Below are 219,765 nucleotides of genomic sequence, written 5' to 3' on the forward strand. Positions count from 1 at the left end.
ATGTCCTCCCCACAGGCCTCCCTCGCACCCCATGCCCTACTTAGGGCCGCCTGGGGGAGCTGACATAAACACCAGGCCAGCTATGGAAAGGGGCTCCCATGATGAGATCTCATCCCCACTATTACAATAGCTCGAATTAAAAGGACTGACAGTACCGAGTGTTGGCGAGGGTACCGAGAACTGGAATTCTCACGCACTGGTGGGAGTGTACTTTGCACAGCCACGTGGGAAACTGTTTGGCAGATTCTTAAAACGTTAAACATCCATCTACACCATGGCCTAGCATTTCCACTCCTGCCAATGCACCCAAGAGAAATGAATGCTTAAGTCCACAATGACTAGTGCAATAATACTCATATCAACCTTGTGCACAGTAGCCCCGATCTGGAAACAGTACAATTGTCCATCAACAGTAGAATGAATAAATTGTGGTATATTCGTACATTACTATACAGCAATTAAAAAAGTTATTGCTACACATGAAAATACAGATGAATCTTCCAGACATAACATTGAGCAAAAGACGTCAGCCACAGAGGAACACATGCTGTATGATGCCACTTACGTGAATTCAAAACTCACTATGGTGATAGTTGTGGGTACCTCTGGGCTGGTGGGGGCATTGACCGGCAGGGGGCAAAAAGGAACTTTCTGGTGTGAAAATGTTCTATATCTTGATCTGGGTGGTCACATGGGTATGTACACATGTAAAAATTGACCATGCTGGCTAGACACTTAGGATTTGTGCATTTTACTGTGTGCGAATCATGTCTCAATAGGGAAAAAAAAAAAAAAAAACCTGGGCCGGGTGTGGTGGCTCACGCCTGTAATCCTAGCACTCTGGGAGGCCGAGGTGGGCAGATTGTTTGAGCTCAGGAGTTCGAGACCAGCCTGAGCAAGAGTGAGACCCCATCTCTACTAATAATAGAAAGAAATTATATGGACAGCTAAAAATATATATAGAAAAAATTAGCCGGGCATGGTGGTGCATGCCTGTAGTCCCAACTACTCGGGAGGCTGAGGCAGGAGGATCCCTTGAGCTCAGGAGTTTGAGGTTGCTGTGAGCTAGGCTGACGCCACGGCACTCACTCTAGCCTGGGCAACAAAGTGAGACTCTGTCTCAAAAAGAAAAAAGAAAAAAACCTGCTTTACAAAAGAATAAGGGTTCCAGCAGGTGCCCAGGCGAGCGCCACCTGGGGAACACCCCAGTTACTTAAGTCATGCAGGGAATTTGGCCAAAACCACACGATTTGGCTGCAAAGTCTGGTCAACCCCCTTGGGCACACTGAGTATCAGGCAAACCTGCCGCGTTCAGACCCCCACTGCTGCCTCCAGCTGGCCATGTGAACCTTGCTGAGTCTCCTCTCTCTGGGCTTTATCTCCCATCTGTTAAATGGGAATGATAATGTCATGTCAACCCCAGATAGCTGTGTAGTTAAATTACCAACTGTTTCAGTTGTCGATTGCTGTGTAACCAACTACGTACCACAAATATAATGGCCTAGGATGTCGGTATTTTATAATCAGTCACAGTATTGTGGGTTGACCTGGCTCAACTGGGCAGTTCTCTTGGTGTCTTGTTTGCGGTTGCTGTCAGATGGCAGTCGGGGCTGGGGTTATCTAAGGCTCCACTGGGCAGGACGTCCAACATGGCTTTTCACTCATGTCTGGTGCTTCAGATGGGATGGAATGGGATGCTTGCAAAACCAGGGGCCAGTTTGATGCCGCTCTCTCCATGTGGCCACTGTATGTGGCTAGCTTGGGCTTCCTCCCAGCATGGCAGACTCAGGATAGTCTGTAGTCTGACTTCCTCCATGTGGTTGACTTCCCTTAGAAAGGGAGCTCAAGAGACCCAGGTGGAATCTACAAACTTCTTATGAGTTAGGCCTGGAAATGCTGAGCATCACTTCCATCACGTTAGTCAATAACAAGTCACGGAGCCAGCCCGGATTCAGTGGGAGGGGACAGCAGCAGGGCGTGAGTGTCAGAGATGTGGCTCATTGGGAGCCATCTTTCTTCTCTGTTCCTTTCTTCTCCACCCGCTCTCCGGATCCTCCTGTGTCTCCTTTGTGGAATTCTCTTTCTTTCTATTTCTCTAATGTTGTGCTTCCCCAGGATCTGTCCTCAGCCCTCCTGTCTTCTGTGTGCTCTCTTGCGATGACCTTGATCTCTCGACTTTGCCTTTTGTTATGATCTGTGCTAACCACTCACATCTGTCTCTAGCCCAGACTTTACTCAGGAACTCCAGACCCGGACAGCCTCAGTCTCAAGGCCACCATCAAGGTCTTGTCTTCCCTCCCACCTGTTCCTCTTCAGTGTGTGCTTGCCCCGTGAGTCAGCCTCTGGAGTAGGCCCTGGGGACACAACATGGTGCCAAGCATCCTGGCTTCAGGATGTCTCAGTCTGGGAGGAAGGTGAAATTGGAATCGGGCAGTTAATTATAAGAAGCCACAATCGACACAGAGAATGTAGCCAACCCAACCTGGGAGATCAGGGAAGGCTTCTTGGAAGAGCAGGCTGGAATTAAGCAGGCATTAGCCAGGCTGGGAGGGTGGAGAGAGTATCAGTCGAATGAGCATCAAAGGCTCAGCAGCGGCTGGGCGTGGTGGCTCACACCTGTAATCCTAGCACTCTGGGCGGCTGAGGCGGCAGGATCGCTTGAGCTCAGGAGTTGGAGATCAGCTTGAGTAAGAGCGAGACCCTGCCTCTACAAAAAATGGAAAAATTAGCCAGGCATCATGGCATGCGCCTGTAGTCACAGCTGCTTGGGAGGCTGAGGAAAGAGGATCGCTTGAGCCCAGGAGAGTTTGAGGTTGCTGTGAGCTATGATGACACCATCACACTCTACCCAGGGCAACAGAGTCAGACTGTCTCAAAAAGAAAAGAAAAAAAAAAAAAAAAGGCTCAGCAGAGCCCAAAGTCTCTGATAGGGCAGGAGCTTGGAGTGCACAGAGGGGTTGGCAGGCTGTAACTGGAATCTGATTTTGCAAGGACAGTGGGGGCCACGTGTCCAGGCTCTAGCTTCCTGCTTAATCCAGTGGGGAGCCACTGTGGCGTTTTAGGTGGGCAGCGCCCTGGCTCCCTGGGTGGAGACGGGGCCTGGGCATCATCAGCATACGGGGAGGGGATGCAGAGCAGAGGGAGGAGGGCAGGGACAGAACCCCAAGGAGGAACAGCAGCCCATAGAGCACCTGAGGGAATGGGGAAAGCTGGGCCAGGCAGGTCCGCAGCAGCCAGCGGAGGAGATGCCTCCTCACGATGACAGGGAAGAACCCAGGCGAGCGCCAGGCAGCCCTACATCTATGTGTACCCTGCGCCTAGCTCTGCAACCTTGGGCAGATTGCATAACCTCTCTGTGCCCCAGTTTCCTCATCTGTAAAGGGAGGGTAGTAGCACCTACCTCACAGAAGTGTTGTGAAGATTAAACATGAGCGAATGGGCCAGACAGTGATCACAGCTGCACTCTGGGAGTCCGAGGCAGGAGGATCGTTAGGGCCAGGAGTTCAAGGGCAGCCTGGGCAACATAGACCTCATCGCTAAAAAAAAGAAAAAGAAAAACTGAGCTAGTGCATGTTAAGTGCGGAGAAGAGTGCTGGGACCTAGCTAAGTGCAATGCAAATGTTAGCTATCGTTATTGTTGTGATGTTGCCGTTGTTACGGGGTGTTGTGAGGATTAAATGAAGTGGTGTGTGTAAAATTCATGGCACAGGGCCTGGAATACAGTAAGTATTTCAACAAACAGGAGCTATTATTTTGTTATTAGTCAGAAGTCAGCTGATGCCCCTGCCCCCTGCCATCCCTAGGAGATCTGGTTCAACCTGGTCCCGATCCCATGGCCTATGAGAACCCAGACCCCTTCCTTCCCTTCTGGCACTTTCCCACATGTCACTTTTCAGGGCCTCCTGGGACTTCCTTTCTCCTGGGGTAGGACATGCTTCCAGGCACAAAACCAGGCCCTTCGGCAGTTCCACAATAAATCCCCTTGCAGAATGTCCTTGTCAGGGCTCCCACCACCTTGCCACTGCACCATCTTGACCCCTGGCAGGTGGGGGCACCTGGCCACTGGTGCTGCCTGGCTCCTCCCACCGCCCCCAGCCCTGGCCACTGACCCCTTCTGTCTCTTAGATGCAGCCGCTTATCCTGGTGCCCGTGGCTGCGACCTGCTTCAGCCCCTTCCCTGGTTTCCAGACTCTGGTTTTCCCTCTTGTCCCATCCATACACCCCCAGCAGGGGCTCTTTAAAATAGGGAGCTACCCTGACCCTGTGTTGCCCTTAGGACCAAGGCCTGGCACAGGAGCCCCTCCGCCTGCCCCAGCCTCCTATCCCTGTCCTTTCGGGGCCCTGGGCTCCAGGCTTCCACTGCGTGAAGCTCCCTGCAGGTCCAAAGGGTCCCAGCCGCATCTGTCCTCGAGGCTCTCCTCCCATGTGTACTTCCCGCTCCCCACTCCCTCCCCCAGTAGACCCCCTAAGACTCAGGACTCAGACAAGTCATCATCTGCCACCTCCAGGAAGCCCTCCAAGATCCCCCAGATGAGGCTACATGCCTACTCTGGCTCCCAAAACACTTGGAACCTGACATGTTCTTTCCATTCGGCTCCTTAAGACTATGAGCCCCCTGAGACCAGGGACCACCTCTGATTCACTTCTTTGTTCCCAGTACCCAGCACAGAGCACACACAGCCTCAGCTAGATGAGTGTTTGTTGATTGACTAACTGGAAGTGAATGACCACTGAGCCAGGCACCCTAGAGGCAGGGCACAGCCACAGCGTCAGCCCCACACCAAATGGCAAGGGGCTGGGTCTCCCCATAAACCCACTGAAGGGCTGGAGGCTAATGGCAGTTTCCGGTACATGAAAGGGCCAGATTGTAACTCTGAGTCACCCCTGTCACCCCAGCGTCCCGTCTGCACTTTATGAGGGCCCTGCAGGCGCTGAGGCCCCGGGAGGGAGGAGCTGACTTTGATGGAGCTTCTGTGAGCGCGAACTTTGTAGACGGCATCCCTTCTGATGCTCACAGCGACCCTTTGAAGTACCTATTGCTCTCCCCATTTTACAGAGGAGGAAACTGAGGCTCAGAGAGGGCACATGACTCACCCAAGGTCAAAAATTTAGTGACTCCCGTCTTAGCAGCTCTGGCTCCAGAGCCCAAGTCTCCTCTTACTCAGGCTGCCCCCGACAGCAATAATGTCTGCCTTTGCCGGGTGCCTGCCGTGGGCCAGACCCGGAGCACACATTTGACCTCATTATCTCCTCTGGTCCCCAAACAGCCAGTGAGGGAGACACATGATTAGCCCTGGTTTACAGGTGAGGGGCCAGGACTCAGAGCAGCACAGTGAGTCGCCTGTCACAGGGCTGGGTCCAGGCCTGTCGGGCTCAAAGCCCAGGTGGCCTCCTGAGCTGACCAAGGTCTTCTCACTGGAGACTGCGCCGAGACCAGGCACCGCGGGTCCCCCTGAGTCGGGGGAGGTCTGCGTGCACCTTTGTGGGGCTGACTTGGGTGAGTCACCTGCACACTCCTGCCTCGGTTTCCCTAGTGAAGCAGGGCAAGAGCTTCCTCCAAAAGGGCACAGGAAGGCTGGAGGGCCCTGGAGACAGCAGGAGGGGGTTTCAGGGGTGCCTGCGTTGTTGGCGGCCCTCGTCCCTTCACCGTCCCAAGTCTCCAGCCTCGCCATGTGTGTCGTGGGGGGTGCCGAGCACACGTTCTTCCCAGAGCGCCTGAGCTCTCACACCTGTTCTCCCTGCCTGGAACCCCGCCGCACTCCCTGGCTTCCCAGGGCAGCCCCTGCCCTGCTCCGGCCACTCTGGCCCCAGTCCGGCCCCTCTGTAAGCTCCCCTGCAGGTCCTCAAGGCTGGACCAGGGGAGGGGGAAGAGCCTGCGTCTTGAAGTTGGCCCCCTGGGCTGAGTCCTGGCGTGGCCACCACTGGCCCTGTGACCTCAACTGAGGCATCTCCAGAGCCACATCCCAGCTGCCCCCACGTGGCTGTGTCCTTCCTCAGGAACGGGGCAGCTGGCTGCTCTGGCCAAGTGTGTCTGAAAGGTGACTCACGGTGGACTCGCCCCGCCAGCAGTGTGGCATGGCCCCATCAGTGAGGGGACGGGAGTGCTGCTGGCAGACCTTCATGCGGGGCCTGGCGGGCCCTGGCCCTCTGGACGCAGCAGATTCTCACCATCTCCGTAGGAAGACAGGTTCATAGGTGCTGCCGGCTCCGCACCCAGGGTACCCCCCAGCCAGGCCCCAAACTCAGGCATTCTCTCATCGCCTCACTCATTCACTCATTGGTCCATTCGTTCACCAAAAGTCTGTATGCAAGACATTCATTCCAGCACTGGAAGAAGGGATTGGCTAGAAAAGTTTGCCACCACGTGTGCCAGGCAGTCAGGAAAGCAGCGAGGCCGCTGTCCGTGTGCCGGTGCAGAGGGGCGTCCGAGATGCACTTGGAGAATAAACGAGTAAAGCCGGGTGCGGGTGTGGGGGGTGAGCGTACTTGTGTAAAAGAAGGAAAATACTTCACGTACAGACTCGCATGTGTTTATACATGCCGAAAACTTCTCTGGAAGGATTCGCACACAGAAACGCACACGCCTGTGCACACACCCACACGTGTGCATGCACACCCGGAGTGAGGGACCCAGTTGTGAAGGGGCCCCGGACAGGCCAGACCCTCGGCACAGCGCTTGCCTCCTCGGGGAGGGGGCCGGGAGACGGGACAGGCATGGTGGGACATCAATGTTAGGTGCTTTCATACGTTTTGAGTCATTTCCCATGTGCATGTGATATCGATTCCAAAATAAATAAAAGTTCTGAAAAATAATAAAACAGCCCTGAATGGAGCAGGGTGTGGGAGTGGCAGGGCCGGAGCCAAGCTCAGGGTCACGGCGGGGCTCTGCCACGTACCCGCTCCAGTTACCCTCCCTGAGAACTCACTTCCTCACCTGAGCTGAGATTAACACGTGGGACTGAGGGCAGGAGCGTGGCCAGGCCCCTGAGTAGCAGCTGTTACCGTTCCTGCTAATGTGCTGGTCGGGCCTGTTTCAGGCACCCGGGTGACAGGGACATGAAGGGACACGCCCCATCCCCGCCCTCACCCAAGGGCAAGGGGAGAGGCAACACCACCAGGGAGAGCTGATGACGCGACTGACCCGGCCAGAGGAACCAGGGAAGGCTGCACGGCAGAGGTGACGCCTGCGCTGAGCCTCCAAAGATAAACAGGCATGACGAGGAGACCAAAGGGAGAGGACTGCTCCAGCCCGGGGAGCTGAGCTGGCCAAGACTCGTGTAAAAACCCACCCTGGACACACCCAAATCCACACCATACAAACAGACGTGTAGACACTGTTGGTCACGAACACCTGTGCACACGCCTGCCCCGTCCTGTACACGCCCTCTGCTCACCTAGTGAGCCCACGAGCAAGCCCGCATGTGCCTCCACGGGCACGCAGGTGGACAGCCTGCTGGCCACCTGTGTGACTCCAGGCAAGCCACTCAACCTCTCTGGGCCTCAGTTCCGTCACTTCTAACAAGGGGATAACAACAGTCCCAAATTCATGGGGACGTGGCAAGGATTACATGAGACAGCACCTGTAGGGTACTGCGAACAATGCTCACCAGATGTTCACTGTTAATTTCTAATATGTATATTAATAATATAGCTAATGCATAGTAATGTCATTACACTATGTTCATATTTCATAGTATATGCTGCTTTAATAAATGCAGGCTTAATGTGCATATGTTATGTATCATATATACACAGATACACAAAGCCTATGTGCACCCACTCACACATCTGTGCACATTTAGGTGCATGTGTGTACATTTATGTGTGCACAAAACATGCATACACACGCATACTCACTGCAACACCCACATATATACATGTATGTACTCAGGCACATGTATGCACCGACACACACATGCGCCCCATCTACATGGCCACCCACCTCGGCACTCTCCTCCCAAACTGAATGTCCACACAGGGCAGTGAGGAGGTGGCCTGAAATGGTGCCCTAATCTGAGCTGGGCCAGGCCCCCGTGCCCCACAGTGTCCGCAGAGCAGAGCCAGACTGGTAGGGGACCAGGCACCGCATCCTGGGGCCTCTGGGTCGGAGGCCGGCTGCTCTGGATGGAGAAGGCTTCGGGATCATGCGCGTGTGTTCTCAGCCTGGGAGCGACTCGAAGGCCAGCCACATCAGTGTCCCTGCCCAGTGTAGCAGCTGGTGTTGAGTAGGAGGCCCAGCTCCCAGACAGAGTTGACTGTGAACAAACGGATGCTTATTGTATGACGTCAAAAAGAGACTGACTCTGAGATTATCCGTTTCATCTTTGTCTCCCCTCAGGGCTATGAGTTTCATGAAGACAGGGCTCATGTCTGACTTATCTTTTCTTGTTTTAATTTTTAGAGGCCAGGTATCACTCTGTTGCCCACTCTGGGGTGCACGCAATGGGGTGGCACGATCATAGCACGCACTGCAGCCTCGAACTCCTGGGCTCAAGCGATCCTTCCGCCCCAGTCTCATGAGCAGCGGGGACTACAGGTGTGCGCCACCACGCCCGGCTAATGATTTGTCTTTCCAGGACCCGGCCCAGGTTCAGTCGTCACTGAGAGAATTAATTAGGATTTGTTTGGCTGTGACAGTAACAGTAGCTTAAACAAGAAAGATGTTTATTTATATTACCCAGAAAGGTGTGAAGGGGAAGAGCCGAGGCTGAGCCAGTGTCTGGGATCCAGACTCCTTATAGCTTTAGATCGAGGACCTGAATTTCATCATGCACAGCCTCCATTCACAAATATACCTCATGGTCCAAAGTGGCTGTTCTAGTTCCAGTTATCACGTCTGCATCCCAGACACCAGGAAGGAGATATGGAATGAAAAAGAAGGGGCAAAGGGCCTATGCCAGGAAGCTATAGTACAACGCTTCCATTTATATCGTTTTGGCCAGAACGTGGTCGCATGGCCACTCCTAGTTGCAAAAGAGGCTGGGAAAGGCAATCTCCACTTGGGTGGTCGTGTGCCCAAGCCAAACACCAGAGGCCGTATCACTGTGCTCTGAGGAGTACACAGATATTGGCTCCATCATTATAAATATTTGCTGAACTCAGCTGCCTAAGATTTAGAGCCCGTCTCAGGGGTTCTATGTTGGGCTGAGGACACATACGCTGTACTGAGGAAAGAAGGACTCCAGCCACACCCCGCACTGTACAGCCCGTCCAGAGAGGTGCTGGCAGTAACTGCTTCTAGCCGGAGCCCAGAGCAGTGAGGCAGCACTGCCTAATGGTCAAGGACGTGCCCTTCAGCGTCCAACACGTTCGGATTCTGGTTCCAACACCCTTCACCGGTGTGACCTCGGGCACATCACTTAACTTCCCTAAGCCTCAGCTTCCTCGTCTATGAAATCCCCGCCTTAGAGGAAGATCATGAAGGTGCCACAATGCCATGAACTCCAGGCACTTAGCACAGTGCTAGGCACAGGTGGAGACTTCAGAAAACTGCCCTGCTAGGAAGAGAGGGACACAGCCACCCGGTCCAGCCACACTCGAGGGAATCTGCCGGGCTCGGGTTCAGCCATGAAGGGACCTGGGTTCTCCAAATACAGCAGGAACCAACCGGTTTGTCACCTCTCTTATGCCCACTTTTAGTGTAAAAAGATTGCTATTTATCGTACAAGTGAGAGCTGTGCTCATCATTGAAAACGAGGAAAAGCAGATGAGCTAAAAGAAAAAAGAATCATCAATAAATCCACATAAATCTCAGGCAACAGTGACGACATTAACATGGTCATGGGCCTCTGCCGCCTCGTTGTGGATAAACACACTTTCTGTCCAGGTGTCTGAAATACCAACGATGACAACAACCGACACTTAACCTGCACTTACTCTGTGTCAGCTGGATGACACATGTCGGTTATTACATACAGATCACACACACATTTGTGCACATACACGTGCATTCAGTGCTCCTGAAACTCCATCAGGCAAGCACCATTATTATCCCCAACCACTGTATTGCCCAGGGGAGGAAACTGAGGCACAGAAGGGCCAACTTGCCGAGAGCCTCGTACCTCTGACTGGTATCTGGGATTTGAACCCAGATGGCCTCTAGGCCTTGGGTCACCACTGTGCTAGACTCTGTGGACTTCTAAGGGACTTCAGTTTACAGGAGAGACTACATGGGCCCACAGAGGGTGGGAGCAAACTCCCTCGGGTCACCCACAGCAGGTTGGGTGCTTCCCCCTTCACCCCACGGTGCCTCCTAAGGTGTGTTTAACACCTTCAGTGCCCATGGGGGAAGGGCCCTAAACGTTTCCAAAGAATCCCACTCTTCCCGGTCTCGTGGAGGACAGCTGCGCACAGCTGTCCACCCAGCCAACCCCAAAGCGCGTTGGAACACCTGCAGGGAACGATGCCAGCTGTGTTTGGGCTCCAGCCGGGCCTGGCCCTCCCAGAGAGCAGTCAGGCCTGTGCGTGGGCACCCAGCCTCCACTCCAGGGCCCTGTGGCCCCGGTACCAGTCCGGGCACCAGTGAGTGAGAGAGTGCAGTACAGTATTTGCCCATCTGCCTGGCCACTTTCCAGCTACGAGAGACTGTGGGCTCTAATAGTTTATATTTTAGAATTGTAACATAAGTGACAACAGATTTCTCAGATTCTGTAATTCTGTTATTCTGAATTCTTTGATTCTGTCAGTCATTGCCCTTCCTTCCCGAAAGCTGGGGCCCGGGAAAGCCATAGCTCCTCCCCCAGGGCTGGGACTCGGGCTGTCGGGAGGAGATCAGAGCCTCAGGGGCAGCTGGCTTAGGTCGCTCAGAGGGAAAGGACCACGACCTGTGTACCTCACCATCTTTCTCTGGAGCTCTGGTTTTGCTCTGTGTTGCGTGTCATTCTAGGTGCCTTAGTCCCCCGCCAGGGACCCCTCCTTATCTCCTCCTCCAGGCGGCTCTTGCTCACACTAGGGGCCCAAGGTCAAGCTCAGATGACTGTTTGGATAGCAGAGCACATGTGCTAAAGTCAGGAAAACAGCTAGTGCTGACGTTGGGTGTTACTGGTTTTTGTAAAAAACAAAAAACAAACAGCCCCCCACCATGTGTCCCAGGCTTCCCTGGGCACTCAACAGGAGAGCCTCCCCTGAGGGACAGGGGCGGGGCCTCGGGTTTGGGGTGGGGCACTCCAGGAGCTCTCCTGGGAGACCCTCACCTCCTGGGGCTTCTGTGACCTCCCTGGCTGTGGTGGCCCATCCACACACCTGCCCGTGGCTGGAAAAGACACAAACCGAGCATGTTGGGGAGAGTGGACAGGCATCCCAGAGAGGGAACAGGCCCAGAGCAGGGCAAGGAGTCAGGCAAGATCACAGGCCCAGCTGGGACCGGGACCCTGTCTCCTGTCACAATCCGGGTGTGAGTGCCAGGCCCTGGCGCGGGGGTCTGGGTTTGGCCTTATCCTGCCTGACGTGGGATGAGGGGTTGAGTGGAAGGGACTGGCTAAAGCAGTGGTCCCCAGCCTCTTTGGCACCAGGGACTGGTTTTGTGGAGAACAATTTTTCCACAGACAGGGAAGGGGCAGGCCAGGGGTGCAGCAGAGCTCTGCAGCCCGATCCCTAACAGGCCACAGACTGGTACCGCTCCTCGGCCCAGGGGCTGCGGACTGCAGCTTTAGTGTACGTCTCTCAAGCAAAAGGACATTCACCTACGTGACTATAATCCAGTGAGCACACTCGGGAAATGGTACCTAGACACACTGTCACCTGCTATACAATCCATATTCAAATTTCCTCAGTGGTTCCGACAGTGTCCTTATTTTTTTTTTTAGACAGAGTCTCACTCTCTTGCCTGGGCTAGAGTGCCGTGGCGTCAGCCTGGCTCACAGCAACCTCAAACTCTTGGGCTCAAGCGATCCTCCTGTCTCAGCCTCCCGAGTAGATGGGACTACAGGCATGTGCCACCATGCCCGGCGAATTTTTTTTCTATATATTTTTAGTTGTCCAGGTAATTTCTTTCTATTTTTTAGTAGAAACGGGGTCTCGCTCTTGCTCAGGCTGGTCTCGAACTCCTGACCTCGAGCGATCCACCCACCTCAGCCTCCCAGAGTGTTAGGATTACAGGCGTGAGCCACCTCGCCCAGCTCAATAGTGTCCTTGTAGAGCTTTTTTCTTTTTTAAATCAAAGATACAATCAAAGATCACATATTGCATTTGATTGGCAGGTCTGTTTTGTCTCCTTTTACCTGGAATCAATCCCCTGCCTTTTGTAGTTTTTCATGACTTTCACATGTTTTGGAGGGTCCAGGCCAATCATCTCGCAAACTGTCCCTATGTTTGCGTTTGTCCAGTTGTTTTCTCATGGTTAGATCCAGGCTGATTTGAATTTCAGCATCGTGATTCCTAGTGGCAAACTGTTACCCGAGCACGTTGATCTGAGGTGGCTCCCATGGGCAGGGTGCGGGGGTACTTGTCTCGTTGTCACTATTATCCTTTCTAAAAAATCTTAGTTAATATGAATGGTGAAAAATATGACATTGCTGTTTTTTAAAGCTGCGCACCTTTGCTTAGAAATGAGATCAAACTCGCAATTGGTATTTAGTTATCTGTAGATGATCTTTTTAGGAACTTTCTCCTATTGGGGAATTACCATTTTTCCTTTAAGGATTTGTTACAGCGTTCTATATGCTAAGAATATTTTACATTCATCATATTTACTCTGAAGGTGTTTCCAAATTATATTTTGCCTTTTCATCATATGTATGTTTCCAACATTATGAAATTTCTTTCATTAAGACTAAAGTATTGGCCGGGCGCGGTGGCTCACGCCTGTAATCCTAGCACTCTGGGAGGCCGAGGTGGGCGGATCGTTTGAGCTCAGGAGTTCGAGACCAGCCTGAGCAAGAGCGAGACCCCACCTCTACTAAAAATAGAAAGAAATTATATGGACAGCTAAAAATATATATAGAAAAAATTAGCCGGGCATGGTGGCTCATGCCTGTAGTCCCAGCTACTCGGGAGGCTGAGACAGGAGGATCGCTTGAGCTCAGGAGTTTGAGGTTGCTGTGAGCTAGGCTGACGCCACGGCACTCACTCTAGCCTGGGCAACAGAGTGAGACTCTGTCTCAAAAAAAAAAAAAAAGACTAAAGTAATATGTGCTTATTGTTTATTAAATTAAAACAATAAATAAGTATGCAAAGTAAAAGCCCACCATGATCCAGCTCCACTTCTCAGAGAAAATCATCACTAATAATGTGGAATGTACACGCGTGCACACACACACACACACACACACGTTCATGGCCCACTTGACCAGCTTGGAGAATGAGCCCAGTCACAGTGTCATTTGGTTGTTTTTTAACCAATCTCTCCTGCACCCTCATGCATCTATTGGTAAGAAGCCCAGCATCTCCCTCTTGAGGTCTCTTCCAGAATAGTCTAAGAATCCCAGGGGCTCACTTGGTCCAAAGGAAGCCAGTGCTACTTTCCAAGGCCTGGTGCTGCGACACGTGGGCCCCAAGGTTCCAGCCACCTCAGTCCATTCCGCAAGCTCAGCTCTTGCCCCTGAAGTGGGAATGGTGCCAAACTGGGTGGGTCCAGCAGGGCTCCCAGCCCAAACCACGCATGGCATCTGCGTCCCTCACCAGTGCCTGGCCGCTGGCACTGAGCTTGGGTCACCTGTCCACAATCCCCTTCCCATGTTGTGGGTTATCTCCTTTGAGGCACAGGTGTCCTGTCTGCCAGCTGACCTTGGTCAGGACTGTCCTGATGGGTCAGAGGGCAGCTAATCCCACCCACTGAGCCTCTCGAGGGAGGGACTGGGGCCCAATCTCATTCCTCCTGGGGCTGCCCAGGCTGGCCACAAATTTGCCCACCTCCTCCCCAGGTTAAGAGAGAGGCAGTTTTGAGAGTTGGTTAAGAGCACGGAGTTAGACTGCTTTAGGTAAATTCCTTCCCCATCTGTCAAAGTAAGTGATAGTAATAACAAAAAATTAAATGCATTAATACCCACTGATAGATGACTTAGCACAGTGCTGGGCACATAGTACACACAGTAACACATAGTGCTCAATAAATGTGAACTATCTTTTTACTTTACTTTATTTTAGTTTTTAGAGATAGTGTCTCACTATGTTGCCCAGGCTGGTCTCGAACTCCTGGGCTCAAGCTGTCCTCCCGCCTGAGCCTCCCAAGTAGCTGGGACTATAGACACACGCCACCACACTGGGCTCCCAGGCACATCTTTCTTAACTTCCTTTCTCAATTAATATACCATAGACATTTTCCGTGTGTGCACACGCCGCCTCCTCTCCTGTGTGAGAGCCGAGCGGCCTTCCAAAGGATGGTGTCCATGCAGGAGATTAAACTATCCCTGTAGGGTCAAAACCCTCAGCCCTTGCCTTGGCGATGTCTTCTGTTGCCTTAAAACTTGGAAATCAGTTAGGATTCAGTTCAGTTAGGTCAGTTAAAGTTTAACTGTCAGCCGCATTTCATTTCTTTGTCTGGAAGCGAGTGTTTGCCTTTCTGTTCATTTGACTCTCAGCCCACACAGGATTGCGATTGTTTTCCTAACTTGGGAGACGCGGGTGAGAGGTCAGCCCCCACGGGCCGAAGCTGCAAAGGATGAAGAGGGCCCAGAGAGCCACTGGTTAGGGCAGGAAAGGAGGAGGTGAGCCAAAGGAAGGGTCCTGGTGTCAGAGCAGGGTGGCCGTCACCATGTCTGAGTGACCCATCTTGGCTTCTGCCCCAGAAACCCAGGAGTCCGTCTGGTTGCTCCCTCACCCGCTGCAGCCAACCCGTCCTGCGGGCTTGTCCTCCATGTTTCTCCCGTCGGCCTCTTCGGTACCACCTGGCACCACTCTGGCTCTGTCCTTGACCACCAGGGCGGCCTCTGCCGGACTTGCCTTCTGCTCTTCCCTGGCCTGTTGTCCGTGTGGCAGCCGGAGCAGGGCACTTTGGAAAGCAGTTGGCACCCCTGGTAAAGCTGAAGTGGGTATTCTTACAGCTCCTTCTCTTTGCACCGCACGTTTGCAGTCGAAAAGTCACACAGCAACATTGTCTGGAAAGCAAGAAACTGGCCACGACCCAAGTACCCACCAATAGCAGTGGATTCGTTTCCTGTTGCTGCTACTGCAACCGAGTACCCCAAAGTCGGTGGCTGCAAACAGCCGGCACTGATTACCTTACAGACCCGGGGGGCAGAGTCCACAGTGGGTCTCACTGGACTAAGGGCAACAAGTCTGCCGTTTGCGTTCCTTCTGGAGGCTCCAGGGGAGAATCTGTTTTTTCCCTTTTCCAGCTTCCAGAAGCTGCCCACATTCCGTGGCTCACCGGGTCCTTCCATCTTAAAAGTCAGCGGTGGTCAGGCGGTTCTTTCTCTTGACGCCACCTCCCCGGTTCTGACTCTTCTGCGCCCTCTGCCCCATTTAAGGATCTTGTATTCTCCCATCTCAAGGTCGGCTGGCGAGCAGCCTTGCTTCCACCTGCAGCCCTCGCCCCCTGCCACCTCGCAGCACATTTGAGCAGGTTCCAGGGATTAGGACGTGGACGTCTTTGGGGGCCCTTCTACCACAGCGAGAATGGAGAATGGAGACGAACTGTGTTCTCCTCCTAGAGCGAAACACACCACGTTCTGGGACACATTGACCTCGAAGCTGTCCACGCTGAAGCCTTGGGGTCGCTCCCTTGCCCAAGCCCCTTGCAGCCCCTGAGAGGAACACTAGCAATATGGGTCAGAGTTAACACAAATATTAGATTTCTGGATTTTGTGTCACTTGTGATATTTTTCAACTTTTAAAAAAATTTATAATTTGTTGTGAGTATATCTCATTATATCTCATTCTAATAGACATTCATTGTTTACCTAATGTATTAAAATTTCGTGTTTTTTTAAAGGACCCCCAAATTGTATAAATGTTCTACAAAACCAATGTGTGCTCTGGCCATAGCAGCAAAAATGAATGAACCACAATTACTTGCGCCAATGTGGATGACTATCAAAAATATAGTATTGAAGTCAGGGGTGGTGCCACACGCCTGTAGTCCCAGCTACTCGGGAGGCTGAAACAGGAGGCTCGCTCGAGCCCAGCAGTTCGAGGTTGCAGTGAGCTATGATTGTGCCACTGCACTCCAGCCTGGGTGACAGAATGAGACCCTCTATCCAAATATATATATATGCCCATATATATATATATATATTTTTTTTTTTTTGAGTGAAAGCAGCATGCCACACACACTCAAAACTACCCACAGTATGGCTGCATTTGTATGTGGTCCAAAAACAGGCAAAACTAAACAATAAACAACATATTGTGTGGGGATAAGTACATATATGGTAACACTGTAAAGGAAAGCAAAGGGACTATTACCCCACTGCAGGGTAGCCGAGGAGGTGCAAGCAGGGAGGAGGGGGAAGGGGCTCCCCAGGACTGGGGTGTTTCTTACGTTAACCTGAGTGACAGGGACACAGGCGTTTATTTCCATATCAGCTTCAGCATTGTACATATGTTGTATACTCTCTTCTATGAATGATGTATGTCATACATAACATTTTATTTTAAAATAATTGAATTAATTATTTTATGAAGCTTAAAATCCCCCATTGGCTTCTCACTGCACTTAGAAAAAAATCCCAACCCCTTATGGTGTGGCTTAAAGCCCCGTGTGCTGTGATGGCTCCCCTTCCATGTCCCCTCTCCAGCCACATAGCCTGGCACCTGATCTACACGAGCCACCTGCCACCCCCTCTCGTAGCTCCTTGTTCTCTTCCTCCTCAGCGTTTGTCACAATCACATATTACAATGGTAGCAGTGCCCATCTCCCCCACTGGAGTCCAAGGCTCATGAGGCAAAGGGAGCAAGGCCCAAAGGAGGAGTTGGTGGGGGAGGAGGGAGAAGGGGACCGGCGATGAATGGCCCCTCACTCAGGAGGGGGGGCTGCCATAACCGGGTGCTGGGCCCCTTGCTCTCAACTCAGTTCTGTGATTCCTCCTTGTCTGAGGGCCTGCCAGACACAGGGGCTGCCCTTTACCCTTGCCTGGGTAAACTTGCACCCTGCGAGTTTCAGGTTTTTTTTAGGCAGAGTCTCGCTTTGTTGCCTGGGCTAGAGTGAGTACCGTGGTGTCAGCCTAGCTCACAGCAACCTCAAACTCCTGAGCTCAAGCGATCCTCCTGTCTCAGCCTCCCGAGTAGCTGGGACTACAGGCATGCACCACCATGCCCGGCTAATTTTTTCTATATATATTTTTTTAGTTGGCCAGATAATTTCTTTCTATTTTTAATAGAGACAGGGTCTCACTCTTGCTCAGGCTGGTCTCGAACTCCTGAGCTCGAGCAATCCACCTGCCTCGGCCTCCCAGAGTGCTAGGATTACAGGCGTGAGCCACCGCGCCCGGCCGAGTTTCAGTTTTTCAAGATGAAAATTGGTCCTGCCGTGATGGCTCACACCTGTAATCCTAGCTCTCTGGGAGCCTGAGGCGGGAGGATCACCTGAGACTTGAGGCCAGGAGTTTTTGTTTTGTTTTTGAGTCAGAGTCTTGCTCTACCACCTGGACTGGAGTGCCGTGGCATCAGCCTAGCTCACAGCAACCTCAAACTCCTGGGCTTAAGCAATCCTCTTGCCTCAGCCTCCCAAGTAGCTGGGACTACAGGCATGTGCCACCACGCCCAGCTAATTTTTTTCTATGTATATTTTTAGCTGTCCAAATCATTTCTTTCTATTTTTAATTTTTTTTGAGGGGGAGGAGACAGAGTCTTGCTCTGTTGCCCAGGCTAGAGTGCTGTGGCATCACCCTAGCTCACAGCAACCTCAAACTCCTGGGTTCAAGCGATCCTTCTGCCTCAGCCTCCTGAGTAGCTGGGACTACAGGCATGCGCCACCATGCCCGGCTAATTTTTTCTATATACATATTTTTAGCTGTCCAGATCATTTCTTTCTATTTTTAGTAGAGACGGGGGTCTTGCTCTTGCTCAGGCTGGTCTCGAACTCCTGACCTTGAGCAATCCTCCTGCCTCGGCCTCCCAGAGTGCTAGGATTACAGGCGTGAGCCACCGCGCCTGGCCTTGTATCAATTTTTTAAATGATTAAGATGATAGATTTTATGTGATGTGTGTTTTACCACAATTTAAAAAATAAAAATGAAAGAATCTTGGAAAGCAGTGAGCATCATCTTCAACAAAGACAGATCTCCCACCAGGAAGAAAAATCTGCAGAGTTTCCCCCTGTGGTAAAACGTGTGACCTGTTTGCCAGAAAGGGACACAGAGAGTCATTTGTTTATTCAGCAAAATTAAGTAAGGGGTCCCTCATCTAAGGACAGTGGTGATCATTTATTAACTCCAAGCATTTCCAGGAGAAGGAAAGACAGTCACAGAGGATGTTAAAGGGCCACTGTCCCCTGAGCCACCAGTCTGAACAGCCATCTAACCCATATCCATTGCTGGTTTCCTTCTGCTTTTGTCCGTTACAAAGCAGCAGCAAGCAAAGCGGTTACTGGACTTGGTTGCCAGACATACCTTAGCGTGAAACCCAGCTCTGTCCCTTACAAGGTGTGTGGCTTTGGGCAAGTTACTTCACCTCTCTGCTTCAGTTTCCCCACCTGTAAATTGGGAATAGTAAGTGTCCAGCCCTCATGATTGCTGGGAAGATTTCACGAGTCTTAAATTAGGCCTGTGCTTGGCATGAGCTGGCCATCCCAGGAGGAGCACTCAGCCAAGCTCGCACTGTGTCAGCTACCATCCTCTGGGCATCTTTGATGCGAAAGCCCCTGTGCTTGGCGTGGGGACCAGCAGAGGGCATGAGGCAGGATTCCCCACCCCTAGGGAACCCGGACTCCACAGGTTTTCTTTACACTTGGTTTCTCGGTTTCCCAACCCCAGCACCGTGGACATTTTGGGCCACATAACCGTTGGGGGTGCTGTCTGGTGCCCTGTAGGACGTTAAGCAGCATCTCAGGCCTCTATCCACTAGATGCCAGTAGCATCTCCCAGTTGTGACAATCAAAAATGTTTCCAGGCATTGTCAAATGTCCCCTGGGGGTGCAACTTTGTCCCTAGTTGAGACCACTGAACTACACTGCAAGGCAAAGAGCTCTCTCGGAAGCACTAGGCCAGAGGCCGGGAAGTCCACAGGGCCTCAGGGAAGAGGTGGACCAGGGGCTGGACTAGCTTGGCTAGGATTTCCAGACGGGCGGGGTAATCGCAGTGCTCTGGCTCTCTGCGCACCTCCTCTCAGTTTCTTTCTTTCTTTCTTTTTTTCTTTTCCTTCCTTTCTCCCTTTCTTCCCCTCCCCTCCCCTCCTCTTCCCTCTTTTCTTTTCTTAGCTCCTGCCTGATCCTGAAATGCAGGGATCCTGGGGGCTCACGGTCCCTTCCCATTCTCTCCATACTTCCCTGGGACTCTCTCCAAGGAGGGATGACTCTTCGTTAAGGATCTTTCCAATTCTCTGTTTCCTCAGCTGCCTCCTGGACGGACATCTCCCCCTAGAGCCCTCTCTGGGCTCTGCAAACCCAATGTGGCCAGAGTTGCCCCCTCTCCTTCCCCTGCATCACATCCTGACACCCCTGTGGACACCTGGAAGTCCAAGTCCTTGAGCTTTCTCTCCCTCATCCTTCTCTTCAAGACTTTTCCATTTGACCTCTTTGGTGTCTCTGAAACCCATTCCGTCCTCTCCCACCCCACAGCTGGCTGCACCTCTGCACTAGGCTCACCCTCTCAAGGCCACCTGTCCCACCGCAGCAGAGATCCTTCTGAAATGCCAAGCCCAGCGTGTCGCAAGCATTCCTGCCTCTGCACAAACCACCAGTGGCCCCTGGCCCACCTGCCAGGCCTGGCTCCCTCCCCATCAGGCCTCCTGCATGACCCTGGCCTCAGCCCCTTCAGCTACCTCACTCCTGCCAGCGAGGTCACCACCCATCTTCCCACAGCCACGCCTTTGCCCAGGCTGTTCCGTCGGGCTGGACCACCACGCCCACCATTCCCTGTGGAATTCTACTTGGCCTTTGGCCTTCAAAGCCCAGCTCCTGGCCCCCTTCTGGGAAACCTTCCCTCATCCGGCCAGCCCCTTGCCAAGGTTCTTGCTGCCTCTTGTCCCTAAAGGAAAGATGGTGAAAAGCTGGAGGCTGGCCCAGAGCTGGCCCTGCTGCCCCCAACATGGAGACTTTGTACCGAGTCCCATTCTTAGTGCTCGAATGTCTCAACCGGAAGCTGAAGAAGCCGCCCTGGGTGAGCACGCCCTTGGCCGTGCCGGTGTATGCTCTAGTGGTGGTGTCTTACTTCCTCATCACACGAGGAATAATTTAGGATGTTATTGTTGAACCTCCGAGTGTTGCCTCTATGACGATGAACACGGGCATCAGAGGCCTGTAGCTTTCTTGGCCTGCAGAGTAAATGGACAATATATTATGGAGGGACTCGCATCAGCTTCCTGTTTACAACGGGAGATTTAGGTTCATAATCCTGGACCCATCCAATGCACCAAATATTCCCAAAACTCAATAGATTTCTTCTTCTATTCATTGGATTCGTCTGTGTGCTACTGAGTTTTTTCATGGCTAGAGTATCCACGAGAATGAAACTGCCCGGCTATCTGATGAGTTAGAGTGCCTTTTGAGAAGAAATCAAAGGATACTGGATTTGCTCCCGCTAATGAAGTTTTAAAGGCTGTACCAATCCTCTAATATGAAACGTGGAAAAGAATGAAGAGCAGCAGTAAAAGAAGCACCTGGTGAAGTGTATTAAAGCTTGGACTAGAATTTCTTCTCGGTATCAAACACAAGTTTATCACAGTATTTTTCTTGCCGACCTATACTGACGTACCAAAGATGTTAAGTGGCGTTTTCTTAATTTTTCATTTCTTAAAATATACTCCATGTCTATAATACTAAATAAAATGATTATTTTTACAACCCCCTTAACATTTTTTGGAGATGACATTTCCCATTTTGAGAAATGAATGTGAAATCAGGAAGCAAGAGGCCATGAGCCTAGAACTTGGACAGCTGGTCAGCCTCACCTACGGTGCTTAGCCTCGGAACATAGTGTGATGGTACATTATTTCACAGCTGTGTGCAAGACTGTTGCCTGAACAATAAGACGTATGAAAGCAGCAGAAATAAATAGTTTTTTTTTTGTTTTTTTTTTTTTTTTTTTTTTTTTTGAGACAGAGTCTCACTCTGTTGCCCAGGCTAGAGTGAGTGCCGTGGCGTCAGCCTAGCTCACAGCAACCTCAAACTCCTGAGCTCAAGCGATCCTCCTGCCTCAGCCTCCCGAGTAGCTGGGACTACAGGCATGCGCCACCATGCCCGGCTAATTTTTTCTATATATATTTTTAGCTGTCCATATAATTTCTTTCTATTTTTAGTAGAGGTGGGGTCTCGCTCTTGCTCAGGCTGGTCTCGAACTCCTGAGCTCAAACGATCCGCCCACCTCGGCCTCCCAGAGTGCTAGGATTACAGGCGTGAGCCACCGCGCCCGGCCCTAAATAGTTTTTATAATAAAAAAAAAAAGAGAAAGAAAAGCTGGAGGCTGAACCCACGGCTCCAAGAGGCCCGTTTGCAAGTCCGGGAGAGCTGCGAAGGCTCTGGGAGGTCCTCTGGTCAAACACCTTCATCTTCCCGATGAGGACAACCACTACTCCACAAGGATGGACCATGGTCCTTGCTGCCCTGGCCAGTGGCATTGGACAGAGTTGGCCTCTTCCTCCTCAATGGTTCTTCCTTCTTGATCTCCTTTGCTGGTGCCTCCACCTCACTCTCACCGTGTCACGCTGGTGTTCCCAGGCCCTGTCCTCCATCCTCTTTTGTTGGCTTCACTCCCTTTGATCATCATCTCCACTGCAGCCAGCTGGGCCACGCACCTCACCTCATCCAGTGTCTCTCACCTGAATGATGCAATGGCTTCAAACCCTGCTCCCCCACCCCCTTTGCAGCCTCTTCTCCATACTGCAGCCAGAGTTGACTGTGGTTGACTGTTGACTGTGGGTCAGATCACATTCCCTCCTCTGCTTAAAACTCTCCAATGGCTCTCATCTCACTCAGAATAAAAGCCCAAAGTCCCTACAATGGGCCACAAAACCCTACATGAGGTGCACATCTCCTTCCATTGTCCTTCTTGATTCAGCTACTCTGCACACTCCTGCCACAGGGCCTTCGCACAGGCTATTCCCTCTGCTTGGAAGATTTTTCCTCTAAGACTCCCCCCCTTACTTCCTTCAAAGCTTTGCTTAAATGTCACCTTCTTGAGGCTTCTCTGCCCACCCTATTTAAAATTGCAAAACACCTCCACTCAGCACTGCCTCCAACCCCCTCCACCTCCACCCCAGCCCCGCTACAAGTGTTTCTTTGCAATGACCACCTTCCAACATACTGTAGCATTTACTTCTTTATGTAGTCTATTGTGTAGCTGTCTTCTTCACTAGAATGCCAGCTCCACAAGGGCAGGGAGTGCTTGTGTCGTTGATGGCCACATCCCAGTGCCTATATCAGTGTCTGGCACATAAAGAATATGTTAGAGTTCCAAAGCCCAGAATGAGCAGATGTCTTGCCAAAGTCTCATAAGACCACCATGATGCAATGGACAGGACATTGGCTAGGGAGCCTGTCAGTCCTGGGCGAGTCATTAAGTGTCCAGGGAGTCTCCTGTCTGTAACATGGACATGTCATGTGTCAAGGGTTCAGTAATGCTTATTCACACACACACACACACACACACACACGGACATGACTCTGGCATTCTAATGCGATTTCTACTTTTCCACGCAAGATTGTGTTTCACCCTCACACTAACCCCAGAGGTAGAAGCCCCTTTTTGACAGGTTAGAAACTGAGGCCTACAATCCATCGACAGCGGGGAGGCCTGAGCTGTCCGAAGCCCTCCCCACGCCCGGGGCGCCCCAGGGTCGCGGGCTGGGGGCGCTGCGCGGGGCTCGGGGCCGGGGACTACATTTCCCAGGAGCAGTTGCCCGCGGCTCGCGGCGCCCGGGTTTTTAAGGGCCTCGCGTTAAACGGGGCGGGATGGGGGGGAGTTCTGCCGTCTGCCCGCTGGAAAACCGCTCTGCGCTCGGCGGGGGCCGGGTAGGGCCAAGCCAGAGTCAAAAAGCGGCCCAGGCCCTGCAGTGTCCGCGGGGCGAGCCGAGGCCGAGCCGAGGCCAAGCCAGTCTGGAGGGATCCTGCCCCCCGCGGCCCCGGACTCAGCGCCCAAGCCCCGGGGTACCCCTCCCTTCCCACCCAATTCCCTGAACAGAAGAAGGGGCGGTGAATCTCGCCGGCAGGAAGAAGAAGGGGTGCCCGCGGGCTGGAAGACCCCGCAACCCAAGGCGACCCCACCCCCGATTCGGGCTTCAGTTCCGGGAAGGAATTTACAGGTCGCGGGGATGCGCAGGAATAAGGAATGTGAGAGCTACAAATGAATGCCCGGGGTCGCTGGGAGCTGAGCCTCACAGTGCTCCCCCATCCATCCTTCCAAATCCCGCGGCCTCCATGATAAAATGGGGGTGATGGAGGCAGTGATCACAGGCAGGAGGCGCAAAGGATCAAGAAACCGGTGGAGAGCACTTTGCAAACTGTAATGCGCTGTTCAAATACAATTATTCATCATTGGTCACTGGATTCATCCAGTCCTTATTCTAAGACACAGCCACAGACGAGGGTGACGGGTGGGGGTGGGGAGAGTGACACGTTTACATGTCTCTCTCTGGGAGCGCAGGGTGGAACAACATCTTGGATATGGGGGGTGGCTATTTGGGGACATATTTCCCCAAACAGATCTTATTGGGAACCCGGAGAATTGTCTTTGAAAATAAACCAAACAAACCCAACAGAATGTTGTGTTTTCAAGTCAGGAAATTTCGGGGTACTTGACATCATCAAAATAAGAACCTTGACCTTCTGAACTAACTTGGCCTTCCCTTCCCCGCCTGTGCACGGAGATAAGCCCAGGGAGAAGGCATCTGACACCAAGTCTTGAGCTTCCCTTTGCCCTTCCTCCCCCAGTCATTTGGATTAATCCATCCCTTGGTGTGTGTGTGGGGGGGGGCATTAATTTGCACTGGCGTCTGAGACTCCCAGGTCCAGTAGGAGCCCCACCCCCACCTCTCCACCCCCACCCCCGCTAGGATCCTGTCCCCCCAGCTAAACCCTTGAACCTCTTCCCCTCCCCCGTCCCCAGCAGGCCACCTTGTCTGTAAACAGCTCTCAGACCATACCGGAGATGCGTTCATCATTTTGACCCACAAACCCCCACTCCCACGGTATTGTTTAAGAGTGACGGGCCCCTTTGCTTAGGGAATAAAAGGGGGGTTGTTGTGGGAGGGGGCACAGGGAGCAAGCATCCCAGAATTTCAGCCCAGGGCCGCTACCAAGCGGGACCTTGGCCGCAGACAATGGGTCCAAGGGTCTCTGGGGTCCCTTTCGCTGGCCTCTGGGCCTCGAAAGTCCCTCAGAGCCCCAGGACTCCCTACAGTCAGTGGCGCCCCGTGTCCGCCTCATCTATACCTGCTGAGCCGCACTGGAAAAGATGTATACATTTTAACAAAGACCTTGCATCTTCCCAGCAAAATGGCCGTGGTCCCCGCCACGGCTCCCTGAATAACTACGCATTCTGAGGATTAGTCACAACCTAAGGCACATGACCCCCCTCCTCTCCCTCTGCCTCAGCGCCCCGTTTTCCCAAGTCCCCCAAGCACTCAGGGACTCTCATCCTAGGGGCCCCCAGGACGGTCCCTGGTTAGAGGCTTTGGGGCAGCCCTCCATTGTGAAGTGCACCCCCCCACATACACACACACTGCCTTCAAGGAGCCTTGGGAGGGGGACTAGACCCCCAGAGTGGGCCTCAGGGGTGGGGGGCAGTGAGCTCAGCCTCTGACACCTCAAAACTCCCAGGCTGAGGGAGACATATATATGTATTTCCAGTTAGGATATATGGGAAATATGGGGGTCTTTGACGAGAGGACGCCACCCGGGAGGCCCCTCCTCATCTCTCAGGGGGGCCGGGCAACACTGGGGGTTTGGTCTCAGGAGGGAACCTCGATGCAGAGGTCCAGGGGGCCATGCTGGGGGAGAGAGGACAGAGGAGGGGGAAGGGACAAAGTTTGAAAGTGCCCTTCCAACTCTTCCAGGGAATGTTTTCATGGGGGCCTCATGGACAGAGAGGGGTAGGGGTGTGGGGGGGCTGGTGGCAGGGTGACCCCCGAGAGGTGACTGGACCCCGGGGGAGCGACCCCTCCCCCCTGTCCCGGCTGGGCCGGGCTGGGAGTCGCCCAGCTCCAGGCAGTGTGTGTTAGTTGGGGTCACTTTCCGGCTGCTCCACTGGGCTGGGGGGCCCCGCAGCGGGCCGGGAGCGGGGTAACCGGTAGCCCCAGGAGAGAGCTTTGCTACGGGGGGTTTCCCTCACCAGGGCTCCCCAGCCCCGCAGAGCCAGACCCCCGCAAAGGGGAAATGTGCCAACACACCAGCGGTCCTCGGCGCCGTTTGGGGCGCGTGGCGGGCGCGGGGAGCGGCTGCCGGGTCGGCGGGCCGCCCAGCAAGGAAGCCCAGGGAGCCAGGCAGCGGCCTCGGACGGCGGCAGGGAGCAAGAAGGCCGGGATCGAGAGGAAAGGTCAGATTTGCTAGGCGGAAGAAACACAGATGGCGGCGGCGCGGCGCCATTCCGGGCCGGGAGCAGGCAGCCAGCAGCCCTGTCCTCACCGCGGTCCGCCCGCCGCCGCTAAATACCCGGATGCGCCGCCCGAGCGCCAGACGCGGAGCTGGGAAAAAGGAGGCAGAGGAGGCGGAGGCAGAAGCAGAAGCGGAGGCAGAGCCAGAGCCAGGCGCTGAGACTGGGCGACATACCGGCGGGGTGGGACCACGCAGAGCCGGTCTAGCGAGCCCTCCGGCCACCCAAGCCGGGGAGGGGAAGCAGCAACTCCTCCTCGCCCGCATCCCGGGGAGCCGGACTCGGACTGGCTCTGTAGTCAGGGGCCCGAGAGCAGGTCCCCAGGCAGGCTTCGCTCAGCCTCCGACGAGGGCTGGCCATTTGGAAAGCGTTTTCAACAGCCAGACCAGGCAGGCCACCATGACCGAGAACTCCACGTCTACTCCTGCGGCCAAGCCTAAGAGGGCCAAGGCCTCCAAGAAGTCCACAGACCACCCCAAATATTCAGACATGATCGTGGCTGCCATCCAGGCGGAGAAGAACCGCGCTGGCTCCTCACGCCAGTCCATCCAGAAGTATATCAAGAGCCACTACAAGGTGGGTGAGAACGCCGACTCGCAGATCAAGTTGTCCATAAAGCGTCTGGTCACCACTGGTGTCCTCAAGCAGACCAAAGGAGTAGGTGCCTCGGGGTCCTTCCGGCTGGCCAAGAGCGACGAGCCCAAGAAGTCAGTGGCCTTCAAGAAGACCAAGAAGGAAGTCAAGAAGGTGGCCACTCCAAAGAAGGCAGCCAAGCCCAAGAAGGCTGCAGCCTCCAAAGCCCCAAGCAAGAAACCCAAAGCCACCCCAGTCAAGAAGGCCAAGAAGAAGCCGGCTGCCACGCCCAGGAAAACCAAAAAACCCAAGACTGTCAAAGCCAAGCCAGTCAAGGTATCCAAGCCTAAGAAGGCCAAATCGGTGAAGCCCAAAGCGAAGTCCAGTGCCAAGAGGGCCGGCAAGAAGTGACAATGAAGCCTTTTTTTGTGGACACTCCTTCCTATTTTCTGTAAATACTTTTGTCCTTTTTCTCTCTTGATTCTCATCTGCACCCCTTTGCCCACTTTTGTTCTGACTTTTTAAGAGACAGAATTTGGATTTCTCAGAAATTACAGAATAATCTGGTTTTCCTTAACCAGTTGTGCAAGGACAGCAACAAGTTTCACCTCTGTAATGATGAGAATGTATTTACATTTTGTTTTGTTATTAAGCTACTTACGGGTTAGGGATTTTGGTGGGTTTGTGTGTTTTGTTAGATGGTTTGTTTTTTATGAAGATGGGGAGGAGAGAAGCAGCAAAGCAGTTTGTTCTGGTGAGATGAGAGTGAGCCCAGGAATTGTGAGGTTAGTAGGAGTATCTTTAAGGCCAGCAAGCTTCCAGTTGGGCACCCCTTGTGAGTTTCAGAGCCTTTGGGGGAGAGGAGAGAGGTGGCAGCAGCAAGTGGGCAAAAGAGGGAGGTGGAAAAAAAACCGTCCCGGGGCTGACTTCCATCTCCTGGTGGTGAGCAGAGGGGGGTCCAAAACCCAGTTTCCTTCTCACTTCGGTTAGTCTGCCCTTGTGCCCTCTCTGTTGTCTTGGGGAAAGAGCTGGGGGAAAGGGAGGCAAAGTGACAGCTGGCTTCTCCCAGTCAGCTTAGGAACTACCTATTGGGGCGCTCTTTGTGGCTTCGGCAAAGTCTCCTAATAACCGGGAGTGGAAACTTTGGGGGAAGGGTGGGGAGTGTCAGCCAAGTGCCTCAGTGTGCCCTGTTGAAACTTGGGTTTTTCCACACAGTTGGTGGATTGTGTCCCAGGAAGACTTTTTATTTTCCTTTAGTTTTTTGCTCCTCCTGTACAAGCGGTGGTTTTGCTTGGTCTGGAGAGGCTCCAGTCCCACCAACAGCCACTTAACCTGCTGACCCGTTTTTACTTAGGAGTCTTTTATAAGTAGTTGTAGCTGGGGAGGGGGAGGGGAGTGGGTGGGGAGTGGACAGTAAGACATACTGCAGTCAATTTTGAATTTGCTAAGTAGCTTTACAGAGCTAGGTCTGTGTGCATGTGTATATTACACACACACATATATACACACATCTAGGACTAGTACTTATGTTTCACACCCGGGAGCTGGGAGAAAAAACCTGTACAGTTGTCTTTCTCTTAATTTTAATTATATACGAAAATCGCGCACTTGCGCGTCTCCCCCCGTTTTTTTTTTAAACAAGTGTTATTTGTGCCGGGAAAAATTTGCTGTCTTTGTAATTTAAAAAAAATAAAATAAAATTGGAAAAGGAAAAAACCTGACTGGTTTATTTTTTCCTTACTTTTAAGACTGGAGCAGAATGCGGAGCGGTCGCGTGGGCGGGCACCGGGGACCCTGGGGCTTTTCCACCTGAGAATGGGGGGAGGGTTCCAAGAGCAGGACGGAAACCGGGAAACCTTCGGGCTGGAAGGAGCAGAACGTTCCTCAGCCTGCTTCTACACTCCTGCCTTCGGGGTTCAGAAAGCACCCCATTTCCCCCTGAGAGGTGGGTGTGTGGGAATGGGGTGGAGAGTCCGGTGGGCTGGGCCCTGACGCGACTTCCTCCGCCACCGGGACCTCGCCAGTCTCAACTTACAAGTCAATCCACTTCGTCCTTGGCGGATCCCGCCGGACCCGCCCACCCGTCCTGGCCCGCCTCTCGCTCCGATTGGCTGCCGGGGCCCGGCCCCCGGCCACGTGACCAGGCGGTGCGCAAGGCACTGCAGCGGGCAGGCGCGCTGGGCGAGGAGGGCGCGATGTGGGCTGGTGGCGTCTGGCGTGCTGCGCTCTCCGGAGCCCCCCGCGGCCGCCGCGCGCAGTCAGCGCTGGCCCAGCTGCGAGACATCCTGGAGGCGGAACTGGAAGGGATTCGCGGGGCGGGCACCTGGAAGAGTGAGCGGGTCATCACATCCCGTCAGGGGCCGCTCATCCACGTGGACGGGGTCTCCAGAGGTAAATCCCCCTTCCGGGAGTCGTTGGACCTGGCCGGGTGTTCCAGGGCCCTGCCCGGGCTTGCGCTTGAATGCAGCTCCTGGAGACGGGGGTGGGTGGCTGGGTGGCACCTGCACACATAGCTACTGGTCCCCTTGCCACCTCTCTGGCAGGCTTTATGGCTTCCCAGTGTTAAGTCTAACTAATTAAACCCGTTTCGAGGGAGGGAGGTGATGTGTCCTTGAGCACCTTTTTGGTTCAGAGGCAGGGCTGGACCAAGACCCAGCCCCAGGAGAACGTGAGAAAAAGAGAGAGACACCCAGCTGGCTCCTACTGTGCCGCTTCAAGGGAGGGTGGTAGGAAAGCAACAAAAGAAACCCCGCGTTTCTTAAGCAGCTGCTTTGTGAAGGCCTCTCCTAATTGCTGCAGGTGGACTCCTGCTAACCTCTAAACGCAGGAATGACTAATTCCATTTTACAGACAAAGAAGTTGAAACCCAGAGATGTGAAGTGGCTTGCCCCAAATCCCCCAGCTAGCTGCAGGCAGAGCTGGGATATTAAAGCTGCAACATAGCCTAACTCGCCAGAGAGGCCAACTTCCTGACCAAAGTCACAATGAGCAAGGGGTCCCAGGGCTGCCATAGAAATCACATGATGAATTGGCCCTGCCAGGTCTCCCTCCTTTCATTCTAACCAGCGGTCACTGTCCCTCTTACTTATGTTGAGCTGCAGCGGAGTGCTGGTATCAACAGGCCCCCAAACCTGCCTTCTGTCCAGGAAATAAGCTGGAATCTTTGGTGCTGTTGTACTCATTTGTAAAGTGGAGGTTCCAGGAAATCCCAGGGGAAGCTTGGAACAGGCCAAAAGATGGGAAATTAGGACACTTAAGGCCTCATCCTGTTTTTGCCTTTGTCAAGAAGTGTGAACCTTCCCCTCCTTAGTCAGCTGTGTTCACTTTGGACTTTAAAATTCAGAGCCTAGGGTCTCAGAGGCACCCCTACTTTGGGAATACAATTCTGTACCAGACGGCACAGTATTATAAACTATGTAGTTCAAATACTGCAGCGGGCATCTGACCCAGCTCTCTTTTACCCAGATGAGGGGCCATGGTGGTCTTCAGGAACAGGAGAAGCCTGCGAGGAAAGGCTGGGTTCCCCTTTGGGTAGAATGTGATTCAAAGCCAGAGTGTAAACTTTCCATTCTGCAAGGTGCAGTGCTGACACTCCCTCTCGTGTAGCTGTTGGATTCATTGCCTCCCGGAGACTCCCAGCTCCCCATCCTGGCCTTTGTCCCAGTATGGATCATACTGTGTGGTTGTTGCCTCCTTAAGGGTGAATCTAGGTTCATTTCCTCAGGGCCTGGCACTATCATCTTTCCAGGCCTGCCCCTGCCCTGCCTGAGCTGCTGTGTCCATCTCTCTCCCACCTCAGGAATCCTTAACTTCTGTGCCAACAACTACCTGGGCCTGAGCAGCCACCCTGAGGTGATCCAGGCAGGTCTGCAGGCTCTGGAGGAGTTTGGAGCCGGCCTTAGCTCTGTCCGCTTCATCTGCGGGACCCAGGTATACATCGGTGTTGCAGGGTGCGGGAACTGACCCCAGCTGCTTGCTTCTGACAGTCAGCAGGGCTGGTTTAGCCAGCTCAGCTCATCCCGAGGCTCTGGGCCCACTGGTAGCTCAGAGCTGTCCAACAGAAAGTCTGAGGAAAGGCCTCTGTTTTGCTGAGAAGCCTGGGGGCAAGAAACTACCTTTTTGAGGATCCGTTTCCCCACCTGCAGAACAGAGTTCCTCACACCCGTCCCTCTAGAGGGAAAGAAAAGTAGAGGGCAAGGATTGAATGGAGAGTCCTGCAGCTGTTCTGCCCGACTTGGTTTCCAGTGCTGTCTCAATTATTGAGTCCGTTGCCGCGGGCCAGAGTCCTAACCTCTGTCTCCATTCCTTCACTGGTAAAATGAGGATAATAGTACTTAACAGGATCACTACAAATTAAAGAGTTAATACATGTATGAAATGCTTAGAACACTACCTGATACATAGTAGCACTCAATAAATACTGACCATTATTTTGCAAATGTTATGAAATAAACTTTTATAAACATGAAACTTACGTAGTGCTTACTATGTGCCAGGTACTCTTTTTAATTACATTGTTAAGTATTAACTCAATCCTTATACAAATTCTAAGTGATAGGTGCTATTCTTATCCCTGTTGTTGAGATGAGGCCACTGAGGCCCAGAGAGGTTAAGGGACTTGCCCAGAGGCACATAGCTTGTCATGGTGGGATTTGAACACAGTAGCTTTGCTCAATAGTCCCTGCTCCTGACTACTTGTGATTTTTATTACCTGTCCTTTCAGAAAGGTGCAGGTGAGATGAATGTCAGAGGCAGAACTGCTGACTCCCATCTAGGCACTTTCCAACAAAACCATCACCTAGACCAAACAACTTTCAATCCAAGAATTAGAAGCCCAGATGAACCCAGAGTTACTTATGTAATCCTTTTCTTCACCCATAGGCAACCAAAAAAGGCACTCAGTTTGATATTAGGAAGATACATCTTCCTTCCCCATCAGTACCCATAATTCCACCATTAGATGCCCATTACAAAATCAAGATCCGCCTGGGAAGGGAGACGGAGCAAGTCCCTACCTCCTCAGTGGGCGCCACCTGCTAGACTCCAGTTGGCTCTGGGGTAACCTGTCTGGTACAGAAAGATGGGAGAGGCTGAGGCTGCAGGCCTTCTGGGTTGGGTCTGTTTGTGGCCCTCTAAGCCTCTGTCCTCTAGGACTTGTCCACTGTGGCCCCACAGGCATTAACACCTGTCTCACTCACTTCTTCAGAGCATCCACAAGAATCTAGAAGCAAAGTTAGCCTGCTTCCACCAGCGGGAGGATGCCATCCTCTATGCCAGCTGTTTCGATGCCAACGCCGGCCTCTTTGAGGTATAGGGGGGCTGTGGGCGGGAGTTGGAGGGGCTGGCTAGGCTGCGGAAGGTTCGAGGGTGGGCAGTCAGGAGAACCTGGCAGGATGCCGCTGCCGTGCCTAGAGGCTCCAGAGCCCATTTCTTGTGGAGGTCAAGGTTGGGTGCTCCAGGAGGAATCCTGGGGCTTGAAGAAGTGCAGCTTCCAGAGCATTTTGTGGGCAAAAAGGCTGGGGATGGCAGGGGCCTGGCACTCACCAAACATGTTCTTACCTGCTCTAGTGAGGTAAGAGCAGGGCCCTGGTCCAGCTCAGTATTGGGGAACTGGGGACCTAAATCAAAGCAGAGGAATGCCCTGGCTGGCACTGAAATTTTGACTTAGGGGGAGTCACAGGGGAGGGTGAACCCCAAAGTGGTTGGGTGATGGCTCCACCCTAACTGCCCCCTCCAGGCCCTGCTGACCCCTGAGGACGCAGTCCTGTCAGACGAGCTGAACCATGCCTCCATCATCGACGGCATCCGTCTTTGCAAGGCCCACAAGTACCGCTATCGCCACCTGGACATGGCTGACCTAGAAGCCAAGCTTCAGGAGGCCCAGGTGGGCCAAGGCCCAAGGGTCCCAGGCCAAGCCCTGGGCTTACCGTCAGCTTCCTGGCGGTGAAGAAAAGAAGCTTGGAGAGGTTTCCTCCGTACTCACAGATCAACAGCCTAAAAGTTTGAAACAGCCAAGATTTGAACCCAGATCCCTCAGACCCAAAGCTGTATTCCATTGCACCATGCTGCCTTGAGTTTTAGCCAGCACCTGCTGTGTGTCAGGCCCCTGCTAGGCATAAACTGGGGTGGGCCTGGGGATAGGACCTTACCCAGGAGAGCGAGACCTGAGACCACCCTCACTGCCCAGGGCTGAGTGTGGGGATGGTGAGGCGGAGAAAGGCACCAGTGAGAGAGAGGGTGCCCCTATGTGCCCTCCTCTGTGCTGGTCATTGGGGAGGGTGAGCTCTCAGACCCCCAAGTAGCACAAGGGACAGGTAGTTTGACCCAACTCGTGACACTACCCACCAACTGCTCACGTCTACCCTGTAGAAGCATCGGCTGCGCCTGGTGGCTACCGATGGAGCATTTTCCATGGATGGTGACGTCGCACCCCTGCAAGAGATCTGCCACCTCGCCTCTCAATATGGTGCCCTGGTCTTTGTGGACGAATGCCATGCCACTGGCTTCTTGGGGCCCACGGGACGGTGGGAGCACATGGCACCTAAAGCCTGGGGTTGGGCTTCTGAGGGTGGATGGGAAATGGAGAGGCCAGCCCCCACCCTGACCTATGACCCCTGGGCTCTCAGGGAGTCAGTGGCAGCAGTGACAGCTTCCCTTGCAGGGGCACGGATGAGCTACTGGGCGTGATGGACCAGGTCACCATCATCAACTCTACCCTGGGGAAAGCACTGGGCGGAGCAGCAGGTGCCTGCTGGGTCGTGTCCTCTTACCTACATGAAGGGCCCTGGAGGGGTCGTGGGGAGGTGGGGAGGGCAGGCGTGGGGCTGCAAAGAGGGCGGCATGGACTGTACTCAGGAGGGCCTCGGGCAAGGCACTGGCTCCTGAACCATAACCGACCCCTGACTGACCCCTCCTCCCACCACCACCTTTCCCCTTGTTCTCAGGGGGCTACACGACGGGGCCCGGACCCCTGGTGTCCCTGCTACGACAGCGCTCCCGACCCTACCTCTTCTCCAACAGTCTGCCACCTGCTGTTGTTGGCTGTGCCTCCAAGGCTCTGGACCTGCTCATGGAGAGCAATGCCATCGTCCAGTCTATGGTTGCCAAGACCCAGCGGTGCGGGTCCCAGCTGGGGTGGGGCAGGCTGGGGTGGGGGACACGGTGAGAACTGCCTTGTGTGCCTGCGCAGGCCCATAGATGGCTCCATGCCCACAGGGTCTGCCTCTACTTGCCCACCTCCCTCTTCTCTCTGTCTCTGCCTCCTCCTCCGTGCACTCGTGTCTCCCTCTTGTCAATCCTGTCTTCCTGCCTCCTTTTCTCTTCTGCCTGGCTCCCATCTGCCTCTTGGGGTCTGTAACTCTCTGTTGGTCCCTTTTGCAGACTTGAGCACAGATCTTGGGCCTTGGGCCCATCAGGAGCTGGTGTGAATGCTCTATGGCCCCCTAGTGACCTGTGACACTCGGCTTGTGCCCACAGGTTCCGCAGTAAGATGGAGGCTGCTGGCTTCACCATCTCAGGAGCCAGTCACCCCATCTGCCCTGTGATGCTGGGGGATGCCCGGCTGGCCTCTTGCATGGCGGATGACATGCTAAAGAGAGGTAAGGGCACTGGGATGAGAGAACCGGGGGTGGGTCCTAATGAGAAAAGAGAGGGAGTCCCCTTGACTGTGAATATTCCCCCTTTCTCCCACCCTGTACCTCTCTTAAACCTGCTGTCCAAGCTCGAAAACCCCAGGCCGTGACTCGGGTCCAAGTCTGAGAACTTGGGCAGCTCCCTTGCCCTCTGTGCACCTCAGAAAAGTAGGAGCTGTGTGTCATGTCCCCAAAGCCTGTCTGGCTCTGGCATGCCCTTGCTCTCTACCCTCCAGGCATCTTTGTCATCGGGTTTAGCTACCCAGTGGTCCCCAAGGGCAAGGCCCGGATCCGGGTACAGATCTCATCAGTACACAGCGAAGAAGACATCGACCGCTGCGTGGAAGCCTTTGTGGAAGTGGGGCGGCTGCATGGGGCACTGCCCTGAGCTCTGGCTAGGGACAAGCAGCGCCGAGGGCCATCTACCATCACAGAGACAAAGGAGGTCTTTGATCGGCCCAGACTAGAAGCTCTGAGCCCTGAACCAGAGTCCTAGGGCCAGGCGGGGACGAGGACTGTGCTCATGGCTCTGAGTATGTGGAACAAGCGTGAAAACTGGCCGTCATGCTTTGGTCTGTTTTATTCTCTCCAAGTAGGCCCGGCCCTGTTGAAGAATCAGGCAGACGCTCAAGCTCTCGGGGCAGGCTCCTGAGGACTCTATCTCTCAGAGCTGACCTCCTCCCCAAAATTAAAGGGGACCCAGGCATCTGGGAGTTGGCAGGGGCCACCGTCTGGCTCAGCTGGAGTCCATGTTGCTGTGGCGAGTAGCTAAGAACCAGCCTGCCACCCACCTGCTACTCTGCTACCCAGATCCTTGCCCTTGGGGACCACTGGGTAGCTAAACCCGATGACAAAGATGCCTGGAGGGTAGAGAGCAAGTTCACCCAGGTCTAGCCTTGGTGAACGCCACCGCCTCTGCTCCCCATAGCTGCCCAGATGGAGACAGCTAGCTGGAGCTGGGTGCCCAAACCCATGTTTGGGAGGAGAGGCGGAGGATTCAGGCCCCAAAGAAAAGAATGTGGATCACCACTGGGAAAGACACTGTCAGTCGAACCCTGTGTTCTCGCCCGCTTTGTCCCTGCCTGACTTGGGAAGCCCCAAGCCTGTGTTGCTTGAGTCCCCACACCCCACCCACTCTCCCACGTTGAGATCTGGGGCCCTTCCATCTTGCTCTTTCCAAGGCTGTGGCCTCGTGGTGAGCCGCCAGGGGGCGCGGCGAGCTCAGGTCCCGGCCGCTGCCGCCGCCGGCTCGCCCCGCCCCCGCCTCATCCTCCCACCCCCTTCCCGGGGCCTTGGACAGCGGTTGTCTGGGCGGGATAATTTGCTGCTGCCAAGGCCCCATTCTCCCTTTTCTCTCACTATGGCTAGCCGCTCCCCTGGTCCCACAGGCACTGCGCGTGGGGGGGACGGATCTCTCCATCGCCTTCCCTGCTCAGCGCTCTGGGCACCCGGTGTGGATGGGGGTGGAGAGTGGGTTCTGAGTCATCGCAGTTCCAACTGGGCGTGGTGTGGCCTTGGGAAGCCCGCAGTTTGCTTGGGGCAGAGAGGGTGAAAAACCTATCAATAACGACCGGAAACCAGACCTAAGTCTCCGTCCTGCTCCTCCGGTCGCCCCTTTGCCCAGACATCTTGGGAGGGACGGTCTGGGCGGCTCCTACCCGGTTCTGCGGGACCTCAAAGCTGGGATTGTAGGAATCCTAGCCTGCGACCCGGAGGAGCTTGGGCCTGGGTCTCAGAGCTTCTGAGGGTGGGGAGTGGAACGCAGCCAGGCGGAGGGCAGCGGTGGCCACATCAGCGGTAGGAACATTTGCAGGCCTCCGCCGGGTAGGACACCTGGCAGCAGCCCGGGACTCAACCAGCAGTGCGGCCTTTGGCTTCATGTGTGGCCTGCACAATCAGCAGGTTATGCCGGGCGGCCAAAAGAAGCCGCGCGTCGAAGTGTCTCAGACGGTGTGGCGTACCCAGCAGGGCCACGCCGACATGAAGTGGTACGAGGCGAGGCCCCATCAACCTGCGGTGCAGAACGCGCCCTGCATCCTGTGGCAGCCCCCAGGCGCCGCCGCTGGCGTTGCGTTCGCCGGCGGGCAGAGCGGGCAGCGGCAGCCCCGTGACCTCCAGGGCCAGCGGGCCAGGGTGGCGCTGCACGCCGTCGGCCAGCTCGCGGTTCAGAGCACACAGCCAGCCGGGGTCGCAGGAGGTGCCCAGCACGCGCAGCAGCCGCTCTTGGCGCACGTGTTTCAGTGTGGGCGCGCCCTCATAGTCACCCGACGCCTGCGACCAGCCATAGGGCCGTGCTTGGTCCAAGGGCCGGCGCCGGTTAGCCGCAAGTCCGTGTCCTGCGGAGCCAGGGGCTCTGGGACTCGCTCCCAGGCGCACCACGCACGTTCTCTTGAGTCAGGCACCGTGTTCAAGGCTGCGGTCGCCTGGAGCAGCAGTAGGAGCGAGGGGAGGGGGTGGCACAATTAGGCTCGCGCCATGACGGCGCGCTCGTCCAGCCTGCCCCACAGCCGCGCTCTCTCTGATCGCCTCCGGCTTCCCTCCTTCCTTCTCTTCCACCTCTGCTCTCCTATCAGCTCAGCCTTGCCGCTGCTGGGAGCTCTTTGCCCTAGTACTGACCAACCCTGGGCGAGGAGGGGCCTTGCAGGCAGGGTGCTCCCAAGCGGCGGAAGGACAAAGTGTCATGGATCTCTCACGGGCTTTCCAGCTCGTTCCACGGTTCAGGCACGCACATTCGACCAGGCTTCTGGGAGTCTAACGGTGCATTACTTTCAGGCAAGGTGGTTGTGGATATCTGTCAATAGTTCTCAGATCCCACCACATCGAGTCTAGAATCCTACAATTCTGCTGCTCAGCAGTCATCGAATTCTACAATTCTAATTCCTCAATTCAACTCTGTTGGTTGCGAATTTAGGTTTGGAGAGTCCAGATCAGATTCCTAATAGTTTCAATTCCATGAGTCTCTGCTTTTAAAAATTCGAGGATTCTCTGCATCTGGGTGGGTGACAATCCCAGGGATCTTCAAGGAGCTTATTCTGAAGAGTCTCCTGGCCAGCCCGGTGGCTCATGCCTGTAATCCTAGCAATGTGGGAGGCCGAAGCGGGAGGATCGCTGGAGGTCAGGAGTTTGAGACCAGCCTGGGCAAGAGCGAGACCCCATCTCTACTAAAAAATAGAAAGAAATTATCTGAACAACTAAAAATATATATAGATAAATTAGCCGGGCATGGTGGCGAATGCCTGTAGTCCCAGCTACTTGGGAGGCTGAGGCAGGAGGATCATTTGAGCCCAGGAGTTTGAGGTTGCTGTGAGCTAGGCTGATGCCACGGCACTCTAGCCAGGGCAAAAAGAGAGAGACTCTGTCTCAGATAAATAAATAAGTAAATAACGAGTCTCTTGCCCAGCTCCTCAGACCTTGAATGCAAGTCCTGGCTTCATTGTGCCCCGCCCTATTTTCTCTTCCCTTTCACAGGCTCCCCCTTTGGATGCTCCCCCCCCACCCCCAGCTTTTAAAAAGACAGACATTCAGTCCCTGCCACCTCTTCTCTCCCTTCCTTAGCTCATTGCCAACTGCCTTTTGCCCTCACTACACTTGTTCAGTTTTCTAACAGTCTCCATGTTGCTAAATCCAGTGCACCTCGCTCCCCAGGTGCTAGCCTCCTTAACCCTCTGGAAGCATCTGGCAATGTGGGTTCTGCCTGAACCTGGTGACTGAATCACACAGCCATTCACCAGGACTTATTAGCCTCTTTGGCTCTTGGCTGGACAAGAGGCTCCTAGCAGGTCACTCATCAAATCTCTCTCCCTCTATCCATCCTTTTCATCCCATAATAAACTTGTGCAGGTCACCTCCCTGCTCTAGAACCTTCACTAGCTCCCTGCTGCCCTCAGGCTGAAGCTAGACTCTTTGGGCAGGTACATAAACCATCTGGTCACCAGCTGGACTAAGCCCCTGGAAAGAGCTTAGGGAAGGAAATGGGTATCTGGGGACTTGCAAGGCCTGAGGGGAGCGGTTCTACCTGAAGTCTGTAGAAAGGGGACTCATGTCCTGGTTTCCCAGCCTAAGAAACCCCACTCAAGACTAGGAATCCTTTTTAAACTTGGACTGGAGCCCTGCTCAGAGTCTCGAGGGAAAGGATAGGGGGTGGAGTCACCAGACAGGGCCACAGGAGGTGGGAGTGCCCAGAGTGGGCTGGGCCCTGGCCACGGAGGGGTTAACTACAAAGCGAATCTCAGCGAGTGAGATCAATGGGTTACTCACTGCAGAAAGGGAGAAAGAGGCAGCAGCAACGCAGAGAGGCAGAGAAGAGACAGGCAGAAGAGCATGCCACCCGGGGAAATCAGGAACTGAGGAAGAGGTGGTCAGTGGCTACTCCAGAGGGAATGCCCAACTCTGGCTCAGCAGAGGGGGCCAGAGGAGAGGAAGTGCCTTAAAGGCGAAGAGGGAGAAGTAGGAAGCAGACCTGTACCTGCACGGAGGCGCAGAGGGGCAGCAGCTGAGCCGGGAGGCAGCCCCAGCCTGGCTGTTCCATCCAGGATCAAGTGGAGTCCAGTGCCCAGGGTTGAGGTGGGTGTTGCCCATCCTGAGCTTTGGGGACCTGCTGCATGCCGGGTGCTGGGGTGGGGGCAGATATTGTTTTTCTTCCCTTCTGTCTCCACCCCCCCAATTTGTCCCATCACCCCAGCAATCCCAGGCATGTCAGGGGATCCACAGGTAGTAGGCGATGTGGGCTGTGGGGTGGGCCAGGGGTAAGAATGGCCACGGTGTGCACAAATACACACACACACACACACACACACACACGCAGGCTCAGAGTCACCACCTGTTACAGCCTTTCAGATGAGTGCTCTAGGCTAGAAGTCAGGATACCGGGGTGGCAATGGCCTCACATCTGCCATTCAAAGTATGATTATTGCCCCACCCCCACCCATGTACCCTCTCTGGGCCTCAGTTTCCCCATGTGCAAACGGTTCAGTGACCTATATGGTCTTCCCAGCTTTGCCATTGTGGTCATCTCACTAGACTGGACTTTCCAATGACTTATGGATGCCACCCATGTTTTGCTGAAGCTACAGCTTGTAGCTAGAGAAAGTCCTGAACCCATGTCCAAGTGCTGAGCTAGGTGATGAGCTTCAGATTCCCATTGCGAAGTAAGGAAAATATACCAGCTCCTGGGGTTGGAGCTGACCCTCCCCCATCTGCCATGTGTTCACCCTACTCTGCCTGTGTCTTCATCTGCCTCATGTGTTGAAGGTAAAGGTGTCCACTGTCTAAGCAGCCCTCCATGCCCTGGACAAGAGGGGTGTTCCCTAGGAAACTGAGGAATGCCCCCCAACACCAGCGTGACTGTGCCAGGGGCTTGCTCACACAGTGGGTCTGAGTGATGACTTTTGGTTCTGCTTTTCCCTCCCCCACCTCCCATGAGCTTCCTGCCCAGGACACCTGGCCAGACTCAGGCTGGGGGAGCTAGACCTCTGGGTCAAGTGACCAGAGCTGGGGGGCCCTGCCTGAGGACTCCAGCTTCTCTTCCCCAGGTGCCTGTCTGATGGGGAGATGGCTGATGCCCAGAACATTTCGCTGGACAACCCAGGGAGTGTGGGGGCCGTGGCAGTGCCTGTGGTCTTTGCCCTGATCTTCCTGCTGGGCACAGTGGGCAATGGGCTGGTGCTGGCGGTGCTGCTGCAGCCCGGCCCCAGTGCCTGGCAGGAGCCAGGCAGCACCACGGATCTGTTCATCCTCAACCTGGCCGTGGCCGACCTCTGCTTCATCCTGTGCTGCGTGCCCTTCCAGGCTGCCATCTACACCCTGGACGCCTGGCTCTTTGGGGCCCTCGTCTGTAAGGCTGTGCACCTGCTCATCTACCTCACCATGTATGCCAGCAGCTTCACGTTGGCTGCTGTCTCGGTGGACAGGTGCGCTGTGTCTAGGGCCTGGCCGGGGAGGGAAGACCTGAACAGATTGTCGTTGGCCTTAGGAAGGAGAGAATGGGGGACCAAAAAGGGAGGTGGGAGGGAGGGAAGGAAGGAAAGCTCTCTGGGCCCCTGCAAGCAGCCCCTGGGCACCTGCACTGAGTTTCCAGAGGACATCTCTGTTTCTCAGGTGTCAGCACAAGGCTTGGCACATAGCAGGTGCTCTGTAAGTGTGAAATGAATGGCTACAGAAACTCACAAATGCATTCATCAGTTATATAATTGCCCACACCTGGCCCAGGTTATGCCCACACCTGCTTCCATGGTATGAAATTTGGGGTCAGTTCCAAGCTCACTCCCTAGCTGATGACCTTGGGCAAGTCACTTCTCCCTGGGCTTCATTTGACTGGTATGTAAAATAATTCCATAAATAACACCTAACAGCGATTCAGCCCTAGCTGGGTGCCAGGCACTGATCTAGGCCCTTTGCTGAAGTGTTCACATGCTTAATCCGCACAACCACCCCCATTGTCCAGAGGAGGGAACCAAGGCCCCCTGGGGCCACAGGGACACTAGTCCCAACTCTGGGCGCGGACGGGGGTCCCTGCGAGAGGGCTCCCGTCCGCCGCGCTGACTCGGCGCCCGCCCGCAGGTACCTGGCCGTGCGGCACCCGCTGCGCTCACGGGCCCTGCGCACGCCGCGTAATGCCCGCGCCGCCGTGGGCTTCGTGTGGCTGCTGGCGGCGCTGTTCTCGGCGCCCTACCTCAGCTACTACGGCACGGTGCGCTACGGCGCGCTCGAGCTCTGCGTGCCCGCCTGGGAGGACGCGCGCCGCCGCGCGCTCGACGTGGCCACCTTCGCCGCCGGCTACCTGCTGCCCGTGGCCGTGGTGAGCCTGGCCTACGGGCGCACGCTGCGCTTCCTGTGGGCCGCCGTGGGCCCCGCGGGCGCGGCGGCGGCCGAGGCGCGACGACGGGCCACGGGGCGCGCGGGGCGCGCCATGCTGGCGGTGGCCGCGCTCTACGCCCTCTGTTGGGGCCCGCACCACGCGCTCATCCTCTGCTTCTGGTACGGCCGCTTCGCCTTCAGCCCGGCCACCTACGCCTGCCGCCTGGCCTCGCACTGCCTTGCCTACGCCAACTCCTGCCTCAACCCGCTCGTCTACGCGCTCGCCTCGCGCCACTTCCGCGCGCGCTTTCGCCGCCTGTGGCCCTGCGGCCGCCGCCACCGCACCCGCTGCCCCCCGGGCGCCCGCCGCGCCCTCAGGCGCGTCCGCCCCGCGTCCTCGGGCCCAGGCGGCTGCATCCCCGGGGATGCCCGGCCTCGCGGGAGGCTGCCGGCCCGGGGCGGCTGGGGCGGGGAGCCCAGGGAGGGGCCCGCCCACGGCGGAGAGGCTGGATGAGCCCTGCCTGCCCGAGAACCGGAATAAACCTTGCCCGCCTGGACTCTGCCGGTGTCCGTCTGTCTGTCCCCTTCCCCAAAGGTAGGACGCCAGTGGGCTAGGGGATGGGGCCAAGGCCAGGAGCCCTCAGAAGAGCGCTCAGAATGGAGCGACTTGTCCAAGCTCCACCGCGGAGCGGTGGCTGAGCTGCACTCCAGCCCAGCGGACACCCCGGGCGGTGAAAATGGTGCCGCACAGGCCCCCAGCAGGGCAGCCCCCAGACTCTGTCCATAGCCAGTCTGGCAGCAGGGTAGTCCCTCTGGCTGGGTCAGCACCTTCTAGGCCCCGCTTTCTCCACCACCCGTTGCCAAACCCCTTCTTGGTTCTGAGCCCTGTGGTAGGTAATTTAACACTAGCAACTAATATAGCAAATATCTATTAAGCACATTTACTAAGTGTATGTTTCACAGGTGCTATATTCTTTAATCTAATTATCAAAACAGCTTCATAAGGTAGGTATGATTAGCCCCGTGTTACAAATGAAGAAATCAAGGTTAAGTGATTTGCTCGGGGTCACATGGCTAGCTAGTGTTTGGCAGAGGTTGGATTCAAACCCATGGCTAACTTTTTCTTTTCTTTTTTTCTTTTTTTTCTTTCCTAACCCATTGTATTTTAGAAGCTAAGTTTTTCTACTCAGTGTTCTTCCTTTTCTACCTCTGGGGCATCGTCTCTCCGTTTCCATGGTTTCCACAGTTTTTCTTGGTTCTTCCTGATTCAGTCTTTTGGTTTTTTTTTTTTTTTTTTTTTTTGGTGAGACAGTCTCACTCTGTTTCCCGGGCTAGAGTGCCGTGGCGTCAGCCTAGCTCACAGCAACCTCAAACTCCTGGGCTCAAGCAATCCTTCTGCCTCAGCCTCCCGAGTAGCTGGGACTACAGGCATGCGCCACCATGCCCAGCTAATTTTTTCTATATATTTTTAGTTGCCGGTTACTTTCTTTCTATTTTTTTTTTCTTTTTTTCTTTTTCTTTTTTTGAGACAGAGTCATCTTGCTCTGTTGCCCGGGCTAGAGTGCCGTGGTGTCAAGCTGACAGCAACCTCAAACTCCTGGGCTTAAGCGATCCTCCTGCCTCAGCCTCCCAAGTAGCTGGAACTACAGGCATGCGCCACCATGCCCGGCTAATTTTTTTGTATATATAATTTTAGTTGTCCAGATCATTTCTTTCTATTTTTAGTAGAGCCGGGGTCTCGCTCTTGCTCAGGCTGGTCTCGAACTCCTGACCTCCAGCAATCCTCCCGCTTCGGCCTCCCAGAGTGCTAGGATTACAGGCGTGAGCCACCACGCCCGGCTTTCTTTCTATTTTTTAGTAGAGACGAGGTCTTGCTGTTGCTCAGGCTGGTCTTGAACTCCTGACCTCGAGCGATCCTCCCACCTTGGCCTCCCAGAGTGCTAGGATTACAGGCGTGAGCCACTGCGCCCGGCCTTTCCTGATTCTCTTTACCAAAACTGCAGCTCCCCACACATGACTGGATGCCCTGGAAACCGCAGAGAGTTCCAGTCCCTTCCTTAAGGGACTTCTGTTCCAGCACTCAGGCCAGCAGGTCCTGACGGGCTTCCCCTGGCTATAAAGTCCTGGGCCCATTCCCTGGTCCGAACACCTTGCATTATTCCTTCAGCCTGTTCGGTGTCCCGGCCCAGGACAGTCACTGAGACACACTTGGCGTCCAGCTGGCCTCCCAATGGCCCCCTCCCCCCATGCCTGCGCACAGCTGGGGAAGTCTGTGGCTGTAAAAACCCACTAACTAGCCAATAAATCAGTCTGAGTGGTTTCAGAGCTGCACTCTTTCCTCCCTCCCTCCCCACACGCCAATAATGTTTATTAGTTTCTGGGCTGAGGCCTGAGACACCGTGGCCTCCACATCTCCTTGGCATACCCCCTGGCTGCCGAGGCACCCTGGGAAGCCCCTTCCCTGACAGGAGGCTGCTGCTGAGTCCCCATCAGTGTCTGTCACCTGCCACAGACCCAGAGGTAAGAATGGCAGCAGAAGGCTGAGACCCAGCTCTGGGAGCAAGGCCAGAACTTAGCCTCCCAACACCTGGCCGGTGCACTTTCTCCCGAGTCTGCAGAGGTTCTTGTGGCTGAATCAGGCCATAGCAGAGGGCGCTTCCTGAAGGGCAAGGAGTATGATGCTGCCTTCTTCACAGTGCCCAGTGTGGCCGTCGCTCACACCTCTGTGTCTCACACCAACCTGGCAGGCAAGGGGTACTACCTCCATTTCCAGAAGAGACAGCTGGGACTCCAGGGGTGAGGTAACTTGGCCACAGTCAGACAGCAAAGGAGTGTCGGACCAAGTTCACTGCACGACACATGGTGAGTGTCGGAAAAGTAGAAGTGGGAAACAAGGTCTTCCAGGGTTGCCTTAGGCTGTGGTCAGTTCAGCCACCCCACGGGGCTGCTGCACCTCTACTGTCACCTCTGTGGGCACGGACAGGTGACCCTGATTCAGAATAGCCTCCACCTGGGTTGGGCAGGAGACAAGACCACCCAGCCAGGGAGTGGCAGAACAGAGTTTGAACCTGCCTGAAAGCCCAGGCCCAGGAGAAGGGGTTGATCAGTGGAACCCTCCACAGTGACCTGGCTTTCTGGGATTCTGCTAAACTGGCAGAGGGGCTGTTGTCCAGCCCAGGCCCCTGGCTGGAGCACTGAGGCCTAGACAAAGAGGCCCAGAGGCTCTAATGGAGGACAGCCCAGCCTGGCACACAGTAGGCATGCACCAGATACTTGATACACGAGGACACAGGGGCCAGGGAGGGAAAGATGTGACCCTTTCTTTCCTTCTTTCCTGAATGTCTGCCCTAAGTGAGGCTTGAGGAGAAGACAGAGACGCATGAGTTCAACCTGGTCCCTGCCTCCCAGGAGCTCCCAGTCTGGTGGGACAGCCAGACACCAAAAGAAGGAAGGACGACTCCACGTAATGGGGCCATTACAGAAGAACACACACAGTTCTGAAAGGGCACAGAGCTGGCAGCTCCTGCCTTCCTGAGCAATCCCAGCAGGAATCCCAGCCAGAGGTGACATTTAGCATGCATTTTCCTAGAGAAAGGTGGGAAAGGGCAAGCCAGGTGGACAAACAGCCTGTGCAAGGCAGGGCTTGGGGCCAGGGAGGCCTGCAGGGCCTCCTAGGCCAGCTGAAGAGCAGAAGCTTCGTCCCTCAGGCAGACGGTGATGCCATTGCAGGTGTGCAGGAGAGGAGGGGCCCCATCAGATGTGCAGCTCAGAAAGACCCAGGGTTGCTGGCAGAGGCCGTGCTGGAGCTGCCAGGCTGGAAGTGAGGAGGCCGAGAAAGAGGCTGCTCTGCGGGCTCTATTAAGGGAAGCCAGTGAGGCTTGGACTGGGGCTGGGTAATTATTTTTGCCATGGACTTGGCAGGAAGATTGATGCCCTGCTGCTGGGTGTGTGCTTGCTTCCTGAGACTCCTGGGTTTGCTTCAGGGGGCTAATGAAATACTTGGAAGAGCAGATGGTCGTAATATTAATAATTGGTGATCTGTAAGCCGAGGAGAGAGATTCAGAAGAAACCAACCCTGCTGGCACATTGTTCTTGGACTTCTAGCCCCCATAATTAGGAGCAGAACACGAAGGAGCAGGATTTTGGCAGAGATCAACCCCTGGGAGGCCTGGAGTCCAGCGAGGAGGGTGGGTGGAGGGCTTACTTCTCCCTCCCCACATCTCTGCCAGGCAGTGGGCTCCAGAGCTGCTGGAGAGCTCTTCCGCCCTCACAAGCCCAAAGGCTGCCACCGCCAGTGAACTGGGAGCTTCGTGAGGACGGAGCACCAGGCAGCCGGGTCACTTCCCGTCACTGCAGACCCAACCCATGTTGCTTCTCCACCCACCGTGCACCCTTGTCCTCCCCAGGGGGCCTCAGCCCTCGGTTTTCGTCTCACTTGTTCCCACATAAACATTTCCCAACTCCGGCCCAGACTGCCGGAGCCCCAGGGGGACGATGGGTCCGAGGGGATCTGTGTGACCCCAGAGTCTGGACATTCTGGGTGGGCTGCCTTCTGGAGAGAGGGACAGAGACGGCCAGAGTGCTAGCTGTCTTCCACTCGGACGCTTTTCCTCCCGTTCCCATGCCCACCATGGCTGCTGAGACGATTGAGCCAGGGCTCGCAGGAACTGCTCCTCCTCTCTGTTGCCTCATCCACCACACGGGGCCTTCCACAGAGAGTGGGGCTCACGCCTTTCCAGACTCGTACTCCCTTCCCTGCCCCGCCTGCGGCTGCCAAGAGAGACAACAGAGCCACCACGCAGAGGCTTCCACAGAGAATGGGATTTTTCCTCTAGGGGGTCCTGCAGTGGACTGAGGGGTGCTCAGACTCTGAGCTCCCTGCCTGCTGGCCCTGGTGCCGCTTGCCCAGCGACTCCATCAGTGTGGGGCACACCCCAAGGCAGAGGGACATTGGACTTGCTTGGGCACCCTGTGGGCAACTCGGGACCAGTGCACTTCTCTCTGGAGTGGTCAGGGATTGAATCTTTGGGACCTGGTGACAGGCCCATAGGCCAGATCCTCTACCCTCAGGTCTCAATCACATTGCTTGGGGGCAAGGAGAAGATATTTGTGATTGGGTGACACCACTACAGCCTCTCCCTAGTGGCTTTCCCTAGAAGCTGGGAGCAGACCTTTGACCCCTGCTGAAACAGATACCTTGCCAGCTTTTGTGGAGCCTGAGGGCAGTCTCACCCAACCCAGCCCCATCCAGCCACACTCCCCTACCTACCTCTGCTGTGACAGAGAATAACGACTCACCACCGGAAGTTCCAGGGCCCCACCCACCACCTGGGGCAATCAAGCACTTCTCTGAAGGGACTAGAGCTGGTCACAGGATCCCAAAACAATATTGCAGCTTGTGTCCCCCACAAGCACCACCCACTGTCTCAGAGATTAAACTGGGTGAGCCATTATCTAACCAAAAGAAAATCCAAAAATAAGAAGCAAAAGCTGCTCCAGATGAGGAGGATTCCGTGAAAGATCTCCAGATCTTTCAGAATGAAAGGACCCCCCCAAAAGAAAATAATAACTCTGTACCAATGGAAACCAACCAAAAAGAGAATATTGAAATGACTGATAAAGAATTTCAAATATGGATTGTAAGGGAGCTCAATGAAATACAAAAATAGAAACCCAACACTAAGAAACCACAAAAACAATGCAGGAAATGAATGAAAAATTCACTGAAGAAATCAAATTATTTAAAAAAAATCCAGCAGAGCTTCTGGAAATGAAAAAATCATTCAAGAAAATACATCAGCCTGAGCAAGAGCGAGACCCCATCTCTACTAAAAATAGAAAGAAATTATATGGACAGCTAAAAATATATATAGAAAAAATTAGCCGGGCATGGTGGTGCATGCCTGTAGTCCCAGCTACTCGGGAGGCTGAGACAGGAGGATCGCTCGAGCTCAGGAGTTTGAGGTTGCTGTGAGCTAGGCTGATGCCACGGCACTCACTCTAGCCTGGGCAACAGAGTGAGACTCTGTCTCAAAAAAAAAAAAAAAAAAAGAAAATACAAAACACAGTGGAAAGCCTCAACAATAGGCCAGGTCAGGCAGAAGAAAGAATCTCAGAGCTAGAAGATAACACCTTTGAATTAAACAAGTCAGTCAAAGAGAAAGAACAGAGAAATAAGAGGTATGAACAAAGCCTACAAGAAATATGGGATTATGTAAAGAGGCAAAACATAAGAATTATAGGCATCCCTGAGGGGGAAGAAGAAAATACACAAGGGCTGAAAAACCTATTTGAGGGAATACTTGAGGAAATTTCCCCAGGTCTTGCTAGAAATCTGGACATCCAGGCACTAGAAGTTCAACAAACTCCTGGGAGATTCGTCGCTAAGAGGCAATAACCATGACATATAATCAACAGACTGGCCAAAGTTAACACGGAAGAGGAACTCGTACGAACATCAAGGTAAAGCATCAGGTAACTTACAAAGGAAAACCTGTCAGACTAACTGCAGACTTCTCAACTGAGACCTTACAAGCCAGAAGGGACTGGGGCCTCATTGTCAGTCTTCTCAAACAGCCTGGAATTTTGTATCCTGCAAAAGCAAGTTTCTTATATGAGGGACAAATAAAGACTTTCTCAAACAAGCAAACACTAAGGGAATTTGTCAAGACCAGACCTGCCCTCAGATCTGCATTATACACTGATCAGCACAATGGACACTGACCAGGGTAAAACCATCCAAAAGCTAAAGTTCAGGGTCCAGATACCACAATGGCTAGAGGTAAAACAAAGCAATAACGTTCTACGCAACAGGATGAACAGAAATCCATCCCACTTATCAATTCTTTCAATAAATGTGAATGGCTTGAACTCCCCACTGAAGACACATAGGCTGGCTGTATGGATAAAAAAACACAAGCCGAGTATCTGCTGTCTCTAGGAAACGCAGCTAACCCACAAGGACTCATTCAGACTCAAGGTGAAGGGATGGAAAACAATATTCCATGCAAATGGAAACCAAAAGAAAGCTGGTGTAGCCATTGTCATATCAGATAACACAGACTTCAAATCAACAAAAGTAAAGAAAGACAAAGACGGTTATTATATAATAGTGAAGGGGACAATTGAATAAGAAAAGATAAGAATTCTAAACATCTATGCACCTAACACAGGTGCACCCAGGTTAATAAAGCAAATCCTACTTGATCTAAACAAACTGATAAACAGCAGCATGGTAACAGCCGGGGACTTCAACACCACACTGACAGAATGGGACAGATCCTCCAAACAGAAGACACAATGGACGTAAACAGGACTCTAGAACAAATGGGCCTAACAGACATTTACAGAACATGCTACCCCAAAACTACTGAATATAATGATTTGGTTAGGAGAGAGCTGTGTGTCCCATAGAGCCTGAGGCAGGCAACAGAGGCTGGAGTAGAGGCTGAATGAGCCCTGGCCACTGCCCCCCAGGACCCAGGACAATCCACCTGATCTGAGCCCCCTGCCAAGTCTAGGGCTGAGCCTGGGGCAGCCGTGGTGGTGGGGACGGAGAAAAGAGCTCCTCCTAGTTGGAGGGATGTTTGGATTCTACAGCCCTCTCGCCTTCCTGTGGGTGCAAACCTCTTAGGAAGGGGCCTGCAGCATTCAGGTCTGAATGCCTATTGGGTACAGGCTTCTCCCTCGGGCAAGAGAGACAGAATGGGGGGAACTGCAGAGCCCAGAGGCAGCCCCTTCCTGGAGGAGCTGGCACCCAAGCCAAGTCCTGAAGTAGAGGTTCATCAGGGCAGATGGGGAAGGGATAGATGAGGGAACACGTGCAGGCCACCTGGCGTCAGGCACAGCATGATGCCCTGCGGGACTAGGGCTGGGACTGGGACTGGGACGGGCCCATGGGAGCCCCAGCAGGGAGGGAGGTGAGAGAAGTCGGGGGAGTCATGAAGGAGTCTGTAAATCCCGCCTGAAACTGAGACTGCATGAATACTTTGCCCCAAGGGCAGTGGGGAGCCACTGAGAGGTTTTGAACAGTAGAGTGTTTTGATAAGATTTACTCTTTCGGGAGGTCTTTCTGGCTGCCAAGGCAGGCTTTTGTGGGAGGAAGAGTAGAGCGAGACTGGGGGCAGGGAGACGAGTCAGGAGGCTGCTGTGAGAATCCAGAGGTGAAGCTCTCCAAGACATCAGCAGTGGGCGGGAGACGTGGGCAGAGAGGTTGACCACCTAGGTAGGAGGTGCAATTGTCAGGACTCGGTGATTGTTGGAGGGTAAGGAGAGAGGTGTCCCAAATGACACCCTGGACTTCTTTCTTTGGCATTGGAGGTGGCAGTGGGGATGACTGAGGGAAATAGGTTGGGGGGGACATGCCGAGAGTGAGGGGCCTGTGGGACATGGTGGGGTGTCCAGGGAGTAATGGTGTGCTGAGTATGTGCCACATTTCAGGCCTGTGATTGGCCCTGAACTCATGTCTCCTCTGCTTTAGGGCGTGAAGATGGAGAAACAGGCTCAGAGAGATTGAGTAACTCGCCCAAGATCACAGAGCTAACCCGAAACAGCTGGGGTTTTAACTCAGGTTTGTGTGATTTTGGTTCCATGCTCTTTAAGGGAAGCAGTGGGAGAAGAGGCAGTTAAGGAGTCGGTTGAGGGGGTGGGAGGAACTTGAGCGTGCAAAGGTGACCCCCCATGCCCACCCTGGGCAGTGACTGTGGCAGGGCTGCAACTCAGCCAGCCCTTCCTCCTGCCTGAGGCTGGCAGGAGCAGCGTCATCTATCAACTCTGAGGTATGTATCTGGGGAAATAAATACCAATTTACCACCCTACGGTTTCCTATTAATGAACATCAGTTCCTCAGCCCTGACGCAGAATTTATTTTCCAGTCACTGGCTTGAGCCAAGATGGCATGAGGCCAGAGGGAGAGGCTGAGCAGGGGTGAAATTGCTTCTGGTTTAAGAGGATCAGACTCTGATTTATTGAGGCCTCTGTGTGATGCTGAGTTCAGAGGCTCTGGCTCTGCGCAGAGGGTGAGGCTGAAGCAGGAAGAAGGGTGGTGAGGGGCAAGGGTGTGAGGACCAGGTTGGAGTACCTGAGGGTGCGCTGAGGCTCCGGAGCTTCCCTGGTCCTGGACCGCTGAGGTGCTGGGGGTGCGCTGGCCTGGGCATCCGGGGGGCCTGCTAGGGCAACTCAGAGAGGCGGTGTCGTACAGGGCTTAAGGCGTACACTTTGGAGCCACGCTGCCGGCTTTGAATCCTAGCTCTTGCACTTCGTAGCTGTGACCTCTCTGTGCCTCAGGGACCTGCAGAACTGAGCTCTTCCCCAGCCAGGTCCCATTAGAGGCACTGTGGACACCCCCAGAGGCAAACAGCCCCGGTTGCTCGCCATCTGCTGCCAGCTTTGTGTGATGGCCCAGGGGCTCGCCCAGGCAGATCCTCGTCTCCATCGATGCCCTCACAAGCCAGCTGAAGAGGCGCAACTCCCCTGCCTCTGTCCGTCTGGGCATGCTTGACCGCCGGGTGCTTCTATGGACACGGGCCATCTTCCAGAGCCAGAGAGAGCCGCCAGGCCTGTGTGGGTCAGAGCAGCTGCTGCCCTCTGTGAGCTCAGGGATAAGAGAACACTCTGGGCCCGGAGCCCCGGTCTGGGGCGTTGGGCAAGGCTGCTCGCTTCTCTGAGCCTGTTTCCTCCTCTGGCCGGTGAGCAGAGCAGACCTCCCCACGGCACTGGGGCCTCAGTGCTGAGCTGCAGAGCCAGCACCGGGGGCTTGGGCTGTGACCTCCCTTTGGCCCCATGGCTGGGGGAACCGGGGCTTTGCTGGGTTCACTGCACGTGTCAGTCTAGTTTCCTGACCCTGGCTTGGGCTCCGCATCTGAAGCAGTCTGGGGAGCAGGTGGTCCTGGTGGGGGTAGGGGCTTTCTCCAGACTGAGGTCATACCCAGAGCCAGAGCTCTTGGTACCTGCTTTGGGCTAAGGATGCATTTGGCTCCCAGGGTAGAGGTGAGCATCTGCCTTACCTGGTTGCTGCCTGCCAAGGCAAATCTTCAGATCTCAGGACCTCCTCACCTGTGCAACCTCCCTCTCTGGCCAGCCTCACACCCTCCTGGGCCCACGGCCAGCTCCTGCCTGTCCTCCAGCCCCAGTTCATACTGCTCCCTGCACCCACCCACCAAGATCCTCAAGGACCACTCCACACCCTGTTCAGCAGCGGCCTCTCACCTTGTCCTCCCCTTTTCCCCTGGCGACCCAGTGCATGCCTTGTCCACTGAGCACACAGCATCAGGTGCTCCGTGAGGAAAGGGCCAGATCTTCCCAGCTCCTGAGCCTGAGAATACCTACTGGCCACAGAGACAGAGGCATTTACTCAGTAAGGTCCATTGGTTTCTACCAACTGTGTCCCAGGAATACTGGGGACATTGTGCTTTGGAAACCTGGCAGAGAGAATGCTAGACCTGGGCTGGGCCCACTTAACAGCTGTCTGACCTCAAGCAAGTTACTTTCTCTCTCTCAGCCTCAATTTCCTGCATCTGTAAAATAGGAGGAGCAATAAATGACGTGACTATTTAATTCTTTACCACAAACACTAACTCAAAGGGCTTGCATAAAGTCCCTTCTGGCACTTAGTAGGAGCTCAACAAATGCTATTGCCCTCTGTTTTAGGGAACCATTGTGAGAAGGCTCTAATTTCAGGCATGGTAGAAACAGAATGAGCTTTGGGGGTGGACCCAGCTTCCAGCCCCAGCTTCCTGGTTGGATGACCCTGGCAAATCTATGTCTCCTTAGCTATAAAAGGCATCTTGCAGGATGGTTGTGACAACTTGCAAATATTTCTGAGCACGCACCACTGTTTGCCAGGTGGGCAAGGGCAGGGAGCTTGTCCTTTTGGTCGCTGCTGTACTTCCACCTAGAACATGGCCTGGCGCATAGCAAGTGCTCAGTAAATATTTCTAACATGAAGGAAATGTGAGGTATAAAGCAAAGGATTTTAAGCCAGAAGAACAAGTGTGAGTTTTTTCTTCCTCCCACCTCCTACCCCATCCCTCCCTGCCCCTCCTCTCCTTCCCACCTCTACTATGTCAGTAACTCCCAGAGCAGCCAGCAGCAGAACTCACCCCTGTGAGGGCAACCTCTGCTGAGCGCTCTTTCCTGCCCCACCCCGGCCAGTCCAGCCAGCTCAGGGCCCACTGGGTGTTTTCTGACTCACTCCAGTGTCTGGGGCCGACTTTATCTGGCTGGCTCTTCGGACAGATTTGGGATTACAGGAAATATCCTGGCTGGAAATGGGGCAAGGCAGATTGGCTGGCCGCCTGGCTGTCTGGCAAGTGTTTGATGACTGATCTATAAGCCACTTTCATTTGTCAAGCCCTTCAATCACTGTCTAAATATGGCCAGGGAGGAGTCAACAATACCCCGCTTCACGTGCCCCAGCGGCCAGTTCTCATGGCTCCAGGGCTCCAAGGATGGAGTGTGCTGCAGGAGACGCACTCCACAGCCAAGGACTGTGAAGAGTTAGCTAGTCGGTCCCTGTGTCAGGTTGTCCTGGAAACACTCCCAGTCATCTCCGAGCAATTTCAGTCCCAGCCCACCCCACCCCCTCAGCTCTGCAAAGACAAAGCAGCCTGCCTAGGGGATAGTGGGGCCCAGGAGCGCCCAGGCAGTCCCCAGGATGCCCTTGGCAGGCCCTTTCCTACCTGCTCCCACAGCTCTGGAGCAAGAATTCCCAACCATTTTTGAGCTTAGACCCTTTTCCCAGAAACGCACATGCATTCTCCATATAAAACCTTGCATCGTTTCAGGGGGCCCACTGATTGAACCCTCTGGATCTAAGGCTGAGAAACCCTGCCACAACTCTCTCCTGGTGGTCAGCCTGGGGGTGAAGTAGGGGGACCCAGGATAGCAGGTCCCAGGAGAAAGGGCATCCCTGAGTTGGAGGCCTACTTCCTCCTGCCCCTGCCCCTCCTCCCTGCCCTGTCCCAGCCCCAGGGAGAAAAGTCACCCCATGAACAGCAACTCCGTCCCTCCTCACCTCCCTCGGGTGCAGTCCCTCACCTCACTCGGGCAGCGCCTAAGTTCCATGGGAGTCCTTTCCTGCTCCTCTCTTCAGTCTTTTTTTTTGAGACAGGGTCTCGCTCTGTCACCTGGGCTAGAGGCTAGAGTATAGTGGTATCATGATAGCTCACTGCAACCTTAGACTCCTGGGTTCCAGTGATCTTCCTGCCTTGGCCTCCCCAGTAGCTGGAACTACAGGTGTGTGCCACCATGCCTGGCTAATTTTTCTATTTTTTGTAGAGATGCGGTCTCTCTCTTACTCAGGCTGATCTTTTTTTTTTTTTTTTTTTTTTGAGACAGAGTCTCACTCTGTTGCCCAGGCTAGAGTGCTGTGGCGTCAGCCTAGCTTACAGCAACCTCAAACTGCTGGGCTCAAGCGATCCTCCTGCCTCAGCCTCCCGAGTAGCTGGGACTACAGGCATGTGCCACCATGCCCGGCTAATTTTTCTGTATATATTTTTAGCTGTCCATATAATTTCTTTCTATTTTTAGTAGAGACGGGGTCTTGCTCTTGCTTAGGCTGGTCTCGAACTCCTGAGCTCAAATGATCCTCCGGCTTCAGCCTCCTAGAGTGCTAATATTACAGGCGTGAGCCACCACGCCTGGCCTCAGGCTGGTCTTGAACTCCTGGCCTCAGAAGCAATCCTCCCACCTTGGCCTCTCAAATGCTAGGATTAAAGGCATGGGCCACCATACCCAGCCTTCTCTTTAGTCTTGAGGCTACCACAACACTTTCCCTTCCCCAGCCCCGCCGACCTGGTGGGGCGCTGGGCTTCCCCGTCACAGGGTACCGGCAGGTCCTCTATGTCAGACCCACACAGAGACCCTTTTGTCCCCCACGGTCTGAGGAGTGGCCGGATTCCATGAGTCCAATGCAGATCTGAACCATACTAAGATGGAATGTGGGGACAAGCTCTCCTCCTCTGAAAAGCAGCCAGGGATTCCAATTTGGTGAGAGGGAAAGTGGGACAGAGCCAGACTGGACATGGACCGATCACCTAGAAAAAACCTGTAGTCAGAGCCCTGGTGGAGGAGCAGGCCCAGCAGTGCCTTCCCCTGGGTTTCCCTTCGTGGCAGGCCCCTACCATGAGGGGGCGCTTCCTTTTGCGTGTCCGTGGCCCACGACAGAGATGTCTGCTCCTGCCGGCTGGGGTGGGGCACTATGGATAGGCCGGAAAACCTTCCTTTCGGTGAGTTTTGAGCCTTCACTACCACATTAGTTTCCCATTTTTGCTGCAACAAATACCGCAAACTTAGTGGCTTAAAACAACACAAATTTATTCCCTTGCAGTTTTGGAGGCCTGAATTCTAAAATCGGTCTCATTGAGCTAAAGTGAAGGTGTCAGCAGAGCTGGTTCCTTCTGGAAGTTCTGAGGGGAAATCCACTTCCTTGCTTCTGGAGGCGGCCTGCATTCCTTGGCTTGTGACCCCTCCTGGGCTGACTCCAGCTGCTTGCTTCCATCACTGTCTCTCCCACTCCTCTCTCAGCTCCTGCTTCGCTCTTATGAGAATCCCTGGGATACATCAGGCCCACCTGGGTAATCCGGGATCCTCTCCCTGGCCACAGATCCTTAATGTAATCGCATCTGCAAAACCCCTTTTGCCATGTAAGGTAATGTCCATAGGTTCCTGGGATTGGACATGGACATCTGGGGGCACTAACAGCCTACTACACTAGGCTGCACACCTATTACACCCTCCTGGGGTTTCAGTGATTGGGAGGAAAAGGGTTGGTGTTTTTGCTTTGGGGAACTTCCTAGCCTTGTATTTTTAAGGTCTAGGCTTTACCAACCCTTTCCTTATAACCAGAGAAACCCGTTGCAGTGTCTCCTTGAAAGTCTAAATCTAAGTGCTGGTGAGAGGTACAGGGCCAGCCATGAGGCCCCCATGGCAGTCCCCTTGGCCAGAGGTTGCCTGCCTAAGCCCACACCTGCTGACTGCGACAAGCCCATGACTAGGAAGGAATACAGAGAAGGGCCTGGGTCCCAGGGAGGGTGCCACGGAGGCCATGAGGCAGTGAGGCCTGCTAGGACAGTGCAGGTCAGCCGGGGCTGAAGTGTGGCTGCAGAAGCTGGCCTGGTGCTGCAGGAACCGGAGGAAGAAGCTGGGGGCTATGGTCCCAGCCCAGAGATGATGGAGATCATGGTTGGCAGTGGCTTTGCGGTTGTGGGGAGAACATCTTTGTCCCACAGCATCTGGGAATGAGGGCAAGGTCCTCACCAGACAAGTATAGCTCCAAAGTCCCAAACATTGGGCTTTTTCTTTGTAATGAGAGCAGTGGGGGCAGGGGGGCGGTGGCAGAGCAGGAAGGCAGGGAGCCTCTCTTGCTACCTCTTCTCCATGCTCTGCATCTGCAAACTGAGGGAGGTGAAGCTGGCCAGGAGGTCAGTCACTTCATCCACCTGTAGGATGAAACCGAGGCTCTGTTACGGGGTGCCAGGGCCCCCAGATCTCCTCCCCACTACTACAGGCATAGAACACAGGCATTGTCTCTTCTCCCAGGGCAGGTGGTGGCTTCTCTCTGACTATGGAACAGCTGACCAAGGGTTAATTCTTGACACCAGGTGGTCTTGGGCTGCCCCAGAGGGCAGGGCCATCAGCACACATTAGCCACTGACAGCTTTAAAGGAAGTGGACAGAGGTATTGAGAGTCACAATGGACTGCAACACACAGTCCCAACCTCCTTCTAATACAAATGTCTGGCTGCATTGGAGCAGAGATGGATTGGCCCTGAGGCTCCTTCCAGGCTCTGGGTCTGATCTGTGACTGTGGCTCACCTGCTCTTTGGTGCTTGTCATCTGGAGGCGGGTGCAGAGGTCATCCAGCCGTTCCTTCTGTTCGTGCCGCCCTAGGCGCTCCAGGTACTCCCTCAGCATATGGATGATCTGGAACAACAGATCAGCTGAGCTGTGTGGGTTCCAGCTAGGAGGCACAGAGAGGCCTGATCTGCTGCCAAGAGGCACACTGGGCCAGGCATGGTGGCGTACGCCTGTAATCCAAGCACTTTGGGAGGCCAAAGTGGGAGGATCACTTGAGGTCCAGGGTCCAAGACCAGCCTGGACAACATAGTGAGACTCTGTCTCTACAAAAAATTTTTAAAAATTAGCTGGACATGGTGGTGTGCATCTGTAGTCCCAGCTACTCAGGAGGCTGAGGTGGGAGGATCACTTGAGCCCAGGAGTTTGAGGCTACAGCTATGATCACGATACTGCACTCCAGCTTTGGTGACAGAGTGAGATATGGTCTCTTTATAAAAAAGGAGGGTGGGGCATAGTGGAGCAGGTACCAAATGGGGTGGTGTGAAACAACCCAAGAGTCCGGGGGCTAGAGGCAGGTGTGTCTGTGGTCAGGGCTACTCTGTCCAGTGCTTGCTTAGTGCCATGGGCTCAGCCTAGGAGGGCTACTCACCTGCTTCACCTCTAGCTGCACAGCCTCCAGGCACTGGGAGTGGCCCTCCTGCAGGATATTCAGCTTAGACTTGGCCAGGTGCAGGGGTGTGCGGCCAGCTCGGTCCAGGGCATCTACACGGGCCCCTGTGGGTACAGGCAGAGGTGAGCATGCTGGGGATGAGGGTGAGAGAGAGGAAGGAGACGGGGAAGGAACCACATACCTCCTCGTAGCAGTGTGGTGATGACAGGAACATGGTTGGTGCAGGCCGCTGAGGAAGAAGAACAGAGACTTAAGAATCCAGGGCCATCAGGCCTGGCTCTGTGTGGCCACTGGAGAGAGCAGGGCTGTGTGTCCGAGTGTGCCTATGCCAAGTTATGCCTCCTGAAAAGGTACCACCAAGGCAGCACCTGACAGGAGTCAGCAATCAAGCCCAATGCCCTCCCTGTACAGCTGGGTAAACTGAGGCCTAGAGATGGGACCTGCCTCACTATAAGCCACGGTGTGAGTCAGTGGCAGAATTGGAACCTGTCAAAGGTCTCATATGACACCTCTCGTAGCAGCGGTGCTGCTGAGCCAGTCTAGGTTGCTAAACAGCTCTGCCAAGGGCACAGCCAGCTGCTGAGTGACTGTAAAGTCCATGGGACACAGGTGGGCAGGGAGTGCAGCTCTGGGGGCTCAAGATCTCTTCAGACACTGGGAGATACTGCTGGGAGCCTACAGGACCCCCGGCTCTCCATCGAAGGAGCCTGCCTAGGCTGCAGAAAAGTTGCCTTGGTGACTTTTGAGGCACTTACCCAGGTGCAGTGGTGTATTTCCCAGCCCATCTCGCTGGTTGGGATCAGCCCCATGGTCCAGAAGCAGCTGCACTGGAAATAGGAAAACCAGAGAAGAACTGTCAGAGGCTTCCATAGACTCGACTGTGCACCCATAACCAAGCTAGAGAAGCCCGCTCAAAGCGTAGAACACAAAATGCAAACATGGTCCCCTATGTTGTTCCATTCACTTAATTAATTCACTCACTCACTCGCGTTTATGTGCCGGACTCTGAGGGCCAGGAGCTGAGGAATCCAGGAGGCCATCTTGGCCTATGCAGGTGTTGTGGGACTGGGATTTTAAAGGTTAAGGAAAGTCTTTCCAACAGCAGTAGCTGCTAGTGAAGGCTTTCAAGGCATTTTCTGCTCTTCCCACAGCCAGGTGCTATAGCAGGAATTAGGCCAATAGATGACGCTGAGCTCCGTGACAGAGACTGTTTCCCTCCTTGACAGTCTCTAGGCCACCTCAGAGGTGGGCTGTGGTATCACCAGGGTTTGCCAACTACCCAGATAGATGCACAGCCAGGTAACCTGGGTCCAGCACATCATACAGGGAGGCCAGACTGAGTGTCACGCCATATACAAAAACTAATTTGAGAGAGATCATGGACCTAAATGGGAAAACTAAAACAGTTAGGCTTCTAGAAGAAAATGAAACTAGGATATGCAAAGATTTAGTAAGTCACAAAAATATAACCATAAAAAGATCGATAAATTGGATTTATTAAAATTAAGAACTTGTGTTCATCAGCTGGGCATGGTGGCTGATGCCTGTAATCCTAGCACTCTGGGAGGTGGAGTGGGAGGATCCTTGAGACCAGGAATTCAAGATCAGCTTGAGCAACATAGTGAGACCCTGTCTCTGCAAAAAATGGAAAAATTAGCTGGGTGTGGTGGCACACACCTATAGTCCTAGCTACTCAGGAGGCTGAGGTAGGAGGATCACTTGAGCCCAGATGTTTGAGGTTGCAGTGAGCTATGATAATGCCACTGCACTCCAGCCTGAGCTACACAGCAAGACCGTGTCTCAAAAAGAAAACACCAAATGGCCAAGAAATACATGAAGAGGTGCTCAACATCATTGGCCATAGGAGAAATGCAAATTAAACCACAAGGAGATTGCTAAAATTAAAAAGAAACAATGCCAAGCACTGGAAAGGATGTGGCAAAATATAGAACTCTCTTGCATTGCTGGCAGGAGTAGGACTGTATGTTAGTATATCCATTTTGGGAAACAGTTTGATAGTACCTATTAAAGCTAAATATATGCATACCCTAGTGACCCAACAATCCACTCCTAGGTTTACACTCCACATAGGTGAGTGCTTATAGTCACTAAATCACACGTATGAGAATATTCACAGCAGTTTTATTCATAATAGCTAAAACCTGGAAACAACATGAATGTCCATCAACAATAGAATGGATAAATTGGGGTATATCACAATGAAATACTAACCGGCAGAAGAAAGAACAAACTACAATCTTCCCTCCTCCACCCATCTGTGGTTTCTGCATCCACAGATTTAGTCAACCCTAGACTCAGAACCCGAAGACATGGAGGGCCGACTTTAAGGGACCTGAGTATCCACGGAGTTAGATATTCAAGTGGGGCCCTGGAACCAATCCCCCCGGGATACCAAGGGATGACTGCAGGATACACACAACAATCATGGATGAATCTCACGGATATAATTTTCAGTGAAAGAGTATGCACAAATTTATGCTTCCATTTATGTGAAGAAATAGGCAAAACTAGTCCATGGTGAACAAGGTCCAGATGGAAGGACTGGGAAGGGATGAGGGTTCTGGGGTGCTGAAAATGTTCTATATCTTGATCTGGTAGCCGTTATACCGGTGTATACACATACATAGTTCACCATAGTTCACTATTTGGAAGCTATACCACAATTAAAAAAAAAAAAAGACTCCTAGGAAAGAGCAGCCCGGCAGATGTGGCCAGCACTGAGTAAATGTTCCCTGAATGTCTCCAGGGCCTGGGCCCTCTCTCTCCTTCAGTGGTCTCCTAATTGGAGACCTCCCTTCACCCTTAGAGTCAATCATATTCTTTCCCCAGGCGTATCCCTGCCCTGGGCTGGCAGTGCTAGCGCCACAGGCTAAGGGAGAGAGAAAAGCAAGGCACTGTGGTGCCACGTCTTCCTTATATCAAGTACAACTGGGCATCCCCAGGCTATGCAGACAGCAGCTGTGGAGAGATGCTACTTGCCTGGCTCTGCTCCCTCCTCCCCCTTAGAACTCACCAATCTGGTCATTGCCATTGCAAGAGGCAAAATGTAGAGCTGTGCGGCCCTTGTCGTCAGCTGCACAGGGATCCGCGCCATCTTCCAGCAGCTGCTGCACTGACACCACCAAGACAGAGGGAGGGAGGACGAGAAAGCAGCAATGTTAGCTAATTTACACTCTCTGAGGGCTGGACAGGGATGTACAGGGGTCCCTCCAGACAAGATATCAATGATGCATGGGAAAGCAACCCTTCATGGATACTGATCCCATGGGGACTGCCACAAGAAGGGACTTGTTCTCCTGAGTGTACAAACAAGGGCAATGGATTTTGGGAGCTCAAACATGTCTAGGAATAGAATGTTGTAGGAGGCTCTTGGCCCTTAGGGTCAGGATTTATAGAGTCACAGAAATCCCCAGCACAAACTGTGGCCCCATCCCTCTACCTCATCTTGGCTATACGTCCATTCCAGCTGGACATAGCTGCCCAAGCTATTGGCCAATGCTAACTTTGCTCCCAGAAGCAGCCTTTTAGAGTGGACAGGGCACAGGTACTGGAGCCACACAGACTTAGTCCCAGGCTAAGCTAAGTAAAAAAGAAAGGAGGCCAGTGCTGTGCCCTACCCCCATGGGTAGACTCACATTTACAACCTGACCCCTTGTGCCCAAGTTGCTAGGGAGGGCCTCAGAGTCACAGATCCTGGCTCAATGGACAACCTACATCCAACTCAACCACAGAGAGCAAACCTGTACCCCAAGACACAGGTGCTACAATAGCTTTGCAAGACCCTGAGACTACAACCCTGGCCCAGTAGCCAGTCCTAGCACTTGCACCTGGAACCCAGCACCACTGTAGCTGCTTGTAGGCTATGTCAGCCCTAACACCAAGTGGAATCCCCTTGGCTAAGTCTCTCCATTGTGGGGAAAATGAGAATAGGAGAACCCCAAAAGCCCTTGACACCAAGGACGTTAACAACCTATGCTGCCACAAACTTCTATAGCCTATGCCACTGAGGTGCTCACAGTTATTGCTGATGTTAAATGCAACTGAAGAAGCTGCATAAAGATTATTCCACTGCACCTATCCAGAAACAGAGTCACCACACCCTTGCTAACTGGCACACTAAAACCCAACTGCAGGTGAAAGTCTTTTCCTATGAAAGGCACTCTAGAAAGTTTGGAAGAGGAAATCATCCCACTAGATGCATAGACATCATTGCAGGGACACAAGTAACATGAAAAAGCAAAGAAATATGACACCCACACAGGAATATCATAACTCTCTAGTAACAGACCCTATTGAAAAGGAAATCAACAAACTGCCAGAAAAGGAATGCAAAATAATGATCTTAAGGAAACTCAGAAAGACACAGGAAAATATAGATAGAAAATTCAACAAAATCAGGAAAATAATTCATGAAATGAACAAGAAATTCAACAAAGAGATATAAATCATAAAAAAGCAGCAAATAAACCCTGCAGTTGAAGGATTTGATGAATAACATAACAAATATAACAGAGAGCTTCAACAGCAGACTTCATCAGGCAAAAGAATGAATGTCTGAACTTGAAGATAGGTCACTTGAAATTACAGTCAGAGAAAAAAAAAAAAAAAAGAATAAAAAAGTACACTGCCAACAGCATGGGTCAGTGGAAAGAGCTGGGTTGGGAGTATGAAGGCCTGGATTTGGGCCCCAGTTCATCAGCAAATGGAAATAATCTCTGCCCTGCTAATTTCCAGAGCTGCTGTGATGAAAATAATGGATATGAAATTCCTGCTTTGAAAAGCAGGGAGGCACTATATAAAATGTGAGGCATTTTGTACTAATGTACATGGTCCAGCTGAAATATAGAAAATTGCTGCCAAATGCCATTTTAGAGCAAACAACGTTTTGTCTCTTCTCCCCAGAAAAACCTATCAAGGACTTGAGTCCTTCCAGATGAAGTCCAGATAGCTTCCCCTCCAGGAATCCTTCCCATCTCCTCCAGCTGAGTCAGCCCTTCCCTCTTTCACACCTCCTTAGTGCCCTGTTTAGCCTGCTACTCTAATATTAACATCCTCTGCTATTTTAGAGTAGTAATTGTCACTGTACACTGAACACCAGCCAGGCATCAGGTACCTGAATGCTAAGCCTCTCAATGACTCAGCAAGGTATTACATCCATTTTACAGACCAGGAGACTCAGACCCAGAGAGATTATAAAGGACCTAAGCTACATTTACCCAGATAACAGGAAGCAAAGCTGGGATATAAACCCAGTTTTCTCTGACTCCAGAACTTACACCTTTCCAACTAAACCCGTAACTTCAGTTTTTTTCGGTTTTTTGTTTTGGAAATGGTATCACTTTATGTTCTTCCTCTCTAACTATATCGTAGGGTTTTTATTTTGTTTATCTTTATAACATTGGTATCAAGCACAGTGTCCTGAAAGTAATACTGTACTTAATGAATGTTCCTGACTGGTTGAATAAACAAGGTGGCAAGAAAAAGTTGATGAGAATGAAGGAAAAATAAGAGCTTCAGGTCATCTCAGTGTTCATGAAGACATTCGCCAAAAGGGAGACAATATCAAAGAGATAAAATAAAGCTAAAATAGCCAGTTCTATTTTTATATTAATAATTTATGCAGTTATAGTCTTTTTACAAGACCAGTGCTCTAACCCCTGAGCTATGGAGCCAACTTAGTTATAGTCTTTTTAGAAAGCACTTTAGCAACCTCTATCAGGAGCCATCAAAATATACATACCCTTTGATGTAATAATCCCATACCTGGGAGTAATCTTAAAAATGAAAGACTAATGTGCAAATATATGACTAATTAACTCTTGCTTTGTCACTCTGAAGAAATAGTATGCATCTATTAAAAACTGCGGTGCTGTGGCACGCACCTGTAGTCCCAGCTACTGGGGAGGCTGAGGCAGGAAAATCACTTGAGTCCAAGAGTTAAAGGCTCTAATGCACTATAATTACACTTGTGAATAGCCACTGCACTCCAACTTGGACAACATAGTGAGATCTTCTCTTTAAAAAAATAAATTAGGCCAGGCGCAGTGGCTCACACCTATAATCCTAGCATTCTGGGAGGCTGAGGCGGGAGGATCACTTGAGGTCAGGAGTTCGAGACCAGCCTGAGCAAGAGCGAGACCCCGTCTCTACTAAAACTAGAAAGAAATGATCTGGACAGCTAAAAATATATAGAAAAAATTAGCTGGGCATGGTGGCACATGCCTGTAGTCCCAGCTATTCAGGAGGCTGAGGCAGAAGGATTGCTTGAGCCCAGGAGTTTGAGGTTGCTGTGAGTTAGGCTGACGCCACGGCACTCTAGCCTGGACAACAGAGCGAGCCTCTGTCTCAAAAACAATAAATAAATAAAAGAAATTAAAATAAAAAAATTAAATTGTGGTTATAATTGGAGAACGGAATTATAAAGTGATTTTTGCTTTCAACCTTGTGAGCTTTTAAAGAATCATACAGCCACGTATTATATTTATTCTATAAATAGTAAAATGATGCTTCCATTTTTAAAAAACAACTGGTTACAAAGACTATGGAAAATGTTATGATACACAAAAAAATTATGCAGGCTACAAAATGTGTATACAGCAGTTTGCAAGTCCATAAAGAAAATTCCTATGCATAAAAGGACTAGAAGGATATTCACCAAAATATTAACAGATATAGTTCCTTTGCTGATATTATAGATGTTTTTCTTGTATATTTACCTAATTTCCAAAATTAGCGTGAGCCCCTGTGCCCAGCCAGACTTTAAATGGCAAAAAGGACTTTGCGGATTTGAGCAAGGTTAAGGACCTTGAAGCCAGGCGCAGTGGCTGATGCCTGTAATCCTAGCACTCTGGGAGGCCGAAGCAGGAGGACTGCTTGAGCTCAGGAGTTTGAGGCCAGCCTAAGCAAGAGCAAGACCCTGTCTCTATAAAAAAATAGAGAAATTAGCCAAGCATGGTGGTGTGTGTTTGTAGTCCCAGCTACTCAGGAGGCTGAGGCAGGAGGATTGCTTGAGCCCAGGAGTTTGAGGTTGCTGTGAGCTACAATGACACCACTGTACTTCTAGCCAGGGTGACAGAGCGAGACTCTGTCTCAAAAATAAAAAATAAAAACAGAAGGACCTTGAGATGTGGAGATCATCATGGATTATCCAGGCCCATTCTAATTACATGAGTCCTTAAAATCAAAGAATCTTTTCCTGCTGTCAGAAGCAGAGAGATGGCAAGCCGAGAAGGACTCAGCCCATTGTTGCTGGCTTTGAAGACAAAGGAAGAAGCCATGAGCCAAGGAATACGGGAAGCCTCTGGAAGCTGGAAAAGGCAAGGAAAACAGATTCTCCCCTAAAGCCTCCAGAAAGAAATGCAGCCCTGACAACACCCACATTTTAGCCTGGTGAGTGAGACCACTGACCTATACAACTGTACAATAATAAATTTATGTTGTTTAGGCCACTAAGGTTGGGGTAATTTGTTAAAACAGCCAAAGAAAACTAATACACCACCTTTCCCTGATTCACAGGAAGAATTAAGTCAGGGAATAAAATTTAATGTTTTATCCTATATATTTTCCTTGTACCTTTGATGTTGCTACTGCCCTGTGAGCTAGTGAATGTTGGAAAGCAATAACAAAAAAACAGATAGAATAGTGTCCTGCTAGGAGCCCCACCCATGCCTTTCAGATGCTCTGTCAACTACTCAAGTTTCAAAGCCACTTGACCTAACTACCACAAAGTCTCACTGAGCAGCTGAGGGTGGTGGCCCTGTGCAGATCATCACCTGGCAGTTAAAGTGAGTGTTTGCTTCTATTAATCAAAAGTTCCAAAATGAGCACCATCTCTTTTGGGGGGCTGTGTGGGAATATAAAAGCATACACGCTCCCCACCATCAATGAGTCCACAGGGTGCTAAATGCTATAACATCAGGAAGTTCAGGTTGACAGGGGACCATGGGGAGAGTGAATGTCTAAGCCAGACTCTTCTTGTGCAAAATGACTGCACAGTCAGACAATAAATACAGTGCACCTGCTCTAAAGGAGTGAGCTGGCAGACTGTCTTTTCACGTATTGGTTACCTGGCTTATTCCTTCCCCAACCAGCCTATGGGTCCCTGGAGCTGGACCCACTGTGCACACTCACCTGTTTCCACATCGTTGGCATTGGCTGAGTCCCTCAGCCTCTTCAGAGCTGTGGAGAGAATAAGAGATACCAGTTTAAAAAAAATAGTCATGATGAAACAGTAAGTGGATGGCTTCCTAGTTAACCCACCCTTCAGCCACAATAGCACCTAAGGGAAAAGAAAGGTGCCAGGATATGAGAGACACTACCCTGAGAACAAAGATAAACTTGAAATGAGGCATAACTAGTGCAAAGTCCACATTCTCTAGCAAATCCTTCCAGGCTTTTGGAGCCAGATCTTGTCTCTGCCACTTGGAGTAGCCAGGTGACCTTGAGCAAGCCAGTTAACTGCCTTGGGCCTCAGGTCTATCATCTGCAAAGCAAGGTTGAGTTGTCATGCCGGCCCTAAGTTGTTACAAAGACAAATGAGATGATTTTCATGGAGGCTGTTTGTGAGCTGGTTAATCTTATATTCTCCTTCAAAACAGGTCATTCCCAAATGACTACCTAAATTTGGTAATTTTTTTTTTTTTTGAGACAGGGTCTAGCTCGGTCACTCCTACTAGAATGCAGCGGCATGATCACAGCTCACTGCAACCTTGAATTCCTGGGCTCAAGCAATCCTCCTGCCTCAGCCTCCCGAGCAGCTGGGACTACAGGTGTGCAGCACCATGCCCAGCTGATTTTTCTATTTTTTGTAGAGTCAGGGTCTCGCTCTTGCTCAGGCTGGTCTCAAACTCCTGGCCTCACGCAAACCTCCTGCCTCGGCCTCTCAAAATGGTAGGATTAGAGGTGTGAGCCACTGCACCTGGCCAAATTAGGTAATTTCTAAACAAACTTTTCTCCCCTCCAATGACACAACCTCTGTACTGGATGCTAATAGAAAGTAATGTCTTTGTCATCAGAGAAATGGTCAAAAATTTTAACTCAGATATATAACAATTCCTTACATTCAAACAGCACTTTATGGTCTATACGACACTTCCAAATTCTCATTTAGTATTTCCAGCACCACTAAGATATGGGTAGAGTCATAGACAGGCCTAGAAGGGACCCTAAAAGTCCCCATTTCCAATCTTTCAGAGCCTCAGTTTCCATGTCATCCATAAAATGCCAAAAACAATATGGCAGAGTACCAGAGCAGGAGTTTGAATCTGGCTGACCCGGGGTTCTAATACCAGCACAGCCACTTCCCATGTGACATGGAGTAAGTCAATTTCTCTGAGTCTCAGTTTCCCTGTCAGTAAAATGGGAACAATTTCTGTATTTCAAAGAGTTCTTATGAGGATTACAAGTGATCATGTATCATCCAACATGTTCATTACCTTAGTTAACTCATTCGTGTAAGGCAGGTATTGTACTCATTTTACAGACGAGAAAACTAAGGCTAATTAGGGCCTATAGTTTTCCTAAGGCCTAAATGTGGTAGAGGAGTCCAATCCAAGTTTGTGCATTTAAACATGTTTACTGCAACTTGGCTACAGACTCTTCCTTCTCTCTAATAATGAAAGTGTCCTCCAGTACTCCATTTATTATCTTTTAATAAACAGCCGGAGTGATGGAAAGTTTCTATTCAGTTGTTACCAAGTGAGAAAAGTCTAGGGTGACAGGCTCTGAGCAGGAAGACTTTAAAAAATGTTATGGTTCTTTGCAACTATAATTATTATCATTGAAAGGAGACCTTCTGGGCTCCTTAGCTCAGACGTCGGAGGACTCCAGACTGAGGGCTGGCAGGAGGTCAGGCCGATTCTCAGAGGCCCTGTCACTCGCCCAGGTGGCGCGGCCACTAGCGGCGGCCAGGGCCAGCCCCGCCTCCCTCGGCCTCCGCCGCGCTGCTCCCGCTCCTCACCGTGCACCTCCTTGCCCGTGGGCCCGAGCCGGCGATGGGGCCTGGCGGCGCGCCTCAGCCGGCCCGCGGGGATCTTACAGCGCAGCTCATCGCGCGGCTCCGCGTCCTGCTGCCACAGGACGTGGAGGTAGCGCAGCGGGGACTGGGCCCCGCCGGACGCCCGGCCCGGGAGGCCCGCGCCGCCGCCCAGCGCAGACCCGAAGTCGGCGAAAGAGAAGAGGCCCTCGGCGCCCGTCAGCGGCTCTGGCGCCACCGCGCACTCGCCATCGGAGCTCGAGCGGCCAGAGCGAGGTTCGTCGTCCGCGTCCCCGGCGGCGGCTGCCATGGCAACGGCTCCGCGCGGGCCGGGCAGCCAGAGCCTCGTTCCCGACCGACCAACGGGCCCACTTCCCTCGGCTCTAAGTCTTGCTGTCAGCCAGGGAGCTGGCGGGCCGGGCCTGCAACCACGGCAACCGAGCCGGGGCGGGTTCGGGCGGCTGGAGCGTGCCGGACCAATGACGACCCTCCCAGCCTAAACCCCCACAGCCAATGGGGGAGGGAGCGCATGGTACAAGCAAGAGAATTGGACAGGGCGTCCAGCAGCGAGACTGGCGGACGAAAGAACCAATCACAAATTTGAAGTGCCCACGTCCCTCGCCGTACGGCGCTACCGGAGCCAATAAAACAGCTGAATTTACGACACTCATATATTTTTTTCTTTCCTCCTTCCCGCCCCCGCATCCTGAAAGATAACGGGCAGATGCTTTAGCCAATCATGGTAAGATGATCCGCAGCCACACACAAAGGAAAGTGAAGTCACACTATACGTAAAGATAGATATAAATGTTTTAAATCAATGAACGCAAAAAATGAACTTTCCACAAACGTATAATGTATGTAGGAAAATATGTTAAAGTTTGAAGCTATCACTATAAACTGTGCAATAACAGCTTCCAGTGCAATAGATTCACATCAGAGCAGCAGTTCAATGTGACAGCCGGTCACTGAGCTAGGTGACTATGCCAGGCGGGTGCACTATTTTGTAAGAATTCTCACAACCCCGTACTCCACGAACACTTCTATAAAGTAAACAAGAAGGACCATCCCTATATTATATTAATAGATGAGAAATGGAAAGCAGAGAGATATTAGACCTGTTCATGATTGCCCACCTCTCATGGGACCAGTTCTTGTGTCCAGGCAAAACTTCTTCCCATATATAAATCCTCTAACTCAACCCAGTTAAAATGTAATCTTTCTGACAGTTGGAAAAGCACTTCCAGATTTTGCAGTGCTGGAAGAACAGCACTGTCAGGTTATCATTGTACGGTATGGTGAAAAATGCTATGTTTATTTGAACTGTCCTCTGCCCCATGGTGGCTAAGGACATATGCCAACTCCACTTGTAGCTAGAAGGAAACAGAGGAAATAAAGAAACATTGAACATGGACCATTTATCAAGCGCTTAATATACATTACATCATCTATTTCTCCCTCACAAGAGCCTTAACAAGTAGATATTATTATACCCTCTTTGCAGATCAGGAAATTGAGGCTCTGAGATGTTATGTGAATTGTACAAGAGTACAGAGCTAGAGAGTTGAAGAACTGGGATTTGAACCCAGATCTATCCAAGGCCAAAAGTCTCCAGCATACTACTTTCTTAAGTGAAAAGACTGCCAGAAACTGGCTCCAGAGAGTCTAATTGAAATCTGGGTATTTACACCTGATCTGACTCCTGCTGTATGCACCCTAAAATAACTTTATTATTCATTCCTCTTCTTTTTGTGGTAACACGCTCCAAAATAGTCTATATCCCTCTAGTTTCTCTCTGTAGAATCCAAGGTGTATATGCTGCCTAAAACACAATTCTCTTCACATCAAGACTCTTGATAATTTTGGCCCAATTATCTTTTTTAACTATTTTCTTCCTACTATCAGTGGATCTGGTCTTCAAGACATCTGTTCTAGCAAGATGTTTGGATCAGAAACCTTTGAATTTGAACAACATCCCTAGACATCTAGAGGTGTTTATTAATTTTACTTCTAATTTTTAAATCAGCATTGTTGAGTATAATCACATAGCCCAACCTTCTCTGTGTGGCAAGAACCACTTGTTATATTGCATTAGGAAGAATCAGATGTGGGTTGAGTGTGGAGCCAGTTAACTTCAGACTGGGCTTTAGACTGGAACTTGGATCTATGAAGTTGTGTTCCACCGTAATTCCTGGCTCAGCAAACGGCATCAGTACATTGTAGGTATTTGACTGACGATTGATTCATTGAAGGAAAGACAGCACAGCAGTTAAGACCATCAGCTTTGGAGCCATAAATACATGGAGCCATGGCTTTGAGCAAATGACTTTACCTTTCTGAGCCTCAGTTTCCTCGTGAGTAAAAATGGAGGTAATAGTAGTAACTATATCACAATACAGTTATTATAAAGATTAAATGATATAATACAAGTAAAACACCTAGTACAGAGCTTGGCATAGAGTTATTGCTCAAAAAATGGTGACTATTGCTTTATTATTAATAAATAATGGTATGATGCAGACTGGAGCCCATACAAATTCTATACCACAGTGGGCACATCACAGTGGCTTAAACTTGACCTAAGGGTACTGTGAGCATTCACACACAAGTCATCTATACTTGGTAAATCTATAAATAAACATGAAGCACTTGCTGGGAGAAAGCAAATACCAGCAAAGTGGAGAAAGCCTCTGCCTGGGAATCCAGGGACTTGGATTTTAGTCCTGTTTGGTCTCAACTCACTTAGTGATTTGGGGGCAAGTGCCTGCCTCCCTTCTCTGGGCTTCACTCTTCCCATTAGAAGGTGTTGTTCTAGGTCAGATATTGAGAACAGCTCAGGCCAGGTTCAGAAAGTTCTTTCTGGGCCGGGCGCGGTGGCTCACGCCTATAATCCTAGCACTCTGGGAGGCCCAGGTGGGTGGATCGTTTGAGCTCAGGAGTTGGAGACCAGCCTGAGCAAGAGCGAGACCCCCGTCTCTACTAAAAATAGAAAGAGGCCAGGCGTGGTGGCTCACGCCTGTAATCCTAGCACTCTGGGAGGCCGAGGTGGGCGGATCGTTTGAGCTCACGAGTTCGAGACCAGCCTGAGCAAGAGCGAGACCCCATCTCTACTAAAAATAGAAAGAAATTATATGGACAGCTAAATATATATAGAAAAAATTAGCTGGGCATGGTGGTGCATGTCTGTAGTCCCAGCTACTTGGGAGGCTGAGACAGGAGGATCGCTTGAGCTCAGGAGTTTGAGGTTGCTGTGAGCTAGGCTGACGCCACGGCACTCACTCTAGCCTGGGCAACAGAGTGAGACTCTGTCTCAAAAAAAAAAAAAAAAAGAAAAAGAAAAAAGAAAGAAATTATATAGACAACCAAAAATATATACAGAAAAAATTAGCCGGGTATGGTGGCACATGCCTGTAGTCCCAGCTAGTCCAGGAGGCTGAGGCAGGAGGATTGCTTGAGCCCAGGAGTTTGAGGTTGCTGTGAGCGAGGCTGACGCCACGGCACTCTAGCCCGGGCAACAAATTGAGACTCTGTCTCAAAAAAAAAAACAAGTTGTCTTTCCTTTCCTTCTCTCTTTTCCTCATCTTGTGGGCTTCATAGTATTTTAGAGAAATTTGAACTGGCCACTGACATTTAAAAATTGACAGCTTTCACATAAAAGTTTTGATTTCCAGAGTCTCTTCAAAATGGGAAGATGAGGCAATACAGGACAAGCTTTCCCACAACAGTTGGCTGGAGCTGCTAGCAACTTTCCCCTTTAGATGAGGCATGATGTTCTGCTGTTCTGTAATCACTTTCCTGAGTGAGAGATTTCCTGCCTCAAACCCCCAGGAAAAGATCGAGAGAAATAGGGCAGCATTTCAGCTGCTAAATCCTGTCTTCCAGGGCCTTTGGTCTGCCTGATTTCTTTGCCTTGAAGAACTGCTTTTCCACTGGACCCAAGGACCAAGCCAGGGAGGGGGAAGTCCTCTATTGAGTGATTGGAGAGATAAGGAGGGATCAACCAAGGAAAGTGAGAAAGAGTAGCCAGTGAGGAAGGTCCTTTCAGAGCCTTTACTATTGTATAATAATTTTGCATTGTGATTCTCTAAATTAGAGTGTACTTTCTGAAAGAGGTAGAAAGTCCTACATAAATAAATAAAATATATTAGGTGGTTATAAACAGGGGATCCAGGTTTGAGATGCACTTAAGATAACATAAAGATTTATTCTTTATGTTATCTTAAGATAACATAAAGAATAATTACAAAAACAAAACTAGGTATTAAAAAGAAAATTTATTTAGAAGGAGAAAACACAACACTGTGAGAAATCATGCAATTACAAATTTCAATTTGTAATTTAAAAAAAGCTTACAACACAAACATCACAAAGTCTAGAAAAGAAACATACTTGCTAATTTTATTCTTTTCTTTTTTTTAAAGATCCAATTAGTGAGACAAGATACTTATTAATTTTCTGAAACACCTCCATAATATGTATTTCTTCTATTTTTGGCTGACTACACTTTGTCTCTTTATATGGCAACAATTTTGCATCATAATTTTCCAAAATGAGAATGGAAAGATCATTGTCTTTCCTCTAGCATGTTAGATCAGATTTTTTATTTATTTATTTTTTTGTTTTTGTTTTGAGACAGAGTCTCACTCTGTTGCCCGGGCTAGAGTGCCTTGGCATCACCCTAGCTCACAGCAACCTCAAACTCCTGGGTTCAAGCAATCCTCCTGCCTCAGCCTCCTGGCTAGCTGGGACTACAGGCATGTGCAACCATGCCCAGCTAATTTTATATATATATATATATATATTTTTTTTTTAGTTGTTCAGCTAATTTCCTTCTATTTTTTTAGTAGAGACGGGGTCTCGCTCTTGCTCAGGCTGGTCTGGAACTCCTGAGCTCAAACAATCCACCCGCCTCGGCCTCCCAGATTGCTAGGATTACAGGCGTGAGCCACTGTGCCCGGCCTAGATTTTTTATTGATAATTTAGAAAAATTTCTTCTGAATTCAAAATTCCTTTTTAGTAATGTCATGAACATTTTGAAAACTGTCAAATTTGGGGCAACCTGTATCAAATTCCTGTCGTATGTGAACTGTAAGATTTCAGGTAATTTCAAGTTTTCTAGTATTCCTATTAACCTTAAATACTCTTCTCATTGCAGACACCCACTCACCACAGTGGGTCACAGGTGTATCCCACATACAGAAGGCCAGCAATAACTTAATATACGCGGAAGAGTATCACATAATTATATTCTACTAAACTCAAGTGTTCCCGAGGTGGATTTTCTCTACCTGGATCCCAAATGCCACTAGACACAAGGTGCAGCAGACGGACGGGAAATCGGAGTGGAGAGAGCTATCTTAAGCGACTGCAATAAAAATATTATTTTGCAAATTAAAAATTTTTTTTTCTGATAGTGCCTTGATCTGGAATATTTTGCAAATTTTACAAAAACATATGACCATGTGAGAACATTGCTGAGGACCCGTCCTCAGCCAAAGAAGCGTCCCGGAAAATGGAAGTGCCCTAAAGCTTGAGCTCCATTAGTTCCGTATTAGCATCACTTCTGGTGACAATGCAAGGGAGGAACACAAAGCAAGAATGCGGCATAAGGAGCTGGCGCCGGGCGCAGCAATTCTAAATAGGATGATGCTTAGAGTCGACGGTATCAGAGCTAACTCCTGAAGATGATGGAGCGAGCCAAGCGGATACCTGCGGGGAGCGGGAGAGTGCATTCCAGACTCTAGACCCAAGTAACTGAGTGTAAAAGCCCTGAAGCGGAGTGTGACCTGATGGAAAAAGCCAGGAGGGCTGTGCGATGAGGGGACACAGAGGCTGGAACTCAAAGAGTGAAAGGTGCTCCTGGTCACACAGCAAACCAGTGGCAGGGTAGGGCCTGGAACGCAGATTTCCACTAGATCTTGTGTATGGACATTTGGCTGAACCTTGGCCTTTGACTCAAAAGAGACCCATGACCCATAAACCGGTTTCTATTGGCTTGTTTTATAACGCCATCAGTACCTTGAGGGCTTCCCCGGGACTCGAACCCCGACCACCGCCCGAGTCTGAACACGCCCCTCACAAGCCAGACCTCTCAAGAGCCGCCCAGGTCCCAGGCCTCGCGCCACAGCTGGCCTCATCTTTGCCTGCTCCAACCATAGTGTCCCAAATGGAGGGGCGCCTCTTCTCAATGCCCTCTCACTGCATGGGACCAAGTCTCAACTTTTACAACCAGTAAGTTTAGTCTTTTGAGGTCGGAATGTTTGAAGAACGTTCTCGCCGCAGGCAAGCCACTTACACCTAAATCCAAGTCAGGCCCCCTACGTCAGAATTTTCCTTCTCGCGAGAAGCCGGCCTGAGGCAGCAGTCATCCTTCAAGTGGCATTCTTTCTCTTTCCTCTAACTTTGCTCAGCCTTTATGTCCAACTACGTTATGTCCTTATCTCTGAATTTACACCAGTACTGTAGAGTGACATTCCTTGAATAGCCTCTATTTGAAGAAAAAATAAAAGTTCAGGTTATTTGTAGTCCTCATCCTTCCTAATATGGCTACCACAGATTGCCGGCAGCTCCGGAAGGACTTCCGGTTTCCCGGCAGGCCCGAGAGCGGCTGAACTTCCGGTCTCCTGACGCAAAGGTGGACGGTTCTTTTCTCTCTTTCCGGCAGCATTCGCGAGTGCTGTAGACATGTCTTATGCTGCTGATGATTACGAGTCTGAGGTAACGTGACCCCAAGCGCGTGGTGGGCTCCGCGAAGGGGGAGGGCTCTCTGGATGTTGGGCCCCGCGGCGAGGCAGTGTCCGGGTCTCTCCGGGAGCCTCCGCGGGCCACGGCTAGCTCCGGCCAGCCTCCCGCGCGGCCCTCTTGCTGCTACCGCAGCTCCGCCTCGGCAGCCCTGGCTCTGCCCGCCCACTTCCCGTGTGTGGTCCGCCTGTCCTGCCTTTTCCCAAGACCGCGGACGGAGGCTGGTTAGACTGTTCTGTGTTTCTGTAACGGAGCTCTTTCGATCTGCGCTCCGTTCGGTCAAATCTCACTGATTTCCACAGCCTCTTGGGCTTTGCTCTCCTGTGTTCCACCCGATTTGGTGTATTGTCAATGTCTGTCTGCCGTTTTCTCGCAGGCATGTCAGTTCCTCAAAGGCAGGGACAATGTCTTATCCGTCTTTGTATCCTTACATCTGTGCTTGATATATATAGGCCCTAGGACGAGCCTTTCGAATTCACGAGTTGGTGACTATTTTCGCTGTGTCTCTTTCCTCACAGGCGGCTTATGATCCATATGCCTACCCGGGCGACTATGATATGCACACAGGTGAGACCATGGGTTTGGCTAGCTGAGTCCTCCTAGGGATTGGCACCTTTTTGAATGTCTCACAACCAGCTCTGACAGGCGTCTGTTAAAAACTGCTTTTTGATGGTCCAGGTTTGGAGTCAGTTATTAGCTCTTAGAGGGAGGGATCGTATCTAGAGCCTCATAAATGAGGCTTTTATTGTGGTCCACCTCATTGTCTCAGAAGAGGAGGATTACTGATCTGGCTTTTTAAACTATTAGCTGAAGAAGAAAGTCTTGATGTGAAAATTTTAAGTGATTCAAACCAAGCCCAAATGAAATCTTTTGGGGAGGCTTTTGAGGTTTCCTGAAATGTTATAGTGATTTGGCTTGATTTAATGTTATGCATTTTGAGTATTTTACATGAGATATTTCTTTATTACTTAAAACAGTTCTGTGTAGTATGTACATTAATGTTGTCTCCTGAAGATGAGAAAACTTAGAGAGGTTTCATAATTGGCTGCAAGCCATATAGTTAGGAGGTGGCACTTATTCATTAAAAAAATGTTAAGTGGCTATTACCACTTAGCCCTTCCCACAGTCTCACCTCTCTTCCTTAACACACATACCTGTTCTAGGCCCTGAGGGTACAGCTGGGCACAAGACAGATAAGGTTCTTGACCTCATAGACTTTAGATTCCAGGGGCCAAAACAGATAGTAAGTGAAAAAATGACTTTAAGTAGTGGTAATTGTTCTGAAGAAACAAGGGAGATGGGATAGGGAGGTTTATATCTCTGAATTTTTGAAAGGAAACTATACTGGTTTTTATAGACCGAGGTTTAGTTTGTGGGGCGATCTTGCCCTTTTGTTCCATCATACATGTGTGTTTGAAAGCACTCTATAAAGTAGTTATTGTATCCAATCTCCAGGAGATCCAAAGCAGGACCTTGCTTATGAACGTCAGTATGAACAGCAGACCTATCAGGTGATCCCCGAAGTGATCAAAAACTTCATCCAGTATTTTCACAAAACTGTCTCGGATTTGATTGACCAGAAAGTGTATGAGTTACAGGCCAGTCGTGTCTCCAGCGATGTCATTGACCAGAAGGTGTATGAGATCCAGGACATCTATGAGAACAGGTATGGGCCACTGGCTAAAATGACCTCTTTCTGGATAGGACTGGCCTAGTGATGCAGCTCCTACAAACAGGGTGATGTTTAATCATTTTTTTAATAAAGTATTCCCTGGGGGTCTTTGTGATTTCTTGGTACTAGGGACATGTAGTTTTCTTTTTTCTTTCTCTTTTTCTTTGTTTTCTTGAGACAGGGTCTCTGTCACCCCAGGCTGGAGTGCAGTAACATCATCATAGCTCACTGCAGCCTCAAACTCCTAGGCTCTAGCGATCCTCCTGCCTCTGCCTCCCCAGCAGCTGGGACTTCAGGCATGCGTAGCCACACCCAGATCATTTTTCTATTTTTTGTAGAGACGGTCTTGCTCTTGCTCAGGCTGGTCTTGAACTCCTAAACTCCTGGCCTCAAGCAATCCTCCTGCCTTGACCTCCCAAAGTGCTAGGATTACAGGCATGAGCCACTGCGCCCAGCCAGGGACATATAATTTTGTTGGATTTTGTATCTCCAGAAACTTGTACAAGGCCTAAATTAATAATATCACTATTAATAATTATAATAATAATTGGCATTTATTGTCAGAATAGATCAGGCAGTGTTCATAGTGCTTTTCCTGTATTTACTCATTTATTTTTCACAGTAACCTAGTGAAGCAGATACTATTGTTTTTCTCATTTTATAGATGAGGAAACAGCACAGCAATAAATCACATAGCTAGTTAAATGGAGGTGCTGAGTTTTGAACTTGTATAGTCTGACACCAGAGCCTAATTTCTAAACTGCTGTGCAGCTTCTCAGTGCATACCAGGGTGAGCCAAGATCTAGAGGTTTTGAAGGGACTGCCCTTACGTGATGGGCAGTAGAGATAAGACAGGTCACCCCAGACTGGGATAATCAGAAAAGGCTTCATGAAGGAAATATATAACGTAAGCAAGTCTTGGAAGGATAGGAGAGAGAAAGCAAATAGCGAGAGGCCTATTGGATCAATGAATAGGAGTTAATCTCTGACCTTTGTTTCCTGCATCCCCCCCCTTTCTTGTTAGACATGTATGGACTACTGCTGTTCAATAGAAATACAGTGTTAGCCCCATGTTTAAAAAGTGAAAAGAAGTAAAAATTTATCTGAAATGATTATTTCCACATATAATCAGTATTTTAAAACTAATGAGATATTTTACCTTTTTTTTGGTTTGTACTATCTTCTAAATCCAGTGTGTATCAGAAATAATTGATTTGTATTTACTTATTTAAAGGCAAACACAAAAATGAGGTTTATTGAGGACAGAAAGATAGCATTATAGAGCAAGAGCCAGATATAGGTTTACAGAGCGTGATACGCCACAGATGACAACCAGACCCCTTGTTGCCACAAAGGGAGAGCAAAAGGAGGGTGCAGAAAGCGCATTGATTTGTATTTAGATTTTATAAAGTTCATGATTGGGAAAGTAGATCTACATAATCTAATCATTCCAAATAGACCTAGAAGTTTTCCAATAACTGAGTCAAGTATTAGTTTTTTTTTTTTTTTTTGAGACAGAGTCTCACTTTGTTGCCCAGGCTAGAGTGAGTGCCATGGCGTCAGCTTAGCTCACAGCAACCTCAGACTCCTGGGCTTAAGCGATCCTACTGCCTCAGCCTCCCGAGTAGCTGGGACTACAGGCATGCGCCACTATGCCCGGCTAATTTTTCTACATATAGTTTTTAGTTGTCCATATAATTTCTTTCTATTTTTAGTAGAGACGGGGTCTCGCTCTTTGCTCAGGCTGGTCTCGAACTCCTGACCTTGAGCGATCCACCCGCCTCGGCCTCCCAGAGTGCTAGGATTACAGGCGTGAGCCACCGTGCCCGGCCTAGTTTTTAAATTAAAAAAAAAACTAACTGAAATTTAAAATTCAGTTCTTCAATCATAGTAGTCACATGTAGCTAGTGGCTACTGTATTGGGCAGTGCAGGCAGATGTGATAGTTGAAACCAAGCATGTGGTCGCTCTTACCCTAGGAGATGTAGTGAGAAGAATGGCTGGTGCCTGAGGAATTATGTTTCTTTAGCGTTGGGAGGACAGGCAAAGAAAGAGGACCAGTAAGAGACAGAGCAGAAAGAAAAACGGGTATTAGTTTGGTGCAACAGTAATTGCGGTTTCAGACTGAAATTTAAATAATTATAACTAGGCTCAAACATATATTTTATTTTATTTTATCTTATTTTATTAAGATAGAGTGTCACACTCAGTGTCCCTGGTTAGAGTACAGTGATGTGGTAGCTCATTGCAAGCTCCAACTCCTGGGCTGTGAGTGATCCTTTTGCCTCAGCCTCCCAGGTAGCTGGGACTACAGGTGCGCGACACGACACATGGCTGGGTTTTGTTGTTTTGTGTATTTTTTTTGTTTGTTTTTTGTTTTTTTGTTTTTCATTCGATAAAGATGGGGTCTCACTGCTTAGGCTGGTGTTGAACCCCTGAGCTCCAGCTATCCTCCTTCCTTGGTGTCCCAGAAAGCTAGGATTACAGGTGTGAGCCACCACGCCCAGCCAAACATATCTTTATTAATCAAAATAGGAACCATTACAATCAACACATTTTTGCCAAAGAGAAATAAATTTTTTTATTTCTGTAGCTTAAGTATCCGTGCTTCAGTATTCGACAAACTCTTGGAAATCATTTTCTGCATCCTGCTGGTTGTGGAAACGTTTTCCCTGCAAAAAGTTGTTGAGATGCTTGAAGAATTGGTAATTGTTGGGTGAGAGGTCAGGTGAATATGCCGATGAGGCAAAACTTCGTAGCCCAATTTGTTCAGTCAGCTTTTGAAGCGTTGGGTGTGTGACTTGAGGTCGGGTGTTGTCATGGAGAAGAATTGGGCCCTTTCTGTTGACTAGTGCCAGCTGCAGGCGTTGCAGTTTTTGGTGCATCTCATGGATTTGCTGAGAATACTTATTAGATATAATGGTTTCACTGCAATTCAGAAAGCCGTAGTGGATCAGACCGGCAGCAGACCAACAAACAGCGACCATGACCTTTTTTTGGTACAAGTTTGACTTTGGGAAGTGCCTTGGAGCTTCTTGTTCAACCACTGAGCTGGTTGTCACTGGTTGTCATATAAAATCCACTTTTTGTCACATGTCACAATCCAATCAAGAAATGGTTCCTTACTGAGTACAATAAGAGAAGACAACACTTCAGAATGACAATTTTTTTGATTTTCTGTCAGCTCATGAGGCACCCACTTAGCAAGCTTTTTCACCTTTCCAGTTTGCTTCAAATTCCAAATAACCATAGTAGGATGGTCAGCATTGAGTTCTTCGGCGACTTCTTGTGTAGTTGTAAGAGGATCAGGTTCAGTGATTGCTCTCAATTGGTCGTTGTCAACTTCTGATGGCTGGCCACTGTGCTCCTCATCTTAAAGGCTCTCGTCTCCTTTGCAAACTTCTTGAGCTACTACTGCACTGTGCGTTAGCAGTTCCTGGGCCAAATGCATTGTTGATGTTGCCAGTTGTCTCTGCTACTTTACGACCCATTTTGAACTCTAAACAGAAAATTGCTCAAATTTGCTTTTTATCTAACTCATTTCCATAGTCTAAAGTAAATATCAAACAGCAAGTAGTAAGTCATTCGTAAAAAAACAGAAAGCAAGAAATGTGCATTAAAATGATGTATAACATAACCACATTTATTTAAGAATGTATTTCAGTATCAAACAGCAAATTTCAACAATGCTAAAACTGCAATTACTTTTTTTTTTTTTTTTTTTTTTTACTATTTATTTATTTTTGAGACAGAGTATTGCTCTGTCAACTGGGCTAGAGTGCCCAGGCGTCAGCCTAGTTCACGGCAACCTCAAACTCCTGGGCTCTAGCGATTCTCCTGCCTCAGCCCCCTGAGTAGCTGGGACTACAGGCGCATGCCATGACACCCAGCCAATTTTTCTATTTTTAGTAGAGATGGGATCTCACTCTTGCTCGGGCTGATCTCGAACTCTTGAGCTCAAGCGATCTTTCCGCCTTGGCCTCCCAGAGTGCTAGGATTACAGGTGTGAGCCACCTTGCCCGGCCTCTACAATTACTTTTGCACCAACCTAATGGTAAATTAGCAGGGAGAAGTATCATAGGAACCAAAAAGTCTTCAGAAGAGACTTTGAAGAAAGAGATGGTCAACAGATGTTTAGTGCTTTAGAGTGTCCTTTCTAACCTTAACAAGGTCAATTTCAGTGGACTGTTGGAGGCAGCAGTCAGATAGCAGTGGGGTGTGAAAGGCAGATGGTAAGTATAGAGGATTTACTGGTCACTGATACGCTTTCTGTTTCATTCTGTGTTTTGAAGAGGGGCTTGAGCACATATGTTTATATGCTGGACTGGAAGGGCCAGAGAAGTTGGGAGAGGTAGGGCTTGGGCAGCATGTGGAAAAGTAGCTGCTAAGGGGATCAGGAGAGGAAAATGAAAGAGCAGCCTTCTTGGAGGTTTGAGAAGCAGATTGGATGCTGTAGGTCTGTTGTGGCCGCAGACTGCAGCAGACTGGTTTGCTTCTGTGTTTGGAGAGGAGCACAGTGTGCCAGGCAGTGGGAACACTATGTGCTAAGGGATTGGGTACTGGTGTCTAAAAGGTAGTGCTCATGGGGAACACCAAGCAGTTAAATATGCTGTAATTCATGATAAAGAGGCAGGAGATAATCCTGAAAAGCTTGGTGGGTGCCTAAATGATATAAAAAGAGTGTTTTATTATGTTAAGAAAGATTGTCTGAAGTGCATAGTTGAAGAAAGTTGTGGACTTGGAGGGTTCTGGCCTTGGCTCTGTTTCTGTGACATCTACCCTCTCTGAGCCTGGGTCTTCAACTATAAAATGTAAAGGTTGGTACTCTCCAGTGCTTTTGGAGTTAGAATTTTTCTGCTTGATTTTTCAGCTGGACTAAGCTGACTGAAAGATTCTTCAAGAATACACCTTGGCCTGAGGCTGAAGCCATTGCTCCACAGGTTGGCAACGGTAGGTGTGGGCTTTTTGTATCCTGTGTGCTGGATGGGATCCCACTGGGTCATTAGAAAGCTCAGGAGCATCTGTGGCTACTTTGCTCACCCTTTTGTTTCCCCAGGGCTTGGTACATAGTGAGTCCTTAGTAAAATAACTTGTTGAATGAAGGCTGAATAATTTGAGGGGACAGAGATCCTTCATTTGATGAAGGCTGAAATTGAGATCTTTTGTTCCTGTTTCCGTTTCCTTCTGTAATTTATTTGATGATGGTTACAGTCATTCTGGAATGGTCTCTCTAGCTTCCCACCCTTCACTTCTTAGGTGATGTCCTCTATATGGGTGAGGGAGGCAGATCCAACTTCATTGTTTTGAATGTGGATAACCAGCTTCCCAGCACTAGTATTTGAAAAAAACCATTCTTCCCCCCATTGGATTATCTTGAAAACAGTTGATTCATAAATGTGAGGGTTTATTTCTGGATGTTCAGTTCCATTCCATCGATCAGTATGTGTATCCCATGCTTGTATCACACCATCTTGATTACTATAGCTTTGTACTAAATTTGGAAATTGGGAAGTATAAGTCCTCCAACTTAGCTCTTTTTCAAGATTGTTTTGGCTATTCTGGGTCCCTTGGATTTCTTTATGAATTTTAGGATCAGCTTGTCAGTTTCTGCAAAGTAGCCAGCTGGGATTTTGACAGGAATTGCATTGAATCTGAAGCTCGATTTGTGGAGTATTTCCATCTTAACAATGTTAAGTCCTCCAATCCATGGACAAGGGATAGCTTTCCATTTATTTAAGTCTTCAATTTCTTTTTATTTTTCCCTGATCACTAGACAACCAAAGTAGGTCTTTAATTTCTTTCAGCAATGTTTTGTAGTTTTCATTGTATAAATCTTAACAAAATGTTACACCTGACGTTTTTTGAGCACTTACTTTTATTATCATTGTCTGATAAAAGGTTTAAACCTTAGTCTGAAATAAATATTTTCTATGTTGTTGAGATGTTAATATTTTGCGTGTAGGGAATGTAATATTATGTATATTAAGAACAATAGGAGTCTCATTTTTTAAATATACATATATTTATTTAGAAACAGGTAAAAATTCACAGGATTTATAATAAAAAAGGAGATTTGGTATAAAAATCCCCCTCCATCTTTTGTCCCAAGTTTTCAGTTTCTATCTCTGGAAACAACTAGTGTTACCATTTTCTTGTTTATCCTTTCTGTGATATTCTGTGCATGTATAAGCAAATGGGGATAATTCTTTTGTTCTTTTTTATATAAACTAAGCTTCCTTTTCTTTCTCTTGTTTTTTTTCCTACTTATAATTTTGGAGAGTGTTCTGCATCTCCAGGAGTCCTCAAGACCACCCCCAGGTTTGATTATTTGCTAGGAGGACTCACAGGACTCAGCATATAGTTGTACCCACATTTATGAGGGTTTATAGCAAAAGGATACAAAGCAAAATCAGCAAGGGGGAAAGGCGCATGGGCCAAAGTACAGAGGAACCAGGTACAAATCTCTCCCAGTGGAGTCACATGGGACATACGTGAAATGTCTATCAGGGAAGCTCATTACGGACTCAGTGCCTTGGGACTGTACTGGGGCCTAGTCATGTAGGTGCCTTCTCCCTAACACATACCAAAATTCTAGCCTCCCAGAAGGAAAGCAAGTATTCAACATAAAACCTTACTGGTTTTTTTATTTCTATTTTTTTTTTTTTTTTAATTGAGACAGAGTTTCACTCTGTTGCCCAGGCTAGAGTGCCATGGCGTCAGCATAGCTCACAGCAACCTGAAACTCCTGGGCTCAAGCGATCCTCCTGCCTCAGCCTCCCGAGTAGCTGGGACTACAGGCATGTGCCACCATGCCCAGCTAATTTTTTCTATATATATTTTTTTAGCTGTCCATATAATTTCTTTCTATTTTTAGTAGAGATGGGGTCTCGCTCTTGCTCAGGCTGGTCTTGAACTCCTGAGCTCAAACGATCCGCCCGCCTCGGCCTCCCAGAGTGCTAGGATTACAGGCGTGAGCCACCGTGCCCGGCCTATTTGAATTTTAATAGTGGCATATTGCCCTCTGGAACTATTGCTGTTTATTTATGTGCTGGTTTATTTAAGTAATTGGATGGCAGAAGTCTCTAAGTGGTGGAAGGAAATAGGTCTGAGGTTAAGATGAGGTTGACAGAGTAGAATGAGAAATGGATTTTCTCATTGCATGTATTCTTGGGCATATGCCTAAGAGTTTAGATGTTTATTCTCTAAAATCACCTTTATTCCTCCCTGCCAAAGGGCTAAAACTGCCCGAAGACCTCAGTTGTTCCGTGGATACTGAAGCACCCCTTTGCCATCTCTTTCAGATGCTGTCTTCCTGATTTTATACAAAGAATTATACTACAGGCACATATATGCCAAAGTCAGTGTGAGTATTTAAATGTTGCCAGTGGTTTTTTAAACTCATGGCATTTTTGTCCCTTGATCCAAGAGTGATCGGCATGTTTTTGAACTGTCTTTTAAGGAATGGCGGAGAGAAAAATTTAATCCAGAAAGCTGTTCCAAGCTCAAACTACGTAGCCTGTCTGTCCTTTTTGATTCTCCGGCCCCACAGTTCTCCCTGATGGGGCACTCACACCGTGAGCTGGGTGACAGGCTGCAGTACTAGAGGGTGTTTCCAGCACCTGTTGCTTTTTCTGCTTGGGATTCCCCTTTTCCCCTAGTGCTTCGTCCATGAGCCTCCTTTTGTCTGAAATGCACATGGCACTGTCAACTGTTTCACAGGCACAGTGCTAGGCACTTGGCACACATCTTCACGTCTCTGATCCTCATAGCAGTCCTACAAAGTTGGCAACTGAGGTGCAAAGAGGTTACTTGTTCTCAAGTTTATGCAACTAGTAAGTGGCAAAACTCCTTGAACCTAGGCCCATATTATTGTGACACCAGTGTTCTACGTGCTGTCTCAACTTTGAGCGCTTCCTGGATTCTTTTTTTCCCTGGTTTCTAAATTTTGGAGTGCCCCAAGTCTCTTAAAATACCATTTGTACTGTTTATACCGATGACTTAAAAAATCTATCTTTAGCCCAGTCTCTTCACTGAAGTCCAGACTTATATATCCAACTGACGGTTCAGCATCTCCACTTGCCTGTCTGATAGTCATCTCAAGCTTAACCTGTCCAAAACTTAACTCTTATTTTCCCTGTAAACCCATTCCTCCCATGTTAATCATCTCACTAAATGGTACACCTAGTTAACTGGACTGAAAATCTTTGTATCATTTTTTACTTTTCTCTGACTTGACATCCAACCTTGCAGCAAATCCTGTTCAGCCTAATCTTCAACATGACTAGTTTTAAATCCCTGGGGGTAGGTTTTTCATTGAATGTGCTTAATGTATTAAGCACCATACGTAATCTTATTTGATTGTGACTAGTCACAGCCTTCTTTTTCCTTTTTTCTTTTTTTTTGGAGACAGAGTCTCACTCTGTTGCTCAGGCTAGAGTGCCATGGCATCAGCCTAGCTCACAGCAACCTCAAACTCCTGGGCTCAAGCAATCCTTCTGTCTCAGCCTCCCGAGACTGTCTCAGTCTCAGTTGAGACTACAGGTGCACACCACCACACTTGGCTAATTTTTTCTATTTTTAGTAGAGATGGGGTTTCACTGTTGCTCAGGCTGATCTCAAACTCCTGACCTCAAGTGAACCTCCTGCCTCAGCCTCCCAGAGTGAGCCATTGCGCCTGGTCTCTCTCTCTTTTTTTTCTTTTTTTTTTTAAGACACAGGGTCTCAGTATGTTGACTAGACTGGACTCGAACTCCTGGGCTCAAGCAATCCTCCCTCCTCAGCCTCCCAAGTAGCTGGGACTACAGACATGCACCACTGTGCCTGGCTTAGTCCTGGTCTTGTTCACATTTTACAGAGAGATTAAATACCTTGTCAGAATCCCATGGTTAGTAAATTGTGGGGCTAAGATGCTAAGGCTGTGTTTTTCCCACTCCATCACAAATACATTGTTCATTTTATTGTTCCTTGCCTCAGAAACAGTCAGTGATTCTCAGTTGCCAGCAAGATAAAGACCAGATCAGGGGTCAGCAGCCTCTTCTGTGAAGGGCCAGGTAGTAAGTATTTTAGGCTTTGAGGGACATGATGGTCTCTGTCACACCTGTGTAGCTCTGCCTTTGTAGCAGTCACAATAAGTAATGAGTGGGCATGGCTGTGCTCTAGTAAAACTTATTTACAAAACAGGAGATGGAGTAGATTTGCTGACCCCTTGGCCTACATTCTTGTTTGGCACTGGAAGATGGATTGCTACATTCCTGGCCCAGTGTAGTCCGGTGTAGCCTGGTGCAGCATTGTCTCCTCTAACTCCGTAGCCTTCGAGTGCCATGATTTTATCTCTTTGCCTTTGTTAGTGTGGCTTTTCCTGAAATACTTGCCCTTGTCTCTGCTTTGCTAGATCTGCATGCCTGCTTTCTGCGTTTTAAGGTCTGTTACTATAAAACCTGATTGTGTTGCAGTGTTCAGTGCTCTTTTGAGCTGCTGTAGGATTTGCCTTCCCTCTCACTGAGCGCTCTTCACATGCTAAGGAGAGGACAGACATCAATTCTTGTTTGTTTGTTCTCAGCCATCATGGTAGACCCTGAGTAAAACACTTAAATATCTGTGTTCTGATGTCTCTCTGGTCTCTTTACAGGGAGGACCTTCCTTGGAGCAGAGGTTTGAATCCTATTACAACTACTGCAATCTCTTCAACTACATTCTTAGTGAGTCTGAGATTTGGCCAAGGGGATGTGGTTATAATGAGGGCCAGCATTGGCTTCCAGCTCTTTTTTGTAGGATTTTTTTTTTTTTTTTTTTTAGAGATAGGGTCTCACTCTGTTGCTCGGGCTATTGGAGTGCAGTGGTGCAATCATAACTCCTGGACTCAAGTGATCCTTCCACCTCAGCCTCCCAAGTAGCTGGGACTATAGGTGTACACCACTGTGCCCGGCTAATTTTTTTTTTTTTTTTGGAGACAGAGTCTCGCTCTGTCACCCTGGCTAGAGTGGCCTCATCATAGCTGGTCTTTAACTCCTGGACTCAAGCAGTCCTTCTGTCTCAACCTTCCGAGTAGTTGGGATTACAGGCGGGAATCATCTCACCCAGCTTTAGCAGGATTTTAATATGCAAGTGGAAGAAGGGAGGTCTTGTGATTCATAGTCCTTTAAAGAGAAATTACAAAGAACATTCTGCACCTTTACTGAATGGGCAAAGACGTTGGTTTGAATCTGACTTTTTTGTGATCTGCACAGATGCTGATGGTCCTGCTCCCCTTGAACTACCCAATCAGTGGCTCTGGGATATCATCGATGAATTCATCTACCAGGTATCTGGTCAGCTTCAGTCTAGTTTAATATAACTGGTCTGAGCAAGGAGCAGCTGCTACCATTGTTTGTGTTGTTCAAAAGATGCATAGTGTAAAAACTATGCATCTTAGTGTAAAGTATCCTTTGACAGTGGACTCCCGCGTCGCATGGTTTTGTGAAGACACAATGAAGGCTAAGCGTGCTCCACATAGGAACTTGGAAGTGGGATGAGTTGAGTGCCTGACTTTCACCAAATTCTTACTTCACCTTGAAAGGTGGTCTGGCAGGAACAACACAGGCTTCATAGGTTTTGGAGCCAGGTGGAGGTGGATTCTAGTTTGGGGGCTACCACCTAGTAGCGTTATAACAGTGACATGTTATTTAAGTTCTCTGAGCCTCACTTTCATGTACAAAATGGAAACATTCTATATCTTGATTATGCAGGCGGTTATTTGAGTATATGCTTGGTCAGAATACACTAGAACATTTTTACAAAAAAGGAAGTATCACCTATCTCAGGGTGTTATTGTTGAGGTTGCACCAAGAAATGTGCCAGATGAAAATAACATACAACATACAGCAGCTGTGTAGCTGGGGGTAAGAATTGAGGTTTTGCTGTTCACTGGCCCTGAAAGTTGGGCGTGTACTTAACCCCACTGTGCATTGGTTTTTTCATCTCTAAAGAGGAGTTGTTGAAGACCGGGTGTAGTGGCTCACTCCTAGCACTCTCGGAGGCCAAGGCAGGACGATTGCTTGCGGTCAGGAGTTTGAGACCAGCCTGAGCAAGAGCAAGACCCCACCTCTACTAAAAATAGAAAAAATGAGCTGGAAGTCGTGGCAGGAGGCTAAGGCAGGACTACTGCTTGAGCCCAGGAATTGGTCATACCACAGCACTCTGGTTGGGGTGACAGAGTGAGACTCTGTCTCAAAAAAAAAAAAAAGTTGGGAAGATTGCTCGGGTACTGCATGTGAAGTGCTTAGCATGGTACCTGTCACAGAATAGTTAATAAATGTTGCCTATTCATCATGATGATCATCAGTGTCATTATTCTTTTCCATCTTTTCTTTAGCCCAGTCCTTTTATTCTTTGGAAATACAGAATAAAAACATCAAATGTAGGATTTGGGAAAATATAACCTTTTTCCCCCATGTTTTGTGGGTATAGCTCTCACTAGGTATTGCAGGGTAAATTGCTGTCTTAATAAAAACATTGTTTGAGCTCCATGGACCAGAGAGACTGTGAATACAAAGTGCTGACAAGTTATGATGGGCAAGCTGAGAAAACCGTCATGGGGCTCTTTGAGAAAGTGCCTTCCTGCTTAAGATTAAGCTTCAGTGCCTTTTACAGTGAAGGCCACAATCTGCACTGGCCTTATTTGCCCTCTCTGGCTTCTTGGCCTGCATTGGCCTCATTGGGCGTACTTTCAGGTGGTTGGCAGTCGTGCTGACTCAGGGGAAGTGAATGAGGATCATCTGTGCTGAGTTTCTTCATCCCTCTGAAGATAATCATAATTCCCTCTTCTTAGCCCTGTTTTCTCATTAAGAAGCTTAAGGTGCTTTCTATTTCTAACAAGGACTGTCCAGTGAGGATCATTGAGTGCCTGGTGTGATTCTTCCTGGCCAGATAGATGCCACGTGGGGTTAGTGGCTCCTCCTCACCACTCCTCATTTATTTTTGTTGATACAAGTACTATATGAATGTGTTGTTACTGCTAAGGGTTTTTTTTTTTTTCAAACTGCAAATAAAGTACCTGTCTTCCTTGCCTTTGCAGAGGCATCAATTATTGTCCGTAAGGAAATGCACTATGTTGATATTTCTGTCAAGTACACGTAATGAGAGATTATTTATTTTTTTTTTTTTGTGACAGAGTCTCCCTCTGTCACCCAGGCTAGAGTGCCATGGCATCAGCCTAGCTCACAACAGCCTCAAATTCCTGGGCTCAAGCAATCCTCCTGCCTCAGCCTCCTGAGTAGCTGGGACTACAGGTGTGCACCACCACACTCAGCTAATTTGTTTTTTGTATTTTTAGTCACTTGGCTAATTTTTTTTCTTTTTCTTTTCTTTTCTTTTCTTTTCTTTTTTTTTTTTTTTTTGAGACAGAGTCTCGCTCTGTTGCCCGGCTAGAGTGCCGTGGCGTCAGCCTAGTTCACAGCAACCTCAAACTCCTGGGCTTAAGCGATCCTGCTGCCTCAGCCTCCCGAGTGGCTGGGACTACAGACATGCACCACCATGCCCGGCTAATTTTTTCTCTATATATTTTTAGTTGTCCATATAATTTCTTTCTATTTTTAGTAGAGACGGGGTCTCATTCTTGTTCAGGCTGATCTCAAACTCCTAAGCTCAAGTGATCCTCACATCTTGGCTTCCTAATAGTGCTAGGATTATAGGTGTGAGCCACCACGCTGGCCTTTTTTAATTTTTTTTTAGAGGCAGGGTCTCGTTCTGTTGCCCAGTTGGTGTGCAATCATAGCTCACTGTTGCCTTGAACTCCTGGGCTCAAGCAATCCTCTCCCCTCAGCCTCCTGAGTAGCAAGGGCTGCAGGCATGTACCACCACGCCTGGCTAATTTCTCAATTTTTTGTAGAGATGGGGTTTCACTATGTTGCTCAATCTGGTCTTGAACTGGCCGCAAGGAATCCTCCCGCCTGGGCCTCCCAAAGTGCTAAGATTACATATGTGAGCCATTGCGCCTGGCCTGAGAGAGAGATCATAAAAAGGCATCATGCTCTGTGTGCCATTTGCTGTGACTGGTAACATTTAAACTATGTCTTCATAGAACTAACTGGCTTGTTCTTTTACTGTAGTGTATATGATAGGACATACCACTCCTCTCATGATGGTTTGGATTGTCAGTTGCCACTATTATAAAAAGGGAATTGGCCGGACATGGTGGCTCACACCTGTAATCCTAGCACTCTGGGAGGCCGAGGCGGCAGGATAGCTTGAGTTCAGGAGTTCGAGACCAGCCTGAGCAATAGTGAGACCCTCCTCTCTACTAAAAATACAAAGAAATTATCTGGACAACTAAAAATACATAATAGAAAAAAATTAGCCAGGCATGGTGGCGCATGCCTGTAGTCCCAGCTACTCAGGAGGCTGAGGCAGAAGGATTGCTTGAGCCCAGGAGTTTGAGGTTGCTGTGAGCTAGCCACAGCACTCTAGCCCAGGAAACAGAGCGAGACTCTCTCAAAAAAAAAAAAAGGGGTGAATTAATGAATATCCTTGCATGTGTTATACATAGGTATATTTCTAGAGATCACGACCTAAAAGTAGGATTGTTGGTTGAAAGATCTTTGCTTTTTATTTCAAATCAGCTTTATGGAGGTATAGTTTACATACAATACAATGTACCGATATACTATGTAGTTGATGAGATTTGACCACTGTATATGTATCATCACAATTAAGATAAAGAACATTTTAATCACATTTTGTTTTTCTTTCTTTTGAGAGGATGTCTTACATTGTTGCCTGGGCTACACTGCAGCCTCAAAACTCCTATGCTCTAGCAGTCCTCTGCCTCAGCCTCTCCAGTAGCTGGGACTACAGGCATGTACCACCATGCATAGCTAATTTTTCTATTTTTTGTGGAGATGGGATCTCACTGTGTTATTCAGGCTGCTCTTCAACTCCCAGCTTCAAATGATCCTCCTGCCATCCTCCTGCTATGACCTCCCAAAGTGCTAGGGTTATAGGCAAGAGGTGCCCACCTCACTTTGAAATTTCATAAATAGTAACATATTATCTTTTCAGTGGGCTGTATCAAATTGTTCTACTGCCAGCAGCATTGGAGAGCAACTGTTTTCTATACTGGATGTTACCAGTCTGTTTAATTTTTGTCAGTTTGATGGGAAAGAAATGGTAATCTCAGATTACATTTTTCTGATAACTAAAGAGATTGAACATTTTCTTGCTGATTTATGAGAATTCCTTATATATTCTGGATATTATTGTTTATTATAAAATCAGAAACTTTTTGTCCTACATTCTTATATGAAGATAATATTTTAGAACTGAAGAACAATCTTACATCATGACCTAGATTCTAGGTCTCTGGTTTCCACACCTGGTGCATACCAGAATTAGCCAGGGAGTTTTTTAAAATGGGGCCAGATGCAGTAGCTCATGCCTGTAATCCTAGCACTTTGGGAGGCCGAGACAGAAGGATCACTTGAGGCCAGGAGTTTGAGACCAGCTTGGGCAACAGAGTAAGACCTCATCTCTACAAAAAAAAATAGAAAAATTAGCTAGGTGTGGTGATATGCACCTGTAGTCCCAGCAACTTGGGAGGCTGAGGCAGGAGGATTGCTTGAGCCCAGGAGTTTGAGATTGCTGTGAGCTATGATGACACCATTACACCCTAGCCCGGGCAACAGAGCAAGACCCTGTCTCAAAAAAAAAAAGTCTGATTGAATGGGTAGTCTGCTGTACTGTTAGCTGCATGACTGATGGAGGCAGCCAAGCACTGGTTCTAGGTAGAACCACTGACCTAAACAAATTTCTATGGCATGCTGTTTGTGTGTGCCTTACACTTGGCCAGACTCTAGTTGAGAGTGATAGAGAGGTGACACAGACTGGGCATTGGTGTTCAGCTCTGATAGGAAAGGCACACATATGCAGATACCTACACCACATCATTACTCATAATCCTGGCCTTGGCATGGTGAAGGAATATCTGAATAGATCAGTTACAGGAGCACCTCTGGTGCTTTGTTTGCCAGGTCAACTGCATTGTGACTCCCAGAGATTGCAAGTGACTTTAGGTTGTGCTGTACTGCAAATTGAATGGTTTTTCCATTCTAATCCTAGAGATTTTTACTTAATTGTAGAATAAGTAACATTCAGTAATGAATAAAATTTACAATGTAATCAAAGATGGGTTTGAAAAACAGTGTACAAAATGATTTAGAATGGGAAATGGTTGTCTTACCTTTCCCTTTCCCTTTCCCTGTCCGGAGCCCTGGTGGTGCCTCATTTGCAGCAGTATATGAACTGTCACTGGGGGTTTATAATGCTGCTAAATCTTTCCCTTCTTCCTCAACAGTTTCAGTCATTTAGTCAGTACCGCTGTAAGACTGCCAAAAAGTCTGAGGAGGAGATTGACTTCCTTCGTTCCAATCCCAAAATCTGGAATGTTCATAGTGTCCTCAACGTCCTTCATTCCTTGGTAGACAAATCCAACATCAATCGGCAGTTGGAGGTATACACAAGTGGAGGTGAGTGCAATAGGCTGGTTGCCATGACCTGTGAGTTTCCAGCTGCTTGCCGTCTGTTCCAAACGAGTAGATACTGCCAGTAGAGCAGATGAGTCACCCTTAGGCAGTGGGCTGTTGGCTCTTCTTTGGTGCTTCAGTATCAACAGTAGCTGAATGCTGATGGTGGGGGCTACTGGGCTTGGCAGTCTGTTGAGGGACAGACTAAATCAAAGCATATTGAAATTTACATTTGTAAACACTTCCACTGTGTCTCCAGGAACTTTGTTTAGATTATTGCTTCTCAAACTTTTTGGTGTCAAAACGTTTCTTAAAATATTGAGAACCACAAAGTTTATCTATATTAAAAAAAATTTTTTTTTTCCAATAAAAGTGGCATTTTTGCAGGTGTCTTCAGTGTCAGGCTTTATCATTTTTGCTTCTACATTCAATGTGTTACAATATACTGTTTAGATTGAAGTATATAAGGAAAATCTGGCCTCACAGAGACAGTTAGTTGATATAGGGAGAAGTATTTTAGTAGCCTTTTCAGGCAATACGGATTTTCTTTGATACTATACTGTACATGTAGCAGTATGTACAAGTCGAACATCCCTAATCCAAAAATCCGAAGTGCTCCAAAATCCCCAAATTTTAGAGTGCATATATAATGGCACAGTGGAAAATTTTATATGTGATCTTAAAGTATTGTAATAAAATTACATTCAGGCTATATGTATAAGGTGTATATGAAACAATGAATTTTGTGGTTAGACTCGGTTCTCATCCCCAGGATATCTTGTTTTATATATGCAAATATTACAAAATCCAAAATACTCTGAAATATGAAGCATTTCTGATCACAGGCATTTTAGAATGATACTCAAACTGATTCTTTGAAACAAATGGTAGTTTCATACAGGTTAGGTGCAGTGAGGGATCTGAAACTATATTGTGACCCTGGTTATATTAAAGTTATTGGTCTATCCTGCAAATTGGGTCTTTTACATCCATGTGTGATTTGATAAGCTATTGGTTCACTGAGTTATGAGGATGTTCCAAATGTTGACACATTTTATTACAAAGGTTTTTTTGTTTGGTGTTGTTTTTGAGATAGGGTCTCACTGTATTGCCCAGGTAGGGTGCAGTGGTGACATCATAGCTCACTGCAGCCTCAAACTCCTAAGCTCAAGCCATCCTCCTGCCTGCCTCCCAAAGTGCTAGGATTACAGGCATGAGCCACTGAGCCTAACACAGTTTTGTTTGTTTGTTTGTTTTTGTTTTTTTGAGACAGAGTCTCACTCTGTTGCCCGGGCTAGAGTGAGTGCCGTGGCATCAGCCTAGCTCACAGCAACCTCAAACTCCTGGGCTCAAGCAATCCTGCTTCAGCCTCCCGAGTAGCTGGGACTACAGGCATGCGCCACCATGCCCGGCTAATTTTTTCTCTATATATATTTTAGTTGGCCAGATAATTTCTTTCTATTTTTAGTAGAGACGGGGTCTCGCTCTTGCTCAGGCTGGTCTCAAACTCCTGACCTCGAGCGATCCACCCGCCTCGGCCTCCCAGAGTGCTGGGATTACAGGCGTGAGCCACCTCGCTCGGCCCATAGTTTTTTTTTAAATCACGTTTGTTACCTTTGCCACTGACCAACCTCATCAGGCAGATCTTTTATTTGGAAGCTGTAGAGCTTGTAGTAGCAGGTACAAGTTTTATATAAAGTTTTTTCATTTTTGCTTAAAAGCTCAAATTTTTGGCTGGGGGTGGTGGCTCACGCCTGTAATCCTAGCACTCTGGGAGGCCGAGGCAGGAGCATTGCTCAAGGTCAGGTGCTCGAGACCAGCCTGAGCAAGAGCCAGACCCCGTCTCTACTAAAAATAGAAAGCAATTAGCTGGACAGCTAAAAATATATATAGAAAAAATTAGCCGGGCATGGTGGCGCATGCCTGTAGTCCCAGCTACTCGGGAGGCTGAGGCAGGAGGATCATTTGATCCCAGGAGTTTGAGGTTGCTGTGAGCTAGGCTGATGCCACGGCATTCTAGCCCGGGCAACAGAGTGAGACTCTGTCTCAAAAAAAAAAAAAAAGAAAAACCTCAAATTTTTTATTGGCAGGAATCCCTGTCAGTTGTTTTCATTGAAGTGTGATAGGTTTACTTCATTCATTTTTGAAAAAATATCTGCTGAATAACCAGTTTGTGTCAGTTCTTTCAAATAAAAATGGTGCTTCATGAAAAAAAGGGACTCGTTCTTTTAAGTGCATGGCAAAAAACAGTACAATGACTACTGTACAGTTTGGTGTCACTGCCTGTTTTATGCTAAGTTGACAGTAGTTTTACTCAGCATTGTTTTTGCGTCATCAGTGCAAATGTTGGCTCAGTGAGAAAGGCAAATAGCATCTTAGTGTTATTAGGAAAATACTTTTCACCTCATGGACTTCTGAAAGGAGGGGCCTGTTACTGATGAGAGGGGTCCTCTCATATTCTCAGGTGTGTTGTGGCCAGAAAAAATTTAAAAATAAACTGTCTCCCTGTAAGCAATTGTTGGTGAATTTAAGATTAACATAAGGTTAGTCATGCTGTTTATTGGTATTCCTTTGAAGACAGAGTTATTTCCTTTTGAAGGAAGCTTTAAGGCTACCAGCAGGTGAGTTTATTGAGTAACATTCAGAGGTTGGGCTTGCCTTTTACCTGCCTCCTGCTGAAGGGTTCACAGTGTCTGTCTCTCTTAGGTGACCCTGAAAGTGTGGCTGGGGAGTATGGACGGCACTCCCTCTACAAGATGCTTGGTTACTTCAGCCTGGTGGGGCTTCTGCGCCTGCACTCCTTGTTGGGGGATTACTACCAGGCCATCAAGGTGCTGGAGAATATCGAACTGAACAAGAAGGTAATTGCCTGTTACCTCTGGCTCATCTTCCCAAAGCCAGAATGTCTGTCCACTTCTAGAGAAACTCTCTGATTTCTTAGGACAAATTTCCAAGAGAGGTAAAAGGACATTGCTACAGGCCAGTTGAAAATTGAGACTAAAACTAGACAAACACCTGCAGTGAAATTCTGGGCCTAGACGATTTTGGGGTTAATTATACTCCTTGATTCTGTTTTTTGAAGAGGATGATAATGGCAGCTTTTTCTATTCAAGTTTCACTGGTCTTAAAGAAAGAAAGATTTAGTTCTAAGATGATATATCTATCAATACATGGTTAGTTGTGATTTTCCTAGCCACAGGAAAACAGATACTGTGTTTGTGATGTTTGGTTCGTGTGTGTGCATGCGTGCACATGTGTGTTTTTGTCTTACCTGTCCTTTCTTTAGAGGGCTTCTTTGAAAAAAGCAAGGAAAAATAACAAAACAGGTATACAGAGTGTTAGAGCTGAAAAAGATTTTAGGGGTCATCTGGTCCAGTCCCTTCCTGTTAACAGCTAAGAAAATGGAGGCCTCAAAACATAATCAGTGAACAGTACAATCTGCTCTTAGATCCTCTGACACCAGAGCCAGAGCTTTCTCTGGGTAGTTCAGGGCCTCTGCAGGAGAAGTTCTCCATGTTTCCATCTCAACTGGCACCAGGCCTCACTAAGTTTCAGGTCCCATCTGGGATGAACTGGGACTCATGGATGTTTGTTCCACCTCCTTCCTCAGAGCATGTATTCCCGTGTGCCAGAGTGCCAGGTTACCACATACTATTACGTTGGTTTTGCGTATTTGATGATGCGTCGCTACCAGGATGCCATCCGGGTCTTTGCCAACATCCTCCTTTACATCCAGAGGACCAAGAGCATGTTCCAGAGGACCACGTATAAGTATGAGATGGTAAGGGGTCTCTGTGTGCAGCCTGGGGCCTTTTTAATCAGCTGACTCCTTGGCTTGTATACCAAGTTTTCAGTAAACCCCATCCAAAATTTTGCTGTGTTAAGCTGGCAAGGTGGCAAAAACATATAGTCCCAGCTACTTGGGAGGCTGAGGCAGGAGGATCACTTCAGGACAAGAGTTCAAAGCTATAATGCCCAGGATCATACCTATGAATAGCCACTGCACTCTAGCCTAAGCAACAGAGTGAGATCCCATCTCTTAAAAAAGAAGAAAGGAGAAAAAAGTTGCTAGTTTGTATGGTTTTTTCCAATATAATTTTTTTAATGGTTAGCCTACTCTGAGAGTTTCTGTTATGTCTGTTACCTGAGATCATTAACATCTGGTGATAAGGACTATGGATGGGTTCAAGATATGCATAGAATTAATTAGGAGGAGGTTTCTAGGAAGAGAGAACAGCATGAGCAAAGGGGTTGAGTATTACATCGACACAATAAACCATTTTGGCTGGGAGGGCTGGAGAGTAGTGTGAATTAGGGTATTAGACTTTGGAATAACCTTCGTTACCCAGGTAAAGTACAGTCTTGTGTTGCTTAACAACAGGGATCCGTTCTGAGAAGTGCATCGTTAGGTGATATTGTTGTATGAATGTCATGGAGTATGCTTACATAAACCTAGATGGTATAGCCTTCGACGTACCAGGCTATATGGTGTAGCCTATTGCTCCTAAGCTACAAACCTGTACAGCATGCTATTGTACTGAATATTGTTAGCACTTGTAACACAATGGTATTTGTATATATAAAAATAGAAAAGATAAAGTAAAAATATGGTATTATAATCCTATGGGACCACCATTGTATATACAGCCTGTCCTTGACCTAAACATTGTTGTGAAGCACATGACTGTATTTAGTCTGTATTCTGTAGGCATCGGGGTACCGTCAAAGGTTTTAGGTAACTTGATCTTAACTGATGTAAAAGGATTGACCTGGTGGTATGTGTGGAGTACCCTGGAGAGACTTAAGACAGAATTGCCAGTAAGGAATCCAGGAGATGACCAGGGAGGACCTGGAGCTATGACAGATGACAGAAGTTCAGTAGAGCTAGAGGGAGGATGGGAAGAGAAAGTTTGGTGACTGGTACAGGACAACAGGTTAAGTTGGAAGATCTGTGCAGAGTACATCTGGGAGGATAGTGGGGCCACATAAGTAGTGGGGACCTCAGAAAGTCCATCTCACTTGACCCACAACACTCTCCACCCCTTCCCCAGATTAACAAACAGAATGAGCAGATGCACGCGCTGCTGGCCATCGCCCTCACTATGTACCCCATGCGTATTGATGAGAGCATTCACCTCCAGCTACGGGAGAAGTATGGGGACAAGATGCTGCGCATGCAGAAAGGTGACCCACAGGTCTATGAGGAACTTTTCAGCTACTCCTGCCCCAAGTTCCTGTCACCTGTAGTGCCCAACTATGACAACGTGCACCCAAACTACCACAAAGAGCCCTTCCTGCAGCAGCTGAAGGTGTTTTCTGATGAAGTGCAGCAGCAGGCCCAGCTCTCAACCATCCGCAGCTTCCTTAAGCTCTACACCACCATGCCTGTGGCCAAGCTGGCTGGCTTCCTAGACCTCACAGAGCAGGAGTTCCGGATCCAGCTTCTTGTCTTCAAACACAAGATGAAGAACTTGGTGTGGACCAGTGGTATCTCTGCCCTAGATGGTGAATTTCAGTCCGCCTCCGAGGTCGATTTCTACATTGATAAGGTATGGCTATACCCTGGGCTAGGATCTATGGGGCACTCTGTTCATCTGTTTAATAATATTTATTACGGGTTCACTATCTTCTTGGTCACTGTCTGTATACATGGGATACACCAGTGAACAAAATCAACAAAGATTCCTGCCCTTGTGGTGCCACCATTCTCTTGTTTAAAAAAGAAAAATAGGGGAGTTCGGGAGTGGTTGCTCACATTGTACTCCTAGTGCTTTGGGAGACCAAGGTGGGAGAATCACTTGAGGCCAGGAGTTCGAGACGAGCTTGAGCAACATAGCAAGATCCCATCTCCACAAAAAAATAGAAAAATTAGCCAATGTGCTGGTGCACACCTATAGTCCCAGCTGCTTAGGAGGCCGAGGCAGGAGGATTACTTGAGGCCAGGCATTTGAGGTTGCAGTGAGCTATGATGATACCACTGTACTCTAGCCCAGGCAACAAAATGAGACCTTGTCTCAAAAAAAAAAAAAAAAAAGTAATAAACAATATACATTGTAATTCAACAAACTATGGTAGTAGGTTAGAAGTTGCCAAGCACTACAGAGTAAAGGTAGAAGCAGTGAAAGGCACTGTTTGCAGCATTAAATAAGGTACTCAGGCTTTGCTGAGAAAGTAAAATTTAAGCTAAGACTTGAAGAAAGTGAGGGAGTTAGCCAGCCACGTCTGGGTAAAGTGAAGAGCATTCCAGGCATAGGGAGCAGTTAGAACAAAGGCCCCAGGGCGAGGAGTGAGCCCAGTAAGTTTGAGGACAGCTGCAGTATGCCTGAGTGGCCTGAGAGAGTAGGCTGTGGTAGATGAGGTTAGAGAAAACAGGGGGACGGGTGCCTGTAGACTGTTGGAAGTACTTTAGCAAGCGGGAAGCCATTATCCTGACTTCTGACACCATGGTTAGTGTTACCTGTTTGTGAACTTCATACAGTGGAATTGTACTGTGTGAGCTCTTTATGTGTCTGGCTTCTCTTTTGCTCAATGTCTTAATTGAGAGAATCACCATCCAGTGTCATTGTATGTAGTAGTAGTTCGTTCATGCTTATTGCTTTGTGATAGTTTAACATCTGTAATTATTGTACTGCAGTTTGTCCATTCTCCTATTGATGGACATTTAGGTGGTTTTGACTATTACAGAAAATACACACAGGAGCCAGGTGTGATAAGCCACATTTGTAATACCAGCACTTTGGGAGGCCGAGGCGGGAGGATCTCTTGAGTTCAAGAACAGCCTGGGCAACATATCAAGACCCTTGCCACTATAAAAAAAATTCCCCATAATAAGCTGAAATAAAAAAAAAAAAATTACCCAGGCATGGTGGTCCATGGTCCTAGCTGCTCAGGAGATTGAGGCAAGAAGATTGCACAAGCCCAGGATTTCGAAGCTGCAATAAGGCTCCAGTGATCTGCGATCATGCCACTGCACTCCAGTCTGAGTGACAGAGTGAGACCGTGTCTCTAAAAAAGGAAAAGAAAGAAAATACAGCATTTTTATAGAGTGGCTATCCATGGTCCATCTAAGTTTTTTTTTACTAATGCACTTATATATGTCTGTGTATGCATCAAGTTCTTTCTGGAAGGATACACAAGCAATAGAGCAGTGGTTTCCTCAGAGGAGAGGAAGGGCAGGTTGACAAACGGTGTTTTCACAGTTGTGATTTTAAGTTCAAGCTGGACATTAGAAGCTTTTAAAAGAACTAAGTTTTATTTTCTTACATGAGTTTTTTAAGGCCTAAGATAGTCTAGGCTCCTGGAATTACTCTTTCTGTGAGATACCACCTCCCCTTTTTGCTTGTCTTCCCCACGTACATACACTGACAAGTGAAGAAAACATTCTGCTCAGACATGTTTGGAAACCTGATACGGACTCAGGAGAGTCTATTAAATCAGTGAACTAGTATCTGTTGTGTCTTTTGGAATATTCTTAGCCAGTATCTCTTAGGTATTGTTTCTGTTCCCCTCTCTTCCTTCTGGAACTCTTATTTAATGTTTGTTAGACCTTATTCTGTCCTGCCTGTCTCTTAAACCCTTCTTCCATATATTCTATCTTTTTATCTCCCGTATTCGGATGATTTTTTTTTTTTTTTTTTGAGATAGAGTCTTGCTCTATTACCTGGGATAGAGTGCCATGGGGTCAGCCTAGCTCACGGCAACCTCCAACTCCTGGTCTCAAGCAATCCTCCTGCCTGAGCCTCCTGAGTAGCTGGGACATGCGCCACCAAGCCCGGCTAATTTTTCTATTTTTAGTAGAGATGGGGTCTTCCTCTTGCTCAGGCTGGGATTTCTTTTGATTGATCATCCTATACCTTATTAATCTCTTTTCCTCTGTCTATTTCTCGCTTCTCTGTTTTTTTAACTTGAGGTATGGTCCTTTGTTATATGCTTGGTTATTTTTTACTACATAGGGTTCATTGTCCTTGGAAAATTATTTTTCAGCATTCCTTCAGGCCTAGGATGAATGAATGTTCATTCCTCTAGAGGTGATATGCTTTTGTCTCTTCAAGGCGCTTTGGGATATTATTGGTCGGAGATCACCATAAACTGAGCTTATAGCTTTGAGGTCCCCTGGACCACCCAGGGGACAAGCCCAGGCTGCAGACTGTTAAAAGAGTCATCTTGTGTTTGTTTGTAAGGTCTCTGGGATGGGTCGCTTTTATAGGTCTCCCTCTACTTGGCAGGATTTGCTTGGAGTGGAGAGTGGGATGGCAGTTCACTTCTGGTTCACCTCTGGCTTGAGGATGAAGTCCTTTGGGATCCCAGCATTAAAACGAGGATCTTCTGTTAGACTGCCCTGGCCTTGGTTTGTCCCTCAACCCAGGTTTTCTAGAATCAGCAAATGTCCTTGCGGCAGAGGAGGCTTTTGTGCTTTGCTTAGAATGGTTTCTGTTTTCCTTTAAACAGTTCTTCTACTTTTATTCTCTTGTTAGCTTTTTGATGCTATAAGGAAAATTTTAAAAATATCATGCATTTTTAGTTTTAAAGTATACAGTTCAGTGATTATTAGTATGTTCAAAATGTTTTTCAACCATCACCCCTATCTAATTCTAGAATATTTCTATCCCCCAAAAAGGAAACACCCTACCCAATAGCAGTCACTTCCAATTTCCTCATCCCCTGGCAAACCACTTTCTCTCTCTATGCATTTGACATTTCATGTAAACAGAATCATATAATATGTGGTCTTTTGTGTTTGGCTTCTTTCACTGAGCATGTTTTCAAGTTTCATCCACATTGCGGCATATATCAGTACTTTTATTCTTTGTATGGCTGAATAATATTTGTTTATCCATTCATTAGTTTTTGGCCATTTTGGGTTTTTTTTTCCACTTTTTGGCTATTATGAATAATGGTGCTATGAATATTCATGTATAAGTTTTTCTATGAACGTTTGTTTGTTTGTTTGTTTTTGAGAGAGTCTTATTCTGTCGCCCTGGCTAGAGTACAGTGGCATCATCCTAGCTCACAGCAACCTCAAACTCCTGGGCTCAAGTGATCTTCCTAACCCCAGCCTCCGGAGTAGCTTGGGCTACAGATGTGCACCACCATGCCAGGCTAATTTTTCTATTTTTAGTAGAGACAGGGTCTCGCTGTTGATCATGCTGGTCGCAAACTCCTGAGCTCAAGTGATCCTCCCACCTCTGCCTCCCAGAGTGCTAGAATTATGGGCATGAGCTACTGCGCCCAGCCAAGTTTCTGTGTGAATGTATGTTTTTAATTCTGAGATATAGATCTAGTTGAGGAATTGCCAGATCAGTTTGGCTGGTTTGTTTTTGAAAGTTCCTCTGGCTTTTTCTTCATTTAGAGTTTATGGCTTTTGGAAGCCTTGGTGTTTGGCAGAACTTAGCTATCCCTGACACGAACAGACTTGCCAAAAGTAAAAACATGTCAACAGTGGAAGTTTTTCGATGTTGTTTTAAATCATTCTTTTAAAAATCAAACAAAACTATCCTACCTATGCAGGATCATGTCAGCTACCTTCAGTCCTTTGGAGTTCTCAGTGCCTGACATGCACATTCTTTGGCAATATCAGTGAAGTGCCTCTCTTGTCTTTTAGTGACCCAGCCTAACTAATCTCAACTATCTGAATGGTTTCAAAAAACATTTCTCCCAAGATTTGGCAATTTGGTTATTACAAGTGAAATTTTGCTATGAGATTATATTAAGGTTAGGTTAATAATATGTTTCTGATTTAAAGTCCCTATATCAAAATTTTTTAATTGCATGTTTTTATTATTGGTCCTCTGTTGTATTACTAGTTCAGTTTTGTCTTTGGCAAAATGCTTCCTGGTTTTTTTGTTTGTTTGTTTGTTTTACTTTTCATTTCTAAACTTGAAGAAAATCCTATCAAAGAGATTTAGAAAGTTCTTGAGGTTGGGCGCAGTGGTTCACACCTATATAACCCTAGCACTTTGGGAGACGGAGTCAGAAAGATCACTTGAGGCCAGAAGTTGGAGATCAGCCTGAGTAAGAGTGAGACCCTGTCTCTACAAAAAAATAGAAATATTAGCTGGGTGTCGTGTTGCATGCCTGTGGCTCAGGAGTTTGAGATTGCAGTGAGCTGTGATGATGGCACTGCATTCTAGCCTGGGCGACAGAGCAAGACCCTGTCTCAAAAAAGGAAAAAAGAAAATTCTTGGGCTTTAAGCTAGAGTATGTAGAGATTTTGTAAGTAAAGTGATGTTCAATATATTTTGACCTAAAAACAAAATAAAACTGGACTGATTTGCCAATCTTACCAACAGTGTGTGAGAATAAAAACCATTTTTATTGCTAAAAGATTCATGTTCATTGAAAAAGAACAAATAAACGAGTTGATAAGAAAATAAAAACAGCCATTTAGAAAGAGCGAGCTGCTGTTAACTGATTATACTTTTCCAGTGGACCTTGTCAACCCTCCTTTGCTTTGAAAAGCAGTGTAGGGAATTATCTCACACTCAGTATCCTTATTATTTACAAGTCCATAAGTGGGTCATGGATTAGATGACCCTGCCCCTTCCTTCCACCTTTCTGCTCTTCTCTGACTGTGCTTCTCCCCACAGGACATGATCCACATCGCGGACACCAAGGTTGCCAGGCGCTATGGGGATTTCTTTATCCGCCAGATCCACAAATTTGAAGAGGTGAGAGTTCTGAGAGAGTTTGTTGGCTGGGGGTAGATTAGGAACTGAGTGGGGAGTTTTAACATTTTTATTTCTGATTTCTATTTTTAAGAAAGCCTGAAAGTGACCCTTTAAGTTTCAGACTTAAAGCTAGACTGGATGGCTACTTGGGGTTTGGGGAGTGGGGTTGGGCCTGTAGGAATCGCTGTGTCAGCCTTCTCTGCAGCATCTTTTTCCAAGATCTCTGTCTTCGTGTGGCCAGCTCCTCTCCCTCCCTGGTATTTCCTAATATGGGTGGATTCACTGCCTGCTCTTACCCGTCCCTCCCCATTTGGCACTGTTCTCCATCCAGCTCAGACAGGTCTGACCAGTTCTAGCAGGCTGGAGGACAGGAAGCTCTGTTCTGACAGACTTGGTGCATCCCTCATCTTTCCCTGGGAGGGGTCTTGTGGGTCAGGCCAAACACTGGAACGGTGTGGGTCTCTCTTTGTGGCCACCACTGAAACCGCTGTGTCCTGGTGCTGTGGGTCCTCCAGCAGAGGTCAGTCTCCTGCAGGATCATAACACAGCCCCAGTGTTCTTTTTACTTTCTGGCTGTGCAGGTCACAACTGTCAGGGTGGTGGGCTGGGGCTGTCTTCTTACAAGGATCCTGTTCCTTGTGATAGGAGAAAGCCAAATCTGATTCTTCCCCTAACTGGACTAGTAACCTTGGCAAGTCGAGCTGCTCTGCATCCCTTTCCTGTCTATAAAATGGGTAGAGCAATGCAGGGTATGGGTTTGTTGAGTGTGAAAAGCAGATGGAATAACAATCTGCATGAACTGCAGGGGGCCGCGTGAATGTCAGGGCTTTATACGCACATAGTGGACACTCCTGCCCACATCAGGGACTCCCCTCCCTGGCTGCAGAGTGGCAGCTGGGAGTCGGACCTAGTGATCACACACACTGTATGAAAAGGATTGGGGGAAACCCCACATCAATCTTTGTTTTTCTTTCTTTTCCAGCTTAATCGAACCCTGAAGAAGATGGGACAGAGACCCTGAGGACATTCACTCTCACATTCGTCAGGAAGCTGTTTTGATATTATAGGTGGGAAGTGTTTTTGCCACCGTGAAATCTTTACCTAGATTAGCCACTGGCCTGTCAACTGAGTTGAAATTTATTCAAATTAAGGACTGAAATATTTTAAGTAAATCTCAGTAAAGAATCTTTGGAGCCAGATTTGTCATCTCATTATTGTAGGGGTTAATCTGTGGGTTGTGGCAGCATTTCCCATGTGTCACGTTTTCGTGATGTGTCAGTTATTGGTGTTTAAATTTAATTCTTTAATCCCTTGTGTTCTTAAGTCACTATACAATTTATAGGACATTGTCACATTTCCTATCTTATTTGCACCTCACAAGAATCCTGTGAGCTTTAAATAACCTGCCATAATTTGAATGACATGTTAGTGGCAGTGCTGGGTCCTGGGAAGAAACTACTTAGCACCTCCGACTGCCAGGAACTGTCCAGAAAGGTATCCAGGTCCACTGCTCACAGCTTGGCTTTGCTAGTTCCCCACCTCGGTGATGAGGAAATGGAGCCTGGGGTAATTAAGTGACTCAATTCAAGTCACATAGCTATTAAAAAAAAGCCCAAGACCTGTAGTCCCAACTACTTGGGAGGCTGAGGCAGGAGGATTGATTGAGACCAGAAGTTTGAGGGGTCTTGTATGTTTCTCAGGCTGGTCTTGAAATCTTTGCCTCAGGTGATCTACCTGCCTCAAAGTGCTGGGATTACAGGTGTGAGCCACCACCTCTGGCTTCCAGTTGACTTGGATAATTACTTTACTATTGAATGCTATAGTGGGTTCAATGGTGTTTTCCAAGATATGTCCACATCCTAATCCCTGGAGTTTTCAGTGTGACCTTATTTGGAAAAAGGACTTTAGGGTTATAAGTTAAAGATCTCAAGATGAGATAATCTTAGATTATCCTGGTGGGCCCTAAATCCAGGGACAACTGTCCTTATGAGAGAGGCACTGTGTAAAAAGGTTAGCCAGGGCCAAGCACGGTGGCTCACGCCTGTAATCCTAGCACTCTGGGAGGTCGAGGCGGGCGGATCATTTGAGCTCAGGAGTTCGAGACCAGCTTGAGCAAGAGCGAGACTCTGTCTCTACTAAAAATAGAAATTATATGGACAACTAAAAAAAAATATATATATATATGTAAAGTTAGCCAGGCATGGTGGCACGTGCCTGTAGTCCCAGCTACTCGGGAGGCTGAGGCAGGAGGATCGCTTGAGCTCAGGAGTTGTTTGAGGTTGCTGTGAGCTAGGCTGACGCCATGGCACTCTAGTCTGGGCAACAGAGTGAGACTCTGTCTCAAAAAAAAAAAAAGTTAGCCAGGCATAGTGGTGCACGCTTATAATCGTAGCTACTCACAGGGCCGGGGAATTGGAGGTTGTAGCAAGCCGTGAGCATGCCACTGCACTCCAGCGAGACCCTGTCAACACAGAGACACTGAGGAGAGACGGGGAGAAGGAGAAGGCCATGTGAAGACAGGCAGATGTTGGAGTTACACAGCCATGAGCTAAAGAATGTGCAGAGCTGCCAGAAGCTGGAAGAGGCAAGGAACGATTCTTCCCTATAGCTGACGCCTTGATTTTGGTTTCTGGAACTAAGAAAGTATGTGTTGTTTTAAGCTACCAAGTTTGTGGTAGTTTGTTACAGCAGCCCCAGGAATCTAATACTGTGCGTCCTGTGTGTCAGGCACGTTGTAGGATTTTATGCACAGAAGACTGGATCCTTTTTCTACAAGCAAACTAGCCAGGCACTGCTAGGCAAAGGGGAAATCAAAGTGGGAAAAAACCAAATCCCTGTCCTCATAGGTCTCAAATTCTAGCGGATGGAGACAGGTGATAAGCCCTATTTAGCGTGTTGGATGGAATTGTGTTATGGAGGAAAATCAAGGGCAGGAGTTACTATTAATATTTTGAATAGAATAGAGAGCACACTGATTGGGCCGAGCGCGTGGCTCACGCCTGTAATCCCAGCACTTTGAGGCAGGTGAGTCACTTGAGGAAAGGAGTTCAAGATCATCTCACTTGATGGGAAATGGGAGGATCTCTTGAGCTCAGGAGTTCGAGACCAGGCCGAGCAAGAGTAAGACCCCATCTCTACTAAAAATAGTAAAAATTAGCCGGCAGTGGTGGTGCATGCCTGTAGTCCCAGCTATTTGAGAGGCTAAGGCAAGAGGATGGCTTAAGCCCAGGAGTTTGAGGTTGCTGTGAGCTAGGTTGATCTCACTGCACTCTAACCCGGGTGACAGAGTGAGACTGTCTGAAAAAAAAAAAAGCCTGTCATTTGATGGGAGACCTGAAGCGGGCAAGGAGGCAGATGTTGTAGGTACCTAGGGCAAGAGCTCTCCAGGCAGAGGAAACTGCAAGTGCAAAGGCCTTGAGGCCAGAACCTGTCTTGTGTGTGGAGGAAATGTAGTAGGAAGGCCATTTGGAGAAAGGGGGAGGGAGGAGGAGTGGTCAGATACTGAGGGAGGCTCCAGGTCATACGTAGGGCCTTGTAGATGACTGTAAGGACTGTGACTTTTGAGTGAGGTAGAAAGCCATTCTTCACCAGAGGTTACAAAACTTAGTCTAAGTTCCCAGACCTCAAGGGTAAAGCCAGGATTTGAACCCAGATCAGCCCTGAATTAGGCTAAAGCCTATACTATCTCTGGGATACCATGCTAGAACTCAGCCCCACCTCCCAAAGGAATTAAAAACAAAAGCAGCCTCTCTGTTAATATGTAATAAATCCAAACATTGGTAGAGATCTTGGTCGTTTTCCAACCCCTCATCTGTTACTTTGTTGAAGCCTAATGAGTGGCCGAGTCGGGATCTGCCAAGTGTTTTGATGACCTGGCCAGTGCCAGCCAGGGCTCCTTGCACCCACTGCCTGACTACCACCTGGTTCCCTGGCAATAGGGAAGGTGCTGTGTGTTGATTCCTCCTGAAGAATGTCTCGTGCCGTACCCCACCGGCTGACTTTGGCAATGGTGGCTCATGGGAATTCAGAACTGCCTGAGCAATCTCTGGAGTTAATTTGTTTTGAATTCAACACCAGAGTTTCATGGTTCATGTCATAGTTCTCCATCATTAAAATTATGCCAGGTCAAAATGTGTCGTGTCTAACACGGCCTCTTGGCACTCTTCTTGCTTTGCCAGGAGACAAGCCACCCCAGGAGCCCAGGGTCACACAGACCCAGTGTGTGAGTGCCTAGCTCAGGGCTGTCTGCCAGCGGCCTGGTCCAGGCTGGGCAGCAGTGCTGGGCAGCCAGCAGCCCGTGAGGGGGCAGGCGTAGCTGGACTCTGCCTGGCACCGCTGGAGGAATGTGGGGCATTCAGCAGCTGTGGCCATTTTTGCAGGATTTTTATTCCATCTTGCCCAGAGGAAGCAGGTTCATGATACTCCCATGCATAACAAGAGCAAGGGTTTTGTTGCCAGGGAATGGGGAGCTCTGGGTGGTACCAGTTACCAGAAGTTTCTGTATCAGCAAAAGAAGGCAGCATAGCAGTGTGAGGGCTTGGGCTCCCTCAGACCTGGGTTTGAGTCCTGACTGCCACATACTGACTGTGTGATTGTGGGCCAAGTTCCTTAACTCTCGTGCTCTTTTCTCATGTATAAAATGAGGATAGCACCTGCCTCAGGATTGTTCTGGGGATTAAATTGTATAAAGTTCTTAGCACAGCACCTGGCCATAGTGTGTGACTAGGAAATGAAGGCCATTATTATTAGGTGGCCGTGACCTTGGCGATCAAAGCCATACCTTATAGAGGCAGAAAGGTCATGTGTGGAACAGCTTGGCTACCTTGTGGTAGAGCTGGGACTCGGCCTCCAGACTCCACCCAGGGGCTTTCTCTACTGCTCCTTCCTCCATGGACCAAAGCGAGGGCCTGTGTAGAGACGTGTAGAGGCCGGTTCGTAGAAGCTGAGTCATTCAGCTAGAGCAGCCCAGCCACGGAGGAGCCTGGGCCTCACGCACAGCAGGCGTGGGGAGAAGCGGGAGAATTCCAGAGAGACTGGGGAGGCTACAGAGGACAGGACTTGGCAGTTCAGCAGACGTAGGGGCTGCAAGGGAGGGAGATGCCCAGTTCTGTGGCCTTGGCAGCGGGTGATGGTGAAGCCACTCTCTGAGAATGGGGGTGGTGGCTGGAGCAGGTTTGGAACCACAGGCAAGTGCAGGTAGGTAGGGAACTGGGTTCCAACAAGAGTTTGAGGAGCCTGTGGGACATCCAGTTGGAGGGGGCCAGGGCATGACAATTTAGATGGAGGCAGTGAATAGCTGGGGTTGGATCCTCAGACCCCCAGGTTCCTTTGCACACAATCGCCTACCTCCACCTTTCATACACTGGACTGCGAACCCAAGATGGGGCTTTTCCTCTTAGGACAGCCTTGACCCTGCGTGACTCCTGGCTGTCTCCTCAGCTGCAAAATGAGGCAGTGGGACCAGCTGTTGTCGGAGGGCTGCAGCCCTGCCATTCTAGAATTCTGGGTAAACCCTAGGATCTAAATGGGCCAGGAGCCCCGGGAACACCTACCTGAGAAAAGACGGGTGGCACTTGGGAGCAATGACTTTTGTAGTAAAGAGATTTTGTTGACTGAATGATGAGTGCAGGAGGAAGTAAGTGAATGAGGATTGAATGATTCAATATCAGTGCATGAACAAGTGGTGTCTGGATTGTAGCAGCCTAGATGAATAACTGGTGGATGGACACTCTCCAGCGCAACCGTAAGCCAGCAAAACCTGTGGCTGTGCCCCGCTGGCTCTTCCCGATGGCAGCCTCCCGTCCCTGGCCTGCCCTGCAGACTGGAGATGGGCTGGTGCATGCTGTGGCCGGGGCAAGGAGCTGGCCTCCAGTGTGGGGGAAGGGCATCAAGCAGAGGCGAGAGGGAGGCAGGGGACAGGCCAGTGTGAAGGTCCTAAGCCTGACCAGAAATTTCCTGAGATTTTCCAGAAGGAGAGGGGTATGGGAAGCAGCAACTTGTCTTAGTTCCTGTGGTTTCACATTCCTCTCAAGCCTGCAGCTGAAACACCAGGCTTTTCCTGATTTCTGGCCCCACCCTGGCTTTATCCAGCCACTTGATCAAGATCAAGGTACCTCCCTCTCCCCCTACCCTGACATTTTCCCCTGGGGCCAGCAGATCCTGGGAGGGTGGACTTCTCCACACTCTGGTCATAGTTGGGAAGGGGAGGACACCTAAGTTCACATCCTGACGCTGCCCCTGAAAACTGGGAGATTTCAGACATGGAGCTTAACTTCTCTGAGCCTCTGCTTCCTCATCAGTCAAGTGGAGGGAATCATTCTCCCCCACCTGGGCCTTTCTAAGTATCAGCGTATAAAACTATGGAGTGTGATATGGGTGTTTGGTATTACTCATATCTGTCCCAAATGTGTTGGTATTGTGTCACCTGGGGAAGAGATAAGCCTAATCTAACCTCTGTTCTGTTTGGAGGAAAAAGCAATTCACTCCCAGAGCTTTGACAGAAAAGTCTCATTTCCTGCTCTGATAGGAAGAGCCGCCTTGCTCACAGCACCATGTAGAGGCAAGTAGCTGGGAGACAAACAGGCTTTTTCCGGTGTCTGACAGCCCCTCCCTTGTCACTCAGTCCTCAGCGGAGAGGTGACCTTCCTGTGTCAGGAAGGCTCAGAAACTGTTTCCTACTGTGGCTGACTTTACGACTTGCAGAGCAGGCCAAGTTGACACTGAGAGGTTGTAAGACTCCCAGAGACCCCCAAACCTACAGCCAAAGTATAAACAGTGGGCCTGCTATGCAGACCCAATTCTGTCAGGTCCTGTAGTCTCTCCCTCCCTCTCTTCCTGGCAAATTGCTGGCCCTGGGCTCCTCCTGTGGAGCAACAGGAGCCCAACCATCAATGGCCAGCACCCAAACATCAACCCTGCCAACCTGCTGTCAAAATCCCAGTACCAATAATATTTGTTGCATTTGAAGGGGAGATGGGACGTTCTGGGACAGCCAAGGCTGGAGGCCCTGGGGACTTTCTGCCCAGAGTTGGCCTTTGGCATCGTGGGTCAGGGCCTCAGTGCGGCGAGGGCTTCTGGGAGAGCTGTTGCTCACCCAGCTCACAGGAAGATAAAAACGAATGTATGGTGAAAACCAGGCACACGGTGGGGAACTGGACGCTGCCTGCCTCCATATAGCAGAAGGAAGTTCTTTGTGAAGTCGGGGCTAGGCTGAGCCTTTTAACAGCTGTGTGGCTTCGAGCTTGCTGTTGAACCTCTCAGAGCCTTGTCTTCATCAGTAAACAGAGACGATGTGATAGTCCCCAGCTCATGGAGTTGTGAGGAATCAACGAGGTAATGCACCTTAATGTGAACAACACACACACGATGTCTAGAATGTGGTTAGTGCTCAGTAAAGTTTAAATAACTGATTAAGGATCTCATAGTCCAATGGAGAGAGATACATATACACAGATACATGCCACCTCTACCATGCAGCCTTCAGGGATGTCCCCCAGTCCCTGGCAGGAGGTGAGAGGCTCCTTCTGGAAGCCCTGTAGCACTTGACCCATCTCGCCATCACATCCCTTGTCTTTCTGGGATTGCTTACATATCTGTCATCCGCACTAGTCTGCCAGTCCCTCCAGGGCAGGCCTGTGGAAATCCCCTCCAGGTCTCATCTAATTCTGAGGGTGGGATTCTGTGAGAAGACCTGGATTGTGGCTTCTGTCTGGGCCTATCAGGGAAGACTTCAGGGAGGCGGTGATGTCTGAGCTAGGTCTTAAAGCCTGTGTACAATTTGGAGCAGCAGCAGTAGGCATTTGAGGGGCAGGTGAGGACTGAACTTTGATCTTTTCCTTTTGCTCAAATTCCTTCCTAAGGAGGCCAGATGAGTCAGGCTCACAAATGGTAAAATCCCACTAAGCAGGTTTTTGTTAACCAAATACAGTGTGGTTTACTTCCCAACCTGATTCCTGTATAGCATTAATATCACCTAAAAGGTAGAAAGCCCCCATCTTAACTCAAGCATCCCGGCAGATCCTTATCTTAACTTGAGAGATTCTCCTGTCTGGACCTCCCAGAGTGCTTATACCTTTATCTTAAATTAAGCATTTCCTTTCTGGTCTTTTAGATAAAGCCTAACTCTCTCAGCCAATTGTCAGCCAAAGAATCTTCAAACCCACCTATAACCTGTAAGCCTCCCCCGCCCTCCCAGGTGCCCCGCCTTTTCGGGCCAAACCAATGTGTGATTCCCAACGTATTGATTTATGACTTTACCTGTAACCCCTGTCTCCCTGAAATGTATAAAACCAAACTGTAACCCAGCCACAGCGAGTCCACTTGCTCAAGGCCTCTTGGGTGTGGCTCTGGGTCATGGTCCTCAAATTTGGCTCAGAATAAACTTCTTTCAAATATTTCAGAGTTTGGATTTTTTCCGTCCACACAGGTAAAAGTGGGGAGACTGTCTGGCAGTCTGAGACCTCAGTGAGCAGCCAGTGACACAGGAGTATGGGTCAAGAGGATGGGGCTTGGTCCCAGCTCCCCTTGTGCGTGCCTCTACAACCCCGAGCAAACACCTCCCCTCCCTGGGTCCAGCTCTCCTCTCAGTACACTGACGGGGCTTTGCTAGGAAAGGGGCTTTGCCACCTCGCATAATTCACTGGCTTCTTTGACCTTCCGCTCCTGGGACAGTCCCAGATGACAAGTCCAAGTACTTCCCAGCTCAGAGAGCACCCTCCCAATGACAGGCAGCACAGTCCTCTCTGCTTTGGAGTGTGTTCAGTTTTGGGGGTAAGGAGGTGAGCCCACTTGCCCAGCCCCGGGAGCATTTTCCAGAATGTGTATATGTCAGGGTAGGATGGTCTGTGGAGAAAGGCTTCGAATAGCTGCCTATCCTCATGCATAGCTGGGATTCCAGGGGACCCAAGCCTCACCCAGGCCGGCAGGGGTGGGGGCTCAGGGTGCTGCCCTGGCACGCTCAGGGCATTCCTCTGGCCCAGCAAGGATGGAGGAGACCGGTGAAGCAGCTGCTGCTCCAGCCACCAGCGCCTCCCACGCGCCTTCCACTGCCCCCAGGCCCAGCTCCTGAGGTCTCACAATGCTTCTATTGTCCACAGCTCTGCCAGGCTGCCCCCCAGGGAGCCGCTCAGAGCCAAGGGCCTGGGCAGGGCTCTGATTCCTGGGGCACAGCCTGGGTGGAAAAGCAGAGTGGTCAGACCCGCGAATACACCGTGAGACTTGGAAAGTCCTAGCCAAAGAATCCTAGAATCTGACAGAGGCGCTTAGGAAAACAAAATTCTAGAATCAAGGCGCTCTGAACCACAGATGCTCAGGCTCCAGACTGCCCAGTTCACACAGTCCCACTCCCTCGTGTCATTTTATCTTTTTCATTATAAAAAGTTATTCTTGCTCCACCCTGATTTACCCAGATTTCTCATCTTTCCAGTGACCTGCCCATGGCCCTGGTGTTATGTGGGCAAATTTTTTCTTGCCCACTTGGGGCTGGTTTTGTTTTAAAATTAGAGCCTGAGTTCTTTCTAGTGACATTAATTTAACCACAAACAGCATTGTGTTCATATGAGAAAGTTAAAATGATTTTTTTTAGAATGTTCAAATCTATTTATTTAAATTGACATAAAATTGTATGTATTTATCATGTACAATGAGATGTTTTGAAGTATATATACATTGTGGAATGGTTAAATCTAGCTAATTAACATATGCATTATCTCACATAGTTATTATTTTTATGGTGAGAACACTTAAAATGTACTCAGAGATTTTCAAGAATACAATACATTAAAATTAACTATAGTCACCTTGTTGTACAATAGATCTCTTGAACTTATTCCTGCTAACTGAAATTTTGTAACCTTTGACCAAAATCTCCCTGACCACCCTGACCAACCAACGACACCAGCCTCTGGTAACCACATTCTACTTTCTATGAGATCAATTTTTTTAGATACTACATATGAGTGAGAAAAATGATTTTTTTTTTAAGACAGGGTCTCTCTCTCTCTCTTGCCCAGGCTACAGTGCAGTGATGTCATCGTAGGTCACTGCAATCTCAAACTCCTGGGCTCAAGCAATCCTTCTGCCTCAGGCTCCCGAGGAGCTGGGACTATATGCATGTGCCACCACACCTGGCCATTTTTTTTTTTTTTTTTTTTTTTTAAGAGACGTGGTCTTGCTGTGCTGCCCAGGCTCATCTCAAACGCCTGGGCTCAAGCCATCCTCCCACCTTGGCCTCCCAAAGTGCTGGGGTTACAGGTGTGAACCACCACCCCCAGCCAAAAAATGATTTTTTAAAGTGAGTGGTGAATACTAAAACCACAGCAGTCCTCTTTTCTGGCTGGAACCATGGAGGGTGTCGACTAGAGAGAAGAAAAAGAAGGTTCCTGTTGTGCCAGAAACCCTTAGGAAAAAGTGAAAGAATTTCATAGAGCTGAAGATCAAACGCCTGAGAAAGAAGTTTGCCCAGAAGATGCTTCGAAAGGCAAGGAGGAAGCTTACCTATGAAAAAGCTAAGCATTATCACAAGGAATACTGGCAGATGTACAGAACTGAGATTCGAATGGCTAGGATGGCAAGAAAAGCTGGCAAGTTTTATGTAGCTGCAGAACCCAAGTTGACGTTTATAATCAGGGTCAGAGACGTCATCGGTGTGAACCCAAAGGTCTGAAAGGTGTTGCAGCTTCTTTGCCTTCACCAGATCTTCAATGGAACCTTGTTAAGCTCAACAAGGTTTCAACTAACATGCTGAGGACTGTAAAACTATACTGGGGAGGACCCAAACCTGAAGTCAGTAAATGAACTAATCAACAAGCATGGTTATGGCAAGATCAGTAGGAAGCGAACTGTGTTGACAGATAACGCTTTGATTGCTCTATCTCTGGGTAAATACAGCACCATCTGCGTGGAGGATCTGATTCATGAGATCTATACTGTTGGGAAATGCTTCAAAGAAGCAAATGCCTTCCTGTGGCCCTTCCAGTTATCATCTCCACGGGGCGGAATGAAGAAAAAGACAGCCCACTGTGTAGAAGGCGGAGATGCTGGCCTCGGGGAAGACCAGATCACAGGCTTAGTAGAAGAATGAACTAAGGTCTCTACCATGATTATTTTTGTAATCTGGTCAGTTAATAAATAGTGACTGCTTTCAAATTGAAAAAAAAAAAAAAAAAAACACAGCAGGAGTTTAAAAGTAAATTAGTGACAAATAGTATATGATTCCGGCTGGGCGCAATGGCTCATGCCTGTAATCCTAGCACTCTGGGAGGCCAAGGCGGGTGGATTGTTTGAGCTCAGGAGTTCGAGACCAGCCTGGGCAAGAGCAAGACCCTGTCTCTACTAAAAATAGAAAGAAATTAGTTGGACAGCTAAAACTACATATAGAAAAAATTAGCTGGGCATGGTGGCACATGCCTGTAGTCCCAGCTACTGGGGAGGCTGAGGCAGGAGGATCGCTTGAGCCCAGGAGTTTGAGGTTGCTGTGAGCTGGGCTTATGCCACAGCACTCTAGCCCGGGCAACAGAGTGAGACTCTGTCTCAAAAAAAAAAAATAAAAAAATAAAAAAAAATATAGTGTATGGTTCCACTTATATCAGGTCCCTAGAGCAGTCAAATTTATAGAGACAGAAATTAGAATCGGGTTTGCCAGGGGCTGGGGTGGGTGGGATATGGGGAGTTTAATGGGTATAGAATTTCAGTTGGGGGAGATGGAAAGGTTCCAGAGATGGATGGTGGGGATTGTCACACAACAATGTAAATTCACTCTGCCGCCGAACTGTACACCTAAAAATGGCTAAAATTGCAAATTTTATGTTATGCATATTTCACTACAATAAAAAAATGCTTACTTTAAAAAGAAAAACGTTAGGGCCTACTGTGGTGATGCACACCTATAATCCCAGCTTCTTGGGAGGCTGAGGTGAGAGGATCACTCGAGCCCAGGAATTTGAGGCTGCAGTGAGCTAGCTCTGACTGTGTCCTTGCACTGCAGCCTGGGCGACAGAGCGAGATCTCGTCTCTTAAAAATAAATAAATAAATAAATAAATAAAGTTATACTAGCTAATTATGCTAAGTGAAAAAACCAGACACAAAGACTACATATTGTATATATGATTCCATTTATACGAAAAGTTGAAAATAGGCAAATCCATAGAGACAGAAAATAGACTAGTGGTTGTCAGGGGCTGGAGGTGGGGGTGCAGGTAGGGAGAGATTGAAATTGGGAGTGATTGCTAATGGGCACATAGTTTTTGGGTGATGAAAATGTTCTAAAATTAAATAGCAGTAATGGTTGCACAACTCTGAATATATGAGAAGCCATGAAATTGCACACTTTACAAGCATGAATTTTATGGTGTGTGAATTATTTCTCAATTAAGCTGTTATTTTAAGAAGTTATACCTGCTAGATATTACAAATTTGAACCATAAAAATATGTAAAAAGCGAGTCTGCCATAGCCCCAAAGTTAACCACTGACAGCATTTGGATATGTGTGCTTTCTTCCTGATGCTGAGAATCCTGTGTATATATACATAAGTGTTTAGATACATAAGTACACATGATACATATATATATTTGTGTGTGTTTTGCAAAAATGGGGTCCTATTATACCTACTATTCTGTAGCTTGCTTTTTTCCCTTCTTTTGAGGATGTATTTTTATGACATTCTCTCTAACAGCTGTGTGGCTTTCTATTGCCCAGCTGAGCTGAAACTTGATCATCCAGGCCCTTACCAATGAAGATTCAGGTTGTTTCCAGTGCTTTGCTGTTAGCAAACAATATACGTCTTTGTACATACATCTTGGGGCCCCTGGAATACTATTTCTGGGGGACAGAATCCTAGAAACAGGCTTGTTGCATCACAGAGTGGGCAAATCCTCACCTTCTACAGATGTTGACATTGAAGCCTGGACAAGTGACATCTTTGTCCAGGGTCCTCCAGCAAGTCAGTGGGAAAGAGGGTAGGTAGTGGGTGAAATGGGGTCAGCCAGGCGTGTCCTCTCACCCCCAGGAACACACACACACATCTGCCTCTGGCTCTGAGATACAAATAGCCCATGGGCCTCTGAACAGGTGCAGAATCCAGTGGCCAGACCCAACAGCCAGAGCTTCCTGGGCAGCAATGATATTCTTTCCCCTCCTCCAAAGCCTCTCCATGGATATTCCTCTTCCTTTTATCTTTCCGAAATTCACCTTGACATCTGTATGTGAAAATAAATGTACATCATAGGTCCTGGTCATTCATTCCCTCATTCATACATTAATTCTCACCAGTGCTCATTAAATGCTAACTTCTTCCACCCCTAATGGGTTCTTTTTTTCATCTTGCTTTGGTACCTCCCTCCTTCAAAGCCCTCCTGCAAAGCATGTTGGCCTGAAGAACGGTAAGCGGGAAAGCACACACCCTGCCCCAAACTGGTCACGGGCCTCCTCCGTGTTCCTGGCGCCGGTGTTCCCTGGGCTGCCTTTTTCCTTGCCCATTGTTATGCCAGATGCTGCCCACTCCTGGAACACCTGTAGTTATTACCTTGGAAGAAATCTGAAAGGATTCAAACTCTACCTGTAATGACATCTCCCACTGGCTTGCATTCAACTTGCTTTCCTGGGAGCAAGGTGTCATTCAGCTCAAACGTCACCACCTCAAAGAGGTCTTTCCTGGCCACCCTGTCTGTCCCTGTCATTCCCTATCTCCGCACTTATCACCATCTGGACTTCCCCTTGTTGATTTGTTTACTTGTTCATTGCCTGTCTTCCCCACCAGAATGTTAGTTGCATGGGGGCAGGAACCTTGTCTTGTTCACCCCCACAGGTGCTCAGTAAATATTTGTTGAATCCATGCTTGACTCTAAATGCAAGTACAAGGCCTGGAAGGATGTTTCAAACTGACAACTGTGGCTACTTCTTAGGAAGGGACTGGGATTGGGGCAGACAGTCAAGCTGGGGCTTGAGCTTTATTTTATTTTTAAATTTTTGACAAGAGTATATTCACTTCTTAATTGATGGTTGAAAAATAAAACAGAAAAGCACTGAATTAAGGGCCTAAGACCTTCTGTCCTAATCCTGAAATTATGGCATGATTTTGGGCAGGTGGCCTGATTTGCCTGTCTGTGGCTTCTGACCTCACCTATAAACACAGACCCACCTTCCACCCGAACCCTGGATTTACAGTCTGCACAGCATTTTCACGTTCATTATCTCACCTGATCACCCACAACCCTAGGACGCAGGCAAGGCAAAGATTATTACTCCCATTTTATAGGGTAGGACACTGGGGTTCACAGGGTGAGTTGCCTGGTCTGCAGTCACACAGCTGTAGTCATGCAGGTCCTGACTTCATAGCACGGTGAGCTGACTCAGATAATGAGTTTATAGAGCCCACAAATGGCTAATGGGGTCTGAGGGCTGGGCTGTGCAAGCTATTATTATGGCAACGGGATCAAGGTTAGATCTGGACCTGTCTTCAGGGACCTAGGCTGATAAGGACAGGGATATGACCCCTCCTGGATTTTAATGAGAGTTCTCGGTGGTCTTTGAAGGCCAAGATGGATGCCGATATCAGGACCCTGAGTGCAAGTCCTTAGTTTAATGAAAGCACCTGGAATTCTGCTTTCCTGGAGTTGCTTTCCCACAGCAAACAGGCAGGAGGGGGCAGTGCAGGGCTGGAGTCCGGCCACGGCAGCCCCTTCCTAGGCCCTGAGAGAGTCCACATTCTGGGCCTAGAGGGTGGCCTTCCAGTTTCGGATATACCTGGGGTGTGAGGCCGGGCCAGGTTGGCAAGCTGGGTCCCCAGGTCCTGGCTCATAATTGTATTCTGGACTGGGACTCGGTGAACTCTGAGAGGGTAAAATGCCCCAAGTCAGTCTCTCTCCTTGATAATTTACCCAAAAAGGCCCAGGTGACAAGCTGGGTACAGAACGTTTCAATCCATTTCATCACATGTTTACCAGGTATCAAGAGTCAGAATTTGAGTGATGACTAAAGGATAAGGCACTTTATATCTAATCCTCTCAGCCACCTTTATTTTCCCATTTTTAAAATGTAGGAACTGAGGCCCAGGAGGCACAAGCTCACGTGGCTGAGTGGGGGAAGTCAGGACTCAAGCCTGCCCTGCAAAATCCCTGTTTTTTCCACTCCCCTGAGTGCCGAGGGGTGATGAAGATGACTAAGACCCTGTTTCTTCCTTTGGGAGGGAGCGACAGACCCATTCCAGCTAGCTACTGCATTGGTCAGAGTGACATCACCACCTCTGTAGCAGATGGAAGCTGATTCATCTGCAGGGAGAGTGGGGAGAGGCATCTGCCAAAGGGTGGGCTGGTGGGGGTCTTGAAGGGAAGAGCAGATGGAGAGTGAGGCTGGGGAGGTTCCAAGGCCAGATGTGGACGGCTTGTATGCCCTGTGGCCCCGGGGCCTGCTTCCTTTAGGTCTTTCCCATAGGAGCCCAACCAACCACCACTCTGATCAGGGCTGAAGGGGACCTGGGTCCCAGTGGGGAGAAGCAAGGGGACTCTGCAAGACTGCCGGTTGTGGGGCTCGATACATCACTGAGTGGGCACCTGGACTGACGGGGGTGGGGGAGCCTGGGTCTCCCTGGCCGGCGCTGGGATGGGGGATGTGGAAGCGAGAACTTCCAGGAGCTCAGGGGTGTTTTAGGGCTGTGCGACTGGGTGAGGGAAGCTGGGGGCCATCTGGGAGTGCTTCGGGGTCTGCAGGGGGACTGCCTTCCCAACGTTTCAGCCCAGGGGTGGGTCGGGGAATCTGCAGTCCTTAGGAGTGGGAAGGAGACAGGATGGGAGCAAGAGGGAGGTGTCCCGCCTCTGAAGGGGCTAGGGGCCCAGGTGGGCCGCAGCTGGGAAGAAGTCACTGCGGGGAGGGGCTAGGTTGCGGTGACGGGGACTCCAGGGGCTGGTCCAGAGTTCTTCGAGGGCCTCACCCTGGAGAAGGGCTACCATGGGGTGTCCGGCCGTTTTGGGGGGAAAAGGGGGAGAGGTCCGCGTCTGGGGGCGGAGCCACCGCTGGGTGGGGCCCCAGGCCGCCCCCTCCCCGCGGGCGGGCCTCGGGCGGGGACGGAGGCGGCGGGCTGCCCGCGCCCGCGGCCGGCCCACAATGAGGGCTGCGGGCCGCGGTGAGTAAGCGGCGGCCGGCCGGGCCGGGCCACGCGGGGCGGCGGCTGCTCGGGCAGGTCGGGGCAGGGCCGGGCGGGGGCGGCAGGCAGCCCAGCCGCGACCCTGCGCCGAGCCTGGGCGAGGACACCGAGGCCGCGGCCCCGCCTCCGCCCCGCCCCGCGCCCCGCCGGTCGGCGCCCGGAGCTCGGAGCAGCGCCGGGGCCGCGCCGCAGCCGCAGCCGCAGCCGGAAATCAGGCCCGCGCGGTGGCCGCCGTCCCGGCCCGAGCCGGGACCCGAGCCGGAGCCGGAGTCGGCCGAGCCCGCGCGGGTCATGGCGGGGCCCCGGGGCACGCTGCTGGCCTGGTGCCGCCGCCAGTGCGAGGGCTACCGCGGCGTGGAGATCCGTGACCTGAGCAGCTCCTTCCGGGACGGCCTGGCCTTCTGCGCCATCCTGCACCGGCACCGGCCCGACCTGCTGTGAGTTCGGGGCCCAGGGCGGGCGGGCGTGCGGGGCGGGCCGGTGCTGGGGGCCGCCGCCCCCCTCAGTGACGCGGAGCCGGGCGGTGACAGGCGCCGCCCCCCGGGGACCGAGACGTCGACCCCACCGACGGCCCTGGACGCCTGGCGAGTGACTCCCCTGACTCCGGGCACCCCTCCCCCACTCAGCCGCTCCGACCCCGCCCACTGGGCCACCGAATCAACCCCGACGCTGGTTCCCTCCGCTAGGGGCCCTGGCCCCGCCCACAGGGCCCTGCTTTCGGCCATGGGACACTGGGCCCCCAAGGCCTTGACTTTCTCTTTGAGCGAGCACTGAGTCCTCCCTGAGGAGGGAGGAGGCATGGAGGGCTGTTCACTCTGGGCCCTTGCTCTGTGAGTACAGGTGAACACTCACTTCTCTGAGTCCCCAGTGGGATCTTGTCTCCAGGGTGCTAGTTCCCGGCACAGAGGAGACCCTAGATTAACAATTGTTGGGTGAATGGATGTACACTACCTTCCCCCCATGCGTCCCCGATTAGGACACAGACCTGCCTCCTCAGGTATGTGCTCCATGGCCCTGCTGTCCTCAGTGAGGCCGGCAGGTGGATCAAGGAAGAGAACTTAGGACAGTGGCATTAGGAAGAGTCATGGGATCCAATTGACAGCCACCAACCAGCTGCTCCTGGCTGTGAAATGGCCCCTTCCAGCCCAGAGCTGCGCAGTGAGGTTCTTGTGTGAAAATGTATTCAGGCCCCCAGAGGAGGTGACTTGGAGCTTCTGTCTCAGCTCCCTTGGGCCGTGGAACCTCTTCCTTTCATCCACTCATTCATAAAACACCTGGTGAAAGTTGATCTGGTGCTACCATTCTTTGTGCTCCAGGTCTCGTCTGCAAATCGGGGATGAGTCATGGTCCTTGCCTTTCTTGCCTATAGCCTCCCTGCCAGGGCTCCCCAAGCCTGGCAGGGTCTGGAGTCTTTCTGTGTCTTCCACCTCCGATCTGTGCTCCCCAGGGGCAGCACCTAGAAGGACTGCCTCAGGATTTGGGGTGCAGTGTATCTGGTTTACCATGCAGCATGGTGCCTGTGGGTGGGGCACTGGGTCCTGTGTTGGGCCTGGAGGAGAGGGTTTTGGAGGTGTGGATACAGAAGGGAATAAGATGAGTTGGGGGTGGAGGTGGCTGTTGCCTGCTGTGGGGCACATACCCCCTGGATTAGTGAAGGCTTGGGGGTTCAGGAGCAGGGGCTTGGAGGATGGAGGGGAAGGGTACTAGGATTGGACCTGTGCATTGGAGTGGAGGGTTTAAGAGGTCTTCTGTTTTGACTGCGGGCCAGGTGGTCGGGCAGGAGGCAGGGAACAGCCTAGAGCTGCGGTCCCCAACCCCCAGGCCGAGGACTGGTACCGATCCATGGCCCGTTAGGAACTGGGCTGTACAGAAGGAGATGAGCGGTGAAGTTTCATCTGTATTGACAGCTATTCCCAATCGCTCGCATCACTGCCTGAGCTCCGCCTACCCGGCCCCCCACCCCCATGGAAAAATGGTCATCCATGAAACCAGTCCGTGGTGCCAAAAAGGTTGGGGACCGCTGGCCTAGAGTAAGAAGGTACTTGGGTATCACACTGAGCCATTTGGTGAACCTGAGCCTGTTGTGTTCAGCCCGGTTTGTGTTCAGCTTCTTTACGTGGTAGGTTTGTGACCTCGGGTGACTCATTGGATCTCTCCAGGCATCAGTTGCCTCATCCGCAAGGTGGGATTGATAACATGACCTCACAGAATTATTGTGAGGATTACGTGAGATAATAAGCATTCAATTAACATTGGTTATAAGTAGTGTTATTAGGCAGTAGGTGATGATCACAATGTTTTATGTTTCATTTATTCAATAAGTGTTTGTAGAGTTACTACTCTGTGCAGACACTGTACCTGGTAATGGGGATTCCAGCCAATAAAACAGACAAAACCCTGGACACTCCCCCATATCTACAGGGGAAACAGATGTGCAAACGTGATGACAATTCCATGTGCTCTATCAGAGAGCCTGGGTTGGGAGGACCTCTCAGGGAGAGTGTAATCTTCAAGGAGGTGGCAGAAGCCAGGTGAGGGGCCGAGGGGAGGGCATTCTGGCTGCCCCACCTGAGCAAAGGTGCACAGCGTGAGGTGTGTACAGAGCTGGAGGCCGTGCTGCTGGAGTGGGAGCACAAGGCAGCGAGAGTCGGGAGGTGCGGCTGGGCCAGATTGCTGAGGGCTCTCTTGCTGGCTAAGGAGAGTGGACTCAGGCCTCAGGGAGCAAAGGACGGATGTGGCTGGAGAAAGCGTGGAGGGGAGCGTAGCTCCCCATCTGAGAAGGGATCTAGAGTCAATTCGTGCATTCATTTGCAAGGGAGGCCAGTGCTCGGGCTGCGGGCCCATTGCACAGGAGAGAAGCCGAGGCCCAGGTCCCACAGAAGGTGTAGGGAAGGCCACGGCAGTGGGTAGGGAGGATCTCTGCGAGGGTGGGGCCGGGATGGGGGTGAGGGCAAGAATCATCTTAGAAGGTGATTCAGGCTTCTGGAGCTGTGGGCCCCGCCGGGGTGAACCCAGTGTTGGCCTAGGCCTCTGCTGGGGGAGGTCCGTACCCCCATCCAGGCATGTTTAAGCTCCTTTGAGGGTAGGGACCATGTGGATTTCATTTTTGTGTCTTTCATCGCTTTTAGAGCCAAATAGAACTCTCTGGGCTTCTAAAAAGTCTCAGAAAATATCTACATTACCAAAACACAGATGTTGGTTAGGGATAGAGATGGGGGTGGGAGAAGTTGGAGGAAAACCTGTAGGATCCTGGGTTTTTTACAGTTTTCACACAGTTTTCAGCATTCATTCATTCAACAAACATTTATTGAGTGTCTGTGAAATTCTGGAACCTGCGAAGGGTGTTGGGGGCAGAGGTGAGTCAGAATGTGACCCCAGTCTTCTAGGAACGCTGCTGGGGAGACTGAAATAATCAGCTGAGACAAGTTGCTTTTGTCTCATTTGTTCTGGGAACAAGCCTTTGTTGGGGGCGGGGCTGGTGTCACAGACTGGGAGACTGAGGTTTAGAGAGGTTAAATAGCTAGCTTAAGGTCACACTTTTAGGCAGTGGCAAAATACAGGGAGTTAGTGAGCCAGCCGAGGGAAGAAGGAAGTGGCCTGGCCACAAGTGGCAGAAGTAGGGCTGCTGGAGCTCAGACATAGTCACCTCCCCTCTCCCCAGTCTGCCCAACCCTGGGGCACCAGGCTCTTCCAGGGCTCCCAAGCTACCCTTTCCTGCCCAGGGTTCACGGTGCCTGGCCTCTGCCTGGAAAATCATTCGGGGCAGGAGGAAGCGGGTACTGGCCCGGCTCCCTCCTGTCTGCGAGGCCTGCCCTTTACCAAGCCCTGACTCTACTGGTCCTCGCACCAGCCAGCAGGGTGTACTAGTGCTTTCCCTCATTTGCAGATGGGAAAATGAAGGTGAAGGACTGCTGACCTGCCCAAGGTCATGTGGCCCAGCCTGGAAGAGCAGGGCCCAGGATCCGGGCCTCGAGGATCTGCCTGCTCTGGCCAGTCTGGGCCCACCCGTCTCCGCAGTCAGCGAGGCTGCAGTTTTCAGCCCTAGAAGGGCAGGGCTGCACCGGGTGCCCCGGGAGGCTGCTGGGCAGGAAGCCTGAGCTGCCTCCTATGGTTTCAGCCCCTCTAGCGGGGAGGAGGGGGATAAATAAAGCCAGCAGGCCAGTCAGCTGTCCCATGCCCCCTAGGCAGCCTGCTGCCTCTCACCTGTCCCAGCTTAGAAACTGGAAAAACCTCTCTTTGCCCCCCGCCCCCCCCACAAGGGAAGCTGTCCCCAGGAGTGGCCCAACGGGGTCGACCTGCCAGTCAGTGCCAGCAGCTTAGAGTATGCACTGTTTCCACTCTGGTTCAAACTTGTTCTATTCTTGGCCCCTTTTAGAGAAACATTCATCTTCAGGCTGGGCTGGATTGGGATTCAGCAAGCTAGTATGGCTTCTCTAAGCCTGTGACATGCAGTGGAAGGGCTGGAAATGTGGATTCCAAGGGCTGGGTGGCTTCCCTTCTCCAGCCCGCAGCATCCTCATCTGTAAAATGACATAAATACCTGCTAGAATTATTCTGAAAATGCAGTAAATGAGACAGAGGAGCTCAGCACCGGGCCTGCGTGAGGCCAGCAGTCGGTGGATGCCCCTGTTCTTGCAAGCACTAGCGCTGGTCTTAGTAGTCATTGCCAGGGACTCAGGAGACGGGGTCCTGGGGAGAGAGAGCAGGGATCTTGAACTTGAAAGCCTGTGCTTGAGCCCCACCCTTGCAGTGATTTCCCTGCTCAGATGCCTCCAGGGGCAGTGAGCTAATGCTCTGCCCCCACCTGGCAGCCCTGGCTCTAGGAACAAGTGCTTGCTGCCTCAGTTTCCTCCTCAGCAGCACACGGACGCCCTCCCCCGTCGCTCTGAGGCTGACTCCGGGAGGAGGTCACCTCCGCCCAGCTCCTAGCTGCCCCCACACCGCTGCTGCCCCCACACCGCTGCTGCCCCCGCCGCCTCTCTTGACCAACCCTCCTCTCTTTGCCTCTTGCAGAGACTTCGATTCACTCTCCAAGGACAATGTTTTCGAGAATAACCGTCTGGTGAGTCCCCAGATAGGTGGGAGCCCAAGAGGCTGTGCGTGTGAGAGTGTGTTTGTGAGTGTGAGTGTGGGAGAATGTTTGAGAGTGTATGAGTGTGAGGGCAAGTGCAAGAGTGTGTGAGAACAAGAGTGTGTGTGAGAGAGAGCGTAGATGACTGAGAATGTGAGTGCGTATGTGTGTGACTATACATGTGTGAGCATGTGTGTAAGTATGTGACCGTGTGTACGTGTGTGGGTGTGAGTCTTTGCCAGGCAGGGCAGGGGCTTGCGGGCTGCCTTCCCTTGCACGTGGGCCGCAGGCCCCAGAGAAGGCCCGGCTGCTGCTCTCCCCACCCACGCCCGCTTCCCAGCAGCCCCTGTGCCTGGACCCTCAGGCCCCACCTTCTCCAGGCCATCGTGTGGGGCTGGGGTGGGACTAGAGCTGAGGGGGCCGTAGTCACCCCATCGCCCCAGGGGAGGGGGCCTAGGCTGAGGGTGCCCCTCACGCCGCCTCCTCCTCGGCCTCTTTTTCCTGCCGTGGCTGCTCCTGCCCCACCCCAGGCCTTTGAAGTGGCCGAGAAGGAGCTGGGGATCCCTGCTCTCTTGGACCCCAGTGACATGGTCTCCATGAGCGTCCCCGACTGCCTCAGCATCATGACCTACGTGTCCCAGTATTACAACCACTTCGCTAGTCCTGGCCAAGGTGAGAGGGGACCCAGCCAATCAGGGAGGCCAGCCGGGGAGTGGCCTGGGGATATTTGTTACTCGTTTTCTGAGCTGCCCGCAGGCAGCTGGGGAGGCAGCCCGTCTTTCATTCACTCATTCAAATATTTCCTGAGCAAAATAGCACTGTGCTAGTCCCTGGGGGCACAGGTGTGACCGTGATCGCTGCTCATAGGCCTGTGGGGGAGACAGACAACAAACACAACCAAAAAATGAGCACGATACTGTCAGAGGGGACAGACAGGCTGAGTCCACACGTGGCGTGTGAGTTCATCTCTCCAGCACCCCTTCCCTTCCTGTTTGCAGACACTTCCCGGGGATTTTCCTCCGGCAGGGAAGTGACCCTCTCCTGTGGGGCTGTTGTGCAGTGTCTTCCACAGAAGTCACCTTTAAGGCCTGAGAATGGAGGGCTGGGAACTGGGGAACTGGGGTTAGGGGGCTACCCCTCTGCTCTGCGTCGGGTCACGGGGCATCCCCATGCAGGGGCCTCTCCTGGGGGCAGTGGGGCCACCCCTTTGACCAGGCCCAGAGAGGGGAAGCAAGGAGCTCGAGATCACACAGCAGAAAAACTGAGCAGCTAGGATGAGAATCCTGGTGTCCTGAATCCTACATTGGGTCACTACCGTCCATAGGTCCTGACAGTCCCACTCCTGCCTCTACTCTCCCTCCAGACACTCCTAGCCCATTTCCTTTTTATTTATTTATTTATTTATTTTTGAGACAGAGTCTCTATTGCCTGGGCTAGAGTGCCGTGGCATCATCATAGCCCACAGCAACCTCAAATTCCTGGGCTCAAGTGATCCTCCTGCCTCAGCCTCCCGAGTAGCTGGGACTACAGGCGCGTGCCACCACGCCTGGCTAATTTTTTCTATTTTTAGTAGAGATGGGGTCTTGCTCTTGCTCAGGCTGGTCTTGATCTCCTGAACTCAAGTGATCCTCCCTCCTCAGCCTCCCAGAGTGTTAGGATTACAGGCGTGAGCCACCGTGCCTGGCCCAGCTCATTTCTTTAAAAAAAAAGTATGAGGTTGGGTTTCTTTTTTTACTAAAAGTAAAACATGTTTACTATAGAAAATTTAGAACATAGCAAAAGCATAAAAATGAAAATAATCTGTTATTCCCCTTCCCCCTGATATGACACTAGGGATTAATACTATCATTGAAGAGATAACATTATGTGTATTTTAATAGAAATCAAAATGAAAGTATTTCTAGACCCTGGAGTGTTTGGTGAAAACCAGTCTAGGGTGGGAGTTAAGAGCATGAACTTAAAATTTTTGCCCTGCCATTGACTCTGGGTGTCCATGGGCCAGTTACTTAATCTCTCTGCCTCAGTTTCCCTTTTGTAGTGGGGAAAAGATCAATGCCCCATCTGCCAAGGGTTAATGTGAGGAGTAAACAAGGAAATGCGTAAGACCGTGTCTGGCCTGCATTTGGGATTCAGCCTTAGTGTCCACATTCTTACTCTGTGGACAAGAGAGAGTTTAGCACTTACTCAGGATCACAATTCAGCCTTAGCTCCAGGAGGCTTCCCTGTGGCCAAACCTAACTCTCTCTACTAAGCTCTGCTCTGGGACCTGCAGGGTGGGTGGGTGGGGTGGCTGTTGGTGGTGCCTGGCACCTGGTGGGCCCAGCCCCCATGCTGTGCTTGGGTGGGAGCAACCCGCCTTGCCTCAGGGATTCTCGTAGATCAAGGTACACTTTGTGCTTTTCGTACAGCTTGGCCTCTAAATGCACACCATGTTTATCCCATCTGCTGCTCAAGCAAAGGAAACAGCGATGTGTTCCAACTCTGGAGGCAAATCTGGCCGTTGGGCCGCCCCAGCCGGCCCCGTACTGTACTTTCTGGGAGGTGGAGGCGTTTCAGGGTGATTGAGACCAGGCTTGACTTTTACTGGACTGGGTGACTTCGGAGCCTGTGCCAGCTCCATGCTGAGTGTTCAATTTGTGCCATGCTCAGTGGATTCCAGTGACCCTGGGCACATCAGACTGGCCCCTGCCCTGGGGGAGCCGAAGCCTGGTCGGGGAGCCAGGGTACGAGTGAAGGAAGCACACGAGGGGCACCTGCCCACAGGTGGTGGGGCCTGGCGCGACAGGGTGAAGTCCGGCTTCTCAGCGTGGCCTCTAAGGGACTCTCCTCACTTCCCCGGGGCCACTCCCTGCACTGACCGTAGTGTTGTTGAATTTCTTGTCTTCTTTAAATTCATCTTATCCTTTCACTGCTAAGCCTTTCTCGTTGCTGATCTTCCTGCCCCATACACCTTATTCTGTGCCACCCCTGCCTACCTGCTGGCAGATTCTTTCCTGCGCATCTTCTAATCTCCACATTCTGCCTCCTCCAAGCAGCCTGCCTTGATAGTCCAGGTGCCCTCGTGGCCCCTGTCTCATGGTGAACATAATCAGAATGTCTTGATTCTGATTAGAGAATCAAGATAGTCGGAAAACCATCCCTTTCTTCCCCTTCCGACTATCTTGGTCTAGTTGACAGCTCTGTCGCCCTAGCACCTGGCACTCATTCACTTAACAAGCATCTATTGAGTCCCTGCTGTGTGCCAGGCACTGTGCTAGCTGCTGGGGAAACAGCTGAGCATGAGAAAGACTCACAGAGCTTGCATTCTAATGGATGGGGGAGGAAGAGAGAACAAGTCAATAAGTGATACAATTTCAGATGAGTCCAGTGATGGAAACAAAATAAGGTAATGGGATAAAAAGCAATGGGGGGAAGGAGTGGCTACTTTAGATGGGTAATCCGGGAGGGCTTCTCTGAGGAGGTGACATGTGAGCTGAGCCTTAGAGAGGAGGAAGATGAGGAGGAGCTATGAAGATGCAGGAGGAATGTTCTAGGCCAGGGAGCAGCAGGAGGTCTGTGCTGCTGGGGAGTCATGGGGGAGGAGATGAGGACAGAGGGGGCTGGTGGGGAGTGGAAGATCACTCAGGCACTTGATTAGGCTGCTGGGCTTCCAAAATTTTGAACATGACTCACAGTAAGAAATAAATTTCCCATCAAATCCAAGTTCATGCACACATGGGTAACTGAAACAAATTTCAGGAAATGATTCTTCCCTTTAAAACATGTGATGCATGCAGATATTTTTATTTATTTGTTTATTTATTTATTTATTTTTTGAGACAGGGTCTTGCTCTATTACCCAGGCTGGAGTGCAGAGGCATCATTACAGCTCACTGCAACCTCATACTCCTGAGCTCAAGCCATCCTTCTGCCTCAGCCTCCCTGGTAGCTGGGACTACAGGTGCACACCACCATGTCCAGCCAATTTTTTAAAAAATATTTTGTAGAGACAGGGTCTCACTGTGTTGCCCAGGCTGGTATTGAACTCCTGGCCTCCTGCTAAGAGTGATCCTCCTGCTTTGGCCTCCCAAAGTGCCAGGATTATAGATGTGAGCCACTGCACCTGGCTTCTATTGTATTCATTCTTAAATGTGCTGGTTGCTATCCACTAAATTGGTTTCAGGATCCATTAATGGACTGTGACCTGAAGTTTGGTCAATGCTATTTTAGATCACAGTAAGGAAATTGAATTTTATTTTTAAAATCTTTAAACAGTAAAATTGACTTTTTGGGAGGTGTAGAGTTATCTGACTTTTTTGGGTTTTATATTGATCACTGGGTACAGAGTAGGTGCTCAGTAAATATTTGCAAAGTAGTAATGAAGGAGTTGACTGTTAGAGGAGCCCGGGGTGGGTGGGTTTCTGCTGGTGAGGGGAGTGCAGGCGGGGTTCTGGCCACACCTGCCCACTTGGGGAGAGGACCCCAGGGTGCCAGCCCACTTTCCCGAGCCTTCAGGCCAGCACCATGTGGCTCCTTTCTTTTCCTGTCCTCCAAGCCCCTTACCCTGGTGGGAGGGAAGCTGCCGGTCCTGCCACATGTGGGTGCTCTGTTAGTTCTGTGACCGTCCTGTCGTACGATTGTTGAGATTGGCCCTGCACAGTGGGAATCACTGTCCCCATTGTATGGAGCCTCAGAGGTTAAGTGGCTTGCCCTCAGCACGTAGTTTGAAGGTGAAGTTGTCCTCTGGCCCGTGTGAAGCGGGAGCCTACTTTTGTCCCACTGCGTTAGGTGGCCTGCCCAAAGGTGATGGCCGCAGGGCTCCAATGTTCAGCCAGGTTGGGGCCTCCTGGGACTCCAGGATCTCCACCTGCCACAGGGCCCCTTTTCTGTCTCTCGGCAGCCGGTGTCTCACCACCCAGAAAGGACCTGGCAGCCTGCTCCCCACCATCTGTAGCGCCCACTCCAGCGGAGCCAGGAGACGGTGCTCAGGTAGGCAGATGCTTGGGGTAGTAGGAAGGGTGTGGTGGAGGGGGTGAGTTGGGGGGATAACTGTCATTGCAGGGACTGTCACATGAGGAAGTCAGTCCTGCTAGTGTTCGCAGGGCATTCTTTGTCCCTGCCCACCAGCTTTGGGAACAGTGTCTCCCTGGCCAGGGCAGGGGCACCCATGAGGAGGCCAGCCTCGTTCTATGGGCAGGAGCCCCACTCCTTTATCCAGGGCTCGGGGTAGGGTCAGGAGAGGCCAGGGCCGGCGAGGGGAGAGAGGGCGGGCCACAGCGCTGACTCTGCCACCGTGGACTGTCAGGAGTTACGCACAAAGTAAAGCAAATGTTCCCCTTGATTCCTGTTGAGACAGAGCTTTAAACTGCCCAGCGTGATTTTGTTTAATTCTCTCAACAACCTGGGGAGGTCGGTATTGTGGGTCCTGATATGCAGAAGAGGAAACCGAGGCTCAGTGAGGTTCAGTCTCGTTTATCCAGGGCCACGCAGTGAGGAAGTGGGGGCCACACTGCCTGTCACCTGTTCCAAGGGCTTAGAGGAAGTGACACCAGCCCTTCACATCTGGACAGCACTTTACCATGTGCAAAGGGCTTTTCCCATCTGCTCCCATCTGCTCCTTGCTGGAGGGGCTCCAGAGAGGCAGGCCAGGGCGGGGGCCTGGGGAGGCAGTGTGGGGCTGAGACCGGGAGGGGCTCTCCGGTTCCATTTTGCAGGTGGGAACCCAAGGCCCAGAGACTCCAGCAGCTTGCTCAAGGTCACGGTGCTTGGAAGTAGAGAAACTGGCCTGTAGATCTGTTGTGGCTCTAGGAGAGGGGACAGAGAAGGCCGATGGGGTGGGGCTGAGGGGACAGTAACTCATCAGGGAGGCCCACCCAAAGGGAGGAGGAGGGGGCAAGAGTAGCCCAGGAGAAGGGACTGGGCCGGGGGGGAACCTTCAGAAACTGGAAGTCAGGATTTTCGTGTTTCCGTGCGGGTTCAGTGACCTTGAGCAAGGCTTTTCCCCCTTTCTGGGCTTTGGTTTCCTCATCTGGGAGGTGATGACAGTCTCCTGTCCTCTGTCCCTGCTTGGGGCTCTGATAAGGCACATTGCTGCCGTGAAGCTCTGTGCACACTTGAGGGCTGTGGCCAGTACAGGGCGGGAGAGGGGAGTGTTCTTGAACAGGGGGGCTGGTGACCATGTCCCCGCCCCCAGCCTGCCCATCCCTTTCCCTGCAGGGCGAGGAGCTCTCGGGCAGCCTGTCGGAGCAGGGCACCCGCCAGACCCCCAGCAGCACGTGCGCGGCCTGCCGGCAGCATGTGCACCTGGTGCAGCGGTACCTGGTCGAGGGCAGGCTGTACCACCGGCACTGCTTCCGGTGAGTGGCTGCGTAGGTGGGGGTGCAGAGGGGCTCAGCCCATCACCCCCAGTACAAGGAGGGAGCTACCTTGGATGTGGCACCCACGGTGTGCCAGGCACCCTGCCAGGTTCTTTGTGCCAGAACATCTTGCCTGTCCCCATTTTACTGCTGAGCAAACTAAGGCTTAGTGAGAGGAAGAGACCTGCTCCGTCTCACAGTTGAGACAGAATTGTGTGACTAACACAGGGTTAGAGCTCAGAGGTTCTCTTTCCAGCACATGAGCTCTTCGAGGATAACCATGGGATGATGATTAAGGAGCAGGAGCCATGCATAATTCAAAAGCCACTGAAAAAAGAAAACAATTTTTTTTTTTTTTTAGCTCTTAAAATTTTTTTAGAGACAAGAGTTTCACTATGTTGCCCAGGCCAGACTTGAACTCCTGGGCCCAAGTGATCCTCCCACCTCAGCCTCCTGAGTAGCTGGGACTCCAGGCACGTGCCACCACACTCTGTTTGAATTTTTAAAAAATTACAGTAACAACTTGCTTTAAGTGTGTGGCTCCCAGGGGAAGCCGGGTTTTAAGAAAGTGGTATAAAAGGCACAGAAAATACCAAAACTTAGAGAGTTTATGAAAATATTTTATGTTACAAAAAAGGAACCATGCTTCCTGTTCACCAGGTCTAAAAAAAAAAAGAAACCAGCAAAACTGTGACCAGTCAAGGAAAGCCAACGACCAAGTCGCACCGTGTATTTGCTCTGGTGTGTCTGTGGGGAGGGGGTGGCTGCTGGAACTGGAACCCCGGGACCCTCATGGCAGAATCGAGGTGTCATGGGGAAAAGAATCTTGAGGAGGAGAAATAGGTTACACCGATATAGTCACATCTGGTCACCAGGACAGTGCTCTAGAAACGTTATACAGTGGCTCCCAGTAAAAAATGCGTTTGACACTGTGACAAGGTAGACTTACCTGAGACGAAACGGGTGTAAATAGATGCACAACTGGAATAAGTTTCACCAAACAATATTTGTCTTTACTTGTATGATACACTGTGATATATTTTATTCTATTTCATTGAAAAAAACTCCAAAAACCTGGTTGGTTGAAAACCACTAATTTGATTTCCTGAGCCGCTAACGGTGGCGGCCGCCCACTGATGGTACCTCTTGGGGGGAACCTTTGCTTCTTCCTCTTGCAGCATAAACTGAAGGCGTGTTTCATAATTTCTGTCGCTGACTTCATGTGATTTTCTTGTTCCACTGTGTTTCTGACAGTTGCCATTTTCTTTATCCTCTGGGAAGTCCAGGGTATCGAGCCAGGATCGGGGTGGCAGTTGGGAGGAGGGGAGGGAGAGAACAGGCGGCCGGTGGAGGGGTAGTCAGTGTCGGGCAGGGCTGCCTGGCTAAGTCAACGTTTGTCCTGTCCCCTCGCAGGTGTCGGCAGTGCTCCAGCACCCTAGTTCCTGGGGCTTACAGGAGTGGGCCTGAGGAGGGCACCTTTGTGTGTGCGGAACACTGTGCCAGGCTGGGCCCAGGGGCGCGGTTGGGAGCCAGACCAGGGCCCCCACAACAGCCAAAGCAGCAGCACCGGCAGCAACTCGCAGAAGAAACCAAGGATGTCCTGGGAGGCAGCCCCAGCCCCAGTGTGGCTGCAGGGGCAGAGGCAGATGGACCCAAAGCCAGCCCCAAGGCCCGGCCCCAGATCCCCACCAAGCCCCGGGTTCCTGGAAAGCCCCCGGAGCTGGCCAGCCCCCCGGCCAGCCGCCCCACACCTGCCCCCAGGAAGGCCTCCGAGAGCACAGCCCCGACGCCCCCCACGCCGCGGCCCCGCTCCAGTCTGCAGCAGGAGAACGCGGTGGAGCAGCCGGCCGGCAGCGGCCTAGTGAACGGTGAGCCGGGCCCGCTGGGGGCCGGGTGCTGGGTGAGCGTGTCTGTGCGTCTGGCGTGTTCGAGGGCTGCTCTCTCCCTCTGTGCACTGTGATGTGCACTGGTGCAGCGCAAACAAAGCAGACGCGGTCCTGCCTCTGAGCTGCCTGGCCTGGGTGTGCTTTTGTGTGTGTCTTGCTGGCTTCCATTCAGGGTGTGTAGTGAGTGTACATCCGCATGTGCCTGTGTGTCCCCAGTGTCTCCGGGACTCTGTGCACATGGGTGACCTTCCTGTGCGTCCTGCCACGTCCACAGGCACTCTCCAGGTGACCTCCACGCCCAGCCTGCATGCCTGGCAGGGGAGGGCTTAGGCGCTGGGGGAGGGCAGAGGGGTCAGGTGGAGCCTAGAGCTCATCTGAGCTGCAGTGGAGACCCCTGGCCCACTCTGTGCGACCATTCTCTCCCCAACCCCTCATCGCAGGACGTTCCCAAATGACCTCCCTGGATTTCCATGAGCTCGTGGAAACAAGGCTCCTTGTAGCCTGAGGTGTGCTGGGCAGCACTTATCATCCTGTTGGGGAGGGCAGCGGAGGCCTGGGCATTGGAGAGAGACTCCCAGGGTCGCCCTGGGACTTGCACCAGAACATTCTGTTTGTTCGGTTCTGTTTAGCACTCCTGGAGGCTGGCTGTGAGCCCAGTCCTGAGCTGGCCATGGGGACACAGATACTGTTCAGACCTATTTGTGACTTCAAGGTGCCTCAGTGTGGAGAGAGAGACGGGCACAGACACAGGTTTCATTGGTGGAGATGTCCTGTTAAGATGCGGAGGAAGTGGGGCCTGTTGTGGGATTCATGGAGGACACTAGGGAATCAGGGGGCACTTCCAGGAGGAGGTGACACCTGGGCTGAGATGAGACAATGTTTCCTGTCCACGCTGGGGAAGTGTCTGAGGGGACTTGGGTTCCCTCTACTCAGCTGAAACAGCGGTAGTGTCTCCTGTGTCCTGGCCTTGACCCCTGACTGTTCTCAGTCCCCTTTGGTGCTTATCTAATCTCCCTGAGGGCGGGCTGGGGAGGCACGAGGGTGCAGGTGGGGTTGCCGTGGCCTGCCAGCGGGAAGGAAGGGCAGTCCTTGGCGAGGCAGGCACGGTGGCTGCCCAGCTGCCCCTCTCTGCTGCCCATGAAGGCCTGGCTCACTCTCCGTTCCCATCTAGGAAGACTGCACGAACCACCTGTCCCCAAGCCGAGAGGGACACCCAAGCTGTCTGAGGGGTACGTCGGTCCCTGAGAGGCTTTCCAGCTTTGGGGGTTCTGGTGGTGGAAATGAGGGTACTCTGGGGCTGGGTGGGGAGCGAGGCTTCCTGTGCGTGGGCAGGGCCGGGCTCAGGAGGGTGGCTCGTGTCTGGGTGGGGAAGGAGCACTGCCCATGTCCTCTTCCCCCGTGGCTTCCCCGAGGACTCCTGCCGCCACCACCTGATCTGCTCCCCAGGTGTCTGCTCCTGTGGGCAGCAGTGCCTGGTGGCGACAGCCAGCTCTGGAATCCCTTCCCCTCTCGGGGCTCCGTTTCCTCTGTAATATGGGAGAGCTGGGCCTCACTAGGGCCTCGCTCTTAGAGTTGCTGTGAGGCTTAGCAGCAGAGCACAGAAAGGCCTGGAAAAGCTCAGCTGTAGTTCTGGCTCTCAGGTCCTCCACCCCAGGACCCTGCTGCGCAGGGGAGGACATCTGTCCCCAGCTATTCCTTGGGAGCTGTGCTTCCCTGTGTGGTTGGTCTGTGAGGAGCAGAGCCGGCGTGGCTGTGCTAGTCGCCAGCGTTTATGGAGTCCCTGGTGCTCGGCAAGCGCCCAGGTGCCCTGCCCAGCGCTGGCCCCGGTAGCTCACGGGATCCTTACGCCAACCTTGTGAGGCAGGGGTGGTTATTGTCCCCATTTAGTGGACAGGAAGACTGACACATGGGGAGGTCAGGTGACTTTCTCAGGTCACGCAGGTAGTAAACGGCAGAGCCTCTTTTTGGTCCTTTCCCGGGTGGGGTTATCGCTGTGTGTCCTGAAGGCCTACCCTCTCTGGTCCTCACGCTGCCCAGCTGGGATGTGACTGTAACAGTCTGCTTCACACTAGCCCCCTGGGGCTGCGGGGGGAGAAAGGAAGGGGCCGTTTCTCATCCACCCCCTTTGAAACGGACTCAAAACTGCCCGCAGAGGGAAGGGAGCTGGCCTGTGGCCTCTGTTAATGTTTTCTGCTGCTTCCTGCCTCTGTCCAGGACGCCAGCTCCCAGGAAGGACCCTCCGTGGATCACGCTGGTACAGGCAGAGCCAAAGAAGAAGCCAGCCCCTCTCCCCCCCAGCAGCAGCCCTGCGCCGCCAAGCGGGGACAGCAGGCAGGTGGAGAATGGAGGCATGGCAGAGGTGGCCCAGCCGAGCCCAGCGGCCAGCCTGGAGTCCAAGCCCTATAACCCCTTTGAGGACGAGGAGGAGGAGGAGGAAGAAGGGTCCCCGGCTGCACCCAGCCTGGCCACCAGCCCTGCCCCGGCCCACCCGGAGTCCACACCCAAGTCCCTGCACCCCTGGTATGGCATCACCCCCACCAGCAGCCCCAAGACAAAGAAGCGCCCTGCCCCCCGCGCACCCAGCGCATCTCCACTCGGTGAGTGCCTGTCCTCGAGCCCTGTGACAGGCGGAACTCTGGGGGGCGCCTCGGTCAGCCCAGGACTAGAGCAGGGTGTGGTGCGGCCGGTCTCTCCAGGCCAGGCCTGGGTGTCCTCTCATGTAATCCTAGAGCCAACCTGTGAGTGTCGTCACTTTGCAGGTGAGGAGACTGAGGCACAGAGAGGCTAAGTCATTTGCCTGAGGCCTCACAGTGCCTAAGCAGTGGAGGCAGGATTCGAACCCGCACAGCCTGACTGGACTCTGTCCTTTTCACTGTCCTGTTGTGCTAATCAGATGTGTTATCCAGTGAAGTGCTTAGCACAGTGCAGCGCGGGGCTCGCGGGAAGCGCGCGCTAGAGGCCAGCTCTGATCCTGCCCGACCCAGTCACTGTTGCTGCAGTTGCCGAGTGACGTGGGCTCTCACCTGGCTGTGTGTGACTCGGGTACAGTGACTTTGAGCTGTTCCCTCCCTGAGCTTCTTTAGTCTGTGCATCTGTGAAGTGGCGGCGGGCCAGCTCTGGCGCTGTGCCCTTGTGCTCAGGACTTCCTCGCCCAGCCTCGCTGTGGTGCTTGGCCTTCACCTGCTCCCAGTCTTCCTGTGCCCTGGGCTTGCTCACCTTCCACCACGGCTGGGGTCTGGCCGCCTCCAGCAGCGTAGTGGGACCCCTCAGACAGTGGGGCCAAAAGCCTACTGGAGGTGACCAGACGGTCCGAGTGGAACCCTGGGACGCCCTAGCTGAGCTTGGCCTGTTTGAGTGGAGGTGGCGGGCAGTTTTGGGGTACATTCGGGGGTCATGAGCCCTGGAGTCAGCCACTGCTGGGTTCAACCCCAGCCCCTGCTGGGGCAAGTGCCTTCTCCTCTCTGAGCCTGTTGCCTCATCTGGAAAATGCAGATGACCTGCTTGGAAGCATCACATCCGTCATCTGCGGGGAGATAAATTGGTGCCCGGCAGTGCCTGGCGCAGAGCCGCTGCCGTGAGGGCTGCCTGCTCCTTCCACCTCTGCCCTGCAGGTCAGAAGCAGAGGAGAGGCCACCTCGCTTCCCTTGGCCTTCCCATGTGCCAGAGTCCCACCATCCCTGCCCTGGTGGCTTTGCGTTGGAGTGTGCTCAGGCATAGGGGTACCATGGGGTATGTGGGGAAGTGGAGGCAGCAGCCCTGCTGGCTGAAGGAGTGAGGACCACAGATGTGCCACTAGGTGTCAGGCAGAACACAGGAGTGTGGGACGAGCTCGGGTGATTGGCTGCACCTTGTGACTTTGGTCCTGCCTTGTGTTTGCCGTTCCCTGGCCTTTGCCCCATCTGGTCGTGGAGGCCGTGGGTTTTTTCTTTTTTTTTTTTTTTTTTGCCACCCGCCCCTCCCCCGAGGCCGTGGGTTTTCAGGGCTACTGTGGCTCTACCGAAAGTGGAGCATGTTAGGTGAGGCTGGAAGCCCTGGTTGTGCCCCCTCGTGAGGTGCCCACTTGCTCGTTTGTACAGCTCTCCACGCCTCCCGCCTCTCACAGTCGGAGCCACCCTCGGCCACGCCGTCGCCAGCCCTAAGCGTGGAGAGCCTGTCATCGGAGAGCTCCAGCCAGACTGCTGGTGGGGAGCTTCTGGAGCCGCCAGCTGTGCCCAAGAGCTCCTCAGAGCCTGCTGTCCACGCCCCTGGCACCCCTGGCAACTCTGCCAGCCTCTCTGCCAACTCCTCCCTGTCCTCTTCTGGGGAGCTGGTGCAGCCCAGTGTGGCACAGACGCCTCGAGCCAGCCCTGGCCTCGCCCCCAAGACCGGGTGCAGCCCAGCTCCGCCGCCGGCCAAGCCCTGCAGTGGTGCTATCGCAACCCCTCTCTTGTCGGCTGGAGACAAGTGCCCTGCGCCTTCCCCTGGAACCTCGTCCCCACAGCTGCAGCTCAAGGTGAGTGCCCCTCCCACCCTCCCTCAAAGCTGTGTCGTCTCTGGTGGCTGTGCGACTGGTCTCGGGACAGAGGTGTCCAGGGCCTTCCATCTCTGCTGGTCCCTGATTTCTTGAGTGGCCTTGGCTATGCCCATCTGCCCATTCCCGTCTGTTCGCTGGGGCACAAATCCAGCTGTCTATCCGTATTTCCCCCACCTGCCGGAGCTCCCACCCGTCTGCCCACCTGCCCACGCACTTGGCCCTCTGTGTCCTTTGCATCCAGGCCTGTTTACCTGCCTGTCCCCTGCACCAGCCACCACTCATCCCACATCCCCTGTCCACCTTCCATTCGCTCAGGCTCTGTCGCTGCCAGACCCTGGGCACAGTTGCATTAAGCCCCTGTCCTTGCCCTCCAGCAGCTCACAGTCTGCTCAGCGAGACAGGGGTGACAATTGTGCTAGAAGGCGATCTGGGGTAGAGTGCAGAGGGGAGGGGATGACTCCCTTGTCTAGAGACCTCGGCCTGCCCGTCATAGACCGGGGCAGCCGGCGTTTACTGAGCACCTCCTGTGTGCATGTGTGTGGGCCGCCTGGGCTCCAGAGGCCATGCAGACGTGGTGGCCCCCGTCCCCGAGGTGCTCACAGCCAGGTCAGGGAGAGGTGCTGAAGTGACTGTGCCACTGCGTGCAGAGTTTGTAGTGGGCAGGGGCTCAGCCCCCAACAGGCCGAAGGGCCCAGGACACACACCTTTCCTGGGTGCTTCGGTTGAGTGCTGTGGGTGGGGGGTGTTTGCAGAGGAGACCAGACACAGCCCTGTCCTCAGGCTCCCCTAGCGGGGTCCCCTCCTAGGCTCTTGCTGGTGCTGCCTTTTGCAGGGGAGAGGTGGGCATGCGGAGGGTCTGGCTGGGTGCCCGTCCCAGGCAGCTCCTGCTCAGATTCTTTGTGAACCGTTGGCTCACTTGTTTCTCAGCTCCATGCACAGAACCTGGGGGTCTCCGGGGGTCAAGACATTCCTTTGGGGACCCGGTGCAAGAGGCGCCTCACTCGCAGCCACAGCCCTTTGGACGGCCCCACGCTCTGCAGCCCTCTGAGTGGCCGAGGCTTGTCCAGCGCCAGGTGGAGGGTGGCAGGACAGGTCACATGGGGCGGCTATAGTTGTGGCCTGACCATTGTTGGTCCACCCCTTGTGCCTTTCAGACGTCATTTAACCTTCCCTGGCCTGGCCAACGGCCTCCCGGGTGCTAATGCTAGCTATGCGCCACCTCTGCTGGGCTCCCATTGGCAGTGAAGGCCTGGGCAGCACCAAGTTTCCGGACTGTTCTGAGGACCCCCTGAGTTCCTTGGAGGTGGCGGGGGGTGGGGGTGGGGGGCGAGGGTTGGATCAACCTTGGATTCATCCCCCCACCAGCAGCCATTTCAGACACTGTCTCCTGCCCTGGGGCCGTGCGAGAGAGGGGTCTGAGGGAGTTCTGTGGCTCAGAAAAGGCTGAAAACCCTTGCGGGGCAGAGAGGCTTTGTGCGTTTTGGCTCTGCTGGGGCCCTCGGGTGTGTTTGTGGAGGGAGGGGGCAGAACGCCAAGTGTGCCTCCTTCTGGGGGACCCCCATGCACCCTCACCCCAGGATTAGGCAGTAGGGGCAGGAGATGGGTCCTAGGTGGCCCCCCTGGCCCGCGGGGCGGTGCTGCCCTGTGGGAACCAACGCCTGCCTCCCTGCCACCCCCCGACTTGGGCCGCAGCACTGCCCATGCTGCAGAAATCCCAGAGCAGCTGCCACCTTGAGAGACGCTTCCTGAGCTGGCGCAGCCACCCAGTCGTGGGGAGAAAGCTGCGTTGGCACTCGGAGCACTGTGGACCTCAGGTGGGGCCTCTGTAAGGGACCCACAATGACGCCTGCTTCTGATGAGCCGGGGAGAGTGGCTGGGAGACACTGATGTGGCCCATGTGGTGGGGCCACCCGGCTGTGCTGGCCTCAGAGAGGACAGGGGTCTCCCCACAGGGATGGAAGGACGCACAGTCTGGGCTCTGGGCGCATGGGGGTGGGCTGGGCAGCAGAGGGTGGGGGCTTTCTCAGGCAGGAAGGAGCTACCCTCCTGCTTCACCTGCTGGCCAGAGGGGTTCCTGCCTTTTCACTCCTGGCTGGGTGACCCTGGTGAGCAGCTTCACCTCTCTGAGCCTCAGAGTTCCCACTGGGGAGAAGGTGGCTGTGTGGCCTGAACCAGCCACGGTAGCCCTGTCCTTCCCTGAGCTCCACGTTGTGACCACTGCCCCTCAATGCTGGATGGCTGCCCGGGCCTGACACACACAGTCTCACCTTAGCTTGGGCCCTCAGGAAGTGGGTGGCCTTGAGCAAATTACTGCACCTCTCTGAACTTGAGTTGAGTCAGCTGTGAAGTGGGCATTGCAGCACCCGCTTTGCAGGGCGGCTGTGAGAATTAAACAAGAATGTGTAAAAAGCAGCCCGCGCAGCAGCTGACACGTGGGAGGTGTTCTGGAAAGCTCTGTTGAATGACTGAGTGCAGCAGAGACTGCATTCGGGGAGACTCTCTTTTTGCCTGGGGTCCTGGACTGCTGGGGTCTCGACTGCCCCCTTCCCAGACTCATCCTCTGTCCTGTCTCCCTGCCTTTAGTCTTCCTGCAAGGAGAATCCTTTTAACCGGAAGCCATCACCCGCAGCCTCCCCAACCACAAAGAAGGCCACCAAAGGATCCAAGCCAGTGCGGCCACCTGCCCCAGGACACGGATTTCCTCTCATCAAACGCAAGGTAGCAGCTGGGGGCCCCAGAGAGCTGGCTGGCCGGGGCCCAGCACCCTCCCCTCGGCAGCTGCAGGTTTCCCGTGGGACTCTGGAAGAGGCTGGGTGTCTGGGCAGCTGCCCCCAGATGTTCAGGAGGGCTCTTGGGTGGCCCGGATGGAAGGTCTGACTTGCAGGCCAGGGGATTTAGAACAGATTAGCCCTTTGCAACCTAGAGTAGTATGTGGTGCGTTTAATCTGTTACTAACAATAGTTCAAGTATCAAAGCACTTACAAGATATGCTGCTACTTAAACTGATTAGAGTGTTCTCAAGTTTATCTCTGTAATAGGGTTACTCTCACTGACATTGTGATATCCTTTCTGGAGTGGCAGAGAAAGGGAGGCGTTTCCAGGAAGGGTGGGAAGTTGTACCTCCCTCTGCTGTGTCTGTCCACGCTGGGACCAGTGGCATGCCGTGGCTGTCCCCACACTGACCCCTTCCCCACACTGGGACCCTGCCTTCATACCACACTGGCATGGGGGGCAGGGCCGGGGCCCCTGCATCCTGCAGTGGCCAGTGCTGGCCAGAATAAGGGACAGAGCTCCTGGCAGCCGCCTGAGCCAGAGGGGGATGAGCAGGGGGAGGGGTCAGCTGTCCTTTGGATGACCAGGGTGCTGTTGGCAGGTCCAGGCTGACCAGTACATCCCCGAGGAGGACATCCACGGAGAGATGGACACCATTGAGCGCCAGCTGGATGCCCTGGAGCACCGTGGGGTCCTGCTGGAGGAGAAGCTGCGTGGTGGCGCGAATGGTGCGGGAGCTGGCGGTTGGGGCTGGGGTGGGAGCCTCTATTGGTGGGGAGCCGAGCCCGGAGTGGCTGCCAGCCCCAGCCTCAGCGACTGTCTGGCTTCCAGAGGGCCGTGAGGACGACATGCTGGTGGACTGGTTCAAGCTCATCCATGAGAAGCACCTGCTGGTGCGGCGAGAGTCCGAGCTCATCTATGTGTGAGTCCCCCTCGGCCCTGGCTCCCTCCCGGAATGTGTAGGCTTAGAACCGAGAGCCTTCGCCCTCCCCCATCACTACGGCTCAGGGCAGAATTGTCAGTAGTCGCCTCGTTCCCACCCCCAGCTTCAAGCAGCAGAGCCTGGAGCAGCGCCAGGCTGACGTCGAGTACGAGCTCCGGTGCCTGCTCAACAAGCCAGGTGAGCACGGCCACCCGCACTCCCTGGCACCTGCCCGGGGGCGAGGGGGCAGGGGACATGGTGCAATGGGCCTGCTTCTTCCCCTGCCGGTGGGGAGTGGATGATCAGAGCCTTGGTGGGGGGTGCACAGGCAGACTGGTGACAGGGCCAGGAGGGGAAGGCGGGAGGGACTGTCACAGGTGGTAAGCAGGCCAGAGCCACAGCAGGAGAGGGAACTGTATGGACAGCATGGGGGTATGGACATCGTGGTGTCAGGCATGAAGGGCTCTTGGTGAACGCCAGGCCCAGGACTGGCCCGGCCTGATTGGGACGTAGGGTCAGGCAGTCCTGTGTTATACCACCTACTTGCTGTGTGACCTCAGGCAGGTTTCTTAGCCTCACTGAGCCTCAGTGGCTTCAAGCGCTAGACAGGATGGAAGGTACCCACCTCACAGGCGATTCTTGGGGCCAGGAGATGGCGGGTATGAAAACTCTCTGTACCCTCTGAGATGCTGATGGTTTTTGTGAGGCTGAGTTGGGGTTTGGTGAGGGAGGCCCCTTCTGTGTCCTGTGGCCGTGACATGCAGTGACCCACAGCTGCAGATGGAGACCACGGACTGTGGAGAGTCCAGAGCTGGGAGCCAGGGCTTTTGACCACTTTCCTATGGCCCAGGCATGGTGCCCACCCTGGGCCATTGTTCCCACTTCCCAGATGAGGAAAGGGAAGGCCAGGGAGGTTGAGGGACTCGCCCACTGGTGATGGATGGGCCTCTATCCGTGTCTCTGCCAGGGCCTGTCCCTGCACACGTGGCCCCTCCTGCCTGCTGGGACGGTGGTCCTGCCTCTCCACTGACTGGGCAACTTGGGAGGCTGGAGTGTCCCTGGGGAAGCCGCAGAATGTTCCTGGCTTCTGCTGCCATCTGTGAGTCACTCCAGGCCTCCAGGAGGCTGGGCGTGGCCACCACTTAGAGGGCGCCACAGCGACACCCTGTGGCCAGAGTGGGCACAGCTCCTCTGCGCGGACCTGGGCTTGCTGTGGCTTCTCCGGCCCTATTTGGTGGCTGCACACCCTGGGCTTGTCAGCCTGTCCTGGATGTTGCCTTTGGAGGGTGAGGCTGGTTTATGACGTCCCGAGTCCAGTATTACCAGAAGGACCGCCACTTGGGGCTGTCAGACTACCCAGGTTCAAATACTGCCTCCACCTTTGTTGTGTGACGCTGGTCAGGAACTTCACTTCCCTGAGCCTCAGTTTCCCCACATGTAGACTGGGGACATAACTTACTCAGGTCCCAGATTTGAGAAGTGGCAGAGTGGGATTTAAACTTGGATGGTGACTCTGAGGTTTTACCCTGTCCCCAAAACTGGGTTGGGTCACCTGCTTCTGAATATTGGCAGGGTGAGGCAGTAGGGGAATGTGACAGTGGCTGAGGGGACCTCAGGATATTTATTTCCAGGTGGGGTGGCCTGGGGCAGCAGCTGTTGTGGAGGGAAGGCCACGCGTGGGTACCCATCCCTGGGGCCTGCGGGGGGGTGGGGGAGGAGGGAATACTGAGGCCCAGATGGGCCCCTGAGGGTGGTCCTGTGGGATGGCTGGGGTCTTAAGGGGAGAGGAGGTCCGAGGGGTAGCAGGTATGCATGGCATCCCTGTCCCCAGCGTCCCCTCTAGTCTGCTCTCCTCTGTGGCCTTGGACGAATGTCTCAGTATGCCACTTGGGTCACGTTGCTTCTCCTGCGTGAGGACCCCTGGGGTTCCCTGTTGTCTCCCTGCCTGTGCCTCACTCCGGCCCACTCAAATCCTGCCTCCTGGGAGAAGCCACCCAGTGAACATTCGTTGAGTAGATGAGTGAACACGAGCAGGACACTCTGGCGTGCGCTGGGCAAGGGGCCCTTGCAGGGCTTTGGGTGGCAGCTCGGTATCCTTGGTCTCTTCTACCCCAACCTTCGTTTCCCCAGGAACTTGCGGAAATGGCCCCTCCTTCCTGTGCTCCTGGTGTCCAGTGTGGGGTTGGCCCTCAGTGGCCCCTGGCAGCCTGGGGGGGAGGGTTTTCCCACCGCTCACGCCCCCAGCTTTTGTCCCTGGGCAGAAAAGGACTGGACAGAGGAGGACCGGGGCCGGGAGAAGGTGCTGATGCAGGAGCTTGTGACCCTCATCGAGCAGCGTAACGCCATCATCAACTGCCTGGACGAGGACCGGCAGAGGTGACATGACAGAGGGAGGGACTCCCGGCTAGGGGGCCCCTGGGGGAGGGCCCAGAGCCTGCCATGCCTGGGGCCCCATGGGTGGGGCAGCTCCCTGGCAGAGCCTGAGTCAGCGTCAAACGCCAGGGCCCAGCCGGCCCTGCCCTCCTGCCGGTGATCCCCACGCGCCTTTGCTCAGCTGAGTGTAGACTTCGAGGCTGGGAGGGACTGAGATCATCTTCCTTCTTCCTGTGGGATGCTCAGCTTCCCTTTCTCTCTTCAGGGAAGAAGAGGAAGACAAGATGTTGGAAGCCATGATCAGGAAGAAAGGTGAGGCCCCTCCTGGGGATAAGGCTGGTGCCTGGGAGTTCGGGCCCACCTGAAACTTGAACTGCAGCCTGGGGGAGGGAGGGGCAGGGGAGGTAGGAGCAGGCGCCGCAGGGGTGGCTGTGCACACACTCCCAGCCTCTGTTTTGCTGGGGAGGCCGTGTGTGGCGAGGGAGGCCAGCGTACAGCCAGGAAGGCTGTGGCCTGGCTTGGAGGAAGGCCACGGCTGCCCGGATCCCACAGGCAGGACTGTGGCGTGGGGGGGGGCATTTTCCCAGGGTGGGTTTGCCTTAAGCTGTGCGTTCCTCCTTGAGAGCTGTGGCTGGTTTGGGTGGGGTCCCTGGGGATCAGATGGTGCCTGACGGTTAAAAGAGCACTGGACTTGAGTCAGGGGATCTGGGTTTTGATCTTGGTTCCACCAGTGACTCACTTTGTGGCCTTGTGGTTGAGTCTTGATTCAGGCCTGAGTCAGACTGTGGGGTTCTAGTCCTGCCTCTGGTACTTATTAGCTGGGTGACTTGAGCCAGCCGCTCCACCACTGTGGTCTCACACTGTGTCTGCAGAATGGGGGTGACACTGGCCCCCTCCCAGGCATGTACTGAGGATTACCGAGGTAACCTGTACAGCACTTAGCCCAGGGCCTGGCCCTCCAGAGAGCTCAGTTGATATTAGTCCATTTCAAAGGCCCACATTTCCCTTATCTATGAAATTATGGGATTGGGCAGAGGATTTCTGAGGTTTCTTTTAGCTCTGACAGTCAGCATTTGTGTTGTAACCCACAGAGCTATGAGCACCAGCCTCGGTGAATTGGGCCTTTTATAGACAAATGTGTGCGAGGCTCGAGTTGCCAGGTTGCTCTCGCGTGTGTTTATCTCCTGGTCCTTGCCAAAACCCTTGGAGAGGGTAGGGTCCCATCTTCTAGATGAAGAAAAGGAGGCTGGGAAAGGTGCAGTGACTTGTCCAGGGTTCCACACGGGAGGTGTGGGGCTGGGCCCAGGCCCCTGCTGGCCACACGCCCAGGCCTGCATCACTGCCCTGGGCCTCCCCACTTAGTTAAGTGTTCCCCTTTCTCTGCGGCAGAGTTCCAGAAGGAGGCTGAACCCGAGGGCAAGAAGAAGGGGAAGTTCAAGACCATGAAGGTGCTGAAACTGCTAGGAAACAAGCGTGATACCAAGAGCAAGTCCCCCGGGGACAAGAGCTAACAGCGAGGGAAGCCAGCCAGGAACTGCCACCACTCCTGGACCAGCCCCTGGGTTGTGCTCTGCCAGGAGAGGGTCACCTGTCTCCCTCAGAACAGTCCAGGGGAAAGGCGACTTAAGGGAAGGCAGCCTCCAGGTGACGGCCTCTCCCTCCTCAGGGTCCTCCAGCTAGACTGGGCCAAAGAATCCTCTTCCCTCCTCTCTGAGCCCCAGGCAGCTGTGACTCACCCCTCCCTGTCTGATTCTAATGACTCCCGATGCTGTGACTGACCCGAGGGGCAAACGGGGTCCCAGTGTCCAGGGAGGAGCAGCAGCCAAGCACGTCAGCCCCCTCATCCTGCCCAGCCCCTGCCGTGATGGGGCAGCTGCTTGGTCCCTCTTCCCTCTGTGCCACATCCAGATGGGATTCTTGGCTGTCAGAGTTCTGCCCGTGGTGACTTCTGGCCTGGGTCTCCCGCCTCCAGGGGTCTGCTCCTCTTGGCAGGCCAGCAAGCAGAGCTCAGCGACACTGGCTTCCTCCTCCCCTAGCCCTGGCTCCAAGTCTCTGTCTTCCTGTCCAGTGCGGGCGCCCCTGAATCCCAGGGTCTCCTCACTCAGCAGCTCATTTGTGAAGTGTCTCGTTAAGTTTGGGTTCACTCCTGAGTGGTCTGTGCTGTCAGACGCCATGGCCGCCATGGCCCTCAAGGGCAGATCCCTGCCCTCCCTCTCTTCCTCAGAGTTCTAGGGGCGCTTCCCTCATCTCCCCTCATTGCATGGGGAACCACACCTCCCAGGGCTGTGACGGCCGTGCTGGGGCAGGTGGGGCCTGTGGGACTCCCCCGGTGCTGAGTCCCCCAGGAAGGGCCTCTGGTTCCTGATCATCAGCCTAGGGACGGTGCTATCCTGGTTCTTTAACTTGTAGTCTGACCCCTAATGTAGGCTTCCTCCCCCACGCGAGGGTCGGGGTGGGGGCCCGTGCCCGTTTGTGGTCACCGCTAGTCTGTCTCCTCTCCCCAGCGCATTTCCACCTGAGGACTGACAGCCACTCGCCCCACTGGGATGGCTGTAGGAGAGGAGGAGAGATGGGGACAACCCCCTTTTCCCCAGGGAACGCACCCAGCAGCCATTTGTCAAAGCACTGTTGCTATAAGCTATCTCTGGGACGCCACTAGGCCTCCTTCCCTCGACACACCTCTGGGAAAAGATCACACTGTATTAACTTGCGAGGATTTTCCTCACCAACAATAAACGGAGACCACCTCAGCTGCCAGTGCCCTGCAGCTTCAGGCCACGGCCATGTCTGCCTTCCTCTGCCACGCCTCGTGGCTGGGCATCTCTGGGTGCCCAGAGGGCCCAGGCCCATGTCGGGGCTGTCCTCCCAGAGGGACCTTGACCCTCGCTGCCTGCCACTGGGCAGCATCCTCTTCCTCTGCAGGGAGCCTGTGTGGCCCCTGGCGGCCTCCTTCCAAACATGCCTGTTGACCTGGAGCTGGGGCCACCAACGCCAAGGCCTTTCTGGGGCCAGGCAGGTAACGTGAACCGGGCCAGGTGTAACCTGAGGGGTGGCTGCGACGGGCTGTTTTGGTGTTAGCAGACAAGGGTGGTTGGGGCGGGGGTGAACTGGAGTGTCTGCCACAGTTCAAGGGGACATTCTCCCTCACTCAAGTCAGTGGTAGCCTCTGGAAATGAATGTGGGCCCAGTGTTGCCAGATGTTTTCCATTTTACATAAGAAGCTGGAAATCCCACTTTTGTGTGTAATTTGTAAATGTTGACAAATAATTTGAATTTAACTATAGGCAGATACCATGTTGTCAAGGTTGTGCAGAATTTGTCCTGGGCTTGTCCATTTTGCTGCCATTTGGTGGGGTCATTGAGGTGGAGGACAGCTGTTCCCATCAGATCGTACCCTCTGCCCTCAGGTTCCCGAGGGTGTGTGGGCACGGGCTTCCCATGCGACATTCCTGAGCCAGCCTTGATCTGGGCCTCTCCACTTACAGGGCCATGTTTATTCTGCAAACCAAAACTTGGGTCATGTGACCTGATAGGATTCTGTGACTCTCTCCAGGTGCAGGAGACAGGGTTGGTTCCAAAATATTTTGGTGATGTATGGAGATAGGAAAATGGCAGAACACTGGATGGAGAAGGCTCATGGGTGCCAGAAGCCAGAGGGAAGGGGACCAGTGAACTATGCACCGGGCCAGGGGTGGGGGCTGCTCACATTGTCAGGTGACTCTTCAAGGGCCTCACAGATGGGCAAACAGGCGCTGAGGCTGTGGGTTCTGCCCAAGGTGTCACGGCACATGCTGGGCTTGTAACTCCAAAGCCAGGGCTCTTTCTGTCTGGACCCTTTGTGCTTCCTCCCACCCTTTGTGTTTCTTTCCGTGGGTCATGGGTTCAGTGGACATACATAAAGCTAACCGTAATCCTGAGTCGGCTCCTTGCTAGTTAAATGCCCTTGGTTGGAGTATCTTGGTGAGCCTTAGTTTTCACGGAGGAATAATGAACCATCCCAGTTTATTGAGATAATTGAGAGTGAAATTCAGTGCCCAGCCATGGGGCACTCCAGAGCCGTGGTTCCCACTTCCATTTGAAATGTGCAAAGAGGTAGCTTGAAGCCATCTGTGCTTGACAAATTCTAACTCCTTGGACAAGTAAGCCTTATCCCTCTGAAAACAAAATAGTATGTGTAATGACCCATGTTAAATGTGGTTTATTGGCAGTTAATCATTGTGGTTGAACATTTGCCAAACGTGGTAAAAAGTCAAGTAGATCTAGAGACAGGTAGGGAGAAAGGAATTGAAATCATTCCTAAGTTCAGAAAACTAAATGGGCAGGACACACAGGCTGGAGGTGGCGGGAAGAGGGCCTGGTGGATGCCTTTAGACACACGTCTGAGGTGGGGGATTGGGCTTTGCTGTCACTGTGGATGGGATGGGACTCTTTCCCCTAGAAAAGACTCGAAGTCTGTGTCCGTGACTGTGGGTCTCGGAGGCTCCAACAGCTGACCTCTGTGGGCAGGGCTAGGCTGCGTGTATGCGCCAGGGAACCGCAGGCCAGGGCAGTGCTGTGTGACCATTTGACATGGCTGGCCTGATCTGGGGATGACCCTGCTTGGCAAAGGGGTGGACTCAAGGTTGGGCTACCCTGCCCCTGTCCCTGCAGGCAGATTAAGAGGTGGCAAGAGCCTTCCTAAGTTCCTCACTCCGCTTGTGGTCAATGTCTTTCATCTCCCGTAGTTTCTGCAAAGGGCACCAGGGAAACCGGTATTAGGGGCAGAAACCTGAGCTGTCACGGATGTGAGCTGGAGCTTGACTCCTGAACCCCACAGGCATGGCTGGCCCTTGACTTCTACTCAAACTCATGGTGGGCCCCTCCCTTCCCCACGTCCCTGGTGGCTTTTCTACCTGGGAGATTTCTGCAAGGATGATGCCTCGGTACTGCTTGCCCTGTCCCAGGGCCTCCATGTCAGCCAGGAAGTCTCTCCTGTCCTGGATTTCCTTCACCACTGGACAGTGGAGAAGGCCGTCAGCACATGGGGCGGCGGGGGCCGCCGGGCTCTGTGAGGGGTGCGGGGCAGCAGATGCCCCTCTCGGGGAGAGGAAGCGCTCTATTGTCAAAATGGTGTTTCTCACTTCTTGGCCCTCAGGGATCCCCGCCCCCCATCCAATTCTGGGCCGCTTCACACATTGTCCTCACCCCGCTGCATGACTGGCCCCTGGGTGGCTTACACTCTTCAAACCGGTCCCGCTCAGGGGCTGGGTCCTCCTGTCGCACAGGAGGGGCCTTTCTTTTCCGCTCCTCTGGGTCCTTCCCAGTGGCAAGGATGCTTTGGAGTCTTCGTTTCTCCTTCTCCAGATCTCCTGCAGGGCAGGGAAATGGCCTATGTAGGTTGTGAAGGGTGCCCCCTCGTGGTCTGTGTCCCCGGTCGCGCAAGCCTGCTGCAAGTTTCCAGCCATGCGAACAGGGTTCCTGCAGCCCCAGCCTCTTCCACCCTGGTTACACCTGAGCGTGGTATGTGAAGATAGGCGGGAAGAGGTTGAAAGAACCCGGAAAAGGGCTTTGTCGTAACCCACACACTGCTTTGGTGCACAGCAGGGCTGAGAACGCTCAGGAACCTCCTAGGGCCTCGGTGATGCCTGGCGTGGCAACCCGTGCGTAGAGCATGTGGGGAGATGTTAGGAGCATCTAGGCCAAAAGTTACGTCCGATGGCAAGGGAGAAGAGGGGACAAATGGCTCCACGAAGTGGGCTAGAGAGCAGAGGAGCTCAATTCCAGGGGCCACGTGAGGGCAAGAGAACAGTGGCCTTGAGGCCTGAGAGCCAAACGATCACCAGGGACTGGTAGAATCCAGTTAGTCATGAACGTTCTGCAGAATGAAAAAGGAGGACCGCCTAATTGGTTTCCCTGCACCCGGAACACCCCCAAGCTAACATGTGCCACGGCTGAAGAACATGAGCTCTTCATGAGTATGAAAAGCATTAGAATATGGTTAGCTACCTGCACACCTGCCCTGGGGGCTGCTAGTCCCTGTCCCCACCCAGGGAGATGGGTGAGAGGCCCCAGCCGAGGCCGTCCCACTCACGGGTGGCTTGAGGCCTGAACTGCTCCCGGCTGTAGGCTCCGTTGGCTCGGCACACGCTGGCTGGCCGCAGGTGGGAGTGGGCCGCCAGGATGGGAGGCAGGTAGATGGGCGAGGCTGGCTGCTTGGAAGGGGAGGCCCTCTGGCTGGATGTCGGGCTGCACTGTAGAGGCAAAGTGTCTCCTCCTGGGGGGAAGAGTCGGGATGGGAGGACCTCGCTGGCTTTTTTTTTTTTTTTTTTAAATAAAAGTGATACCTGCCTGTTATAACAAGTAAAATAGTACTGAAGATTTTCCCTTCTCCCCTCCGATCCCACCCCCTACAATGAGCAGTGGTAACAATTTGGTGGGCACTTTTCTTACTTTTTGATGGTTATACAAACATGTTCAAAGATAAATGTGCATATTTTATATATGCATATAAGATTCTTTTTTCAAACACTGGATCATACTGTAATGTATTCAATAACAGACTCTCCAGTTAACAATTTATCATGGACATCTTTCCAGATCAATCCATTTATATTTAACTTATTTTTTATAGCTATATACTAGTCCTTAGAATGGATACATTATTTATTCAGCTAGCCTCCTAGTTTTAGAAATTCAGGTTGTTTCCAGGCTTTTCGGTTTGTTTTTTTACTACTACAAACAATGCTGCAATAAACATTCTTGTACATCAGATCTCTGTACTGGTGCTCTTATTTCTGTAGATGGGTTCCTAAAACTGTCTGCTTGGTCCACGGGCAGGGAGGGACAGTTTGGATTGTAACAGATGCCTGTGCCTCCTGCTGTCCCCTTGCCTTGGCCATGCCTGAGGCTCCTCCCCAGGCTAGCCAAGTATGTGACCTATCTGGTCAGTTGTCTCCTTCTCCCAACTGCCCTAAAGCCCAGCTTAGAGCAGGCCCATCCCCTGTTTCGATCTGGCCCTGTCTACCTTTTCGACCTGTCCACTCCTACCTGCATCAGCAAATGTGTACTGGGCATCTACCCCGAGCCAGGCCTTGGACACTGGGGGAAAGTGGGAAGCGCGACAAAAGTCCTGCCCCCCTGGAGGGGGAGGGGTACAGAGGATGATGAAATAAGTGTCACATACTGTGTAGTACATGAGATGGCTGGAGCACGGGTGTGTCACAGTGGGGCTCACAATTTTAATAGGGTTGGTAGGCCTCATGAAGGGGATAACATTTGAGAAAAGACCCCAGAGTGGTGGGGAGGCCAGCTCTGCAGGTATTTTGACGGAGAGCATTCCAGACAGAGGGAACAGCTAGAGCAAAGGTGCTCAGGTGGGAGCGTGCCTGGAGTGTCTAAGTGACAGCAAGAGACTGGATAAGCAGGGCGAGTAGAGGTCAGAAGTCACGGGAGCCCCTAGAAAGTCTAGTTTTTACTTTGTATGAGGTAGGAAGCAGTTGGAGGGTTTTGAGCAAAGGAGGTGCCCTTTGGCTGCTGTTGAAAATCCAGCATACTGGCCAGGCGAGGTGGCTCACAGTAATCCTAGCACTCGGGAGGCCAAGGCGGGAGGATCACTTGAGGTCAGGAGTTCTAGACCAGCCTGAGCAAGAGCGAGACCCCACCTCTTCTAAAAATAGAAAAAATTAGCCGGGTGTGGTGGTATGTTCCTGTAGTCCCAGCTACTCGGGAGGCTGAGGCAGGAGGATCGCTTGAGCTCAGGAGTTTGAGGTTGCTGTGAGCTAGGCTGATGCCATGGCACTCTAGCCCCGGCAACAGATTGAGACTCTGTCTCGAAAAAAAAAAAAAAAACTAAGACAAAAGTGGTGCTGTGTGTAATTGACCGTATAAACAATGAGAGTAGCGCTAGTGTAAAGATGCTGTGCCAATGAACTGATTATGCCATGTGGATTTGTTTCATTGTGGAAGAAACTAGTCCCTGAATTATTAATTTAATTATTTATAAATTATCCTTATGGGGAGCCTTGGGAGCCTGTTGGTAAGTATGGAACGCTGTAAGTTGGGAAGTCCATGACCTGGGGAACTACCTGTGATATGTTTCTTCCTAAACCTACATATCTATGATAAAGTTTAACTTATAAATTAGGCACAGTAAGGGATTAACAACAACAATTAATAATAAAATAGAACAATTATAACAACATATTGTAATAAAATTTACATGAATGTGCACTCTCGCTCTCTCAAAAATATCTTATTGTACTATACTCACCTATTTTCAGACCTAGGTTGTCCAGGGGTAACTGAAAACACAAAAACTGCAGATAAGGGCATGGGGGCAGGACTACTGTACTTTCAGTTTTTTGTTTTCCTTAAAAATAAATAACGGAACGTGTGGTGAGAGGTGGGCTGTGAGCAGTGGAAAGGCTTTGCCTATTGCAATTCAGCCAATCACCTTGTTTCTGCTAGCTAAGCTGTAAGTGGATACAACTATGAATAAGAAACATGCATTTCCTTGGGAGGACACATATGGTCTGTAACAGGGAGGGACGGATTGCAGAGATGACAGTGTTGAGACTCTCTTGGCTGGGCAGGAGGTCTCAAGTGGGCCATGATCCCTTGGGAAGATTGGCTACAGCCAGACTGCAGGAGGTTTATTGTGCCAGTTCCCATAGCCAGGTAAGAGAAGCAAAGGTCCCAGGAGCAAGGAGCAGAAATGTGATTCCCTTTTTTTTTTTTTCTTTTGAATCAGGGTCTTGCTCTGTTGCCTGGGCTAGAGTACAGTGGCATCATGATAGCTCACTGCAACCTCAAACTCCTGGGATCAGGCGATCCTCCTGCGTCAGCCTTCTGAGTAGCTGGGACTACAGGCATGCACCACCAGCTCAGCTAATTTTTCTTTTTTTTGTAGAGACAGCAAGTCTTGCTCAGTCTGGTCTTGAACCCCTGGCCTCAAGCTATCCTCCTACCTTGGGTTCCCAAAGTGCTGAGAGCTACTGTGGTTCCCAAGGTGTGAGCTACTGTGCCTGGCCTGTCTTTGTTTTTTAAATGAAGTCTTCTCTCCCTTAACCTGGAGGAGCATTAAAAATATGGCCCCAAATCCTTCTGCCAAGGGAGCCTCTGTGGACTGCCTCTTACTTTTCATGGTGTCCATGATGTGGCGCTGCTGGAAGTTAGTCAGTTTGGATTCCTTCATCATCACTGCAAGATAAAGCATTCTATGAGGTCTCCTGGGCTGCAGGCAGATGCCTTCATCTCATCCTACTGAAATTTAAAATCACATCCTATCCCCATTCTGCACTGAGAATGCCCTCTTTACCTTTCCTCCTTCATTTTTTCTATAGTACTCATCACTACCTCAGTTTTATATATTTTATTTATTTGTTTGTTGCCCTTCTATTACATTAGCTCTATGAGAGCAAGAATTTTTTGGTTTTTTTTCAGTGCTGTATCCCTAGCACCTAAAAACAATGGCTAAAGCACACAGTAGGCTTTAAATTTTTTTTTTGTTGTTGAGCAAATGAATGAATTCACACATGTTCATTCATGTGTGAGGGGCTAGAGCTACAGCTGTGAGCTGAAACAGGCACAATCCCTGCGCGATGGAATTCACAACCTGGAGGGATAGATGGGACACTAAACTTTGTTTGATTATAGGTGTGCTAAGCCCAACGAAGGAAAATGTATTTGGTAGTGTGAGGACACACAACAGTTGGTCTGACTCTGGTGGTGGTGGGAGGGAGGAGATGAGGCTTCCTTGGGAAAGTTGAAATTGTAATTTAAAGGATAAATAGTAATTAACTACTCTAAATTTCTTCATTCTTTGACTTTTGGCTCCTTGCAAGCTGTAGCACCTTGAGCCTTTCTGAAACCCCAGGCTCCTTATCTGTAAAAGGAAATAGCAGTTGCTAAGCCACAGGTCATGAATGGGAGAACTGAGTTAAAGGACTCTGCTCTTTGCACTGACCTCGGAGCAGCTCGCAGGTCTCCGGGGTGTAAGTGGTTGGCTTGGGGCAGCCCCAGAACCCCGTTCCTTTGGTCACTGTCTCCACCCTCTCCTGTGAAGCCATGGGAGGCCCCTGAGGAGGGAAAGAGGCAACGACATACCCCCTGTCTCCCAGTCCCAATCTCTGCTCCCCTACTCCCAACCCCCCGAATCTGGGAGTGGGGATCAGGCCGCAGAGCATCGTGACCCCGCCAGTTAATATAGCGACAGTGCCCAATTCTCCCACCGTGACACACAGGCAGATACGCCTGTAGCAAGGAAGTCCCCTCGAGAGGAAGGGAGCATTCAGATAGCCGTGGTCACAGTAGGACCCATTGGGGATGTGCCAAAATTGAAACCTCACTCTAAAGAGCCCGTCTGGGTGCCCCACTTCCCACAGAGAGCGGCCTGTGGGCTCCCGGAGACGGTGACCACTGCCCTACCGAAGCACGCGCGCCAGACCTGCAGAAATCCTGCGCGACCTGGACTGCCAGCGGTCTGGCTACCATAGTAACGCGCGCCCGCTGATCCACGCATGCGCGCCTTCGCCACTCTCCGCCTACCTCCCGGAAGTGCCTTCCTCTGCGTCACTGCGCCGGCGCGGGATACGCGTGGTGCTGCGCGAGGCGGAGTCGCGCTGTGCGCGGGTCTCCACACGGGTCAAGGGGTTACGGCGGCCTTGCTGCGGCGAGGGTGGCATGTCAGACAACGAGGACAAGTGAGTGCGGGAGCGGAGTGGTCTTTGCGGGAGGCTCGGAAGGGGCGGGTGAGGCGGGGCCTGGATCGAAGGAGGCCGAGGAGCCTGGCCCCGGGGGGCAGTGTCTGAGGGGACTGGGGTCCGGAGGCGGCCGGCGGAGCTGGAGAAGGGAATGTCGGGGAACCAGGAACGTAGTCCGGGCCAGAGGCTGGGCACAGACAAGCCCAGGCTCCAGGGTCCGGAGAGGCTCCATGAAAAGGGTGTCTTTCAGGAAACTTTCCGCTAAGCGGGTCCCTGTCTTGTAAGGGGAATACTGAGGTGAAGTAGGTATAGCCCCTGCTCTCCAGGCACTCAGTTTCTAGAGGAGGGGACAGTCCCACAAGCAAGCGGGTAATGCGGGCCATGGGGGCTTCTGTAGTAGGAAAAGTATGCAGTGTGTAAGTTATCCAGGTGAGCGTCTGTGCAGTTTCACCGGGCGGTAAAAGTCTGGAAGGGTTGCAGTCATCTTGGTGAGAGAAGGCAGTGGCTTGAACTAGGGTGATGACAGTAGAGGTGGTAAAAAGTGGTTTTGAATTCTGGAAATAGATTAAAAATACAGCCAAAAAGATTTCCTGGTGGATTGGATGTGTACCGTCAGAGGAGAGATCTATTCTTAAGATAAAAACATAGGAGCCTTGTAGTCCCAGTAACTGGAGAGGCTGAGGTGGGATGATTGCTTGCAGCCAGCCTGGAGCAACATAAGGAAACCCTATCTGTAAAAAAAAAAAAAAAAAAGTGGGGGTTGTCAGCAGAAGTATATTAGTCAAAACTAAGACACAGGTCGAGTCACCAGAGGAGTGAGTGTCAGTAGAGAAGAGATGACCAGTGACACAGTGTGAGACCATTCCAACATCGAGTGCTTAGGGGGAAAGAGGAGAAGCCGGCAAAAACTAAGAAGGAGCAGCCAGCGAAGCGGGAGAACACCACCAAGAGAGTGAGATGTTCTTGCAGTCACTTGAGAGTGAATGGAGCAGGAGGGAGTGGCCTAGTGTGCCCACTGATCAAGGCAAATGAGAACAAGAGTTGTCGATTGGATTTAGCAATGTGGAGATCATTAAAGACCTTGATGGAGCTGGGGGGATAAAAGTCTTATTGGAGTGAGCTTATGGCAGAATGGGAAGAGACGAATTGGAGACAGTGAGGATGGACAGCTCTTTCATAAATTTTGCTCCAAAGGGAAGCATGGGCTGGGCACGGGGCCGGGCACGGTGGCTCACGCCTGTAATCCTAGCACTCTGGGAGGCTGAGGCAGGAGGATCACTTGAGGCCTGGAGTTCTAAATCAGCGTGGGCAAAATATTGAGACCCTGTGTCTACAAAAAATAAAAATTAGCAGGGTGTGGTGGCACGTACTTGTAGTCCCAGCTACTCAGGAGGGTGAGGCAGGATTACTGGAGCCCAGGAGTTTGAGGTGAGCTGTCCATGATGCCTCTGCACTCCAGCCTGGGCAACAGAGTGAAACCCTGTCTCTAACAAACAAAACCAAAGGGGAGCATGGAATTGGGGCTGTGGGGAGGAAGGAAAAGAGAAGGTTTTAAGGTTTTTTTTTTTTTTTTCTTTTAAAGAGGGGACATAACGTGTTTAAATGCTGATGGGAGTGATCTAGTAGAGAGGGAAACAGTGATGATGAATGAGTCCTAGCAAAATTTGGGACCAAATGGGGAAAGATTGAAGGAGTAAAATGGAACAAAAGTTTGATTCACTTGTTAGGTAGGTATTTGCTGAACGCTTTTTACATATCGGGTGAGACACAGATCTCTGCCCTCTTTGATTTTAGTAAGTGATACTCTAACTCACTGATTTCTTCTTGTACAGTTTTGATGGTGACGACTTTGATGATGTGGAGGAGGATGAAGGGTTAGATGACTTGGAGAATGCTGAGGAGGTAAGTATTCCGTCTCAAGTCCCACTTCTGCAGCCCAGGCTGCTAAATAGCTCCGCAGGTGATAATTATCTGAATGTATCTGCCTGCTGTTCGTGGACAGAGCCCCTGCCATGAGCATCCCCAGTGAGAGTGAGCGGTGTTCCAGCCCTGGGTAGTGGAGTAGCCCTGCACAAGGTGGGTCTGAAAGCTTTTGTCCGCTTAGTCCACAGCTTGCGGCTTCTGGGGCAGTTAATTCACAGACAGGTGAAACATCTTTACCAGCTTGTCTCCTTCATTCAGCAAACGTGTGTTGAATGTTTATTATGTGCCAGGTGCTCTGCAGAGTGGGGCCACTTAGGGAGCAAAGGGGAGAGTGGCCTGGGATCAAGCTAGAGAGGTAAGCAGGGCCCCGATCAGGCAGGATTTTGTAGCCTAAAGGGAAGCCACTGAGAAGTTTTGAGCCAGGGAGTGACATGATCCAATTTACATTTTAGAAAGTGCATTCTGGCCTCAAGAGTGAGGAGTGAATTGGAGAGGGGCCAGAGTGAAAGAGACCAATTAGGGAACACTCTGCCCTCCAGGGGAGAGACCCATGGCTTGAAAGTAGGTGCTGGCAGTGTAGGTGATGAGAAGGCAGGTGAAAGAGGTATTTTGGCGAATTGGATATGGGGCCGTGAAAGTGGGAGATGACAAGGATGACGCTCAGGTTTATGGCTTGAGTAACTAGGTGGGTGGGTTGCTAGCTTCAGGAATAAAGAAGGACTTTCTGTCCTGTGTGACTGATGGAGGGAGAAATACTGTGTCTTCTTGTTAACTCTGTTGTATGCCACATCCCTTCAGAGCACCCTCTGTTCTGTTTATTCTTGTCTCCCCCTCTAGACTGTGAATTCTTTGAGAGCAGAAACTCCCCTAACTTTCTGTCTCAGCACCTATTGCAATGTCTGGCACAAAACAAATGCTTAACAAGTAATTGTTAAATATGTGAATATATAACTATTCTTGCCTTCACTCTAACGTTTCCAGCCACTTGGCTCTTTGGTTCAGTCACCCTAATCTGAAATATGGAGTGCTTGTTCCTAACTTTCTGCTTCGGGTGATTCATTGTGCTCAGGACTTCTTTTCTAGGGCCAACATTGTGGGACTGCCCCATTGCCAGGCCTTCTGCCTCTCTCTCTTTTGGATAAGGCAGCTGGCTCTGGGATTCTGATCACGGTTCCTCTTTATTACTGTGTCCGAGACTTTGGCCAAGTTTAGCTGACTCCAAGCCTCTGAAATGGGGGCTATAATCCCTGCCGCATAAGATTACTGAGAGGATTCAGTGAGGTTAGTAAGCAGTCGCATGGTCCCTGGCATGCTTTGAGCATTAATGGTAGTGGTAGCGGACCTGGATTGTGTGTATCCCTTAGATTCTGGATCATCATCCTTTCCTCAACTCAGAAAAATGCCCTCTGAGATTTTCCCTCTTATTTTGTCTTGGCGTCTAGGAAGGCCAGGAGAACGTGGAGATACTCCCCTCTGGGGAGCGACCGCAGGCCAACCAGAAGCGAATCACCACGCCATATATGACCAAGTATGAGCGAGCCCGCGTGCTGGGCACCCGAGCTCTCCAGATCGCGTGAGTGTGTGTCCCTTCACTATCTTGTCCATCAGTCAAGCCACATCGAGCCCCTGAGCCACTGATCCTGCCTAGTCTGGCACCTGAAAACAGACACCCCCTGACACCTCCTGCTCTCACATTCTAAACAGAGGTAGTGCTGTCCTGGTGTGCCAGGCATTGTTCTAGACCACTGCCCTTAGGGAGCTTGTGATCTAGTAGAAATGGGACAGAAACATCTGAGAAGTCAAATAACAGTGCAGGAGAAAAATCACAATACAAAACCAGAACTAGATGATTGCCTGTCAGGCTAGTGAAGCACAAAATGTGTGAATTCAGAGCCCTAGACCATTGTGTGCAAGTTAGGAAGGGGTTAAGGTAGTTCTTGATGTGAGGTAGACTGTGGTGAGGGCCCTCCAGCTGGAGGGCACGTCAGAGATGGGACAGCACAGCAGTGGCAGTGGTCTGGGGATTTAAACATTGCAGCCTTTGCTTTCTCTCCCGAGTTTGGAAGAATAAGAAGATGCAGGAGATTGACATTAGACGATGGAGATCCAAATGTCCAATAACTGCAGATTCACCTAGTTAGCCAAAGGCAGTGCCAGCCTTCAGATGCCTGCTGAGGTTGTAGGCATCATGGAGAATAGACCAGAAAGCACCCTCTCTGCCTGCAGGTGACTTTGAGAAAGCAGGGACTCTTACAGAGGCTGGGCCACAGATACCTGCTCTTTTTTCCCCTAGGCTCACCTGTCAGGTAAGTTGCTCTTCCTTCCTCTGGAGGAGTAAATGAGGAGACAGAGAAAGGACAGGAGTGTTAGTGTTACTCTAATGGAAAGTCCTCCATGGGGAAGCATGAGGCTGAGGACAGGAGCCCCTACCCCAAACTTCCTACAGGCTGTATTGGGAAATGGTGGGTATCTGGAGAAGGGAGTGGTTCAAGTAGGGAATAGTGGGAATGAGGCTGGGAATAAAAGCTGGGGCCAGATTTGTGAACTCTACTTGCTGGAGGGGCAGCGATGCTGTCTGTATATTCTCCCTCATGTTCAAACAGCATCAGACTTTTATCTCCTCCAGCCCTGTGGGGTGGAGATGACCACCGTATCTCCTTCGATAAAGGGTTTTATGGGTGGGCAACACTGTTCTTGCCCACTCCTTAGTAGCAGACCTCTCATCAGGATGGTTGCACCACTTGCTCTTCTGGATGGAATTAGGGCCATGCCCAGTATGATATTTTTTGCTACCACTGGGGTCAGGATCCTCCAGGCCTGCACCATCAATTATGGTAGCCACTAGCTGCATGTGGCCATTTAAATTAAGTAAGCTTAAATAAAGTTAGAAATTCAGTTTCTGTCTCACTAGCCACATTTCAAGTGCTCAGTAAGCACATATGGCTAGTGGTTACTGCAAGGAATAGCACTGATACAGGACAGTGCCATCATTGCAGAGCTTTCTATGGGACATGCACATCTAGGCTAAAAATGGCGGAGGAGGAAGAATAATTCATAAATTATTTTTCAAACAAATAGACTGCGTATATGCAAGTTAAACAGTCTTTCAGCACTAAGACACTGTGCTAGTACCTACTGAGCGTGTGAAGATGATCAAATAGTCCCCAGTCCTCCAGGTGTTTTCTGGCGGGGAGATGGACCTGTGCACAGATACCCAGAGGCCGAGGCAGACACGAGTGGTGCTTTGCGAAAGATATAAAAAAGGAGAGAGGACAGCGATTGCAGGGGTGACTGGGAAAGCCACGTGAAGGATTAGAACTCTAGTGGTGACAGATAAAGAGAGGTAGTTTTGTGAGTAACCAGGTACAGGAAACAGCACAAGGAAACGTCCAGGTGGAGGCAGACAGGTGTGATTGTGGTGGGGGATCTGAAGTAGCTTGGGGCACAAGGCTGGAAAACATGACGCTAGTGCCTTGAGTGATAAGTTCAGAAGGTGGAGTTCATTTGGTGGGCAGTGTGGAGCACTTAAAGGGTTTGAGTTTGATGGCCAGACCACTCATAAGTCCAAATGTCCTGTTTTTCTTGGGGTGCAAGGCTTGGTCCAACATAGTCCAGTCTGTAGCGCTCCTTGTGATGAAGGGATATGATGCCATTCTGTGGTTCCCTGTTGGCTGTCAGCCAGACTGTGTCTTATACCTAGCACTAGGCTGTGACCCTGCACTTGGTAGGTGCCGAACAACCAATTCTTAGATAGGTTTTGGGTGAAGTTTTTGTCTGGTTAATTGGCACCACCTGGTGGCTGATGTTGTTTGTCACATCCACTTCCTGACTGGATGGTTGACGTGCTTATTTGACAAGACAGATTATGTAAGGGCACATTCTTTCAGTTTGTGTATCACGTGCACATAGTAGGTGCTGGATGAATGAGTGCCCTTGAATTATTTATATTTTGAACAAAAGAAGACCTATGTGGATCAGGAAAAGAGTTTTGCCACATTTTTAAAAGATTTATATTTGGGGGATGTTTAAATACTTTTTGGGAAGGGATATAGGAAAAGTTAAACACTTGGTCTTTGCCGTTGGGAAATTTTCAGGCTTTTGGGAATAACAGAAATCAGAATATTTAGTAATAAAATTTGCAAGCAGGTAGCTCTCAGACTAGCTGATTATCAGAATCATCTGGGCAGCTTTGCAAATTCAGATTCTCAGGCCCTTTCACTAGAGATTCTATTCAGAGGGTCAGGAGAAGGACCCAGGAACCTATATTTTTAGTATGCTTTCCCAGTAATTCTGGATCCGTTAGTGTGAACTTGAGCTGGAATAATTAAGGGTGGCTTCCTAGAGGAGGGGGCCCTAGAATTGGCATCCCTTTGTTTGTAGGGCCTTTGCTGTGGGCCAAATGTTGTGCTGGGGGTGGGCCTCTGTGTGAATCACTTGTCATCCTGGGCCACCAGGAGCTCATGGTCCAATGTGGAAACCTTTCAAACAAGTAGTTACAGTCCAGTTAGACTGGTGCCTAAGAAAAGCATATGCAAAATGAGTTGGGGTACTGAAGATTCAGCACATGATTTCCAAGGTGGAGACATTTGAGCCTCTCCCCGGTTTGTAGGGAGAGGAAGAACTTGTACGAGCACACAGAAAGGAATCAACATGGTATGTCCAGGGAACCATAACTAGTTTGGTATGGCTGGAATGTGGGGTAAATATAGGGAAGTAGCATGAGACAGTGCTAAAAAGGTGAACAGGGAGCAGACTGGGTTCTGGCCTGGTAGCCATGAGGAGTCCTGAAGTGTTGTAAGCAGATGAGCGCCCTGACCGCAGGCCCCTGTGTGGAGGCTGGGGAAGGGGCCGGGCTGGAAATGCAGGACCTCTGGGGGAGATGTTGCTGCAACAGAGAAGGACAATGAGGTGAGCCAGGCACTGTGGCGGGGCTCGTGGGTTGGATTGGAGCTGTCAGGATGGTGTGCCTTCGCACATGCTGCCCTTTCCGCCTGGACACTCTGCTGTGGCCGCTGGGCTCAGGAGGCTGCGATAGGCCCCGGGGGAGGTCTCTGGCAGTGCCCCTGCACACTGCTCCCCATCACACCTGCATGCCTAGAAGGTGACCTTTCTAGGTGAGGACCAGGATGCTGCCCCACTCTCACTACCTGCTTGGCTCTTGTCCCTGACTCGGCAGTCTCCCCAACACTTGTCCCTCTTCCTGCAGGATGTGTGCCCCTGTGATGGTGGAGCTGGAGGGGGAAACAGACCCTTTGCTCATTGCCATGAAGGAGCTCAAGTAAGTCACCCAGATCATGGTTCACTCCTCCAGAGCCCGGGGAAGCATCTCTGGGGCTCTCTGTTGCACAGCCCACTCCCACTTCTTTGGCTGGGGAAGTTGGTGCTTGTGGCTGTAGGAACAGCCACCAGGAGGGAGGAGGGGGAGGGAAGAGCAGGCAGGCAAAGGAGGAGGACACTGATGAGACGTGGACTTCTCCTGGCTGTTCCTGCTGCTGGGGGCCTTACCAATGTCTTGCCACTCTTCCCCCTCCTTCCTGCAGCCATGGGATGGCAGAGCCCATCTAGACCCACTGTCCCACACTTGGGATGCGGAAACGTTTTTTCTTGTAATTGCTTTCCCACAAAGTACACTCATCAATCCCAAGAGGCTGCTCCTGGGACTTTGCTTTCCTTGCATCTGTACACAATCTGTTCTGCCGCAGAGCCAGGGTCACCAGCCCTTATGTTCTGTGACTTCTCCCTGCCACAGGGCCCGGAAGATCCCCATCATCATTCGCCGCTACCTGCCTGATGGGAGCTATGAAGACTGGGGGGTAGATGAGCTCATCATCACTGACTGAGCTGGGGTCATCCTGACCTCACCCCTGCTCACTTTCATCCTCACTTTATATGACAGCTGTAAATAATAAACTATTCAACCTTCCAACCCCTCCACCTCCAGCTGTCTGCGACACCACCACCTGCGTCTTCCCTGTTACTGCCCTATGCCTGGAGCGTGCACCTATCCAGTGGCCCTGTGGCCATCAGCGCTTTAAGAAGCACCAGGCGCCCTTAGCCCCTGTGGATCCCATGCATCCCTCCTCATCTCCCTGCTCACCAGAGCAAAGGCTGCGGCAGGGGAGACACCTCAGCTGCCTTCCCAGCAGACAGACGAGTCTTTGTGCCCAGGGAGCTGGTTGCCACGGAAACCCCCAATTTCCTTTCCAGTGGGGACTGGCTGCAGGGGCTTCTCCCTTCTCAGGAGTATCACAGAGCAGGTCTCATCAAGCCACCCATTGTTTCCTAAGGACCTGCTTCGAGCCTCTTATCGTGGGCTCGGATCCCCTTTCAGGAGCAGTGCCCCAGCAGGAAGCGTGGGGGTGCAGTGATCTCTCACCCTCCCCAGGCAGAGCCCTGCTGGGCAAGTCAGCAGCTGGAGCAAGGACCAGGCACCTGCCCACCCCTGCCTCTGCTGCTCTGTCCCCACTCCTCCCCAGGCCCCTGCCCACACACTGACCTCTGTGGCCCACCTCTCTGGTCTGCCAAACCCATACCCTTCTTCCCAGTCCCTGTAAGATGTCCTTTCCCTTCTGTGTGGGCCTGGGATCCTCTGAGGCCTTGACTGGGATGGGTGCTGGGATGACGGTGCTCCCGTGTCCAAGGTGTTGAGTTAGAGCTGGAGCTCCCCCTTCCTCTGCCTTAGTTTCTAATGGGTCCTCTTCCCTTCTCCACCCTGCTTACCCACCCTGAGGTAGGACCAGTCACATTGGCTCCTCCCTCCTCAGGGGGAGAGGGAGAGGGTGCATACTGACACCAACAGAGATAGAAGGGAAAACTGTCTCCGTGAATATTCCAGCTTTGACCTCCATTCCACTCTAGCTCCGCTTCCAGGAGGAGGAGGAGCCAGGCTTGCCTGCCCTCTGCAAGAGGCAGGGCCCCGGGGACGGGAGCGCCAGGATGGGAATGATGAGCATCCGTGAGAGTGGGAGGGGCGTCTGCTGCTCTGGAGAAGGGTTAATTCAGGGAGCAGTGGACTTCGCACCCCCTTCCACCCTCCTCCAAGCCTGTGGAATCCTTTAATCAAGTTGGGTGCTGAAATTTCAGCTCTGAAATGCCGCCTTTGTGTTGGCATCCAGGCAGCCGCCCCAGAGTGCGGGGGTCACTTTCTTGGCCCCATTTTTCTAAATGGTCTCTTTGTTCCCTGCTGGGCTGCTCAGTATCAGATGTGATTAAAGGGAGATGGGGTTTGGGCGGGGGAGGAGGGGAGTGGGGGGTTAACCCTTAGGGGATATGGTGTAAGGGAAATAGGACAAAAAGGGTGCTTTTCCTCCCATCTCCCCATTCCCATCCTGCTCCTCTTCGGAGAGTCCCTTGCTACTCATCTGGCCAGCCAGGTCTGGGTTTTGACTACTCTTGAATGAAAAATCACCTGTCACCACTATTGGTTCTATATTTTCTTAGGGTTTGGGCAGAGTCTCCAGAAACACTTGGCTCTTTCTCTCTTTACAAGCGGAGCTACTGGCCCGAGCACATCCAGAACCTAAGGGATGCACACAATCCAGGTCTTCTGACTTCTCGGGGGTCGTTTCTCCTCCTCCCACGTCAATCTCACGGATGCAGGGTCTTGGAGGTGGTGGTTTCATCTTTTGGATGTAGCCCCTCCTCCTGGCCCTGCCAGCTCTGTGTCCCTCATCCCACTGCGAGCAGGAGTGGTGAACAGACCAGAAATGGACAATGTCCTGCCTTTCAACGAAAGGGAAAGGGTGGGTTGTCAAAATTATGGACATGTAAGGTTAGTACTGACTGATCCTTAACAAAATTCTAGAATAGGTTATTACATATTTGAAAGCACTTAGAGGGGATCCAGGAACTAGCATAGAGTTTCTGAGAATATTGCCAAATAAATCAGTTTCGTTTTTTTTTTTTTTTTTTTGATGGTTACTAGTCCCATAGGCTGAGGGAATGCCAGAGAGGAGTGAATCTTTTTTTTTAATTTAAGACAGAGTCTCACTCTGTTGCCCAGGCTAGAGTGCTATGGCGTCAGCCTAGCTCACAGCAACCTCAAACTCCTGGGCTCAAGGGATCCTCCTGCCTCAGTCTCCCGAGTAGCTGGGACTACAGGCATGTGCCACCACGCCCGGCTAATTTTTTCTATATATTTTTAGTTGTCCGGCTAATTTCTTTCTGTTTTTAGTAGAGATGGGGTCTCGCTCTTGCTCAGGCTGGTCTCAAACTCCTGACCTTGAGCGATCCTCCCGCCTCAGCCTCCAGGATTAGTGCACGGCCGAGGAGTGACTCTTGATTTTGGCAAGGCATTGGGCAGACTGCTGGAGAAGTGAGCACTCCATGGTGATGAAATTAGTTTAGAATCGAGCCAGTCTCCCTAAGAGTGGAGATGATAGAGCTGATGATGGAGAGAGCTATTTAGTGGTGTACACAGGGTTGTGTCCTCTATTTGGACATTTGTTAGTAACTCGAATGAGGATATTCAAGTTTGCAGATACATAAAGCTCCAAAGGACAGCTTAGTTCTAAAAGATTTAATATAGGTGGGGAAATGGATCAAATCCAACAAGGTGAAATCTGTTAAAGATCATTGCAATTCCTGCTTTTATCTACAACAAAGCAAAACATCAGAAACAACATATACAATATGGATGATATGATTTTGCAACAGATATTGTCTAAAAGAGCAGGGGTTTCAGTTACCACCAGGCTTCGTGGAAGCCAGCAGTTTTGGGGAGGTTGCCTGAAGAGCTTGCATGATGCAGCTTCCAGATGGAGTTTGACCACCCTGGGTGGACTGGGCTAGTTCTTGGCATCCCCCTCTCTCCCAGGTCCTGATTAGGCGGTAAGGGGCTGGAGACCCCAGATGGAAGGAAGGGAGCTGGCAATGCCTGCTCTGAAGCAGTGGAAGCTGCATCACTCCAGATTTGAAGCGGAAGTAGGGCCTGCAAACCACGGGCAGGTGGATGGTTAAGAGAGGAAGCTTTGGAGTCAGAGCTGGGTTCAGATTCGGGTGCCAGCGCTTCTTAGCATCAACCTCTCAAAGCTGCAGTTTCCTCATCTGGAAAGTGGGGATAATGATCGGACCCACTCCTTGGCTTGAATGACATAAAACCCTTGGCAAAGCTCTTGACCAGGGAGCACTCATTAAATGGTACCTCTCACTGTTATGAGCTGGGTATAAAGAAGAACTTCCAAGCATCAGAGCTGTTCATCAGTGGAGCGAGATGGTGACGAGATTTCCCCTGTCCCTGGAGTTATGTGCTTGTGAGATGGAGTGGTTCCTGGCCCCTGAGTGCAGGTTGGAATTCTGCTGAGAACGGAGCTCTTAGTGAGTAAGCACTTAAGGATTAAATTGCATGTCTGACATCCTTGGTTTAGGCGTGGACACAGGCAGCTGCTAGGAAGGCTCTGCTGACTTCTGGCATGGGCCCATGTGTGTGTGCGGGGGCAGGTGGCAAGTGGAGGGGTTCGGCAAGAGGGCCCAGCCAACATCCTAAAGGACAGGCCCCTGGCTGCAAAGAAGGTGCCAGACTTGACCCACCTCCCTTTCAAACACCTGTCCCTTGAATTCTTTGCAAACGCCCCTCTGCTGGGTGAGCTCTGAGTTCCAGCTGAGCCAGGTAAGAGTGAGTGGCCCCCTGTGGTGTGGGGCAAGGCCCCCATCTGAGGCTTTGGTCCCTGAACTCAGACTGACCCCACTGGGGGTCAGTTAGATGCCAGCTGTCCTAACCCACTCCATTGTTCCCATTTTCTTAGCGGGGAGAGAGAGACCTTTGGATTATCTTTCCTTTGCATTCTACTCATAGCTACTCCAGAAAGCGGTTGAGAAAGCCCATATACAGGGACAAGAGACCAAGAGACAGGCCGGGTCAGGCCCCAAGCAGGTAACCGGAACCTTTATTATGTGGAGTGCTTAATGCAGAGTTAATAGGGGCTGGAGTGGCTGGGAGAGGGGATAGGGGAGAGGGGACTACTGAGATAAATAAGAGGGGACAGTAATGAGTTACATGTGGATTGTGGGGTTGCAGAACAGGAGAGTGGGGCAGATACAGCTACGTACTTTATTCAGATACCACTGGGAGGCAAAGGGCAAAAGGCAAGGGCAGAATGTACGTGTCAGGATTTTAGTGTCTTCAGCCTGCGGCCAGCAGCCTGGGTGCTGGCCCTGTGTCTCCTCCTGGAGCCGAGGGTTTGGGCCTGAGCAGCTGTAACTCTGGGAAGCCCAACGGCTGACAGAACAGGGGCCACGGGGGCTAGTGAGGAGAGAGGGGTTGGCCAGGAGCCCAGGGAGGAAGGCTCCGTGAATTGTCTCTGAATCCTTTCTTGGAGCCCCTGCCTCACCTCCTGGGATGTGCCTCAAGGTCGGGGAGGTTGCAGTGGAGGAGAACTGGGGGCTCTCTTGATTAGACAAAGAATGAGGTTATTGGCACGGAATTGGATCGGGGGGCCACTGTGCCAACTCCTTCCTGCATTCAGGAGGGGAGGGGGCATTGAAGTGATGAGAACTAAGGAGTCTCCCCACAGCCCACGCTCCCCACGAGTCTGTTCAAAGCTGTCCTCAGCCCTCCAGTGGCAGATATAGCCAGCTCTAGGCACTGGTACAGGTCTCTGGGTGGCCTGGCTCTTAGGCACCGTGGCATAGGTGGCATGGGCATGTGCGATCCCTACTCTCCAGGAGAGAGGGAACAAGCATGCATAGGAGCAGCAAGGCCTCCGATGCCCATTCAACCCCGGGTGCTTCTCCCCTCCCCAGGGAGGGTGAGCGGGTCCTTCTCAGGTCCTGGGATAGAGGGTCATTCCTGGGGGGGAAGGTACAGCCCCTCATCTTTCAGTCTGTGGGCAATAGTCAACCTCCTCCTCTGCCCAGCCTGTTCGCTCAGGGCTTTGCTGCTGGAGCCTGGATGGGGCGGGTGGGTCATCAGGGTAGTGAGCCAGACAAAGCCTTCCCTCAGCTGTCAGCCTCTGCAACCTCCTCCCCTGCCACCACCAGGCCTGAGATGGGCGAGGAACAGGGCACAGGCTGGGGGAAGGGACTCGGGACCCAGGAGGGGCCAGGCAGGGCGTGGTGGTGACAGGGCCCCCTTTAAGGCCGGGACAGCGTCGTATACACTGGCTGCTCCCAGTGTGTGGGGCTGTGGGACTGGGGCCCTGAGGGGCTGGGGTCAGAGATGGCCGTGTAGAGAGGCCGCTGTGAGGGCCCCATGTAGGAGAAGGCCGAGTAGAGGCCAGAGGCCTGGCCTGAGTGGCCATAATAGGGTCCCGAGGGCTGATGGTCAGAGTAGTCAAACTGAGGGCGGGAGATGGAGGGGAAGGCCGAGCCGTAGTGGGGCAGACTGAGGGAGGTGTAGGCGATCTGCGAGGTGGACGGCTGGTCAGTGTAGTGTGGGGGCCCCTGGGGCCCCGCGGTCTCTGTCTTCACCTGGGCTTTGGCATCCACACCAGGTGGTGAGACTGTGGGTAGAGCCACACCTGGTGGCTTAGAGATCCAGGCAGAGTGTCCACTGGCCACGGCCAGGGCGCTGCCCAGCCCATAGCCAGCTGCTGAGTAGCTACCCACGTGGCCCGGGTGCCCGTTGGGTGGCAGGTACTGGTCCAACTCAGCCACATCAAAGGTCTCCATGTTGGACATTACCTCGTGGCTGATCTCACCGATGTCCACGTTGCCGAAGTCGATGTGAGGCTTCCCGCCCTCCCCCATGGAGCGCCCATCCCGCTTCGGGTCTGCCTTGCCCGACTGCAGCTCTGTCTTTGGGGTGGTTGGAGGTGTGGGTGGGCCATGGCTCTGGCCTGGGTAGAAGAGAGACAGAGAGAGACAGCATGAGGGGGAAACAAGGTCAGAGGCAGGTGGGTACACGTGGACTCTGACAGTTCACTTTCAGGCAGCAGGAAGGTGAGGTGCCTCCAGGAAGCTGAGGTCTGATCACTGCGCTGACCTTGTGAGTTTCACGTGTTCTGGCAGCATGAGTCGGCATCTGTTTATATACTGGTCTTGGATTGGTTTCTAGCTGCTTATAAAATGCTCAAATCTTAGGGATGGGTCCGGCCTCCACCTTCTGTTCCCCACCTCCTGGAGAGGCCTGCTTCATTTTGAAAGACCTTTCCTGTTGGCAAGTTCTACCTCGAATCAGCTTCCCTGCGCTCCATCCTCCCTGCTGCTGTGGCTGCCCAGCTGCTGACCCCGGGCGGTCTGGCCCCCAGCCTCTGTGCTCTGCCCACCCTCTTCCCCGAGCCTCTGCTGCCGGCTGCTCTCCCTGGCTGAGCCTTGCTCGCCCTCCTCTCTTGACTGTCAGTTTCACTTTTGCTGGCTTGCCTGTGCCTGTGCCCTGCCTGGCCCCAAACAGTGCTATGTGCCCTCCTCCCAAGCCTGCCCTGCTGTGCAGCCCACTGACGGGCCCTCGGCTTGGCGTGGGCATTGTTGTCCTGCTGTTCCTGAGCTGGTTCCCTCCTTGTTCACGAGGGCACTTAGGAAACTGATTCTTGTTCCTTTGTCTGTTCATGTCTCATTCACATATTCGTTCAACAAACACATAGGGGGCACTGCTAAGTGCCAGGCACTGTGCCAGGTGCTGGGGATACAAACATAAATAAAACAAGTCCCTGACCCAAAAGATCAGAGTCTCAGGGGAGATCCAGAGCCCCACACATGCCTAGAGTCAGAAGTGATGGAAGACGGGATATGCAAGGACTTGGGAGACCAGAGGAAGCCACCTGCTGCCCTGAGGGTTTGGGGACAGTCTCATCGAGGAAGCATGACTGGAAAAGTCTATGCCCACAGTTTATTCTGAGGTGGTTCTGCACGTGGTCCAGGGTCTTCTGGGGTGTGTGCGTGCGCATATGTGTGTGTGTCCCTGAGTCTCTGAAGGCGAAGAGTACATGTGTGGGAGGGATGGCTAACAGGCATCCCGTCGGAGAGAGCGCATGTCGTGGCCTTAGCAGACCAGGAGCTCCTCAAGGGCAGGCCTGTGCTGCGTCCCTCAGACCAGAAGGCAGCGCCGAACCCGGCACTGGCCAAGGCCTCCAGACTTTGAGAGAGCTGCCTGGGTTTCTGAATCCTGGTTCTGTCACTGGGCAAATCCCCAGTCTTCTCTTAACTGGTTTCCTTACCAGTCAAGCAGAGATAATACCAAACAGCTCAGACACTGCCTCCTTCTGGAAGCCTTCCTTGCCAAGTCTGGTGGGTAGCTGGATGTTTCTGAGGACCTGACTAGATGGACGGGTGGATTAGTCCTCCCTGGAGGCCGGGCCACCTCTGACTCTGACATGGGCTTCTTGTGCACTTGTTTCTTCCTGCACTTAACTTCACTTGTTTTCATCCCTGCTCCGCCCTCTAGACTGTGGAGCCCTGCGGCCAGGGGCCACGGGCTTCTCTGGTTGGTACCCTGGTGTCTACTCCAGTGCCTGGCACAAAGTAGGGCTCAGAATGTGTCTTCTGAAGGCCAAGCTCTGCTCACTGAGCAGTCCCGTGTGCCAACATGTGTACAGCACTTTCTATATGTTAGGAATACACGCCAGGCAACTGTGGTGCCAAGCAGAGGCCCTGGAGCCAAACTACTCGGGCCCAGATGTCAGCTGTGTGGCGGGTGACTCTCAGTCTCCTGGTCAGTAAAATGAGAGTCACCCACCACACAGCTGAGATCTGGGCCCGAGTGGTTTGGCTCCCTCATCCCACTGTTCATGACGATTGAATGAGTTAATGTACATAAGCAATTATCACAGTGCCTGGCATATACGAGGTGCTCAATTAATGTTAGCTGCTATTGTCATTGATGAGAATTAAACAAGGCATCTTGTGTCTGGCTCATCCATGGCATGGCTCAACGTCACATGCCATGTCTACCCTGTCAGAGTGGGAGGAGGGACAAGGCGATGACTCCTCTCTTCCGTTTGACCTTCCATTTCTCAAAACTATCCTGTCCCCGCCTTTCCTTGTATCTGCCCCAGCCCTTCTCACCCCGTGGCCTCTGCAGCCTCAGCTGCCTGCTTTGCCCAGCAGTGGTGCCCCCTTGGGTCGGCCCTGGCCAGCACCATCTTGCCCAACCACCTCTCTGGGCCACTGCGCCCCCCTCCAGGTAACTGCACAGCCTGGCAAACCTCCCCCTGCCAGGGCAGTTGGGAGCACCAGGGTCTCAGGCCACCCAGCCTTCTCTCTCCACGGCCCAGGCTCTCCCGCCCCCAGTTCTGTCCTCAGCACTCACCTGAGGGGTGCTCAGGGTTCCCGTCTGACATTGGGGAGCCCTCTCCCGGGTGCCGGTGGTCCAGGTGGGCACTCTTGTAGTGGGCCTGGATGGCGGCGGCCCCGCCTTGTTCGGCCTCCCCGCCAGGACACTCGGCCTCCCCCTGGGCTGCCTTCCCGTTCTTCCTCCGCCTGGGCTGGTACTTGTAGTCCGGGTGGTCCTTCTTGTGCTGCATCCGGAGCCGCTCGGCCTCCTCAATGAAGGGGCGCTTGTCACTTTCGTTCAGCAGCCTGGGTGGAGCAGGAGGGAGGACAGCAGAGGGGCCAGTGTGAGTGCCAGAGTGCCCCAGGCTGGCTTCCCTCTGAGTGTTGGTCCTGGAAGACAGGAGGGCAGGGCCTGGGGCGGGGCTGTGCCCTGTGGTTTACGGACTGAGAGATGTGAGGCCCCAGTGAGGGCTGTGATCTCTCAGCCCCTGGAGGGTGAGAGAGGGGTCACCTGCTGCTCCTGGCCGCCCCTGAGGAGGAGTTAGAGGTAGGGATAGAGTTTTACAAGGGGCAGACGCCAATTCAAGGAAAGGAAAAACTTTCTTATTATCACAGCTGTCTGCAAGTGGAATTGGCTGCCTCGTTTAGGGGGTGAGCTCCCTGGGAGTGGAGGTGTGCAAACAGAGAAGCAGCATGGCTGGGAGAGGCGCCCAGTCTCTGCTACTTACTAGCTGTGTGTATGACCTTGAGGAAGTTACTTCTCTGAGCCTGAATTTCATCACCAATAAAACGAGGATGATAATATCTGCTTCACTGGGATGTGGGATTGGCCAAAATAATGACGGTGAAGTGCTTTGCACCAGGGCCCCGGGGAAGGGGAGGTGAGCACTTTGAGAAATAGGTGCTATTCCAATGCTGCCTGGGCGGGGCGTTGGGCAGGAGGACTTACAGGTGGGCCCCTCAACTCTGGAATACTGATTTTGTGAATTCCAGGGTGGTGCGTCTGAGGGGCGGGGTGTGAGTCCCCTTCTTTCTGTGGGAGGCAGAGGGCAGAGGAAGCTAGAGTCTCTTCCCAGGCCCTGGGACAGTCCCCGAGACCAGCCCACAGAGGGAGGAAGCTCTGAAGCTGGTTCCCCTGCCCACCGACTCCAGCCTCAGGCTAGGGTTCGAGAGTGGAGGGGTGTTCGGGGCTTGGCTGCCCCAGGTGAGGAGGGCAGGATGCGGGACCTTGCAGAGGGGGCTGAGGGGAAGTCCCCAGACTCACAGAGTCCAAGACTGAGGGATGTCTTGGTGGGAGCAGCCCCGACCCTCTGTCCAGAGGGCCTCCCTCTCTCTCCAGCTGCCCCACCCTCACACCCCAGTGGGTGCCCTCTTCCCCCCAGACAGCAAAAGGCCAGTCCTCCCTCCCCAGGCTGGGAGGGGGTGGTCATACCAGGCACCTCCTAGGGCGGCAGCATTCCGCTGCAGCTTAGCCTCCCGTCTGCTCCCCCGCCCGCCCCGCCCCAGCCCAGCTTTCTCCGAGGGTCCCTCCAACCGAGGCTCCATCGGGCTCAGCATACACATTCAGGACGGAGGCCCCTGGGCAGGACTCCGGGAACTGGGATGCAGACGCCCTCTCTGACAGCTGGGATGGGGAGGGGTGGAGCAGGCCCCAAGGGTGTGGGGGAGAACCGCACGGGGGAGCAACTCAGGCAGCTGGGGCCTCAGAGCAGAGGCTACAGGATATCTGGGGACACTGAGCTCACTCTTGCACCCCATCCTTCCCTGTGCCCCTGCCCAGCTCAGCCAGCAATCAGCAAGGAAACGGCAGGGGCCAGAGAGAGGGAAGGTCCAACACTGGATCCCACTGTCACCCCCCAAGCTAGTTCCCGGCAGTAGTCTAACCCTGACAGAAACCTAATCCTGCCACATGGCCGCCCGACCCCAGCCCTAAGCTCAGCCCCCTCCTTCACCAGCGCAGGCAGCTAAGGCCACCTTCAGCCCCAGCCCCAGCTCTGCTCAGGACCTCTCACTCCAGACCTACCCTGCCCACCACATCATCCCAGCTCTAACTCCAAACTCGGTCCTCATTTGCACGTTCCCATCTGCCCTCTTTCCTCCTGGTCTCCCAGGTTTGGAATGGGGTGGGGAGAGGGTAGGCTGGTTCCCCACCCAAACTGGAAGCCTGGGGGACTCCCGAGGTGGGGCACTAATGCTGCTGTATCTGTCCTTCTGCCAGGCCAGTGGCATAAGAAGACTTTACCTGGGGAAGGGCCTGTGGGACTTGGGGCAGGAGAGGCCAGGTGAGCCCCACCACATGGAGAGGCTCCAGCCTGTGACTCCCTTTCCAGTTTTGGGGCTCTGGTTCTTTCCAGGCAGGTCAACCAATGCACAGCCTCCGCCATGTGATCGACATCCGGTAGTCCTTCCCCAGATGGACATCAAAGGTTAGTGGGGCTGTCGGAGCTCACGTGGCCACTTAGGACCTGGGCTCTCGTGTGTGACCCCACATGCCTGGGGGCACCCCCTAAGCCTGTCTGCATGTCTTTCTCTTTTCAGTTTTAGGACCCCCATTTTCCAGTTCTGCCTACCTATCCGCCCCCCTTCCCGACATCCTGGCAGGCAGGAGCTTGGGAAGGTTTCAGGAGAAGCCCCTGGAGCAACTGGCCAGCCCAGCCCACATCCAGATGTCCCTCAGGACTCCCCAGGGTCCAGGTGGCCACAATTGTTGCCATAGCCCTTGACCCTTGCCATTGTTCTGCCCCTTCTCACTGTTGGGGGGTGGGGCGGGTCCTCAGCAAGCAGTGCCTGCTTTCCTGGTTGCCCCACCCAGGTGACTCCTGAGCTTGAGTGGTGGCCAGCGACAAGCCCTCCTGAAGGGAGCCCAGGCCCAGGGTTCTGGGCTGGGGGAACTGGGTCAGGGACAACAGAAGGGTCAATCTTAGGCCCTTGGCAATGGGAGATGGTGGGAGAACGGGGGTCTGTCCCTCCTTTGACTCTTGTTGGGCTCAAGCTGTGGTCTGCTGTTAGTCCCCAGGGCACACTCTGCCCACCTGTCTGTCTCTCCTGCTTGTCTGTTTCTCATGTGCCAAAGGTGCTGGCCTGGGACAAGCCCCACCCAGATCTGGGTGGATCTTGGGCAGAGGAGCTAGCTGTGACCTAGGCTCTTGGGCAGAGCTGGACTGTTGGGTGCTGAGGGCTTGTGGGATGGTGAGGGGCACCAGGTCTTCAGCAAACACATGGCAGGGATGGGGTAGAGGCTGGACGGGAATCTCTTGATCCCTTGGGGAACCTCCTGCTCCTTCTACCACTCTAAGCCTTTGGTCCTCTAGACTCAACCTCCACTGTGCTGGGGCCAGCGAAGGGCAGGACAGCAGGAGGGAGGCAGGCTCCTCTGACAGAGCCCAAGCTTTCCGGAACCCGGCTGTGCCTCGCTCTTGCTCTCCTCTTCCTGCCTCCCCAATGAACTCCTGACCTCTCCCTAGAGTGAAGGGTGACCTACCACTGTTGCCAGGGACAACTCGGGGGAAGGCCTCTGGTAGAAGAGTAAGAGACCTCAGTTCTGGCCCTGGGTCTGCCACCAACTGCTATGTGACCTTTGCGGTTCCTTTGCCTTTCTGGGCCTGCCTCCTGGGCAGTCTAGTGGGGATCAGGTGACCTCTATGGGCTGGCATCTCCTGGAGAGCAAGTTCTCACAGCTGCCCTGGACTCCTGGGCTGGGGTAGGGGGTTGCCCTGCTCCACACATCCTGGGTTGAGGCTTGGCAGACCTCCTCCATGGGGGGATGTATTCCCCAGAGGTTTGGGCTGGTCCCAGGGACCCTGGGACTCTGAGGTACCCTGGGCATGAAGGAGTAGCCAAGGTTTCCTCCTGGCCAGAGTGCTCGGCTCCAGTTCTGGGGCTGGGGGGAGGTTGCTCAACGTTGGGTGGGGCTCTGGCAAGGAAGATGGCGCTGAACTGGGAGAGGGAGGAAAGGAGAATGAGACCAGCTTGGTGGCTGTGGGACAGGGCGGGAGGGGAGTCCCCTCTCTGTGTGTCTCCTCCTCTGAAGAATCAAGAAGCCCCCAGCCCAAGGGAGAGTGGGGTCAGGAAGGCCCAGAGAAGGCTGCTGGGGTAGGATGGGACTCTGCAGCGACAGACACATTTGTCCCTAGGCAGTTCTCCGTCCCTCACTCTTTCAAAGACTCCCCTCTGAATTCCTTGTTTTCCTTGAATCTCCCCCAAGTTCTCCGTCTGACTGCCTCAGTTTCCCCGCATCTCTAGCCAGGCCTTCAGTTCTTTTCCAAAGGTTTCCCCGCATCCTCCTGACCACTGCAGACGGCGGCAGTGGCCCCTCGAGTGTGCGTGTACGTGGGGAGGGAGCTGGTGAAGGCCCGCGGTGTGGAGCGCCCCACCATTCTTCCTGCCTTCCCTAGCAAGCCCCCCCCCAGGCCCACGGCCTGCCCCGGCAGAATTCCGACCGCAAGGGGGCGCCCTCCCGCCCGCGTCCGGGCGGGCAAACCTGGCCTAGGCCTCTGGGGTTCCCAGTTCCAGGTTCGGAACCATAAGGGGATACTTGTGGTGGAAGGGCGGGCACGGTCCCCACACCTGGCCTTCCAGCCCCATCCAATGAGGCGGCTGGCCCCATAAGGCCCAGGCAGGCCCCGCGCTGGGGGGCCGGAGGCCGGGCCGCCCAGTCCAGACTGGATGCCCCGCAGCTAGCGGGCCTCGGGAGGGGGCGGCGGGGTGCTCACCTCCAGAGCTTGCCCAGCGTCTTGCTGAGCTCTGCGTTGTGCAGGTGCGGGTACTGGTCGGCCAGCTTCCTGCGCGCCGCCTGCGCCCACACCATGAAGGCGTTCATGGGCCGCTTGACGTGCGGTTTGCTCTTGCTGGCACCGTTGACGCGCACGGGCATGGGCACCAGCGTCCAGTCGTAGCCGCTGAGCACCTGGCTGACCGCCTCGCGGATGCACACGGGGAACTTGTCATCGTCCGCCTCGCCGTCCTGCTGCTCCTTCTTGACCTTGCCCAGCTCCCCAGGCCCGGGGCTGGCTCGCAAGGCAGATCCGCCGCCGCCGCTACCGCCGCCGTCGGGCCCCAGAGAGGGCGCGCTCCCCGGGGACAGGCAGCGGGGCTCCTCGGAGCCCACGGGGCTCAGCTCCACCTCCGATAGGTCCTGCTCCTCCGCCATGTCGCCCCCGGCCGCAGCCGCCGCCTCGGCCACCTCCCCCGGGCCTGCCGCCGGGGTCCTCGCAAAGAGTCCAACGCCCACCTGGACGGGAGGGAGAACGCGATGGAGCTGCCGTGCGTGCAGCCCCGAGGGCGGCCGGGACGGGACGCAGGCACAGCCCCGAGGTGGCGGCCCTCACTGCTCCCGCTAAACCCAGTGCAGCCGCTGGGGCCCGCGCACATGCCAGACCCTAGGTGGGTGCGTCCCTCCTCCGCGTCTTCCCACCACCTGGTCCCAACCGTCTCTTGGTGTGGGTGTTTTTTTTTTTAACCTCCTTTTTTGGGTGGAGGTTTGTTGATGATAGGAAGGAAAACGGACCTTTTCTTCTGCGCTAATCCCAGCCCCTGGAATTTCCCACCTTTCCTCTCACCTTTCCTTATTCCCTCTGTCTGCCCCCACGGAGTCTAGAGGACCGGGTGGGGCGCGGGTGCGGGCGTCAGCCTCTGTCCACCCCACAGCAGGGTCCCAGGCCTGGGCCGGGCCGGGGAGGAGCCGCCTGCGCACTCACCTCCTCGGACCTCTCCTCCAGCCTGGGGCTCGTCCTTAGGAAGTGGAAAACCGTGTCCCAAGGTGTGCGGTCCAGCTCGGGGCTGGGGGGTGACGCTGGTGGGCAGGGAAGGAGGGGCTGGGGGGCCCTGAGCCTCAGGCCACGGCCTCGTTAGGACGGAGCCTGAATCCTTACCACCAACCACCCTGGCCGGACAGCCCGAGACTGACTGAACGACTGAGCCGCTGCAGAGGGCTGGGGAAGGAAGGAGGGGGAGAGGGGGGAGGGGGAGAGGAGGGAGGGAAGGGCAGAAGGTGGAGCCTCCAGCGCTTTCCTTCATCCCCAACACTCAGGGCTCCTCCACCCGGCCCAGGCCCCCCCCCAGCTCCCTGCCCTGCTGCCCGGGCCCATCTCGCTTGGGCTCAGCCTGGGCTTAGTCAGGGAGGCGTAGGAGTGGGGTGGTCAGGCCAGGGAAGGAAGAGGGGGCCATGGACAGGGTCACAACCTGTTGCTTGGAGGAAAATTGGGCCCAATGGGGCCCCCCAACCTCCGCCTCAGGTGGTGGGATGGGCGTTTGGCAGGGACTAGGAAGAGAGGTAAAGTGGTGAGGGCCTTGGGGACCTGGGTGGGCGCTGGCCCGGGCTGCTTCATTTGAGCAAAGTTGCTGAGTGCCTACTGCATGCTGGACACTGCTACCCGGCCTGCGTCACCCTGCCTCCCGCCCCTCCCAGGCTGCCCTCCCTGCCCCGGCCTGTACAGCAGGACAGAGGTCTGTCTCAGCACAGCCACCCCAGCTCGGCCTGCGGTCCCTTTTCTCCAGATACCCAGCACCTGCAGGGGCCCGGCTGGCTCAAGGTGGGGACACAGACTGAAGTTCCCAGGAGGCCAAGGTGGGCCTGGGGTGGGGTCCTGTTGAAGTTGGTCCCAGAGGTGTTCTGGGGTCCTCCTTCCTGAGACACAGCTGCTTTGCGTTGAGCTCACCGTCTCTTGGGGGGAGTGGGGGAGTCCCCATCCTAGTTGTCAGTCCTGGTTGTGACCGAGTCCTCCACTCCCCCAGCTGGAGCAGGGGTGGAGTTGCCCTGCCTCACTTTTCCCTCCCCGCTGACCCCTCCCTGCTCAGTGTTCTTCCCTGCCGTCCTCCCCTGGTCCCTGGCCTCGCCTCTGCCTAGGCCTCTCCCGCAAAGGTCTCTTCTCAACCTTAGGCAGCTCCACTTGGTGAGGAGGCACAGGTGGGGTGTGCGTGGAGGGACAGACGCAGCCTGGGCCACGCTAGTGACCACGTCTGGTTCTGCGTTCCTCAGCGGCCGGGCAAGGCCCCAGGCCCACACCCAGGGGTCCTGTCTGGAGTGGGGCTGGCAAGGGGTCTGGGGAGCAAGGCCTCGTGCCTGGGAAAGGCCAAGGGGTGGGGGTGGGTGGCGGGACACAATGAGGTAGTCACACAAGGCAGAGCATGTTGGGGGTGGGGGGAGCGGACATTGGAACACACACACACACGCACACACGCACACACACACGCACACATGCTCTCACATACACAACCGGCCAGACAATCGGGCCAGTGTGTCTGGGGCCTCGGAGCCCAGTGAATTAGGAGTTTGATAAGGGTTTTCTCTTTCTCTCGCTTGCTGGCCTTGGACAATCTCCCCCCAGTTTTCCTCGACGCCACCCCCGGCGCTGCCAGCCCTCCTCCCCCCGCCTCCCTTCTCTTCCCTGTGCCCAGACTCTTGTTCGGGGCCTTGAAACAGTGAGCTGTCTTTGTTCGAAATACAGGTGAACGGCAATCATGTGATTAACACACACACACATAAAAAGCTTTTTAACAGCGCCCGCCCAGCCTCAGAACCGCCCGGAGAGGAGCCGCCCTGGATGGACAGAGGGACGAGGGACGAGCATCCAGCCAGTGGAGTCCCGGCTGCCCTGCAGCCGCCTCCGACACCCGCTGCTGCCCGCCCGCTGCCCGCCTGCCTGGCCTCTCTCTCCCGGTGGGTCCCCATCCCTCCTTCCACCCCTTGGTTCCTCCTCTTCCAGGGAAGGCCCTCCCTGCTCCTTGCTGTGTCTGTGACTGCCCAGAGACCCCCTGGGGCAGGGAGGGGTGGCTATGGAGGGAGAGGGCCTGGGGTTGGGAAGTGGGGTGTGGGGTCCCCTCTAGCTCCCTGCCCCCTCCCCACCCTCCTCGGCCCAGCTGTGCCAGGATGGGGGTGGGGGTCTGCAGAGAAGCCACGCTAGACAGAGGGGGCCCTCCCTCCCTCCTTCCCTCTCTCTCTTTCTCTCCCCCCTCATCCCTGCACAGACGCTGCCTTCTGCTCAGTGCTGTGCTGGGCTTTCTGCTGCAAGGTGCTGAGTGAGGCAGGTGGGCCTCCGGGGGTGTGGGCAAAGGGCTGTCAGATGACCAGGGCTGTGTGTGTTGTGGGGGGTCCCTCGCTGTGAATACATCCCTCCCCACCAATCTGGCAACTGGGATCCCTCCATCCCATCCCAGGCCCCGGGGACCTAGTTTTCTCCGGCAGGGGAGGGTGAAAGCCCCAAATTTATCCCTGGAGAGCGGGGAGTTTGCAGAGGGGGAGTGATCCCGGCTGAAGACACCTGGGCCTCTGCCCCAGGCTGACGTCCAGGAGGGCCAGTGCCGCCTTCTCTGCTCTCCCTGCTTGGTGTGAAAGGGGTCCCTTCACCCCTCATTCCTGACTCTTCTCCAGGGATGCTCGTGCCCCCTTACCCCGCCCCCCAGTCAAATCTGTCTGTCCTGAGATGAGGGTTTGTCCCCATCCTTGGTGAGGTGTGACGTCTGGTGGGCTCTGCGGCCTGCCTTCTCTCCTGAGTGATTTTGCCCCGGCAGAGAGGGGCCCAAGCCCCGAGTGTGACCATAGGAATCCAGTTTCCTTCCGTGGGCGGAGGGGCCTTTCGGGAGAAACAGGGCTTTCCTGGCCCCAGACTGGCTTCTGTTAAGGCTGGTCCCAGGTTTACTGAGAGGAGGAAGGGCGAGGAATCTGTCTGTCACATGTGAAGCCCACTGATGCCACTGCCTGGCAGAGCCGCCTTGGGTCAGCAGTGACCCTTAACCCCTCAGCTCCCGAGTCCTCTTCCTTAGGGCGCTGGTCCTGCTTTGTGGAAGGCTCGAACTGGGGTTCCCCACCCTGGGTTGCATGTCCCTCGTCTTTCACACGGGGCGATGGTCACACTTCCTCCCTGTCTGCCCCCCCGGACACACTGAGATGAAGGTCAGGACATCTGCTGCTCGCAGAGCTGGGGCTGTGCAGGGGTGAGGGATGGTTCTGGTCAAGTGGAGCCTCTGCCTCAGCCTCGGGTTCCTCACGTGGCACCAGCCTCTCTTCCTGACTCAGGACAGTGCTGACGATGGGACAAGGGGACGCAGGGAAAGCATCCGGCACGTGTAAGCGCCGTCTGGATGCAACCTGGGGGTCCTGGCTGTCCTCTCACCAGTTCCCCTAGGCCGTGTCCCCCCCTGCCTCCCACGGGGCGCTGGCTCGAGACTGGGGCTGGCTTCAGTGACTTCTCAGGCGGACCCCTCAGGTCTGGGTGGGGCTGAGACCCTGCCTTCCTCACGAGCTCTCAGACAACTGCCTAGGGTTGGTTCCAGTTCGTGCTGCCCTTTGGAATCACCTGTGGAGTTTAAAGCAAATACTGAAGCCCAGATCCTAAATTCTTTTTTTTTTTTTCCTTTCCAGATCAGACCTTAGGACTCAGACAGACTGGTTAATTCTAAATTTCTGGGGATGAGGTGCAGACATGTTTATTTGTTTTGAAGTTCCCTGGGAGGCCTTGCTCTGCCTCACAGGGCTCCCCGCAGCCCTGAGGCAGGGAGTGGCCCCCTGCCAGAGCCATGCCAGGGGGAGGCGAGGGGGTTTGGGCCCAGGACCCCAGAGCTGGAGGCCAGGCCTGCAGGTTATACTGAGTTTCAGGGTGTGGCAGGGGAGGGCCTGTGCACTGGGGGGTGGACAGCTGATGGGCGCAGTTAGGGGTCAAGGGTGGAGACAGAGACAGAAACCAGGCTGGAAGTTTTAGCTCAGTCTAGGTAGGTGAACTGGGGCATACGTAGGGGCTCCCTTGAACAGTTTCTAAGCCACCCCCACCTCTGCACTGTGTCCTCCTGAGGCTGGGATATAGGGGAAGGTGACCTGGAGTCAGGAAATCCTGCCACAGGTACCCAAGTGGCCTTGGACGTATTATGCTATTAACCTCTTAGGACTTGGTTTTTGCATGTGTAAAATGTTGATGATTTTATATGCTCACTATATCCTCAAGTGGATGAGAGAGTTAAATAACACACACACACACACACACACACACACACACCCTAGCATAGTAACTGCTCAATAAATGTTAGAGAAAGTAACTCAGTCCTGGGAGGTGCGGAGAGTGCCCACCTCAGGTCAAGTGCACAAGTGTTTACCGAGCAGCCCCTGTGGCCTCACCTTCAGGGGTTTATAATCTGCCCGCTGAATCCCAGCATCAGAGCGTGGTGGTGTGTGACGAGCTCCTCCCTCGTGGCCCCCCCTGCAGCGTCTCCCCTTACCAGTGAGGGCGGCTCCAGAGGGCCTGGGGCTCCTGCCATTCGACTCCATCCTCCCGCAACCCTCTGAGCAGGTGCTGTTGTTATTCTCATTCTAGGAGGGAAACAGAGGCACAAAGCGATTCAGCAATGCTAGCTCACCCAGCCGATGGTGGTAGGGTGCAGCTTGGGACCTGTGGTGTACTCCCCCCCTCCCAGTGTCTGCCCACTTTGCTCTATGGCCCCGAGGTCCAGGCATAGCCACAGGCCCGTGGCCTCCTCCTCCTCTCCCGCTGGGCCTGGTGCTGGCTCTGCCTCCCCCTGGAGCGCTGTCCCTCCCTCTGTGCCACTGCTCAGGGCTTGCAGCCCAGCTGAGAGCCCCTCTTCAGGGACACCCTCCTGGTCGCCTCGGTTGGAATCTTTTCGTCTGTTACTTTCCCTGTTTTGTCTATTGCTGGAGGAGGAGGCACCTTTGCATGTGTGTCGGCTTCTTGCTGCACAGGCCAGTCTCACCTCCTGTTGGGAGCCCCTGAGGGCAGGGCCATGCTGGACCTTGGCTCATCTTCCCCGAGTTGAGCTGCTGTCACAGTTCCAAGGAGGAAAAGACCAGGGGGGCTGAAGCAGACAGGAGGGGCTTCCTGGAGGTGGAGGGCCTGAGCCCTAGGGGAAGAGAACGGTATTCCAGGGCCTGTCCCAACAGGGGCTCTCTCCCCTCCCTGCTTCTGGCCCAAGCTGAGGGTCCCGGACCCTGGTCAGGGAGGCAGTTCCCGGGGCCTGAACCTTCCTTCCCTCTCAACCACACCCTCTCCGGGAACCAGGAAGCTGGGGCCAGTGCCCAGCGCTGCCTCGGGTGCCCGGCCTCTGCCCTCTTCTTAGAAGCCTTCAGAGGAGACTGCCTGTTCCTGTCATCTACACCCAGCTGCTGGAAAGCCCTTCCTGCTGTCTGCCCTGCGCCTCCCAGACTGCTGTGCTTCTGTGAGTGTACGCTCTGTGCAGGGCAGCGGGCCAGGAACCGGGCAGGAGGGGACGGAGCCCAGCCCTGGCTTTGAAGAGCTCGGGGCTTGATAGGAGAGACCTGCAAGGACCGGAACCTGGCACAGATGAACGGGAGGCTGGAGCTGGGCCCTTGGAGCCCTCAGGGCTGCGGTCGAGTCCCACTGGCTGCAGAGGCCCTGTATTGCCTTGGCAGGCTTCTTCCCGCCCTGGGCCTTGGTTTCCCCATCTGTAAAATGAGGAGCAGGCTAGATTATCTCTGAGGGCGTTTCCAAATCTGATAGCCCATGAATTATATTTCAGAACAAGAGGCCAGTGCCAGTGGTACCTCCAACCGTGGTGGTCCTCAAGACAGTGACACGTATCTCCTGAAAGACAGTTGCGTGGGCGAATGCATTTGGGAAACCCTGCTTCCTACTTCTTTTTAGAGATGCAGGGCCTGTTCGTGTGTTAAAAGTTCTAAGTCCAGCGGCTAAGAAACACTCTTTGGGCCGGGCGTGGTGGCTCACGCCTGCAATCCTAGCACTCTGGGAGGCCGAGGCGGGCAGATGGTTTGAGCTCAGGAGTTCGAGACCAGCCTGAGCAAGAGCGAGACCCCGTCTCTACTAAAAATGGAAAGAAATTAGCTGGACAACTAAAAATATATAGAAAAATTAGCCGGGCATGGTGGCGCATGCCTGTAGTCCCAGCTACTCGGGAGGCTGAGGCAGGAGGATGGCTTGAGCCCAGAAGTTTGAGGTTGCTATGAGCTAGGCTGACGCCACGGCACTCTAGCCCGGGCAACAGAGTAAGACTCTGTCTCAAAAAAAAAAAAAAAAGAAAAGAAAAGAAAACGAAACACTCTTTGTTTAAGATATGAGTCCTCAACTTATTTCTATTATTAATTTTTGAGGGTGCATAGTTTCAGCCTACTCAAGAGAGGACACGGTGAGGGTGGACTTGGGGCCACTGTGGCCCTAAGATGTGACATCTCGTACCCTGGGGTCGCCCTGCCTTGGTCTCTAGCTCCGTTCAGCCCGTTTGACATTTACTGGATGTCTACTCTGTGTCAGGCCTGGGACAAGGACTGGGCTGAATAGAATGCAGCCCCTGTCCACACGTCCCTGTGTCCCTTCTGCCCTCTGAGTCCTCACCTCCCTGCTCCTGATCTTCTGTCCTGGTCATCTCCTCCAACTCCTCTCCTCTGACTCTGGGGTCTTCCTGCTTCCTCTTCTCTCCCTCCCTGTTCCTCCCTCTCAAGAGTCCCTGAGGAGCTCTGATGTCCCTTAGAGTGCTGTCCTCAACTCCTCAGTCTCTGCACAATCCAGCATACAGCTCCACACCCCTATCCCTACCCCACCGCTCCCTTGACCTACGCTGCTCCGTGTCCTCTCCCCCTAGCCCTGCCGTGTGGCCCAAGCCCTGCTGCCTGGACACCTGGCCTGTCGGCCCAGGCGCTGCCTCCTGCCTTGCTCACTGTCCAGCAGGACACTGTTGCTGCCGGGCCCCGTGGCTGGGAGCTGGGTCCTTCTCACCCTCCTCTGTGGTGCCTGGCATGTAGAAGGTGCCCAGGGATGTCAGTGACCGAATGGCTGGGCTGCGGCGTAGGCGGCGCAGGATGGAGGGGTGCTCAGGTGCTCCTGAGCCAGACGACTCCAGGTTGGAACCCTGGCACCCCCGTTTATTAGCTGCGTGTCCTTGGCAGATGACTGAGGTTCTTTGAGTCTCAGTTCCCCTCAGGTCGTGGTGAGAGTTAAACCAGATAGTGCACGGAAACACTCAGGACGGCGCCGGGCACTCGGTGGGGCCAGTAAACAGCAGCTCTTGCTATTAGCATGGGGGACCTGCCTGAAAGGTGCTGTCGGTTGACCTTGGGTTTTACAGTAGTCATTGCTTCTTACCCTGTTGCAGTGCCGTCACCGGATGTTCCCCCTTCCGCTCCCAGTAACCCTGGAGGATGAGCGTGCAAGGACAGGATGACATCCCACCAAACCAAAGCAGAAAGGGAAGCGAGTGACTGAGGTCGCCTGACTCTTCAGTCTTGGAATTGGACACCTCTGCTGTGCTTTTTGCCCCTCGGGTCCCTGAGGACCCGCCCCAGGCGAGGCTGTCCTGTCTGCGGGGTAAAGACAGGTGAGCGTGTGCCTGGTCTTCAGGGAGCCTGTGGACGAGCTGGGAGTTTGTCATGCGTGCGCATCCCCGACGCTAGGCAGCATGGCGCAGGCTGCTGGAGGGTTGAGACAGTGGCGCAGGTGGAGGGGAGGAGGAGGGTGTGGAGTGGGGTATTGGATGGGCCTGTTGGTGTCACCCTGGTCTGAGCAGGGTGGGCCGCACGTGGCTAATGGGTGCCTTTGTCCTTCCACCTCTGGCTGGCGGCCTGCAGCTTGGGGGAAGAGGCTTGTCAAGGTGGGCCAGCTTTGGAGGTGTAGGAGGTGACGATGGCACAGGGTCTTCTCACTCTGAATTCCCTGTCACTTTACTGTGTCATCCAAAGCATGGTCCAGGACCAGCGCTGGGCATGACGGGGCCCAGGCTGCCACCTTCCTGCCCTCACATGGAAGTGAAAATGGGGTGAGCTGGGGGGATTTTTGTGTTTGTGTGAGCCTGCAGGGCCCTCCCCCGCAATAAAGTTTCCTTATTCTTTGACGATGTCACTTTACAATGAAAAAGGGAGCTGAGTGACTGTGTGCCCGAGATCTGGAGCCAGGGAGACCAGAGTTCAAGGCCGGCCCTTGCCCCGCTTACTGGTGGTGGGATTGGGCCAAGTTACGAAATCTTCCTGCACCTCAGTCTCCTCCTCTGTGAAATGAGATAACAATTCCAGCCTAACAACACCTGGAATGTCACAAAGTGAAAATTAGGAATGGCAAGTGCTCTGCACGGCGCCTGGGGTGGACACGGGACGCAGTTGCCGTCCTTCAGTCATTTCACCTGTTGGTAACGCCCAGCATTTTCCGGAGGGGAGGCTAATGTCTTGGGTGTAACCATGTCCTGGATATCATACACCCCCAGTGAACTCCTCCCCTTTTAGGGTGCAGAGTTGAGCTTACTGAGATCACAGCAGGGGACCCAGGCACAGCTGTGGGTGGGTTCCCATGTCAAGGGGCCTTGGGTCACACAGAAAGTGTGACATCTGTGAGGCGCCAGGCTGAGGTCCTCACCTTGGGCCGGGCCTGCTTCACTGTGCACAGGTATTTTGTATTTTTCGCACCTCCCTACCAGGTGGCAAGCTGAGACATCAGAGTTGGAATATTTCCTGTTTGGGACTTGGAACCCGAGTTAGAGTCTCACTGACTGCGCTTTGGCAGGTCAGAGGAAGGAGCTGCTCCTGGCTCTGCCAAGGTCCCAACACTTGCTGTGTGATCTTGGGGAAGTCAGCCACCCTCTCTGGGCACATTCCCTCGTCTGTACAGTGAGGGAGTTGGGGTTTTAGGGTTCCACAGGAACAGATCCACATTTGGTTTTGCCTCCCATCTTGCCAACTGCTCAGGGTTGGACATGTGAGCATACAGCAGGTGCTCAATAAGTGCTTGTTGCACCTCATGGATCAGAGAGATAACTCTCTGAAAACCTTTCCCCTCTGAAAACTTCTCTTGCCCCGGTCCTGGGCCATGTCATTCCTGTTAGCCCTGTGGGGGCAGGACCCTCACACCCCCTCCCTGCAGTCCCCAGCCAGCAGTCCTCTGCAGTCCCACGCTGGTGCTGCCAATGAATGAGTAAATAAATGGCCAGGATGGAATCGGGGTGTCGAGAAGCCAGGAGAGGTGATGGGAGTGAGGCGGAGGCTGAAAGCTACAGAGGCTTTCCAGCCTCGCCCTGGTAGAGGCAGGTGTTGAGACTCCCAGTCCAGTGCTGTTCCTTCTTCTGGCATGGGGCCCCTGAGGGACCAGGCAGGGTTTAGTGGGAAGCCAAGCCCCTGAGGACCTAGGGAAGGCAAGGAGGGATGGAGGACGTGAGCCAGCTTCTTCCCTTCCCCCAGCAGGCAGGAAGCACGGGGCAGATCTGTCAGCTTCAGACACCACTGCCCCAGGGGACCCAGCCCTGAGCCCAGGGAGGCGGGGGAGGGGGAGACAGGAAGCACCCAGGTCTTCCCCTCCTCCCTCCTGCCCCACCCTCCGCCCCCATCCCTGGCGAGGGCTCGCAGCCCCAGGCCTTGGCATGAGGGGGACGGGTGGGGAAGGGGGGCAGAAATCCCATTCTGGGCAAATCCCTTCCTCTCTCCCACTTGATTTCTGGGCCTCTGGACGGTGACTCTGGCAGCCCCTGGAGAGCCGGGCTGCAGGGATGGAGGGAAAGGGGGAGGGCGCTGCCCGCCTAAGCCCTTCTGCGTGCCTGGCACTGTGCAGACCCACCCGGCAGCCTCGCCACAGGAGGAAGAGCCCTGGGCTGGGCTCTGCCTGGAATTGCTGTGTGACCTCAGGTGGGGCACAGCCCTTCTCTGGCCACGATCCTCCTCCTCATCCCTGTAGCCCAAACCTAGGCCCAAAGGGCACGAACTCTCTGGGGAGTGTGTAAATACTGATTCCTAGGGCCCATCTGGGGTGGTAGATCTGGGTGGGAATCTGTCTTTTTAAAAGCTCTGCCGTGATTACGACGCACCTGCTGGGGGTACTGCTGGAATAGATGCTCTCTAAGGGCCCCTCCTCAGCCTTGAAGCCCCTGCCCCTTGGGCAGGCCACCGGCTCTCGTGTCCTGGCTCAGGAAGGCACAGGCCACATCCTCTGGGTGCCGGCACACAGTAGGCCCGCAGGCCACAGGGAGCAGGGTGCTGTTGCAGGAGGGGCCCCGAGCACCCCAGCAGAGCTGCCTCCCCGCCCTCCCCTCCCCTTCCTCCCCCTCCGGCAAGTGTCTCTGTCTCTGTCCCGTGCCATCCCGCATTGGCCCTGCCTCTGTCTCCTGGAAATGTGGGGAGGCGGCCTGGTGTGAAGGGCTGGGGAGAGGTGACAACTCAGACACTGAGGTTTGTGCAAACGATGGCAGAGCCGCTCGGGGCTGCAGGCACGGAGCCCCCTGCCCTGCAGTTCTCCGCACCTGGCGCCAGCCCACCTTCCAGCTCACTTCTCCCCAAGCCACCTGGCCCCGTCCACCTGCATGCCCTGGGCCACCCTGATCCTCCCTCATGGCTGTGCCCAGCACTGCATCTCCCTCTTCCCATTTCCAGCTTAACTGCCGCTGTCCCCAGCCCTCTTCTCCAGCCGCCTGGGGCTCTCGCATCCTGTCCCTGTGACATTGTGTCTGTTGGGGGCAGGTGGACAGGAGATGGGGTGGGAGGATGAGTTGGAGCCTCGCTGGGGCACAGTCCTCACTGAGTCAGGGACTGGAGGGTTTGTACCTTATCCTGGGGCAAGAGGCAAAGTTTGCTGATCGTGATGGCAGAGCAGGTGTTTGTCCCCTTCCTGTGTGAGCTCTCCAGCGCCCAGAGAGCCAAGCCACGCAGGGCTGGGCAAAGGCAGGGAGAGGGTGGGAGGTGGAAGTAGAGGGGATGGGGAAGGAGAGAGAGTCTTGGTCCAGAAGCCAGGGACGTGGGTGCTGGGATGTGTCACAGACTTGCAGGGCCGGGAGGGCCACGTTCTCCCCTTCCTGGGCCTCGGTTTCTCCCGGAGGCTGTCCTATATGGTCTCTGAAGCTCTTCCCACTCTCATTGTCTACCTTGGCCTTTCCTTCCTGCCTCTGGCGGGAGGGAGGTGGGGTGGGGGAAGGGAGGGGGGTGATGGGCTTTTACTAACAGAGCGATTCCTGCTCCGATCAGAAGAGGCCAGGCCACCTCACCTCTCTTCAGAGACCTGCCCTGACAGGTGGTGTCCTGCCTCCAGCCCACGTTAACCCCCTCAGGGCCAGGGTCAGGGCCTGAGCCTCCACCTGCCCCTTGAAGGGACCCCCCTGGGGGTCAGAGACATCAGCCTGGCCCTGGGGAGGCGGTGGAGGCTGGGCCTCCCGTGGTCCCCTGGAGAGGCCTTCTGGGGGCCAGGGTCTGGCTGGGAACTCGGCTGGGAGTTGCAAGCAGGCTCCCTGGTGGGTGGGGGTGGTCCTGCTCTCCCACCTTGGGGACTTTATTCCAGGAGCTCTGGGCTGCAAGGAGCCCCTGTCCCTCCCAGACTCCTCTCTGTGCCCCACGCCCTGCTGGCCCCGTGGCCCTGGGCGCGGGGACGCGCAGAGGAGCAGCCAGGAGAAGGGTTAAGTCAGGAACTCTTGGGATGGCTTTGGCCACGGCCATTCCTCCGGGAGCAGAGAACAAGGGGCCCATTCTGTGTGTGGGAATTAATAGCAAAGAGTCATCTGGGGTGTCATTCAAGCCCTGACTGACTCCCAGAGGAATGAGGGAGAGAGAGGTGTTGTGGGGGGGCTGGAGTGGAGATGTCGCAGGAAGGGCACCGGGTCCGGCTGGGAACGGGAGGCTGCCCTGGCAGGTGGCCCCACGGCCCTGAGCTGGGTCCCGCTTTTCACCACGGATGTGCCCCGCCCCCCACGGGACTCGGACCCCTCCGCCATTCCTCACCCTGGGGCTCCCCGTCCTGTCTTCCCTCACTCCCAGATGTCTGTGCCCCCTCCACCCGTGGTGGTCTCCCCTGAGGCCTGGAGCCCGGCAAGGGGTGTGGGCCGGGCAGGGCCAGCCGCTGGGCCTGCTTCCCGGCACTGCCAGTCTGCCCCATCTTTGCTGAGGAGCCCTCGGTGCTCCTCGTGGGAGCCGTGGAGCAGTACCTGGGTGGCATCCCCCATCCCAGGATCCAGGAGCCCCCCTGGCCCGGCTCCAAGTCCAGCTCACACACATCCCTGCTGGGTGACCACAGGTACTCTGGGCGTCTGCATGTGGGGACACTGGGGCACTTCTGCCACCACAGAGGGCTCGGCCTCCCTCATCCGCTCAGGCCCTGTGGCAGCCTCAGCCTAGACTGTGGGTGAGGACCAGCAGGCTTCCAGAGACACCCGAGTGTCCCAGCCTAAGGCAGGCAGGCCTCGCTGAGGCTCCAGGTCAAACTCTTAGGTTTGCAGACGTGCAGACTGAGGCCCAGCAGGGCACCGCCCACTCCAGGTTGTGGGGCTGAGCTGGAATCACCCCAGGTCATCTGCCCCTCAGCAAGGTGCCCTGGCTCCCTCTCCCTCCCCGGCCACTGAGCCCAATGTGCCTAGACTACACAGGGCCAAGAGAATGAGAGCCGGTGGGGTGCAGAGGATGAGGGCTTTGGGGGGCGGTCAGAACAAGACGCCCCAGGCCCTGGCCCTGTGACCTGGGCAGGGTGCCACAGTTTCTTGGAGCTCTGGGGTCTCATCTCTAAAATGGGGTCACGTCGTGTTCACCTGGCAGCTTTGCTGGGTGGTGAGAGAAGTTAGCAGGTGTAAAGCGCCTGACACCAGGCAAACCACTGTGTGCTGTTGTTATTGTTGTGTGATTATTGCTGTCACTGGAGGTCTGGGCAGCTTCCACTGCCCTGGGGCCAGGAGGCAGGCCGCCGCGCACCACTTGACTGCCTGGATCCGCACCTGGCAGCCCGGCGCTCCCTGGCAAATCTGAGGAATTCCATCATTGTTCGCCTCAGCTGTGGTTTCGGGGTGTGGGGGGTGAGTTTCCTGGCCCCCTAACCTCCCTGTGCCAGCGTCATTTCCATATCTGGTGACTCATCCTGCTGGTCCTGCTGGAACCTGACGCCTGCCCTGACGGCCCGGTGCAGGGTCGTGGCGCTGTGGCAGCTCTGGAAGCTCCCGGCCTGGTTTCCGCCTCTGTGAAAAGGCCAGCCGTCCTCACCGTGCGGACGCTGGGCATGTGGAGGCCCGGAGGGATCCTTGATGTTGTCCAGCTGCCCCCTCTCACTGCGGGGACAGAGAGCTGGGGTCTAGCACTTTCTGGGGTGCCGAGGGATCGGCAGAATTTGCAGGCCCTTCCACCTTGGCCCGGAGTCTGGCCTTCCGGGTCCTGCTAGGAGCTGAGCGGGCCTGAATAACTTCTTACTCATAGCTGGGGTAGGGGGAGCACAAGTGAGGAAAGAAGGTGGAGCCTTTTGCAAACTGTAAAGTGCTCTACAAATGTGGGGATCTATGGCTGAGCGGCCCGAGGGGTGGAGAGCAAATGGGCCAGGGCTGTCCCTGTGCTCTTCTCCAAACCCTGAGCAGGGCTCTGGGTGGCTGTTTCCCCCAGCCCAGGGGCTGCTGGACATGGGCCCCACCCAGAGGGGCAGGTCCTACACGGGGCTCCCTGCCTGGCTTTGGAGGTGTGGTGGGTGCTTGAAGGTGACACTGTCCAAAATCCTTAAGGTGAAACCAGCTTCCTTTGGGAACATGCAGAGGGGCACTTGTGCTAGGCTGACGAGGACCTGCCATCTCTCTGCTCTGGGCTCCATCCCAGCCCTTAAGGAGCCCACGGCCCCGTGACCTTGGCGTTCACTATCTCAGCTCCAGTTCTCGGCGCAGTGCTTGGCGCATGGTGAGGACTCAGGGACTGTCTGGGCCGAGATGGGGTGATGATGTTGGGACGACCCCGCCGCTGGCAGGCGGGGAACAGAGGTGAAGCGATTGAGGAGTGACAGCTGACACGGGCAGGGGCGCTGAGAGAGGGGTGGGAGGTCAGAGCGCTGGGAGGTGTAGGGTCCCGAGTGCCCCCCCTTGCCCTGTGGCCGCTTACTTGCAAGTGAGTTCCCTTCTCTGAGCTTCGGTTTCCTCGTCTGGAAAATAGGGATAGTAGGATCCGTTCACGGGTTGTTGTGGGGCGCGAGTGGTAACACGCAGGTGCGTGGCAGGCTCTCGACGCACCACTGGACACTCACAGGGTGTCATGAGCTGAGAGCTTTAGAGAGGACGACGGGTATGGAAGTATTTTACAGAGACACAGTTGACAGATACAGAATAAATGTGAGTTGGGTGGTATTATATTCAGAGAGACGAAAGGTAGATTTTCAGGGGAATCCATGGATTTCTTTATTCCAGGACCTGCCCTTGCCCTCGAGGCCCGCTGGTCCTGAGGAGGAGGCAGGTGGACAAACTCCCGACTTTCTGCACCAGCCAGCAGCGGTCAGCGCTGGGATGGAGATAGCACCAGGGGACCTTCTGAACCCTGGGCACGGGAGGCTCGGGCTCAGGGCCTATACACTTTTGATTGGCCCACAGAAATGCTTGAGACTTAAAGAAAAAAAAAAAAAACTTCAGCTCCAAAATATGCAGAAATTGCAAGTAGAAATTAATCAAAATTTCAAAAGAAAAATCACAAAAATCCTCTAAAAGTTGTTTCTAGACAACCGAGTCTATTTAGTATGTGATGTGGGTACATTTTGATATGCCTTGATATGGTGTGGGGCCAGTGTGGGACCTACAGGAGTCTTATAAAGTAAGTGCTTGCTTCGGCACATGTACCAAAGCTGCAACAATAGAAAGAAGATTAGCATGGCCCCTGTGTAAGGATGACATGCAAATTCCTAAAGCGTTCCATATACATATATATATATATTTTTTTTTTTTTTCAAAGAGTCTTATAAAATGGTCATGTGCACCAGGGACTGAGGGTACTCAGCAAAGGCAGCTGTGTCTACGAGCAATCGAGGAGGGCTTCCCAGAAGAGGTGGTATTTGAGTCTAAACTTAAAGAGGGAGAAGGGGTTGAACAGAAGGAAAAGTGGCCTCATGGAGGTCGAGGTGGAAGGAGATGCACGAGTACAGGCCCAGAGAGAGGAAAGCACACGGAGATTTGGGAGAAAGGCAACGGCAACGCGAGATACTTTGGATTTAGGATATGGAGACTAGGGGAGGGGCAAGGTGACAGTAGAAAGGGTGTCAGAGCCCTATGTACCAGGCCTGGACTTTGTCCTAAGGATAATCAGGAGCTGTGGAGATGTTGTAAGAAGGGGGTTGGGGGTGGTGACATGGACAACTTTCTTGGTAAGTTCACTCTCAAAGCCCTGTGGGAGCTGCACGGTTGGTGGGCAGGGGAGACAGGAGGCGGGACACCCATTCGAGGCTGGGGTGCGAACACTGGTGGGAAGTGACGAGGACTTGCGCTGAGAGGAGGAGAGATTTGAGAATTACCGAGTCAGTGAAAGCGGGCGGAGTGGAGGGCGCTGGAAACAAGTGGTAGCAACGGCACCTGCGTTCCGTGCGTGCTCAGGGCAGGCCTGGCTCTTTCTGTCTCCGAGGCACCTGTGTCCGCTCACTGACTCCCCGTAACTGCCAGTGTGGAGAGAGAGGGGAGGCAGGCCGCATTTAACTGGAATCTGCGGCATGGGAACCTTCCACTAACCAGACTCTGTACGTGCCTTGAACGTAAACACCAATGTCAAAAAACACATGTGGTAGATAATTGTTGTAGAAAAATTAGGAAGTATAGGGAAACAAAAAGAAGAAGCTAAAATCACCCTGATCCCGTGGTCCGGAGAGTATAACTGTGGGGGGAACGTTTGCACACGCTCGTCCCCATGTGTGTGCAGCTGTGTGCACGCCTGGATGTGTGTGCGTGTCTCTGAGCAGCAAGAGGCACAGTAGCTGCGCTGATCTCCTAGCGGAGGGCGGGGTGGATGTTTGGGGCGTGGCGGCCACGTGTTTATATCTGAGCCTTTGGTTTGCGTCAACTTTACTGCCAGTAAATTGTTCAAGATTCTTACTCTTATTCACTCCATCTGTCAGGGGCTAAGAAGAGTGGACTAAAGTTTATTCCTAATTTGCTTTAATTTCTCCTTAAATCTCTGTGATTTCTGCTTTATGGGTGTTGATGCTGTTATTTGGTGCATAAATATCTTTACTTTTATATCTTTTTTTTTTTTTAAGAGAGTTTCGCTCTGTTGCCCGGAGCGTGATCACGGCTCACTGCAACCTCCAACACCTGGGCTGAAGTGACCCTCCCGCCTCGGCCTCCCAGAGTGCTGGGATTCAGGTGTGAGCCACCGCGCCCGGCCTCACCTTGGCAGATTATAAGGTTGCAACCAAGGACTGACTGCCTGTGCTTGGTTTGCCTTTACCATCGGCCAATATTTAGTACACTGGTAGGTATTTAAAAATTTGAACTCAGAGGCCAACAGAACTGCGTTGGAACCCTGATTCTGACACTCACTGGGCGTGTGACCTTGGCGAGCCCCTTCATGTTCCAAATCTCTATTTTCTACAAAAAAGAATAATAACAACTTCCTAGGTTGTTATGACTAGATGAGAAGAGTCTTGCGCTGAAGTGAAGGGTGCTGTGAGCGGGCGCCCGCTGCAGGGCCCTGTGCTGTGGAGAGGGCGAGGCTGTCGGAGCAGCTGCTTCAGGTCGTGGCGAGAGAGCACGTTCGCACGCAGAGCTCCCGACGGTGCCAGGTGGGACGCCCGACTTCTACACGAGGGCTGGCAGAGGGGTGCTGGGGCTTGGAACATGGAGGCAGAAAGCCCAGGGGTCTTCAGGGTCGGCTTCTGGGCGTGGGGCTCGAGCTGGGAGAGCATGGGGAGGACCTTGGCTGAAGAGGAGTTAGGGTCAGGGTGTTCCCCGCAGGAGGCAGTCCTGATGCACGGCGCACGTGCAGGCGGGCGAACGCAGTGGCCTGCGTGGATCCCAGGGTGTGGGAGGGTGAAGGAGGACAGGAGGTGAGATCTGCAAGGCCAGGTGGGCCTTGAATGCCAGGTTCAAGGGTTTGGAGCCCTAACGGGGAGCCATGAAGGGTTTCAGCTCAGCGGTGATGGGGGCACCACAGAACTTTAGCAAGCTCAGCCTGGCCAGGCGGGGGCAAGACCAAAGGCGGGACAGCAAGGTGCTGGCCTGGGGGCCAGAGAGAAGGGACCAACACCCAGACATTAGGGAGGAAGGAAGTTGGTGATCAGGTGGTCTGTGTAGGTGGCACGGTGAGGAATTGTCAGACAAGGCGGGGATGGAGGGGTGATACTGTCACCTGAAATGACGAAACCTAGTGCAGCACCTCTGAGTGAGGCCTGTGGACTGGCACTGTCCCTGCACTGCTCGTTACCTGCCCCCGGCAAGGTAAGAGGTAAGTGCAGAACTCAGAAGAGCACAGTTTAGAAGCTCCTGTAACAATTTGACGTAGCTGCATTTCCAAGGGTGGGATCGGTTTTTGGTAATTCGCTTTTATTGAATGTTACAAAAGTATTGGTCCACAAAGAATTGGTTTTGAAAAAAAGTTTGTCCTTCGCCCCGGTGGGCTGGAGAAATGCCGGTCTAGACGGTTGCGGGCGCCCAGGGAGGGAGGTGAGCAGGTCAGTGAGGCAGCGAGTGGCGTGCGGGCGGCTGTGCTCGTGCCCCAGGGACCTGGGATTATTTGTGAGGTCAGAGTGGTCTCCGGTAGCTGACCACAGCCACCCTCCTCCAGCCGTTTGCTCAGCAGGTATTCCTGGCACATGTTATATGCCAGGCGCTGTAGCGAGCCGGGGCTGTCCCTGTCCTCCCAGAGCTGACATCCTCTCACTGCAGGACCCAGGGGTCATGCCGGAAGGGAGACTTCGACTTGGCTCTGGGGAGGGGCAGGCGAGGGGCGCAAGGAACAGCTTTTCCATCCTGCGTGATGCGTCACCCCACACAGAGCCCCGGGAGAGCTTGGTCAGGGACAGAGACTGTGGGGGCAGGGACAGGGCACAGGACGTGGGTCAGCAGCCATGGTCCCGACTCTATCACCTCTGTCTGTGCCGTGATCCTGGGAGGGCCTGTCATCTTGGAGGTCCGGCTTCCTCATCTGCGCGGTGGGGCCTGGGCTCCTCCGTCTTCGCCTCACAGAACTGAGTGAAAACGAGACCCTGATTAGAAGGAGCTTTGGGGAGGGCAGTGGGCTGACTTGTGATCACTCGTCGAGTTTCCGGGGTGCACTCTGCTCCTGTCTTCTTCTAGAGCTTCTGGAAGTCACAGGCTCACAGATGTGGAAGGAGCTTGGGTTCTCCTGGCACAGTGCTCCATTTCACGGTGACTCAAGCCAAGGGGCCTGGAGGGAAAGGGATGTGGCTGGGGTCGCTGGTGCTGAGCAGCAGAGTGGGGATGTGGACCCAGACCCCCGACTGAGGTCCAGCACCCTGGACGCCCGGGGGAGGGGCCCTCCCAGAGCTCTGTGAGCACCTGGATGACAGGGACTGTGTCTCTGGTGAGCCGCCAGCCCCTTCCTCGATAGGTCTCCTGACAGCAGCTGCAGGGACTGCCCAGGGTGGGGGCACTTGCCGAGAAGGCAGAGGGAAAGCAGGCTCAAGCAATACCTCCTGCCTCGGTCTCCCGAGTAGCTGGGACTACGGGCACGCGCCACCACGCCTGCCTACTTTTTCTGTTTTTAGTAGAGACGGGGTCTCGCTCTTGCTCAGGCTGGTCTCGAACTCCCGAGCTCAAGCAATCCTCCCACTTCAGCCTCCCAAAATGCTAGGATTACAGGCGTGAGCCACTTTGCCCAGCCTGAAAAGGCTTGTTGAGTAAATGAGGGAGGGAGAGGGGAACAGAAACTAGTGGTTGTGGCTGATTTCGGTCCTGAAGACATTGTGAATTCGGGCACTGTCCCTGTGACCGAACCCCAGGATTGAGGCCCAGGCACAGCTGCAGCCCCCTTCCCTCTGCCCCTCGTCTCCCCCACCCCGCTTTACTGAAGCCATTTGCATTTTATGCGTCCTCTACCTTCGCTCACACCTCTTCTGGACCAAGGCAGAGAACACACCTAAAGGAAACCAGGAAGGGTTGTTATTCCTGGGTTTTGTGTTGCTGTTTTTCTATAGAGACGGGTCTTACTCTGTCGCCCAGGCTGGAGTGCAGTGGTGACATTGGAGCTCACTTTAGCTTCCAGTTCCTGGGCTCAAGCAATCCTCTTCCTCAGCCTCCTGCTTAGCAGGGACTACAGGTGTAAGCCACCACGCCTGGCTAAGTTTTAAAAAATTTTTTAGAGACAAGGTCTTGCTATGTTGTCTGGGCTGGTCTTGAACCCCTGGGCTCAAGTGATCCTCCCACCTCCACCTCCCAAAGTGCCGGGATTATAGGCGTGAGCCACCTCGCCTGACCACTTGTTATTGTAAGGTGGGGCTCAACTCCAGGAATTGGGTAGGAGTGAGGCTTGGACTCCAGTTGCTGGGAGGAATCTGTTCATAGACACCAGGTGTGAACAGAAGATGTGACCAGGTGATCCAAGCCTGGCCCTGGGGGAGAGATGGCAGAGTGTGCTGGTTAAGAGCACAGAACCTGGAGCCAGGCGACCTGGGCTAAACAACCTTGGACATGCTTAGCTGCCCTGTGCCTCAGTTTCCTCATCTGTAAAATGGGGAGAATGATAGTGCTACTTCCTGGGGTTGTTGTGGCCTGTGGAAAACACTTAGAACAGTACCTGGTACACATTAAGCGTTCTTTTAACAAATATTTATTGAACACCTACTATGTGCAATGCACCCTTGGCCCTCGGGCTACATCAGTGAACTATAACCAAAATACATTCAGATTCCAGCTGAGGGAAATAAAAACCGAAATGAGTTAATTTTACATAGTGTGATATGGAGGTATCAGGAGTGGAGAGGACTCAAAGTTCTAAGAAGGGTGATGGAGGCAGCCTCTCTGAGGCGGTGATGTCAGAGTGCAGACCTGAACTTGCTGAGGCAGTTAGGCAGATGGGAGGAACATTCCAGACAGAGGAACAGCCAAGGCAGAGTCTCCAGCCAGGAATGTGCCTGTAGCATTATGGGGACAGCCAGGAGGCTGGTGTGGCTGGGGCAGAGTGAGTGAGGGGCTGCAGAGAAGAGGCCTGAGGGACCCCCAGATGGTCACTGTGGCGACTTGGACTTTTACTCCCAGGGCAGTGGGCCGGGGAGGGTTGACGCAGAGCAGCGATGTGATCTGACCTCCATTTTCACAGGTCGCTGGGTCTACTCTGTTGAGAGTGGCCGGAGGGGCCAGGGCGAAGCTGGGAGACCAGGGAGGAGGCGCCTGGGGCGATTCAGAGGAGAGATGGCGGTGTGGCCAGGCTGGCCGCAGTGGCATCGGTGTAAAGGACACAGATTCCTGGTTGGGTTTGGTCTTCCTTTTTAAAAACCATTCATTTTGACAGCTTTATTTAGGTACAGTAGACACAATAAACTGCACGAATTTAAAGAATGCACTTGGATGAGTTTTGACACGTGTGTGTCACACAGGAAACCATCACCACGATCAAGTGCATGAGCGTATCCAGGGCCCTGAACTTTCCTCCCGCCCTAGGGAGCCCCTCCCTTCACCCCACGCGTCCCCAGGCAGCCACTGATCTGTTTTTAGTGGCTCTAGATTAATTTGCATTGTCTGGAGTTTTATGTAAATGGAGCCATACAGAACGTACTCCTTTTTTTGTGTGTGGTTTGGCTTCTTCCACTCAGTGTAATTGTTTTGAGATTTATCCATGTTGTTATGTGTATCAGTAGTTTATTCTTTTTATTTCAGAAGAATATGCCATTGTATGGATAGACCATAATTTGTTTATCTAGTCACCTGCTGATGGACATTTGGGTTGCTTCCAGATTTGGGCTATTACAAATAAAGCTGCTATGAACATTCATGTACCAGTCGTGTGGACATACGCTTTCATTTGTGGTGGGTAAATACCCAGGAGTGGAATGTCTGGGCCATAGGGGATGTATATTTAACTTTTTAAGCAAGGATCAAACTGTTTTCCAAAGTAGCTATACCAGTTTACATGTCCGTCAGCAGGGTGTGAGTTCCAGTTGCTCTACGTCCTGGACAACCCCTGGTGTGATCAGTAGTGGCATCTGGTCTCGTTTGTGACTTTAACTCGCGTTTCCCTAGGGATGAGTCATTTGCATTTCCCTAGCGATGAGTCATCATGAACCTTTTTTCATGAGCTTATTTGCTATTTGTGTATCTTCCTTGGTGAAGTGTCTCTTCAAATGTTTTCCCCATTTAAAAAATTGGGTTGAGCTGGGCGCGGTGGCTCACATCTGTAATCCTAGCACTCTGGGAGGCCAAGGTGGGAGGATTGCTTGAGGTCAGGAGTTCGAGACCAGCCTGAGCAAGAGCGAGACCCCGTCTCTACTAAAAATATAGAAAGAAATTAACCAGACAACTAATAATATATATAGAAAAAATTAGCCGGGCACGGTGGCGCATGCCTATAGTCCCAGCTACTCGGGAGGCTGAGGCAGGAGGATCGCTTGAGGCCAGGAGTTTGAGGTTGCTGTGAGCTAGACTGACGCCATGGCACTCTAGCCCGGGCAACAGAGTGAGACTCTGTCTCAAAAAAAAAAAAAAAGAAAAAGAAAAAATTGAGTTGTTTGCGTTCTTATTATTGATTAAGTTTTGAGAGTTCTTCACATATTTTGATTATAGTCTTTTATTAGATATATGATTTACAAATATTTTCTCCCAATCTCTGGCTTATCTTTTCATTCTCTTAGGTGTCTTTTGAAGAGCAAAGTTTAAAATTTTAACAATGTCCAATTTATCATTTTTTCAAATGGGTCGTGCATTTAATGTTGTACCTAGGAAATCTTTGCCCAAGTAAGGTCCCAAGTGTTTTCTCCTGTATTTTCTTCTAGAAGTTTTACATTTGGGTCTGTGATCTGTTTTGAGTTAATTATTTTATCTATGGTATGAAACACAGGTGATGCTTCACTTTTTTACACTTGGCTATTTAATTGATTGAGTGCTATTTAATGAAAAGACTATTCTTTCCCCATTGGCTTTGACTCTTGAACCTTTGCTGAAAATCAGTGATCCTATGTGTGAGTCTGTTCTTGGGCTCTGCATTGTTCCATTCAGCTCTACATCTGTCTTTATGTTAATACTACACTGACTTGATTATTGTAGCTTTGTAAATCTTGAGGTCAGGTAGTATGTAAGTCCTCCAATTTTGTTCTTTTCAAAATTGTTTTGACTCATCTAGATCCTTTGTATTTCCATATAAATTTCAGAATCATCTTATTGATTTCTACAAATAAGTTTGCTGGGGTTTTTATTGGGATCGAATTAAATGTATAGAATAATTTGGGGAGAATTGGTATCTTAATATTGAGTCTTTTGACCATGAATATGGTATATCTTCATTTATTTATGTCTTCCTTAATTTCTCTCTGCAATAGATTATAGGTTTCATGTCTAGGTCTTCACATCTTTTGTTAAATTTATCCCTAAATATTTCATATTTTTTTGCTATTTTACATGACAGGGTTTGTTTTTTGTTGTTTTTACTTTTTAGTTTGAAATAATTTCAGATTTACAGAAGAGGTGTAAAGACAGTACAAAAAATTCCTGTATATCCTATACTCAGCTTTCTCTCATGTTAATATCTTACATGACTATGGAATAATTATCAAAACTAAGAAATTAACATTGGGAAATTTTTTCTTTTTTTTTGAGACAGAGTCTTGCTCTGTCACCGGGGCTGGCTCACAGCAACCTCAAACTCCTGAGCTCAGGCGATCCTCCTACCTCAGCCTGCCGAGTAGCTGGGACTACAGGCATGTGCCACCACTCCTGGCTAATTTTTTCTATTTTTAGTAGAGACGGGGGTCTCACTGTTGCCCAGGCTGGTCTGAAACTCCTGAGCTCAAGCGATCCTCCTGCCTCAGCCTCCCAGAGTGCTAGGATTACAGGCATCAGGCACCACACCTGGCCAACATTGGGGAAAATGTTATTAACAAAAGTATACACTTTCCCCAGTTTTTCCATTAAAGTCCTTTTTTTTTTTGTTCCAGGATCCAAGCCAGAATCTCACACTGCATTTCCTTGCCGTGTCTCCTCAGTCTCCTCCTCTCTGTTGACAGTTCCTCTGTAGTCTTTCCTTGTGTTTCATAACCTTGACATTTCTGAAGAGTACTAGTCAGGCCTTTTTTTTCTTTTTTTTTTTTTTTTGTCTTTTCTTCTTTATATCACCTTTACTGGTTTGATAGTCAGGCATTTTGTAGCATGTCCCTCAATTTGTTTTTTTCTGATTTTTTTTAGACTGAAGGCATGCATTTTGGGGGAGAACAGCACAGAAGGGATGTGCCCTTCTCATGGAGTCATACTGGGGGTACATTATAGTGCTATCTTGGAATGGTGATGTCAATCTGACCACTTAGCTAAGGTCGTATATGTCAGGTTTCTCCACTGGGAAGAGACTACTTTCATATTCTGTCTGTTAGAAGCAAGTCACTAAGTCAGTGCACACTCAAGGAGAGGGAAATTAAGCTCCACTTCTGACACCACAGGATTTTATTCTAGCCTTACCCCATTGCTTATAACTTCTTTCTCCAACAGTGAGAAAACTGGCTCTCGTTATCTATAGCATATTGAAGTATTTGTTCAAACTTACTCTGCATGCAAAGTGGTCTCAGAATTGCTAACCCATGTCTTTGTCAGAAACAAATTTACAAACAAGCATACGAGTGTTTGTGTACAGTTCCTTTTGCCTTTAGCCTTCCAGTATCCAGTAAAAACACCATGGTACAAAGTTATTTACGTCAGCTCCTTCCTTCAGTGTCATTATGTCATATATTTATAATACAAATTTACCCATAAATATTTCATATTTTGTGATACTATTTTAAATGTTAAAAAGTAATTTCTGATTGTTGCTAGCACATGGAAATATTATTGACTTTTGTATACTGACCTTGTATCTTACAACTTTGCTGAACTCACTCATAGTACATATTTTGGATTATTTAGGATTTGCTTTATAGATGGTTAGGTTGTCTGTGAATAAGGATAGTGTTGCTTCTTCCTTTCTGATCTGTATGCCTTTTATTTCATTTTCTTGCCTTATTGCACTGGCTAGGACTTCTAGTGCACTGTTGAATAGAAGTGAAATTGGACATTCTTAATACGTTTTAAAGGCAGAGCTGACAGGATTTCCTAAAGGATTGGAATTTAGTGATCATGAACATTGAGCTCCTATTGGAGAAAGAGTCAGTGCCCACAGAAGAGGCCTGGGACCCCAGCAGGGATGGTGGGGATGGTTTGTGCTCAGCAAAGGTGAGAGGTGGGTGAATAGGAGACTTTCTTATGTGTCCTCCTTCTTCCAGTTTGGGCTTAAATGTGAAGGGACTTAGAGGATTCCATGTGATTTTTTTTTTTTAGGAGGGAAGATAGGTGGAAGCCTATTTTGGGATCAGTCCTCAAACAGAATGTTTAACACTACTCTCTCCCTCAATCCCAGATTCCTAATTTTGGGACCGCCATGTCAAAGCAGCAGAATGGGCAGGAAAGATGCCTGGATTTGGACTTAGGAGCCTTGGGTTGGACTCCAGGCTCTGAAATGCCAGCTGTGTGACCTGGTGGGGGTCCCAGACTCAGTTGCCCCATCTGTGAGGGCCATGATATGAAGTAAGGGTGGTCACGGGAATCTACAACAACGGCCACACCTATTGAACTTTACCATGTGCCAGACTCTGTTCTAAGTACTTTATCTGCATTCATTCACTTAAGCTTCCTGAGTACCTGTGAGACAGGTGTTACTATCCCCGTTTTACTAATGAGTGAGCCTCAGAGAGGGACCCCAGCTCTCATAAGTGGAGGCAGGAGTCAGATTCTCAACCTCTGCTGGGAACTGCTTGTTGGGCTTTTGCTCATGTTGTATCCTCTGCTCAAGCATCACCTCCTCCTGGAACTTCCTCCACTGTCCTTCCTGCTTCCTGCCCTGAGCCGGCAGCATCAGGCCCACTTCTCCAGGCTCCCACGCACTCATGCCCTTATGCTCCCCCCGGGGTTAGGGAGTATGTCCTGCTCACCCTAGCACCCCTGCATCTAGCAAGGCACTCAGCACCCGCTGGGCCATCAGCAAATCTCTTGCCCTGAAGTGTGCGTCTGGGGCAGCAGCCTGGGTTGCCATCTTGTAGACCTAGTGTAGGCTAAGAAGACCTTCTCCCAAAAGGCCATCACTCTGGATGAAGCCCCCTGCCTGAGGGCATCTGGGAGCCTGCTCCTCCCTCTGCGCTGCCACCAGTCAGCCCCAGGATGCTCCAGGAAGTGCTGTGACACCCACCCCCACCCGCCACCTTCCAGAGAAGGGACCATTGTGTCCGAAGGGTTAACGAGGGATGCGAGGAAGGGGCCCTTTAGCCATGATGCCCTCTGACCTTTCATAAATCAGTGGGGCTGGGGGCGAGGGGGCTGCTTGGCAGGACTTGGTGGGGTGGGGGCTTAGAAGCAGCTGCGCGCGACGTTGACATTGTTCCCACCATTCTAAGTGCAACAAATCCCTCTATTGTGTTCCTGGTTTATCTGGTTCCTCTTGTTTATGAGCAGGGCTCCTTTGGCAGGGGTTCCAGCCCTGGGCGGGTGGAAAGAGTGCTGGCACGCACCGAGGGGGGAGGGGGCGGGAGGGGGCCGCCGTCAATGCCCACATTGTCCCCGCGCTTTTTGTTTCTACTGTAATGACATGTTGGAAGAGAGAGAGAGAGAGAGAAAGAGGGGAAAAAAAAAAAAAAAGACACGAGCTGGGGAGGGACGAGGAGGGCAGAAAAGAAAGAGCGGAGCAAGGGCCCTGGTGTGGATTGATGTCTGGGCCTGGGCGGATGTGCCGGCAGCTGGGCAGCCGGGCTGGACGGAGCCAGGCTGGGGTGCCTGGGGGGTGGCGCGAGGGCCCAGCCAGCCCCCCTCCAGCCTCTGCCGCCTGGCACCAGGTCCCCCCACCACTCTCTAGCCCTCCTGAGGCAGCTGTGTGGCTGTGCCTGAGCGAGGCAGGTGCCAGAGTCTGGGGTCACATCCTGACATGCCCCTGTCTGGCTGTGCCATGCAAGGCAGCCTGGTTCACCTCTCTAGGTCTTGGGGTCCAAGGTCTGCAAAATGAGGATGCTGGAGGAGAAAGGTTGTTCTGGCATTTTGGAAATGGTGACATTGTGTCCTTCCCAGTCCCAGGTCTGTACTTCTGAGCCTGGGGTGGAATAGGGGACTCACAGTGGGACACAAAGCCCTGCACAGCTCTCCCCAGAATGACACTGCCCAATGCCAGCTGGGCTCTGGGAGCCTTGTCTCCCGCCTGGGCTTGGTCCAGATGTGGGAGGAGGGAGCCGAGAGGAGCATGAGCAGGGGGTGGAGCCCTGTTGCCACCTGGCTCTGCCATGGGCTCCCAAGGTGCTCCCATCTCTGGGCTGGGTCTCCCTCTTCAGGAGGTGGGCACCAGGGTCCTGTATCTAGGGCTGTATCCAGGTTGAGGGAAAGAGCTCAGGGCACCTGAATGAATCGTGAAACCCCCTCAACATCTCAGGGCTGGAGGGGTCCTCTGAGGCCACAGGCGTCTCCCCACCACTTCCCGTAGGTCTCTCTGTAGCACCAGCCAAGAAGTCACCAGCCCCCGCCCGCACAGCGCCAGTGACACGGAGCTCATGACTCCCCACAGGCTTGTCCTGTTCTTGTCCAGCCCAGACTTTTAGGAAATTCGACCTTTTGGTTCCAGTTCTAGTCATTGGAACCATATGGAACAAGTTAGGCCTCCGAATTTTAGTATATGTGCTGCCGAAGTGAGGCAGAGTCTGCCGAGAGGATTGCCTTAGGGTCAGGACTCAGGCTGCAGCCAGGATCAGGGCTCAGTCTGTAGCTGGGGTAAAGTTCATTTTGGGGGAGGATAAGGGCTCAGTCTGGGGTCAAGATCAGGGCTCAGGCTTGGGCCGTGTTAAAGGTTCAGTCTAGGGTTGGGATCAGGGTAGGCTCGGGTTTGGAACAGGGCTCACTTCATAGATAGCGTCAGAGACAGGGTAAGGGTTCATTCTGGATTTGGGGAAATGATTCGCAGTGGGGTCAGGGCTCAGGCTAAGTGTTCATTTTCAGAGGGTCCAGTCTGTGACCAACATCAAAGCTTATAAGTGTCATTTTGAGTTTAGGGTCAGGGTACAGGCTGGGGTCAGGGTCAGGGTCATGCCTCAGGCTATCACACAGTTTTGATGGACAATCTCTAACTAGTGTCAGCGCTCCCTCCATCTGTGGCCGGGCTGTGGTCAGGACTCAGCTGTGTCTGTGACTGTCAGGTGACCCAGGTTAGGGCTGAACTCCCGAATGTGCATTTTTGGCATCTTGCTCCTTACTGGCTCCATCCGCCAGGGTTTTCCGTGGTGGACTCTAGTCTCCAGAAGTTATCACCAGAGCTGGCAGCACCAGGGCATGCTGGGAGGAGGTGAAGCCAGATCACAGGAGGATGTCGTCCTGCAGGTCGCTCACGGGAGGAGGCCAGAGTGTGTGCCTGTGAGGGTGGCAGGCCGGGGGCTGATGCAGGGAGGCATTGGCCTCTGCAGGGCCAGGACAGTGCGGGCACGTGGCATCCTCACTCTCCAGCGAGAACCAGGCCGCTGGCCTCAGGATTTCCAAATGATTCCTGGGGGCGACTTGGGCATGGGAAGCACGGCTAATGTGAAGAATGGGCCAAGGAGGATGGGCTGGAAGAGTTGGACCAGGAGAGAAAGAGAGGTCAGGGGGGCATCTGGCCCTGCCCTCATGCATGTGTGCAGACACGCCTTGCACGGTGGCACATGGCTGTGTGTGCCAGCTGGGAAGATGTGTGTGTGGGGGGGTGTATCTGTGTCTGGGGTGATGGTGACTATACATGTGTTTGGGGACACAGTGCAAATGTGGGCAAGGTGAAGGGGGTCTTACCCCCTTGTCAGGGGGTACGATGACACCCTCTGCATCTCCCATCCCTGAGCTGCTGGTGCCGCTTCTTTGGCCCCCGAGCTCAGCAGTCTCTGGGGGTCCTGGCCATCCCCACATGACCGGCATATGAGCCCTGGACGACCCATCAGCTGAGAGCCCGTGACCACTGCCTGTAGCTGGAGACATTCCAGGAGCAGCCTCCCTGGAGCAACCCATGGCCTTGCAAGGGCCTCCTTGGAGATGGTTGGGGAGTGAGATCTCAGGTTATAGATCATGGTCATGACCCCCATAGACCACACACCTTTCCTTTGGGATCACCCAAGCATACCCTAAAAATGGCCCTGTTCACAGATACCTGCCCAGGGAAGTAGACCGGCCCCAGGCTGACACAGTGGGATCCAGTGGGTGGGCACAGAGAGGGCGCCAGGGAGGTCAGACCATTGCTGGGGAGGAGGTGGCAGCCTCCTCACATGGGTGGGGCCCACTGTAGTCCATGTCTTCAGGGGCCTTTTAAGAAGTTGAGTGGGATCTGAAGGTTCCTGCCACCTGCCTCATTGCCACTGTGTCTTTGGCTCTTTTCTGCTGTCCCCATCCAGGAGCTAAACAGATGGAGGAGCCCCTTCAAGTCTCTACACCCTCATCTCCATTCTCCTTCTCTTCTCTCCCCATTCTCCAGACCCCTAGGGTTTCTTTCTGGTTCGAGGGTCAGAAGGACATTCACTTACCTCTGGGTCAGGTCATGGGAGGGGGTCAGGGCCAAGAGGGACCCGAGGGACCTCCCAGTCCCACACCCACGTGCATGGCCCCAGTGTGAAGTTCCTTTGGTCACAGCCACTCGCTGGGCCCCTACTGTGTGCCAGGCTCTCAGCTGAGCATCAAGGGCACAGAGGAGAGTCCCTGTGGGCCTGTCCTGGGGAGCCCACTGCTGCTGATGGGGAGACAGTTGCCAGGGAGAGCCGAGGCCGAGGCAGTGCCTGGCGAGGGGAAGGTGCCAGTGAAGGCTTCGTGCAGTTGCTGACCTTGAACAGAGGCTTATGGATGAGGAGGAATTGGCCAGGCAGGTGCGTGTGTCCCACTGGGGGTATGGGTGGCCCAGAGCTTACTGATAAGGACGGAACTTGGCCATGGGCTGCCTGTTGTCAAGCTCTTCCTTGTGGTTTGATGAGACGAACTCGGGTGAAAACAGCACAGTTTTGGGGTTAGACTCAAGTGGGTTGAGTCTTGGCTCTGATGCTTTCTAGCCCTATCAACTCGGAGAAGTCTGAGATACCTGTCGTCTTCTAGTACCAACAACAAGTTATGCAGCAAGAAAACTGTTTCTTGAAATCTATAAAAGGATTTCCTCATAAAGCTGTCTGGGCCGGGTGCCTTTTTTAAAAAAAAGTGTGTGTGTATAGGGGGGAGTAAGATATACATAACATGAAATTTCCCATTTTAACCATTAATAAGCGTACATTTCTGTGGCATTAAGTACATTCACATTGTTGCGTGACCGTCACCACCGTCCACCCACAGAATTTTTCATCATCCCACACTGAAACTCTGTGCCTGTTACGCACAACTCCCGCCGCCCCCTCCCGCCCACCCAGCGAGCTCCATTCTACTTTCAGTCTCTGTGATTTTGACCACTGGAGGGACCGCCCACAAGTGGAGTCATATAGTATTTGTGCTTTTGTGTCTGGCGTATTTCACTTAGCATAATTCTTCAAGTTTCATCCACGTTGTAGCAGGTGCCAGAATTTCCTTCCTCTCCATGGCAGAGTAATAAACAGTCCCTTGTATAGATGTTCCACATTTTGTTTGTTCGTTCATCTGTCCGCGGACGTTTGGGTTGTTTCTACCTTTGGCTATTGTGAGTGATGCTGCCGCAAACGTGGTGTGCAAACGTCTGCTTGAGTCCTTGCGTTCACTTCCTGGTGCCTTTTACAGAGAGAGTTCTTTGACAAGTTTTCCATGGTTTTGGGTCTAGTGATCACAGTTTTGTGAACCACACATGCCGTGAGGACTGTAGTGGGTGTGTGTGGGAGGAACACACGTGAGAAGATGGACATTTGGCGCTGAGTCAGAGTGCCCCAGGCAGCTGAGGTGGGCAACACGTGTACGTGCACAGGGTGGAGGGAAGGTGGGGAGTCTGAGGACGTGATTTGGTCTGGCCTAGGGGCAGGTGCCGAGAAGCCTGGTGGCAGGAGAAAAGTAGGCAGAGTGGGGCAGGGACCTGCCCGTGGAGGGTGTGGCGAAACCTCCAGGCTCTTGGTTTCTCCTGGAGGGAAGAGGAAGCCATGAAACCTCTTAATAAGGTGGGTGGGTGGGGGGACTCACTCCACCACAGGGTCTGCTCAACTGCTGGTGCCACCTTGAACCTGGAGAGGCCAGGTGGGGTCCAAACCTCTACCCACAGCAGACTTCTCCCTTCTTGGCATCTTCCGGCCTCTTGGAGGTCCCTCTGTATCTGGGTGTCCTTCCTGGTCCCTCCAGACACCCAAGAGGACATTCCCCAGGCAGCTTGGCCTCTTTGTAAGAGTCCCCTGCGCAGGAAGCATTCCCACGTGTGAGCCCTCCACGGCGATACGCATGTGGACACACAGGCATCCACATATGCTGTCATAACACTCACACACACAAGCACAGCAAGCACTCATACACAGTCACAACATACATGCACATAAACACACCATCACAGCACACATGTACACACATGCCCACAGCTCACTGATACACACACACTCACTCATGCATGCACATACTTACAGTCACAAACACACATGTGCATGCACACACAGACACACATGTGCACACCTACACATGCATTCACACAGACATTGCACACAACTGCAGTACTCACACATGTGCACACACTCATGCACTCATGGCATGTTCACACACTGACACACACAATCACAGCACACACTCATACGCATGCACACACCCACCCACACGTAAACACATTCACACTCACACACACTCCCCGACACCGCCCACCTCTTCCTCTCTCGCACGTCCAGACTGCTCTGGGGCTGGAGTGGACATTACGAGACCTGCTGGGCACCCGCCAGCGCTTAGACCTTTTCAGTGTCTTCCTCTGTTGACTTCTGCCAACAGCCCTGCTGGGTGGATGTCATCACCCCATTGTACCGATGCACACACTGAGCCTCGGTTGCTGAACACAGGGTCTCAGGGCACTCAATCTGCACCCTCTTTGGGACACTTTTCACGGCCAGCTCAGTATTGTTTTCTACATATAAAACTCACAGCGTCGAGTCTGCGAGGTCTCCAGGGTCAGGACTGTGGCTTCTCCCTCGTGTCTCCTGCACAGCTGGACTCAGGAGTGCTCAACAAATGCTCTAAAATCAACAGCTACGGATCTGGAAGTCAGGGGGCGGCTCTCAGGAGCCACATTTGTGTCCTCATGCTGTTCCCTCTGCCTGAACTGCTCCCCGCACCCCACTCTCAGCCTCACCAGGCCTGGGCCCCTCCTTGAGAAGCCTTCCTCCTTGACATCCTCCTCCTCTGTGTTTGGGCACCTGTCTTCTTGGGACTCTTTCAGTAGAGTTGTTTTATCACTCATCTGTCTCCCCGAAGGATGGGGAACTCCTTGGGGACAGGGCTGTATCTAGTTCCTTTTGGGGAGGCCAGAGATGCACTCAGGGCCCCCCAAGAGCAGCTCCTGGAGACTGAACACTGGATAGAATGCTGGAATCTTCTCAGGTGCATTGTTTCAATCTGCTGACAAAGGGGGACTCTCCTGCCTGCACCTGGGAGCAGGCCTTGGTGGAGGACTCCCCCCGGGGCCCCGGCGTGCTGGCCTTCAGGTACCCGATAGGCGGGCACCAGTTGGGGAGGAGAGGGCTTGGCAGGTGCCCCTGTCCATCCTCCTGGGCACTGAAGCCGGCGCAGGTAGCTTATGAGCAGAGCACCCGGTTTCTTTCTCTCTCCTTGCGTGCCCAGGGCAGCAGGCTAAGCGACCTTGGGGACCCAGAGCCCCTTCCCTTCCAGCATGGACAAGGCAGTGGGAACAGATGAAAGAGCCCCAGAGACCTGGAATCCAGCCCTTCCTCTGGCATCAGCCAGCACTCATTTTTGGGTACCTGAGGCCCGTCATGCCCCCTCTCTGTGCCTCAGTTTCCCTCTCTGTAATACCAGGGGTTGGTCTCCCTGAGCCCAGGGCCCTCCTCAGCTGTGCCCTTCTGCGACTGTGAGATTCTGAGAGCAGAGGCGGGAAGGCGGGATGGCCCCTCTTTCCCCACCACCTCTCCCTGTCCCCCAGGGTCACCCCAAAGCCGCCCCCTCCCCCGGCTCCCTGGAACTTCCCTGCAGCTGCAGGCCTGGTGAGACAATTGGGTGTTTTAGAGAAATACATTTTTGGGCTAATTTGCCATGCATAAGTGTTTCTCTTACCCTTTAAAGGCGGAGAACAAAGAGGCCTTTCTGTGCCCAGGCAGGCTGGTGGGGAGGGGACGCAGCTGTACTGGGCTGGCGACCCTCCTCCCTCCCTCCATCCCTGTGAGCGCCCCGCCATGCCGCCCACCCCCCAGGAGAGACAGCCCGGACTTTCCCAGCCTCCCCCAGTCCCCTGCCTCCGAGGCCCCTCTGGCCCTGCCCCGCCCCAGTGCACCCCCAGCTGCCCCGGGCAGGAGGGAAAGTGTGCGTGGGTGGCTGGACGGATGGGGAGGGGGCGCGCAGGGGGAGAGAGAAGCTTTCCACGCAGCCAGCGGGGCAGTGAGGCTGGCTGGAGGGTGGTGGTTTTCGGGGTGTGTGTCGGTGTCCCAGGGGTTGTGTGGTGTGGTCAGGGGATGCAGGGTGGCGTCAGTCCTCAGGTGACTGACTCATTAGTGCCTGGGGGGTACACGTAGTCCATTCGTTCGCTCGTTCATTGGTCTAGGCTCCATGAGGTCCCCCTGCACGCAGGTCTCAGAGTGCTCCCATCCTGGTGGGAGCCACGACCGATGACTGTGGCAAAGCATGGAGTTCATGTCCTTCCCAGAGGACGTGACACCTGGGGGAGGGGCCACATGAACAAGGGGCAGGGGCAGGAAAGGAGGTGTGTCACCCTGTGTGGGGACGGGGCCCAGAGCAGCTCACAAAGGTCTCTGTCCTCTTTCTCAGTGGGGATGGGCCCAAAGCCGGTGGGGTCTGCAGCGCATCCTCCCGGCCACGGCACGGGCCGTCCCTTCCCCCCAAACGGCCTCCTCTCACTGCGCAGTCTGAGGTCACAGGCCAGCCTCTCAGCGCTTCCGGTCCTCCTCCAGCAGGGGCTGGCCCTCAACTGTCCTCACCTGCTCCCCTGGCACACCCAGAGACAGATGCATTTGCACACACGTGTACACACACACACACACACACACACACTGAGGCTTGTGAGCCCCAACGCCCAGCCCGGGGTGAACTTACAGGCGAGGACACTGGACGCCTCCCTCTCTACTTACAACAGCAGCAGTGAGTGTTTATTGAGCACTGACTGCATGCCACGCTGTGGTAGACGTCTGTATACCCATTTAATCATAACCACTGCGATATTACCACGGTTACCTACTACTATGTTACGGAGAGGAGAGCTGAGATGTGGAGAGGTTAGGATTTCAGCTCTTACAGGAGGAGGCGTCAGAGTCCGGGTCCTAAACCATTATATCTGCATCGCCTGAGCGCTACCGGATCGTTGCAGCCTTCTGGGGTCTCCTGGCTAGAGAGAAGGTTAGAGACAGATGGGGAGGGCGAGGGGTATATCTTCACAGAATCCTAGGAGGGGAGAGGCAGGAGGAGATCGGCTAATCCGAGTCTAGTTTATCCAGAGGGGAAACAGGCCCAGGGAGAGCGGATGACTTGCCCAAGGCAGTGATGGAGTCAGTTCAAGTCAGTTCAACAAGCAGTTCCTGAGCCTGTCGAGCTGGAGGCTGAGAATTTGGCCTTAAGAAAGGCGCTGTCTCAATTGGCCATGATGTAGCGGGTGACGGACAGATAAGCACCTCCCAGCACCATGCGTGCAACGATCGAAATGTGTGCAAGGCACAGGTGCAAGGGGGTAAGGCAGGACTTCTAACTGGGCAGGACCTCTCAACGGAGGTAGCATCTGGGTTGGGTTTTGAAGGATGCAGAGGAGTTCAAGAGACTGACCAGAGAATGAAAGGGTTGGTTTCCAGGTAACCTGAGTGGTTTGAGTTGGCTCCTATTTTGCCCACCCCTGAAGGCAGCGACCAGTCTGTCTTCCATTAACCCTGTTATCTCGGAGAAGGAAGGTGGAGGGTTTTGGCATGTTTCTGTCCGGAGTCAGAGGACTGGATTCAGGGTTTCCAGTGCCCCAGCGTCTACCAGGGCCCAGCTCAGTCCTGGTTAAGGAGCCTTGTTTCAATCCCCTTCCACCCCGTTAAGGAGCATTAATTGACCACCAATCTGTGAATGGGCCTTGCAGGTTGGGGAAGATTTCACAAGGCAGAGATGCAGGCGAAGGTGAAGTGTTGCAGCCGGCAGGGACGCAAGGGCCTCTTCAGCAAGCGTTGTCTATTCTCTTGTGGCTCCTGCAGCGGGGGCATGACGGGAACAGTTCAAGACGCAGCTGGGAAGGTTGGCTGGCTTGGTGCTAGGGACAGAAAGCCCAGGGGAGGAATTTGGGCTTTAATTGGTGGCAAGTGGGAGATATTAATGGATTTTTGAGCAACAGCAATTCCCCCAAGAGCCCAAGACTGGGGTGGGCGCTTGAGAGAGCCCAGAAGCCTCCAGGGGAGCAGGAGATGGGCCCCTGGACAGTGGTGTGCTGGTAAATGCTTAACAACCAGCTCTGTCAGTAGAAGCCTGGGGCGGAGAGGTAGATTGCCAATTTTCATGGTTTAAATCTCCCAGCAGGGGAGGTTTCAAGCTTACAAGGTAATATCAACTGGCTTGGAAGATTCCAGAGGATTTAACAGTTGGCTCTCTTGAGAGGGTATGAGCTGACTCCAGCACACGGCTGCACCCTGGGTTATAAGCCGTAGTTGCCCCAAACTCCTAGTGCTCAACCCAACCCTCCTTCTCCCCCGGCTCACTCCCAGGGTGACCTGCGAATGGGAGCCCCAGGAAGGAAAAGTGCCATGTGGTGTGGCCAAGCTCAGGCCGTGCCGTGGTCCGAGACCCCTGTCCTTGCGGGTGTGCGCCTCAGCTCAGCTGGATGTGCCGGTGACTCGGGCAAACCCCCTTGGGGGCTGCCTCGCCTTCCAGCCTCACTCCTGCACCCAGAGGAGACCGTGCAGCGGGGAGTGTGGGTGGGGGCAGGATCGTGCTGGGAAGGCCTGGGCGTGGGGCAGTGGTTCCCTGGGGATAAGGAACAGGCCCAGCCCCAGCACCATCTCTGGACACATTGTCAGGTCAGCTGCTGTCCCCAGCAGGGGGTGAAGTGAGAGGCCCTGGGACAGGGCGGGGGCAGGGCGAGCCTCGAATCTCACGGGAAGATGATCTTGGCACAGGTCGGGGTTGCCCCTCCCTCCCTGTCCTTTGGAAAACTCCTGCTCATGGGCCAGGCCTGGGCTCTAGCAGGACTGCTCCGGGAAGCAGGGCTACAAGCACCGGTTTGGGCGTCATCAGACCCATGAGGCCCGGGACAATGCGCTTGCTCTTTTTCAACCTTGTCTGTGAATGGGCATGAGAGTGCCCGGAGCTTACAGGATGGTTGCAGGGGTTGGAGGCGATGTACCTGGCCCGGAGGAGCCTGCCTCTGATGGCAGCGATGTCACTGTGCCTTGGCTACTGCCCCCGTGTCACCCCAAGGTGGGCTTGGCCCTCGAGTCCCCACCAAGCCATCCCTGTAGACCACGTTGTAATTACAGCCATGTCTGTCTCCCCCACGGAGGGTGGGGGTGGGGTCTGATCCGACTCACACCCTGTGACCCTGTCCCAGGCCCCTCACTTCACAGGTGTCCCAGCAAGTGGCTGCTCCACATCAGCCTCCGCTTCCCGATTCGTGACCCGGTGCCCTCTGAGGCGGCTTCCAGCCGATGATGCTGTGAGTCTGTGTCCCAAACCCTCGTCACCATCCTGCCCCCAGACCAACCCCTCCCGCCTCCCTGCCCGTCAACGGTGCCACTGTTCTCCAGTGACCCAGGCCAGAAACTTCGGAGGCATTTTTGACTCATCCACTGCCTTCGTTCCCCCATGGCCAGTCATCAGCCACGACAGTTTTTCCCTCAAAATATTGCTCACATCCGCCGTCCCCTCCCCAGTATTCTAGTCCCCTCTGTCTTGGCCTCTGCTGTGTCTGGAGTCTATGACCATGTCCCCTTTCTATCTGGCCCCTCAGCAGAGCTCTTGAATTCCACCGTCAAGATCCCCCCGGAAGTGCACAGCGGACCCTGCAGGGGAAACTGATTCACTCGTCGGCCCCCTTGAATCTGCTGGCGAGGAGCCTCCTGCTTCCCCCCTCTGGGAGGCGGCCCCTCTCGGTAAACATCAACACGGCAATCTGTGGCCCCGCGCTTTACAGTTTACACAGAGCTGCCCCTCCCTAGTTCTCCATCTTTCTTCACCAGCCCTGGGAAGGGGACGGGGCAGGGCTCATTGCTCCCATTTTACTGATGGGGAAGGGGCTTGCCCAGGGGGACCCAGACCCATAGTCTTTGGCAGAGCCAGGCCTGGAATTTCCCTGGCCTTGGATCGCAGAGTCTAGAGGTGGCAGGGGGAAGGGGGGGCTCAAGCTGGTGCCCCAGGTCCCTCTGGGGAGGGGCTGGTTCTGCAGGACCAGGTGGGGCGACAGACAGGCCCAGATGCTGGGAGGCCTGGGACTGATCGGCGGTGCCCATGGGGCCTGGCCAAGGCAGACCACGCTGGGCTGGCACGGCCTCTGCGCCAGGGCCCCCTCCCCCAGTGCAGTGGGGGGGGGGTCTGGCCTGGGGGAGCGGGAGGGATTCGGTGGCGGATTTGTGTTTCCACTTGATTTCCTCAGTTGTTTTCCAAGAGCTGTGGCAGGATCCCGAGGGGTGGGGCGGAGGCAGGAAGCCACCGGAAGGCGCCAGGGCCCCCACTGCCCGCGCCCCATGTGACTCCGCTGACTGACGATAGTGCCGCGTGGAAGGGCCTCGAGGCTTCCGTCCTGGGCTTGCGGGCGAGGGTGTGACGTGGACCAGGGCACTGGGCCCACAATGGGCGACTCCCGCGTGACCCTCGCAGTCTGAGTGCTCTGCCCACTGGGGCCCCAAACCCCTTTGATTCTGTGAGTCAGGAAGCCTGTGACTGCTGGCTGGCCCCCACGCCCTGCACCATCCCAGGGGGCAGGTGGCTGGGCTGAGCCCAGACAGGGCAGGGTGCCCTGAAACCTGGGGCCCCCGAGTCCTCCCAGCTCCCTTTCCTTTCGGGCCCTGCTGCCTTGTCACTGCCCTCTGTCCTTGGCGTCCTCAGGCCTGTCCACACTGGGCTCCCTGTCCCCACTGGTTGCCTCTCCCGCCTTCCAGGGCTGCCCCAGGCTCTGGGCACTGGGCCTCGGACCACGGCCTCTTCCCTCCCGCTCCCCCTGGATCCAGGCCTGGCTGCCTCCCTCTGGGCTTCAGAGTCTGCTCGGCCACTTCTGGGCTCAGCTTCCTCCTCTGCAAGTGGGGGAGGTCATCACGGCACCTGCCACCTCTCTGGCTGGATCTGAGGAGGTGGACATGTCCCGCACAGGGCCGGGTGGGGGAGGCAATGCAAGCTCTGATGAAGGCCATGCTACACTGGACTTTCTCTCAGTTTCCCCCGCTGTAAAATGGGTATGATAACAGCACCTTCCCCATGGGCGGGAATGAGCTGATTCCGGGAGAGAGAGTCTCAGCCTGGGTTCCAGAGGGGTTGTGTCCACCCAGCTCGGAACAATGTGCCAGAACCAGCCAGCACAGACACATGGAGGGCGCCAGGGTGGGCGCCAGGGCTAGAGCAGAGGCCAGAGGCGAAAGCTGGCTGCGGGCTTTAAGCCCAAGGCTGAGCGTGGCGGGAGGTGAGGCCTGGAGCTCTGGCCCAGGAGGAGCTGGGGCTTTCCGGGATGCCACCCCAGGCCTGCTACTCCTCCTTGCCAGCTCGGGGGCTGACGTCCCTCCCTGCTCTCCAAGCGACTCCTTTCTCGGTGCCTTTCCGTGTGCTGGTCCTTCTGCCTATAAGCCTTCCCTGCACCTCTCGGTCTGTGCAAACCCTGCCCATCCCTCCATCATATAGCTTCATCTTGCCTCCTCCAGGAAGCCTTCCCTGCCCTCCGCCCTGGCCCCCTGTCTCCCCTCTGTCTCTGTCTCTGTCTCTGTCTCTGTCCCACTCTCCCCTGCAGCAATACCTGTGGTGCAAACTCACTGTGGTGGATTCTTTCGTAAATGGGGCACGTGCCTGAACCCATTAACTATTGGCAACAGCAGCCCCGTGGAGGGCTTTACATCGAGTCCAGAGAGTGCACACCCTTCGCCTCGCCTGATCCTCGCCTCCATCCTATGGGGTGAGCCCATTTGACAGATGAGTATGCTGAGGCCCAAGAGGCCAACAGGCTGCTGCCCAGGGACCCACAGCAATCAGCAGGCAGATGGGATCTGGGGTCACTCTTGTGCCTGCCTTGAGGGGGTTGGCAGGAGCAGTTTTCTTTTCTGTTTGGTTGGAACTCCCCCCTCCACGTCCTGCTCCTGTCCACTCTGCCATGCAAAGCCTCTGTACTGTCACTACTTTCTGCACGCCTGCCCCCCTTGCCCTCCAGCCACCTCCTGGCACCCAGCAGGCACTTCATCCGCACCTGCTGCGAAGGGCCAGGCTGAACTGAGGTGCCCACGGGAGCGCCAGGACAGCAGGGAGGCAGGGAGGTCCTGGCCCTCCCAGCCAGTGACCATCTGCTCTAGCCTCACCCCCCAGAGTCCCCCTTTCTGCCCTCTAAAGAAAAAGCTTCTTCTTTTAATGCACCCACAAACCTGCAAGGGGATGTGGTTTTACAGATGAGGAAACTGAGGCTCTGGGAGGCCAGGGACCAGCCTGAGGTCAGAGGAAGGCTCTGAGCCCCTGCCTTTCTGGGCCATTTTCTAATGTCACATTGCCATGGGGCTGGGGTGGGGAATGTCCTCAGATCCCTTTATGGAGCTTTAAAACCGCCCCAAGAAGAGGCTTTGTCATATGCAAGCAGGGCGTCCGCAGGCAGGGTCCTCTGCGGGGGCCCGGGGAGCCCACCGGCAACGTTGCTCTCCTTAGACACCTGTCCTAGAGGAATGTTTTTGGGGACGTCCTAGAGGCCCATTCTTCGCACATGGCAGGGGCACGGTAAACACGTATTGAAAGAACAATCGGCTCATATTTAGGAGGGTTTGGGCGACCTGGCAGTAGAGGCCGTGAGGGCTGGGAGTGTGCGGTGAGGGGGCTGCGGTCAAGTCTGGTGGGTCTCCCAGCTTCTGCCCGTGGCCTCCCACAGTGTGTTCCCCCCTCGGCAGCCAGAGAGTCCCGTTGCAATGGAGCCCAGAGCACACCGCCTCTGCTCAAAGCCCCCACGGCCCCTCAGGCCTCGCCCTCCCGGCACGCAGAGCTGGCTCCTCCGCCCGCGTCTCTGACCCCTCTCCCTTGTCTCCTGTGGCTCGTCTTCTCCAGCCACGCAGCCTCTGGGCTGTTCCCAAACTCGACAGCACAGTCCCTCCCGGGGCTTGCACTGCTGCCCCCACTGTCTGGAGCGTTCTGCCCCCAGATAGTCTTGCTCTCTTCATTCCAATCTTTGTCAGATGTCACACCCTTGGGGGCCTTCCCTGAGCACTGTGTCTGGTGCACCCTGCGGCTCTCTCCCTTCCCCCGCCTTTGCTTTCCGTCACGGAGCATGTGGCCACCTGACACGAGCTTGTCCATCTCCCCGATGAGAATATCTGCTCTGTGTGGGCAGGGGTGGTCTGTTGTGGCCACTTCGATAGCCCCAGAGCTGGCACAGAGCTGGGCCCAAGGCCAGCCCTCAGTCAGCGTTTGCCAAAGGAAGGAAGGAGGAGGAAGGAAGGAGGAAGGGAGGAAGGAGGAAGGGAGGAAGGAGGAAGGGAGGAAGGAGGAAGGAAGGGAGGGAGGAAGGAAGGAAGGGAGGAAGGAGGAAGGGAGGAAGGAGGAAGGAAGGGAGGGAGGGAGGGAGGACCCCGTTATTCTGCTAACACGAGCAACTGTGCTATCTTCTGTTCGAGTGCCTCCTAGATGTGGCCTGTGCTAGGTGCTTTTTGAACAAGTAGCATCAGCAGAGGGGACAGTAGCAGCCTCAGCCAGGCGGCCCTGGGTCGCCACAGTGCTTACACTAGTGAGCGTGGAGCACCCGAGCACAGGTGTTCGTGGACAGCGGCTCCCTTTAGTAGCACTGGCCTGACTATCGGCGAGGGGAGAAAGCTGAGGTGGGGATGGAGGGGATTTGGCTAAATTTTAGGAAAAATGTTCTAAAAGGCTAACTGTACAAAGATAGGACTTTCTCAGGAGATATAAGCTGTCTGTTACCTTCGGGAGGCAAAGCCAGGCAGCCCTGGGACCGGGACCAGCCCTGAGACCTGGAGCCGGAGGACGTGAGGATTCCAAGGGGGTTCCCTGGAGGTCGGGGTACCAGGCCCTGGAGCTTGGAGCAGGCGGTTCCCCAAGAGGGGGTCACACGTCCTCACGTCTGACTGGCCCAGGCAGGTGGAAGCCATGGCTCTAGCCCCCGGCCCGAAGGCGTCCATATTGGGGCTCTGGTCTGTTGGCCGCAGACCAGGCCTGGGAGGCAGGAAACGTCGCAGCCTTGGTCCCCAAAGGCCCCGAGCATGCCCTCACTCCTCCCCACCTTCCACAGTGGCCTCGGGCCCCTGCGCCCGCGCCCATGGGGTTAAATCTCTCCCTGTCTCTCTCTGCTCCAAGTTGTTTTCCAAGCGAGGCAGAGAATGGTTCTCTTGTTACCAACATGGCTTCTGGGCATTGGGTAATGCGCTCCCTCTTCTGCCCGCTCCACAAAGGAACCTTTTGTTCCCTCCCTGCCCCTCTCTCTGGCGCTTCCCCGGCCCCCCACCCACCCCAACTCCCTCCTCCCCACGCCTCCGCCCCACTCAGCACCCCTGGGCTGCAAGGAGTGACCGTGGCCTGGCCGTGGCGCCCTCCCCTCCCGGCACCCAGCGGAGACGGCTGTGGCGGCCGCGGCGGCCATTTTGCAGCTGTCCTTCCGGGCGGCTCCTCCAAGGTGCGGGGCCGGGGAGGCTGCGCCAGGGGTGGCCGGGGCTCAAGGCGACATCCTGGGACCCACCTCCTGTCCTGCAGGGAGAGGTGGGACCCTCCTCTCCCCAGCCCCGACCCCAGGCCACCTCGCTGCATGAGACAAGGCCTCCCCACCAGCCACCTCCCTTGACCCGCACCCACAGGGGCCTAACTGCTCCCGCCTCAGGGAGGTGGGACAGAGGCTCATCGTGGTAAGTGTCTGTCCCAGGGGCTCTCGAGCAGGTGCTGCAGCTGGGACCTAGCAGGCCCTTCCAGAAGAGCCCTCTGAACACACCCCAGCCATAGGCAGTGCCCAGACTGGGGCTGGGCCTCCCAACAAAGCCTAAAACCAACTCTACTGGGAGTTTTGGAAAATGAAGCAGAATTCACCCGAGATGGGAACATCAGGAACCCCCCCCCAGATGATAAAGTGTCTGCCCAGTCCCCTCCCATGTCCCTTCATGACAGCCCTGCCAGACAGGAGGGGACGGGCTGATGACTCCATGTTTCAGATGAGGAAACTGAGGCACAGAGAGGCTTTGCAGCTGCCACCTGCTGCTCACCCAGTTGACTCTGGCTCTGGTCCTCTCTTTCCAAGGCTGCTGCCCCCACCCTGAGAGAGCAGGGGCCTGGGAGGGGAGGGATGGGGGCCCTGAGACAGGTCATTGGCGTCACAGGAGCCGGAGCCCTGGGAAGGCTGTGGTCAGCACGCTACTGAAGGATTTTAAAGGGGTCAGATTTGTTTTCTAGAAAGATCGTCACCATGTGGACTGGGTCTATGCCAGTCTGGTTTGTTACTATTTTCCCACACCGAGCTCAGTGCCTGACACAGCAGATGCTTGATGAATATTTGAGTCGATACACAGGTGCCAGTCGTGCACCTGCAGGCGATGGTTAACTCCAGCCGCGGGCCCTTGGGCCTCAGTTTCCTCCTTTGTAAAATGAGGACAGCAGCACCTGCCTCACGGAGGTGTCATGGTGGCTAGAGGAACATGGCGAGGTTTAGCTCTGTCCTGCGCGTGGGCAGCGCTCTGTAGCTGGCGGCTTTAAATACGTACCAGCGCCGTGTGCAGGATGCGCTGCGGGGAAGATGGAGGCAGGACCCTGGCCGGAGTGCTCGAGTCATCCAGGGGAGAGAGAATAAAGACCACAGCAGTGACGTTTATTAAGGGCGCAAGCTCTTCATATATTTTATTTCTATAATCCTCAAAACAAGCTGATGGAGAAGACACCATTTTTATCCCTATTTTATCATCCAAGAAACTGAGGCTCAGAGAGGTGAGGCCCCTTGGCCAGCGAGTGGCAGATGGAGGTGTGTCGAACGCCAGAGCCGGGCTGGTGACCACGGCTGGGGTGGGAGCCTGGTCAGGGTGGCCCAGGGAGGGTGTGGGGTCTCAGTCCAGCACGATGGACCAGAAGGTGGGGGGTGGGGGAGGTGTCAAGGCCGCCCCTTGGTTTCTGGCCCGGGTGGCCAGGTGGAATGTCATTCCAAAGGCTGAGTGAGAGGACAGACAGGCTCAGGGAGGGGTGGCGGGGTGTCTGGGGTGACGCTGGGGGCACTGGAGTCCAGAGAGAAGTCTGGCCGAGGCCAAGAGAAAGGCACGGTGAGCTCACAGGGCAGGTGGAGGAGCCCCAGCCCCCAAGACGGTCACACAGGTAACAGGCAGACGTCATCCCAAGTCCCTGCGTCAACTCATTTAAATCCTCCCAACAAACCGCTATCAAATGGGGGCCCCACTATCGCCCCCATGGTGATAACAGACAGTGAAACCGAGGCAAGAGAAGTGTGGGGTGTCTGGAAGAGGCAAACCTATAGACAGAAAGTGCATTAGTGGGTGCCTAGGGCTGGGGGAGGGATGATGGCTACAGGGGAAGGGGTTTCTCTTTTCAGGTGGTGAAAATGCTCTAAAATAATCGTGAAAATGTCGCGCAACTCTCTGACTGTGCTAAAACCCATTGACCTGTACGCGTTGTGTGAATCGTTTAGCACGTGAATTCCATCTCAGTAAAGCCGCTGCCAGAAAGCAGATGAGAGAGAGGACGCATTTGCACCTGGACGTCGTTGACCCTGGGGGGAGGTTTCTGCACCTCAGGATGCGGTAAACCCCAACCACCAATTTTTGGAGTCTTGCTGCGTATGACGCTGGGGTGTCCCGGGAGGGATGGGCTAGGACAAACGCCTCAACCGCTCCTCCTGGAGGAGGGAGATCCGGCCAACAGAGCCCCCAGGAGCTGGGCGCCTCAGGCTCCCCTGTTAGAGCCCTGGTGTCTGCCGGGGTCTGGGAGGGCTGGGGCGCTCAGGGAAGGCTGGCACTCCTGGTCCCTGCAGGTAACCTGGGTGGGGCAGCTGTGGTGGCCAGACCTGGGCTCCTCCCTCCACATCCCAACTGGGCGTGGGAGGCCCAGACTGACCTGTGCCCAGGGCTGTGACTGACCCCTGGCCTGGGCCAGGATGGGGGTGGGTGAGAGGGTCCAGGACCCCAGGGTGTGAGCCGGGGTGGGGCATGGAAAGAGGAGGGGGGAGCAGGCTGTGGCCTGCCCCACCACCTGGAGGGGTGGGGAAGGAGCCAGCTGTTGGGGAGGTCAGGGCTGCCGTACAGTGACGGGAGAGAGGGAGAGGGAGAGGGTTGAGAACAGGCCTCCATGCCACGGTGCCTCCACCAGCGCAGGTCGGGAGCATTCAGGAGAGGAGGCAGTGTAGGCAGCAGGTGTAGACGGTTCTTTGGGGAAGCTTTTTGGTTCTTGTTTTCAGGGCTGAGAGGAAGGGGTAGAGGGGAGAGGCACTGATGACGCAGCAGAGAGGTGGGCTGATGGGGGAGGGGATCCTGGGGGGTAGGGGTCCCCCGACTGGCAGGAGGGCAGGGGGTGGGATGGGGCTGAGAGCTGCGGAGCCACTGCAGGTTGCAGGAGGGGAGCTCGAGGGGCCTCTCTTCTCTGCGGTGGGGAGAGGTGAGGGGCTGTGTGGGGCTTCGGGGAGGGGGTGGCCCTGAGGTTCGGTGTCTCCACTGAGGGCCCCAGAAGAAGGGAGCCTTGGGGAGCAGAGAGGGTGAGTGGTGCTGGGAGAGAGCTTGGCTGCTGGGCTGAGAGGAAGTCCCCACCTGAATCGAGAGCTCTGCGTGCTGGCCCTGTGCCCCGGCCTGGGGAGCGGGGCCTGTCCTCCTGGGGTTATTTCCAGCTTTTCAGAGGTGCCCCCCACCTGCCCCTGGGCAGCTGGTCATCGGCTCACCCAGTGTGGACACCAAGGAGAAGTGACAGAGGCTGACCAGCTCCCGGGGGGCTTCCGGGGCTCCATGCCATCCCTCAGCTGTGGACTGCACCTCCCCTCCCTGTCCCCGGGCTGTCCCTTAGTCACCGCCCTCTGCTCCACAGGGCTTAGCACACAGTCGGACGTGGGTCACTGTTTGCCCTTATGCTGTGTGCTCGTAGCGGATTTCAAGCCCTTACCCCATCTCTTTGCCACGCCCCCCCCACACTCCCATGAGGGCCTTCGGGGGGGGGGCAGTTCTCGCCACCCTGCACCAGAATCAGGCACTTCCTCCCAAGAAGACCCCATGTGCCTCTTGGTCCACGGAAGCCCATTTATTCTGCCTTTGGACACAGTCGAGATACTTTGCTGCTGCGATTTCCCAGCCTGGAGCAGAATCAGACAGGTGCACGGGAGGAGGGAGGGCCCAGGAAGGGGGAAGACAGTGGTAAGTTGGTCTTGTTGACACCATCTGCAGCCTCCTTTCAAGGGAGGCCACGGAGCCACCACACAACACAGGCACGACACCCACAGGGCGCTTGTCAGAGGACACGACAACGCTCTGCTCAGTCGCTGTGACGACTTGGCACAAGTGGAGGCTGTGTTTGTGACACTTTGTTAAACCTGGTACAAATAAAGATTCGTGCCCACAGATGTCTACTGCAACATGTATGACAGTGGGAACCGGCCACAGCCCTAGGCTCCACAGCGGAGGGCTGGTGACGTGAAGGGCAGCAGGTTCCCATCACAGACTGGGACAGCCACTAAAAGTGATGCTTATGAAGAATTCTAAAGACACGGGCAAATGTCTTTGGTGTAGTCGTAAGTGAAAAACCGGGATATGAAATGAGGTACGCACACAGATGACTTCAACGAAGGGAAAAAGACAAAATGATATGCTGGGAGCCCAACTTCATTTAAAACTAGAAAAAAAAAAAAACCCTAGGAAAAAAACTAAACGACAATACACAACAAAAATGCTAACCTCAGTTGTTTCTGGGTGGTGGGGCTTTGAGTGATTTTAAAGCTTTTAGTGCTCGAGCTTTTCTGATCTTTCCAAATTTCTACAATAAACACTGTCAAATCTTAACGTTATTGGAAAGGAAGGAAAGGACTCTGTCCCATATTTAAGAAAGAGTCTCATTTCTCAAAAATCTTATGTGGACATAAAAGTTCTTGGGGTGAGGGGCTTGCATCAGTTAGAAATGCATTTGACTATAAATAACAGAAAATCCAGCCAACAGAGGTTTCCCCTCCAGCAGTCCCCAACAGGCCGTCCAGGACCCAGCGGCTCGCAGCTGCCGTCAGGGAGCAGCTTCCTGCTGTCGGAAAGCAACTTCCGGTTGTTGACCCCGAAACCATGTCTTTCAAGCTCCTGTCTCCACCCCATTTTCAACATTCTGGGACTGAGATGAGTTCGTGCACACGCCCTGCCCCAGCCTCCCAGCTGGGGGGGCCAGAGAGGCTCAGGTGGGGGTGTCTGAGCCCCTCCAGCCTGGGTCTTCCAGGTGCCACCTGGAGGCTGTGCCCCAGGGAGTGACGTCCCAAGGTCACCCTGCTGCTCAGTGAGCTGAATGATGAAAAACCGGGTGGGTGAATGGAGGCAGGATGGAAACCTGGCTCTAACGCTTTTCCCCATCCGAGTGACAAACCGCCAAATCTAAACATCTGAAGGTGGCATAGGAGCCCCTGGAGAAACTGGCTCCTGCAGACCTGGGTGGCATCGTCTCTCTTCACTGCTGTGGCTCCCACGCGCAACGCCGGTTTTACTCTGTGCCGTTGCTCATGCTGTGCCCTCTGCCTGGAGTGCCTTTCCCTGCTGTCCCCAGCCACTCTGGTCTCACTTCTGCTCCCCCTTTGAGAACCAGCCCCAGCATCGTCTCCTGGAAGCCCCTCGACATCCCGGCTGGGCCAGGGGTTCCTGCTCTGGCCCCGGCAGTCCTCTGTGCTTCCCGAGCTCGCCACACCCGGTCACGACTTTCAGCTCACGTGCCGGTCCCCCACGCGCCGGTCCCCCACGCGCTGCCTGCGAGTCCCTCGAGGGAGGGGTGTCTTGTTCGCCTCAGCACGCGGTGCTGGCCCCAGCCTGGCTCATTTGAGCAGGAAGTCACAGGACCTGGCTCTACTCAGGGCCATGTTCCTGCCCCAGTCATCCCCTCAGTTTCTCCTCCCACGTGTGCAGGAGCTGGGCCTCCCCAGGTCACTTCTGAGGACGCGATTGTCCAGAGGGCCAGCAGGGCTGGCGTGGGCGCCCAGCAGAACCCCCATGCAGATGAGTGAGTGTGGGGAGAGGAGGTGAGGGCTGCATGCAGGGGCTGGGGCACAGCAGACCAGACCCCACCGAAGAGGCTGGCCTGGCATCCCCCTGCGGGGAGGGTGGCC

The 219,765-nt window shown here is 52.8% G+C and overlaps 9 protein-coding genes, 1 non-coding gene and 3 pseudogenes across 15 annotated transcripts; 10 read left to right on the forward strand and 3 right to left on the reverse strand.

Moving 5' to 3' along the window:
• The first annotated feature begins 20,114 nt into the window (after positions 1-20,114).
• On the forward strand, positions 20,115-20,568 carry LOC138397336 (oligosaccharyltransferase complex subunit OSTC-like; annotated as a pseudogene).
• A 5,124-nt stretch (positions 20,569-25,692) lies between these two features.
• On the forward strand, positions 25,693-27,123 carry H1-0 (H1.0 linker histone). The gene has a single exon (XM_069489623.1). The coding sequence runs from the start codon at positions 26,019-26,021 to the stop codon at positions 26,601-26,603; it is 585 nt and encodes a 194-aa protein (XP_069345724.1). The 5' UTR covers positions 25,693-26,018; the 3' UTR covers positions 26,604-27,123.
• A 1,233-nt stretch (positions 27,124-28,356) lies between these two features.
• GCAT (glycine C-acetyltransferase) lies at positions 28,357-34,567 on the forward strand. Of its 2 annotated transcripts, none has more exons than XM_069489613.1 (9): positions 28,357-28,583; positions 29,992-30,122; positions 31,399-31,500; positions 31,930-32,076; positions 32,562-32,716; positions 32,854-32,936; positions 33,137-33,308; positions 33,669-33,790; positions 34,060-34,565. In XM_069489613.1, the coding sequence occupies exons 1-9, from the start codon at positions 28,388-28,390 to the stop codon at positions 34,209-34,211; spliced, it is 1,260 nt and encodes a 419-aa protein (XP_069345714.1). In that variant the 5' UTR covers positions 28,357-28,387; the 3' UTR covers positions 34,212-34,565. The 2 variants fall into 2 exon arrangements, with proteins under 2 accessions (XP_069345714.1, XP_069345713.1); XM_069489612.1 differs by having other exon boundaries at positions 28,369-28,583; positions 29,917-30,122; positions 34,060-34,567.
• Positions 34,568-39,349: 4,782 nt separating this feature from the next.
• Positions 39,350-41,175, forward strand: GALR3 (galanin receptor 3). The gene is made up of 2 exons (XM_069491611.1): positions 39,350-39,732; positions 40,382-41,175. Exons 1-2 carry the CDS (start codon positions 39,374-39,376, stop codon positions 41,130-41,132), a joined length of 1,110 nt encoding a protein of 369 aa, XP_069347712.1. The 5' UTR covers positions 39,350-39,373; the 3' UTR covers positions 41,133-41,175.
• Positions 41,176-53,917: 12,742 nt separating this feature from the next.
• Positions 53,918-66,522, reverse strand: ANKRD54 (ankyrin repeat domain 54). Of its 2 annotated transcripts, XM_069489854.1 has the most exons (9): positions 66,064-66,522; positions 64,236-64,283; positions 59,119-59,217; positions 56,840-56,911; positions 56,266-56,313; positions 56,064-56,188; positions 55,433-55,540; positions 54,986-55,056; positions 53,918-54,849 (listed from the first exon to the last, which is right to left on the reverse strand). In XM_069489854.1, exons 1-9 carry the CDS (start codon positions 66,386-66,388, stop codon positions 54,795-54,797), a joined length of 951 nt encoding a protein of 316 aa, XP_069345955.1. In that variant the 5' UTR covers positions 66,389-66,522; the 3' UTR covers positions 53,918-54,794. The 2 variants fall into 2 exon arrangements, with proteins under 2 accessions (XP_069345955.1, XP_069345956.1); XM_069489855.1 differs by having other exon boundaries at positions 54,785-55,056.
• Positions 66,523-72,706: 6,184 nt separating this feature from the next.
• EIF3L (eukaryotic translation initiation factor 3 subunit L) lies at positions 72,707-101,873 on the forward strand. Of its 3 annotated transcripts, XM_069491733.1 has the most exons (13): positions 72,707-72,795; positions 73,338-73,386; positions 74,275-74,485; positions 79,361-79,440; positions 81,792-81,853; positions 84,119-84,188; positions 84,717-84,790; positions 89,816-89,987; positions 92,691-92,845; positions 93,595-93,765; positions 95,036-95,533; positions 100,571-100,651; positions 101,634-101,873. In XM_069491733.1, exons 1-13 carry the CDS (start codon positions 72,763-72,765, stop codon positions 101,670-101,672), a joined length of 1,695 nt encoding a protein of 564 aa, XP_069347834.1. In that variant the 5' UTR covers positions 72,707-72,762; the 3' UTR covers positions 101,673-101,873. The 3 variants fall into 3 exon arrangements, with proteins under 3 accessions (XP_069347834.1, XP_069347832.1, XP_069347833.1); XM_069491731.1 differs by lacking the exons at positions 84,119-84,188; positions 84,717-84,790 and having other exon boundaries at positions 72,708-72,795; XM_069491732.1 differs by lacking the exons at positions 72,707-72,795; positions 73,338-73,386; positions 79,361-79,440 and having other exon boundaries at positions 74,337-74,485; positions 101,634-101,872.
• A 9,181-nt stretch (positions 101,874-111,054) lies between these two features.
• On the forward strand, positions 111,055-111,731 carry LOC138397337 (large ribosomal subunit protein uL30-like; annotated as a pseudogene).
• Positions 111,732-116,986: 5,255 nt separating this feature from the next.
• On the forward strand, positions 116,987-144,686 carry MICALL1 (MICAL like 1). 2 transcript variants are annotated; one of them, XM_069489417.1, is made up of 16 exons: positions 116,987-117,226; positions 121,803-121,851; positions 122,391-122,532; positions 126,740-126,828; positions 128,056-128,195; positions 129,609-130,063; positions 131,253-131,310; positions 132,296-132,678; positions 134,158-134,573; positions 137,178-137,312; positions 137,968-138,094; positions 138,198-138,288; positions 138,413-138,486; positions 140,550-140,664; positions 140,927-141,000; positions 142,051-144,686. In XM_069489417.1, the coding sequence occupies exons 1-16, from the start codon at positions 117,081-117,083 to the stop codon at positions 142,170-142,172; spliced, it is 2,616 nt and encodes an 871-aa protein (XP_069345518.1). In that variant the 5' UTR covers positions 116,987-117,080; the 3' UTR covers positions 142,173-144,686. The 2 variants fall into 2 exon arrangements, with proteins under 2 accessions (XP_069345518.1, XP_069345519.1); XM_069489418.1 differs by having other exon boundaries at positions 140,927-140,973.
• Positions 144,687-144,695: 9 nt separating this feature from the next.
• C16H22orf23 (chromosome 16 C22orf23 homolog) lies at positions 144,696-150,707 on the reverse strand. The gene is made up of 6 exons (XM_069489419.1): positions 150,605-150,707; positions 149,776-149,838; positions 146,732-146,914; positions 145,878-146,009; positions 145,554-145,654; positions 144,696-145,388 (listed from the first exon to the last, which is right to left on the reverse strand). The coding sequence occupies exons 1-6, from the start codon at positions 150,705-150,707 to the stop codon at positions 145,317-145,319; spliced, it is 654 nt and encodes a 217-aa protein (XP_069345520.1). The 3' UTR covers positions 144,696-145,316.
• A 521-nt stretch (positions 150,708-151,228) lies between these two features.
• Positions 151,229-160,680, forward strand: POLR2F (RNA polymerase II, I and III subunit F). The gene is made up of 5 exons (XM_069489672.1): positions 151,229-151,340; positions 153,173-153,242; positions 154,706-154,836; positions 158,470-158,541; positions 159,013-160,680. Exons 1-5 carry the CDS (start codon positions 151,321-151,323, stop codon positions 159,101-159,103), a joined length of 384 nt encoding a protein of 127 aa, XP_069345773.1. The 5' UTR covers positions 151,229-151,320; the 3' UTR covers positions 159,104-160,680.
• A 2,455-nt stretch (positions 160,681-163,135) lies between these two features.
• SOX10 (SRY-box transcription factor 10) lies at positions 163,136-173,322 on the reverse strand. The gene is made up of 4 exons (XM_069489669.1): positions 173,105-173,322; positions 172,121-172,638; positions 167,446-167,714; positions 163,136-165,037 (listed from the first exon to the last, which is right to left on the reverse strand). The coding sequence occupies exons 2-4, from the start codon at positions 172,555-172,557 to the stop codon at positions 164,334-164,336; spliced, it is 1,410 nt and encodes a 469-aa protein (XP_069345770.1). The 5' UTR covers positions 172,558-172,638; positions 173,105-173,322; the 3' UTR covers positions 163,136-164,333.
• A 1,953-nt stretch (positions 173,323-175,275) lies between these two features.
• LOC138397338 (uncharacterized) lies at positions 175,276-176,084 on the forward strand (annotated as a pseudogene).
• An 11,795-nt stretch (positions 176,085-187,879) lies between these two features.
• LOC138397722 (U6 spliceosomal RNA) lies at positions 187,880-187,983 on the forward strand. The gene has a single exon (XR_011235848.1). It is a non-coding gene; the product is annotated as a U6 spliceosomal RNA (small nuclear RNA).
• Positions 187,984-219,765: the final 31,782 nt, after the last annotated feature.

Source organism: Eulemur rufifrons, chromosome 16 (genome assembly GCF_041146395.1).
Source record: "Eulemur rufifrons isolate Redbay chromosome 16, OSU_ERuf_1, whole genome shotgun sequence".
In the NCBI taxonomy this organism is placed as follows: domain Eukaryota; kingdom Metazoa; phylum Chordata; class Mammalia; order Primates; family Lemuridae; genus Eulemur; species Eulemur rufifrons.

Bases quoted from the DNA above. Each gene is read 5' to 3' on its own strand.
- H1-0 (XM_069489623.1), top strand. From the start codon at position 26,019: ATGACCGAGAACTCCACGTCTACTCCTGCGGCCAAGCCTAAGAGGGCC.
- SOX10 (XM_069489669.1), bottom strand. From the start codon at position 172,557: ATGGCGGAGGAGCAGGACCTATCGGAGGTGGAGCTGAGCCCCGTGGGC. The intron at 167,715-172,120 runs GTGAGCACCCCG...TGCTCCACCCAG, and splicing joins ACGCTGGGCAAGCTCTGGAG to GCTGCTGAACGAAAGTGACA. The intron at 165,038-167,445 runs GTGAGTGCTGAG...TCTTCTACCCAG, and splicing joins GAACCCTGAGCACCCCTCAG to GCCAGAGCCATGGCCCACCC.
- MICALL1 (XM_069489417.1), top strand. From the start codon at position 117,081: ATGGCGGGGCCCCGGGGCACGCTGCTGGCCTGGTGCCGCCGCCAGTGC. The intron at 121,852-122,390 runs GTGAGTCCCCAG...GCCCCACCCCAG, and splicing joins TTTTCGAGAATAACCGTCTG to GCCTTTGAAGTGGCCGAGAA. The intron at 122,533-126,739 runs GTGAGAGGGGAC...GTCTCTCGGCAG, and splicing joins CTTCGCTAGTCCTGGCCAAG to CCGGTGTCTCACCACCCAGA.
- C16H22orf23 (XM_069489419.1), bottom strand. From the start codon at position 150,707: ATGGCTTCACAGGAGAGGGTGGAGACAGTGACCAAAGGAACGGGGTTC. The intron at 149,839-150,604 runs GTCAGTGCAAAG...TTTATCTTGCAG, and splicing joins GACCTGCGAGCTGCTCCGAG to TGATGATGAAGGAATCCAAA. The intron at 146,010-146,731 runs GTGAGTGGGACG...CCTGCCCTGCAG, and splicing joins GTTCAGGCCTCAAGCCACCC to GAGATCTGGAGAAGGAGAAA.
- EIF3L (XM_069491733.1), top strand. From the start codon at position 72,763: ATGTCTTATGCTGCTGATGATTACGAGTCTGAG. The intron at 79,441-81,791 runs GTAGGTGTGGGC...CATCTCTTTCAG, and splicing joins TGCTCCACAGGTTGGCAACG to ATGCTGTCTTCCTGATTTTA. The intron at 93,766-95,035 runs GTAAGGGGTCTC...CCCCTTCCCCAG, and splicing joins CCACGTATAAGTATGAGATG to ATTAACAAACAGAATGAGCA.
- GALR3 (XM_069491611.1), top strand. From the start codon at position 39,374: ATGGCTGATGCCCAGAACATTTCGCTGGACAACCCAGGGAGTGTGGGG. The intron at 39,733-40,381 runs GTGCGCTGTGTC...GCCCGCCCGCAG, and splicing joins GCTGCTGTCTCGGTGGACAG to GTACCTGGCCGTGCGGCACC.
- POLR2F (XM_069489672.1), top strand. From the start codon at position 151,321: ATGTCAGACAACGAGGACAA. The intron at 154,837-158,469 runs GTGAGTGTGTGT...CTCTTCCTGCAG, and splicing joins ACCCGAGCTCTCCAGATCGC to GATGTGTGCCCCTGTGATGG. The intron at 158,542-159,012 runs GTAAGTCACCCA...TCCCTGCCACAG, and splicing joins ATTGCCATGAAGGAGCTCAA to GGCCCGGAAGATCCCCATCA.
- GCAT (XM_069489612.1), top strand. From the start codon at position 28,388: ATGTGGGCTGGTGGCGTCTGGCGTGCTGCGCTCTCCGGAGCCCCCCGC. The intron at 32,937-33,136 runs GTGCCTGCTGGG...CCTTGTTCTCAG, and splicing joins AGCACTGGGCGGAGCAGCAG to GGGGCTACACGACGGGGCCC. The intron at 33,309-33,668 runs GTGCGGGTCCCA...TTGTGCCCACAG, and splicing joins ATGGTTGCCAAGACCCAGCG to GTTCCGCAGTAAGATGGAGG.
- ANKRD54 (XM_069489854.1), bottom strand. From the start codon at position 66,388: ATGGCAGCCGCCGCCGGGGACGCGGACGACGAACCTCGCTCTGGCCGC. The intron at 56,189-56,265 runs GTATGTGGTTCC...CTGTACCCACAG, and splicing joins CACCACACTGCTACGAGGAG to GGGCCCGTGTAGATGCCCTG. The intron at 55,057-55,432 runs GTGAGCCACAGT...TTCATCCTACAG, and splicing joins TGACAAGCACCAAAGAGCAG to GTGGATGAAGTGACTGACCT.